Source organism: Anomaloglossus baeobatrachus, chromosome 4, assembly GCF_048569485.1.
Source record: "Anomaloglossus baeobatrachus isolate aAnoBae1 chromosome 4, aAnoBae1.hap1, whole genome shotgun sequence".
Lineage (NCBI taxonomy): Eukaryota > Metazoa > Chordata > Amphibia > Anura > Aromobatidae > Anomaloglossus > Anomaloglossus baeobatrachus.
The window spans coordinates 493,438,285-493,682,077 of NC_134356.1; the positions used below are offsets into that span (position 1 = coordinate 493,438,285).

A 243,793-nucleotide genomic window follows, 5' to 3' on the forward strand; every position below is an offset into this window, starting at 1 on the left:
CTGCCCGTCCAACACCGGTTTTATTTTTCTGGAAAAGATAAAAACCGGTAACATATACAAATAGAATAACATCATCCCACAGCGGGAGGCACTTTTCTTAAACGTTACGTAACATTAAAACGGTTGCTGCTGCCGCTCTCTCCCACCCAAGTAACCTGGCCCTGATGCTGCCTCTAAGAAACAGGCAGCACCCCTTGACCCCAGTCCTGAACCAGTTACCCGAGCGGGATCTGTCCTTCCCCTCCAGAGGGTAGCCACCGGTTCCTGTGGTGGCTGGGCCCCAGCCTGCTCTACTGCGGGCCCTCCCTCCAACCTGCCTCTCCGGAGGCGGTAACGGTTAGCTGCAACGGAAACATTTTTATTTACAAGCCACTTAACGTTTGTGGTTGCCCTGCAAGTTCACGGGCTTGTTCATAGAGAGTTCCCTATGCAACTTTTCAAGCGGTCCCCATGGGGACAACAATGTCGGCAACGGCCGGTTCCAATCATGGTTGACAATCAGGTTACTCCATCAGTTGATCACTTTCATTTTTATCTTTTGCAAAACTTTAAAACTTTCAAACGCACACAGACTTCCTCCCCCCTTTTTAAAGGACGGTTTCCCTGTACCTAAGCGGGGGTCTACCTAGGTTAGGACGTGTGGACCTCCGGGGTCCTGTGTAAGTAGGGCTAGGCAGTGGGGCAGAGGGAACAATCAGTTCCTCCTCCCTGCTATCGTGTGGGGCAGGCGGAGGCATAGGGGAGCTGGGTATCGCTACCGGTTGCGGTGGCAGCGGGCCTAGTGGCGGGGTCACGGCTTCCGAGACGGGTGGCGAGGGAGGTAACAGGGCGAGAGGGTTTAGACCGGGTCCCGCTTCCGCGATGACCAGCCCTTCAAGGGCATCGGGGCATGGGTCACTCACCCTCCCTTCCTCAGCTTCCTCCTCGCGTCTCCGCACGGTCACTATGACATCCGCCATGTCGGTCTCCCACTCCTCCATGAGGAGCTGCATTTTAACCTGCAGCCTCTGGTAGAGCTGCACGGTCCGGATCTCCACCCACCCACGGTGGTCTCCTGCAGACAGTCACCGCCGTCTGCTGACCTTGCTGTTCTCAGTCCGGGGCACACACCCGGACCAACTTCAGGCTTTCTCAACTGTCACTTTTACTGTCACTACTCTCACTGTCCTCCTCCTTCCTCTCTTGCTCCTCTACCACTTCACTGTTTACTCCTTCACTTCCCTAACTGATCTGCCTGGTTTTCCCGCCTCCAGGGCTGTGAACTCCTCGGTGGGCGGAGCCAACCGCCTGGCCCACCCCCTGGTGTGGACATCAGCCCCTGGAGGAAGGCAACAAGGATTTTTATGTAGCTTTGGTGTACCTATCCTGGGTGTAGGGTGTGATGGTGTTATGACCTGTGACCCCTGGCTTGCCCAGGGCCTCACACTAACATCTACCTCTGTATTATCTATCTATTATCTGTCTATCTATCACTTATCCATCCATCCAAACACACTGCACATACATACCAACCTGTCTCCACTTCAGCTTTAGATTCCCACAATGACCTTTGGTCAAATGATATGCTGTCACAAAGATCCTCAAGCAATGTTATTATCAGGCTATAAACTCTGGGGTCCCTAGAAGACTGAGGGCCCTATGAAATTTCCAATTTTGCTCTCCCATTCCCCTAATGCCAGTCCTGCAAACCAACCTGTCTCCTGTTCAGTTCTTTTAGACTTCTGCAACTAAGAGACACTGTAAAGTCATTAAAGATCTTTAAACAATTGTGACGCCCTGGCCTATCAGATCGTCACAGGGTATTGTGCAATCTGCCCTTCTGCACAGTATCCACCCTCCTTGGTTACGGATCCTGGTCCTTTGGTGTTGCTAATGTGATGCCCTGGCCGGGCCAGGTAGTCACAGATAGGGCCCCACACTACACTGTTCCCTAACAGGTGACAGCAGCCAAACATATAAAACCCTAGTCATCCCCCTCAGAGCTTGATGGACACACCAGGGGGCGGAACCAGGCGGTTAGAAGATGCCCACCTAGGAGTCTCAGACAGCCTGGGGCGGGAAAGTTTTAGTTGTTGTGTTCTAGAGTTCAAGTCTAGAGGTCAAGTGGAGAGGTGTGTGGGCTGGAGCTGTGTGCAGCTCCAGCAGAGGAAAGACCCAAACTAAACCGGTGCCAGGGTAGGAGCCCTGGTACTGCTGGCTAGGAGGCAGATGGCGGTCTCTGTCTGCAGGAGCTGGGAAGATGGCTCGGTGAAACCGTCGTGGACCGGGACAGGGTAGTGGCCCGCCGGTACCGACCCAGGGAACTGACTCGGAAACCGGAGCACAAAAGGGGGTACTCAGACCCTGAAGCTAGGTCCAGAAGCTACTGGGGGCTAGCTAATTCACTGATTGCGGCCAGGACTAGAGGTCCTATCCCACCCAAAGTCCCGACTGAAGGCAACAGCCCAACGAGGGGGATAGAAAGCCACCGCCACGGCACAGAGATCCCACCGGCCAGCGTCTGCTGGCAAAAGGCTCCTCAGGCAACCAAAAGCCGGGAGCGGACTCCTGAAGTTGCAAGCGCAGGTAGTCCACCATCACAAACAGGTGCAGGAGAAAGACAGAGACCACCAGCCGGGTGGGGGACCAGACTGCAGCCGGCTGCAGGCACTGACCACCATCACTTTGGTGTACCAGAGACTCGTATGTTTACTAATAGTGAGTACATCAGTGCCCTCCGGCCGCCCATCTCCCTGCACCGCCAAACACCCCCAACGGTCCTGGGGCCACCATCCCTGCCCACGGAAGGGTTAACAACTTGCTACGCAACATCTCCCCCGGATGCCCCGCAACTGCAGCGGTGGTGTCCACCTTCACCACATCCCGTGGGTGGCGTCATGAACACGGCTCCGGCCATACACCTATGTCCCTAAACCGCTTTTTGATTGACGTGACCGCAGGACCCCCAGGTCCGGAGACCCTCGAGCCACCCACTGAAGGTCCGGATCAGAGCGGCTCAGCTGCCGAGCACGGAGCGGTACACTAACAGCTTAGCCAATCAAAATCCTAGGAACACTTCCCACTCTAACCTACCAGATACACCATTAGGGGGACTGAAGGGAATAGGGCCACATGGGGGGTTGGTAAGGGGTGAGTGAGGACAGTGACAGTTGAGCGGTGGAGTTCAGACAGTGGAGCGTGAAGGAGGTGAAGTGACTCTCTGGGAGGGAGAGGTCACGGAGCAGGGCTCCTGAGTACTAGGTGGCAGACGTTGGTCTGGGTCTGGTAGGAGCTGGAACTCGGTCGAAAGGGACAGTGTCAAGGGGCACTGACTGACGAGGAGGGCAGCCGGCGGCCTTGAGCGAACACCGGGCAGGGGCCAGGGCACGACAGGGTATGTGGATCCCAGGCCGGAAAGTAGCTTCACGCGTTCTGGTAATTTACCCAACGGGGGTGAAGACTTCAAGTGTCATCCCCAACCCACTCCAAAATCAGGGTACTAGCGCACCGATGGGATAGGACTTTCCCACTACAGTCCAAAGAAATCCTACGCATGAACCCTGAGAGCAAGCTCACTCCGTTAGCCATATGAATGAGCGGGACCCGAAGAGTTTTATACCCTCGGGTCCAACAGAGAAGAAGCTGCCAAGGACAGGGCCACAGGCTAACAGCAACACCAAGGGCACGGATCCAATCATGCTCTCCGCAGGCTGCAGTGGTGCTCAGAACTTTGGTTTACAAGCTGTTGGTGTAGTTATTCCAGGACTGAGTGAGTACCTTGAAGACCCCTATTCCTATCCCCCACGGCACCCAAATAGCATCCCAACCATCAACGGGCCCCGGGACATAAACCCCCTACCCACGGAGGGGTTAAACATCAGGCTGCCACATCGGCACCGGTCTCCCCAATGGCAGCAGTGGTCCCTCACATTACCACGCACTGTGGGTGGCGTCATGAACTTTCCAAAAAAACCCTGTACATATCTCCCCCCCTTCTTTTAATCGTGTGGCTGCACGACCCCTGGGTCCGGAGACCCCTCAAGCCACCGCGGATACGGATCCGAGCAGTAGCGATAGCCCGGTACACAATCGTAACCTCAGAATATAACTGCTGGGGTCCCTAAGAGACTGGGACCCTGAAAAATTGCCAAGTTTGATTCCCCCTAACGTTGGCACTGTCTGTAAAGTGTTGTGGAATATAATGGTGCTATATAAGCAATGCATAATAATAATTCTATGCATGAAAATAAGAAACTTTGTCATGTATTTTGTCAGAGAATTCTGCTTTTTACTCCTCCTCGACTGATCATTCACTCAATTCATAGGTAAAATCTGCGAGTCAGCGTTCATAGGAAATCATTATTTCTGCTGTATAGAGCAATGATGATGCACCGCTCTGTACAGCACAAGCGATCGGTCCCTAGTCCCTAAGGGGACTAGTAAAAACAAGAAAAGGGAAAAAATTTAAAAAAAATTAAAAAAACCAAAAGAAATAGAAAATTTTAAATCATCACCCTTTTGCCCCACTGAAAATAAAACAATAATAAAAATACACATATTTGGTATTGCTCTGTACAGAAATGTCCACTGTATCAATATATAAAAGAAATTAACCCGATTGGTAAACAGAATAATGGGGAAAAAATTAAAAAGTCAAGAATTACAGCTTTTTGGCGGCCGCAACATTGTGATAAAATGTAAAAAAGGCAATCAAAACCTTGTATCTGCCGGAAATTAGTATCAGTAAAAATGTCAGCTTAGGGCCCAAAAAATAAGCCATCACTCAGCCCCAGATCCTGAAAAATAAAACCGTTATGGGTCTTGTAAAATGGCGATAAAAGTGATTTTTTTTTTTTTACAAACCTCAGAATTTTTTTTTACTTCATATATTGAAAGAAGACTATATATGTTTGGTATCTGCTTCATAAATACAGGAATATGAATAAATCCACAAAAAGAGTATAATAAAACTAAAATTTTATTACCGTATTTTCCGGACCATAAGACGCAATTTTTTCCCCCCAAATGTTGGGGGAAAGTTGGGGGTTCGTCTTATGGTCTGACTATAGGGCTGCGGCCGGGAACGAGGGTGCTGCGGTGGAGCGGGTCATCGGGGGCACGAGCAGGCAGCAGCAGCGCCTGCCGTGACCACGTGGGCCCGCTCATTACATATGCACGCCCATCCTCCCGCCCATCTCTCAGCGCTGAAGCCGGCACTGACAGGTGGGCGGGAGGACGAGCGGGGATGCGCGCATAGTAAAGAGCGGGTCCGCATGATCACCCCTGGCAACAACAGCCTGGAGTGATCATGTGCGGCTGTATTCACTGCCCGTTGCGCGTCATCATCAGCGCGGGGTGCAGTGAATCAGTACACTCACCCGTCCCCGTGTGTGGAGCCGTCCCCCTGCAGCACGCGATGTCTTCCTGTCTGTGGCGGTCAGCTGATCTGTGCTGATCAGCTGATCGGCACAGACAGGAAGACATCGCGTGCTGCAGGGGAACGGCTCCACACACAGGTCAGCGGCGCAGAGAGGAAGATGATCGGTGCTGGAGGGAGTGAGGAAAAGGTGAGTATAAACGTTTATTTTTTTTCTCTGTGCTATAGGATACAGGCCATATCCCAGGATGGTATATGAGCACGATGGGGGCATATAGCAGGATGGGAGTATATGAGCAGGATGGATGGGGAGTATATGAACATGATGGGAGTATATGAACAGGATGGGGGTATATGAACAGGATGGGGGTATATGAACAGGATGGGGTATATGAACAGGATGGGAGTATATGAACACGATGGGGGCATATAGCAGGATGGGAGTATATGAGCAGGATGGATGGGGGGTATATGAACAGGATGGGGGGTATATGAACAGGATGGGGGTATATGAACAGGATGGGGGTATATGAACAGGATGGGGTATATGAACAGGATGGGGGTATATGAACAGGATGGGGGTATATGAACAGGAGGGGGTATATGAACAGGAGGGGGGTATATGAACAGGAGGGGGGTATATGAACAGGAGGGGGGTATATGAACAGGATGGGGTATATGAACAGGATGGGAGTATATGAGTACGATGGGGGCATATAGCAGGATGGGAGTATATGAGCAGGATGGATGGGGGGTATATGAACAGGATGGGGGGTATATAAACAGGATGGGGGTATATGAACAGGATGGGGGTATATGAACAGGATGGGGGTATATGAACACGATGGGAGTATATGAGCAGGATGGGGGTATATGAACAGGATGGGGGTATATGATCAGGATGGGAGTATATGAGCAGGATGGGAGTATATGAGCAGGATGGATGGGGCAAATATCAATAGGATGGATGGGGTGTATATCAATAGGATGGGGGTATATGAACAGGATGAGGGAATATGAGCAGGATGCTGGTATATGAGCAGGATGGGGGTTTATAGCAGGATCATATACAAGGCAGGAGGATCATTACCAGGATGGGGTACCTTAGTAGAGAATTTGGGGACATTACCCCCATAACAGTGTCAGCAGCAGATCCTCGCCCCATAACAGTGTGTCATGACCACATTTTTTTGCTTAAAGTTTTATTTTCCTATTTTCCTCCTCTAAAACCAGGATGCGTCTTATAGTCCGGTGCGTCTTATAGTCCGAAAAATATAGTTAATTAAAATTACAATAGGTGCTGCTATTTAAAGCAGGTATAGTATTATTGTATAGAAAAGACAAGGACCATGAGAATTAAACCTAGCTGTAGATAAATATTTTCCTATTTGCTAGACCATATAGTTATTATTTGGTTAAAAATAGGTATGGATTTACAAACTTACACTTAGCTGATGGTATCATGAGGTCGCTTTTGCCCCAACGCATGTGTGCCGCCCCGTGCCAGCAGCCGGCGCTGCTCGGGTCCTGGCCTTCAGGGGTGGTGGCTCGAGGGTCTCCGGACCCGGGGGTCTGGTGGACACGCCGAATAAATGAGGGGGTCGTATATGTACGGACTGGGCCGTATTGAGTTTGTGATGCCAAATACGGTGTGTGGTGAGATAGGACACCACCGCTGCTGTGACGGGGCACCTGGGGGAGATGTTGTGCAGTGAGTTGTTAACCCCTCCGTGGGCAGGGATGGTGGCCCCGGGACCCGGTTGAGGCATGCAGGGGATGGCGACTGCAGGGGGTGCTGGTGTACTCACAGTTAGAAACACACAAAAGTCTCTGGTAAACCAAGGTGGCGGTGGCCGGTGCCTCGTCCGGTTGTGTTCTGGTCCCCCCCACCCGGCTGGTGGTCTCTATCCTTTTCCTGCACTGCTTTAAGTAGAAATGACTTCCTAGTGAAAAACGTAGGAGTCCGCTCCCGGCTGGATGTGGCCTAAGGAGCCGTGCCCGCAGACGCTGGCCCGTGGGATCTATGGGCCTTGGCAGTGACCTCTTATCCCTAATCGGTGGGCTGTTGTCTTCTATGAGGGACTTTGGGTGGGACAGAACCTCTAGTCCTGGCCTCAATCGGTTAATTAACCAGCTCCAGTCGATTCTGGCTTCTGGCTTCAGGATCCGAGTACCCCCCTTTGTGCTACGGTTTCCTGGTCGGTTCCCCATGTCGGTACCGGTGAGCTACAACCCTGTCCCGGTCCACCTCGGTTCCACTGAGCCGTCTTCCCGTCTCCTGCTGACAGAGACCACCGTCTGCCTCCTAGCCAGTGGCACCAGGGCTCCTACCCTGGTACCTGTCAGTTTACTTGAGGCCTGACACACAGGCCTGACCTCCACTCTCCCTGAACTTTAAAACTGATCTGCTGTTTTTCCCCTCCTAGGCTGTCTAAACCCCTTGGTGGGCGTGCACCAACCGTGTGGCCACGCCCACTGGTGTGTCTATCTGTCCCTAAGGGGATGGCTAGGGTTTAATGGTTGGCTGTGTGTTTCCCAATGAGGGAATGGTGTTTTTGCAGGGGCCTATTTGTGACTACCTGGTTTTGCTAGGGCGTCACACTCCCCCTTGATTAAACACAGACCGTCCGCAGGCTGTCCGACTACCACCAGTTTAATTTTACTGCAGAAAGATAAAAGGAATTATAACATTTTATAAACATAATAACATATTTCCAGTTCATGAATACTTTGTTTTCTTCCCTTACGGGAGGCAGGTTGCTTAAACGTTGCATAACATACATAACCGGTACGGGACCGGGTCCTTCTCGCCTCTACCACCCAAACAAACCTAACCATGATGCCACCCCGAAAACACAGGTTGGCACCCCTTTCCCAAGTCTAGGTTAAGTCTGGGTGTTGCCCAAACGGGCCGGGTAAAAAGTTCCTTACCCGGCAGTCCTTTCAAGGGCCCCACGTCCAGGGAACCCCTGACCCGGAGGATAGTCACCGGTCCCATTGGTGACTGGGCCTCGGCCTACTCTACCGCAGGCCCATCCTCCAATCAGCCTCTACGGGGACTGCTGCAAAGGTTGGGAGAAGGAAGGTCCAGGATTATTTACAAAGCCCAAAAGTTTATGAGTTGGCCTGCAAGTTCTCAGCCATTGTCTTTGGGTTTTAACTTATAACGGGAACATTAAAGCACACTGTCCCAATGGGGAACTGAACTGTGGGGTAGCCGGGAACTGCTACCTAATACTTTTCATCTTCTTCAGGTAGCATGGGGCCGTGTGGCTCCATCAGCTGTTTGGAGATGGACTTTCCAAGCCAAGTGCAGGGCACCCCCGGGCTTTAGACTTTCCAGGGCACCGGGGGTTGCGCTGCAGAGAGCACCGTTTCTTCCTGGGGGCGAGCCGCCTGGGGCTCCCCAGCCTCATCAGGAATATGCTCTGCCCCCGGATAGGTCAGAATCGGGAGGGTCTGCGTGGCTTTATCTTGACAGGGTGCTGTTGATGAAGCTGGTTTCTCATGGGCCCACACCATCGCTATCATCCTCTGCATCTCCTCCTTCCAGCCCAATGCCTGCTGCATCGACTCGACCCGTACCTGGACGCAGAACCGCGCCAGCTTCTGCTCCAACCTGGCAGCGGTCCGCGGCGGCAAACTCTTCCACTCTGGCTCCTCCACTCCTGCGACCGGAGCAGGAGCTGCCGCCGCCCCATCACCTACCACACTAACGGGAGCCATTCCCATTGCGGCCGGGTGGACTGCTGGAGCCAACATCCTTCCTGTGGCAGGCAGGTCAGTTCCAGCTGCTACATGGGGAGTCATCACCGGAGGCCAAGGGTCCACCAATCCTGTGACCGGAGTGGGGGCTGCAGCTTCCTCACGACTTATTTACTCACTGGCGCTGCCGCTCTAGCGGTCGGCGCGGCTCCAACATTAGGTTTAGGAGCCGACATCTTCCCGCTTCCCCCTCGGTCTTTTGCTGGCACTCCTTCAATCAGACCTGTAAGTTTCGTTTTGCGACTTCCGGCCTCGCTTTCCGGCCGCATTCCCAGGGGGCGGGGCTTCGGCTTTCACGCCCTTTTTGCGGGGAAGAAGTCGTTGGGCTGTAGTTTTTCGTGCCAAAATGGCGACCAAGATGGTGACTTCTGAAAATTTGGCAACGGATCACCGCTGACTGTCCAATCCAAGGCGCATTTCCACAAGGTAAGTGGATGGGTAAGTATCCTGTTCGTGACGCCAAGTTTCGGGGTGTGCCGCCCCCGTGCCAGCATCCGGCACTGCTCGGGTCCAAGCCTTCAGGGGTGGGGGCTTGAGGGTCTCCGGACCCGAGGGTCTCGTGGACACGCCGAATAAATGGGGGGGTCGTATATGTACGGACTGGGCCGTATTGCGTTTGTGACGCCACCCACGGTGTGTGGTGAGGTAGGACACCACCGCTGCTGTGACGGGGCACCTGGGGGAGATGTTGTGCAGCAAGTTGTTAACCCCTCCGTGGGCAGGGATGGTGGCCCCGGGACCCAATTGAGGTGTGCAGGGGATGGCAACCGCAGGGGGTGCTGGTGTACTCACAGTTAGAAACACCCACAAGTCTCTGGTAAACCAAGGTGGCAGTAGCCGGTGCCGCGTCCGGTTGTGTTCTGGTCCCCCCACCTGGCTGGTGGTCTCTAACCTTTTCCTGCACTGCTTTAAGTAGAAATGACTTCCTAGTGTGAAACGTAGGAGTCCGCTTCCGGCTTGATGTGGCCTAAGGAGCCGTGCCCGCAGACGCTGGCCTATGGGATCTATGGGCCTTGGCGGTGACCTCGTATCCCTAATCGGTGGGTTGTTGTATTCTATGAGGGACTTTGGGTGGGACAGAACCTCTAGTCCTGGCCTCAATCGGTTAATTAACCAGCTCCAGTCGATTCTGGCTTCAGGGTCTGAGTACCCCCCTTTGTGCTACGATTTCCGGGTCGGTTCCCCGTGTCGATACTGGCGGGCTACAACCCTTGTCCCGGTCCACCTCGGTTCCACCGAGCCGTCTTCCCGTCTCTTGCTGACAGAGACCACCATCTGCCTCCTAGCCAGTGGCACCAGGGCTCCTACCCTGGTACCTGTCAGTTTACTTCAGGCCTGACACACAGGCCTGACCTCCACTCTCCCTAAACTCTAAAACTGATCTGCTGTTTTTCCCCTCCTGGGCTGTCTAAACCCCTGGGTAGGCGTGCACCAACTGCCTGGCCACGCCCACTGGTGTGTCTATCTGTCCCTAAGGGGGTGACTAGGGTTTAATGGTTGGCTGTGTGTTTCCTAATCAGGGAACGGTGTTATGCAGGGACCTATTTGTGACTACCTGGTTTTGCCAGGGTGTCACACTTGTTTTGTCCCTTTTTAGTTATGAGGCATGTGTTGGGGAGGAAAGGGCTGGTTTTTAAAATGCACTAGAACCAATCAGCGAATTATAGCAGAGGGTGTGTGTAATTGGCATTGTATGATAGGTGAAGGAAGGTGCGGATACCAAGCCATGATGGCTCTGCACCTCTTTGCCAGAGAAAACCAGTGTTTGTAAACTGCTTTGGGCAAGGTGTGAGACACTTATTGTCTTCTTCAGGGCAGTGTCTTTCACCCCGCAGCTGGTCACCATCGTAGAAAGAAGAGAAACAGGACACTGGAGAACTCTTGGCAAAACAACACTAAACAGTTTACTAGATCTTACACATTCACTACAGACATGGCCACACTTATACAGTTCTGCTGCCACTTTCTTCCAGGGAGTTAAGTCTCAGCCTATCCTGCTATTTGGAACCCCTCCAGCTTCTAGGCATAAGCCTGACCCTTCCCCTCTCTTATACTTCAGCTAACCATGGTGCTCTCACTGCCTCGGATGGCTTCTATGTGCTTGACTTCCTTTTGTCCGTCCCAATTACTCTGTTAATCTACCCTGAAGGCTGTTTAGTCCCTGGACTCTTGTAAGCTTGTCCCAGGGGTAGACTCCGGAACCTTGGAGAATACCTCCAGGTTCCCCGATGGACCCAAGTTACAAGGTCATGTCTTCACTACAGGAACCCTACTGCAGAACTAACACCCTACAAGGGCTTTCTTTCCAACCAACCCGCTGGCCATCTGTCACTCCTCCCATTTTGCTCTAAGCTCCCTCTGAAAATAGGAAGTGGGTAAAGCGGGCTTTACACGCTACAATATATCTTACGATGTGTCGGTGGGGTCACGTCGTAAGTGACGCACATCCGGCATCGTAAGTTATATTGTAACGTGTGACAGCTACGTGCGATTGCGATTGAACGTTAAAACGTTCATCGCATACACGTCGTTCAATTCCTAAAAATTGAACGTGAGGTTATTCAATGTTCCCGAGGTAGCATACATCGCTGTGTGTGACACCCCGGGAACGATGAACAGCAGCTTACCTGCGTCCCACGGCTCCCGCAGGCAATGCGGAAGGAAGGAGGTGGGCGGGATGTTTCCCTCTCATTTCCGCCCCTCCGCTTCTATTGGCCAGCTGCCGCGTGACGTCGCGGTGACGCCGAACGTCCCTCCCACTCCAGGAAATGGATGTTCGCCGCCCACATCAAGGTCGTATGGAAGGGTAAGTACGTGTGACGGGAAATAATCGTTTGCGTGACACGTTCAATAAATTGAACGTGCCTCACATACGATGGGGGCGGTTACGATCGCATACAATATCTTATGCTTAATCGTAACGTGTAAAGCAGGTTTAACACTGCTAAATCTATACAACCTTAATACATTATACATTAAACTACTTTACATTGCAAGAACACACATAAACCAGCATAAAACACAGTAGGAGTAGGGGTAATGCAACCACCTCCTACAATAGGACACCATTATTCGAGTGTTGCAGCGCATGCATCGCCTATGTCATCCCTGCTGGAAACAAATCTTTGGCTCACAGATCCCTGGAATGCAAGCGCTCCACCATTGCTATGCAGTGGCAAAACTGCAGACGGCTGAGATCGCTGCTCACAGAAAATTCAGGGAACGGAAGCAAGGCATGCTCTCCACCAGAAACTGCTGCCACATTAAAGTGGTGCTGGCTATGTAATCATAACATCAGGTTAAAACTAACCGTAGCACTTAGGTAGTGGTAATGTGTTTTTACTAAAGTTTAATTTAAGTGGCATAATAATAGATCCAGTTGAGATGTAATATGTTATGATTTCTTATAGAAAAACTTAATTGACATACATTTTATATATATATATATATATATATATATATATATATATATACAGTACAGACCAAAAGTTTGGACACACCATCTCATTCAAAGAGTTTTCTTTAATTTCATGACTCTGAAAATTGTAGATTCACATTGAAGGCATCAAAACTATGAATTAACACATGTGGAATGAAATACTTAACAAAAAAGTGTGAAACAACTGAAAATATGTCTTATATTCTAGGTTCTTCAAAGTAGCCACCTTTTGCTTTGATTACTGCTTTGCACATGTGACGCCCTGGACTAGCCAGGTAGTCACAGACAGGCCCTTGCACAAACACCCGTCCCCTAACAAGGTAACAGCAGCCAACCTAAAAACCCTGAGTCACCTGACTCGCCCACCCCAGGGCTATGGGACACCCGATGTCGGGCCGGACTAGTCCGGGGGACGTCAGAGGTGGCTGGGCCCGACTCCGTGGCCCTGGTGGGTGTCAGTAATAAAATGTGGCTAGGTGAATAAAGTTTGTGTTTGTGACGCCACCAGTGGTATGCGGCTAATAAGCCGCCGCTGCTGTGTGAGGCCTCCGGGGGATGATATGGCAGCAATGGTGGTACTGCTCCTCACAGGTGGAGCGGTGTCCCGGGGTACAGTTGGTGCTTGTGAGTGTCTATGCAGATGAAATAACAGAGGCAACTCCAAGGGTGCAGTTTCAAGTTCTTTACTCACAATTCTTGTCAAGGCCGGCAGGAACCCTTGGACTGCTGGGACCACTGTCAGGGACCTCCGCCGTTTCTGGGTGATTCTTGGAGCTAAACCCGGTACCCTTCTCTTAAGTGTCTGTCGGCTGATTATCCCTTTTCTAGAGGTTCTGCTGTGGGCTGTGGCCCGGGGAGTTTACAACTTTCTCTGGGCCTCGGTTTTTACTGTCTGGAGATGATTTTGCACTCCTCCGGTTTCTAGGGACCGTCCCCTGTTGCAGCTTGATCCTTCCACCGTTGTTCCTGTGGAACAGGCCACCGCAGCTCTACAGCTACCCATGGCCCTGGGACCCCTTCTGTTCTCTGCTTGGTGTCACCTGGACCCTCTGAGTCCCAGGATCTTAACCAGGAAGAGTCACTTTCTTCTTCTCAGCTCCTGACTGACTTGGAGCTCTCTTTCCTTTCACTTCTCCTCCTTGCCTGCCTCCTGCAGGCCTCCTCCTCCTTCCCCACTCTCTCTCGATTTCTATCTGACCAAACTAGACCTTCCTTTCTTTTTCTGCTCTCTGATGGCTCCTCCCACCTCCCCAGTTGTTCTGATCTACCCTATAGGAGCAGGGATGGGTCTTACGGCCCCTCCCAGCATGCAGCATGGGAGGGTAGCTGCCACTATCCCTGGTCCCAGTGTGTTCCTAACAATGGGTGTAGTGTGGATTTACCAGGGGACCGGTGTTCACTCCTTTCCTCACCCAGAATGGGGCATCACACTGCTGGGTGGGGTGCAATGTCCTGTGGCGACGGAAGCCTCAGGGGCGCCACACTCCCCCACGGCGAATCCCAGCACGTCCTCGGGCTGAAAAACAACAGAAAATGTGGAAAGAAACTGCAAAATTTTTGTTATGCATAACATAAAACAATAAAACATTTCTTCCCTTTATGGCAGGCACAAATACTTGAACGTTGCAAACTTTCTTATAAAGAAACAGCTAAGTGTGCACTTCCAGTCCATTGCACGGTTTGGGCACATCCCCCATAATTCTGGTAGGGGGCACAACAGGTGCAACTATATACATTCTTGGCAACAAGTCCAGTAGCCTGGCAGTTCGTTTCTTTTCAAACAACAAAAGTGCAAAAACTAAACCAGCCACTAAGTCCAGTGGCCTGGTTACACAGGACACATACGACATCACATTCACATAGACCGGGGTCCACATTCCAGTTCCGTGGCCCGGTACATATAAACAAAGGGGAGTGACTTCTTCAAAAAGCACAAGGGGCAGTAAGGCAGGAAAGGGTGTCATCTTCAAAAAGAACATTAGGGCAGCACAAAAGGGACATCTTCACAAAGAATGAGGGGCAGACAGGGGCTATATACAGTTCAGCTTCTTTTCTTCACTTTTGCTCTTCATTGCTGGGGGTAGATTCTAGGATCCCACTCCGGCATTGCCCCGGGCAACAGGTAGGCCGATGAGATCATTGTCTGGGTGCTGGCCACTGACCAACTGCGGACCGCTGCGGCCTGGGCAGGAATGGGGCTTCTAGCACTCACAGCTCGGCGTTCCTGTAGTGGGCTGCTTGCTTGCAGGGGACTGCCGACTTGCATGGGGCTTCCGAGATCTTGGGGGTTGCGCTTTGGCCGGGCACCGAGCATCAGACAAGACATGGAGATCCTGGTCTGCGTCTCCTGAGTGGCTGTAGCAGGCCTGCTGCAAAGTTCCGCGGCCTGGGTCTGCTCTGAGGTAGTGCTGCTGGCGGGGGCGGTACTGTACGCTGGCATAGTGCGGCGCCACTCCGGTTCTTCTGGGGCTGCCTCCTCCCGCAGGATATGCACATTCAGGGCATACCAGCCACGGCTCCCCATCAGCCTGGTGTACTCCACGGTGTCACCCGGCTTAGCATCTCGCTCTGGGTGGCCTTTGGGCAAGTGCTCCTCGATATCCCGGCGGGCAACAAAAACATATTTGCCCAGACCGGGCTCTCTGATGAAGCTCCAGCCGCCTTCTTGCCTAAAGTCGATCACTCGGCCCCTTCTTACTGGACTCTGGGATCCCTTGCGGGCCTTTCGAATCTGATCTTTGGAGGCCAGGTTGGACGCCTCCTCGGCCCTCTTCTTCTCCTCCCGGGCCTCCCGCTCCCGCTGGAACGCTACCACCATTTTCTGGCAGGCTACTGCGTTTGCCATGGGGGTCTCTTCAGGGCGCAGGGGCTGCTGCAGTCTCCCGCTCTCAATGGGCGCTGCGTCCCAGTTCACTCCCGGTGATCTCGCTCCCAGGAGGCTTACAGGGGGACTTGTAAGGGGGCCCACTAACTCGTCGGGGCCCGCTGGGACCTGGGAGCTCTCTGCGCTGCTGGGGACTGCTGGGCGTGCTGTGGCCGGGGTGCGGTCGGCGGACGCCTCCTGCAAGCCTGCAGGAGGGCTGGGCAGGGACACTTCGCCGTACCAGGGTCTCGGGCAGGCAGGGGCAACATGCAGCTTACCCAGGTCCAGTACCGCGGCCTGCTCTCTGTGGCCCACGACTTCTGCTACCGCCTGGTTCTGCTCGGCACTTGCTCTCTGCTCTGCGCTCTCCACCCGCCGTCCCACTTCAGCCTGCAGGGCACTCAGCCTCCAGGTGAGGAGCTTGACTTCCTCTCTCAGGAACTCCAGCCCGGGCTCCAGCCTCTGGGTCGCCGGCGTGTCTGGCTGCAGCTTCTCCGCCATGCTGCCTGCCTGGTGACCGTCTTCTTCCACTCTGCTCGGGTGCTCGACCACGCCACTCGGCTGCACCCTTTCCCTTCTCGGAGGTGGGGCCGAAGGCTGCACTAGCATCTGGCGCCAGACTGGCGCCCAGCCCATCACGGCCGGCACTGCTCCGCTTGCTATCAGGTACATTTTCTTTATCTGCTGGTCTGGCATTTAGACTCTTTCTGCCCGCCATCCAGCTTTTCTAGTCGCCATATCTTCTTCTTCCGCCTTCCATGGCGGGCACCGCTTCGCGCTCTTTTCTTGGACAAGGGGGCGGGGCTTCTCTTCGTGCCCTTTCTTCCGGCACGCCCCCCTTCTTCCCGCGCTCAGCGAGACTAATGGCGGCAGTTTTCACAGTGAAACACAGTCTTTTCACACAGTTTTGTCACACGGTTCTTCAGGCGCACAGTACCCAGTGGGTCCGGGCACGAAATCCTGTTCGTGATGCCAAAATTGAATCGCCCACCCCAGGGCTATGAGACACCCGGTGCCGGGCTGGACTAGTCCGGGGGACGTCAGTGGTGGCTGGGCCCGACTCCGTGGCCCTGGTGGGTGTCAGTAATAAAATGTGGCTAGGTGAATAAAGTTTGTGTTCGTGACGCCACCTGTGGTATGCGGCTAATAAGCCGCCACTGCTGTGTGAGGCCTCCGGGGGATGATATGGCAGCAATGGTGGTACCGCTCCCCACAGGTGGAGCGGTGTCCCGGGGCACAGTTGGTGCTTGTGAGTGTCTATGAAGATGAAATAACAGAGGCAACTCCAAGGGTGCAGTTTCAAGTTCTTTACTCACAATTCTTGTCAAGGCCGGCAGGAACCCTTGGACTGCTGGGACCACTGTCAGGGACCTCCGCCGTTTCTGGGTGATTCTTGGAGCAAAACCCGGTACCCTTCTCTTAAGTGTCTCTGTCTTCAGCTGTCTCCTTAAACCTTGCCTTTGTAGCATGAACCTGGCTCGGCTTCCACAACAGCCTCCAGGCTGGGGGGTCACCTGTCGGCTGATTATCCCTTTTCTAGAGGTTCTGCTGTGGGCTGTGCCCCGGGGAGTTTACAACTTTCTCTGGGCCTCGGTTTTTACTGTTTGGAGATGATTTTGCACTCCTCCGGTTTCTAGGGACCGTCCCCTGTTGCAGCTTGATCCCTCCACCGTTGTTCCTGTGGAATAGGCCACCGCAGCTCTACAGCTACCCATGGCCCTGGGACCCCTTCTGTTCTCTGCTTGGTGTCACCTGGACCCTCTGAGTCCCAGGATCTTCACCAGGAAGCGTCACTTTCTTCTTCTCAGCTCCTGACTGACTTGGAGCTCTCTTTCCTTTCACTTCTCCTCCTTGCCTGCCTCCTGCAGGCCTCCTCCTCCTTCCCCACTCTCTCTCGATCTCTATCTGACCAAACTAGACCTTCCTTTCTTTTTCTGCTCTCTGATGGCTCCTCCCACCTCCCCAGTTGTTCTGATCTACCCGATAGGAGCAGGGATGGGTCTTACAGCCCCTCCCAGCATGCAGCATGGGAGGGTAGCTGCCACTATCCCTGGTCCCAGTGTGTTCCTAACAATGGGTGTAGTGTGGATTTACCAGGGGACCGGTGTTCACTCCTTTCCTCACCCAGAATGGGGCATCACACCGCTGGGTGGGGTGCAATGTCCTGTGGCGACGGAAGCCTCAGGGGCGCCACACACCCCTCTCAGGTCTTGACGTTCACACCAGGGGGCGGAGCCAGGCGGTTGGCCACGACCACCGAGGAGTTCGGATAGCCTGAGGCGGGAAAAACACAAACAGATTAGTTTTGGAGAGGAGAGTGAGTGGTTGCAAAGGAGTAAACGTCTGTCAGGGATCTTGTCGTAGCCCGGATACCCTGTGGCCAAGAGGCAGACGGTGGTTGCCACCTGCAGGAGCCGAGAAGATGGCTGGTGGAATCATAAGGGACCGGGACAGGGTAGTGGCCCGCTAGTAGCGAACCGGGGAACCTACTGGAAACCAGAGCATCAGGAGGGGTACTCAGACCCAGAACGAGGCCCAGAAACCACTGGACCGAGTAAAATTCACTGATTGGGGTCTGGACCTTAGGTTCTTTCCCACCCAAGTCCCGACTGAAGACAACCGCCCAACGAGGGGGATAGAAAGCCACCGCTCAGGCAGAGAGATCCCACGGGCCAGCGTCTGGGGCAAACGGGCTCTCCCGATACACACCAAGCTGGGGAGCGGACTACCGCTACTGAAGCATAGGCAGTCAGATTCTACAAAACGAGGTGCAGGAGAGAGGCTGGAACCACCGAACCGGGGGGGGGACTAGACGCAGCCGGCTGCGAGCACCCACCACCATCCTTTTGGTTTACCAGAGACTCCGGTGTATCTGTCATAGTGAGTACAACAGTGCCCTCTGGCCGCGCACTGCACCGCACTAACACGCCCACACCTCGCAACCACCGGGCCCTGGGACCATCACCCCATGCCCATGGAGAGGTCAACACCAGGCTGCACAACACTCTCCCTGGGAGCCTAGTTAACAGCAGTGGTGGTGTCCACATTCAGCACAACCCGTGGGTGGCATCACGAGCTTAAATTCCTAAACACCACGGCCCCGGCCGTGAACCTCCCCATCAAAACCCCTCACGTAGTGCCAGCCTCCCTTCAGAGCGACGTGACACCCGGGTCTGGAGGCGCTCGAGCCACCCACCAACGAGCCCAGATCCGAACGGCTCGGGTGCCAGCCGAGCCCCGGGGCGGTACACACACTCTTGGCATCCTCTTGATGAGCTTCAAGAGGTAGTCACCGGAAATGGTTTTCACTTCCCAAGTGTGCCCTGTTAGGTTTAATAAGTGGGATTTCGTGCCTTATAAATGGGGTTGGGACCATCAGTTGTGTTGTGCAGAAATCTGGTGGATACACAGTTGATTGTCCTACGGAATAGACTGTTAGAATTTGTATTATGGCAAAAAAAAAGCAGCTAAGTAAAGAAAAACGAATGGCCATCATTACTTTAAGAAATGAAGGTCAGTCAGTCTGAAAAATTGGGAAAACTTTCAAAGTGTCCCCAAGTGCAGTGGCAAAAACCATCAAATGCTACATAGAAACTGGCTCACATGAGGACTGCCCCAGGAAAGGAAGACCAAGAGTTCATCCGAGTCACCAGTCTCAGAAATCGCAGGTTGACAGCAGCTCAGATTAGAGACCAGGTCAATGCCACACAGAGTTCTAGCAACAGACACATCTCTAGAACAACTGTTAATAGGAGACTTTGTGCAGCAGCCCTTCATGGTAAAATAGCTGCTAGGAAACCACTGCTAAGGACAGGCAACAAGCAGAAGAGACTTGTTTGGGCTAAAGAACACAAGCAATGGAAATCTGTGTTTTGGTCTGATGAGTCCAAATTTGAGATCTTTGGATCCAACCACCATGTATTAGTGCGACGCAGAAAAGGTGAACGGATGGACTCTACATGCCTGGTTCCCACGGTGAAGCATGGAGGAGGAAGTGTGATGGTGTGGGGGTGCTTTGCTGGTGACACTGTTGGGGATTTATTCAAAATTGAAGGCTTGCTGAACCAGCATAGCTACCACAGCATCTTGCATTGGCATGCTATTCCATCCGGTTTGCGTTTAGTTGGACCATCATTTATTTTTCAACAGGACAATGACCCAAACACACCTCCAGGCTGTGTAAGGGCTATTTGACTAAGAAGGAGAGTGATGGGATGCTACGCCAGATGACCTGGCCGCCACAGTCACCAGACCTGAACCCAATCGGCATGGTTTGGGGTGAGCTGGACTGCAGAGTGAAGGCAAAAGGGCAAACAAGTGCTAAACATCTCTGGGAACTCCTTCAAGAGTGTTGGAAGACCATTTCCGGAGACTACCTCTTGAAGCTCATCAAGAGAATGCCAGGAGTGTGCAAAACAGTAATCAAAGCAAAAGGTTGCTACTTTGAAGAAACTAGAATAGAAGACATATTTTCAGTTTTCACACTTTTTTGTTAAGTATTTCATTCCACATGTGTTAATTCATAGTTTTGATGCCTTCAATGTGAATCTACAATTTTCAGAGTCCTGAAAATAATGAAAACTCTTTGAATGAGAAGGTGTGCCCAAACGTTTGGTCTGTACTGTAAATATAAATATATAAATAAAAAAATATATATATATATATATATATATATAATATAAAACCATATAAGAGCAGAAGAGAAGGCATATGTGAGTTTCTTTAAAAAGAAAGACATTATCTGTAATCATACTGCCAATTATAAAAGTTATTAATGCATAGTGAAATACATAACCTCTATTTAGCAATTGCATTTTTAAAATGGAAAGAATATGATGAAATAAAATGATTGATAAATGATTATATAAATACAAAACTATATTCATTGGTTAGAAAAATACAATCAATATGTGTGTCATTATTTAAATAAATAATAGTGCATAATAAATAATAACTCATTAATATGGTGATAAAAAGATTTATATTAAACACATTATTAGAGACAAATTAATATCTCATTAGCATTAAATATGTCTTCAGTATGAAAATATAATATTTTACATGAAAATAAGAGACATTTGTGAACCATACATAATGTGCTATAATATAGTGAAAAATAATAGTAATAATAATTTTTGTGACTGTTCTTCCTCATATAGGGCTTCGTCATTTTCATCCGTCAGATTTCCTGTATTCCCTGAATAAGGTAAGTAGTGAATTATAAATTATGAGTTAGGACAATCTATAAATAAAATTAAAATGTATCAATATCAAGCGGAAAACGAAGAAAAAGTTAAAAATTCCTAATAAAATCTAATATAACACTATCTTTGTCACCTAAAGCCACCCACTACTCATAGCAATACTCTAAAAGGAACTAAAACCCAAATTTTCATTTAAACCATAGTATGTGATGATCTTAAGGGCTCATTCACATGACCGTTCCGTTTGTCCTGGTCAGTTCCTGTTTTTTTGCGGATTCACGGACAGGACCATCTTTTCAATATCTTTTGTGTAGGATCGGATGCCACACGGATGCATCCGTGAAAAAAATGGACCATTTTTTGCGGAGTGCAAAAACGGAATGGTCATGTGAATGTAGCCTAAAAGTCTGTATATCCATCTAGTTTTGATTTCAGGTAATGTTTTGAAGGGATCTCTTCTCCTTCTACCTAGAGACACCTGGTCAATAGCCTTGATAAGAAGTAATCTTGAGGCTACGTTGTAATGGCTTTTGAAGTCCCTGGATGTTCAAATTCATCAGATGTTTTTGCTTTTTCGATTTCTCTAACGTGCTCTCACTCACACCTTTAATTCCTGACTAGTAATGCCAATATAAATTTTACCACATGGGCATTGTGCATAATAAATTGCCCATTTCTATGCACATTTCAGGAATTGTCTAATTTTATCACGTTGATTTCCTTCAGAATTGGTAAATTCTTTCCATTTCTCCAGATTTGGGCAGTTCTTTCATTTTTTACACTGAAAAAGTCTTGTATATGATTGATGAATGATTGGGCCTGAGTTTGGCATGGCTGCTAATGACTTTTCACGACATCACGCAAGTTCTTGGTTCTTCCAGCAGTTATAAGTGTTTTTTCTGGAACTGTATTCCTCACCATGTTATCTCTTTGTAGGATACTCCAAAGCTTCTTAATAATTCCTGCAAATTCATTGCATTGCTTATTGTATGTTGTAAACAATCTGACTTCCTTCTTGGATTGTTTTTCACTGTTGCGTTTTTCCTTACATCCTGGAATGAGTTGTATGTTTTTCGATCTACTATAGCCACAATGAATTTGCCTGTGCCCATATCCTCTTTCTCTAAATTTGTGATATAAATCAGTGGCTTGTTCTTCAAATGCTTTATCTGTGGAACAAATTATTTTAATTCTAAGAAATTGCTCAATTGGTAAACCTTGAAGGGCAGAGACCAGATGTGACAATTCTGCATGTAATAATGAGTTAGTAGCAGTTTGTTTTTGGAATACATCCGTTAGGATTTCTTCATCCAATGATATTTGAATATTGATGTCTAAGAAATGTACTCTTTTACCACTGGTATAAGTAAATTTAATATTGAGATTTTTGGTATTCAGTTTTAACATTAGTTCATCCAATTGTCTGGTAGTACCCTACCAGACGAACCAAACGTTATCGATATATTGGATCCAGTTATGTATCTTCTCTATTTCAGTATTTGCATCACTCTGGAATATTTTCTCACCCAAGCTCCTAAAACAAAAGTTAGCATTAGGGCTGGGTGGATCCGGACTATAAAAGTCCGGATTCACGTGGTTTCAAAGATGCCCGGGTGCCGGACACAGGCGCGGGATTCCGGGTGCACGATCTGGATTGGGCACTGGAGAAATTAAAGGGAAAATAAGGAACACAATACTTACCAAGATTTGGTGTCATGGCGGCAAACTTCCGGGTCGCACATTCACTTCCTGTACTGCGCAATAAGTTCATCGCATACACACAGCTTTCCACACCCAATGGCAGTCCTGTCATATGTGATTGGTTGCAGGCAGACACACACCCAACCTGTGACAGCATCTGCCTGCAGTCATCGCTCATCGCTACACTCACAGCTGGTGGTTTTTCTCTATGGCTGCTAGCTGTGACATGTAGCAGAGCTGGATGCGGCGTGGGACCTCGTGTGGATTACGCAGGACCTGCATGGTGTTTGAGGTTAATAAAGTGGTGAAAGAGGGTGCATTTTTGTATTCCAAATAAAAGATTTTTTCTCTGTCTGTGTTTATTTACTTTCACTTACAGGTAATGATGCAGGTATCTCATAGACTCCTGTGTCATCACTAACCTAGGACTTAGTAGCAGGTGTGCGCTGTTATTAACCCCTGCTATTACCCCGATTGCCACCGCACCAGGGCGATTCGGGAAGAGCCGGTAAAGCACCGGGATTGTAACATCTAATGGATGCGGCAATACTGGTCCTGCACACCTAATCTTCACTTTGGGCAAGTACTAAATGCATTATTGGTTTCTTATCTTTTCATGCTACTGTGATAATGTCTTCAAAACTGTGTATCTTTGTATATCTTGATGCTGATTAAATGTATTTAACCTCATAGCCTCCTGATGAACCACACTTTCCGTGTGGGGAAACGCGTCGAGGCGGAGTCACTGAGAAGGAATGTTTGCATGACATTTAAGTGGACGGTTCACCTATATTAAAAGGACTTCTGAAAGAGCAACAGCATATATGTGCTTGGACCTTATGGACTGACATGCTCCAAACTTTTGGTGCTGAATAATGCTATATTTCCAGCCTAAGTTAAGTCTTACGCTCTAAGTTGATTGTGAACCTTGTCTACTTGTTACATCTTACTGTCATCTGGAACATATTTTATGTACATGATCTATTGATCACTTGTTTAACTTACACTGTGGTGTGGAATTTTTTAATGTAATAAAATAATTGTTTATATTGGGAATATTTGGCTATTCTGAGAATAACAGCCCCCAGCTGGCTTTATCTTGGCTGGGTATAAAATTTGTGGGGGACCGCACGTCATTTTTTGTTTATTTTTTAAGTAACAAAAAAAAATGCAAATTTGGTGTTGAAATCTGGTGCAGACGATTTCAGCACCAAATGTGTACCTCCTGGCACAAAACCACGGCAAAAATCGTGGCAAAAAGCCTGAACAAAAAAAATCGCAGCAAAAAAATGCGTGTAAAAAAATGCGTTTTTATGCCAGGACTTGTACATTGGGTGCAAGAATATGGTGTTAAAATTTCAGCACCAAATTTGCATCCCTTGGCCCAAAAATGAAAAAAAAAAAAAAACGCAGCGAAAACCACAGCAAAAAATGCGTTAAAACGTGTTTTTTTGCCAGGAGGTGTACATTGGGTGCAGGAATATGGTGTCAAAATTTCAGCACCAAATCTGCAAATCTTGGCCAAAAGAACTGCGATTTTTCTGCTAGGAGATGACGTCTGTGAGCTCAGTGACCTCCACCTGAGATTAGGTTACCTGCGATCACAGGTAAAGGACTGTGGAACCTCAAGCTGTGACCGCAAATGACCTGAATGACGTCACCGCTCATTGCGCAGCTCATTCATTCTCTGGAGCTCACAGAGAATGGTCGTGCTCTATGGCCGCTCGCTGTGATATTCAGATGTAGCAAAGCTGAGCTATCCGTGGGACCTCGTGTGGATTACGCCAGACCTGTAGGGTGTTTGGGGTTAATAAAGTGGTGAAGGAGGATGTATTATTTTCCAAAAAAAAGGATTTTTCTCTGTGTTTGTTCTTATTTACTGTCATTTACAGGTTATGATGCAGGTATCTCATAGACGCCTGTGCCATCATCATAATCTAGGATTTAGTAGCAGCTGTGCGCTGCTATTAACCACTTATTACCCTGATTGCCACCTCACCAGGGCAATGGGAAGAGTCGGTAAAGCACAGGGATTGCCACATCTAATAGATGCGGCAATACCGGGCAGCTGCGGGCTGAGAATAGCAGTCCCCCGCTGGCTTTACCTAGGCTGGAGATCAAAATTAGGGGGGACCACACGTCATGCTTTTTCTTATTTTTTTATTTAAATTAAGAAAAAAAAGCCACATGCGTTTTCTCTTAGGTCGGAGTCACACTAGCAAGGGACTCGCACGAGTCTGACATCGCATCACCCTGCACAGCCGCACACTCTTCTGACAGGAGCGGGCCGCATGTGTTTCTGTCTACATGCACGCTCATCTTCAGAGAGCGGCAGGCCGTGCTGGGTGATATCATGCCAGACTTGCGTGAGTCTGACATCGCATCACCCGGCACAGCCGCACACTCTTCTGACAGAAGCGGGCTGCATGTGTTTCTGTCTACATGCATGCTCACCATACTGACCCGCAGACACTTGCACTGCTTTCCCCACCCACCGGCCGTCCTGGAACCTGTTATATGTTGCAGTCAGTTGACATGCTGCCACTCAGGGTGGGGCGCGTCTAACTGTAACCAAGTACACGCGCCGGTGGGCGGGCAAAACAGTGATTATTGAATTGTATGCTCTGGAAGGGAATAGTGTGACCCAGAAGGAGTTTGCCGCCATGACATAGCCTCAGTGAGTATACCATGCACGCTCCTACCCCTCTATCTCTTCCATCAACATTTTTAATCTCCAGATTCTGGTCCCCATTGACTTATATGGGAACCGGATTCCAGAGCGGATCAGGTTTTTTTTTTAATTGAGCAGTGATCCGCCGGTCCTGTTTTTCTGCGAGCTCTAATTAGCATATGAGGGGGAACATGACGCCCCCATAGCTCTACCTTGCATCTTGAGATATATTTGATATTTAAAAATAAAACAATTGTGGATCAGGATAAATTCAAGTAGTATTAGAATAAGGTCAATCATGGAAGATTCCATGTTGCTCATCTTCAAAAAACCTTTGACCGCTTTAATTCCATTAGCATGCCTTATTGACGTATACATAGTCTACTTGTGCTGTGACCATGATCATGACACTGAGGGAACACAGAAGAGGTGAGAAGGATTTGTCTGTTTGTTTTTTGGGGATTTTTTATGTGTGAAGAATGGCACAATATGGGACACTACTACAGGATGGAGCATTGCTACAAGAAGAGGACAAGGAAAGGGGATATTACTATAAGAGGACCAGGAAAAGGGACATTATTACAGGGTGAGCAGGATGGGCACAATACTGCAGGATGGGGGCATTAGTAGAAGATGGGCACAGGGATGGGGCACATTATTACTGGATGGGGGCATCACTATAGGAAGGGCACATTACTACATTATATATGCTCATATTGTCCTCTGCTAGAAGTCTGTGCTGGGTAGACTACTGACAGCCAATGAGTGTGCAGAGGGCGGGGCTTCACTGACTGAAGTTTCGCAACAAAGGTCAGGACAAAGTCAAGTTTGCTTGAGCTGCAGATAAATAAAGTGATAATTCAAGAGTGATGTTTTAGATGACAATACAGCGTAAATGATCTTAAAAAAAATTGTTGGTGTTTATATCGGACAACTTACATGGCACATGGCGGGGTGATGGAGCATCATCCAGATGTTACATATTGTTGTATGTGTAATAAAGTAAGATATCACAAAGCTATTTTTTTTGTTTTTTGCAAAATGATCTTGTTACGTGGATTGAAAGTGGGCTAGATCAGCGTGTGTGAAACAATACGTTTTTAATAGGCATTGACCACAAACTCACTAATTCCTTTTTGGTCATGAGGGGAGCTGCCATCATACAGCGGGTACAGCTGTCTGCAGATATAGTTCCATAGATCAAAACCTTGCTCACAGAAAGGTCAATGATAGAAAGGCCAATGATAGAAAGGCTATCTGCCAAAACACAGTACAGACCCTGCATCAGCGCTAAACAATTAGAACTCATATAGAAAAAATGCGCAAAAAAACATACTTTGAGTAAAAGTAATATTTTTGTATTAGTAATGTAATTAAAATGTAGGTGGACATGAATTCAGCAGAAGAAAAAGTAAGGACAAAGAAGACACATGTGGACAGGCAAAAATAATGACAGTTAGAGAGATCCATTAAGAATAATGTAGAATCACAATAGAATCTCTGCAATGAATAATATCATATATTGACACGGAAAACTCCAAAAATACAACAAAATAAATCACCAAGTGGAAAAAACAAATAGGGCAATTTTGCAACTAGATATATATTCATATAACCTCCTGGGCTACGCAGATGAATGAAAACAATGAAACAATGAAAACAATATATGTCAATTAGTGGCTAAGAGCATATAAATTGTATGTCTAAAGGTAATGGCAAAGACAACCACCTAGTTCACCTAGTTAGCCTGTATGTACCTGTTACAATAAGTGCATAAATGATCACAGAGAGGTGAAACGATAAATAAATTAGTCAAAAATAGTGACATTTTCTCTCGAGGAAAGGAGACAAATTCTAGCGCCACCTATTGGAAGTAGCAATCCTAAAAGTCAAAAGTTGCCTTTTAACAAGCCTTTTCATATGACCTAGGATATATGCCAGATCAGAATCCCAATTTGCAGACACAGTGTTTCGGGGTGATTGCCCCTCGTCAGTGCAAAGTGTGGATAACTGATCTGGCATATGAGAAGCTATGTGGGGACCATGGGGGAAGACTATTCTCCTTACGGAGACCTGACAAACCAGTCTGGCTGTCAGTGGTGAAAGGGGTATACATAATAGGGACAAGTACAATAATCATAAACAATGCAAAACACATACTGGTACAGGAGGATAGAGGTCCCTGCTCGTGAGGGCTCACAATCTACAAGGGATGGGTGAAGATACAGTAGGTAAGGGTAGGGCTGCATTGTGCAGCGCTGTATCCGAGAGAGGGTTACAGCAGGTTGTAGGCTTGTCGGAAGAGATGGGTCTTCAGGTTCCCTTTGAAGCTTGTCAAGGTAGGCAAGAGTCTGATATGTTGTGGCAGAGCATTCCAGAGTATGGGGGAGGCACGCAAGAAATCTTGGATGTGATGGTGGGAAGAGGAAATGAGAGGGTAGTAGAAAAGGAGATCTTGTGAGGATCACAGGTTACATGCAGGTAAGTACCGGCAGACTAGGTCACAGATGTAGGGAGGAGACAGGTTGGGGAGGAACCATGTGCTCTGTCCAAGAACCCTATGCAAGTTTCGACGTGTAGTCTATTTGTCTTAACATTGATTGGCTGAGCCACTTTTCCCAGTCCTCTCTCTGTGTAGGTGTGGATGTTGTGACTTTTGTTTGCTCATCAAATTGTGGGCCGTATGTTAGCACTTCCTGGTGTACTTACTTCCTGTCTTTTTTACTGATGCTTAAAAAAAAGTTACATGGACGACACACGGACATGCGTGTGGCGTCCGATTTCTTCTTGCACCCATTGACTTGCATTGATGAGTGGAGTCTAATAGACGAGTGCAATCCAGCATGCTGTGATTTTTTTTCTTCGCAGATCTGCTCTGCCGCATTGACTAATATTGGTCTGAGTGCAATGCGATTTTTTTTTTTTTTTTTTTGTCACGTTGCACTCGTCTGTGTTACATGCCACTATGAGAACACCCTTAGGTTAAGACTGGCATATGAAATTTCAGTTTTAAGGCTTACTCAGAGTTATCTCCATTTTGCCCATTCAAATGTACATCTCCCGATGCCGATAATAAATACATTTTTGAGTGCAGTGCGGAGAGTATTTATCTAAAAGCTTCATCATGTCTTGAGATCCGGAATCTGATATAAATGTAATCTCAGAAAGAATGATAGTGTAAATCATTAAATTAATAAAGAAGTGAAAAACTTTCATGCTTTCAAATGTACTGTATATTGCGAAGCTCTCGAATTTAGGATACAAATAAAAAATAGCTTTCATGTTCTCTTCTGTTACCTGATATCGTACACTACTTCTTGGAGCAATCACTCTTAACTTCGTGAGGACTGATAAGGATACAGCTATTTTGCCCCACTCTTTCTGTAGACTTTGTGTTTATTTTAGTTATTTTCTGTAGAAGTCACTGAATGGCGTTAAAGCAGCGTTATCAAAGCCATAACTAAATTATAGTTCTCCAATGTCCTAATCAAAGTATTTTATCTATTTTCTATGTTGCATTTGGTAGCGGTGGCTTATAGTAATCAAGATGCATACATCCAGATTCATAAATCATCGTTACACTGAACAATGTTAGACGCCACAGAATCAGCACTTCTTATCTGGGTATCCTGTTATTAGGAAAACGCTGATGTTTATTGTATAACCCATAGTACGGCTCCATCTGTACACATGAAAAGCAGCTGAGAAAGGAAAAACTGCTTAGTTTCTCATGGTTGTTTCTAAGCTTTAATACCCTGTAAGCTTTATTTAAAATATATACAATCTGTAGCAATATCCTTGATGACTGGTGTCCTATCAGGGACAGTCTTAATCCTCCTTCACACCTCCTGTCTCCCATACATGTGGTGTGCATTTTCACATGTACCGGAGATACGTTCACACGCATTCTAATTTAAGTCAATAGAGATCTTCACACCTCCATGTTTTCACATCAACCATATGTCCATGTGAAACAACTGAAAGTTCTTAGAGAGACAAGTTAATTTTTTTCCCGGCAGCATGGGTCAAGAACGGACAGCAAATGGATGGCATCCATGTGACATCCATGTGACACGTACCAGAAAGAAACAGATGATAAAGTTAATGGTTTTCTTGGTGTAAAAGATACGCAAAACTTGCAAAATTATAGATAGATCGATAGAGATACCTGGATAGCTTGTAGAGCGATTTAGCAGAATTAATAAATAATTTAAGAAAAAAAAATTACGTGAGGTTCCCCTAATTTTTATAACCAGCAAAGTTACAGCAGCTGTGGGGTCCAACCCTCAGCTGTCAGCTGTCTCTTGGCTGGTTTTGAAATATACAATACAAAAAATACTGAGGGTTTTTTTTATTATTCGAAAAATAATTTAACAAAACAGCATAGGGTACCCCCAATGTTTCCAAAACCAGCCAAGGTCCCCTGTATCACTTGAATGCATTTCTCTTCATGTACTTTTTTACACTCTTTATGTAGAAATTCTGGCTGGTGACCGGTCCAAGCAGCTGATTTTGAATCCCCTATTAAATCGATGGCTGGACCATATATGACAAGCTTTTCTTCCTCTCCATTCACCTTTTGTGCCTACCCTATTTCCTCATAAACTGTAAGCTTATGAGCAGGGCCCTGACTCCTCTTGGTATTTGAATTTTGTTATTTTGTATTGTCTCATATTATCTGTACATGTCCTCTCTGAATTGTAAAGCGCTGCGGAATATGTTGGCGCTATAGAAATAAAAAATATTATTATTATAAGGGACAGCAGACAACTGATATTATTAGAGTGGGAAAGGCCATGGTTATTCGGCCCTTCCCAGCCTAAAAGTAGCAGCATGTAGGCACCCCAGAAGTGGCACATCTATTAGATGTCCCAAATCTGGCACTGTTTTCGACTTTTCCCATTGCCTTGGTGTGGTGGCAAACGGGGTAATACATGGAGTTGAAGCCAGCTGTGAAATGACAGCTGGCATCAAGCTCTGGTATTAATAGTGGATGGGCACCTATCAGACACTCCCATTACTAATCCAGTAGTTGGAAATGGAAAAGAAAAATGTATTTAAAAAAAATAGCCCCCAACTACAGCCCTCGTTCACCAATTTATTTAAAATCTTAGCCAAAAAAGGTCCACCCTAGCAAAATGGACAGCCTCGAAGAGTTCGGTCCCATCCACTGACAATACCACTAAAGGACTTGGAAGATATTGGTTAGGTATCTGGTAGCAATTCACTACTGCCTGTTGAATGAAATTCCCTGCGGAACCAGAGTCCAGATAGGCTAACTCGACAAACCAGGTGTTATCACTTGATATTACCACTGAAAGAGTCAAAGGTAGAGAGGACTTACTCTCATCCAGGGAAGCCTCTCCAACAGACCCTAGGCATGGTAGTTTCCCAGTTTCTCAGGACAAGAACAAATTAAATGTTCTGGACTAACACAGTAAAAGCACTTCCCCTTGGTGCGACGGAACTCCCAGCGATGCTTACATAGGTTCCAAAGTAGCTAAGGAGACTGTAGACTGTGAAACATTCAGTCTCTGGACGGTCGGAGCCAGGCACATTGACCTCCTCTCACAAATCACCTCTGTGGAGCATTCCTGAAACTGAAGGTTCATCTGGATAGCCAGGGAAACCATATGACATTCTCCCAATACTCTTCTGGATAATCCAAATGCTCTCTAGCAAACTTCAGATGGGCCTGGACATGTACTGGCTTAAGCAGGGGAACACTGCAGAATCTGAGTCCCTGGTGACGTAGTATGTTACTAATGGTAGCTTTTGTTACGGTGGTTCCAGCTCTATGCAGGTCATTCACTAGGTCCCCCCTTGTGGTTCTGGGATTTTTGCTCAGAGTTCTAGTGATTATTTTGACCCCACGGGGTGAGATCTTGCGTGTAGCCCAAGATAAAGGGAGATTATCAGTGGTTTTGTATGTCTTCCATTTTCTTATTATTGCTCCCACAGTTGATTTTATCACACCAAGCTGCTTGCCAATTGCAGATTCAGTCTTCCCAGCCTGGTGCAGGGATACTATTTTGTTTCTGGTGTCCTTCAACAGCTCTTTGGTTTTCACCATAGTGGAGTTTGGAGTGTGACTGAGGTTGTGGACAGGTGTCTTTTATACTGATAACAAGTTCAAACAGGTGCCAATACTACAAGTAATGAGTGGAGGACAAAGGAGTAATTTAAAGAAGAATTTACAGGTCTGTCTGTGAGAGCCAAAAATCTTGCATGTTTCTAGGTGACTAAATACTTATTTTCCACCATAATTTGCAAGAAAATCTTGCCAAATCAGACAAGGTGATTGTTTGGATTTGTTTTCTCATTTTGTCTCTCATAGTTGTGGTCAACCTATCATGTCAATTACCGGCCTCTCTCATCTTTTTAAGTGGGAGAACTTGCACAATTGGTGGCTGACAAAATACTTTTCCCCCCACTGTAGTTCGAAGTACAGGATGCACTGATTAATGAACCCTCGGCATTGCTTGGGGACGCCGTCAAACCACCGCTAAGGAGCAGACAAACGAGCTACTGCAGCCTGGCTAGCTTCACGCATAGAAAGCAATGAGAATAAAGGCCGCTTTACACGCTGCAACATCACTCAAGCAATCTCGTTGGGGTCACGGAATTTGTGACGCACATCCGGTCGCTTTAGCGATGCCGTTGCGTGTGACACCTTTGAGCGATTTTGCATCGTTGCAAAAACGTGCAAAATCGCTCATCGGTGACATGAGGGTCCATTCTCGAATATCGTTGCTGCAGCAGTAACGATGTTGTTCATCGTTCCTGCGGCAGCACACATTGGTACGTGTGACACCGCAGGAACGAGGAACCTCTCCTTACCTGCCTTCCGCCCGCAATGCGGAAGGAAGAAGGTGGGCGGGATGTTCGTCCCGCTCATCTCCGCCCCTCGGCTTCTATTGGGCGGCGGTTCAGTGACGCAGCTGTGACGTCGCTGTGACGCTGAACTAACCGCCCCCTTAGAAAGGAGGCGGTTCGCCGGTCTCAGCAACGTCGCAGGGCAGGTAAGTAGTGTGACGGATCTGAGCGATGATGTGCGCCACGGGCAGCGATTTGCCCATGTTGCACAACTGATGGGGGCGAGTACCCACGCTAGTGATATCGGTCATGATATCGCAGCGTGTAAAGTGGCCTTAAGTGCAAAAACGCTGCAAAAAAATTCAGCAATCAGGTTTTGCTTTGTTTGTGCACAATTTTTTTACAGCATTATTGGTGAATAAAACTAACTATATTAAACATGCAGTATAGACAAATCACACATAAAAACTGCATAAAAAATGAACCAAAAAAGCAGGAAAGTGCATTAGTCTTACTACCAAGAGAGGAGATTTTTGAAGCAGAAAAAAAAGTGCAAAGCTGCTATGTGTGAACAAAGACTAACAGATACCAGTAATGACTCCCACAAATCTACTGATTTAAGAAGAACTTTCAGGGTTGAAAAAAACTAGCTGGAACTCTAGACAAACTTTCTGGAAAGTCAAATGATTATAACATACAGTACATGTTTCACTTTTATCTATTTTCTCTTTGGACCCACTATTGTTTAGTTATTATATTGACTGTTTAGGCATTAGAACTACAAAACAGATTAAAAAGGTCATTACAAAATAGATTATAAAGGTCATTATATATAGATCAAGGAACAAGAATGTGCAGTCTTTCTTCTTTCTATACCTGACCTATGATTCATTAAACAGTAATGTTCTACTTGCAGTAATGTTCTTCCTCTCTACTGAATGTCTTTAAAAACCTTATGGCTCATTCAAACCTCAGTTTCTCACATATGAATGCTATCTGTGTTTTTCACAAATATATTTATTACCTATTTGAGCCTCTGTCTTTTTTCTATGACCATGTATATTGTGTACTGAGTGGTCCCCATCTGAGTCATGAATCAATCTTGACAATACAAGTCGTTGGGACCTTGAAAAAAAATTGCACAGCCCTCAAATGCCATGCGTATATGTGACGCCCTGGCAAAACCAGGTAGTCACACATAGGCCCCTGCATAACACCTTCCCTCACCTAGGTGACATACAGCCGACCTGAAACCCTAGTCACCCCGCCTTAGGGCAAGACAGGCACACCAGTGGGCGGGACCAGGCGGTTAATAAATGCCCACCTAGGGGTCTAGATAGCCCGGGCGGGAAAACAAAAAGAGAGAAGTTTGTAGTTTAAGTTGAGAGGAGTGTGGGGTGTAGCTCCAGCAGAAGAAGTTCAAGTTGAACAGTGCCAGGGTCGGAGCCCTGGTACCTTGGCTAGGTGGCAGATGGTGGTCTCCGTCAGCAGGAGACAGGAAGACGGCTTGGCAGATCCGAGGAGGACCGCAGAAGGTTTTGAGCCCACCGGTACCGACACCGGAGACCCCGACCGGAAAACGTGCACAGAGGGGGTACTCGGACCCTGAAGCCAGGACGAAACCAGCGGCCTAGCTAATTAACAGATTGAGGCCAGGATTATAGGTCCTGTCCCAACCAAAGTCCCGAAAGCAGACAACCACCCACAGATAGGAATAGGGCAACCGCCAAGGCCCATAGATACCACGGATCAGCGTCTTCGGGCACCTTCGGGCACGGCTCCTTAGGCACACAGCAAGCCGGGAGCGGACTATTTCGTTCCAAACCAGGCAGCCCACAATACACAAAAACAGTGCAGAGGAAAGGACAGCGACCACCAGCCCAGGTGGGGGACCAGAGTACAACCGGCCGCAGCGGCCAGACACCAGCACCTTGGTTTAACAAAAAACTCGTGTGATTCATTCAATAGTGAGTAACCAACTATCCCCCGGTCCATCTGGGCGTGCGGGCCCCTGCCGTTGCCATACCCTGCACAGAGACACTGTGCCCCGGGGCAACCATCCCTACCCACGGAGGGGTTAACATCCGGCTGCCATTACTCTCCCCCGGGTATCCCACAACAGCAGCGGTGGTGTCCCACTTCACCACACACCGTGGGTGGCGTCACAGACATTCTACAATTAACCCTGTACAAATACGTCCCCCCTTTTATTCGGAGTGACCGCGAGGCCCCCGGGTCCGGGGAACCCCCTCAAGCCGTACCGTAGGCCCCGGATCCGAGCAGCGCCGGCTGCTGACACGGGGGGGGGGCACATATATACAGTGAGTATGGAAAGTATTCAGATCCCTTTAAATTTTTCACTCTGTTTAATTGCAGCCATTTGGTAAATTCAAAAAAGTTCTTTTTTTTCACATTGATGTAAACTCTGCCCCCCATCTCGACAGAAAAAAAACAGAAATGTAGAAATTTTTGCAAATTTATTAAACAAGAAAAACTGAAATATCACATGGCACAGATACTCAGACTCTTTGCTCAGACACTCATATTTAAGTCACATGCTGCCCATTTCCTTCTGATCCTCCTAGAGATGGTTCTACTCCTTCATTGGAGTCCAACTGTGTTTATTTAAACTGATAGGACTTAATTTGGATAGGCACACACCTGTCTATATAAAATCTCACAGTGCATGTCAGACCAAATGGGAATCATGAGATCAAAGGAACTGCCCAAGGAGCTCTGAGACAAAATTGTGGCAAGGCACAGATCTGGACAAGGTTACAAAAGAATTTATGTAGTACCTCAAGGTTCCCAAGCTCACTGTGGCTTCCATAATCTTTAAATGAAAGAAGTTTGGGACCACCTGAACCTTTCCTAGACCTGGTCATTCAGCCAAACTGAGCAATCAAGGGAGAAGAGCCTTGGTGAGAGAGGTAAATGAGAACCCCAAGATCACTGTGGCTAAGCTCCAGAGATGCAGTAGGGAGATGGGAGAAAGTTCCACAAAGTTAACTATCACTGCAGCCCTCCACCAGTGGGGCCTTTATGGCAGAGTGGCCCAACGGAAGCCTCTCCTCAGTGCAAGGCATATGAAAGCCCTCATAGAGTTTGCAAAAAAACACATGAAGGACTCCCAGACTATGAGAAATAAGATTCTCTAGTCTGATGAGATGAAGATAGAACTTTTTGGTGATAATTCTAAGCGTGGTGTTTGGAGAAAACCAGTCACTGCTCTTCACCTGCCCAATACAATCCCAACACTAAAACATGGTGGTGGCAGCATCATGCTGTGGGGGTGATTTCAGCTGCAGGGACAGGATGACTGGTTGCAACTGAAGGAAAGATTAATGCAGCTAAGTACAGAGATATCCTGGAAGAAAACCTCTTCCAGAGTGCTCTGGATCTCAGAATTGGCCGAAGGGTCACCTTCCAACAAGACAATGACCCTAAGCACCCAGCTAAAATAACAAAGGAGTAACTTCAGAACAACTCTGTGACAATTCTTGACTGGCCCAGCCAGAGCCCTGACCTAAACCCAACCGAGCATCTCTGCAGAGACCTGAAAATGGCTGTCCACCAACATTCACCATCCAACATGACAGAACTGGAGAGGATCTGCAAGTAAGAATGGCAGAGGATCCCCAAATCCAGGTGTGAAAAACGTATTGCATCATTCCCAAGAAGACTCATACCTGTACTCAGGGCTGTATTTTGCCTTCGTGCTGCCCTAGGCACTTTAAGTGGTCGCGCCCCTTAGTGACAACGTAAAACTGAGTTTTCGCACACGACATCTGTTTAAGGCAGATCTACTCTGTAGCACACTTTAAAAAGTATCAATAAGAAACGAACCTCCCCCCCAATGGGAATCACCACAGGCACATCAAAACATAGCATGAGTATAAAATATTCCCACCACATCGTCCCCACTTATATACTGTGACTGTCACACTGCCCCTAATAAACTAAAACACCACACTGCCCTCCCTTATAAACTACTGTATATGCACCACACCTTCCTCGATTATGAAATATGATCTGTACATTGTGAGGAGGGAGCAGCATGATGTGAAGACAATGTCCCATGCATGCTGCCCCCTCCTCACAATGTCCCATGCATGCTGCCCCCTACTCACAATGTCCCATGCATGCTGCTCCCTCGTCACAATGTCCCATGCATGCTGCTCCCTCCTCACAATGTCCCATGCATGCTGCTCCCTCCTCACAATGTCCCATGCATGCTGCCCCCTCCTCACAATGTCCCATGCATGCTGCCCCCTCCTCACAATGTCCCATGCATGCTGCCCCCTCCTCACAATGTCCCATGCATGCTGCCTCCTCACAATGTCCCATGCATGCTGCCCCCTCTTCACAGTGTCCCATGCATGCTGCTCCCTCCTCAGTGTCCCATGCATGCTGCCTCCTCCTCACAATGTCCCATGCATGCTGCTCCCTCCTCACAATGTCCCATGCATGCTGCCCCCTCCTCACAATGTCCCTTGCATGCTGCCCCCTCCTCACAATGTCCCATGCATGCTGCCCCCTCCTCACAATGTCCCATGCATGCTGCTCCCTCCTCACAATGTCCCTTGCATGCTGCCCCCTCCTCACAATGTCCCTTGCATGCTGCCCCCTCCTCACAATGTCCCATGCATGCTGCCCCCTCCTCACAATGTCCCATGCATGCTGCTCTCTCCTCACAATGTCCCATGCATGCTGCCCCCTCTTCACAATGTCCCATGCATGCTGCTCCCTCCTCACAATGTCCCATGCATGCTGCCCCTCCTCACAATGTCCCATGCATGCTGCTCCCTCCTCACAATGTCCCATGAATGCTGCTCCCTCCTCACAATGTCCCATGCATGCTGCCCCCTCCTCACAGTGTCCCATGCATGCTGCTCCCTCCTCACAATGTCTCATGTATGCTGCTCCCGCCTCACAATGTCCCATGCATGCTGCTCCCTCCTCACAATGTCCCATGCATGCTGCTCCCTCCGCACAATGTCTCATGCTTGATGCTCCCTCCTCACAATGTCCCATGCATGCTGCTCCTTCCTCACAATGTCCCATGCATGCTGCTCCCTCCTCACAATGAAACCAAGAAGAAAGAGTCTTTCATTTTGCCAAATAGCAAATGTACCCACACAAGCCATATCATGAAAATATAATTATTTTATTATAAATGCTGTAGGGAAATCAATTGTAGGCATACATAAATAAATATAGGACCAAGGGAATGGTGCTGGAGGGGAAAACCCCACGTGTCCCAGGCATTCATTCAGGAGAACAAGTCTCTACTGAGTAACGGCAGACATACCATAAATAACACCAGGCAGACAAAGCTCAAAAAGGAGTAAAAGCGGCCAAAGAGGCCAAAACAGATAATAGACAAGGGCAGAGCCACCTACCAGGAGAATATGACGCCGAGGGCCGGGGTAGCACGTGGGGACCAACGTCCCAACACGTGTTTCGCTCCGTGTGCTTCGTCGGGGGACGTCCCCCGACGAAGCACACGGAGCGAAACACGTGTTGGGACGTTGGTCCCCACGTGCTACCCCGGCCCTCGGCGTCATATTCTCCTGGTAGGTGGCTCTGCCCTTGGCTATTATCTGTTTTGGCCTCTTTGGCCGCTTTTACTCCTTTTTGAGCTTTGTCTGCCTGGTGTTATTTATGGTATGTCTGCCGTTACTCAGTAGAGACTTGTTCTCCTGAATGAATGCCTGGGACACGTGGGGTTTTCCCCTCCAGCACCATTCCCTTGGTCCTATATTTATTTATGTATGCCTACAATTGATTTCCCTACAGCATTTATAATAAAATAATATTTTCATGATATGGCTTGTGTGGGTACATTTGCTATTTGGCAAAATGAAAGACTCTCTCTTCTTGGTTTCATTCATTGGTAGAGTTGTTGCCATTTTAATTATTAAGTGGCCCTCTTTTGATTTATCCCTCCTCACAATGTCTCATGCATGCTGCCCCCTCCTCAGTGTCCCATGCATGCTGCCCCCTTCTCACAATGTCCCATGCATGCTGCCCCCTCCTCACAATGTCTCATGCATGCTGCCCCCTCCTCAGTGTCCCATGCATGCTGCCCCCTTCTCACAATGTCCCATGCATGCTGTCCCTCTCCATGAGCTCCTAATGCTGCCTTCCTCTTTTCCATAATGAGACCTTCATGTTGCCCCACTCATGCTAAGACCACCACACTAACGCTTATGCTGAGACCCCCCCCACACACACTACCCCACTCTTGATATTGACTCCCCGACATTGCTCCACTCCATACTGATCCCACACATGCTGCCCCTTCTTCACAATGAGCTCCCAATGCTGCCCCCTCTTATTCTGAGTCCTTACACTCCCCCCACCCAATCGATTTTGTCATTGCACTATCCCTCATCCGTTGTCCTCTGTCTCTAGCATTAGCCCCTCTCTCCCACTCCCCCAGCATCAGCCTCTCTCCCCCAGCATCAGCCTCTATCTTCCCTCAGCATCAGCCTCTCTCCCCCAGTCTCAGCCTTTGCCTCCCCCCAGCCTCAGCCTGCCCCAGTCTCCGCCTCAGCCTCCCTCCAGCCTCCCTCCAGTCTCAGCCTCAGCCTCCCTCAAGTCTCAGCCTCCCTCCAGTCTCAGCCTCCCTCCAGCCTCCCCCCAGTCTCTGCCTCTGCCTCCCTCCAGCCTCCCCCCAGTCTCTGCCTCTGCCTCCCTCCAGCCTCCCCCCAGTCTCTGCCTCTGCCTCCCTCCAGCCTCCCCCCAGTCTCTGCCTCTGCCTTCCTCCAGCCTCCCCCCAGTCTCTGCCTCTGCCTCCCTCCAGCCTCCCCCCAGTCTCTGCCTCTGCCTCCCTCCAGCCTCCCCCAAGTCTCAGCCTCAGCCTCCCTCCAGTCTCAGCCTCAGCCTCCCTCCAGCCTCCCCCCCAGTCTCAGCCTCAGTCTCCCTCCAGCCTCCCCCCAGTCTCAGCCTCCCTCCAGTCTCAGCTTCTGCTTCCCTCCAGCCTCCCCCCAGTCTCAGCCTCCCTCCAGCCTCCCCCCAGTCTCAGCCTCCCTCCAGTCTCAGCCTCCCTCCAGCCTCACCCCAGTCTCAGCCTCCCTCCAGCCTCACCCCAGTCTCAGCCTCCCTCCAGCCTCCCCACAGTCTCTGTCTCTGCCTTCCTCCAGCCTCCCCACAGTCTCTGCCTCTGCCTCCCTCCAGCCACCCCCCAGTCTCTGCCTCTGCCTCCCTCCAGCCTCCCCCCAGTCTCAGCCTCTGCCTCTCTCCAGCCTCCCCCCAGTCTCTGCCTCTGCCTCCCTCCAGCCTCCCCCCAGTCTCTGCCTCTGCCTCCCTCCAGCCTCTCCCAGTCTCTGCCTCCCTCCAGCCTCACCCCAGTCTCAGCCTCTGCCTCCCTCAAGCCTCACCCCAGTCTCAGCCTCAGCCTCTTTCCAGCCTCCCCCCAGTCCCAGCCTCTGCCTCCCTCCAGAGTCCCCCCAGTCTCTGCCTCTGCCTCCCTCCAGCCTCCCCCCAGTCTCAGCCTCTGCCTCCCTCCAGCCTCCCCCCAGTCTCTGCCTCTGCCTCCCTCCAGCCTCCCCCCAGTCTCTGCCTCTGCCTCCCTCCAGCCTCCCCACAGTCTCTGCCTCCCTCCAGCCACCCCCCAGTCTCAGCCTCTGCCTCCCTCCAGCCTCCCCCCAGTCTCAGCCTCTGCCTCTCTCCAGCCTCCCCCCAGTCTCTGCCTCTGCCTCCCTCCAGCCTCCCCCCAGTCTCTGCCTCTGCCTCCCTCCAGCCTCTCCCAGTCTCTGCCTCCCTCCAGCCTCACCCCAGTCTCAGCCTCTGCCTCCCTCAAGCCTCACCCCAGTCTCAGCCTTAGCATCTTTCCAGCCTCCCCCCAGTCCCAGCCTCTGCCTCCCTCCAGAGTCCCCCCAGTCTCTGCCTCTGCCTCCCTCCAGCCTCCCCCCAGTCTCAGCCTCTGCCTCCCTCCAGCCTCCCCCCAGTCTCTGCCTCTGCCTCCCTCCAGCCTCCCCCCAGTCTCTGCCTCTGCCTCCCTCCAGCCTCCCCACAGTCTCTGCCTCCCTCCAGCCACCCCCCAGTCTCAGCCTCTGCCTCCCTCCAGCCTCCCCCCAGTCTCAGCCTCTGCCTCTCTCCAGCCTCCCCCCAGTCTCTGCCTCTGCCTCCCTCCAGCCTCCCCCCAGTCTCTGCCTCTGCCTCCCTCCAGCCTCTCCCAGTCTCTGCCTCCCTCCAGCCTCACCCCAGTCTCAGCCTCTGCCTCCCTCAAGCCTCACCCCGGTCTCAGCCTCAGCCTCCTTCCAGCCTCCCCCCAGTCCCAGCCTCTGCCTCCCTCCAGAGTCCCCCCAGTTTCAGCCTCTGCCTCCCTCCAGACTCCCCCCAGTCTCTGCCTCTGCCTCCCTCCAGCCTCCCACCAGTCTCTGCCTCTGCCTCCCTCCAGCCTCCCCCCAGTCTCTGCCTCTGCCTCCCTCCAGCCTCCCCCCAGTCTCTGCCTCCCTCCAGCCTCCCCCCAGTCTCTGCCTCTGCCTCCCTCCAGGCTCCCCCCAGTCTCTGCCTCTGCCTCCCTCCAGCCTCCCCCCAGTCTCTGCCTCTGCCTCCCTCCAGCCTCCCCCCAGTCTCTGCCTCTGCCTCACTCCAGCCTCCCCCAGTCTCTGCCTCTGCCTCCCTCCAGCCTCCCCCAGTCTCTGCCTCTGCCTCCCTCCAGCCTCCCCCCAGTCTCTGCCTCTGCCTCCCTCCAGCCTCCCCCCAGTCTCTGCCTCTGCCTCCCTCCAGCCTCCCCCCAGTCTCTGCCTCTGCCTCCCTCCAGCCTCCCCCCAGTCTCTGCCTCTGCCTCCCTCCAGCCTCCCCCCAGTCTCTGCCTCTGCCTCCCTCCAGCCTCCCCCCAGTCTCTGCCTCTGCCTCCCTCCAGCCTCCCCCCAGTCTCAGCCTCTGCCTCCCTCCAGCCTCCCCCCAGTCTCTGCCTCTGCCTCCCTCCAGCCTCCCCACAGTCTCTGCCTCTGCCTCCCTCCAGCCTCCCCACAGTCTCTGCCTCTGCCTCCCTCCAGCCACCCCCCAGTCTCTGCCTCTGCCTCCCTCCAGCCTCCCCCCAGTCTCAGCCTCTGCTTCTCTCCAGCCTCCCCCCAGTCTCTGCCTCTGCCTCCCTCCAGCCTCCCCCCAGTCTCTGCCTCTGCCTCCCTCCAGCCTCTCCCAGTCTCTGCCTCCCTCCAGCCTCACCCCAGTCTCAGCCTCTGCCTCCCTCAAGCCTCACCCCAGTCTCAGCCTCTGCCTCCCTCCAGCCTCCCCCCAGTCTCTGCCTCTGCCTCCCTCCAGCCTCCCCCCAGTCTCTGCCTCTGCCTCCCTCCAGCCTCCCCCCAGTCTCAGCCTCTGCCTCTCTCCAGCCTCCCCCCAGTCTCAGCCTCTGCCTCCCTCCAGCCTCCCCCCAGTCTCTGCCTCTGCCTCCCTCCAGCCTCCCCCCAGTCTCTGCCTCTGCCTCCCTCCAGCCTCCCCCAGTCTCAGCCTCTGCCTCCCTCCAGCCTCCCCACAGTCTCAGCCTCTGCCTCCCTCCAGCCTCCCCCAGACTCAGCCTCTGCCTCCCTCCAGCCTCCCCCCAGTCTCAGCCTCTGCCTCCTTCCAGTATCTGCCTTTGCCGCCTCCCCCCCACCCGCATGCGCAGATCTCCGGTCTGCATTAGAGACACTCCCACGCTCCTTATGAATCCACTTACCTGCTCCAGTGCCCGCCGCCATCTTCCTGGCTCACGTGAGTATCCTCTTCTGACACCGGCTTCCATCACGGCGTCCTCCGCGGCGTCCTGCTGTGAGCTCTGCATGTGACGTCCACACAGCAGTGGACGCAGCACAGAGGAAGGAGCTGATTGGCGCGCGCCTGTGACCCCGGAAGTGCAGGCGCCGGCAGTTCCGGGGTCAATCAGCTCCCTTTGCTCGGCGGCCACAAAAAAAAAAAAATGTAAAAAAAAAAAAAAAAAAAAAAAAATTTTTTTTTTTTTTTTTTTGCTGCCAGAAGGTGCCGCCCCTCACAATCTGCCGCCCTAGGCACCGGACCACGGGTGCCTAATGGTAAATACGGCCCTGCCTGTACTAGCTCAAAAGGGTGCTTCTACTCAATACCGAGCAAAGAGTCTGAATATTTATGACCATGTAATATTTCAGCTATTCTTGTTTAATAAATTTGCAAAAATGTCTATATTTCTGGGGGTGGTGTCTGTTAAGATGGGGTGCAGAGTGTACATTAATGAGAAAAAAAAAATTATTGAATTTACTAAATGGCTGCAATGAAAAAAAGACTGAAAGTTTTAAAGGGGTCTGAATATTTTCCGTACCCACTGTATATCATCTGTCTGCTGTGTTTTTCTTTGACCAACTGTTTGATAGCTTGTGACACTTTCATTAGTTTTAATTTGCATAAGAGAAAAACTGACTAAACATTTATGATAAAAACTGGTACATTGACAAAACAATGAAAATCTGATCCAAAATGCTGATAAACATTAGTCCATTTTCTTCTGTACAAGAAAAATCACAGACGTCTGAAAGACATCTTAACAAGACCGGCTTTAGACAAAGTGAGGCCCTGGGCAAAAGTTTAAAGTGGGGCCCTAAATTCTCACATATTGCACCATCACACTCTTATTACATTTAGATTGCATTTACATGTGCTGCTGTGTTCAGACCATTAAATGAGTGTGATCATCAATATTGAAGTCGTTCAGCACTTGTTTCCTGGCCTCTTTATGCAGGTTGATGAAGAATGATGAGCATATCATAATGATACTAGATCATTCTATCCCATTCAGCATCATTATCAGCAGCACGTCTGCAGCTTACATAGGGCAATGTGCTGCTGAGAACAATAATTTTTGTCCCACCATAAACAATAAAATCACCCGATGAATGAGCAGCATTTTGCTTGTTCGTTGGATGACTTCTGATGTGTTTACACTTATGATCTCTTGTCTGTGAAGCAAGGATTTATAAATAGATACTATATACATGATTTGTGTATGCAGAACACCTTCAGAGCACATACAGTGCCTACAAGTAGTATTCAACCCCCTGCAGATTTAGCAGGTTTACACATTCGGAATTAACTTGGCATTGTGACATTTGGACTGTAGATCAGCCTGGAAGTGTGAAATGCACTGCAGCAAAAAAGAATGTTATTTCTTTTTTAATTTTTTTTTAAATTGTGAAAAGTTTATTCAGAGGGTCATTTATTAATCAACCCCTCAAACCACAAGAATTCTGTTTGGTTCCCCTAAAGAATTAAGAAGTATTTCAGGCACAAAGAACAATGAGCTTCACATGTTTGGATTAATTATCTCTTTTTCCAGCCTTTTCTGACTAATTAAGACCCTCCCCAAACTTGTGAACAGCACTCATACTTGGTCAACATGGGAAAGACAAAGGAGCATTCCAAGGCCATCAGAGACAAGATCGTGGAGGGTCACAAGGCTGGCAAGGGGTACAAAACCCTTTCCAAGGAGTTGGCCCTACCTGTCTCCACTGTTGGGAGCATCATCCGGAAGTGGAAGGCTTATGGAACTACTGTTAGCCTTCCACGGCCTGGACAGCCTTTGAAAGTTTCCACCCGTGCCGAGGCCAGGCTTGTCTGAAGAGTCAAGGCTAACCCAAGGACAACAAGGAAGGAGCTCCGGGAAGATCTCATGGCAGTGGGGACATTGGTTTCAGTCAATACCATAAGTAACGTACTCCACCGCAATGGTCTCCGTTCCAGACAAGCCCATAAGGTACCTTTACTTTCAAAGCGTCATGTCAAGGCTCGTCTACAGTTTTCTCATGATCACTTGGAGGATTCTGAGACAGACTGGTTCAAGGTTCTCTGGTCTGATGAGACCAAGATCGAGATCTTTGGTGCCAACCACACACGTGACGTTTGGAGACTGGATGGCACTGCATACGACCCCAAGAATACCATCCCTACAGTCAAGCATGGTGGTGGCAGCATCATGCTGTGGGGCTGCTTCTCAGCCAAGGGGTCTGGCCATCTGGTCCGCATCCATGGGAAGATGGATAGCACGGCCTACCTGGAGATTTTGGCCAAGAACCTCCGCTCCTCCATCAAGGATCTAAAGATGGGTCGTCATTTCATCTTCCAACAAGACAATGACCCAAAGCACACAGCCAAGAAAACCAAGGCCTGGTTCAAGAGGGAAAAAATCAAGGTGTTGCAGTGGCCTAGTCAGTCTCCTGACCTTAACCCAATTGAAAACTTGTGGAAGGAGCTCAAAATTAAAGTCCACATGAGACACCCAAAGAACCTAGATAACTTTGAGAAGATCTGCATGGAGGAGTGGGCCAAGATAACTCCAGAGACCTGTGCCGGCCTGATCAGGTCTTATAAAAGACGATTATTAGCTGTAATTGCAAATAAGGGTTATTCCACAAAATATTAAACCTAGGGGTTGAATAATAATTGACCCACACTTTTATGTTGAAAATTTATTAAAATTTAACTAAGCAACATAACTTGTTGGTCTGTAAGATTTATGCATCTGTTAATAAATTCTGCTCTTGTTTGAAGTTTGCAGGCTCTAACTTATTTGCATCTTCTCAAACCTGCTAAATCTGCAGGGGGTTGAATACTACTTGTAGGCACTGTACATAAACATATACCTTACTTTCCGGATTATAAACACACTTTTTTCCCCAAAAACTGGGGGGGGAATGGGGTACGTCTTATAATCCGGATATGGCTTACCAGAGTGGCGGTGGTGGAGTGGGGCCACAGGTGTCAGGGACGGCGATACTGAGGGCTTGGAGGAGGGGGTGTCAGTGCAATGGAGTGGCTCTGGAGGGTCACAGGACTGAGGGCCGTAGATGCGGCAAGTGCCATTAATCTGACAGCAGGCTGTGGGCTCCATTGAATCGCCCGCAGTTGACACAATGGACTTAAAAAAATGGCTGTTGATTCCTATCTGCGCACACGTCGGCTCCACGGCCATTTTCTTGATGCCAATCTCTTCAACCACGGGTGATTTAATGATGCCTGCAGTCCGTCGGCAGATCAATGGAGCCTACCGCAGTGACACCACCGAGCCTGCAGTATCGCCGACCCTCTTTATACTGACCCTCCTGAGCCGCAACACAACCTCCTCCGAGCCCTCATCATTGCCAACCCTGCCTCCTGTGACAATCCTGAGCCACTCCACGTTTTTAATCCGATGCATCTTATACAACAATAAATATGTATACACAGAGCACATACATACAAACATGTAGACATATGTGAATACACAGAGTACCTGCTTACAGAGACAAGCATACAAAGAGCACATACTGTATGTACAGATACATAGTGAGGAAAATAAGTATTTGATACACTGCTAATTTTGCAAGTTTTTCTACCTTAAAAAAATGGACATGTCTGTAATTTTTATCATAGGTATACTTCAACTATGCCAGACAGAATAAAAAGAATCCAGAAAATCACATTGTATGAGTGTTAAACAATTAATTAGCATTTTATTTCATTAAATAAGTATTTGCTACAATAGAAACAGATTTTAATTTTTGGTACAGAAACCTTTGTGCAAGTTTGCACACCCTGCAGCAAATTCAGACACTTCTCCAGATCTTTCAGGTTTCAGGGCTGAGTTTCAGCTCCCTCCAAATATTTTCTATTGGGTTCAGAGCTGGAGACTGTCTAGGCCACTCCAGGACCTTGAAATGCTTTTTATGGGAAAACTCCTTAGTTGCCCTGGCTGCTTATTTCGAGTCATCATTATGCTGGAATACCCAGCCATGACCCATCTTCAATGCTATTACTGAGGGAAGGAGGTTGTTTACCAAAATCTCTCGATACATGACCCCATCCATCCTCCCTACAATACGGTGCAGTTATCCTGCCCCCTTTGCAGAAACACTCACCTAAAGTATGATATTTGACGGCATAATGTGTTACTAATGGAAATCTTTGAAACTGTGGACCCAGCTGTATTCAGGTCATTGACCAGGTCATCCCGTGTAGTTATGGGCTGATTCCTGATCTTTCTCAGAATCATCCTTACCCCATGAGGCAAGATCTTGAATGGAGCCCCAGACCAAGTAAGATTGACAGTCATCATGTGTTTCTTCCATTTTCTAATAATTGCACCAACAGTTGTTGCCATCTCAGCAAACTGCTTGCCTATGTCCTGTAGCCCATTCCAGCCTTGTGCAGGTCTACAATTTAATCACTGGTGTCATTAAACAGCTCTTTGGTCTGAGATTGATTGAGTGTGTAGTCAGATGTCTTTTATACAGGTCACAGTTGAAGTGTACTTTTGATAAAAATTACAGACCTCTCCATTCTTTGCAGGTGGAAAAACTTGCAAAATCGACAGTGTATCAAATACTCATTTTCCCCACTGTATGTAACACCAGGAGACTATACATTCTGATGTCTTTACTAATATATGCCAGCCATAATTAATGAAAATCAACAATCAAACCCATCTCATGATTGTAAATAGTTATACATATAGGCATATATACTGTCAAAGTGACATGCAGGCAGTGTGGACCTGGGACTAATCACTAGTTCAATATAAATGAAGGAAGAAACAAAGATGCGATTAAATGCCCATTAATGAAACAGTGAAAATTCTTTATTAAATAAGTGTAACGCCTGCCTGGAGCCACAGACTCAGACTGGCTGTAAGGGGAGTCTAGAGAAAAGCCACTCACAAAGCAGGACCCTGAGAACTCCGCAACCCTTTAACCCCTATACAGGGATTTGGAATTAAACAGAGCCCCAGAGATCACTACCTGTGGTAGGCTGTAGTCCGTGGGGGTCAGGCAGGGTCAAAAACCAGGAAATGTTACACAGGAACAGAATCGGCAGGCAAGGGCGTAGTGAGGAGACAAAGCAGAGGTCAAATCCGGAACTGGCAGCAAGGTACAAAAACGACAGGCAGGAGGGTAGTCAAAAAACAAGCAAAGGTCAGCACACAGGAATCAAAATACAAACAGCACATGAACTAGGAGTACAGAACTATCTCTGGCAGTGGTCACATGACAGGAGGGGGAATAAGAAGGGCATGGTGTCTTCCCATTGCCTGCAGGTGAATGATGGCAACTTCAGCTGTAAGACACATGCCACCTACAGTCAGTCAGTGGTACTGCAGGTTCCAGGGAAACCCAGCCTAGTGGATGAGCGGAGCCTGTGCTCAGCAGAGCCACGGGCACCGACTCCTCTCCCATCACCAGCACTATCCATGGGGGGAACACTGCGTCGCCTGGCGATCGGAGCAGAAGTCGCAGGAGCGGACTCCGGTGGGGACATGACAGTAAGGTGCAGGTGACAACATGTTACACATACATGTAGGGGGCACACATTTCAGCAAAAAAGTAAATAACCATTTGTGAAAAAACAGTACACAAATATGAAGTAGCCCAATAAAGACTACCCAACAAGAATATACACTATGAGAGAATCTGCATAGGGAGAAACAGGAGTGTCAAGAAAGATTTAAAGATCAATTATGACCATACAATTAGAGGCAGAGTGGAAAAGCCTATTGTTCTCTCCTATGCAGAGTCAGGGTTAAAAGATGCCTGCAGGAATGGCGCCCGCCCCAACATCCGTTTCGGCTGGGAAGCCTTCATCAGTGGGGCGATGTCATGGAGGGAAGTGGGCGTATAAAAAGGGGCATCGCCAAATTGGATCCTGCCGTGTGGAACACTGATGCACGTGTCGCCACAGCAATGGGGACGCCGCTCGCTCACCGAGTCATACCTCATCTGAGCTCCCTGATCACATGACCATCATGTGATTGAGCCTCACAGGGATATACATCGGTAACGACAGCGAACCCGCACCAGGGAGGCGCATGCGCACCCGCACTACGGGAACACAGGGGCCAAAACCAAACGTAAAAAAGGGAGCCAGACAACATCTGAGCTGGAAGCAAACATAGAAGGTACAATGGTAGTAAGAATAATGTCATCGGAACCCATATTAATATAATAGATGAACAGTCTTGGCTACCTTCAAAGAATAGTGAATAAATAAACCCACCTGCATAATATAGTCAGAGCACTAAAATCAACATTATCAGTAAGTCAACACACCACATATTGGCAGGTCAATCATGCAAACCATAAATATAATTTATCCTAGATAAATATACTAATAATCATAATAAACACCTTATAGAATGACCACAATTCCGTAAGCCACACCATGTTGACCTCGATATAGATGCTGAATATTTACCCAATGTATAAGGGAGAAAAAACACAGGAAAAAGATAGCGGCACTTTCAAATGCAAAGGGTACTCCAATTGATAAGAACAAATTGACAAAATAATCAGTATTAAATATACATTAGAGTATCTCTATCGTATGTAAAAATATATAAATATGAATTTATAAATCAAATAAATAGGCATCCATTACATAAAAAAGGGGGAGGACTGATCTACCCATATCAAATCCTAGGGTAATAACTACCATAGAGCCTAACATAGCATGGGAAATAAACCAAAAAAATTAAAGATGAATAGAAAATAATAAAAATAAATAAAAAATGAAAAGTAAAAATTCAGTAGCATTCATCCCCATAGGATTCTATTTTGTAAGAGAGTATATATTTCATGCACAGTATATGATTTTTATTGAGTGATGTTATTTACAATATCAAAGACTATAATACTATTTCAAACAATGGCATCCTGTAAAAGAAAAAAAAAGTGTACACAAAATACTTTGGCCTTCCAGTTGTCTAGGATATAAAAAAAATAACATAAAAAAAGAAGAAATATTAGATAAAATGATGTCAAATATTCACATCTTGCTTAAAATTCATTTTGTGGTCACAGAGCTCATATCCTCCTGGACATTCAGCTGCAAACAGTATTGAAATAAAACATCCTTCAGATATCATCAAACAGATGAGTTGAAAGGAGCAGAAGTAGCAGTTCTTCCTCGGCAATAGGCACAGAGATAGAAATGTCACTTCGTTTAAACAAGTAGTACCACGTGTTGAAATCCCACAGTGGGGTCTTGGTCAGAAGTTATTTAGCGTAGTAGGTTTCACCACGAAAATCAAGATGTTAGAAGTGGAGATTCACTTTTTCATTTTGGAAAATGCTTATTTGTTGTTTACGGAATCTGTATTCCTGCTATTTATAATAAAGGAATTATTTTTTTACATTTATTTTGCAATTCGCAGTGAATTCTTCCAAGGACAAGTTTTCAACTCCTGTGTATGATGCAGTAATGCAAAGAAATGCAACATCTGAGTAAAGCCTTGCCAATTACATTGCCATATTATTAGTCAAGGTTACTGCATTGTAATCCTTGTGGCTTTACATTGTAATCCATATTTTACTTGGAATTTTACTTGCGTATATTTAGAATCTGCAAGTTGTAAGTGTGAACATGAAAAAATATGAGCTTGCTAACAGGAACATTCTGCATAGATATATAAAGTTGTAGCTACAGAGATGACACCTGGTTAAAAAGTAAATAGGCAAATATATATATATATATATATAATATAGATAGATATACAGTACAGGGCAAAATTTTGGACACACCTACTCATTCAGAGAGTTTTCTTTATTTTCATGAGTCTGAAAATTGTAGATTCACATTAAAGGCATCAAAACTATGAATTAACACATGTGGAATGAAATACTTAACAAAAACGTGTGAAACAACTGAAAATATGTCTTATATTCTAGGCTCTTCAAAGTAGCCACCTTTTGCTTTGATGACTGCTTTGCACACTCTTGGCATTCTCTTGATGAGCTTCAAAACGTAGTCACCGGAAATGGTTTTCATTTCACGGGTGTGCCCTGTCAGGTTTAATAAGTGGGATTTCTTGCTTTATAAAATGGGGTTAGGACCATCAGTTGTGTTGTGCAGAAGTCTGGTTGATACACAGCTGATAGTCCTACTGAATAGACTGTTAGAATTTGTATTGGTCCCGTTTCACACGTCAGTGAAAAACACAGATGTTCTTCCCTGACGTGTAAAACATGCACAGGTCCCTCCGTGTGCCGTGATTCACGGCACACGTGGGTTGTCTAAGTGCAATCCAGGCTCCGTTCTCCGTGGTCCGTGATTGCAAATAGAGATTAACTCACCTGTGCCCGCTCCCGCTCTCCATGGTGCTGAACGCTCCCGCGGTGCAGCATCCGGCCGGCGCTGACCCCCGCAGCAGCTGCTTCCGGGTCGGCTGTGTTGTGCACGAAAATATGCACGACAGTAATGAGCTGGCTCAGAAGCAGCAGGCAGAACAGGCTGCACAGAGTGCCGCTGAAGCCGGGTGAGTAAAAATGATTTTTATTTTATAAGCACGTTTTTTTCTGGCACGTGTTTCACGGATCACACCACTGCGTGGTCCGTGGGACATCAGTGATGCCAGAAAAAAATGGACATGTCTCCGTGCGGCAATCACGGACACACGGGTACGCCGCACGGAGACAAGGTCAGTGAAAAATCACTGTGTGAGCAGACCCATTGATTATAATGGGTCTGCGTATGTCAGTGATTCTGGTACGTAGAAAAAAAAGCACAAACGTACCAGAATCACTGACATGTGAAACAGGCCTTATGGCAGGAAAAAAGCAGCTAAGTAAAGAAAAACGAGTGGTCATCATTACTTTAAGAAATAAAGGTCAGTCAGTGTGAAAAAGTGGGAAAACTTTGAAAGTGTCCCCAAGTGCAGTAGCAAAATCCATCAAATGCTACAAAGAAACTGGCTCACATGAGGACCGCCCCAGGAAAGGAAGACCAAGAGTCACCTCTTCTGCGGAGGATAAGTTTATCTGAGTCACCAGCCTCAGAAATCGCAGGTTAGCAGCAGCTTAGATTAGAGACCAGGTCAATGACACACAGAGTTCTAGCAGCAGACACATCTCTAGAACAAGTGTTAAGAGGAGACTTTGTGCAGCAGGCCTTCATGGTAAAATAGGTGCTAGGAAACCACTGCTAAGGACAGGCAACAAGCAGAAAAGACTTATTTGGGCTAAAGAACACAAGGAATGGACATTAGACCAGTAGAAATATGTGCTTTGGTCTGATGAGTCCAAATTTGAGATCTTTGGATCCAACCACCATGTCTTTGTGTGACGCAGAAAAGGTGAACGGATGGACTCTACATGCCTGGTTCCCACCGTGAAGCATGGAGGCTTCTGATCGGTTTATTGGCAACATCTGAGTTAATTTAGAGACACCTGTGGATGTATTTTAATGCACACCTGAAACACACTGCTTCTTTGTGTAGCTGGGAAAGTCAAAAGAAATCAGCCAAGATCTTAGGTGGAGAATTGTGGACTTGCACAAGTCTGCTTCATCCTTGATGGCGCAATTTACAGATACTTGATGGTGCCTGATTAATCTGTACAAATAATTATACACAAGTACAAACAAGACGGGACTGTCCAGCCATCATACCGCTTAGGAAAGAGACGGGTTCTGAGTACCAGAGATGAACAGGCTTTGGTCAGACATGTGCATATCAACCCAAGAACAAAAGCAAAAGGCTTTGTGAAGATGCTGGCGGAAGCTGGCAAGACTGTGTCATTATCCACAGTGAAACGAGTACTGTATCAGCATGGGCTGAAAGGCCACTCTGCCAGGAAGAAGCCATTACTACAAAATAAACATGAAAAAAGCCAGATTAATGTTTGCAAATACACATAGGAACAAAGACTTTAATATTTGGAGACATGTTCTGTGGTCTGCCGAAACTAAAATGGAACTGTTGGCCATAATGATCATCATTATGTTTGGAGGTTGTCGGGTTGTTTTACTTCAGGAGGGACTGGTGCACTTCACAAAATAGATGGCATTATAAGGAAAGAAGATTATGTGGCAATACTGAAGCAACATCTCAAGACATCAGAGAGAAACTTAAAGCTTGGGCGGAAATGGGTCTTCCAAATGGACAATAAATAATTTACACCAGGCACTTCAGTTTCAAATCAAAGAAAGAATTTTTAATTTTCACAGAAGATAGTTCAGTTTAATTCAACGTTTCACTCATCATGATGAAGGTCAGCCTGATGACCGAAACGTTGAATTAAACTGAACTATCAACTGAATTATCTTTTGTGAACATTAAAAATTCTTTCTTTGATTTGAAACTGGAGTGCCTGGTGTTATTTTTTGCCTGTACGGAGTTGGACCTTAACGTGTTATCCTCTTTTTCCAAATGGACAATAACCTGAAGCATACTGCGAAACTGGTTACAAAGGGGCTTAAGAATAACAAAATCAATGTTTTGTAGTGGCATCACAAAACCCTGATCTCAATCCTATTGAAAATTTATGGACAAAGATGAAAAGGCCAGTGCGAGCAAGGCGACCTGCAAACATGGCTCAATTACACCAGTTTCACAAATTCCTAACAACTATTGAGAGAAGCTTGTGGAAGGATAACCAAAATGTTTGACCCAATTCATATAGCTTAAGGGCAATAGTACCAAATACTAATGAAATGTATGTAAACTTTTGACTTTACACAAAATAATAAATATGCCGTAAAACATTCTCTCTCATTATTCAGGCATTTGCCAAAAATAAATAATTTTGGTAATCCTATTGACCTAAAACGGGAAAGATTTATTCTGATTTCATGTCAGATAGTGAGAAAAACATTCATATGTGTCTTTTTAGATAGTGTATGTAAACGTCTGGTTTCAACTGTATGTATCTATATAAATATATACATACACCGTATTTTTCGGATTATAATTTGTGAGTAAAAAATTTAGGAGGACTGATGAGGAGTGCCTCTTAAACTCCAAATGTAGCTTACCTGGGGGGTCGTGGAGAGGGGTCACAGGAGGCAGGGACAATGCTGTGCGCTGTGCTGTGGGCACTGTTCTGTATGGCGGGTGGCTTTGCTCAGTGCGGCTCTGTGCGGTAGGTGGTAGGGCATGGGCCATTCTGAAGATGTTGGTGGTGAGGGCTTCAAATAATGGCACAAAGAGTCGGCGCATACGCAGATGGAGCTACTGGCTAAAGCTCTCATCTGCACACGCGCGGCCTCTGACACATTGATGTCCCAGCAGTGGACTTAAGAAAAATGGTGCTCGGAGGTGGCGAGTGCACAGATGAAATCTCGGCTTGTCATTGAGCCGATAACTCAATCTGCGTATGCATTAACTCCGGGCACCATTTTTTTGAAGCTCGGACAGCCGACATCTTCAGAATGGCCCGTGCCTCACCTCCAGCAGCGAGCACCAGCACAGAGCAGCACCCACAGCACCAGCACAGAGCAGCACCCGCTGACCTAGCAAAGAACAACTCCAGCTGCTCCAGCACAGATCAGTGCCGGCAGCCCCAGCACAGCGCAGTGAGCATCTGGGCCCCCCTTTGCACCGTCCGCAGTGAGCATCTGGGCCCCCCTTTGCACCGCCCGAAGCATCGCCATACTACAGCACCGCCCCTGTCTCCTGTGACCCTGCTCCACCACCTCTGCAGCCTCCCCTCCCCGATAAGACACCATTGGATTATAAAATGGACCCCATATTTTTTTTTACCTTTTTTTCCCTCTAAATTTGGGGTGCATTTTGTAATCCAGTGCGTCTTATAAAACAAAAAATCAGGTGTATATACAGTATATACTGTATATATACAGTGGGTGAACACGTCATCAGTTTTCTAAGTAAATATACTGTATTTCAAAAGGTGTTAATGACATGAAATACTCACCAGATGTCAGTAACAACCTATCCAATCCCCACGGGCAAAGAAATCAAATAATAGATGTCCATAAATTAAGTTATGTGTAATAATGAGAAATGACACAGATAGAAAGTATTGAACACATGAAGAAAGCAAAAAGCCATGGAAAGTCATGACACCAACTGAAATCTATAAGTAATTAGAAAGCAATCCTGCCACTTATTGAAAAATAATATCAGATAGTCCAACTGATGGCCTGTAAAAATTATTAGAGAGCAAAGGTATCAGGTGGATGGACGGTAATATTAGCAACATCACTGCTCATCAAAGTGATGAGCGGTGATGTTTGTGACATCACCACTTATCAATGTTCTGGGTCTCACGGATTGCAGCGTGAGATGGGACTGACTGGTGCTCAAAGCGTTTGGAGCCTAAAAGGGAGGCTCCATAGCCTTTGATCTAGGAAATTAAGGAACATTGGAACTGCTGGACTACATTTGACTTTAAAACTTTGCTTTATAATAAATTGTTGAATGACCTCTTGTTTTTATTTCTCTATTTTTAGGTCTTTTAGGTTTCCATTTGTGGACTACGTCGGAATCCCTGGATTATGGCTGACCTGCATGGATTTTTTTTTAATAAAATGGTGAACCAGACAATATGTGGGAAAGTATTTTTTCAAACAAAATACTTCATTTTATCTACTTGGTTAGTAATAGCGGTGTCTGATAGACGCTTCTCCATTACTAACAACAAGGCACTACACAGCTGACATCAACTCTAGCTACCATTACCCCGATTGCCACCGCATTAGAGCAATCAGGAACAAATGAGCTGAAGCTATAGTTTGTGGAAGTTCCTCCTGTGCCAGCTCAAGCAATCAGACAGTCCTGAGGCTTCAAAGAAATTGAACCAGGGGTTTCCAAACATTTTTTTTTTATCTCCTTGGAGGTCATTGCCAATGAAAAGTCATTAACTATGGGGGGAAATTTCTCCAACCCATCTCGGGGAATGAACAGAAGTCCTTTGTCCATTTATTTACACGAAAAGTGCATTTGGGCCTTGTTCCCATTGTATGAATGCATCTGTATTTTGTTTACATGTAGTTGAGGCAAATCTGAGGCTTGCAAGCCGCAGACACTGTGCCTTCCCTGTTTAAGTTGATTCGCTTTGTTTTTAGTGCAGCCGGGGGCAAAATATCTAATACTGTTAGTGATGGGGGGTCTCATAGAGGACCCCCTCTCATCATTAATTCTGGGCTTGATGACAGCTGTTTGCTGTTATTAACCAATCATTAAACTGATTGCCACCGCACCATGGCAATTGGGATGAGCCGGGTGAAGTCCTGGGAGTGTCGCATCTAATGGATGCAGCAATTCTGGGCAGCTGCTTGCTGATATTTTTAGGCTCCCAATAACGTGGGTCTCCCCAGTCTGAGAATACCAGCCCTCAGCTGTGAGGCTTTATCTTGGCTGGATATCAAAATTGGAAGCACCGCACGTCGTTTTTATTAAACTATATATTTAATGATAATGAGCGGGTGCAGTGAATATGTGATGAGGCTAATGAGTGGGTAGGAAAGAAGAAGACAGGCAGCGGAAGCAGTGTGACAGCCGCGCCACACTGTGATCGGTGAGCATGAACCTGAGAGAGAGAGAATAAGTGGTGTAATACCGTCTGTGACATTCTCATTCTCAGAAACCATATGAGTTAGAAATGCATGCAGGCATATTCTCCAGGCTCTCCCCATTTAGTTGTATCACTTTTCTATCAATTTCAGCCTTTTCCTCAGACTCCCAAACCTCTCTGCTGGGTCCAGCAGAGAATTATTCACATTTCCCATTGACTTGCATTGTATTCACTATTCATAACGAATACACGAATATTACAAAGTACTTGTTACAAGTGTAGCGATTACAAATATTACGGTACTCGCTCATCTCTACCTCCAGATATTTGTAGACCGCTATTAAGTTTCCTCTCAGCCTTCTCTTTTGCAAACTAAACATTCCTAGTTCTTTTAGTTGGTCTTCATATGACATGGTTTGCAGACCTTCTACAATCTTGATTGCTCTTTTCTGGATTTACTCCAATATATCAATGTCTTTCTTGAATTTGGGTGCCCAGAACTGTACACAGGTGGAGTCTGACCATGGCAGAGTATAGGGAAATAATTACCTCTTTTGATCTAGATTCAATGCTTATCTTGATACATCCCAGAATTTTGATGGCCTTTTTAGCTGCAGCACCACAATGTAGTCTCATGGTGAATCTGGGATCTATTATTATGCCCAAGTTGTTTTCCCCGGTGCTATCACCTAGTTCTATTCCTCTCATATTACATATGCTTTTTACAATTCATTCTAAGGAACAGAATAAATGTCGGCCTGAAACGGTATTTTATTTTTTGTTGTAGCAGCAAGGACTGTAAGGCTAGAATCCCTGCCTATATGCCTCTAATATGATATCCCTTCTCCAGCAGCTTGCCCTACACTAAATGCAGATAATAGCAGAACACTTGCTTTCCCTAGTAGCAACGTCTGTAAGGCTAGAATCCCTGCCTAGTATTAATATTGTAGTATACTATTGGAGGTATTCACTGCCACATGTTTTGTCTGTGCTCCCCTGCCATCAGCCCCAGGGTGTGTTTTTAATTAGTACTAGATGCTAACTGCCCATAAATTTGTAGACTTTCAGTCCAGAAAGACCTTAAATATGTTAAGGTCCCATCAAGTAAGAGTCGCCTTGTCACGGTTGCCGGGCTCAAATGAGTTGGCAAATTTATGCTTTAAGTACCTTTATTTTTCTAAGTATATTCCTTGTATCATTAATGCAGTTTAAATTTCATGTATTCTATGTTTGGATATATCTTAATGGTTACAGAGTGCTGTTGTATAACTTTGTTTGCATTTTGTATAGTCATAGCAGCTCGCAAGTGTTCACATTTATTTGGAAATTCTGGTCAGATTTTGGTTTTTTTTTGTAGTTTATTTTTGGAGGTATTCACTGCCTAATTATCTGTCAGTGCTCCCACCCCATCAGCCCCAGGGTGTGATATTAATTAATATTGTATCTTATCTGTCCATATATTTGTAGACTTTAAGTCCAGGAAGGGCATGTTTTGAGTTAGGGTCCCATCAAAGAAGGATATCCTTGTCGAGCTTAATGGGTTCACATGATAAGCCAATCTATGCTCTAAAGGCTGCTTTACACGCAATGACATCACTAACGAGATGTTGTTGGGGTTACGGAATTCGTGACGCACATCCGGCCTCGTTAGCAACGTCTTTGCGTGTAAAACGCATGAAAGACCGTTAACAATCAAAATTACTTACCTAATCGTTGATCGTTGACGCGTCGTTCCTTTCCCGATTATACTTGCTGTTGCAGGACTACTAGAACCACAAGGTTAATGCTAGAGGTAGTAATTATTATCAAAAACCACCAAATTCCACTACTCTCATAAAATTATATTTTATTCAATAAATATTTATTTAAAACAGAACAATTGTAATGTTCTCTCTCTTGTCATCAAGACCACATATAGGACAAAAACAAATAGTGCAGGTGTCGACCAGTGTTCAACCCTCGCCAGAGGGTAGCTCAGGACAAATGGTTCGTAAGGGACAACAGGGTTCAGAGGTTTCTTAGGTCAGTATCAGGATAATCCTGATCTACATGGATCCTAAGTTTGTCCTCCTGCGCGATATCCTAGGGTCGTAAACCTCTGTTCCCTATAGATAGGCTTACCCTCACTGTCCTAGTAACCTATAGCGGGGGTGACCATCACCAGAAAACGTGATAAAGTGTAGTGCAAGACAGAACCACAATTTAACAAACAACATAAACAAATCATGCATTAGTTGTCAAGGTTCTTCAATGGGGCATGGTTTCCCTTGCATAAGTATTGAACTGTTAGGTAAGAGTCAAGAGGTCCACTTAGCTTATGGATCCCCCCAACTCTCCCATTAGGAGAGTTGGAGGGGTCCATAAGCTAAGTGGACCTCTTGACTTGTTAAATTGTGGTTCTGTCCTGCACTACACTGTTGTAGGACGCAGGTTGTTCGTCGTTCCTGCGGCAGCACACATCGCTACGTGTGACACCGCAGGAGTGAGGAACAACACCTTACCTGCAGCTGCCTGCAATGAGGAAGGAAGGATGTGGGCGGGATGTTCGGCCCGCTCTTCTCCGCCCCTCCGCTTCTATTGGGCGGCCGCTTAGTGACACCGCTGTGACACGGAACGAACCGCCCCCTTAGAAAGGAGGTGGTTCACCGACCACAGCCACGTCGCTAGGCAGGTAAGTATGTGTGACGGGGACTAACGATATTGTGTGCCACGGGCAGTGATTTGCCCGTGACGCAGAAACGACGGGGACGAGTGCAATCGGCAGTGACATCGCTAGCGATGTCGCTGTGTGTAAAGTGGGCTTAAGTACCTTCATTTTTCTAAATATATTTCTGATAGCATTGTCTTCATTCAAAGAAATTGGGGCCTGAGGGTGCCTCTGGACCCTCAGGTCCCAATTTCTTTAACCCCTTAGTGACAGAGCTAATTTTCACCTTAATGACCAGACCAAATTTTGCAATTCTGACCAGTGTCACTTCATGAGGTTATAACTCTGGAACGCTTCAATGGATCCCGGTGATTCTGAGATTGTTTTTTCGTCACATATTGGACTTCATGTTAGTACCAAATTTAGGACAATATTTTTTGCGTTTTATTTATGAAAAAAATTGAATTTTGGCAAAAATTTTGAAAATTTAGGAATTTTCAACTTTTGAATTTTTATACCGTTAAACCAGAGATTTCTGTGACACAAAATAGTTAATAAATAACATTTCTCACATGTCTACTTTACATCAGCACAATTTTGGAAACACATTTTTTTTTTGTTAGGAAGTTAAAGGGGTTCAAAGTTTATCAGCGATTTCTCATTTTTACATCAAAATTTACAAAACCATTTTTTTAGGGACCACATCACATTTGAAGTGACTTCAATAGGCCTAGATGACAGAAAATACCCAAAAGTGACACCATTATAAAAACTGCACCCCCCAAAGTACTCAAAACCACATTCAAGAAGTTTATTAACCCTTCAGTTGCTTCACATGAACAAAAGCAATGTGGAATGAAAAAAGCAAAAATTAAATTTTTGAAAAAAAAACTCCCCGAAACATTCCTCTTTCACCAATTTATTGAACATAAATAAATTTCGGTCGCTGTAATCCATTTTGGAGGTCCCTCGGCGACTCTGGACCTTCTAGAATATGGGGGGCACGTTCAGGGAACGTATCCCCCATTTTCTGGAAGAGCAAGCTCTCCATGAGCAGTGTGGGTGCAGTAATCTGAGAATACTGCACTCACACTGCCCCGGTCCTACCTAGGGCAGAGTGACCTGCAGTAACCTCATTCCAGAATATGAGGGGCATGCTCACAGAACGTACCCCCCATTTTCTAGAACAGCAGGCTCTCCATGTAAGGAGTGTGGCTGCAGATTACTGCACTCACTTTCCGCCGGTCCACAGCGCAGCAGCGAGGTCAGCGTCCCTGCTTGCAAGGATCCAGCTGACAGCCGCTGTCTGCGCATGCGCCGCCAGCTTTCTAGGAGGCGGAGTGATCGCGGGGACGGAGCAGCAGCCAGGTAACGGGGCTGACCGGGGCTGACCGGGGGCTGACCGGGGGCTGACCTGGGGACCTGGGGACGACTTTTCTGCCGCATGTGACGTGTCACATGTGGCAGAAAGAGCAGGATGAATGCGGCTGTGCGCTGCGCGCTGCCATCTTGCACGCTCCGGAGGGGGGGAAGGGAGAGCGCTCTAGAGAACTGGAGGGGCTCCGGTGGACCGGAGGAGGATTCAGGGGGAGGACATTTCCCTCCAATCTGAAATGTTTGATCATTTCAGATCGGAGGGAAATGAATGCAGAGCCGGCGGCGGCGGCAGTTTTCTGTGCGCTTCGGCGCCATTTTGACTGCTCCGGAGGGGGGGTAGGGGTGGGGGGGGAACTCTCCGGTACCCGGGGCTTTGGGGGCACTAGGGGTTTATATTTCTTTCTCATCTGACATGTTTGATCACGTCAGATGAAAAAGAAATCAGTTTTACCGGCCATTTCTTTTTTTTTTCATGTGTTCGTCGGTATACGGTGTATACCGCCGATCACATTATCGGGGTCCAAAAAAAACACCCCGATTCATAATCTGGGGGGTCTCAGCTAACTTACCTCTGTACCTTGTATACCCGTTGCCGGGCCAGTGGTTTGTAGAAGTTGTGGCCTGACCCGGTTCCGTGGCCCCGTGGTGCACAGTAAAGGGAGGCTAGCAAAGATTGTTCCTGGAGAGGTAGTCACCGGTTACGGTGGTGACTGGGGTCCCGGCCTCCTCCACTGAGGACCCTTCCTCCGACGTTTCCTCCTTCAGGAGTGGAACGGATGATGTCGACTACGCCACCTGTGGTGTGCGGCCAGGGATAAGGCCGCCGCTGCAGTGTAACTCGCCGGGGAAGATGTTCGGGTGCAGGCGGGATGATATCGATCCCCACAGGCGGGGCGGTCCAGGGAGGGAGAACGGGAAACTGGGAATCGCCGGATCACAAGGCGACAAAAGGAGTCAGAGTAACTGGGTTGCGGGTTTCAGATTTTGTTTACTCACAGTTCATTTTTTACTGCAATAACTCTGGTCATTCCCAGGCAGGACAGAGGTCAAAGCCTGGTAGAGCAGCCTAAGGGCTTTCTCCTTGTGCATTCGTGTGGTGGTCCCCTCCTGGTCTCTGGAGCTATTGGGACCCACTACTCTGCCACTCAAAGTTGTGCTGGTTCCAACGGAGCAACGACACCTTCCCTTCTGTAACCCTCTTCTCCTTCATGCCACATGACTACTATTCCCAGGCTCTCAACTCCTATCCGGCTAGCCACTTTTCCCATACTACGTTTCTGCCGGCTAATGGACTTGGAGCCTCCTATCTGGCATCTCCCTCAGCTTAGGGGTCCTCAGCCATCCACTCGCCCAGTCCCAGGTAAGGAAAGGGTGTATGAACTGGTCTGGAACTGGTAGTTTCTCTGCTCTGCATCCCTGAGAGAGATGCTGCCAGGGAGCTAGTCACTGCGTGTCCACTCTCAGTGCTTTCCCAAGGCGTTCTGACCTAAAATGAAAGTAAACCGTCTCTTGTAACTTCCCCGTGCACGTGCCCCCACCTCAGGATTGTTCTCTCTGCCTGCGTGTGTGTGTGTGTGTGAGGCTGCATGTGTGAAGCAGGAAATAGACTTAACCTCTTCCTGCCTGGACAGACATTATAAAATACATATATAAAATACATACAAATACAATACCCTGTAGCACCGAGTCTCAGGGGCGCTACATTTGGGCTTAATAAAGTGGTGTAGGAGGGTGTATTTTGTACATTATTCCAAATAAAGGATTTTTCTGTGTGTGATTATTTACATTCACTTACAGGTTTGTGATGCAGGTATCTGATAGACGCCTGTGCCATCACAAACCTAGGGTTTAGTAGGAGCTGTGCACTGCTATTAACCTCTTATTACCCCAATTAGCACCGCACCAGGCCAACGGGAAGGGCCGGTATCACACCGGGATAGTCACATCTAATAGATGCGGCAATACTGGGCGGCTACGGGCTGAGAATATACCAGCCCCCAGCTGGCGATATCATGGCTGGGGATAAAAATTAGGGGGGACCGCACGTCAGTTTTTTTTTTAATTATTTAAATAATAATAAAAAAAAGAGACGGAGTCATGCTTGCGAGGGATACACTGCTTTCCCCGCCCACCGGCCGTTCTGACGCTTGTGATTTGTTGCAGTCAGCTGCCACGCTGCCACTGAGGTTAGGGGCGCATCTAACTGTAACCAATTACACGCGCCGGTGGGCGGGCAAAGTAGTGAATATTGAATTGTCGGCTCTGGAAGGGAAAAGCGTGACCCAGAAGGAGTGTGCCGGCATGACTGCCTCGGTGAGTATGCCGTGCATGCTCCTACCCCCCTATCCATTCCACCAACGTTTTTAATCTCCGGATTCCGGTCCCCATTGACTTATATGGGCACCGTATTCCGGAGTGGATCAGACTCTTTTTAAAATCCGGCAGTGATCCGCCGGTCACGGTTTTTGGGGAGTTCGATCAGCTCTACTAATGATCCATCAGCTAAGAATGAAGGCAGAGGGAAGGGAGGTTCCCAAAGCCACATTTTTTTTTCACAGATACCTGTGAAATACATTATGGATTTGATGCAGGTAATGCCAGATGGAAAGCCACACGAATAATGATCGCTGCAATTTTGCACAGTCTAATACACCAGGGTCCTAACTTTAATAACATTATTTTAAGTTTAATGTTTTTGCTAGATAACCACACCAGATCACCCACACACAGGTCCGCACCCAGCACATCAACAGTCTGCCGCACATTTATACTTAGCCATGCAAATGTTGCTAAACGTTCTCCCATGTAGATGATAATGAAGACATAAATAGATAATCCCCAGGTACCCCAGATGAGTGCTCCTCCTAAGGAAGGGTAATAAATGGTTGCCTCATTGTCTATCTTCATTGCAGAAAGGTCCTGGTTCACCCGAAACACCGGTGATATGCAGCAGCCCTAAAGGTATGACCACTCAAACTCTCGCACCCATCCAGGTTCACCCTCCCATCACACTCAATATAACCCACCATGTGGGGATCAGCATGTGTCCAAGGATGGAGCCTCAACCACGACAACCTCACACCACAGGCCACCTTCTCACATGAGCGCCCACATAGGCTCCAATATACAGCATGAACCCTACATAGCCTCTTATATATAGCATGAGCCCCCCACATAGCCTCCTATATACACCATGAGCCCCCATATATCCTCCTATATACAGAATAAACCACTACATAGCTCCTATATACAGCATGAGCCTCCACATAGCCCCTATGCATCAAGCTCCAAAAAGTCTCCTATATTCAGCATAAACCTTCTAATAGCCACTATATTCATCATATTCCCCCACATAGCCTTCTGTATCCAGCAGGATTCCTCACATGGCCTTCTATAGACAGCATGATCCCCCACAAAGCCTCTCAATATATAGCATGATTCCCCACATAGCCTCATATATACATTATGAGCCCGCACATAGCCTCCTACAGTGGGTACGGAAAGTATTCAGACCCATTTAAATTTTTCACTTTTTCATTGCAGCCATTTGGTAAATTCAAAAAAGTTCATTTTTTTCTCATTAATGTACACTCTGCGCCCCATCTTGACAAAAAAAAAACAGAAATGTTGAAATTTTTGCAAAGTTTTTAATCAAGAAAAACTGAAATATCACATAGTCATAAATATTCAGACCCTTTGCTCAGTATTGACTAGAAGCACCCTTTTGAGCTAGTACAGGTATGAGTCTTCTTGGGAATGATGTAACAAGTTTTTCACACCTGGATTTGGGGATCCTCTGCCATTCTTCCTTGCAGATCCTCTACAGTTCCGTCAGGTTGGATGGTGAACGTTTGTGGACAGCCATTTTTAGGTCTCTCCAGAGATGCTCAAATGGGTTTAGGTCAGTGCTCTGGCTGGGTCAGTCAAGAATGGTCACAGAGTTGTTCGGAATCCACTCCTTTGTTATTTTAACTGTGTGCTTAGGGTCATTGTCTTGTTGGAAGGTGAACCTTCGGCCAAGTCTTAGGTCAAGAGCACTCTGGAAGAGGTTTTCTTCCAGGATATCTCTGTACTTCATCTTTCCTTCAATTGCAACCAGTCGTCCAGTCCCTGCAGCTGAAAAACACCCCCGTAGCATGATGCTGCCACCACCATGATTCACTTTTGGGATTGTATTGTTCAGGTGATGAGCAGTGCCTGATTTTCTCTACACATATCGCTTAGAATTATCACCAAAAACTTTTATGTTCATCTCATCAGACCAGAGAATCTTATTGCTCATAGTCTGGGAGTCCTTCAGGTGTTTTTTTGCAAACTCTATGTGGGCTTTCATGTGTCTTGCACTGAGGAGAGGTTTCGTCGGGCTACTCTGCCATAAAGACCCGACTGGTGGAGGGCTGCAGTGATAGATGACTTTGTGGAACTTTCTCCCATCTCCCTACTGCATCTCTGCAGCTCAGCCACAGTGATCTTGGGGTTCTTCTTTACCGGTCTCACCAAGGCTCTTCTCCCATGAGTGCTCAGTTTGGCTGGATGGTCAGGTCTACGAAAAGTTCTGATCCCAAACTTCTGGCATTTAAAGATTATGGAGGCCACTGTGCTCTTAGGAACCTTGAGTACTTCAGAAATTCTTTTGCAACCTAGGCCAGATCTGTGCCTTGCCACAATTCTGTCTCTGACCTTGGGCAGTTCCTTTGACCTCATGATTCTCATTTGGTCTGACATGCACTGTGAACTATGAGGTATTTTATAGACGCGTGTGCCTTTCCAAATCAAGTCCTATCAATTTAATTAAACTCAGCTGTACTCCAATGAAGGAGTAGAACCATCTCAAGGAGGATCACAAGGAAATGGACCGCATATGATTTAAATATGAGTGTCTGAGCAAAGGGTCTGAATACTTATGACGATGTGATATTTCAGTTTTTCTTGTTTAATAAATTTGCAAAAATTTCAACATTTCTGTTTTTTTTCTGCCAAGATGGGGTGCAGAGTGTACATTAATGAGAAAAAAAATAACTTTAGTTTACCAAATGGCCGCAATGAAACAAAGAGTGAAAAATGTAAAGGGGTCTGAATACTTTCCGTACCCATTGTATATACAGCACGAGCTTCATATAGCCTCATATATTTAGTATGAGCCCCCACACATGCCCCTATGTACAGCATGAGCCCTCACAGAGATTCCTATATACATTATGAGTCCCACATAGCCTACCATATACACTGTGAACCTCTACATAGTCCCTAAATACAGCATGAACCCCCACATAGCCCCATGTATACAGTATGAGCCCCCAAATCTCATACAAATATTTAAAAAAAAAACACATACTCACCTCTTTTCTGCTTCCCTGGGGCTCCAATTCTTCTTGAGGCCAGTGCGCACATGCTGGTGCCAGTGTAGCGCCCCTGAGGCTATCAGGAGCTACAGGGAACTGCATCCTGTCAAAGATGCAGGGCCTACCCCAGGGACCCAGAAGACCAGTGCCAGTAACACCAAAACACATATAATCCCTGTTTTTCCTTCCCCAAGAACTGGTGATATGCTAGGGTTGGACCCAATGGATGGCCACCTAGGGGTGGAACCGATCCAGTCCACTAGACGACAACCAGGGAGGAGGGGTCAGACAGTCAGTAAGTGTAATACTTATTCTATATTCTGAGGATTTCGATAGCGTAGGGCAATGACAATCAGAGACGAGTTCCGGGTACAAGATGTTTTATAGTATGTCACCACGGTAGAAACAGAAACAACACAACAATACAATAACACATACAATACTTTCCGGAATAGACGCGCAGGGGATTCCCGGGACCACGCACCGGACTCCCCCAGGGAGACCACCGGAGCGAACCCCTATACAGGGACTGTCCAGCAATCTACCCCGGAAGGCCTAAATGCGCAGCGGCCGGGATAAGGAGCAAGCGGTAAAGTCAATGAGTGTCCGTACGGAAATGTTTATCCAGGATGGTTACGAACCAAAAGAGAACCAGGCGGAGTGCTGACTGAAGATGGTAAACGGAATCCGGGCACAGCCTTAAGAGCCGGGTACAGTCCTGAGACAATCGGTAGGTAGTCCTTTAGGGGAATCCCGAGGCAATCCGGAATAAGCAGCAAACACAGCAGGAGCACACAGCAGGCAGTATACTCAGGCACTGGACTGGGCTGGGAGGCGGCCTTTTAAGCTGCTGGACAGGAAGTAGGGCAACAGAACGGTAACCTCCATGTTAACCGAGGGCAAGGGCAGTCAAAAGAGAACTGGAAAACCTGGAAACCTGACATGACTCCCCCCCCCAGAGACGGCCTCAGGACGGATCAGGGCCAGGTTTGTCCGGGTACCGGCGATGAAACTGAGCAATCTTCCGGGGAGCCCGAATGTTACCCACCGGTTCCCAGGAATCGTCCTCGGGGGCGTACCCCTGCCAACGTACTAGATACTGAAGCCGACGACGATGGAGCCGGGAGTCAATAATGTCCTCAACCACGAACTGCTCCTCGCCGTCGACCATCACAGGCGGAGGAGGAGGCACAATACGACCATGAAAAGTATTAGGGGAAACGGGTTTGAGGAGAGACACATGAAAGACCGGGTGTACCTTTAGATGGTGCGGTAACCGTAGCCGACAGGCCACAGGGCTCACGATCCCGGTGATTTTGAACGGACCGATGAACTTTTGTCCCAGTTTCTGCGAAGGAACACCCAATCTCAGGTTTTTGGTGGATAACCATACAGAGTCCCCTACCTTGTACATGGGTGCCGGTTTCCGGTGAGTGTCCGCCGACCTCTTGTAACGCTCCTGGGCCGTAGCTACGGTGTTCCTTAAAACCTCCAGATTTTGTCGTAGTTCTGTCACTCTGTCCTCCACCGCTGGTACCGAAACCGCAACCGGTGACCTAGGCAAAATAGTCGGATGGTAACCCAGGTTAGCGAAAAAGGGCGTTACCTTAGTGGAGCTGCTCTGAGTGTTGTTGTAGGAGAACTCCGCCAACGGAAGCATCTTCAACCAATCGTCTTGGAGATGGCTGACATAACAGCGAAGATATTGTTCCAGGGTTTGATTCGTCCGTTCGGTTTGTCCATTTGTCTGAGGATGGTATGCAGAAGACAAACAGACATCAATCTGGAGTGCCGTACAAAACCCCTTCCAGAATCTCGACGTGAACTGCACGCCCCGATCGGAGATGATCTCATCCGGTACCCCATGCAATCGGAATACGTTCTGGACAACCAAATCCACTGTCTCTGCGGCTGAGGGAAGACCGGTACACGGAATGAAGTGAGCAGCTTTAGTCAATCGATCCACCACCACTAAAATGGTATTATGCCCGCCTGAGACCGGCAACTCCACAATAAAATCCATGGAGATAGACCCCCAAGGGCGAGATGGCACGGGTAACGGTTGGAGGAGTCCCGTAGGAGCCACACGAGGGACCTTGCACCGGGCACAAACCACACATGAGTGGACATAGTCCTTCACGTCCTTTAAACAGGTAGGCCACCAGAAAAACCGGCTCAGAAATTCCTGCGTCTTCTGTACCCCCCTATGACCGGCCAACACGGAGTCATGAACCAACTTGAGAACCCGAAGTCTTACGGCCTCCGGGACATAAATGCGTCGTTCTCTTAACCACACACCATTCCGAAGAACAAGTGTTACATCATTCGGGGGGGCAGCAAGCAATACATCACCATCATAGGCCAGCTTGATGTCCTTCCACAAGTCCTGGTCCTGGATTACTCCAACGAAATTGGCATCTGTTAACACGGTCTGCGACGGGGTTCCAGGCACGGAGTCCACGGCAGGGATTCGGGACAAGGCATCGGCTTTCCCATTACGTGAACCTGGACGGTATGTAACAACAAAATTGAATTGGTTAAGAAATAGGCTCCAACGGGCTTGTCGTGGAGATAGGCACCTGGCAGACTTGAGAAATTCCAGATTACGGTGATCTGTGAGTACTATCACTTGCTGCGCGGCTCCCTGTAAGTGGTGTCTCCATTCCTTGAAGGCGGCAATAATCGCCAATAATTCCTTATCCGCAATGTCGTAGTTCCTTTCCGCAGGGGACAACCTGCGGGAGAAGAAGGCACACGGATGCAGGAGACTCTTGTCCCCGGTCCTTTGAGAAAGAATGGCCCCTAATGCGTAGTCGGAAGCGTCGACCTCCACGATGAAGGGAAGTGCGGGATTCGGATGCACTAGTATGGGTGCTGAGGTAAAACATCCCTTGAGACGATGGAACGCTTCCTGAGCCTGGGCGGACCATACAAACTTCTGTCCTTTCTTAGTCAACAGGGTGATGGGACGAACAATCTCTGAAAAGTTACGGATAAAGCGTCGGTAAAAGTTGGCAAAACCGACAAAGCGTTGTACCTCTTTGATGTTTCCCGGTTCCGGCCAGTCGAGAATGGCTTGTATCTTGCTAGATTCCATGTTCAGTCCCTGAGGAGAGATGACATAACCTAAGAATTGTATTTGTGAGCAGTGGAACTCACATTTCTCCAGTTTAATGTACAGGTGGTTGTCCCTCAGCCGGGTAAGTACGGTCTTGACGTGCTCCTGGTGCTCCTGGAGAGAATCAGAAAAGATTAGAATATCATCCAGATAGATCACCATGAATTGGTCCATGATATCCCTGAAAATATCATTAACTAGATGTTGAAATGCCGCAGGAGCGTTACAAAGTCCAAAAGGCATCACTAAATACTCAAAATGTCCGTACCGACATCGGAACGCGGTCTTCCACTCGTCTCCGGGACGTATACGAAGCAGATTATATGCCCCACGGAGGTCCAATTTGGTGAATATCTTTGCCTGTTGGACTCTCTCCAATAGCTCCGGAATCAACGGTAACGCATACCGGTTCCGGATGGTTATTTTATTCAGTTCCCGGTAGTCAATACAGGGTCTCAGAGTCCCCTCCTTCTTTTTCACAAAAAAGATGGGTGCCCCTGCGGGCGAGGTAGACGGGCGAATAAATCCCTTGGCCAGGCTTTCATCAATATACTCCTTTAGGGCTTCTAGCTCAGGTGCCGCCAACGGGTAAACATGACCAAACGGGATTTCTGCCCCTGGGAGTAAGTCTATGGGGCAATCATACGGTCTATGCGGAGGAAGCCGATCGGCCTTTCTTTTGTCGCATATGTCAGCGAAGTCACGATAAACCGAGGGTAAAACGGGTACCTGTACCGTGCCTTCTGCATGTGGTGTTACCGGAACCGGAACAGTTGGACAAATGGCCGGATCACTCTGCGGTGGGAAGGATATCTCCTTAGTTTCCCAATTGATGACCGGATTTGTAGACCGTAGCCACGGAATACCTAGAATAATCGGAAAATGTGGAGAAGAGATCATCATGAAAACAAGAGTCTCCTGCTGACCTGGTTTCATCACGCATTCTAGCGGTACTGTTTCCCGATCCACTGGTCCAGATGTTAACGGAGATCCGTCTACCGTCTCCATGGTAACCGGTAAGGATCTTTGCTGAGTCCGGATACCGTGTTTACTAGCAAAAGAAAAGTCCATGAAATTTCCCCCTGCCCCAGAGTCTATCATTGCAGAGGTAGGAATTAGCTGTCCCTCCCACCGGATCTGAATGGGGAGTGAACAATGGGTATATTTCCCTTCTGAGTCCTTCGGTGAGGTAGACATTACCGTCAAGGGAAATACCGCATCCAAGTGTCCACTTGCCTCAGAGATATCAGACTCTGCGTCCGTGTTATCACACTCTGCCATGGCTGCCAATACCTTATTTGGGCGATTCGGACGTTTCGGGCAGTCGATTAAAAAATGGTCCGATTGACCGCAGTAGAAACACAAACGCTCACGGAGCCGGTGTTCACGACGTTCGTTGGTCTCTCGCTTTTGTAGAGAGTCCACTTGCATAGGAACGTCCTCAGCCTCCCGTGGCGTCCTGAAAGCCGGTTCTCTGGAAGGAAATGTATTATTATTTATTAGTGATGAGCGAGTACTAAAAAGCTCGGGTGCTCGAGGCTCGGGCCGAGCCTCCCAAGATACTCGTGTACTCGGCCCGAGCACCGAGCCCAATGTTATCCTATGGGAGACCCGAGTATTTTTGTGAAATGACCCCCCGGCAGCATGGAGAAACCCTAAAAATGTCACAAAAGTCTCAGAAGAGTGCTCAAATGACATGGCATCAGCATGGGGAAGACCCCTTGAAGCATTTATCACTCAAAAGTCACAGATGTGAACAATTTTGTCCGCGTTTTACGCCATTTTTACGGACTCACCAGAAAACCTTCCAAAATGACACCAAAATGAATTTTCATGGCGGAAATGTTAAGGGCACATACCCAATAGTGAGATAGAGCTGGTGTATGTTACTTTTTGAGATTAATACATGAAAGATTTTACATGAAAACCTTGTGTGGCACTCCGATGTCCAAAACGCACGTTTTGTGCTTTTTACTAGCGATGTCGGTCATTTTTTTTTTTTTATTCTATCTCCCTCAGTCCGTCGGTCTGTCTCTCTCTGTCTTGTCTGTCCCCCTCTCACAGTCTGTCGGTCAGTTCCCCCCCCCTCTCTCTTACTTACCGTTCCCCGATCACTGCCGCGGCGCTGCACAGCTGTTCAAACTCCGGTGACTTTTCCTCTTTTGAAAAAGCCGGCCGCTCATTAATCAATCTCCTATTCCCTGCTGTCCTGCTTTTCGGCGCCTATGATTGGTTGCAGTGAGACACGCTCCCACACTGAGTGACAGCTGTCTCACTGCAACCAATCACAGCAGCCGGTGTGTGTATACTGTGCAGTGAAATAAATAATTAAATAATTAAAAAAAACGGCATGCGGTCCCCCCAATTTTAATACCAGCCAGATAAAGCCATACGGCTGAAGGCTGGTATTCTCAGGATGGGGAGCTCCACGTTATGGGGAGCCCCCCACCCTAACAATATCAGTCAGCAGCCGCCCAGAATTGCCGCATACATTAGATGCGACAGTTCTGGGGCTGTACCCGGCTCTTCCCGATTTACCCTGGTGCGTTGGCAAATCGGGGTAATAAGGAGTTAATGGCAGCCCATAGCTGCCACTAAATCCTAGATTAATCATGTCAGGCGTCTCCCCGAGATTCCTTCCATGATTAATCTGTAAATTACAGTTAAAAAACACACACACCCGAAAAATCCTTTATTAGAAATAAAAAACACTAACAAAGTCCCTCATTACCAATTTATTAACCCCGACAAACCCTCCATGTCCGGCGTAATCCACAGTCCTCCAGCGTCGCGTCCAGCTCTGCTGCATGGAAGTGACAGGAGCTGCAGAAGACACCGCCGCTCCGGTCACCTCCACGCAGCTAATGAGATGAGTAGCGCGATCAGCTGAGCTGTCACTGAGGTTACCTGGATCCAGCGGTGGATGCAGCGGTGGCCGCGGGTAACCTCAGTGACAGCTCAGCTGATCGCGCTACTCACCGCCGCTCCAGTCAGCTCCATGCACCAACTGAGGTGAGTATAGCGATCAGCTGCTGTCACTGAGGTTAATCGCGGCACCGCTGGATCCAGCGGTGGCCGGGAGTTACCTGACTGACAGCAGCTGATCGCGCTATTCCCTTCATTAGCTGCGTGGAGGTGACCGGCGGCTTTTACTATTTTGAAAAAGCCGGCCGCTCATTAAACAATCTCCTATTCCCTGCTTTCCCCGCCCACCGGTGCCTATGATTGGTTGCAGTGAGACACGCCCCCACGCTGAGTGACAGGTGTCACACTGCACCCAATCACAGCAGCCGGTGGGCGTGTCTATACTGTGCAGTAAAATAAATTAATAAATAATTAAAAAAAACGGCGTGCGGTCCCCCCCATTTTAATGCCAGCCAGATAAAGCCATACGGCTGAAGGCTGGTATTCTCAGGATGGGGAGCTCCACGTTATGGGGAGCCCCCCAGCCTAACAATATCAGTCAGCAGCCGCCCAGAATTGCCGCATACATTATATGCGACAGTTCTGGGGCTGTACCCGGCTCTTCCCGATTTGCCCTGGTGCTTTGGCAAATCGGGGTAATAAGGAGTTAATGGCAGCCCATAGCTGCCACTAAATCCTAGATTAATCATGTCAGGCGTCTATGAGACACCCTCCATGATTAATCTGTAAGTTACAGTAAATAAACACACACACCCGAAAAATCCTTTATTAGAAATAAAAAACACACACACATTCCCTGGTTCACCACTTTAATCAGCCCCAAAAAGCCCTCCATGTCCGGCGTCATCCAGGATGTTCCAGCGTCGCATCCTGCGCTGCTGCATAGAGGTGACCGGAGCTGCAGAAGACACCGCCGCTCCGGTCACTTCCACGCAGCAAATGAGGTGAGTAGCGCGATCAGCTGAGCTGTCACTGAGGTTACCCGCCGTCACTGGATCCAGTGACAGCGGGTAACCTCAGTGACAGCTCAGCTGATCGCACGGCTGTCTTCATTAGCTGCGTGGAGGTGACCGGAGCGGCGGTGTCTTCTGCAGCTCCTGTCACTTCCATGCAGCAGAGCTGGACGCGACGCCGGAGTCCGTGGAGTACGCCGGACATGGAGGGTTTGTCGGGGTTAATAAATTGGTAATGAGGGACTTTGTTAGTGTTTTTTATTTCTAATAAAGGATTTTTCGGATGTGTGTGTTTTTTAACTGTAATTTACAGATTAATCATGGAAGGAATCTCGGGGAGACGCCTGACATGATTAATCTAGGACTTATTGGCAGCTATGGGCTGCCATTAACTCCTTATTACCCCGATTTGCCAACGCACCAGGGTAAATCGGGAAGAGCCGGGTACAGTCCCAGAACTGTCGCATATAATGTATGCGGCAATTCTGGGCAGCTGTTGGCTGATATTGTTAGGGTGGGGGGCTCCCCATAACGTGGAGCTCCCCATCCTGAGAATACCAGCCTTCAGCCGTATGGCTTTATCTGGCTGGTTTTAAAAATGGGGGGAACCGCACGCCGTTTTTTTTAATTATTTAATAAATAATTAAAATTAATAATTAAAATTAATAAATAATTAAAAAAAACGGCGTGCGGTTCCCCCCATTTTTAAAACCAGCCAGATAAAGCCATACGGCTGAAGGCTGGTATTCTCAGGATGGGGAGCTCCACGTTATGGGGAGCCCCCCACCCTAACAATATCAGCCAACAGCCGCCCAGAATTGCCGCATACATTATATGCGACAGTTCTGGGACTGTACCCGGCTCTTCCCGATTTGCCCTGGTGCGTTGGCAAATCGGGGTAATAAGGAGTTATTGGCAGCCCATAGCTGCCAATAAGTCCTAGATTAATCATGTCAGGCGTCTATGAGACACCCTCCATGATTAATCTGTAAGTTACAGTAAATAAACACACACACACCAGAAAAAATCCTTTATTAGAAATAAAAACACACACATATACCCTGGTTCACCACTTTAATCAGCCCGAAAAAGCCCTCCATGTCCGGCGTAATCCAGGATGATCCAGCGTCGCATCCAGCGCTGCTGCATGGAGGTGACCGGAGCCGCAGCACACACAGCCGCTCCGGTCACCTCCACACAGCAAATGAACACAGCCGCGCGATCAGCTGCTGTCACTGAGGTTACCCGCGGCCACCGGTGGATGCAGCGGTGACAGCGGGTAACCTCAGTGACAGCAGCTGATCGCGCGGCTGTGTTCATTTGCTGTGTGGAGGTGACCGGAGCGGCGGTGTCTGCTGCAGCTCCGGTCACCTCCATGCAGCAGCGCTGGATGCGACGCTGGATCATCCTGGATTACGCCGGACAAGGAGGGCTTTTTCGGGCTGATTAAAGTGGTGAACCAGGGTATATGTGTGTGTTTTTTATTTCTAATAAAGGATTTTTTCTGGTGTGTGTGTTTATTTACTGTAACTTACAGATTAATCATGGAGGGTGTCTCATAGACGCATGACATGATTAATCTAGGACTTATTGGCAGCTATGGGCTGCCAATAACTCCTTATTACCCCGATTTGCCAACGCACCAGGGTAAATCGGGAAGAGCCGGGTACAGTCCCAGAACTGTCGCATATAATGTATGCGGCAATTCTGGCCAGCTGCTGACTGATATTGTTAGGGTGGGGGGCTCCCCATAACGTGGGGCTCCCCATCCTGAGAATACCAGCCTTCAGCTGTATGGCTTTATCTGGCTGGTATTAAAATTGGGGGGAACCGCACGCCGTTTTTTTAATTATTTATTTATTTATTTTACTGCACAGTATAGACACGCCCACCGGCTGCTGTGATTGGGTGCAGTGTGACACCTGTCACTCAGCGTGGGGGCGTGTCTCACTGCAACCAATCATAGGCGCCTGTGGGCGTGGAAAGCAGGGAATATGAGATGGCTGTGTACAGAGCACAGCGCGCCGGCCGGTATAAAGGCTCGGTCACGCTGTGCAGGCCGGCCAATCACTGCAATTCCACAACTAACAGGGCTGTGGCATTGCAGTGGTCTGCCAGCCAATCCCTGCATGAGGGCTGGCTCTCAAAAGAGCGCCAACATGCAGGGATGAAGACCACGAGTAAAGCACGAGTATTGCAAAATTACTCGGTACCCGCCGAGCAGCCCGAGTACAGTGATACTCGTGCGAGTACCGAGTAGTTACAAGCATGCTCGCTCATCACTATTATTTATACGGTTTATAGCTGCCCATTTTTCCTGTCTACGTTCCGTTAAACGGGTATCTATGCGCACACAGTGCTGGAGAAACAGGTCAAAATCCCCTGGGGATTCGGAACGGGCTAACTCGTCCTTGATGGTACCGGACAAACCCTTTCTGAAAACGGACAATAATGCATTGTTTCCCCAGTCGGTGTCTACCACTAACCTCCTGAACTCAGTGGCGTATTCAATGACAGAGCGCTTTCCCTGACGTAAGGTAAGGAGAGCAGATTCAGCGGTAGCACGGCGATTCGGATCATCAAACATCTGCGACATTGCGTCCAGAAAGTCATCTAGGTGATTTAAACGGATGTCCCGGTTTTCTATCATCGGATTAGCCCAAGCCAGTGCTCGTGAGGTTAATAACATGATGATACATAACACCTTTGACCGGTCAGAACGGTAATAATCAGCATGTACATCAAAAAACAGTATACATTGGTTAATAAATCCACGGAACTGACTACGATCACCATTAAAACGGAATGGGGGTAACCTAGGCATACCGGCAGCTGGTACGGACGTAGTGGGGACGGCTTCCTGAGCCTCCACTCTGACTTGCAAATCCTGTATAGCCGGACCCAGTACCTGGTGATCATGGCCCAGCTGCGTTTCCACATCTCTAAGCTTAGTCTGCACCACCTCCATCTCCTGCTGCAGGGAGTTAATCATGGAGAACAGCTGATCTACTCGTGTCTCAGTCATTGCCCCAGCGAAATCCTCTAAAGGCCTGAGTATAATGTAATACTTATTCTATATTCTGAGGATTTCGATAGCGTAGGGCAATGACAATCAGAGACGAGTTCCGGGTACAAGATGTTTTATAGTATGTCACCACGGTAGAAACAGAAACAACACAACAATACAATAACACATACAATACTTTCCGGAATAGACGCGCAGGGGATTCCCGGGACCACACACCGGACTCCCCCAGGGAGACCACCGGAGCGAACCCCTATACAGGGACTGTCCAGCAATCTACCCCGGAAGGCCTAAATGCGCAGCGGCCGGGATAAGGAGCAAGCGGTAAAGTCAATGAGTGTCCGTACGGAAATGTTTATCCAGGATGGTTACGAACCAAAAGAGAACCAGGCGGAGTGCTGACTGAAGATGGTAAACGGAATCCGGGCACAGCCTTAAGAGCCGGGTACAGTCCTGAGACAATCGGTAGGTAGTCCTTTAGGGGAATCCCGAGGCAATCCGGAATAAGCAGCAAACACAGCAGGAGCACACAGCAGGCAGTATACTCAGGCACTGGACTGGGCTGGGAGGCGGCCTTTTAAGCTGCTGGACAGGAAGTAGGGCAACAGAACGGTAACCTCCATGTTAACCGAGGGCAAGGGCAGTCAAAAGAGAACTGGAAAACCTGGAAACCTGACAGTAAGTGGAAGTGAAAGGAGATGGACGTAACGGTACTTACGGAAGTGTGTAGCAGTGACCTGTGAGGCGCAGGCGTGTGGTTGCCGAAGGAGTACGGTGGAGTACTCTCGGAACCATATTACCGACGGGGTGCAGAGCAGAAAAGTCAGAAAAACGCTCCAGGCAGACCTGACAAAATCTGCACGGTGAGGTGACCATCCAGGACCTCACCGACTTTAGAATCCGGGGCACAGTAGTGACGGGAGAACCAAGGGATCGGGAACTGAAGATCGAACAAACTGGGTTCAAACTGCTTGCCATATGGACCAGAACCGAAAGACAACCAGGAGTGGACCCCCAGATGCTCCAAGCCACGGGGACCCACCGACCAGAGACGGGTGCAGGGGAAGTAAGCCACTAGGTCACCACACCGGCACTGGAACTAAGGGGACCAGTGGTGAGGGCCGGCCTCCACCGGGTTGCAAGCATCACCATCTTGAACCAGTTACACTGCAATCCCTTGTGTGGTCTACCTTCTTTCTGCACCCCGGTACTGTTAACGGACTTAAACATCAATCACCATCATCTATCTCCTGGGGCCTAACCTTACTTGCGGAGGGCCACATCATCCAGGCTACCATTAACATCAGCCCCAGCGGTGAGAGACTGTGCAGTGGTGGCTCCATCCAAAGAGCCACAACCCGCAAGTAGCGTCACAACATAAACTTTATTATAATCCCTGTAAATATCCCCTTTTAAAAGCGACCGCCAAGGTCATAGAACCGGTCACCAGCCATTACACCCGTGACACTTCCCAACGAAACCAGGCCCTGGACCGAGTACCCCATAGACCTGGGGTGCGACACCAGCATCTTCTAATGACGTCATCTCACTAGCTACAGATGCTCCCGTTCTGTATTGCCGGCACCATAGTTCCGGGTAAGCTCCTTGCCCGGAGATGTGCGCCAGGGGAAAGGAAGGGTGGTGTGTACAGTCATGGCCAAAAGTTTTGAGAATGACACCAAAATTATATTTTCACATGATCTGTTGCCCTCTGGTTTTTAATTGTGTTTGTCTGATGTTTACATCACATACAGAAATATAATTGCAATCATATTATGAGTACCAAAATGTTATATTGACAGTTAGAATGAGTTAATGCAGCAAGTTAATATTTGCAATGTTGACCCTTCTTCTTCAGGCCCTCTGCAATTCTCCCTGGCATGTATATGAAAAATTATGATTATCAAACAGCAAAATTAATTTATCCAGAAATCCCCTTTTATCCAGCTAAAAACCAAACCTCAATTTTTGCAAGATTCGGTTTATTACAGTAATTTCCAGAAAATTGGAATTGAAATTATTTTGTAACTCAATTTTTGTCCTTAAATGAGAAAAAATATCTTTCTCTGAAAAACCACCCAGCTGTCGCTGGCTATCAAATTCTCTGGACGACCTTTTTTCTTTCACTAGTGACCAGGGGAGAGAATCTACACAAGACACCTGTTTCTGTCTTTCAAAGCTATTACTCATCATTTGTCTGGGATTTTCAATCCCAGTGACCAATCCCTTCACTGGTGACAGGGGTTTTTCCTGTGAAAAAAGACTTTTAGATGATAAAAATTGGGGTGGATTGTATGGTTTATAACACGTATGCATCTTCCTCCGAATTGCATATACCCTGTCACAAAAATATCTGGATCTAGGAGACACTGTTGGTTTTTCACGGAAACTCTCCCTTTTCCGTGTTGGTTTTTCAGAATTAATTAATTTCTGTTTTGATTGACTTTGGCGATTTCTAACAAAATCGATAAATGTCGTACATTCGAATAGGGACTTTTTATTTAATGCCACTGCACAGGCTGCATTATCAAGGAAATTAAATTTCTTGATGAATAAACGTATCATTCCATCCAATCTGACATTTGGAATAACCGCCCTATACAAACGTTCAAAAACGGACATAAATGAGAACGTACTCTCATTTTGTTCAATTTGTAATTCCTTCAACATCTCATAGTTTGGATCAGATTCATTCCTTGTACAGAATATGAGATTTTTCAGCCTTATGATATCGTTATCATTTGAACAATCAAATGTCTCATTGTCAGAAAACTTTTTCAAAGCCAATTGTCTAAAGAAGTGCTGAGGTATCCACATACGGAATAACTGATTCGTCTCACTATTGGTTAAGTTTAATTTCTCGATGGAACTTTCAAATATCTCTGAATTTCTGCAAACATGTATTTTAGGATTATATGCGGGAATTAATTTGCATATGTCCAATAAATTTTTTCTAAGCGTAATTCCTAACTTGGCCTGTTCTATTTTTAGAAACTGATCGTCGCCATTTTCTCTCTCCACGTGTCCTTTCTGCACATCTCCCACTCTGACTCCTCCCCCTCCTGGCTTCTCTACGTCATTTCCTGCGTCTTTCCCAGTGTCCTGAAAATGACCTTGATTATGTAACACATGTCTGCCGCCATTATCAAAATTCTGATTTACAAAATTACAGCCAACATTACAGTCAGAATTCACAATATCACTGACTGACATTCCAAGTTCTAAGCAGTCTTTAGATTTCTCTGTCACTGACTCTCCTGACAATTCAGGTTGTCTATTTCCACCATTTTTACACTTTTCTACGATTAACTTGTGAAAATCATAGACTAAATGACAGACATTTCTGATTTTCTGTTTCTCTCTATTAAAAGACCTTACACATTCTATACGTGAATTCTCAAGTTCACACTCCTCATAAAAGCGTAACCAAATCTCTTCTACATTAGAAATATCTGGATAAGTGAACTGAAGTTTACTTTGCTTTACATATGAAGAGATAAAATCCATTTTCTTACCTGAAATGATCAGATGATCTGATGGATGATCCTGTAAGACTTGATTCACCTTGTTCAGCACGTCCAATACTTCTTATGGACTGACTTTATCTTTCTTGCTCAAAAATACGTCAAAAGTTAACTTCTGTAACTTTGTAAAGACTTTAAAGTTCATTAAAAAAAACATTCATGCAATCTTGACTTATACGTATTTCCTAGGTTCTGCGTGATTTTTTATAAATTGTCGATTCCTGATCCTTTGCAGGAGATACTTGAGTACTTGAGATACCCCCCTTATGCAAAGTGAAGGAACAACAAAAAAATGCAAAAAAATTACGAATGGGTGGCTCACCAAAATGTTAAAAAATATACTCTTAAATATATTTTTCTTCAAATACGTAAAGCCGCATGAAAGAAAGAACTTCCAAAGATGTAAAAAATAAATGTATTTTATCTATTTAAAAAAATGGTTGCCAGGGTTCAGTTACAGAAAGGAAAAATAATATACTTTGATAGTTTACGCAAAGAGTTCATTTAGTCCATAATAATCAATGGGAAGTCTTTACCCATCTTTCTTTGGTTCCTGAACGGCAATGCAGGGGATGTCTTCTCTTAGCGTGTCTTCATCTTTGTAGCCTCGAGTCTTCTCACAGCAGGCAATGTGGAGCAGCCCCGTAGCCCCCTCCATCGTGTATTATATACCAGCTGCTCAGTCCATATAGGGTGTTTAGTGGAACACAGTTGAATATAGTTCCATATTACGTAACCTTCTGGAAACTTCGGAAAGCTTCGGAAAGCTTCGGGAAGGATTTAAATATATCCTTCCATGCTCAGCACTCAAGTATATTCAATATGGGCATATTTATCCCTTATAAACTTTATTAATAACCTATGCCCTCCAACATAAACAGAACTGTGAATTTATATGTCTTACTATAACATATTTGATAACTAGATGTATTAATTTTAATGCTTTTTAACACATGCTCTCAATCAACTTCTGGACCAAATCCTGACTGATAGCTGTCCATTCTTGCATAAGCAATGCTTGCATTTTGCCAGAATTTGTTGTTTTTTGTTTGTCTACCCGTCTCTTGATGATTGCCCACAAGTTCTCAATGGGATTAAGATCTGGGGAGTTTCCAGGCCATGGACCCAAAATCTCTATGTTTTGTTCCATGAGCCATTTAGTGATCACCTTTGCTTTATGGCAAGGTGCTCCATCATGCTGGAAAAGGCATTGTTGGGCGCCAAACTGCTCTTGGACAGTTAGGAGAAGTTGCTCTTGGAGGACATTCTGGTACCATTCTTTATTCATGGCTGTGTTTTTAGGCAAGACTGTGAGTGAGCCAATTCCCTTGGCTGAGAAGCAACCCCACACATGAATCGTTTCAAGATGCTTAACAGTTGGCATGAGACAAGACTGGTGGTAGCTGTGGAGACACGGGGCTCAGTGGGCGCTCTCGTCCACCAAAACCCGCCGCCTTTAGAAAGACAGCGTGGCTCAGGGCTCATCCCAACTGAACGCCGGCCTCCTTAACCGTGGGCGTAACACTACTCAGACAACACAGGGTGAGGGAACCACAATAATTAGACTTTATTGGATCCCCAAACAATTAACAGCACATAACACATAACCAGCAAAACACACAAATGTAACAGGCAACAGAGTCTCACCCTTCCGCTGGCTCACCAGGGATTTAGAATGTCCATGCCTCACAGGTTCCAAGCTGTCTGAGGTCTGCAAAGTCTGTAACAGGTGACTGAACTGTCCTAACCTGCGTGTCCTCCTTAGGTAGTCCTGGTTTGATGATAAAATCCTGGCAGCCGGAGTCGAAATCCCTAGGCTGTGGATATGGTCTCCAACCGGATCCGGAGTCCCTAGATTGAAGCCATAAGATATCCTGATCCTCTAGTCAGCTCCAAAGAGCTTAGACTGGATCCATCAGCATCCATCAACAACCCCTGGTGGCTTAAAGAAGTCCTTTTTATAACCACAACCTTCCACTTGGATACACTGCGTCCTCATCGATTGGTTGGACAAGATTGCTTCTCCCATTGGAGGAATTTCAAGCTGCATGGACAATGTTCATTTAAATGATGTGCATAGAAAGACTGAGGGTGTACATGTAAACTGGGAGTCACCAACTAGACAATGGCTACTAAGGTAATTACATTATCAATACACAACTACAATACAATGGTTACTGGAAATGTCTGGAGAACAATACGTCTAGCTTTCAGTGGCCAACACAATTACATTGAGTCAACAAGAGTCTTGTAAAAACAATGAGGGACTTCTCCCCCGTCTATAGACAATCTATCATGCTGTCTGGCTGGATTTTAAGAAACTTTAACCCATGAGAGTCCATGTCGTCACAGTAGCGCTCACCTCTTCTTCTCCTAATAAGCTGTTTTCCAGATGTCCCAAACAATCGAAAAGGGGATTCATCTGAGAAAATTACTTTACCCCAGTCCTCAGCAGCCCACTCCCTGTACCTTTTGCAGAATATCAGTCGGTCCCTGATGTTTTTTCTGGAGAGAAGTAGCTTCTTTGCTGCCCTCCTTGAAACCAAGCCTTGCTCAAGCAGTCTCCGCCTCACAGTGCGTGCAGAAGCACTCCCACCAGCCTGCTGCCATTGCTGAACTAGCTCGGCACTGCTGGTAGTCCGATCCCGCAGCTGAAACAGTTTTAAGATACGATCCTGGCGTTTGCTGGTCCTACTTGGGCGCCCTGGAGCCTTTTTGGCAACAATGGAAGCTCTCTCCTTGAAGTTCTTGATGATGCGATAGATTGTTGACTGAGGTGCAATCTTTGTAGCTGCGATACTCTTCCCTGTTAGGCCATTTTTGTGCAGAGCAATGATGGCTGCACGTGTTTCTTTAGAGATAACCATGGTTAACTGAAGAGAAACAATGATACACAGCACCAGCCTCCTTTTAAAGTGTCCAGTGGTGTCATTCTTACTTAATCATGACTGATCGCCAGCCCTGTCCTCATCAACACCCACACCTGTGTTAATGGAACAATCACTAAAACAGTGTTAGCTGCTCCTTTTAAGGCAGGAATGCAATGATGTTGAAATGTGTTTTGGGGGTTAAAGTTCATTTTCTTTGCCAATATTGACTTTGCAAGTAATTGCTGTTAAGCTGATCACTCTATATGACATTCTGGAGTATATGCAAATTGCTATTAGAAAAACTTAAGCATTAGACTTTGTAAAAATTAATATTTGTAGCATTCTCAAAACTTTTGGCCATGACTGTATGTGTTGCCGCACAACATTATATTGAGGGCAATCTGGCCATAGTCCCCCCAGAGCCGCAGACCCCGGGTGGTAACTTAGATTGCCTCATTATAACAAGACAGTTCATTATATACTAAGGGACTGTGTGTGCTATACATGATAAAGCTACATTCCTGCATCTGTGTTAAGTGTTTTTGAGCTGCCTGATTTTTACATCAACTAACTTATTGCTGACGTCTTATCTGATTAGTTTTCAGTTGCTTCTTCTCTCTCTGGTTAGACCTTCATGCTGACATCTTCTAGCCACGACTCATCTTGTCACTGATCACCAAACCTTGGAAAAAAGTTAAATATATTGCGCCCTTGAATATAAATATATACCTCACCAATTATAATTTTATAATTACTGTTGCCTTATTAATATAAACTAATCAGTCTCTCTTTAACAACCTCCCCAATTCATTCATCCTGCTTCCTTCCTGGTATAATGTGCCCCGTCTTGGTATAATGTGCCCCATCCTGTCCTTCACTGGTATAATGTGCACATCCTGGTAAAATTTAATTTGGTCACCTTCCTGGTTTAATGTGCCCCATCCTGGATTGATCCTTGAGATAGATAGTGTGCCCCATTTTTGTCCAACACATAAAAAAATAATTCTACTCACCTTCCTCTGAAACCATGCCACATGACGTCCTCTTCTACTGGCACAGGAGTCGACAGCTGATGTAGGCATGCAAGGGACCTTAGCCTTTGTCTTGCGCCACAGTCACGGGCATGCGTCATGCTCCCGGTCCGACCGCGCCGCCCACCACTCGCCGCTCCAACCCCTGGGGTCCCCGCTCCCCGCCGAGCCTGCTTTCCTGCTACCTCGTCCATACCTTTTCCCCGTCGGTCCCGGCTCCACGCCACACACTCACTGCAGCCACCTGCGCTCCAGCGTCCTGCCTCTCTTCCTATGGCCTCAGTTCTGACTTCCATGTTGCGGGCCTCACACATGCACACTAGAGGGCGCACGCATGCACTCACCTAGACTTTAAGGGCCAGCACAGCTGTCCGAGTTATGACTACTAATTAACCTTGGGTATTTAAGACTTCCTATTCCCCATGGCCAGTGCTTGTGTGGCGCCCCTGACCTGGTCAGGCACCACAGAGTATTGCACCCATGCGGGGGCAGTGCTTTCAGGTAATCTCCTAAGGCCAGGATGAGGTGCACACACAAACACATAGTGACCAGGTCTCCCACACCATTAGAAGGGACCCTTGGGTAGCCAGAAAGGGTTAACTTTCAATTCCCATCAAGGGGTGTGCTCAGAGGCTGGTTGCTAGGAAGCAGGGCAGACAGGAAGAGAAGGAGGAGCAAGCAGTCTGGAGCAGAGTGTTCAGGAGTGTGGAAGGGAGCAGACGTACATCCCTGCTAGCCAGACCCTGCAGAGTGTGGTAGCTGGAAACGGGGGAGAACGGGTACCTGTGGATCAGCCCGAAAGACACCTACAGAGAGGCGGCCAAGTACGGGGGTCTCTGATATTCTGGCACGCACGGGGACACAGGTCCCCAGAGCAGAAATCTGATTGTCTGGAGTTGCTCAACCTGCCGGTGAGGGTACTTGCGGTACCTCACCAGAAACATAAAGTACGAGCCCTAGCAGCAACAAAGGGACCCACAAGGGTACAGGACCAGAAGCCATCCGGCAGACGGGCCAGAGAGGGGAGCGGGGCAGAAACAGCTTCCCTGGAGGAGTCCCACCATACTGCAAGTAAGGGGTCCTCCCAAACAAAAAGGAGTGCAAGAAGAGCGAGTTGATAGCTACCCTCAGAACGGCCCTCAGGAATTACTGGTTCCACCTGGTTATCACAGTGTTGCCCGGGCATCTCATGGAAACAACCAAAAAGTGAGTAAACAAGTTAAAAGACTTTCTGGACTGCACCTGAGCCATTCTGCGACCTGTGGTTACACACACCTACACAGGGCCCTGGGGCCTGCCTCACTCTCGGGAAGTTACTACATCTAGCTGCATCCAATACCAGCCCCAGGCGTCCCCTAACCTGCAGCGGCGGTTCCCTGACCGCAATACCGAGAGTGGCGTCACAAAACTACATATAAAGAAAGGACACCTTACCTGTGACCAGACTGTCCCTCCACGTGGAGTCCCTGAAGGTAGTGCACCGCTGCTCACCCGGTGGGGTGACACAACCTGGCATCACGAACAGGATAAGGACTAGACCTGTTAGGCAGGTGACCGTGCGCTTTGGTTGTCCGACCGCAAAATTTGAACCGCCGCCATGCCGCCATATTGTCATCATCAGAAGCGCGCGAAGTTGAAAGCTGCAGCCCGCGCAGAAAGAAGTAACCGCCCACGAAGAGTCGTGGCCGCCCCAGAATCCCCGGAGCGCTCTGACCCAGGAAGAGGAAAAGAGTAACCTGCTGGAGAAGAAGCCAGTAAGCGCGCTGATTCAAAAGAAGAAGCGGGACTCTGAGGATGACGGACGCCATGAGTGCAAATGCCCCTGGTCAGGGCAATGCAGCCCAAGCAGTAACAGGCCCCAGCGCGGTGAACGCAGCAGCGCCTAGTGCCGGTGCCGCGGTTGCAGCTGCGCCGGCCGAAGTCTCCCCGATCATACCGATTTCCTTACCGTACGTCCCAGGGGCGCACTGGCTGCCCCAATATGCCAGCAAAGTAGACACACTGACCGGATTTAAGAAGAAGATTAGCACCCTGCTGGACATGTACGCAATGACCGGTAAGCAGAGGGCCGCCGTGGTACTGGGGCAATTGACTGGAGCAGCAGAATTAGAGGCTGAAGCCTGGACCAGTTATGACCAGAGCTCTGTAGAAACCATTTTTGACAAATTGAAAGCTGCCTTTGAAAATCGCACTGAGGCAGAGTTGAGAATGGGTTTCTACAACTGCCGCCAGAAGCCCCAAGATAGCATAAGAGACTATGCCCTCCAGTTACAAGCCTTTCTCCGGGGTCTCAAGCTTGTGGATCCTGTCAGCGATCAGGAAGGAAATGGGATGATCACAGAACAATTCTTTCAGGGCCTGCACTCCCCTGAGGATAGAAAACAGATGAAGCTGAGGTCCCTGGAACACCTTGATGTGGACTTTGCCATTCTGAAAGACAGGGCAGTGAAAGCACTCCAACCCCCTATGGACGCAGACCCCATCTCGCCAGCATGGCCTACCAGTCCCCCGGCTGCCAGAGCAGAATCCTCTTCGCAGGCCCTGGTAGCTGCACAAGGACTCAATACGCCAGCAGAGGCCATAACTACACTATACTCCCAGGTGCAACAGCTCAGCAAGGACGTCGCCCGGCTCCTGAAAGACATGCAGCTGCCTCCAGAATCCAAAGCCCCTCCTAGGATCCTGCTAGCTGATAGCCCAAAGGACGTCCCCTGGATGTGAGGGAGAAAAGGTCCCACATCCCGAGGGAGGAGCAGCGATCGCTATGACTCGTCTGGACAACCCATCTGCCGTCAGTGCCAGGAGGCAGGCCACTATGCAAGGGCCTGTCCTTTAAACGGGCCAAACCTGGGACCAAGGGCCAGTTCCCAGGATTAGGAAGATTAGGCCCAGTTCACTGCCGTAATCAGTACGTGGGTGGACGTCCGGTCCTGTCCATCGTCCTGTATGGAATCCCTACCCCGGCATTATTAGACACCAGTTCTCAAGTAACCACAATCCCGTATGTCCTTTACCGTAGGTTTTGGTTGGACGGCGATCTCCGACCACCGAACCCTGACCTTACAATCTATGCAGCCAATGGACAACCTATAGGCCAGATTGGGGTCAAAGAGGTAACCATAAAGGTGGGAAGGACGTAAATGAACGGACAAGGACTGATTGTTGTAGATACTGATGTGAGGGAAAGGAATCCACAAATGATTTTAGGCAGAAATGTCATAGAAAATTGCCTAGGGGAAATATTGTTTTTGTTTCAACAGATTGCTGAAGGTGATGAGGGTGGACAACGGAGCACCTTGCAAAAAGAGATCCGAGTCATTCTGAGGAAGCAGCAGGTAAACCAGACTGGCGGTGAAATTGGTAGTGTACGGGTGATGGATGCTAACCCCATTGTGATACCCCCACGGAGTGAAATGATGATGTGGTGTAGAGCAGCGGTAGGTCTCAGAGGACGGGATTACCAGGCTGTAGTAGAGCCCACTCATTCAGAACACTGGCCCATGATTCTGACAGCCATGGGGGTAGTAGACGTACACAAGGGACGAGTACCTGTACGAGTGTTGAACTGTGGGGAGGAGGAAGCCAGACTACCAAGGTACGCTACCATTGCCAAATTGTTGACTTGCCCAAATGACACTATACACCCTGTAGGTCCCCTGACACAAGCTGACTCAAAAGAGGACGAGACCTCCCAAAAGCCGTTAGAGGACTGGTGCCAAAAACTCCATGTGGGAACTGACTTTACACCCACCTACCAGAACACGGGGTTCACCGGATCATGCAGGAATACCAACAGGTTTTTAGTAAGAACCCACTAGACTTTGGTAGAATCAAAGGGGTGCAACATCACATACCCAAAGGCAGTCATCCTCCCATTAAAGAAAGACATAGGCCTATACCAGCAGCCCATTACCAGCGCACAAAGGACATGCTGAAGGACATGAAAGAGGCAGGAGTCATCAGGGACAGTTGCAGCCCTAGGGCAGCTCCCCTTGTCCTGGTGAAGAAGAAGGATGGCACAATGAGGATGTGTGTAGACTACAGACGGATAAATCAGATAACACACAAGGATGCCTACCCTTACCACGGATAGAGGAATCCCTCGCTGCCTTAAAAGCTTCTAACTATTTTTCTACCCTAGACCTCACTAGTGGCTACTGGCAAGTATCTGTAGCAGAGGAGGATCAGGAGAAGACGGCCTTCACCACCCCCATGGGCCTCTGTGAGTTCAACAGCATGCCATTTGGATTCTGCAATGCCCCTGGGACCTTCTAGAGGTTGATGGAGTGCTGCTTAGGGCACCTCAACTTTGAAACCATCTTTCTCTACCTGGATGACATCATCGTGTATTCCAAGACCTACGAGGACCACCTGAAACACCTGGCTGAAGTCTTTGAAGCACTATCTCGATATGGAATTAAGCTGAAGCCATCTAAGTGCCATTTACTGAAGCCAAAGGTCCAATACCTAGGTCACGTGGTCAGTGCAGAAGGAGTAACGTTTGGAACACCATTCTAAGTCTGAACTGGGTGCAAAAAACCTAAAAAAACATCACTATGGGGAGATAAGGTATGCACACCAGTGACTATGTAAGGGGAATACATGAAATAACAGAAACTGCTGTGTGAATACTGACTTGAAAAATCCAATAGCTATATGTAAGAGTAAAAATGTGAAAAATGGAATCTGCATTACTGCCATGAACATATGAATCAAGAGAAATTTAGCTACTGAATTGATCAATGCAATAGAGCCCCAACAGTACGCCAAAGTATTTCTCTACGTTGGGGTCCCTAGCTTGTGTGTGTCCTCTCATGCAGTTAAAAAACCTACCGTGTATGGGAAGCTGAGACCCAGGCTATTTATGCGTATGATATGGATTGGCAATAGGTGTGGTTGGGGAGGGTTCACAAACGAAAAACTACTAACAATAAGGAATAACGTTTGGAACACCATTCTAAGTCTGAACTGGGTGCAAAAAACCCTAAAAAAACATCACTATGGGGAGATAAGGTATGCACACCAGTGACTATGTAAGGGGAATACATGAAATAACAGAAACTGCTGTGTGAATACTGACTCACAAACCCTCCCCAACCACACCTATTGCCAATCCATATCATACGCATAAATAGCCTGGGTCTCAGCTTCCCATACACGGTAAGTTTTTTAACTGCATGAGAGGACACACACAAGCTAGGGACCCCAACGTAGAGAAATACTTTGGCGTAGTGTTGGGGCTCTATTGCATTGATCAATTCAGTAGCTACATTTCTCTTGATTCATATGTTCATGGCAGTAATGCAGATTTCATTTTTCACATTTTTACTCTTACATATAGCTATTGGATTTTTCAAGTCAGTATTCACACAGCAGTTTCTGTTATTTCATGTATTCCCCTTACATAGTCACTGGTGTGCATACCTTATCTCCCCATAGTGATGTTTTTTTAGGTTTTTTGCACCCAGTTCAGACTTAGAATGGTGTTCCAAACGTTATTCCTTATTGTTAGTAGTTTTTCGTTTGTGAGCCCTCCCCAACCACACCTAATGCCAATCCATATCATACGCATAAATAGCCTGGGTCTCAGCTTCCCATACACGGTAAGTTTTTTAACTGCGTGAGAGGACACACACAAGCTAGGGACCCCAACGTAGAGAAATACTTTGGCGTAGTGTTGGGGCTCTATTGCATTGATCAATTCAGTAGCTAAATTTCTCTTGATTCATATGTTCATGGCAGTAATGCAGATTCCATTTTTCACATTTTTACTCTTACATATAGCTATTGGATTTTTCAAGTCAGTATTCACACAGCAGTTTCTGTTATTTCATGTATTCCCCTTACATAGTCACTGGTGTGCATACCTTATCTCCCCATAGTGATGTTTTTTTATGTTTTTTGCACCCAGTTCAGACTTAGAATGGTGTTCCAAACGTTATTCCTTATTGTTAGTAGTTTTTCGTTTGTGAACCCTCCCCAACCACACCTATTGCTAATCCATATCATACACATAAATAGCCTGGGTCTCAGCTTCCCATACACGGTAAGTTTTTTAACTGCATGAGAGGACACACACAAGCTAGGGACCCCAACGTAGAGAAATACTTTGGCGTAATGTTGGGGCTCTATTGCATTGATCAATTCAGTAGCTAAATTTCTCTTGATTCATATGTTCATGGCAGTAATGCAGATTCCATTTTTCACATTTTTACTCTTACATATAGCTATTGGATTTTTCAAGTCAGTATTCACACAGCAGTTTCTGTTATTTCATGTATTCCCCTTACATAGTCACTGGTGTGCATACCTTATCTCCCCATAGTGGAGAAGGAGTAGCACCGGACCCAGAGAAGATCACAGTCATCCAGGAATGGCCCACACCCACCACCGTCCAGGAAGTACGTCAGTTCCTTGGCTTGGTAGGCTACTACAGAAGGTTCATCAAGGGCTACACGAAGATTGCGGCGCCTTTACAAGAGCTTTTAGTAGGCCAAGCAAAGAAGGGGAAGACCTCCGACCCACCATTTCACTGGGGAGAAGCAGAAGAACACTCCTTCAGACAAATGAAAGGGGCCTTGACGGGTGAAGAGATCCTAGCCTACCCTGATTACGGTCTACCATTTTTACCGTATACAGATGCCAGTAATGTGTGACTGGGAGCAGTGCTTTCACAGGTACAGAAAGGCAAGGAACGTGTGATTGCTTACGCCAGCAGGAAGCTCAGGCCTACCAAAAGAAATCCAGAAAATTATAGCTCAGTTAAGCTAGAGTTCCTGGCCATGGTCTGGGCTGTCACAGAGCAATTCAAGCACTACCTGGCAGCCACCAAATTCACCGACTTCACGGATAACAACCCCCTGACCCACTTGGATACTGCTAATCAAAAACAGGAGGAAATGAGTAGAGATGCTTCAAACAATATGTATTTTCCATACGTATTTATTAATGTATTTTCTGTACCAGAAAAGTGATGAAAAAATACATATACAAATATATACAAAATATGAACAAAGTGAGGCCAAGAGGAAAGATATTAAAAGGCACATACATAACCTGCAAGACCCCTTACAGAGAATCCTGCTAAATTACCAGGGAGTGATGTCTAAATATCATACCACATGGTTCCAGACATGCACATAAACATACAATGTGTGTCTACTGCTGACACAGGTGTTTGAAAATTGCACAGTGGAAAATTGTACCCGAGATCTACTTATACCTGCTATATAAGGGACACGATACTTGTCTTATAAAAATTATTTTTGTATAAAGTTTACATCAGCAGGACTCCAAGTAGACACCAAGGCACAAAAGTTTGTTTGGTTTGTATCAAACACCCATCAAACGCAGATGCGTACATCTAAGCAAAATCCACAACCACAAGGCTTGCATTAGTCATTGTGCATCCCTAGCAGGCACTCATCATCACATAGGAAATTTTAGTAGATTAAAACGGTTGCAGAGGGGCCCTGTCCCTGCAATGCCAGATACTGCCAAGCACTGTTATATTGCACTTTACATCAATCTTACAAAAAATGTTATGTCAAAGCAGTGAAGGCATATGCACCACAGGAGCCCCATACATACTACACTCAGTAAGGGAAATTGCTGGCAGATTAAATTACCAATAAACCGCAGATGTATACATCTAAAAAGTATCTGCAATTAAAGAGCCCATGTGAATCAATGTGTCTCCCTAGCAGACACTCATCGCATAAAGGGGAACTATATGAGTCCTAGTATATAGTGGCTGCAGGGGGGTCCTGTCCCTACAATGCCCAATACGACCAAGCACTTATATATTGCACATTGCATCAATCACATAAAAAATGTGTCAAAGCAGTAAAGGCATATGTGCCACAGGAACCCCGTACATACCACCCTTTGCAAGGGAAATTGCTGGCAGGTTAGTCAGATGAGAAAGGGTTAAACCCCAGAAAAACTCCAACGTACGTTTCACAAAACCACTTGTGTACTGTTGCTTCGTCAGGGAGTGACTGGTCATAAGAATCGGCATGTTTAAATAGCCGCCAGTCCCATAGAATCAGCTGTATCCTGTCAGGGCATTCAAGCGGCGCATGTGCACATGGCGCTCCCAAGATCCGGAAACCCCACCAGGCCGTCATGGCATCAGCGCACGCGCGGGAGCAGAGACGCGTCTCCATAGCACCCGTGCATGCGCACACGCCACCCAGAGACGGCCGGGGGGAAGGCGGACCCGAGGCACAATGCGCGCACGCGCACATCCATGACAGGAAACGTAACATATGTCAGACATGGACATGCTGCGATTGCATATTATGTAAGTGCAAGATACAATACATATTGGAAACATATTGCCAAGATATTATAGAAAAATGGATAGACATTATTTCACACCGCAAAAAAAATATGCACATCTATGACAGATAACACAAAGAACATAATATATGTCGAACATAGACATGCTGTGACTGCATATAGTCTAAATGCAATATACAATACATATTAGAAAAATATTGCCAAGATATTATAGCAAAAAAGATGAACATAATTTCATTCCAGTATGACATATTTGCAGTCCGATGTCCATGTCGTTCTTTGATAGAGGAAAATCCTCAAATTCTCATATGTCACATTTCCAACGAGAGTTTGAAAACGATACAGGATCAAAAGCTGTTATTTTCCAGGGAACATATAAAGGAAAGAAGGGAACAAAATAAATAACTCACATAGATTTAAAAATATATAAAAACGCCCAACTCCCATAGATCAGAGAGGGGAACAAACCCACAAAAAGTGGAGCGATGTCACAAAAAGGAAGCAAAACTTAAAGCCTCATTGAGACCCGACGGGGTGACTGTACCCAATGTCACCATCCATCTTGTCTCACGTTGGGCTAACCTTCTCTTGATATTGCCACCTCTGATGCCACCATGGACTACTTCAATCCCACGTATAAGTAGGGATTTCGGATCACACCTATGGTAGGCCTTAAAATGGCGTGGAATAGTTTTCAAGGAAGCAATATCAACCACAGTCTTAGCCGCAACAATGTCTCGTACATGTTCTCGAACGCGAACACGTAGTTCACGTGACGTTAGGCCAATATAAATCAATGGGCACCCACAAACCGCATAATAAATGACGTTTGAGGTGCCACATGAAATATAATCCCTAATGTGATATTCACGCGTCCCGTCAGCTGACGAGAATACCGAACTGCGTAAGACATTGCTGCATGAAAGGCAATGGCCACAAGGAAAGCAACCAACCCGAGGATTCGTAAGACCTAAGAAACTAGAAGCCGGCGGAACATAATGGCTTCCGACCAATACATCACGTAAATTAGCCGATCTCCTAGCCGTCATTAAAGGGGCAACCGAAAGAGAGTCCCTCAAAAGGGGATCAGATGTTAAAATTGACCAATGGCGGTTCAGAATAGCACGAATATTGTGCCATTCATGGTTAAAGGTAGTGATGAATCTAACCGCAGGGCACTCTACTTTGTCTTTGTGTCTCGTCAGAAGGAGTTGGGATCTTGGAGTATTTACAGTTGATGACGACAATGTCATCCAGACCGATGTTTTTCGAAAGAGTACATCTGTTAATGCGTTACTTCATGCATCGTCTGCTCATAACTTATCCACTATTCGCGCTGTCCCCACCGGACAGTTCCTGAGAATGAAGAGAATCTGTTCATCAGATCAGAAATTTGAGGAGCAGGCTGCCGACCTTACACTTCGATTCCAAGAAAGAGGGTATAGTAATCTCAGTATTAAGAAGGGTTACCTTAGGGCTAAAAATACTCCAAGATCCCAACTCCTTCTGACGAGACACAAAGACAAAGTAGAGTGCCCTGCGGTTAGATTCATCACTACCTTTAACCATGAATGGCACAATATTCGTGCTATTCTGAACCGCCATTGGTCAATTTTAACATCTGATCCCCTTTTGAGGGACTCTCTTTCGGTTGCCCCTTTAATGACGGCTAGGAGATCGGCTAATTTACGTGATGTATTGGTCGGAAGCCATTATGTTCCGCCGGCTTCTAGTTTCTTAGGTCTTACGAATCCTCGGGTTGGTTGCTTTCCTTGTGGCCATTGCCTTTCATGCAGCAATGTCTTACGCAGTTCGGTATTCTCGTCAGCTGACGGGACGCGTGAATATCACATTAGGGATTATATTTCATGTGGCACCTCAAACGTCATTTATTATGCGGTTTGTGGGTGCCCATTGATTTATATTGGCCTAACGTCACGTGAACTACGTGTTCGCGTTCGAGAACATGTACGAGACATTGTTGCGGCTAAGACTGTGGTTGATATTGCTTCCTTGAAAACTATTCCACGCCATTTTAAGGCCTACCATAGGTGTGATCCGAAATCCCTACTTATACGTGGGATTGAAGTAGTCCATGGTGGCATCAGAGGTGGCAATATCAAGAGAAGGTTAGCCCAACGTGAGACAAGATGGATGGTGACATTGGGTACAGTCACCCCGTCGGGTCTCAATGAGGCTTTAAGTTTTGCTTCCTTTTTGTGACATCGCTCCACTTTTTGTGGGTTTGTTCCCCTCTCTGATCTATGGGAGTTGGGCGTTTTTATATATTTTTAAATCTATGTGAGTTATTTATTTTGTTCCCTTCTTTCCTTTATATGTTCCCTGGAAAATAACAGCTTTTGATCCTGTATCGTTTTCAAACTCTCGTTGGAAATGTGACATATGAGAATTTGAGGATTTTCCTCTATCAAAGAACGACATGGACATCGGACTGCAAATATGTCATGCTGGAATGAAATTATGTTCATCTTTTTTGCTATAATATCTTGGCAATATTTTTCTAATATGTATTGTATATTGCATTTAGACTATATGCAGTCACAGCATGTCTATGTTCGACATATATTATGTTCTTTGTGTTATCTGTCATAGATGTGCATATATATTTTGCGGTGTGAAATAATGTCTATCCATTTTTCTATAATATCTTGGCAATATGTTTCCAATATGTATTGTATCTTGCACTTACATAATATGCAATCGCAGAATGTCCATGTCTGACATATGTTACGTTTCCTGTCATGGATGTGCGCGTGCGCGCATTGTGCCTCGGGTCCGCCTTCCCCCCGGCCGTCTCTGGGTGGCGTGTGCGCATGCACGGGTGCTATGGAGACGCGTCTCTGCTCCCGCGCGTGCGCTGATGCCATGACGGCCTGGTGGGGTTTCCAGATCTTGGGAGCGCCATGTGCGCATGCGCCGCTTGAATGCCCTGACAGGATACAGCTGATTCTATGGGACTGGCGGCTATTTAAACATGCCGATTCTTATGACCAGTCACTCCCTGACGAAGCAACAGTACACAAGTGGTTTTGTGAAATGTACGTTGGAGTTTTTATGGGGTTTAACCCTTTCTCATCTGACTAACCTGCCAGCAATTTCCCTTGCAAAGGGTGGTATGTACGGGGTTCCTGTGGCACATATGCCTTTACTGCTTTGACACATTTTTTATGTGATTGATGCAATGTGCAATATATAAGTGCTTGGCAGTATTGGGCATTGTAGGGACAGGACCCCCCTGCAGCCACTATATACTAGGACTCATATAGTTCCCCTTTATGCGATGAGTGTCTGCTAGGGAGACACATTGATTCACATGGGCTCTTTAATTGCAGATACTTTTTAGATGGATACATCTGCGGTTTATTGGTAATTTAATCTGCCAGCAATTTCCCTTACTGAGTGTAGTATGTATGGGGCTCCTGTGGTGCATATGCCTTCACTGCTTTGACATAACATTTTTTGTAAGATTGATGTAAAGTGCAATATAACAGTGCTTGGCAGTATCTGGCATTGCAGGGACAGGGCCCCTCTGCAACCGTTTTAATCTACTAAAATTTCCTATGTGATGATGAGTGCCTGCTAGGGATGCACAATGATTAACGCAAGCCTTGTGGTTGTGGATTTTGCTTAGATGTACGCATCTGCGTTTGATTGGTGTTTGATACAAACCAAACAAACTTTTGTGCCTTGGTGTCTACTTGGAGTCCTGCTGATGTAAACTTTATACAAAAATAATTTTTATAAGACAAGTATCGTGTCCCTTATATAGCAGGTATAAGTAGATCTCGGGTACAATTTTCCACTGTGCAATTTTCAAACACCTGTGTCAGCAGTAGACACACATTGTATGTTTATGTGCATGTCTGGAACCATGTGGTATGATATTTAGACATCACTCCCTGGTAATTTAGCAGGATTCTCTGTAAGGGGTCTTGCAGGTTATGTATGTGCCTTTTAATATCTTTCCTCTTGGCCTCACTTTGTTCATATTTTGTATATATTTGTATATGTATTTTTTCATCACTTTTCTGGTACAGAAAATACATTAATAAATACGTATGGAAAATACATATTGTTTGAAGCATCTCTACTCATTTCCTCCTGTTTTTGATTTGTACTCTGAGTAGCTCAGTCACACAATGCAGTGTCCCAACTAAGGGATTAATGCATTGTGGATTAAATATATTGTTGGACTATATGTATCTTGGATACTGCTAAATTGGGTGCCATGGAGCAACGTTGGGTAGCTCGGCTGGCAAACTATGATTTCACTGTCAAGTATCGAGCTGGCCGCAAGAAAGGCAACGCAGATGCTCTGTCCAGGATGCCTCACCTAGCAGACGAGGGTGAATATGGGGATGACCTTGAAGAGATTGAACTGCCAGCGTTCCATCGCCAAGGAGCCAAACAGTGTCGGCAGTCGTGTACCAGCCACCAAGAGGTGACCCTGAATCCGCTACCTCACTACAACTGGAACGAGACACAGGAAAATGATCCAGCGGTAGGCTTGGTAAAGAAGCTGATCACCCAACCTGGCACCAGCCTTGACCCAGGAGCCCCACCTGAGGCACAGTACCTATGGAAAGAGAGGGGTCGATTATTCATCTACCAAGACAAACTCTACAGGAGCATCATTGTCCCGAGGACGCATGAGAAGGTGTGGCATGTGATTGTACCACAGAAGGATACAAGGATGGTGCTAGAAGCCTATCACAATGGCGCAGGCCACTTTGGTTGGAAGAAACTAGAGGCACTACTTAAAGCAAGATTCTACTGGGTAGGCATGAGATCTGCCCTAGAGAAGTGGTGTCAAAACTGCGGGCCCTGCAATCTTAGAAGAAAAGACCATCACAGCCAGAAAGCACCGATCCAGCCAATCCAAACCAAGCGACCCCTGGAGATCGTGGCCCTGGACCATGTAAAGTTGGCGCCCAGCAGACAAGGCTACAACTACACTCTCACTATGCTTGACCATTACTCCAGATTCCTGGTGGTAGTACCAGTCAACGACTTGACAGGTCAGACTGCTGCCAGAGCTTTCCAGACACACTTCTGTCGACCACATGGCTATCCAGATCGAGTGCTCACTGACCAAGGCCCAGCCTTTGAAGCTAAGGTGTTTAAGGAATTTTGTAACCTTTACGGCTGCAAGAAGATCCATACCACGCCTTACCATCCTCAGACTAATGCCATGTGCGAAAAGATGAATCACATTATTCTTGACCTTCTGAAGACTCTCCCACTGGAGGAAAGGAGCCAGTGGCCAGAAAAGCTGCCCGACCTAGTGGACATGTATAACAACATCCCTGTGAGTTCCACGAATTGCACACCAGTATACCTGATGAGGGCCAGACCTGGAAGATTGCCAGTAGATCTGGAAATGGGAATTGAGACCCCTGAAGATCCTCTACAAGATGCTGATTGGGATTCCACCCGCCAAACCCAATACAAGAAAGTACAAGAGTGTGTGGAGCGAAACTTGACCCAGCAGCGGGAAAAGCAAGAGAAAGCCTACAATCAAAATGCACCTGCCACTCCCCTAAAGCCTGGAGAAGTAGTCCTCAAGAGAAAGAGAAGACATCATAAACTCGACAATCACTGGGAAGAAGAACCCTATACTGTGTTACCATCGACACTCAGTCGTAAAAAGACATGCCTCATCAGCAAAGATGGAGGAAAGACAACAGCTGTCGTTTCTAGAGATCGCCTTAAGAGATGTCCTGAACAGCTTAGAACCCCTGAAGAAGTTTCCAACCCTTCGCTAGTTGAAGAACCAAGTGAAAAGATGATCCATACTGTACTTGGAGATTTTCCAGCAAGTTGGCCTCAATACAATGGAGCAGTTGTTATTCCAGTCATTACCTTTCCTCAACCCAGAGAAGAAGTAAGAGAACCAGAAGAACCTGTTCAGAACCTTGAAGAGCCAAGTGAAGCTGAATCGCAAGACCATGCACTGGTATCAGCACCCAGTACACCCATCATTCACAGTGAGACACATACACTGAGTGTGAGGACACAACCTTAGACAGATGACAGTATAGTACTGCATAAATCGACCCGCAGCAACTTTGGTCAGCCCCCATTACGGTATAGACAAAGTACAATTTAGTCCAAAATGTCAGTATAACATGTAATGTTTAACCTGTTTACAGTTAAGTAACGTTTAAGAATGTGCCCGCAAGGACTTTTGCGAGAACTTTGCTGCTAAAATGTTTTCTTTGCACTTGGTTACGTGCACCTTATAAAATGGACCACAGGTTATGAACTGGCTATAACCACGAACTCTCGCATTGTAAAGAGTTACCTCCTTGGTACCAATCCCAGAGTCTGCCTGTTGAGGGGCATGGCTCTGCACCAACAAGGGGGCACGCCTGTTTATGGGGCCTGCCCTCCAACACTCTGAAGCAGGTACGCCTGTTTATGGGGCGTACCTTACACCACCCTCCTCAGGAGAGGAGGATTGGAGGTAAGGTCTGGGGAAATGGATGGCCCAGACCTGGTCACCAGAAGGACCGGTGACCTACCTCCTGGAGGTTTTTGGGTGGGTTTCGGACTTGTGGGTGGTTGGTGGTGGAATGGTACCTGGTATGTTTAAATGTAAATAGTTGCCTCTGTGTGGGAAAAGTTTGTAATTACCCTTTTTCTTCTTGTCTTTGCAGCCCGAGGACGTTCTGCTGATAACCAAGGGGGAATGTGGTGCCCCTGACCTGGTCAGGCACCACAGAGTATTGCACCCATGCTGGGGCAGTGCTTTCAGGTAATCTCCTGAGGCCAGGATGAGGTGCACACACAAACATATAGTGACCAGGTCTCCCACACCATTAGAAGGGACCCTTGGGTAGCCAGAAAGGGTTAACTTTCAATTCCCATCAAGGGGTGTGCTCAGAGCCTGGTTGCTAGGAAGCAGGGCAGACAGTAAGAGAAGGAGGAGCAAGCAGTCTGGAGCAGAGTGTTCAGGAGTGTGGAAGGGAGCAGATGTACATCCCTGCTAGCCAGACCCTGCAGAGTGTGGTAGCTGGAAACGGGGGAGAACGGGTACCTGTGGATCAGCCCGAAAGACACCTACAGAGAGGTGGCCGAGTACGGGGGTCTCTGATATTCCGACACGCACGGGAACACAGGTCCCCAGAGCAGAAATCTGATTGTCTGGAGTTGCTCAACCTCCCGGTGAGGGTACTTGCGGTACCTCACCAGAAACATAGAGTCCGAGCCCTAGCAGCAACAAAGGGACCCACAAGGGGACAGGGCCAGAATCCATCCCACCAAGGTCTAAAACAAACAGCTTCCCTGGAGGAATCCCACCATACTGCAAGTAAGGGGTCCTCCCAAACAAAAAGGAGTGCAAGGAGGGCGAGTTGATAGCTACCCTCAGAACGGCCCTCAGGAATTACTGGTTCCACCTGGTTATCACAGTGTCGCCCAAGCATCTCACAAAAACAACCAAAAAGTGAGTAAACAGGTTAAAAGACTTTCTGGACTGCGCCTGAGTCATTCTATGACCTGTGGTTCCACACACCTACACAGGGCCCTGGGGCCTGCCTCACTCTCGGGAGGCCACTACATCTAGCTGCATCCAATACCAGCCCCAGGCATCCCCTAACCTGCAGCGGCAGTCCCCTGACCGCAATACCGAGAGTGGCGTCACAAAACTACATATAAAGAAAGGACACCTTACCTGTGACCAGACTGTCCCTCCACGTGGAGTCCCTGAAGTTAGTGCACCGCTGCGCACCCGGTGGGGCGACACACTTGTTCAACGTGTCCCTGTAACTTGTCACTTGTACCAGTTGTTCAGGTCTTTCTCTGCTTGTGCTTTGTGTAACTCCAACTTCTCTGCTTGCAGATCCTGAGTACCGTTTTGAGCACACACTTCAGCCTGATCCCATTAACCTGCACCAGTCTCCGCTCCTGGACCTCAGTCTGATCCCGTTAACCTGCACCAGTCTCCACTCCTGGACCTCAGCCTAATCCCTGTGACCTGCACCAGTCTTCGGTTCTGGACTTCTGCCTGATCCCGTTAACCTGTATCTGGTTCAGATCGGATCCTGTATCTATAAGACTCTATCCAGTTACTCTTGCTGATCCCAGCTTCTGTGCATCTAGGCCCTCTGCGGTTATGCCCGACAGTCCCTGTAAAGGGGTTCGCTCGAGGCGGCGTCGCAGGGGAGTCTGGTGCACGGTCCAGTGGGTCTACTCCCAGGACTATCCTTACAGCATGTCGACGTCAGCTGCCGGACTCTGATTAGCTGATGGCATATATTGCAGTGGGTTCCCTGTTCCACAATACAATACAGCTGAATGTACGCACATCCATCTGAAATAGTCGCAGGTTTCGGTGGACCCTCCTCCAACTCTATGCCTTAAGGCAGCTGAACCAACGATGTGTTCTCCACTGCAGAGGAGAGCATTGATTATATTATCCGTACTCAGCGTTATCACTGTGCTATTTTTGGTGTTACTTAGGACTGCAGGTAACATCGACTACATTTTCTGCACTCAGAGAGTTGTCACTGTGTATCTGGGATGTTAAAAAAGTTAGGGTGGGGCAAAATTTTTGTCTTGGAGCTTTAACAAAACCATATACAATAGGACCAATTGAGTTCAATATACGAAAAACAAAAAACCTCAATTTCAATTAAAATTAAACTTTTATTGATATATTTTAAAATTTAGACACCCATTAATAGTGAACACACAAAGGGCATAGATGAAGGGGAGGAGCTAAATATATGGGGTCCCTATAGCACCCTATGGGACCTTGCTCCTACCTACCAACGGAGGGTATGACGCCGTAACTGTTTTGGGCGCCCCCGTTCCACGTCGGCTCACCCTCTAGTTGCCCTGGATAGTTAGTGAATTAAAATAATAATTACACTACGGATGGCCATACAATAGTACTAGAATGTATTAAGTACAAAGTGCTCATGTAATCACACTGTCTGATAGATAACAGCTTCCTATCAGGAAAACCAGGACAAAAAAATCAAATATTAAGCCCCAGTATAGGCAGGCTTCTGCAGAAAAATTAGTCCATAGTACATGATCCAGTACAAATTAGTACATGGTACAACAAAGTGCTCATATAATCACACTGTCTGATAGATAACAGCTTCCTATCAGGAAAACCAGGACAAAAAAAATCAAATATTAAGCCCCGGTATAGGCAGGCTTCTGCAGAAAAATTAGTCCATAGTACATGATCCAGTACAAATTAGTACATAGTACATAATACACAATCTAACTGGAGCTTTAACCCCTGATCTTTTTTGCCATTAGGCTGGAGTTAGGTGGGCTTTACACGTTGCGACATCGCTACCGATATATCGTCGGGGTCACGTCGTTAGTGACGCACATCCGGCGCCGGTAGAGACATCGCAATGTGTAAATGTTGTTTGTCGTTCCTGCAGACACACACATCGCTGTGTGTGAAACCGCAGGAACAACAAACATCTCCTTACCTGCGTCCACCGGCAATGCGGAAGGAAGAAGGTGGGCGGGATGTTATGTCCCGCTCATCTCCGCCCCTCCGCTTCTATTGGCCGGCCATTTAGTTTCGTCTCGGTGACGTCACTGTGACGCCGAACCCACCTCCCCCTTGAAGGAGGGATTGCGCGGCGGTCACAGTGACGTTGCCGACCAGGTATGTGCATGTGAAGCTGCCGTAGCGATAATGTATGCTTCGGCAGCAAGCCCCAGATATCGCATGTACGACGGGGACGGGTGCTATCGCGCTCGACATCGCTAGCAATTGCTAGCAATGTTGCAACGTGTAAAGCCCGCCTTACACTTGTGAGAGACTCGCATCGCATCAACCTGCACGGCCGCACAGTCTCCAGACAGGAGTGTCTCAGCTGCATAGAAATATATGTAGCCGACTCGCTTCTGTCAAAAGAGTGTGGCTGTATCAGCTGATGCGTTGCAAGACTCGAGTGAGTCTCTCGCAAGTGTAACTCCAGCCTAAGCAACATTCCTGACATTTGGATATGTGTGTATACGCAACATCTTTTTCTGGCAAGTTCAACTCTGAAAACAGCCTGAAAAAGCATTACCTAAACATACGCATTTCTTTGGCAAAATGACTTGCTGTTCATATGTTTAGTCTTTTGAACATCTTTTAGCCACTTCAGGTTTCCAAAGACACCAGGTAGTCAAAAGAAATGAGCTGACCATCCTTCAGGTGTTTTCCCCTTGTAGACACTTTATACTTTACAATAGAAGTCAATGGGAAGGCTTAAAATATGCCCAGATAATGCTGACTGGGCATCTTTTTGAGTGGTTTCTTCATTGTTGAATGGAGGTAGAAACAAGGTTACAAGGAGGTAGAAACAAGAAACAAGGAGGTAGAAACAAGTTGGGGGTTACTTGGGGAATAGTGATCACAAAAAAATAAGTTTCCATGTATTCTTTAGTAAGATGTATAATAGAGGGGCTACAAGGACACTAAACTTCAGGAAAGCAAATTTTAAACGGTTGAGAGATGATCTTAGTGCAATAAACTGGGATGATGTACTAAGTAATAAAAGTACACAAAGCAAATGGGAGACTTTTATGAGCATCCTGAATAGGGCTTGTGCAGAAAATATACCCTATGGGAACAAACATGCTAGAAATAGGAGGAAACCCCTATGGCTAAATAGAGCTGTAAGGGAAGCAATAAAAGAAAAACAGAAAGCCTTAAAAGAATTAAAGAGGGTAGGTAGTGATGAGGCATTATATAATTATAGAAAATTAAATAAAATATGTAAAAAGCAAATTAAGTTAGCTAAGTTTGAGACAGAGAGACTCATTGCGAGAGAAAGTAAAAATAATCCTAAAATATTCTTTAACTACATAAACAGTAAAAAACTGAAAAGCGATAGTGTTGGCCCCCTTAAAAATAGTCTTGGTGAAATGGTGGAAGGGGATGAGGGTAAAGCCAACCTGCTGAATGACTTTTTTTCTACGGTTTTTATACAAGAAAATGCCATGGCAGATGACATGACCAGTGATACCATAAATTCACCCTTGAATATTACCTGCTTAACCCAGCAGGAAGTACGCCGCCGCCTCGAAATCACTAAGGTTGACAAATCTCCGGGCCCGGATGGCATACATCCCAGAGTACTACAGGAATTGAGTTCTGTGATAGATAGACCATTATTTTTAATCTTCTCAGATTCCTTAATAACAGGGTCGGTACCGCAGGACTGGCGCATAGCAAATGTGGTGCCAATATTCAAAAAGGGGACAAAAACTGAGCCGGGAAATTATAGGCCGGTAAGTTTAACCTCTACGGTTGGTAAAATCCTTGAGGGTTTCTTGAGAGATGCTATACTGGAGTATCTCAAGAAAAATAACCTTATGACAGAGTATCAACATGGGTTTATGAGGGATCGATCCTGTCAAACTAATTTGATCAGCTTCTATGAAGAGGTAAGTTCAAGCCTGTATCAACCAGCAAGGTCTTGAATCACATAAATCTCCTAGGAGACACTAGTATAAAAATATCTAAAACTTAACATTTAATATGTAAATTAAAAAGTGAACAGGGTCACTGAAGACGTGACATACTAAACATACCAACATAAAATACACCTGGTGTTTGATCACAGCCCCACACGTATTGTCATACAGGTGCACTAGCACACCATCAGACCTAATACCAATATCAGGCTATTAAAGAATCAACACCAATGTATATGACACATTAGACCGTCCAAATAAGCATCATGGACATGAAGACCTAACAATTAACTCCTTGTTACACCATTCTAGGAGCGAACCACCTTAAATAGGGGTACCCAGAAATAGAAGGGGAACAGGTCACTATAAGTAGCGGGCTAAATAATGCAGCAAACCTGGAACTCGATTGTCATAGATCGAGTATACTTGTTTCCTTGATTTGTTAAAGCATCTTTAGGTGAAAACTTCCATCAATGTAAACATATAACTTCCGACGCGTTTCATTAATATTCCTCAGGGAAGTTAATAATCCAAATCAAGGGTAATACCACCGTCAAAAAGGCAGGCATCCCCAGTGGAACCACAGTGCTGGACCAAGAAACAAGTTCTATAAGTCCTGGTGCTAGGCCACATCAACTGCCCATTTATGAACGCACTCAAAACACGTCCTCCACATGTATTCTGTTCAAAAATGTGCGCGGCACATAACAAGGGGTTACTTGTGAGGTCTTCATGTCCATGATGCTTATTTGGACGGTCTAATGTGTCATATACATTGGTGTTGATTCTTTAATAGCCTGATATTGGTATTAGGTCTGATGGTGTGCTAGTGCACCTGTATGACAATACGTGTGGGGCTGTGATCAAACACCAGGTGTATTTTATGTTGGTATGTTTAGTATGTCACGTCTTCAGTGACCCTGTTCACTTTTTAATTTACATATTAAATGTTAAGTTTTAGATATTTTTATACTAGTGTCTCCTAGGAGATTTATGTGATTCAAGACCTTGCTGGTTGATACATTGAAAATAACTAAGGTTGATATAAACTGCGTTTCTGCTATTACAAAAGTAAGTTCAAGCCTGGACCAGGGAAATGCAGTGGATGTTGTGTATATGGACTTTTCAAAAGCTTTTGATACGGTGCCACACAAAAGGTTGGTACATAAAATGAGAATAATGGGGATAGGGGAAAATATGTGTAACTGGGTTAAAAACTGGCTCAGTGATAGGAAACAAAGGGTGGTTATTAATGGTACGTACTCGGACTGGGTCTCAGTTCATAGTGGGGTACCACAGGGGTCAGTATTGGGCCCACTTCTTTTCAACATATTTATAAATGACCTTGTTGGGGGCATGCGGAGTAGAATTTCAATATTTGCAGATGATACTAAACTCTGCAGGGTAATCAATACAGAGGAGGATAATTTTATATTACAGGGAGATTTATGTAAATTGGAGGATTGGGCTGAGAAGTGGCAATTGAAGTTTAATGTAGATAAATGTAAGGTCATGCACTTGGGTAGAGGAAATAACATTTATGATTATGTACTTAATTGTAGAACACTAGGTAAAACAGACACAGAAAAAGACTTGGGTGTATGGGTGGATGGTAAACTTCACTTTAGTGGACAGTGTCAGGCAGCTGCTGCCAGGGCTAATAAAATAATGGGATGTATTAAAAGAGGTATAAGTGTTCATGAAAAAAATATAGTTCTACCTCTGTACAAGTCACTAGTGCGACCGCACTTAGAATACTGTGTACAATTCTGGTCACCGATATATAAGAAGGACATAGCTGAACTGGAGAGGGTGCAGAGAAGAGCGACCAAGATTATTAGAGGAATGGGTGGGCTGCAATACCAAGACAGGTTATTAAACTTGGGGTTATTTAGTCTGGAAAAACGAAGGCTTAGGGGGGATCTAATCACAATGTATAAATATATGAGGGGACAGTACAGAGACCTTTCCAAAGATCTTTTTACACCTAGGCCTGCGACTAGAACACGGGGGCATCCGCTACGTCTTGAGGAAAGAAGGTTTAATCATAATCACAGACGAGGATTCTTTACTGTACGAGCAGTGAGACTATGGAACTCTCTGCCGCATGATGTTGTAATGAGTGATTCACTACTAACATTTAAGCAGAGCCTGGATGCCTTTCTTGAAAAATTTAATATTACCAGTTATGTATATTAGATTTTATGACAGGGTATTGATCCAGGGAACTAGTCTGATTGCCGGATGTGGAGTCAGGAAGGAAATTTTTTCCCCATTGGAACTTGTTTGCCACATTGGGGTTTTTTTGCCTTCCTCTGGATCAACATGTTAGGCTACGGGTTGAACTAGATGGACTTAGAGTCTCCCTTCAACCTTAAAAACTATGATACTATGATACTATGAAGGTGCAGAAAATGCCACTGAAAAAGATGCTTCAAACGTGCTTGAAAAACACTAAAACAAAACCACCGGAGGTCAAAAACGTCAAAAACGTGCTCAGTGAGCAAACAAAAATGAACAAACAAAAAAAAAGACACAGCAGGTTAGCCTGTTTGAAAAAGATGTCATGTGCAAATATTTCAAGAGTACATTCCATGAGGTTTCCATTTCTTTTTGACAACCGGGATAGTACAATCTGCCCTATTATTCTCTCTAGCAAAAATAAAAACCTTACTCACCATTTGTATGTCAACTGGAAAAAAAAGACATCATAACAGATCTTTGAAATGGAACACAATTGATAAATTATATATTACTGTCATATTCATCTATAGCATAGCCACATAATATATTGTAAGAGTACATCTACAGTAATACACAGTAATTGGGAACAAGTGTTCCTTGTAATGCTTGTTTCCTGATGCTTGAGCAGTCTAGACAGGTTGACAATGTGTTCATGAATGAGCAAAATATTCATTCGTCAGGAAAAATTATCTTTTTGTTTTATTTAAAGCATAACTGTCATTTTAATTTTTATTTCTTAAACCAATACTACACATGAAAATAAGTAACTTTGTATGGTATCTTATTAGATAAATCTGCTCCTTTCTTCTCGTGGACTGACTTTTCATTCTCAAAATTCTCCGTTTTCAGGTAAAATCTGTCTTCAGTGAATAAAGATTTAATATTACCGTGATAGGAGATGACAGCTGGTTTTTATAAATACTATGTAAAAGGGAGGGGAGAAGGTTAGCGTGGGGCGGTAGTCGTGAGCGAAGTCTGCATTTTCTGCACCCCTGCACGCTATGAAAGTTGGAGTCCTGCCTGGGTGTGTCGACTTGTGTCGTGAGGGCAGTACACCAGTGCAGACCACATGATGCAGTTGTCCTTGGCTGGCCAAGACCAGATGTTAACTTAGTTGTAGAATGGAGCAAACACCAGGCTGACAGGGCTCCGTTCTCCTTCTCTAGACTGAACCTGTGTTTGTTATCATCCCCGGAAGGGGTGTGTGACACTTATTTCGGTCTTCAGGGGAGCGTCCACCTCCCCGCAGCCAGTCACCGTCATACAAGTTGCAGGGCAGCACATAACACAGAGTGTCTCTTTACAGCACAACATTGAATGATTTATTTGTTTTCACCCTTTTTGACAGACATAACCATTCCTATCTTGTTCAGCTGCCGCTGTTCCCTGGGGTTCTTCTTCTTGTCTAACCCACTGCCTGGGAATTAGCTTTCCAGCTGCCGAGCATGAGCCTCTTAACGCTGTTCTTGTCTCCGCGGTTACCAGTGTCCAAACGCTGCCCGAGACAGCTTCAGTAGGAAACCAAGGTGAGCCATAGGATCCGGACACTTAGAGGATACTTCCTGGTTTCTTGACGGACCAAGTTATCAGGCACCATCCACACACCAGGAAACCCCACTGCAGAATTGACCTCTCTCAGGCCTGTCTCACCAGGCAACCTTCTGGCCCTCACTTCTCCCATCCTTGCTCTCAGTTACCTTGGAAACTAGGAAACATTTGCCACACTTTTCATACTAAAACCTTGACTTGCTCTAATCTCCATCTAGCTAACATTCTTATCCTTTACATTACACTGTTAACACATTAATCATACATTATAGTGAAATGCAATATAAAACACATCGGACAATATTTAGAAATACTGTAAGAGTGGTGTAATCAGGCCACCTCCTACACAGTCACTGAGAGAGACTGACAGTTTTTAAAACACAGTTTTTTACTTAACACAAGTTTGACAACAACAGGATAGCAGGCACATATCTTCTCAGACATTGTATTATCTACAGTGAGTGTTGTCAAACACAGTCTCTTCTATAGTCTTCAGTCTTTCACCACCACTCAGCTCAGCATAACAGAACAGTTCGTGAACGTCATCCTGTCCTCCCTGCGGTCTTCTCTCTCTCTCAAAGGGATAATGCCGGACCAAGATCGTTACCAACTGATGCTTCAGAGACTCCCAACCAGAAAACTTATTTCATCTCATGTTCTATTCCATTGTGACTCGTTTACCTTTAAGGATCTGTAATCTACTCCAGGCCATACCGCTGAGTGTCCTATTTAAGGACCTGTCTCACTCAGTCATTTGTTATCTCAGTCAGTCACCTTACCCTACTCTGTTTAATCACTCCATGTTCCGGTTACCTCTTTTTTGCTCTACACTCTGGATCCCACTTTCACTGGCCTTAGCGTCTTCTAGCTGCAGGGAAACCTACGTCATGTGGCCTTATTGGCTAACCAAACCATAAGTATGTTTTAATCACACGCTGGGCCCTATCTGATGTTCCACAGGAAACCATCTCTCTCCCTGTATCCTAATCACTCCCACTGTTGACTAATCCAAACTATTACCTGCATATGACTCTACTATCAGCATAACACCTACAACACTACTACATATCACAATTCACATGACACATTACTTCCACAATGACCCATGACAAAATTCACATTACACTTGACATTATACATCACACTACAATTTAGGTCAATATCTGGATTGGTGTCTTCAGAAGGAAATGCAACATGTCCATCTCCTTACAAGGGGGAAGGAAGAGCGTTGCTTCTAGCTACTCCCTCCCCTGTCCTGCCCCTCCTTTCTACAATAGAATCTTGTCAGTAGCAACTGCAATGCTCTATCTCAGTAATATAAAAATCTATTTTCACTGAAGACAGATTTTACCCTAGAATTGAGAATTTTGAGAATGAATTATCATTCCTGGAGGAGAAAGAAGCAAATTTGTCTGATAAAATATATTACAAAGTTTCTTATTTTTATGTGTACTATTAATATATGACATATATGACATACCATTTAAAAGAACGGTTATGCTTTAAAGATCATTGTTCTCGGCAGCGCATCGTCCTTTGTAAACAGGACCTGTGCTTCTGCGAACATTGGCAGGCTATAAGTATAATTTATTACTGATCATTCTGTGCGTCTCTGAAGCGCAGTCAGCCTTTGTGCACAGGGTACTAACTGACTGATGATTGGCAAATATGGTGACAGTCAGTTATTGTTTAATGCTGAGCATTTTCTGGTGGAAATGTTCATTACTTATGCAGGCAGCGCTCCAACAATCGAGTGGTAACCATTCTTACACACAGTCCTTTTCGTTGATGTCTACTAGCATTAGAAACATGGGAGAGCACTCCTTAATGTTTGAATAACTGGTTCCAGTATGGAAAATAAACAGAATATTTTATTAATAATATTGTTAAATATACACAAAATAGACCATGGCACGGACAATGATAGCCATTATACAATGGCAAGAGTTGAATAAACGTATGCACAGACCAACACTGTGACTAGATGAATCACAATTCAGAGTTCCAGACTTGGCATAAATTAATATATTGTGTGCTAGTGTATGAGCTGATCTGTGTGGAGAGGAACGAAGATCATCTCTAATGAGGTCTGGGATTCATCAGGATGCATGGACAAATCATTATTGTTGTGGATGTTCTCCAAGGACCGTCCACGCAGATTCTGCACCTTGTATCTCTTCAGTACAGTCACCAGGATCACTTTCATCATCACCATAGCTATGTATTTTCCTGCACATGCCCGGGGACCAAATCCAAAGGGTTGAAAGTAGCGATGTGGGACCTGAAATCATCAGGATAGTCAGTTTAGAAGAGTTTTATGCAAGAGTATGTAATCTGGCAGTATCTCCCTGTATCACAAAATCTAAAATACATCAAGTGTAATTCTAGGCATGAATAGAGACAATTCTTTAATCCAGCATTGTACAACTCAAATAACCCAGATATCCATGAAGCAAAAAACTCAGAAGCAAAAATAAATGTGGAAAAGAGCTCACGTGTCACTATGGTACCACTGCCTGTATATTACTATGGTTATAGACCAAATATATTCTTCCAATCTTCAATTCATGTACCATGTGAGCTACATATACTTTCCTATAAATTATGCAGCATCCATGTCTACTAGTTCACTGCTTCAAAACAGTTATCCGTGCAATTGTGACGCCCTGGCAAAACCAGGTATTCACACACTTAGGTCCCCGCATAACACCTTCCCTCACAGGGTTACATACAGCCGACCTGAAACCTTAGTCACCTCCCCCAGGGAAAGACAGGCACACCAGTGGGCGGGACCAGGCGGAAGGAAAATGCCCACCTAGGGGTCTAGACAGCCTGAGGCAGGAAAAACAGTCAGTTTTGAGTGTGAGTTAAGTTGAGTTGTGGAGTGAGGAGGTGAAGCTGGCAGGTCTCAGGGTCGATGCCCTGACACATTGGCTAGGTGGCAGATGGTGATCGCGTCTAGCAGGAGACGGGAAGATGGCAGCTGGAGATCCGAGGTGGACCGGGGCAGGGTTGGAGCTCGCCGGTACCGACACCGGAGAACCGACCCGGAAACCGTGCACAGAGAGGGTACTCGGACCCTGAACTCAGGACCGGCACCAACGGCCTAGCTAATTAACCGATTGAGGGCAGGATCATAGGTCCTGTCCCAACCTAAGTCCCGAAAAGAGACAACCACCCACAGAGAGGTATAGGGCATCCTCCAGGGCCCGGTAAATCCCACGGGTCAGTGTCAGCGGGCACGGCTCCCAACAGTAGTACCGGGAGCAGACTCTCGCGTTCCAGACCGGGAAATCCAACACACACAACACAGTGCAGAGGAAAGTGACAGACCACCAGCCCGGGTGGGGGACCAGAGTACAGCCAGCTGCGGCGGCCGGCCCCCAGCACCTTGGTTAATTACTGGACTTGTCTGATTTCTTTAACCGTGAGTAAGCTGAGACTCCCTGGTCTGACCAGGCGCGTCGGCCCCTTTAATCATCGTCCCCTGCACCAAGTCACCGGGTCCCAGGGCAACCATCCCTACCCACGGAGGGGTTAACAACCAGCTGCCAGCCCATCGCCCCGGGTGTCCCACAGCAGCAGCGGTGGTGCCATACTTCACCACACACCGTTGGTGGCGTCACAGACTGACTACGGCAACCGCCGTACAAATACGTCCCCTTTTTATTCGGAGTGTCCGCGTGACCCCCGGGTTCGGAGGATCCCTCGAGCCACACACCGGGTCCGGATCCGAGCAGCCCGGCTGCTACTGACGTGGGGGCGTCACACCCCGAAATCTGGCGTCACGAACAGGATGCTTACCCATTCACTTACCTGGTGAAAGGGCGCCTTGTTTTGGACAGTCAGCAGTGCTCCACTGCAAAAACTTTGAAAAATCGCCATTTTAGCCGCCATTTTTAGGCGCGAAAATGACAACCCAGCGTCTTCTTCCCCGAGAAAGGGCGCGAAGTTGAAGCCCCGTCCCCTGGGAACACGGCCGGAAGGAAGACCCTGAGGCCAAAAACGAAACTAGAGAGCAAAGCGAAGAGAGTGCTCGCAAAAGACCCAGGGGGGCGGGTGGAGAAGTTGCAGCATGTGACCTGAGCACATAAGAGTCAGGGACACCAGGACTCTGCCATCTTCTGTTCCTGGACACTGCCCCAAGAGGATGTCCGACCAGTCTGGTGACCCGAAAATGGAGGAACCTGCTCCCGGGACTGCTGACTGGGTCAAAGCCCAGACAGAACGGATGTGCCGCAGGATCCAGGTCCAGGCCAACTTTCTGCTAAAGAGATGGACAGCCGAGATGAGGAAGCTGGCTGCAGCCGTTCCGGCCCGCGAAGTTGAGGTGGCCTCGGAGGAGCGGGTAAGCGACCCATGCCCCTGTGTCCCACCGGGACCGGCCCACCAAGCTGAGGAGCTCGGTCTGCCCCCGTCCGCCATGTCGCCTCCCTCGCCACCCGTACCTGTGGCCGGCGCCCCACTCGGTCTGCTGCCCCAAGCCACGGCAGCAAAGCCCGTTCCATCTGCAGGCAAGGACCTGGCCACGGAGACCTCGGGCCATGGGCATACCACCGCTCCGGCACCCGTACCAGCCTCGCACCAGATCAAGACCCGGAAGACATCTCCTCCGGCCCCGGGCCCGGCCGCGCCGAAGATGACGTCACCCCCGGCCACGAGGATGGCCGCACGCATGACAAGACTGGCCCCGGCAGTCCGCCCGGCCACAACGGAGACAGAGCCGACCCGGAAGCTGACCCCGGTCATGAGTCCCAGCATCAGCTCGTACCCAGTCCCGGCTATGGAGCAGCCGGAGAATACCTGCTGGGAAGCGGAGCAGGCTGTCGAGCGGAGCCCTCAGCCAAGAGTGATGCCGGTGGTGACCGGCAGTGAGGGCCTCCGCATGAGCCGAGCTCCCAAGAAGGGGGAGGAGCCGGGAGACCGTGCGCCATATTGGGAGCAGCAGCAGCGGCAACTGAGAGAGGAGATTGCTGCCCGGGAGAAGAGAGAGGCGGAGGTGCTGTCCCGGACATACCTGGAAAAAGACCACCTCCGTCAATTCACCTTCCGAGTGCGGGGTCCAACCTATCAAGGGCAGGTCCGCCATTTTAACCCTGAGCGCGGGTGGGGCTTCATTCATGAGCCGGGCATGGATGCCGAAATCTTTGTGTCCCAGAGGGACGTAGCCCAGCACCTGCCCACAGGAGACCTCGACCGAGACCTGGAGCCCGGAGAGCTGGTCTCGTATACCCGGCATTGCGGAGAAAGAGGATGGTTTGCCCTCAACATTCGCAAATGGGTGAATGTCGGGGGAAAGATGTGCCCATACCCTCCTTCACCATCCACGTTACCAGAAGATGAGTAGGTAACAAGTTCCCGGCTACCCTAGTTGTGTGTCCCCGTTGGGATCGTCCTACAGTTTCTGCAAGTTTTAAAAATGGACCACGGCCGTGAACTGGCAGGCCAACCCAAAGACTTTTGGGTCTTGTAAATAATTACCACCCATCTTCATACAGCACCAACCCAGTCTCCGGAGAGGCAGGTTGGAGGAAGGGCCTGCGGTGGAGTCGGCCGAGGCCCGTCACCATTGCAACCAGTGACTACCCTCCAGACCGTTCGGACCCGTAACAAGGACTGCCGGGTAAGGAACTTTTTACCCGCCCGTGTGGGCGCTACCCGGACCCGTTCCTGGACTTGGGCAAAGGGGTGCCACCTGTCTTAGTGGTGGCACCAGGGAACAGCTTGTTTAGGTGGCGGGTATGAACAGAAGGTGGCCCGGTCCGGTTAGTAACGTTTAAGATTCGTGCCTCCCGTAAGGGAATAAGTTATTGTACAAATTTTATTATACTTGTAATTTGATTTATTCTTTTCCTTAGTTGCAGTTAAATAAATGTTGGTGGTCGGACAGCCCGCGGATGGTCTGTATTAAACCAAGGGGGAATGTGACGCCCTGGCAAAACCAGGTAGTCACACACTTAGGCTTCCGCATAACACCTTCCCTCACAGGGTTACATACAGCCGACCTGAAACCCTAGTCACCTCCCCCACGGAAAGACAGGCACACCAGTGGGCGGGACCAGGTGGAAGGAAAACGCCCACCTAGGGGTCTAGATAGCCTGGGGCAGGAAAAACAGTCAGTTTTGAGTGTGAGTTAAGTTGTGGAGTGAGGAGGTGAAGCTGACAGGTGTCAGGGTCGGTGCCCTGACACATTGGCTAGGTGGCAGATGGTGGTCGCGCCTAGCAGGAGACGGGAAGACGGCAGCTGGAGATCCGAGGTGGACCGGGGCAGGGTTGGAGCTCGCCGGTACCAACACCGGAGAACCTACCCGGAAACCGTGCACAGAGGGGGTACTCGGACCCTGAAGCCAGCACCGGCAGCATCGGCCAAGCTAATTAACCGATTGAGGGCAGGATCATAGGTCCTGTCCCAACCTAAGTCCCGAAAAGAGACAACCTCCCACAAAGAGGGATAGGGCATCCACCAGGGCCCGGTAGATCCCACGGGTCAGCGGGCATGGCTCCCAACAATAGTACTGGGAGCAGACTCTCGCATTCCAGACCGGGAAGTCCAACACACACAACACAGTGCAGAGGAAAGTGACAGACCACCAGCCCGGGTGGGGGACCAGAGTACAACCGGCCGCGGCGGACGGCCACCAGCACCTTGGTTAATTACTGGACTTGTCCGAATTCTTTAAGCGTGAGTAAGCTGAGACTCCCTGGTCTGACCAGGCGCACTGGCCCCTGCCATCATCGTCCCCTGCACCGGGTCCCTACCCACGAAGGGGTTAACAACCAGCTGCCAGCCCATCGCCCCGGGTGTCCCACAGCAGCAGCGGTGGGGCCATACTTCACCACACACCGTGGGTAGTGTGGTGAAGTATAATCGGATCCGTGCTCGTCGGTGGGTGGCTCGAGCTCCTCACGGACCCGGGGGTTACGTCGCTCTGAAAGGGGGGTTGGCACAGCACGTAGGGACTTCAGTGGGAAGGTCCACGGCCAGAGCCGCGGTTGTTTGTAGGGGATTTGAGTTCGTGACGCCACCCACGGGTTGTGGTGAATGGATGGACACCACCGCTGCCGTTGACTAGGCTCCCGGGGACGGTGTTGCGCAGCTCAGTGTTGACCCCTCCGTGGGTAGGGGGATGATGGTTCCGGGGCCCGAGGGAGGTGCTGAGGTGGGGGAATGGACGATGCTGCTGGCGTGTTGGTGTGGTGCGGCGCAATGCGCGGGTCGAAGGCACTGTTGTGCTCACTATTACAAACACTCTGGAGTCTCTGGTAAACCAAACAAGATGGTGGACAGTGCCCGCAGCCGGCTGCGCTTTTCCCCTTTGTAGGTTGGTGTTTTCCGCCTTTCTCCTGCACCTCACTTTTGTAGAAATAATGACTCCTATGCCTGAGCAACAGTAGTCCACTCCCCAGCCTGGTGTGTGCTGGTAGAGCCCTTTTGCCCGCAGACGCTGGCCCGTCGGGTCTCGATGCCTGGGTGGTGGCTTTCTACCCCTATGGTTGGGCTGTTGTCTTCAGTCGGGTCTTAGGTGGGAAAGGGATTAAAGTCAAGTCCTCAATCAGTTGATTTGACTCGGCCCAGTTGTTTCTGGGCCTCGTACTGGGTCTGAGTACCCCTCCTGGTGCTCCGGTTTCCAATCAGTTCCCCGGTTCGGTATCGGCAGGCCACCACCCCTCCCCGGTCCTTACGGTTCCACCGGCTGTAATCCCAGCTCCTGTAGGCGGCCACCACCATCTGCCTCCTTGCCAGAGGTGACTGGGCTCCAACCCAGACACCTGGTGTTAGACTCTAGCACACCTGGGCACAGGTCTGCACTTGAACTCCACTCCACTTCACTGTCAAAACTAATCTACACGTTTTTCCTGCCTCAGGGCCTGTGAACTCCTCGGTGGGCATGGCCAACCACCTGGCTCCGCCCCCTGGTGTGAACATCAAACCCTGAGGGAGGTGACAAGGTTTTTGTAGGTTGGCTGCTGTCACCTTATTAAGGGGGGGAGGGGGGTTTGTGTAAGGGCCTACCTGTGACTACCTGGCTTGTCCAGGGCGTCACAGTAGTGTCACAGACTGACTACGGGCTTTAGGGTAGAACATAGGTTCTAATAGAGTAGCAGAGTGGAGAATGTTAAGTAGGATGTAGTGTAAGGTAAAGTATAGGAATATTATGTAGATAGACTTTGCTAGTAATAGATATAGCAGTATCAGATACCTCCTGGTTACAGAGGGAACTGAGAGCAAAGGTGGGAGGAGTGACAGATGGCCAGAATGTTCATTGTATAGACAGGCTTGTGAGACAGGAGTTTTACAGGGGAGTTTCTGGAGTGAAGACGTGATCTCGTAACTTAGACCTGTTGAGGAACCCGGAGGTTATCCTACAAGGGACTGGAGCCTACAGCTCACCTCGGGATGGGCTTAGAAGAGTCCAGGGACTAGATGGACTTGACAGAAAAAGAGTTCCTTACTGTTTGGATGTGTGAGGTAATAAATTGGCTGTTTTAACAGTTAGCCTGGATATTTATCAGGTGGCCTATAGCAACCATTCACAGCTTTGCTTCTATTTTGCTACAGGTCATTAATAGGAGCTCTGATTGGTTACCATAAGCAACAAAGGATATACTTAGTATAAGAAGCTTATGTGTCAGTTAATATAAATTTCAGTGGTGAGTGGGAGAGAGAGAGAGTAGGAAAGAGACAGACAGACAGAGAGGGAAAGTGGAAGAATGGGAGAGAGGGAGAGAAAGAGAGAAAGACAGAGGGAGAGTGGGTAAGAGAGGAAGCGAGAGAGAGAAAGACAGAGGGAGAGAAAGAGGGAGAGAAGGTGAGTGGGAGAGATGGAGAGAGGGTGGGTGGGAGAGAGACAGAGATAGAGACTTAGTTACTATCCCAGGCAATGCCAGGTACTACAGCTAACAGATAACTTTGCTGTGTGGAGGTGTCCCAGACAAAATTCTTGCCCAGGGCTCCCCTGAAGTCTGTGTTCACCCCTGGTTCTATGCATGATATAAGCTGGTGTAAAAATAAAAAAGTCATGGTGCCATAGTTTATACTAGCATGTGTTTTGTGGCTTATGTCTAAAACTGGACTCTTATTTGACCATTTAGATAATAATTGGTCAAATAGAACCCATTAGAAATAGTCGGATTAAATGAATATTACTCATTATACATTGGATTTGAATATGCATATTTCACTAAATGAGAAGTGGATTAAAAAGTAGTTTTAAAGAGTAACCGTGGTTTTAATTTTTATTTTATAATTCAATAATACAAGTGAAAATACGAAACTCTGCAAAATATCTTATCAGAGGAATCCACTTCTGTGTTTTCCTGGACGGATCTTTAATTTTCAAAATCCACACTTCACTCATAAAATCTGTGTTCAGTGAAGACTGGAAGATGGTAGTTGCTACTCATAAGGTGTTATATAGACAATAGGGTAATGGAGTAAGGTGAGTAAGGCACGAGCTCTATTTCTAGAGAATATTGAGAATAAATTATCAGTCCTAGCGGAGAAAAAAAGTGGATTTCTGTGCTAAGACATGTTACAACGTTTTTTTATTTTCATGTGTACTATCAACTTATCCAATAAAAATTAAAATTATGGTTACTATAACATGCTGGAGTCTATTGATATGTGTATTACGGAGAGTAACAGAGTGAAGAATAACAGACACATGCGGAGGCTGGGAGAAAGTCAGACAGGGACGATCCTTAGGTTAATGCAATTACTCTGTATTTTCTTGCATTTCCTACAACCTTTGTAAACACAGCAATAAATCTGTTTTTTATAAGAAATCATCCAATTTTTTTGTGAAATAATAAAATAACATTTTATTTGAAACCTCTTTAATCAATATTTGATTAACAACATTAATGTAAACGTTTGCTGATAGAAATGCTATCAAATTTTAAAGGGGCAAGAAAAGAATGTGTACAGATAGGTATATGTCAACATATATACAGCGGGGTAACTATAAGGGGTGCAGGAGTTGAAGTTTCACCTGGGAACTAAGGACTAGATGGGGTAAAAGTGCTCATTGGCCCAAAATAAGAAGTACAATACTAATGAAACTTCTGTCACTCTGTGTTGGTGCCCATGAACAAATTATGCCTCTACATATACATGAATAAATATCTCACAGAAACATATATTAGTTATCAGATTTTAAGAATAAAGTTAGGTTACCTCTATGAGATACACCTATAAAAATGTATTGATACATACAGTGTGTGGAATAAGTATTAAACTCATCACTCATTTTCTAAGTAAATATATTTCTAAAGGTGCTGTTGACATAAATGTCTCAACAGCGGTTGATAACAATCCATCCAATCCACACAGGGAAAGAAGTCATTCCATAGATGTCCATAAATTAAGTAATGTATAAAAATAATGAGAAATGACACAGGGAAAAGTACACATGAAGAAAGAGAGATGAAAAAGCCATGAAAAGTCATGACACCAGCTGAAATCTATCAGTAACTACAAAGCAACTTAGTGAAAATTAATATCAGTTGGCTTATCTGATGACCTATAAAAAAAGTCTCATTATCAATGTACCGCACAAGAAACATCTCATGATGGGTAAAACCAGTCAGCTGTCTCAAGACATTCGTAATCTTATTGTTGCAAAACATACATACATTGGTTACAGAAGAATTTCTCCCAGTGAGCACTATTGGGGCCATAAACTGGAAGTGGAAAGAACATAATTGCAGAATACAACTGCCATGATCAGGTGGTCTCCACAAGATTTCAGACAGATAAATGAAAAGAATTATCAGAAAAGTTAGCTAAGAGAAAAGGACCATCTGCTCAGAGCTATAGAAAGACCTGAAATTAGCAGGTACAATTGTTTCAAAGAAAGCAATAAGTAATGCACTCAATCTGCATGACCTTTATGCATGCTCACCACACAAGACTCCATTGTTGAACAAAAAGCATGTTCAAATGCATTTAAACATTGCTCAGCAACATTTAGGCAAGACTCTGAAATACTGTGAGAATATAGTCTAGTCAGATGAGTCCAAAATTGAACTCTTTAGATGCCATAATACCCACCACTTTCAGAGGTCAAAAGGCACTGCATATCACTCCAAAGACTTCAAATTAACAGTGAAATTTGAAGGTGGAAACATCATGGTGTGGTGCTGTTTATCAGAATATGGCACTGGCAAACTTCATGTAAGGATGAATGGACAAATGTACCGAGATATCCTTGATAAAAATCTGCTGCCATCCACCAGGGTGATAAAGAAAAAACTAGAGTGGACATTTGAGTAAGACAATGATCCAAAACACTGTCAAAATGACTATAAGGTAGTGGTGAACCGGGGCTTCAAAGCTAACCCTTAAGATAAGGGATCCTATGCTATCCCTAGTCTCAAGGATACTTCTAATAGTGGAGAGGCCTTAAGGCCGCTTTACATGCTGCGATATCATTACCGATATCGCTAGCGTGCATACCTGCCCATATCGTTTGTGCGTCACGGTTAAATCGCTGCCCGTGGCGCAAAAAATCGCTCGGACCCGTCACACTACTTACCTGCCTAGCGACGTCGCTGTGACCGGCAGGGCGGTTCGTTCGGCGTCACAGCGGCGTCACTAATCGACCGCCCAATAGAAGCGGAGGGGCGGAGATGAACGGGACGTAACATCCCGCCCACCTCCTTCATTCCGCATTGCCGGCGGCCGCAGGTAAGGTGAGGTTCCTCGTTCCTGCGGTGTCAGACGTAGCAATCTGTACTGCCGCAAGAACGACGAACAACATCGTTCAAGCAGCAGTAACGATAATTGGGAATTGGGGGGCATGTCACCGATTAGCAATTTTGCACATTTTTGAGACGATTTAAAATCGCTCATAGGTGTCACACGCAACGACATCGCTAAAGCGGCCGGATGTGCGTCACAAATTCCGTGACCCCAACGAGATCGCTTGAGCGATGTCGTAGTGTGTAAAGCGGCCTTTAGTCTCCTTCCTGACCTTGCTCCTAACTAGTCCTGATCTTATTCCCTCTTCCCCTCCCCAAAGGGAGGGACTGGACAGGAGCATGTAGAAAACAACAGAAATAGTCAGATAGGAGAAATCAAAACTCTGTCATGCAGCACGCAACAGAGGTATAAGAAAAAAAGAGATTGAGGAGGAAAAACAAGAGCAGGAATGAAGTACATAACAACAAGGGTAAACTTCACAACCACTTCAAGCAAAAAGCAACATTTTCACCAGAAAGTCTTGGACAACAAAGCTCACAGACCTTGATTGACTTCCGCAGGTCGATACCTGAATCTGCCTGTGTTGATCCCAGACCCCAGAGAAACCATTGGATGGAGTGTCAGAATCTGCAATGTGAAGAGAGCCCAAAGCCGTCATGACAGTAGGCAAACTTTGTGCAAAGCTCTGTGTGACAGTACCCCACCCTGTAAGAGGGGCCTCTGCACCCTCAGGGCCTGCTCTCTCTGGATGGAGACAATGAAATGATCTAACCAGATACTCCGCATGGATATCTGAGACTGGTACCCAAGTCCTCTCCTCAGGACCATAACCTTGTTAATGAACCAAGTACTGTATTGTACGGCGAACAAAATGAGAATCAGTGATCTTAAATACTGAAATTCCAATGACCTACTGACTAAGACTGGAGGCGGAGGTTAGGAAAGAGAGATCCCCGAACGCACAATGGAAAACATTATGAAACTTGTAAGATGCCAGTAACGCCAAGCAGAAAGCCAATGGATTAGTGACCAATAAACCGAGGTCCTAACTTAAGTGAAAGTATCTTAAGCTTAATGTTTCTTGTAGATAACTACATCAGATCACCCACGTACAGTTCCAAACCAGGCACATGTCCACAGTCAACCGCACACTTATACTTAAAACCCAAATTGCACAAATGCTGCTAAACCCTCTCCCATGTAGACGATAGTGCTGAGACCAAGTGGTCCTCCACAGGTACCTCTGATGAGTGCCCCTCCTGAAAAGTACAGAACTGGGGATGCCGGCCATAGACACAAAATTGGTGAGAGGAGTGTCGTACTCCTAAACTTACTTTGTTCATCAATAATGTTTGCTCCTGATGCACTGTCCAGATAGACATAATAGGGACAAAAAGGTTCCCAATCTTAACCTGAGCAGATATTCACAGTGGGACATCATAGTGGAGGAAAAACGTAGACCTCAGTTGAAATTCCTCAACTAACTGGGGTCTAGAAGTTATCCGATTACTGTTTTTCCTTGGACACAAAGGGACAGGTACTAACAAAGTGTTTATTTTTGCTACAGTAAAAACAAACCTCCACTTTTAGCAGCAGGGAAGCTTTTCCTCTGCAAGCAAAAAGCAACATTTTCACCAGAAAGTCTTGGACACCAAAGCTCACAGACCAACACAGAATAAACTATAGTTGGCATGGGTAGAAGATTTCATCCAGCATAAATAGAAGAGAAGATATGATTGGCTTCCCCACCACATGTGATCAAGGAACCTAACAAGCAGACCAGCAGAGATTAACTTTTGCTAGCCTACCTATGATGCAGCACACAGTAAGTCAATGCCTGAGTCTGCCTGTGTTGATCTCAGACACCACAGAAACTATTGGGTGGAGTGTCAGAATCTGCAATGTGTACAGAGCCCGACACCATCATGACAGTCGGTGAAATTTGTGCAAAACTCCGTGTGACAAGCATTCAGCCAAGGAAGCTAACTTGGTTTCAGCAAAAGAAAAAAAAGAGCTGCTAGAATGCCCCAGTCAATCACCTGACCTGAATCTCATAGAACTTTAATGGAATGAACTGAAGCGCAAAGTTCATAGAAGGAGCCCATTGAAACCTTCAGGATTTGAACAGTGTTTGTGTGGAAGAATGAGCTAAAATCACACCTGAGCAATGCATGCAACTAGTTTCTCCATACAGGAGACCTCTTTATACTGTCATCACCAACAAATGCTTTTGTACAAAGTATTAATTAAATTTCAGTAAGTATGTTCATTACTTTTTCCCTATGTCATTTCTCATTATTACACATCACTAAATATATGGACATCTATGGTTTTATTTCTTTACCTGTGTGGATTGGATAGGTTGTTACTGTCATCTGTTGAGAAATTCATGTCAATAGCACCTTTAGAAATGTATTTACTTAGAAAATTGGTGATGAGTTTAATACTTATTCTACCCACTGTATGTATAAATACATTTTATAGGTGTATCTCAAAGAGGTAACCCAACTGTGTTCTTGAAATCTGATAACTAATATATTTTTGTGTGAAATATTTATTCATGTATATATAGAGGTATAATTTGTTCATGGGTAGTATTTCATCCGCTATGTATGCATTAATACATATAAATGCTGCCAGTAGCCTAAATAAGATGAAATATGTGCATTTTATCCTAATGACAAATCTGTACTGTATTTAAAATTCTATATGATGCATAAAGACTTCTTTAAAATTGTCAGGATGTTTCCTAGAAAACAAGCAATAATAAATGTATCACTATACACGCTCTTAAAATATGTTTTGAACAGTATTCTGTGCAGTAATATTCCCCTGTGTTCTCATATTAATATGCCCACGTTCTGTATTACTCACTAAACTCATTGCTCATAACAACATGCAATTATCACTTGGACTATTTGAGAGGATATTGTAACAATTGAAACTAGCCATAGCACATGCGTCCCTACTGAGCATTTCCAACTTAAAATGTCACTGTCATGACACAGATGCACTTTTATAAAGGGCATCTATAAAATTCTCCTACAGGGTTTAACTCCACTATCTCGCTCCCAAAACTAAAGTTTGCTAATTATTACTGTACAATAATGTACATTTAGGGTAGGCCACTGTTAAAAGGAATATATAATGTCCAAAAACATTATTTACCTGTAGGTATGGTGTTATTTTGCCGTTAACTAGCATTAAAGGGAATCTCTTAGTAGGATGAACTGTCTTAAGCCATCTTTGTGGGCATACAACTCATAGAAAGTAGAATAATAGGAATGAGCAAACCTGAACTGTAAAGTTCAGGGTTCATACCGGACATCGGGTGTCCGGGGCTCGAACTTGAACGTGGACTTTAAAAAACGTATGCGTCCCCGTTCGGAGTTTGAGTGCTTTTCGTAAGCTAATAAAGTTTTTTGAAAGGCTTCAGCGAAGCCAATCAACAAGCTTTATTGCATGATAAAGGTGCCTATACGCTGCTGTGAATAATATCATTACATTTAAAAAAATAACATAGGGTCTCGCTTATTTTTGATAATCAACGCAGGTAAAGCAGACAAATGTGGGCTGCAGCCCCAAGCTGTTTGCTTTACCTTCAATGGCTATTAAAAATAGAGGGCTTACCATCCAATTTTTTTAAATTATTTAAATAAATAATTTTTAAAAATGGTGTGGGGTCGCCCCTATTTTTGATAACCAGTCAAGGTAAAGCAGACAACTGGAAGCTGGTATTATCAGGCTGGGAAAACCCATGATTATTTAGACCTTCCCAGCCTTAAAATAGCAATCTACGCCCACCCAAAAAGTGGCGCATCCATTAGATACCCCAATTCTGGCGCTCCACCAGGCTCTTCCTGATTGCCCTGGTGTGGTGGCAATCTGGGTAATACTTTTGCGCTTGGTGTCAGCTGTGAATTGATAGCTGGCATCAAGCTCAGGGGCTAGTAAAGCACGTAGTAGTAGGCATGTATCCGATATCCTAATTATTAATCCGGCAAGTATACAGTTAAGACACATGTAGAAGACAGACGAATAGCACCTTCTCCTACAAAGTGGTGTAAATATGTATTGCAGGTATATTGTCTATTGTGATGTATTATATGGAGAATGTAGCAGAGCTGAATGGGCACGCCGTTCTGCTACAGCTAGCAGTTACTGCTGGTTGTGTAATAGGAAAGAAGTATATGTCTATGTAATGTAAATACTGTGTTTAACATGTACAGGTCCCCTTGTGCTGTGTTCGGGAATAGGATATAGCACAGGGCCAGATAGAGGTGTAAGATTAGGTATAGTATAAGTAACAGATATATAGACTTAGTAGAAACACAGGACAGAGCAGAGAGTGGGTTGTTATGGAGACGAAGCTAAGAGGAGAGGAATCAGCAGAGGGTACAGTATGTGTGAGGAAGGAGTAGAATTAGTTAGTGAGCGGCAGGAAACGTGCCAGGCAGGACTCGTGCTAGGAGCGTGTCTGAGGTACTGGAGGGAAGCCCTCCATTAAGTGTCAAGACTTCACCTGGCTGACCGGCGGCAAACCGACTTCGGACCAGTGGGGTACTGTAGCCAGCCAGCTTCAGGGAGACACATACTGGTGCCAGGAGAAGGTGCGCATCCGGGGCATGGGCACTAGTGAGACACGGCAGCCGAATAAGCAATAGAAACCGGGGAAAGATAGAGTTACAGGACTTAGCTGCTAAAGGAAGCTTCCTAGGGCAAGTCAGTTGAGTTTTCCCCTAAGGACAGAAGGACACAGCAATTTCACAAAAGCAGCAGGCTGTGGGCACTCACCAGGTGACGTTTAGTTGCTTTATTCAGGGGCTAACACAGATGCATTGGGGGGAAGGTGAGGGGAAGGAAGAACGCAGGCTTATGGCACCATTTCGCACCACTAGGGGTGCTTTTACAGGTCCACAGATGTCACCTTCGTCACCCCCTGACGAAGGTGACGCAGAAACGTGCGCGTCAGGGTTGGTGTCACATATATGTGCAGAGCTCACTCTGCTCAGGTAAACATCTTTTCTATATTTATATCAAGGAGACTCTTTTGTATATTTGACTTTCTCCACTGTAACCAGCACATGCTGCAGTTTAAGTACCCATACTACTTTTGCATTATGGTTCTTTCTCTCCACCATGTATGATCCCTCACAATATTAGCTTTGATGACAAGAGGAACATGCACCAAAACCATAGTTGCTTTATATACCAGTGCATGCACTTGTAACCATCATTACATTAGCTCAATTACCTCTATAATTTGTTCCTCAACATATAATGTTCATCGCACCTTATATTTTTGCAGAATACCTGTGCCTGATTTTTAATATATCTTTACATGTGATGCCCATGTTTCTGGTAATACTGCAAGTTGGCAGTCATTATTTTTAATCTTTAATAAAATTTGTTATATTTGACTCAATCGGTTCTCTTAGATTTTTTTGTTTTAAAAATGTTGGAGCCTACCATGTGCCATTATGTGGATCCCCAGGTCCCAAGCAGCTGGAAGTCCTACCTGGTAATCGGGATATTTGCAAATGTCTATTGTAAAATGTAAGAAGTGTAATATGTATGTTGTGAAAAGTATACCAGGATGCTACGTGTCTTGCAGGGCGAAAATCGCCAGGGACGGCCGACCTTAAAGGAGGGAGGTGTGTAGGAGACAGGCGAATAGCGCCCTCTCCTATAAAGTGGTGTAAATATGTATTGCAGGTATATTGTCTATTGTGATGTATATGGAGAATGTACTAGAGCTGAATGGGCACGCCGTTCTGTTCCACCTGGCAGTTACTGCTGGTTGTGTAATAGGAAAGAAGTATATGTCTATGTAATGTAAATACTGTGTATAATATGTACATGTTCCCTTGTGCTGTGTTCGGGAAAAGGATATGGCACAGGGCCAGATATAGGTGTAAGATTAGGTATAGTATTAGTAACAGATAGATAGATTTAGTAGGAACACAGGACAGAGCAGACAGTGAGTCATTATGGAGACGGAGCTAAGAGGAGAGGAGTGAGCAGAGGATACAGTATGTGTGAGGAAGGAGTAGAATTAGTTAGTGGGTGGCAGGAAACGTTTCAGGCAGGACTCGTGCTAGGAGCCTGTCTGAGGTACTGGAGGGAAGCCCTCCATTAAGTGTCAAGATCTCACCAGGCTGATCGGCGGCATACCGACTTCTGACCAGTGGGGCACTGTAGTCAGCCAACTTCAGGGAGACTCGTACTGGTGCCAGGAGAAGTGACGTGTCCGGGGCGCAGGAGACACGGCAGCCGCGTAAGGAACGGATACTGGGGGGAAGATAGAGTTACAGGACTTAGCTGCTAGAGGAAGCTTCCTAGGGCAAGTCAGTCGAGTTTTCTCCTGAGAACAGGACACAGCACAAGTGGTCCTAAGGGCCTGAAGCATGAGAAGGAGAAGGAAAGCGATCTGTAATAAAGAAGGTTCCTGTTTTGTTTGTCAGAGTCTGCGTGTGCTTTATGTCACCATCCCCGTCTAAAGCTGGGTTCACAGATAGCGACAGCGACAACGACATCGCTGTTACTTCACCATTTTCTGTGACGTAACAGCGACCTTGTAAGTCGCTGTTATGATCGCTGCTTAGCTGTCAAACACAGCGACGCAGCAGCGATCATAACGTCGCTACATGTGCAGAGAGCAGGGAGCCACGCACACTGCTTAGCGCTGGCTCCTTGCTCTCCTAGCTACAGTACACATCGGGTTAATTAACCCGATGTGTACTGCAGCTACATGTCACAGTGCAGAGAGCAGGGAGCCGCGCACACTGCTTAGCGCTGGCTCCTTGCTCTCCTAGCTACAGTACACATAGGGTTAATTACCCAATGCGTACTGCAGCTACATGTGCACAGAACAGGAGCCGGCACTAGCAGCAAGAGCGGCGGAGGCTGGTAATGAAGGTAAATATCGGGTAACCAGGGAAAGGTCTTCCCTTGGTTACCCGATGTTTACAGTGGTTACAGCTTTCCGCAGCTGCCAGACGCCGGCTCCTGCTCCCTGCTCACTTCATTTCGTCGCTCTCTCGCTGTCACACACAGCGATGTGTGCTTCACAGCGGGAGAGCGACGACGAAAAAATGAAGCAGGACATTCAGCAACGAGCAACAACCTCACAGCAGGGGCCAGCTCGTTGCTGGATGTCACACACAGCGACGGGACGTCGCTGCAACGTCACAGAAAATGGTGACGTAGCAGCGACGTCGTTGTCGTCGTCGCTGTGTGTGACACCACCTTAAGACGAGGGCCCAGTAAATCGAGATGAAGGTAAAGACACAGTTACATCTGCACTGATCCTCATATACAGAAGTCAGGGGAAGAAAGGCTGGCCATCACACGGCTACCCTCTTCACACACACACACACACACACACACACACACACAAAGGAAAGGATATTTAAATAAAAAGGCCTGCCCATTCCTTCGTTCACCAAGTTATTAATTAAAAGCAATGCGAGAAGTTCTGATGTATTGCAATGATGTCCCACAATGCCCATCAATTGCTATGGAGCTTTGCTCTGAGAACATTCTCAGAATGAGGCTGCATAAGTCACTCCAAGTCAGTGGCAGACCTGGAATGTCTCACAAGAATTTTGACCCTGCCTCTGACCACAAGTGACCTAAGGAGCCTTTTTCTGAGAACGTTCTCAGAACAAAGTTCCATAGAAATTGATGGGCGTTGTGGAAGATTACACCATTGGATTATGCGGAAACTTCAAGGATTTATTTTTAATCAATAAATTGGTGAAAAAGGGCAGGTGGAGGAGTGTTTATTCAAATAAACTATTTTTTCAGCTGTGTATGAGTGATTTTTAACTGTACACTTGCTGGGTTATTAATAATCCTTTGACTTGATACCAACTGTTAAGTCACAGCTGACACTAACCATAAACAAATTACCCCAGTTGCCACTGCACTAAAGGCCCTGTTACACGGGACGATATATCTAACGATATGTCGGCGGGGTCGCGGAGTTTGTGACGCACATCCGGCATCGTTAGAGATATCGTACCATGTGACACCACTGAATGACTGTGAACGAGCAAAAATACTCACCTTATCGTTGCTCGTTGACACGTTGTTCATTTTCATAATATCGTCCCACCTTCTCTGCGCTGGTTGTTCATCGTTCCGGAGGCAGCACACATCACTCCGTGTGACCCCCCCGCAACGATGAACACAGCTTACTTTGAGTCCCGCTAGCAATGCGGAAGGAAGGAGGTGGGCGGGATGTTACGTCCCGCTCATCTCTGCCCCTCCGCTTCTATTGGCCGGCCGCTGTGTGACGTCGCTGTGACGCCAAACGTCCCTACCCCTTCAGGAAGAGGATGTTCGCCGCCGGCAGCGACGTCGTCCAGGAGGTAAGTACATGTGACGGGGGTTACCGACTTTGTGCGACACGGGCAACAAATTGCCCGTAACGCACAAACGATGGGGGCGGGTGCGATCACATATGCGATCGCACAATAAATCAATGCGTGTAACGGGGCCTTAAGGCAATCGGGAAGAGTCAGACAACGCGACAAAATTGGCGCATCTAATGAATGTCCCACTTCAGGGATGGCTGTGGGCTGCTATTTTTAGGATGATACAGGCCTAATAACAATGGGCATTCCCAGCCTGATACCAGCTGTCTGCTTTACCATAAAAAATGCCCAAGGTCATGGGCTAAAATACTTCATGTGAATCTATGGGTTCATTTTGATACATTTTTCAATTCACTATCATTAGTTAGGGTACGTACCGTTTTCTCAAAATTGTCCAGGCTGAATTCATTTGGCTTTGGAAAAAATTCAACTCTATGCATCCGTCCAAGATTCAAGATGATATTGGTGCCTTTTTTAACATAATACCCATCTATGATATCATCCTCCAGAGCTTTGCGCATGACCAGGTCTACCACGGGCTGGTACCTCATGCTTTCATAGATGAAATTCTCTATAACCTTTAGTTTTTGCAAATCACTACTCATTACTTCCCGATCACCTGCAATTATAAGGAAGATATTTAGCAATAATTACCTATGTTCTTTCCAGTGATTTTTGTTAAGCTGCTTCTAATCTCATCTGTATTCGTCTTTAACTGCAAAACTTTCCAATGAGTTCAATTCAGAAGTCATACCCACTGAGATTTTCTATTATTGCAAACCCAATATTTTGTTTTGTGCAAAGCTATAATTGCTATGATTCACATCTCAAAAATGTATTGTAAATGCCCCTTAATTGCATTTTTCCACATAGCGGTATACTACTAATAATAACCTTCTGTTGTGGTGAGACCGTATGTGACCTGAGTTTTGCAATGTCATTTAAAGGCCTTTATTTCACAAACTAATCATTATTATTTATGTAACATGTTGCCACAAGCACAACAAGAATCAGGGCAGCGTTTTGACATTGAAGAGTTGTGGAGCCAGAATCATCCATTGCCTATTGTGTCAAACATCAGTGAGATGCAATGTGACACATTTACCATCTTCGGGCTCTTTATAGTTATCAGGCTGGACAAAGTCATAAACATACATTATATATACAGTATATATCTATCAAGGGTGCACAACCTGCAACCGGTGGCCATTTGTGGCCCTCCATGCCAATTTGTGAGATCTCCATCGTTTTATATACAAAAAAAGGGAGCCAGCACGATCTGAGAGTGGCATGCATCATATAAAAAGTAAAAATTTACGGATTTATTCCAATTGTACTATAATACAAAATGAGATTTTTAGCAAATAATTGATAAATTTTTTTAGCCACCCCTGCCACTTCTCGGCAAATCTCAATAGGGGGGTCCTACTCTATATTTTATATTTCATGTGCCATGTGGCCTCCTAGAAAAATAAATTAAAAGCAGAACCATATTGATGCACACATACCTGTAACCTATATATAACCGCTTCCATGTCTTAAAAAGAGGCAACTGCGGATAAAAGGTAGCCCAGGTCCCAACATGCGCAGCAGATGTGCCGCCCCCATGTCAGCAGCCGGGCTGCTCGGATCCGGATCTTCGGTGGCTCGAGGGGCGTCCGGACCCGGGGGTCGTGCGGCCACTCAAATAAAGTTGGTATTTACAGGGGATCGTATATTTAAAGTTTGTGATGCCACCTGTGGTGTGTAGTAAGGTGGAGTACCACCGCTGCAGCTGGGAGTACCTGGGGGCGATGGAGTGGGCATCTAGGTGTTTTAACCCCTCCACGGGTAGGGGAGATGCCTCAGGACTTAGTTATGGAGTTGGGGAGTGCCGTTGGGGGTGAAAGGGTCACTTGCGTACTCACTCAGTCCATAAAGCTGACACTGACAACTTGGTAAACCAAAGTTCTGGACACCGCTGCCGCTGAGGGGAGCTTGTTTGGGTCCCGTTCACACTGGTGTGCCTGATGATCTGTGACCTTTCTCTTGGCACTAAGTTTTCTTGCAAGTTGGCCCCTGTAGTGTAAAACTAGTCGGGTCCCGCTCCCCAGTATGTCTAACTGTGTGAGCTTGCTCTCAGGGTTCACGCTTGGGATTTTCTGGAACGTTTTTGTGGAAAGTCCTATCCCCCTCATTGCACTAGTACCCAGTTATTGGAGCAGGTGGAGAGCGGATCTTGAAGGCTCCGTCCTCGTCAGGTAAATTGTCAGGTTGCCTGAAGCTACTCCCTGACCTAGGGTCCACATACCTCGTCGTGCCCTGGTCCCAGCCCAGTAATGTTACAAGGCCGCCGGCTGTCATCCTCGACAGTTCCGTGCCCCTTTCCCCCTGCGATCGGGGGTCCAGCTCCTACTAGGCCCAGACCACCATCTGCCACCTAGTTATTTCCAAGGAGCCCGACTCCGGACCTCCTCTCTCCTTCACTTCCTACACTTCACTGACCTACTCCTGACCCTCCTGACCTCCCCTTACCAACCCCCCAAGTGGGCGACCCTATTCCACTCAGGCCGTCCACTGGTGTGTCTGGTGGGTGTGGTGCAGAGTGTACCTAGGATTTTGATTGGCTGGTATTGGCAACACCATAAGTTGGGGACCCGTAACCAAGGACGAGGTGGATATTGCACAGAAGGGCAGATTGCACAGTACCTTGTGACGACCTGATAGGCCAGGGCATCACACAGACGCCACACACGCCAGGACTAGATCAGAACTGACCCTCACAGTGCCAGACCAGGAACTATAAATCAAGGCGGATCAGATCAAAGTATGGTGCTTAATTAGCATTGCAGGTGGAAAAAGGGATGAGGCAGCTGAATGTGAACAGTCAACAACAGGAGGAATATATTGCAAACCAAAGTCAAGCGTGCATGGAATAGGTGGGAGTCAACCACCAGACCAATGTAGCATAAATACAACCAAACAAAGAAAAGGAAGCCAGCATGATCTGAGAGTGGCATGCATCATATAAAAAGTGAAAATTCACGGATTTATTCCAACTGTACTATAATACAAAATGAGATATAGTTGTATAGTAGTATGAATATCCGAGGGAAGAAGAATAGCACACTGCTCAGGAGAAAGGATGGGCAGGCAAGCATGGAGCACTGTGTAGTGTGCACTCATATCTGGGACCTTCATACAGCAAGAGACAAGTGTTACTTGACCGCTTTTTAACACTCCAGTAAAGCTTCCTATGCATGTGTCGCGGGCGGGGAGGACGCCGTCGCTGCTGCGCTCTCGCTAACGCTCGGGTCCGGCGCTGCTGCGGCTGCTGCTGCTGCTCGGTGGCTCGAGCGGTGGGCCGGATCCGGGGACTCTAGCGGCGCTCCTCGCCCGTGAGTGAAAGGGGTGGTTGGTTTGGGGAATTTAGTCCGTGACGCCACCCACGGGTCGTGGTGAAGATAGGCACCACCTCTACTGATGACGGGGATCCCGGGAGTGATGGGAAGGAGCAGCTGGGATGTTGTTTTCCCCCTGCGTGGGTAGGGGTTGGTGGTCCCGGGGCCCGATGATGTTGTGACGGGGAGGCAGGGTTGGTGAGGTGCAGGGTTGCAGGGACAGCGCGGCGCGGTGCCGGATGGCACGGGTGTACTCACTCAGCAAGAAAGGTACAAAGTCCTCGGTGCACCAAACGGCTGGATGGACGGGTCCCGCAGCCGGCTGCAGTGTTTCTCCCCGGACAGGTGATGGTGGTTGTCTTTCCCTGCACCTTGATGTTCTTCTTCTGACTACTATGGATTCCCAATGGTAGTCCGCTCCCCGGTGTATGGATAACGGAGGAGCCCGTTTGCCCGCAGACGCTGGCCCTTGGGTCTCTAGCCTTAGGCGGTAGCTGTATACCCTCACGGTGTGAGCGGTTGCCTTCAATCGGGACTTTTGCTGTTGTGAAACCCCTGGGGTTCCAGTCACATTCGGATCTGACTATTGACGGCGGCTCCAAGCCGGGTCCGATGGCCCTGCCTGGGTGTGCTGGCTTCACTTCGCTCCACGGTCGGTACCGGCGGGCCGTCGCCCGTCCCTGGTCCTATGGTTCCGCGTTGCTCCACCACTCCTGCAGACGGCCACCACCGTATGCCAACCTTGCTGTCAGTGCCTGGGCCACAAACCCAGACACCCAAGTGCTTACTCCTCTCACTTCCACCTCCTCAACTCAACTCCTGAACTCAACTGCCACTTTTCCCGCCTCCAGGCCTGTGAACTCCTCGGTGGGTGGGGCCAACCGCTTGGCTCCGCCCCACCTGGTGTGGACATCAGACACTGGAGGGAGGCAACAAGGGTTTTGTGTTTGGCTGGTGTCCCTGTCTGTTGGGGGTGGGGGTGTTTGAGTGTTATCTGTGACGACCTGGCTAGGCCAGGGCGCCACACATGTGTAGAGGTAGTCGAGTTCCTATTCTGTTTTATGCTATAAGTTGTCTACCTGTACTGCGAAAGGCGTTTTATACTAAATGTATTATATGGTGTTGATTGTTATAAATGTGCTGCTAGAGGACTGTAGGTTCTTGGTGTAGCAGAGCTGAGGCCGTTTGCCAGCAAGCGCCACCTAACAGGTGGGCTGGAGCAGTGGTAGATTAGAAATCAGATAGAAGAGGGTTAAGTCAAGGTAGAGAAGGAGTGACAGATGGCAAGTGGGTTGTTTAGTAGTGCATAGGGTTCGTGTAAGAGTAGATGTGGCTTTGGTGTCAGGGTAATTAAGGGAATCCTGAGGTAACCTCGTGAGGTCAGGAACCTACTGCTCACCCCAGTGGGCTTAGTGTGTCATGTGACAAGAAAAGCCATTAGGGCCCAGAAGTGGACTAAGGTGTAAGGAAGAGGTGGAAACAAAGGCACAGACCTGGCAGCTTGAGAACGAGTTCCAAAATAGGTCAAAACAGAGTACCCCAGAAACAGTAGAATCAGAATCGTGAGGAGTGAGGCTATGTCTGTCATAAAGGTGTGAATAATGACCTCAACAAGTTTAGATGCCAAGTGAACTCTGGTGTTGCATGGGTTACTATTTCATCTATGACGAGAAGCAGCAACAGGGTGATGGACACCAGCCTGAAGAAACCATGTCAAGCACCCACCCGAAGTCACACCTGTACACAGAGGCTGGCGCCCATATGGCCCGGCGTCTGTGCCTTCCTTCACATGCAACTTTCACAATTCTTCTACAATTTCCATAGTCTACAATGCAGATAGTTACATGTGTAATTTGAGGCAGAAGGAACAAACTAAACCAAGAAATTAGTAAAAAAAATACTTTTGCGATGGCCAGATAACATGGCACCACAATACATAGGGTAAACAGTGTAATAATTGCTATGCATTATACCAAATATATAATTAAAAAAGGCATAATAATAATAATAATAATAATAATAAATACAGTAAAGATAAATACCCTGTGATGTAGTGCGATGCTGGGTACCCAATGTGCTTTCTTACCTGTACAGCAGCATTTAGCAGCGATAATTACACTGTATACTCTATGAGGCACTTTGCACACTACGACATCGGAGGTGCGATGTCGGTGGGGTCAAGTCGAAAGTGACGCACATCCAGCGTTGCAGTCGACAACGTAGTGTGTAAATCCTTTATGATACGATTAACGAGCGCAAAAGCATCGTAATCGTATCATTGGTGTAGCGTCGGTCATTTCCATTAATTGGGAAATACCGATGTTACGATATTGTTCCTCGTTCCTGCGGCAGCACACATTGCTGTGTGTGAACCCGCAGGAGCGAGGAACAGTTCCTACCTGCGTCCCGGCCGGCTATGCGGAAGGAAGGAGGTGGGCGGGATGTTTACGTCCCGCTCATCTCCGCCCCTCCGCTTCTATTGGCCGCCTGCCGTGTGACGTCGCTATGACGCCGCACGACCCGCCCCCTTAATAAGGAGAAGGTTTGCCGGCCAGAGCGACGTCGCAGGGCAGGTGAGTGCATGTGAAGCTGCCATAGCAATAATGTTCGCTACGACAGCTATCACCATGATATCGCAGCTGTGACAGGGGCGGGGACTATCACGCATGGCATCACAGCATCGGCTTGCGATGTCGTAGTGTGCAAAGTGCCCCTATGTGTTGTGGTGCCATGCTATCTGGCTGTTTCATATTAGATCTTAACCATTGCTTTCCATCTAATTTTCATGTATTTTTGGTATCATTTACAAAGTAATTTTTATGTGTGCACAATTTTCTTCCTTCTGTTAATGCAGAACCTCTGATACCTTGGTCTCTCTGGAGTAATTCTACTAACACTACTTTCCATCATATGATCCACAGAACATATGTCGCGGGCGGGGAGGAGGCCGCCGCCGCTGCACTCTCGCTGGCGCTCGGGTCCGGCGCTGCTACTGCTGCTGCTCGGTGGCTCAAGCGGTGGGCCGGATCCGGGGACTCGAGCGGTGCTCCTCGCCCGTGAGTGAAAAGAGGTGGTTTGGGTTTGGGGAGTTGGTCCGTAACACCACCCACGGTTTGTGGTGAGGTTGGGACACCATCGCTGCTCTGGACGGGGATCTCGGGAGCGATGACAGGGAGCAGCCGAGACGTTTCTCTCCCCTCCGTGGGTAGGGGGGTTGGTGGTCCCGGGGCCCGGTGAGGTGGGACGGGAAGGCAGGGTTGGTCAGGTGCAGGGTCGCAGGGGCAGCGCGGTGCCAGATGAGACAGTGGTACTCACTCAGCCAAGAATGGATACAGAGTCTCCGGTAAAACAAACGGCTGGATGGACGGGTCCCGCAGCCGGCTGCTGTGGTTACTCCCGGTAGGTTGGTGGTGGCTGCCTTTCCCTGCACCTGTGGTGTATCTTCGGTCCCGATGGCTTCCCACCGGTAACCCGCTCCCCAGCTTGGATATGGGCCGGAGGAGCTCCTTTTGCCCGCAGGTTCTGGCCCTGGGAATTCTAACTGTGGCGGTAGTTGTATTTCCCTTTCTCGGTTTGGACGGTTGCCTTCAGTCGGGTCTTTGTTGCTAGGAAACCTCAGAGGTTCCGGTCGCTAACGGATTTGACCGGTTTAACGGCAACTCCAAGCCTGGTCGGGGTCCGTAGGACCTGCCGGTTTGTGCTGGCTTCTCTTCGCTCCCCGGTTCGGTACCGGCGGGCCACCGCCCGTCCCCGGTCCTACGGTTCCGCGTCGATCAACCTCTCCTGCAGACGGCCACCACCGTCTGCCAACCTTGCTCTCGGTGTCCGGGCCACGTACCCGGACACGGTCAGTCTGCTCCTCCACTACTTTACTCCTTCTCCTTCACTCTCCCTAACTACACTGACTTCCTTTCCCGCCTCCAGGACTGTGAACTCTTCAGTGGGTGGGGCCAACCGCCTGGCTCCACCCTACCTGGTGTAAACATCAGCCCCTGGAGGGAGGCAACAAGGATTTGTGTGTGACTGGTGTGCCTATCTCGGGGTGTGGGGTGTGTTGTTGCAGTACCTGTGATGACCTGGCTTGCCCAGGGCGCCACACATACACCAAGACTTTTTCTATAGTTACATGTCTGCAATATCGCCTCTTCACCAGAGTACTGATTGGGCAAGAAGAGCACCCCATTCTCCAGATATGTGGGAGTTCTGGTCGAGGAACTGGCATCTCTTAGACGTTTATAGCATATACTTTTGATATGCCATAAACCTCTCAAAAGGTACTTTAATAATTCACTAATATGGCTCTTCTAAGTCATCCAATATAATAACATGGCCCTTGGAACAGATAAGGCTATGCACCTGTGCCGCCCCCATACCAGCAGCCAAGCTGCTCGGATCCGGATTCGCAGTGGCTCGAGGGGTCTTCGGACCCGGGGGTCATACGGACACTCAAATAAAAAGGGGTGTAATATGTGTGGTAGATGTGTTCTAGATAATTCGTGATGCCACCCACGGTGTGTGGTAAGGTGGAGTACCACCGCTGCTGTTGGGGAGAACCCGGGGGCGATGGAGCTGCAGCTGGGTATTAACCCCCTCCGTGGGTAGGGGTGGATGCCCCGGGGCTCAGTGTCCAGAACATGTGAGGTGATGGCTGTTGGTGGTGATGCACTGGGCCGGACTGGAGGTTATCAGTGTACTCACGATTGAATAAATGCACACGAGTCTGCTGGTAAACCAAGGTGTCAGTGGCCGGCTGCCACGTCCGGGTATATTCGGTTCCCACACCCAGCCGGTGTGTCAATGTTCCTTCCTCCGGCACTCTGTATTTTTCTTCACCTTTAGACGACCTCGTATGGAACGGGGAAGTCCACTCCTGGTTTGCTTTTGGTTGGGAGATGTGCCCGCAAAAACTGACCCTTGAGATCTCAGTGGGTGTTTGCGGATACCCTATCCCCCGCAGTGCGCTGCCGTTTCGCTCTATCTGGGCTAACACTCTGGAACAACATCTGGAACCTTGCTCCCGGCCTGGTTGGATCTCCGCTGTCTGTACCGGCAGGCTCCAACCCTGCCCCGGTCCACTCTGGATTTCAGCAAATGGACTCCCGTCCCCTTTGGCCATGTTCCACTGCTTGCCACCTAGCCAGTAGACCAGGGCCACTACCCTGGCTACTCTTCACTAGGCTCCAACTCGACTCCTCCACCTTGCACCTCCAACTTCCACTCCAACTCCACTTCACTTCAACTACTTTTGCTGACTTGTTCCCTCCCCCGGTTCCTCAAGACCCCAAGGTGGGCGCTCCCAATTCGTCTGGTCCTGCCCACTGGTGTATCCTTCTTACCCTGAGGGGGGTGGATAGGATTTGTGGCAGATAGAACCTGGTGTGGGATTGTGTTTTGTGGGGTGTAGTTTTCTTCTGTGACCACCTGGAGGTGCCAGGGCGTCACATTCCCCCTTGGTTTAATACAGCCCGTCCGCGGGCTGTCCGACCAATGACGTTTATTTTTTCTGAATAGAACGGAAAAGGTAAATAACAGGTTAGGAACATTTCTTCCCTTTATGGGAGGCACATTGCTTAAACGTTGCTAAAACAGGGTTAACTTGACATTCCCCTCCTCCATTCGCCACCCAAACAACCTGGTACCCTGGTGCCACCTCTAATCATAGTGGGCACCCTTTTTCACCAGTCCCAAGCTGTTCCAGGTAACGCCTGCACGGTCCGGGTAAAAAGTTCCTTATCCGGCAGTCCATCTCAAGGGCCCATAGTCCAGGGACCCTTGGCCTGGAGGTTAGCCAGCGGTTTCATTAGTGGCTGGGCCTTGGCCTACTCCACCGCAGGCCCTTCCTCCAATATACCTCTCCAGAGGCTGTGCAGGTGAGGACTGGAGTAACAAGAAGGTAGGTATGGGTATTTACAGGACCCAAGAAAGTTTTTGGGGTGACCTTACCAGTCCTGAGGTCTTGGTCCATTATTATAACTAGAAACGGGGATTAAGTTTAAGAACTTAACGGGTAGCCGGGGAACCGTTACCTTTTATTCTTTATCTTCATGCAAGAAGCTGTGGGAGGTGAGGCAGGGGGTTTCACTACCACCCACTTCTTTATATCAAGGGCAAACCACCCTCGCTCCCCACAGTGTCGGGTGTAACTGACCATGTCCCCGAGTTCCAGATTCCTGTCTAGATGGCCAGTCAGCAGGTGAGGGGCCACATCCCTCTTGGACACGAAGATCTCAGAATCCAGAGTCGGCTCGTAGATAAACCCCCCATCCCTTTTGAGGGTTAAAGTGGCAGACCTGCCCTCAGTAGGTCGGGCCCCGAACCCGGAAGGTAGCTTGCTGTAGGTTGTCTTTTTCTCAATAGGTGCGCGCCAGCACCTCGGCTTTTCACTTCTCCCGGGCAGCAATCTCCCGTTTCAGCTGCCGTTGTTGTCTCTCCCAGTACGGGGCACGGGCTCCATGCTCCTCCTCCTGCTCAGGGACTTGGCCCACACGGATGCCCTCGGTGCCGGCTACAAGCAGCCTCTCGCTCTGCCGAGGGTCCCGTGCTTCACTGGCCTTCTCTGCTTCCATGCAGGTACATCCCGGCTGTTCCACAGCCGGGACCGGGTACTGGGTAACAACCTGCGCGGCTGCTGCGGGTGGCTTCCGATCAGGCACCACCTCCGTTGCAGCCGGGCGAACTGCCGGGGCCGACGTCACCACATTTGCGGCCGGGCGGACTGCCGGAGCCGACGTCATCATAGTTGCGGCCGGGTGGACTGCCAAGGCCGATGTCATCACTGTTGCTGCGGTCTGGCTCAGGGCCGGAAGGGATGTCTTCCGGACTGCGGTCCAGCGCGGGGCCGGGACGGGTGTTGGAGCGGGGTTGCAGGTAGGGCTCGAGGTCCCCATTGCTGGGTCCTCTTCGCTAGACATGACGGATTCTGCCGCCGTTATTTTGGTTAGCGGGCCGATCGGGGTACTGGCCGCGGACACAGGTGGCAAGGGAGGCGACGTGGCGGATGGGTGCAGGCCGGGCTCCTCAGCCGGTACGGCCGGTTCCTGGGGAACATAGGGGCGTGGGTCACCGCTTATCTGTTCCTCTGAGACCATCTCCATCTCACGCGCCCGGACAGCTGCAGCAAGGCCCTTCATTTCGGTGGTCCACCGCGTCATGAGGAAGTGCGCCTGGGCCTGGATTCTCCGACACATCCTCTCCGTCTGTGCCTCAATCCAGTCGGAAATCCCGGGAAAGGGCCTCTCCATTTGCTGGTTGCCAGACCCCTGAGACATCCTGCTGCTTGCTTGTCCAGGAACAGGATTTGGCAAAGTCCTGGTGTCCCTGCCTTTTATCTCCTTGTGTCACATGCCGCTTATTCCGTCCTCCCTCTTGGTTTTTCGACAGCAGTCTCGCGGGACCCACTGTCCTTTTCGCTTTCTGTTTTGGGAATCACTAACTTCCACCCGCGTTCCCAGGGGGTGGGGCTTCAACTTTGCGCTCTTTTCGGGGAAGAAGACGCCGGGCTTGTTTTTCGCTCCCCAAAATGGCGGCAAAATGGCGGCTGTCGAAAAATTTTGAAATGGAGCACCGTTTTCAGTCCAAAACAAGGCACACTTCCACCAGGTAGGTGGATGGGTTACAATCCTGTTTGTGATGTCAGGTTTAGAGGTGTGCCACCCCCGTACCAGCAGCCAATCTGCTCGGATCCGGATCCGCAGTGGCTCGAGGGGTCTCCGGACCCAGAGGTCGAGCGGACACTCAAATAAAAAGGGGCGTAATATGTGCGGGAGATGTGTTGTAGATACTTCGTGACGCCACCCACGGTGTGTGGTAAGGAGGAGTACCACTGCTGCTGTTGGGGAGCACCCGGGGGCGATGGAGCTTCAGCTGGGTGTTAACGCCCCCGTGGGTAGGGGTGGATGCCCCGGGACTCAGTGTCCAGAACATGGGAGGTGATGGCTGATGGTGGTGATGCACCGGGCCGGACCGGAGGGTGTCAGTGTACTCACAATTGAATAAATGCACACGAGTCTGCTGGTAAACCAAGGTATCAGTGGCCGGCTGCCACGTCCGGGTATATTCTGTTCCCACGCCCGGCTGGTGTACCAATGTCCCTTCCTCCGGCACTCTGTATTTTCCTTCACCTTTAGACGACCTCGTATGGACCAGGGAAGTCCACTCCTGGTTTGGTTTTGGTTGGGAGATGTGCCCGCAAAAACTGACCCTTGGGATCTCAGTGGGTGTTTGCGGATACCCTATCCCCCGCAGTGGGCTGCCGTTTCACTCTATCTGGGCTAACACTCTGGAACAACATCTGGAACCTTGCTCCCGGCCTGGTTAATTAGAGAAGGGGCTTGCAACCGTCTAACTAGGGTCCAGGTAAACCGCCTGTGCACGGTTTCCAGACCGGATCTCCGCTGTCGGTACCGGCGGGCTCCAACCCTGTACCGGTCCACTCTGGATTTCCCGCGACCGGACTCCCATCGCCTTTGGACACGGTCCACTGCTTGTCACCTGTCACCTAGCCATTAGACCAGGGTCACTACCCTGGCTACTCTTCACTAGGCTCCAACTCAACTCCTCCACCTTGCACCTCCAACTTCCACTCCAACTCCACTTCACTTCAACTTCAACTTTCACTGACTCGTTCCCTCCCCCGGATCCTCAAGACCCCTAGGTGGGCGCTCCCAATCCGCCTGGTCCTGCCCACTGGTGTGTCCTTCTTACCCTGAGGCGGGTGGCTAGGATTTTGTGGCAGATGGAACCTGGTGTGGAATTGTGTTGTGTAGGGTGTAGTGTTCTTCTGTGACCACCTGGCGGCGCCAGGGAGTCACACACCCCTGATATAATGTGGCGCCCCTGACCTGGTCAGGCACCACTGAGTATTGCACCCATGCCTGGGTCAGTACAAACAGGTAATCCTGATGGCTGAGTAGATTGTGTACACACAGGCACCCTTTGACCAGGACACACACACACATTGGAGGGGACCCCTGGGCAGACCCAGGGAGGGGGAGTAGCCCTCGCATCTCAGATAGTGTGGTGCTGTAGTGAAGCTGGTAGGAGAGTTGTGCAGTGACAGTCAGAGGAGAAGGAGAAGCAGCCGTATCTGAAGTGTAGGGCTGAAGAGCGGAACACTGTTAGACCCTGCACGTGCAGTGGCTGCTGGCGGGGAAGAACATTACCACCAAGTCAGACTGAAAGACACCCGAAGAAAGAGAGCAGTAAGGAGTCGAGTACGGGGACTCCTGGTAATGAATGCAGACACGGGGTACAGGTCCCTAGAGCCAGATATCCATTTAATGGTCTGCTAAATCCTGCAGGTGGTGGGATTACAGATTCCATGCCAACCAACACAGAACCCGCAGCATCAACAGCAAAGAAGGGGCCCATAAGGAGGATCGAGCCTGGAGCCATCTTATCCTTGGTCCACGCTGTCAGCAAACAGGTCAGAAAGGGGAGAAAGGCAGTAGCGACTTCCCTGGATGCATCCCACGATATACTTCAAGTCAGGGGTGATCCGAAACAAAGGTTCTAGGAAGGCGAGTCAGCAGTCACCCCTATATCAGCCTGAGGGATACCTGGTTCCACCTGGTTCATCATAGCATCACCCAGGTTGTCTCACTCTACCAACAAAAAGTGAGTAAAAACCCTGAAAGACATTGCTGCCTGTGTGTGAGTTCTTCTGCGACCTGTGGTACTAGACACTTACACTTGAGCCCCTGGGGCCAGCCTCACTCTCGGGAGGCCATAACACCAGACTGCATTTACCATCAGCCCCAGACGCTCTTTAAACTGCAGTGGCGGTCACCCCCTGACAGCAATTACCGAGAGTGGCGTCACGATTCCCATTGAAGTTAACCTGACGTACTTGTTGCCAGAAGATTTCCAGCACGTGAAGACCCTGAGGCGACCTGCAGGTGAGCGGGGCTTCACATATACATGTAAGTATATGTATATTCATATACAGTATACATGTGAATATGGGCCACACTCTCAGTTGGATTACAAAAGCCCTGCCCATAATATAGGATGCCTTTATAGGATAAAGATTAATTCTGCCCGTATGATCCCTGCTCCAGTTGATTGACACAGCTCTCCCTATGTATGTGTGTACAGGAAGAGTCAAAGAGATGGGGAGGGTGAAGCTGGCTGGACTAGTACATTGAGACACCTAGTCCTCGACTTTTAATAGCATGTTCACTATGCAACGTTGCAGTATTTCAGAGTGACACATACTTAGCTGCAATCAAGGGTCTAGTGTCTGACCGGCATGAATTTGATGACAGTCTCCCTTTACCGAAAAAAGTGCACATAAAATATCTGTTTGTAAATACCGTAGATTCATTTATCTTTGTTTGAAAATTAAAATGTTTATGAATAGTCAAGGATATGACTAAAGATGGCAGTACACGAGAACTCACGTTAAATATTGCTATACCTTTGCCCCACACTATCTTATAGATGTCGGAAAGCTGAATTAGTTATTTTCTTGAATCTTCTTCTTACCTTTGGTGTGTTGTGATATGTGATATAATCACATATTGTAGCATATGGATCAGATAGCATTCAAATCTATTACCCCCACCTATTGCTAAAAATGGCAGCGACACAAGGAAACTTTCCATGCCTTTCTTGAGTGCAACAATGATACAAGTAGTAGATTTCTGTGGATGGGTTATTTATTACTCATTCAAAGATTTAGGCTGCGCTCAAACATGATTTTATCACTTGCATGAGTGCTATCCGATGTTTTTTTGGATAGCATTCTGACCAATATTTGTCCATAGGACAGTGCCAATCAGTATATTTTTTTCATGTTGATAGGAGCATTCTGTGATTGGCAGCGTTAATCGTATGGTGCGCACACATACAAGTCTATGGGTGCGTAGAAAACATTGGACTACACTCGGATGTCATCAGAGTGCAATCCGAATGCCAAGGACTCACAGATTGGAGAAGATAGAGAAATTTTGTTCTCCAATTTTTCCTGGCAATGCACTACGATTCTCTCACGTCACTATCCTGACTGATCAAACACTGATCACAATGTGATTCAAGTGTCATTTGTTAATAGATCCTATTCTTTTGCATGAGAGAATATCTGGTCGTGTGAGCGCAGCCTTATTCTAAGTTTTTATATTTTTCTTGCCTAACAACGGGTTTACCTTTTTTTTTATCAACATTGCAGGAGAACAGGCAGAATTGGATGACGTTATGGTTATATAGCCTTACATACCATAGCACTCATTTACTTACACACTGTATCAATGTGACGCCCTGGCCTATCAGGTCGTCACAGGGTATTGTGCAATCTGCCCTTCTGCACAGTATCCACCTCCTCCTTGGTTACAGGTCCCTGACCTTTAGTGTTGCTAAGAACAAGCTAATCAAAATTCTAGGAACATTCTGCACCACACCCGCCAGACACACCAGTGTCTGACCTGAAGGGAATAGGGTCGCCCACTTGGGGGGTTCGTTAAGGGGAGGTCAGGAGTGTCAGGAAGAGAACAGAAGTAGCTCTCAAAGTGAGAGGCGGTCAGGAGCTGAGCTCCTTGTTTACTAGGTGGCAGACGTTGGTCTGGGCCTGGTAGGAGCTGGACCCCGGTCGCAGGGGGATCGTGACAAGGGGCACAGACTGTCGAGGAGGACAGCCGGCGGCCTTGTGCCATCACCGGGAAGGGGCCAGGGCACAATGGGGTACGTGGACCCATGGTCAAGAAGGAGCTTCAAGCATTGGTGACTTCCCCGTCACCAACGCCGAGTCCCAGGGCATCCCCCCTACCCGTGGAGGGGTTAAACATCTGGCTGCCCACACCATCGCCACCGGGTACTCCCCATTGCAGCGGTGGTACTACACCTTACTACACACCATGGGTGGCATCACGAACTGTCCTTACAATCCCCTGAAAATAACCCCGCTTTAATTCCGAGTGGCAGCGCAACCCCGACCCCCAGGTCCGGAGACCCCTCAAGCCACTGCGGATCCGGATCCGAGCAGCTGCTGACGCGTGGGCGTGTTGCTTTATCTCTTGTCGCTGCTACTTTTTTCATCGTCTGTATAGTTACCTCATTATGTTGTCGATGGCCAATAATGTGACTGTACAGAGATTACAACAATAATGTTGATTTCCTAACTCTGCTGCCATACCGATTATTACAATTATAGGGGAACATTAGTTAGATTGGTGGTAAATGGACATTGGTGGCAAATCAAGGCAATATGCTATGGTGTCTATACTGAGACAGCTTATTTAAAGTAATGCTAGGAGGGAGAAACAGCACAGTGGGTTTTATCTGAGAATAAAGGGAAAATAGACGATCATATGTGTTCACCTCAGAGGAGAAAATAAGGCATATAAATGACCACTGCTGCAAATCCCCATGCTTAAACAGCCAATAAGTAGGAAAGAAGGATGATTAGTGGTTGTTCTGCGCTGACGGTCAATGATGATGCTGTGCGTTATTCCAAAAAATGTGGTTTATTAATTCAATGCGTTTCTAAGCTGAGTTTCTTCTTCATCAGGAAAAAGAAAACCACAATACAACAATATAATACCAATATTGTATTGTTGGGTATTGTGGTTTTCTTTTTCCTGATGAAGAAGTGAGGCAGCTGTGGCGCCCTGGACAAGCCAGGACGTCACAGGTACTACAACAACACTCCCCACACCCCGGCTAGGCACATCTAGGTCAAACAAAACTCCTTGTTGCCTCCCTCCAGGGGCTGATATCCACACCAGGGGGTGGGCCAGGCGGTTTGCCCCGCCCACCGATAAGTTCACAGTCCTGGAGGCGGGAAAGGAGAGCAGATCAGTTTAGAGAAGTGAAGTGGTGGTACAGGAGACTGACGGTGTCCAGGTGCGTGGCCCGGGCACATACAGCAAGGTTAGCAGACGGTGGTGACCGTCTGCAGGAGAGGCTGATTGGAGTGTACCGGATTGGGGAGTGAAGAGAAGCCAGCACCATTCGGCAGGGCCTACAGACCCCGACCAGGCTAGGAGTCACCGTAAAACTGGTCAAATCCGTTAGCGAAGGGAACCTCCGGGGTTTCCCAGCAGTCAAGACCGAATTGAAGGCAACAGCTCACACCGTAAAGGGAAACACCGTCACCGCCAAGGCTACAGTTCCCAGGGCCAGAGCCTGCGGGCAAAAGGGGCTCCCTCAGCATCCATCCAATCTGGGGAGCGGGTTACCGGTGGGAAGCCATTGGAACCGTGAACACAACACAGGTGCAGGGAAAGGCAGTCACCATCAACCTACCGGGAGAACTACCGCAGCCATCTGTGGGACCCGTCCATCCAGCCGTTTGTTTTACCGGAGACTTTGCATTGATGATTGGCTGAGTGAGTACCACCGTGCCGTGCGGCACCGCGCTGCCCCCGTGACCCTGCACCTCACCAGGCCCCGTAACCCGCCTGCCATCATCATCACTCCCTCACCGGGCCCCGGGACAACCAATCCCTTTACCCACGGAGGGGAGAAACAACATCCAAGCTGCTCCCTGACACCGCTCCCGGGATCCCCGTCCAGAGCAGCGCTGGTGTCACAACCTCACCACAACCGTGGGTGGAGTCACGGACAATATCCCCAAACCAAACCACCCTACCCCCTTTCACTCACGGGCGAGGAGCGCCGCTCGAGTCCCCGGGATCCGGCCCACCGCTCGAGCCACCGACCGAGCGAGCAGCAGCAGCAGCCGGACCCGAGCAGTGGGTGAGCACAGCGTCCCCCTCCCCGCCCACGACACAGCTTTGAAACACGTTGAATTAAAAAATCACGTTTTTTGGAATAACGCACAGCATCATCATCGACCGGCAGCGCAGAACAACCACAAATATTCTTCTTTCCTACTCATCCAAGGTGTAATTTTATCACTGCACATCCAAAGTAAAAAGAAGGCTCAGATATACTAGTTTTCTATCCTGAGATTTCCCAGAAATGTCAGCGTTCTTGTCCATGTGATATTTACCAATCACTGTGTTGATCTCATTTATTATCATCTCTTCAGTTTTTGGATGTTGAGCGATCAGGATAAACATGAAGTACAAAGAGACAGACATGGTGTCAGGAGCAGCTATCAGCATCTCCAAGATGCTCTGGTTCACGTTCTCAGCAGTGACATCTCCATGGTTCTAGAATGGGAGAAATTAAATAGAATAACATTTATTTGGCCAATTACTTTATTCAATTACTACTCGTTTTATCTGTTGTCCTTTCATTTTCTAATTAAATACTATGAGTGCAGACCTTTTTCTATATTTTCTGTGTGGCGCCCTGGACAAGCCAGGGGCCACAGGTAACAACACACACACACCCCCACCCCCAGCAGTTCACAGCAGTCATCCCCAGTGAGACCTGATTTCTTCCCTAGGGTTCAGACAGACACACCAGGTGGGCGGAGTCAAGCAGATAGGCACGCCAACCGAGGAGTCTAGCTGGCCTGAGGCAAAAACCAGCTGAGACAAGTCCAGGCAGAGGAAGAGAGAGGAGGTCTGCAGAGAGGCAGACGCAGACTGGGGCCTAGTTTGGAGCCTAGGTCCCTCGTGTAGCCAGTGAGGCAGACGGTAGTGGCCGTCTGCAGGAGCTGGGAAGACAGTCTTGGTGGAACCGTAGGTAGCCGGGACAGGGTAGTGGCCCGTCCGGTACCGAACCGGGGAGCCAGCTGGAAACCAGAACACAGGAGGAGCGTACACGAAGGTGAAGGAAAGGACTTACACTACCAACCTGGGGTCAGGGGAAAAACACCGCAGCCGCCTGTGGGACCCGTCCATCCAGCCGTTTGTTTGACCAGAGACTCCGTGTAAATTACTGGCTGAGTAAGTACCACCATGCCGTGCGGCACAGCGCTGCCCCCGCGACCCTGCACCTCACCAGGCCCCGTAACCCGCCTGCCATACATCCCTACCCCATCATCGGGCCCCGGGACAACCAACCCCCTACCCACGGAGGGGAGAACTAACATCAAAGCTGCTCCCTGTCACCGGTCCCAGGATCCCCGTCCAGAGCAGCGGTGGTGTCACAACCTCACCACAACCGTGGGTGGCGTCACGGACAATATCAAATCCCCACAATCAAAACCCCCTTTTCACTCACAGGCGAGGAGCGCCGCTCGAGTCCCCGGGATCCGGCTCACCGCTCGAGCCACCACCGAGCAACCGCAGCAGCAGCCGGACCCGAGCAGTGGGAGAGCGCGGCGTCCCCTCCTCCGCCTGTGACAACTTGGCGTCACGAACAGGATCTTACCGCTCTGCCATCTGGTAGAGGTGCGCCTTGTGACCGCCGGAGGTGTCCGGCCGAAAATTTGGAGAAGCCGCCATTTTGGGCGCGAAAAATCCCCGCTTGAGCGTCTCCTCGAGCAGTGGAGGTGCGAAAGCCGAAACCCCGCCCCTGTAGATGAGGAGCAGGAAAAAGACTAAGGGGAGACAGATGGCGTCCAGCCGCATGTGAACCGCGGCTGTGGATGCAGGGGCGCCAGGACTCTGCAAGTATTTGGTTCCTGGAGCACCGCTGCACGAGATGTCCCGTCCGTCCGGCACCGCTGAAACCTCAGTGCCCGTGCCCGCGGCCAACGCCCCGACCGACCCGTTACCCCTGTCACTGGTAGCGGAGCTTGCAGCGTCGGTGAGGGAGGGCCCAGACCTGGGGTCCCCAGGCTTTACCTTCGTCACCGCCCTGCCACCGGTCCCGGCTTCCATCCCGGCCGCACCGCTGATGACGACGGCCCCGGCAGTCCACCCGGCCGCAACGGAGATGACAACGGCTCCGGCAGTCCGCCCGGCCGCAACGGCAGCGAAGTACCCGCTCGGGCAGCCTGGTGAAGGACTGGGGCAAGGGTGCTGCCCATTTGCTTAGGGGCAGCATCAGGGCCAGGTTGTTTGGGTGGGTGACTGAAGGACCCGTTCTGTTGTTATTATTAAAAGTGTATTGTTGTTGCAACGGTTGAGGTGATATGCCTCCCGTAAGGGAAGTTTTATGATAAAAAAATGCATGTGTGAAAATGTTTAAAAACGTTTTATTCTTTTTCAGTTTGAGAAAAATAAAACCGGTGATGGACGGGCAGCCCGCGGACGGTCTGCATTTTACTAAGGGGGAATGTGGCGCCCTGGACAAGCCAGGGGCCACAGGTAACAACACACACACACCCCCACCCCCAGCAGTTCCCAGCAGTCATCCCCAGTGAGACCTGATTTCTTCCCTCGGGTTCAGACAGACACACCAGGTGGGCGGAGTCAAGCAGATAGGCACGCCAACCGAGGAGTCTAGCTGGCCTGAGGCAAAAACCAGCTGAGACAAGTCCAGGCAGAGGAAAAGAGAGGAGGTCTGCAGAGAGGCAGACGCAGACTGGGGCCTAGGTTGGAGCCTAGGTCCCTCGTGTAGCCAGTGAGGCAGACGGTAGTGGCCGTCTGCAGGAGCCGGGAAGACAGTCTTGGTGGAACCGTAGGTAGCCGGGACAGGGTAGTGGCCCGTCCGGTACCGAACCGGGGAGCCAGCTGGAAACCGGAGCACAGGAGGAGCGTACACGAAGGTGAAGGAAAGGACTTACACTACCAACCTGGGGTCAGGGGAAAAACACCGGAGCCGCCTGTGGGACCCGTCCATCCAGCCGTTTGTTTGACCAGAGACTCCGTGTAAATTACTGGCTGAGTGAGTACCACCGTGCCGTGCGGCACAGTGCTGCCCCCGCGACCCTGCACCTCACTAGGCCCCGTAACCCGCCTGCCATACATCCCTACCCCTCACCGGGCCCCGGGACAACCAACCCCCCTACCCACGGAGGGGAGAACCAAAATCCAAGCTGCTCCCTGTCATCGCTCCCAGGATCCCCGTCCAGAGCAGCGGTGGTGTCACCAATCTCACCACAACCGTGGGTGACGTCACGGACAATATCCCTAAACCACAAAACCACCCCTTTTCACTCACGGGCGAGGAACGCCGCTCGAGTCCCCGGGATCCGGCCCACCGCTTGAGCCACCACCGAGCAGCAGCAGCAGTAGCCGGACCCGAGCAGTGGGTGAGCGCAGCGTCCCCTCCTCCGCCCGCGACATCTGCATTGTGCATTGGGAGGATATGATGTTCCCCTTGACCGTGCACCCTTATCCACCCATCCTTCCCAAACACATTTTAATTAAAGTGAACCTATCAGGTGCAATATGCACCCAGAGCCACGAGCAGTTCTGGGTGCATATTGCCTAACAGTCCCTGTATATACTAGCATATATAAAGAGATCTTTAGAAAAAGTATTTCTAGAGATCCTTTATGATATGCTAATGAGCACAGGGACTAGTTACAAGGGCGTTAGTTCCTGCTCTCATTCTGCCCTCTCAGCATGTTAGCACATCCACAGGGGTGTGCAAACATACCTATTCAATGCCCACTGCCCAGTGTAATAATTGATGGTGACATACGTACGTGTGTCCGTTGCACCGCCTCAGAACACCAGGCATAGTGTCAGTGCGCATGGTCAGAATGCCTGGCACTTCCAGTCATGCGCACTACACCAGTTTGAAGCTGGGATGCGTACACCCAGCTTCATAGTGCGCATGACCAGAAGTCTGGGGATCATGCGCACGGAGCTGAAATCCAGCATTGGGCACGGTGGCAGCAGAGAGGTGAGCGCGATCATGCCTCTGATGCCGCACATTCATTAGCATGTTAGCACGGCCACAGGCGCGTGCTTACATGCTAAGGGGGCCGACTAGCCAAGGGAACTAAGACCCCTTGCGACTAATCCCTGCACTCATTAGCATATCATAAAGGATCTTTACAAATACTTTTTCTAAAGATCTCTTTATGTATGCTACTAGATGCAGGGACGGTTAGGCAGGGATTAGCAATATGCACCCAGAACTGCTCGTGGTCCTGGGGGCATATTGCATGTGACAGGTTCACTTTAAAGCTACGCTGGATCATGTCTCCTCCTTCATTTGAGGCCTGGAAAGGCACATAGAGAGGTAAGTTAAGAGTTGGGGTCCATCCCATGAGGTCAGCTTGTCTCCAGTGCAGAGGATTTCTAATAAAAAAATTGTTACCTAAGCAACTCATGTTTTTTTGCATGTGTAGCAATAATGGAATTTATCTATTCTGCATTCATTAATTGCACAGTGCTGTTGTATGTATTCATGCACTCTGGGGGGTTTTTAACGCTGCAGAACAGTTTTGAAATCTGTAACATATCAATTTATTTTGTAATAAATACCAAAGTAAAAAATGCATATGTATTTTTATCGCACTTCAGCAAAGGAAATGCACTAAAAATACAAGTAATCAGCACATGACTTTATCAATAAAGTTTTATAAAGCTACATTAAAATTTCCAGAACAGAGTTTCCTATAAAGGGAACTGTCACCAGGTTTTTCCCATATAAACTGTCGCCACCACCAGTGAGCACTTATACAGTATATAGCATTCTAGAATACTGTACGTACAGAGAGGAAGGTAAGTATGTTATACATGGCCGATTTTGCACGTTTTCCTACCTACAATGAATGGAGAGGTCTGTAAATTTTATCTGAGGTACACTTCAATTAATATGCATTTTATTGCATAAAATAAGAATTTGATACAATAGAAAAACAAAACTTAATATTTGGTACAGAAACCTTTGCAATTACAGAGAACAGATAATTCCTGTAGTTCTTGACCAGGTTTTCACACACTACAGCAGTGATTTTGGTCCACTCCTCCGTACAGATCTTCTCCAGATCTTTCAGGTTTCGGGGCTGTCTCTGGGCAACATTTGAGTTTCAGCTCCTTCCAAAGATTATCTGTTGGGTTCAGGTATGAAGATCGGCTACACCATCCTCAACTTTGAAATGTTTCTTACGGAGCCACTACTTAGTTGCCCTGGCTGTGTGTTTTGGTTCATTGTCATGCTGGAAGACCCAGCAATGATCCATCTTCAATGATCTTGTAGCACCCCTGCGGTACCAGGTGCCACAAATGTAACCCATGGAAACCCAAACCCCGGAATATCCGTGCCAGTCAACACACCAGCACCTTCAGGCCACATACATAACCCCAACACCAACCTGGGAGACTGCCTAGTAACAGGTAAAAGGGGAGGGCACTGATTGGATGTAGCCACAAAGCCTTTAGGGAGAGACCCAGCGAGGGAGAGGGGAAGTTGGCGGGAGGACGAAGGAGTTAGTTCAGAGAAGAAGTTGAGAGAAGTAGTGGTGAGAGTAGGAAGCAAGGACGAGAGGAGTGAAGTAGGAAAAGAGACGTGTAGAAACAACAGAGAGTTGTAAAAAGTAGAGAGAACTGTGGAGTACGGAACCAGGACTCCAGGCACCGTGGGTTACCTGTGGAAGCAGCAGACTCCAGGAACCACGGGAGGCCTGTGGAAGTCCAGAACCAAGGCTCACAGGGCTCAGCACAAGGTGGGGTGCAGACCCTAGGATAGTGAAACACTTTATGGTCAGCTGTTAACTCTGCCGGGCGAGAAGATCTCCAGGGTCAATTGACAACCTAAAAAACCTGAAGCACAAGCAGCAAAGAGGGGACCGGGGACTGACCCCCTTAAATAGTCCAGGCTGCCTATATTAGGGCTCAGACTGAAGAGAAGGGGCTTTCAAGCAGCTCCAGGCCACGGGAGTCCAATCACAATCAGTGACTGCCATCCCAGGTCCAGCTGGCACGGAGAACAAGGGGAGTGGGCACGCCTGGAACCAGCACCCGTGGTTCCAGTACCAAAGTAATCAAGGCAAGTTAAACTGCAACACTGGTGTGGACTGTTTCCTTGATGGCGTGCACTCACATAGACTGTTCCCCACTACAACCACCATCATTCACTGCTGGGGCCTGTCCCTGCTTGCGGAGAGCTCTAACCATCCAGGCTACATCACCCCATCGGCCCCAGAAGAAACCTGCAGCGGCGGCCCTAAACAACCTGGCCGCACACCGCAAGTGGCGTAGTCGACAAATTCTTTTATTATTTTATTTTACCAAAACCCCCTTCCTTTCCTGAGGGATGGCACCCCAAGGGCCACGGTACTGGGCTGCGACCACAACTGACCACACTGCACACCACAAAGCCTGGGACCGGGTACCTCACAGCCCTGGGGCGTCACAATCTTACTGAAGGAAGGAGACTTCTAGGGGGTCACATCTTGCCTCATAGAGCCACTATTCGTCAGTGCATCGAATGCCATTATGAGTCTACGCTATGGAATTGTGGGCTCCATGTACATGGAATTTGTGTGCGCACCAGACGGTTCAGATTATATCAGATCCTATTAGCATTCACTTCTTAGATTTGTAGGTAAAGTATCATCTGCTTTTCTGCACACACTTACTTATACATGGATTTATTTAAACTCTCTCTTACTACACACCTGTGCGAAAATAAGCTCAGTTGCAAAATCGATAGTCTCATCCAGCTTGTCTGAAGTGGAAATCTCCCGTCGCTTTTGCTCAATGAGAATTTCAACAGCTTCTTTCAAATCATTGCTGAAATACAAAGAGAAGACACTTAACTCTCGCAATCTGCAAAATTATTTTTGGGTTTGTACACAATTACATTCACAATGGGAAAAACATTGTTTAGACAAAGGAAACTCACGCTGATTTCTCATACTTCTTGTAGAGCCAGGAAATTTTAAAGAATATGTCTGGTTTCAGTAGAAGTGCCTGCCACGCGTCAAAATATTTCTGAATCTTTACGACAATGTCATTCTCTGGAACAACAATGAGAACATGATGAGAACATGACAACACCTGAAGCTTAGAAAACAAGCCATGTATTATACAAGTATGCATTATTGCCATGATGTACATGAAATGTACAAAAATTTATAGATTAAAGAACAGCGGTCCCCAAAATACTGTTTTTGACTGTTTTTAGACATGCCTTTAAATAAAATAGGAAAATATTGTACCATGTTAGGTTTATTGTTTTAAATTACTTATACAGTGATTTTCCTGAATGTCATCATTAAATAGGGTGTCCGCTAATTTTGCATTGATGGTCTATCCTTAGGATAGGTCATCAATGTCTGATCAGCTGGGGTCTGACACCCCACACCCCCACCGATTAGCTGCAGTCAGGGCCTGTGGCGGCAGCTGGAAATGCTCAGTTCTGGAGCTGCTCTGTTTTCTGATAGCGGCCACAGCGGTGTGCTGCACATCGTTTCCTATTGATATGAATGGAAGGTAAATGTGCAGTACCCAGCTGCAGCTGGAAGACTCAGACTCAGAAGACTGAGCAGCTCCGGAACTGAGCATTGCCAGCTGTCTTTCCTCGCCGCAGGCACTGAGGAAGCTGATTGGCGGGGGTGTAGGGTGTTGGGTCCTGGTCGATCAAACATTGATGATCTCTATCCTAAGATAGGTCATCAATGTAAAAGTAGTGGACAACCTCTTAAAGGATTTCATGTGAACTCAGACACTAATGAATACTAGTTAAAGAGGCTTTCCAGTTTAAAAAAAAAACCCTCTTCACCAGCTGCAATTTCTTGTTTTTCTAAAAAAAACCTCTGTTTTTTAGGCCAGTATCACACTTGCGAGTGTCTTGCGTTTAACTCGTGCGAGTCTCTTATTGCATCACCCGGCATGGCTGCACAATCTCCTGACAGGAGTGGGTCAGTTGCATGTATCTCTATGCAACTGAGATGCTCCTGTCCGGAGAGTGTGGGGCCATGACGGGTGATGCAATGAGAGACTTGCGCGAGTTACACGCAACGCACTCGCAACTGTGATACTGGCCTTACTCTCTTCTCCAGGGTCCAGTGCTGAGTCTCCACTGCTGCTCCCAGTGCCTGTCATTGTCAGCAGTGCTGCTTTCATGTCGTTAGACCGGCAGACAATAACTGAGCTTAGTGTACCGCCCTCATGCCAATGTGGCGCCCTGGCCTAGCCAGGTCGTCACAGATAACATACAAACACCCCCCTCCCCCATCAGAAAGGGACACCAGCCAAACAAAAATCCTTGTTGCCTCACTCCAGTGTCTGATGTCCACACCAGGTGGGGCGGAGCCAAGCGGTTGGCCCCACCCACCGAGGAGTTCACAGGCCTGGAGGCGGGAAAAGTGACAGTTTAGTGTTGGAGTGTGAAGAGAGAGGAGTAAACACTTGGGTGTCTGGGTTTGTGGCTCCGGCACTACCAGCAACGTTGGCAGATGGTGGTGGCCGTCTGCAGGAGTGGTGGAGCAACACAGAACCGTAGGCCCGGGGACGGGCGACGGCCCACCGGTACCGACCGGGGAGCGAAGTGAAGCCAGCAAACACAGGCAGGACCCCGACCAGGCTTGGAGCCGCCGACAATAGTCAGATGCGAATGTGACTGGAACCCCAGGGGTTTCACAACAGCCAAAGTCCCAATTGAAGGCAACAGCCCACACCGTGAGGGTATACAGCTACTGCCTAAGGCTAGAGACCCAAGGGCCAGCGTCTGCGGGCAAACGGGCTCTTCCGGTACCCATACACCGGGGAGCAGACCACCGTTGGGAATCCATAGTAGTCAGCAGAAGAACATCAAGGTGCAGGGAAAGACAACCGCCATCACCTGTCCAGGGAGAGACACTGCAGCCGGCTGCGCGACCCGTCCATCCAGCCGTTTGGTTTACCGAGGACTTTGTACCTTTCTTGCTGAGTGAGTACACCCGTGCCATCCGGCCCCGCGCCGCGCTGTCCCTGCAACCCTGCACCTCACCAACCCTGCCTCCCCGTCACAACATCACCGGGCCCCGGGACCACCGACCCCTACCCATGGAGGGGGAAAACAACATCCCAGCTGCTCCCTACCATCGCTCTCGGGATCCCCGTCATCAGCAGCGGTGGTGCCTATCTTCACCACGACCCGTGGGTGGCGTCACGGACTAAATCCCCCAAACCAACCATCCCTTTCACTCACGGGCGAGGAGCGCCGCTCGAGTCCCCGGATCCGGCCCACCGCTCAAGCCACCGAGCAGCAGCCGCAGCAGCGCCGGACCCGAGCGTTAGCGAGAGCGCAGCAGCGACGGCGTCCTCCCCGCCCGCGACAATTTGGCGTCACGAACAGGATTGAACCCCTCTACTTACCAGTAGAAGTGCGCCTTGTGATCTTCGCCGGCGGTGTCCGGCCGAAAATTTTGAAGCGCCGCCATCTTGGCGCGAAAATCTCCCGCTCGAGCATCTTCTCCGAGCAGGGAAGGCGCGAAAGCGAAGCCCCGCCCCCAACAAACGGAAGTGCCGAAGAGTACCAAGGGGGCGTGAGAGTGTGTCTGCCTGATGTAGCCGAGGCTATACAAGCGGGGACGCCAGGACTCTGCAGAGCTAATCGGTTCCTGGAAGCAGCTTGCAACATGTCCGCACCATCTGAGAGGCTAGAGTCTCCGGAGCCTGCCCCCTGGACGGCGGCTTGGCTGAACACCCAAGTGATGCTGTTGTGCTGCCGTAACCGGGCCCAAGTACGGAACCTGCTAGATCGCTGGACCGCTGAGATGGAGGAGCTGGCTGCGGTCGTGCGGGCGCATGAAATAGAGACCATGCTAGAGGAGCTGGTGAGAGACCCACATCCTTGTGTCCCTAGAGGACCGGCCACTGCGGCTGAAGGACTCGGTCTACCCCTGGCCCCAGCTGGGCCCGACCCATTGCCTGTGCTGACCGCCCATACAACCCCACCCAGATCACCGTCCCCGATGGAGGTGGCAGAGTCCGTGTTGCCCCGCCAGTGCCCGGAGGTCCGAGAAGAAACCAGCCCACCAACCGCTGGAGCGGGTAATGTAGATGAACCGGTAGCAGACCTCCCCACCCCAACCGATGACGGGTCACTTGCCACTGAGGAGCCACGACTCTGGGCTCAGCTGGAAACCGTTACCGACCTGCCAAGTCCCACCGTTAGTTCCCTGGAGGCAGATGACAGCAGCAGCTCGGGGGCTGACACAGAACTGGTCTCGGAGTCCGAAGAAGCGGGTGAGAGCCTTCCCAATGGCGATGCGCCAATAGCTTTCTATGTCCCGCGCGGTGGAGGGAACGGATACCGGGCGGCCCTCTCCCACCAGGCCTGCCATCGGATGTTTGCAATATTAACAGCGGAAGGCGAGGCCACCTCGGAGGAAGAGGTGGAATAGGCAGCGGTCCGCCGTTGCAAGCAGTTGTCCCCCATTGGGACCATCAGCAGTTTAAATGAATGACTCTAATGAACTGTGACATTTACCTGATTGTCTACATGATTATTCCGGCCGTTGCCGGCAAGTTGTCCCCGGAGGGACCCTGTGTGTTTTACAACCTGCATAAGAGACTACTCATGGACAAGGCCGAGAACTGGCAGGCCACCCATGAACTTGTGGGCATGTAAATAAGTTGAGGGGTGATTTTCCGTCGGAGCCGCCTCCGGAGAGGCAGATTGGAGGAAGGGCCCGCAGCAGAGCAGGCTGGGGCCCGGCCACCACCAGGACCGGTGGCCATCCTCCGGGGGTCAGGGGTCCCCCAAGGACGTGGGGTCCCCTGAAGTGACAGCCGGGTGCGAGTAACCGTACCCGTTCCCGCTCGGGCAGCCTGAACCTGGACTGGGGTCAAGGGATGCTGCCCACTTCTTAGGGGCAGCATCAGGGCTAGGTTGCTTGGGTGGGAGAGCGGAAGACACCCGTCCGTCTGTTATTAAAAATGTTATATATGTGCAACGTTTGAAGTGTCCTTACAAGAAATGCATATGTTTAAAATGTTTTACATGTTATTTATATCTTTTTACAGTTTTGAAAAAAATAAAACCGGTGATGGACGGGCAGCCCGCGGACGGTCTGCATTTCACCAAGGGGGAATGTGGTGCCCTGACCTAGCCAGGTCGTCACAGATAACATACAAACACCCCCCACCCCCATCAGAGAGGGACACCAGCCAAACAAAAATCCTTGTTGCCTCCCTCCAGTGTCTGATGTCCACACCAGGTGGGGCGGAGCCAAGCGGTTGGCCCCACCCACCGAGGAGTTCACAGGCCTGGAGGCGGGAAAAGTGACAGTTTAGTGTTGGAGTGTGAAGAGAGAGGAGTAAACACTTGGGTGTCTGGGTTTGTGGCCCAGGCACTACCAGCAAGGTTGGCAGACGGTGGTGGCCGTCTGCAGGAGTGGTGGAGCAACGCAGAACCGTAGGACTGGGGACGGGCGAGGGCCGGCCGGTACCGACCGGGGAGCGAAGTGAAGCCAGCACACACAGGCAGGGCCATCGGACCCCGACCAGGCTTGGAGCCGCCGACAATAGTCACATCCGAATGTGACTGGAACCCAGGGGTTTCACAACAGCAAAAGTCCCGATTGAAGGCAACAGCTCACACCTTGAGGGTATACAGCTACCGCCTAAGGCTAGAGACCCAAGGGCCAGCGTCTGCGGGCAAACGGGCTCCTCCGGTACCCATACACCGGGGAGCGGACTACCGTTGGGAATCCATAGTAGTCAGCAGAAGAACATCAAGGTGCAGGGAAAGACAGCTGCCATCACCTGTCCGGGGAGAGACACTGCAGCCGGCTGCAGGACCCGTCCATCCAGCCGTTTGGTTTACCGAGGACTTTGTACCTTTCTTGCTGAGTGAGTACACCCGTGTCATCCGACACCACGCCGCGCTGTCCCTGCAACCCTGCACCTCACCGACCCTGCCTCCCCGTCACAACATCACCGGGCCCCGGGACCACCGACCCCTACCCACGGAGGGGGAAAACAACATCCCAGCTGCTTCCTACCATCACTCCTGGGATCCCCGTCATCAGCAGTGGTGGTGCCTATCTTCACCACGACCCATGGGTGGCATCACGGACTAAATCCCCCAAACCAACCACCCCTTTCACTCACGGGCAAGGAGCGCCGCTCGAGTCCCTGGATCCGGCCCACCGCTCGAGCCACCGAGCAGCAGCCACAGCAGCGCCGGACCCGAGCGTTAGCGAGAGTGCAGCAGCGACGACGTCCTCCCCGCCCGCGACACCAGCGGCCAAGCCGCTCGGATCCGGAGCCGCGGTGACTCGAGGGGTCTCCGGACCCAGGGGTTTGCAAGGAGACGCGAATTCAAAAGAGAGGGGATAGATTTGTACAGGGGGTGTGTAAGTTTGTGATGCCACCCACGGTACGTGGTAATGTAGGAAACCACAGCTGCTGTTGGGGAGCCCGGTGGCGATGGTGTAGCAGCAGGATGTTTAACCCCTCCGTGGGTAGGGGGTTTGTGCCCCGGGGCCCGTTGAGTGTTGATGACTGGGGTGCCGTTGTGGAGAGGAAAAGGGCTTTTCAGCGTACTCACTCAGTCCAAGAATAACAACTTGACAGCTTGTAAACCAGAATTTTGAGCACCGCTGAAGCATGGAGGGAGCTTTGCATGGATCCATGCCCTTGGTGTTGCTGTTAGCCTGTGGCCCTTTCCGTGGAACCTTCTCACTAGTTGGACTCTCAAGCTTGAAACTTTTAGGGTCCCACTCACCCGTATGGCTAACGGAGTGAGCTTCCTCTCAGGGTTCATGCGTAGGATTTCTTTGGACTGTATTTGGGAAAGTCCTATCCCATGAATCTTGAAGTCTTCCCCCCCGTTGGGTAAATTACTGGGACGCGTGAAGCTACTTCCCGGCCTAGGGTCCACGTACCCCGTCGTGCCCTGGCCCCTGCCCGATGATGGCTCAAGGCCGCCGGCTGCCCTCCTCGGCAGTCCATGCTCCTTGATGCGATCCCCTGTGACCGGGGTTCCAGCTCCTACCAAGCCCAGACCAACGTCTGCCACGTAGTAAACTTCAGGAGCCCTGCTCCGGACCAGTGACCTCTCCCTCTCGGAGAGTCACCTTCCACCTCCTACTCCTTTCACTCCTGTTACACTTCTCTGTCACTTTCTCACTTTCCCTTACCAACCCCCATGTGGGCGGCCCTATTCCCTTCAGGTCCCCCAATGGTGTGTCTGGTGGGTTCGGTGCAAAGTGTTCCTAGGATTTGGACTGGCTAAGCTGTTAGCAACCCGAATTGACCAGGATCCGTAACCAAGGAGGAGTGGATACTGTGCAGAAGGGCAGATTGCACAATACCCTGTGACGACCTGATAGGCCAGGGCATCACATTAGCACTGCATGAACAGCTCAGAACTGCTGAGGTTACTTATTGGCTGCAGCGCTGTTAATATGATGTCAGACAAAAACAGACATAGGGAGCTGCGGTGGAGACTTATTAACAATCCCCAATTTAGATTTTTAAAACAAATTGCTGTTGGTGAAAAAGGAGTTTTCTGAATCTGTAAAGCTCCTTTAAAGTTTCAACACCTTCCTATCTATAACTTATCATGTTACCTTAAAAGTTCACAACATAACCTACGATGTTGGCATAAACCATATTGTTCAAATTGTTAACTGCCATGGAATTTATGGGTAAATCTGTTGTTTATCTGCAAGTTCACACAGCCATTAACGATAAATAACTCCAACATATTAGGGTAAAACGTCATACAGATACTATCACCTTTCCATTTTAAAATTTTCCATTTATGTGTTGTTTTGGGAATATGTGAATGAGGGTTTATTTTGCATGTAACTAAGGCGGGCTTCGCACGTTGCAACATCGCAAGCCGATGCTGCGATGTCGCACGCGATAGTCCCCGCCCCCGTCGCAGCAGCGATATCTTGTGATTCCTGGCGTAGCGAACATTATCGCTACGCCAGCTTCACATGCACTCACCTGTCCTGCGACGTTGCTCGGGCCGGCGTCCCACCTCCTTCCTAAGGGGGCGGGTCGTACAACATCAGAGCGACGTCACACGGCAGGCAGCCAATCAAAGCGGAGGGGCGGAAATGAGCAGGATGTAAACATCCTGCCCACCTTCTTCCTTCCGTATAGCTGCCGGCGGCAAGTAAGGTGATGTTCCTCGCTCCTGCGGCTTCATACACAGCGATGTGTGCTGCCGCAGGAACAAGAAACAACATCGTACCTGTCGCGGCAGCGTAATTTTGAAAAAGTCGGAGCCTACACCGATGATACGATAACGACGCTTTTGCGCTCGTTAATCGTATCATCTAGGATTTACACACTACGATATCGACTGCGACGCTGGATGTGCGTCACTTTCGGTTTCACCCCACTGACATCGCACGTGCGATGTTGCAACGTGCAAAGCCTCCCTAAAAGTGGGCCTCCAGAACTGATGTCACTGATGGACCCAAGCCACCCCAGTCATACACTGATTGCAGTAGTGGTTGTGAGGGGCACTGCAGCCAAAATTTGGGATGCTGCCACCTGACTGCAGGCCCTCTATGCTAATTTTTAGGAGGTTCTCCCCCTAAAAAGACACTCACCAGATACCCCCGCTCCTGTGGTATGACCTGCTCTTGCCCCGCCTCCCAGATTTATGTCACGGCGCTGCCCAGCTTCCGGTCTCTCTGTTCCTGGACCCGGATCTGTTTGGGTGGCCAGTGGCGTATACCCGCTCCGGGAGGCGGTAAGAGAGATATCAGCAGGGAGGGAAGAGTTTTGCCCACGGCGCTTTAGCTGTGAGCGACTCCCTCCCTGCTGAGGCACAGGCGACATGTGCCGGCGAGCGGTGTTCTCAGGGAAATACCCGCCCGCCGGTCCGCCTGTGCTCGCCGTCTGTCACAAATCCCCCATCAGCAGGGAAGGAAGCGTCCTACTCACAGCGCTGTTAGTTGTGAGCGGCTTCCTCCCTGCTGAGGCTCAAGCTAGGTGTGCCGGCGAGCGGTGTTCTGAGTGAACTACCTGCCCGCCGGTCAGCTAGAGCCCGCCCCTCAGTTTCAAAAGAGCGCGAAAGCGCTCTTTGCTTATGGCGCCGCCCATCCGCCACCCTGCCACCGCTAGCAGGGGGTACGGGTGCAGGCTGTGAGCCGGCGCGGTCCCTGATGCAGCGCAGGCGGAAGCGCTGCAGCGGTGGACCTGCCGGCCTTGTGGGAGTAACAAACCCCGTCCCCCTGCTCCCTCCACTGCCCTGTCACCGCTGCCCTGTCACAGCCGGTACAGGGGAGCGGGGAGATTGCAGGGGCAGGCTGCGGATGGGCGCAGCCTCAGATGCAGCTCAGATTGGAGGCGCTGCATTGGTGTATGCGCTGATGGCAGAAGTCAGCAGAATCCACCCATCCCCTATTGGTATCCCCAGACAACTTAAAAAAAAAATAAATAAATAAATTAAATAAATAAATTATAAAAAAAAAAAAGCTGCTAGTCATGAAGGAGCTAGGGGTAATCTGGGTATCCCGGCCAGTGGGGTGAATTAAGGGGTATGGTCAGGCCTCACTTCAACTGTGCAGGGTGGGGGGGGGGTAGGCAAGCTGAGACATGTGCATTGGCAGTATTGCAGGGAGAAGTTGCAGCAGGTGGCATAGCCTCTACCTGCTGATACCCCACCTCTTCCACTAGTGCCAGTGATTTTCACCCTCCTCCCCTTTAGGGGTCGGCATTACACCTTAGGATGAACAACCCTCACTCACTTGAACAATCCCCCACCTCCCCTTCTGTGGGTAGCGGCTTTGATCGGACTCTGTCCCCTTCACCTGGGGATATGCACGGGCGTTGGGGCCCCGGGCGTCATGAGTCACATGTAGATTTAGACCCCTTTTTTCTTCAGACTGAGCCCCAGTGCAGTCCCGCGGCGGGATGATGAGCATCTGAGTGTACATTGGCCTGAACAGCGGAGTGCTGTTGGAATTGGGCAGGAACATCCGGAGTCCGGCCGCCCCCTTTTATCCTGCACAATCTGGCAAGTACCATTACGTGGGATTGCGGGGTGGAATAAGCGCCCTGGGGGGGGTCACGTGATGTCACCAGGCAACAGGTTTTCCTCCCTATTCAACATTCTGTAACTAAGTTATGTGTGACCGACACCATAGGTGTACTGAGTAAATCATACACCCGCAGTAATAGGCGCTATAGTAGCTGCCTTTACTACCTCTTGTGGTCGGCATTCCGCAGTCTGATTGCTCTTACTGTAAAGAACCCTTCCCATTTAGCTGCGGTAGGAGGAAGTAATGTTCCAGTCCTTTATAGTGACCACACACGATTTATGCATAAAAATGTGATCTCCTCCTCCATTCCTTGCAATAATCTAGTTGTCTCCTTGAACCGACTAATCTCAGAATGTCTACCCACCGCCTTTATGATAACAAACAAAAAAAAACCAAACTGGATCCCAGATTTTAGATGTGGCCTGTCAAGTGATTTATAGGAGGGTTACAATATGTTGGGCGCACAGGATCTCACCCCTCCTTGGTATACACTCTAACTTAGCGCTGTAGTTGAAAAGGCGTAAGCTATGTTTGTCACTGATAACTTTATGGTAATAGCAAAGTGTATTTCTGTGCATTTTCGTGTTTGTTGGAGTTTCAGTTTAACAGACGAAAATGAACATGTGAGATGCGAAAATTGGCATTTTTATGTAAGTGCATAATTATGCCCGCTAATATTTCCTAAGCAATTATGTCCACATAAATAGCCTCAAAACAAAAAAAAAACAAAACACAATTTTAGTTTCGGTCTCAGGTGTGCACAACTGACAAGTGCTTTCCCATGTGTTAGTAGACAACAATCATTCTAATACTAGACTATAGAGGGTGCCAAGTAGCTTCATTATTTGAAGCACCTATTATGAATTTTTTAAAAAAAAAAATATAAAAAAGCCCCTCCCTTTGGGTTTGACTTTTGTTTTGGAAGGTTTTGCCGCATGGAAATAGCGTTTATCGGCTATTACCCATTGTACGGAGGTTTATCTTTCGGCCCCTGCGGATCCATAGGTATGAACTTCAACTTTGCGGGTAAGGTCATTTCTATTGCTGTCATTGTTTCCAAGGTGCCTTTCCAAGGATTCCAGTGTAGGACTAAGCGGCAGGGTCACGTTACCCAATATCGGTACATTGGTCCAACCCTAGGTGCGGTAAGATTAAACTTTATTTTCCGCTACATGGAATTAGGCACCTGAAAAGGAGGAACTGATTGTGTAGCTGAATTTTTCTTTAAGCTTCAACGGCTACATTCGCTTCAAGAGCAGTAACGGCTGAATCGCTAGGGGGTGTATTTAACAGCAGCAGGTCTGGCTGTTTGGGTTTGTTTTCAACACAATGGGGTTTTTTAAAAAAAAAAAAAAAAAAAAGTGGTATTATCAGTTGGTTTACCAAGCCCGGGGGGAAAAACAGTCTAACCACCTGTTTACAACTTCCCTCATCAGTAGTGGGCTGTTTAGGCTTTTCGGTTTTTAGAATGCGCATCAGTCAACGAAAGGTTAAAGTCATACCAGGTATCCAGTTGCCGTGATAGCATTGTTTACTCCCTATTGCTTTTCCAATCCCATGTATCCTCGTTAACTCTGTTCGCGGGCAGGTCCAAAGGTTTTGATTCCTTAAATTCGTAGTGGTACTCCCATTGAAAGGAGGCCGATGACCCGGCCTCTCGTTACAACACAGACATGATGGGCCTATAGTAAGGTATGCAGCAAGTGGGGTTTACCAGGCGGGTGAAAAGCATGATGATTTTCAAGCGATCCCTTGCTAATATATAACCGGCAGTATTTAGTGATTCTACTTCACCAACGGGTACCGTTTTTTCCTGTTGTGAGCAAACTGGTACGGGGTTTTGCCTTGCAATTTTTCAGTTGCGGAACTGGACCTGCGCGACCAAGGCCTAGTGGGACCCACGGTATGGAATGGTTAGTGGATTAGCGGCAGGTGGGTGGATGTCAGGAGGCCTAATACTCCTGGCTGTTTGTCGACCTAATAAGGTACCGGGCTGGGTGGTTACGCCCATTGTGGTTTTGATCTTAAAGCTTAGTCACACAGGCTGAAGAAAGGCCTAGGTCTATCTAGCCAAGCCTGTCTTCCCTCACAGTTTTGGGATCTTTTTCCCCCACCCCTGGTTGGTATGCCTAAGGTGTTAGTGATAGCCCTTAGACGAACAGGGGTGACGGAGAGCATCTTTTAACCATGAAGACTTTTTCCCATATTTGGCGGACAATTTCTTGGCGGTAACTTGGTGATGGTTGATTATTGTGGGAGCGCCAGCGGCAGTACCTGGGATTTAAACACCCCTCCCTTCCCCCCCAGAACTGGGGTGCTGCTGAAGCTTTGGGGCAAGTGTGTATGAGCGTGGTTTCAATGGGATGGGGTTGGCAACGCAAATGCATTTTTGAGGGACGTCCGTACCGAGTTTGTTTTATAAACCGCCACTAGTAGAAGCGCAAGAGGCTACTGACTGTCATATAGGCTAGCGTAACATTACATACGTTCCAGATTTGTGTATTAATTAAAAAAAAAACGTGTGTTTTTGCCAAATCAACCCCAAGGGGAAGGGGGTGTACAACTTTCCCTGTTATTTTCCTAATGGAAGATGGGCCAGCCAGAGGTGATTTTCAGCTCATATTGGAACGTATCTAAGGAAGGATGTGTTACGGAGCTGTCCTTGGCGCACGGGCAGCCAGTGCCTACCTAAGTTGATTCTGTAAAATATATATATATATATATATATAAAAAAAAAATTTGTTGGTGTGGTACGGCCAGCTGGAAGGTATTAACTTTGCTGTCCCGATGAGGGAGCGAGTACATCTTAAATGATGCTGTTTCGGAGGTTTGGTAGTGAGAATGGTGAGGAGATGGCTCAGGTTCTGTGGTTTTGGGGGGGTCGCAGCTTGCTAGCGCTGTGCTGCTCTTTGGCGGAAGGGGTAGGAAAAATGGTGGTGAAATACCCGCACCGGACGGCCGGTGGCGGAAAATTTCCCAAAACCCCGAGGTGTTGGCTGGTAATGCCTAATTTGAAAGCTGCACCCAAAAATGTATGCCAAAGTAAAAGATGAGAGTGTTTTTCCCTATGCTTGTCCAAAAGTGAATACGTGCAAATAAAAAGCAATTTAACTTATAAAGAACTGTGTGGTGTCTTTCTAGGGGGGAAAAGGTGGTGGTTGGGTCCTGGCAGTCTGCCCTTTAGGGTCTTTACGGGCTGCATTTTTCTAGATTGTGAATCATCCATCAGTCACATTCTGATACCAGCCATTACAAAGAGTACAAGTCTGCTCTGTACACAAGGCGATCACAACAGATAGAGCATCTCCAATGACACCATTTTGAACATGTCAGATTAGTTTCAGTTACTATGGCAGCTATATTCATTAACAGAAACAATGGCTATGGGTCATTTACATACAGTATTTATTTATAGATGCAGCTGGAACTAATTGGATTCTATACAGAATGATCACATATACACAATCTGAAAAGTTCTCCCTTCCATCCAACTATGAATTGTAAATGTTACTTCCTATGGATTCACTCAGTTCAGCTGACATAAGATCATTTAGAGCTCACCATAATGTCACTGTTTCGCATTCCCAGTTGATGGTGGATACAGTACATTACTGAATGGTTCCCGGGAGAAGGTCAAAAGAAACTATAATCATAAGACAGGTTTGGATAGTTCTCCTTTGTCTATTCTCCTGGGCTCCCATCCCTTTCATGGTTGTAAACCTTTCAATGTTTTCTTTTCTTAGTGCAGTATACAGTCATTCCAGAAAGGAAAATATTTATTTTCTTGTGTGCTATAATTATATAGTGATCACTTGCTGTGATACCAGTATTACTACCTTTATGCTGCAACTCAGGGCTGCCATCAGGGCATTACTGTCCTTACTGATGTAATGGGCCTGATGAACAGAAGCAAGAGGGGGGCCCAGTCTAGATGAGACATGCTGCAGTGTGTTTCACCCAGCCCGGGCCCCCCATCCCTTGGCTTCTGCTTACCGGGCCCCAGGGGCAGGATTCGGCCGTTTTCACTATTCAACTGAACATGTATCATCAGACATTCATTCAGATGAAATATATTCCTGCACAGCATTAGTTAACAGCCACCAGTTCATCAGAGGCCTGCAGCTGATGTCTGCACGCACGTTGCTGGCTACTTTCACACATCCGGCTTGAGCTCTGCGGCTCAATCCGGCTGTGCAAGCTATGCAACGGATGCGGTGAAAACACCGCATCCTTTGCATAAGTTTTTCCTTTGCGGCCAGTCCGGTTTTTGCCGCTTGCGGCATGCTACTGAGCATGCGCAGTGGCAAAAACCGCATGCGGCGGCCGGATGCGGTTATTGCCGCATCCGGCCGCCATAGGCATGCATTGAAAAATGCGCCGCATTGGCGGAATGCGGCGCGATGCGGTTTTTTTTGCCGCACGAAAAAACGTGACAGGCAACATTCCATCCGGCCGCCGCATCGGCTAAATCTGCCGCATGCGGCAAAAAACGGACGGAACGCAAGGCCATGCGGCACAATGCGGCACTAATTAAAGTCTATGCAGGAAAATCGCAACCGGCAGCAAAAAAAAACGGTTGCGATTTTCCTGCAAAGTGCCGGATTGTGCCGCATAGCAAAAACCGGAGGTGTGAAAGCAGCCTTATTATGATGTAACAGCCATGCGTCGGCACGTTCACCGCATAGATCTAGTAGGAAGAGGATGCAGGAAGACCATGGCCAGGGAAGAACTTTTTTTTTTATTTGCTTGTGCTGAAAAGCCACACTATGGGGAACAGATATATAGGGGCCAGGATGGAGAGACATGGGGCAGGATGGATATAAATGGGGCCAGGATGGAGAGACATGTGGCTAGGATGGATAGACATGGGACCAGGATGGATAGACATGGGGCAAGGATGGAGAGTCATGAGGCCAGGATGGAGACATATGGGGCCAGGATGGATTGACATGGGGCCAGGATATATTGATATGGGGCCAGGATGGAAAGACATGGGGCAGGATGGAGAAATGTACCGCTCCGCTCTCGGCTGCAGCCAAGCCGCTCGGATCCGGGCTCGTTGGTGGGTGGCTCGAGCGCCTACAGACCCGGGGTCACTTCGCTCTGAAAGGATGCTGGCGCTACGTAGGGGGTTAGGTTTACGGCCAGGCCTGTGGTTTTTAGTTAAGTTTGTGACGCCACCCACAGGCTGTGATGAATGTGGACACCACCGCTGCTGTTTACTAGGCACCCGGGGGAGAAGTTGTGCAGCAAAGGTGTTAACCCCTCCATGGGTGGGTAGGGGTGATGGCCCCGGGACCCAATTGGGATAGTATGTCTCCTGCACCGTGTAGTGTGTATGTAGACTGCCTTCGCTTCAGCGACGGGAGTCCACTCCCCGGCGGTATGTGTGTCGGGAAAGCCCATTTGCCCGCAGAGGCTGGCCCGTGGGATCTCCCTGCCTGTGCGGTGGCTTTCTATCCCCCTCGGTGGGCTGTTGTCTTCAGTCGGGACTTGGGTGGGAAAGGACCTGTAGTCCAGACCTCAATTAGTAAATTAACTCAGTCCAGTGGCTTCTGGACCTCGTTTCAGGGTCTGCGTACCCCCCTGTGTGCTCCGGTTTCCAGTCGGTTCCCCTTTTTGGTACCGGCAGGCCACTACCCTGTCCCGATCCCTTATGGTTCCACCTGGCCATCTTCCCGGCTCCTGCAGGCTAGGCCACCGTATGCCTTCTAGCCAAGGTACTAGGGCTATGACTCTGGCACCTGTCAGTTCCCGCTGCAGACCTGTCACCACAGGCCTGCTGCGCTCTCCTTCACTCCTAACTGATCTCACTCTCTGAACTAACTAACTCTTTTCCTGCCTCAGGCCCTCTGAACTCCTCGGTGGGCGTGCCAACCACCTGGCTCCGCCCCCCTGGTGTGTCCATCAAACCCTGAGGGAGGTGACTAGGGTGTATGTGTTTGGCGGGTGTTACTTAGTGTGGGACTGGTGTTATGCAAGGGCCTACCTGTGACTACCTGGCTAGTCCAGGGCATCACAGAAACACGGGCTTAGGATAGAGAGTCATGAGGCCAGGATGGAGACATATGGGACCAGTATGGATTGACATGGGTCCGGGATATATTGATATGGGGTCAGGATGGAAAGACATGGGGTTAGGATGGAGAAACATGGGGCCAGGATGGAGAGACATGGGGCAAGGATGTGGGACATGGGCCAGGATGTGGTACATTATTATTGTAGGGGCTAATTAAGGGATATCATTACTACTGTAATGTATTTTATTTTTGAGGATACTGTTTTCAATTGGGGAGGAGGTCCTATAACTATGCAGTTCGACACTATGTTATTTTTCTTTTCACCTGGCATAGTGAAGACGTCAGGGAAAAAGTAGGGAATATGGTCTAGCGTCAATCAGCTATAGGTGACTGTTATTTTCTGCAGAGATGTATCCTGACTGGAAGAAGTGATAGTGGTCTGCACCGGATGAAGAAGAAAAGTGAAGCTGTATGACTTGAACTAGAGACGTCACTGGTAAGTGATTGTATTACACTATACGCTGTGTATTTTGTCACTGGTGATCACTGTATTGCCTATACACTGTATATCTCCACTATCAAGCAGGGACAAATCAGGGTCAGGTCAAGAGCAAGTATTAGTCAGTTTTGGGGCCTGTAATTTTTTGGTTTTACCTCTCCCCTGGTTTGTCCATCTCCGTGAGAGTGTTAGGCTATGTGCGCACTAGAAATGTGAAGTTTCTCAAGAAAATTTCTTGAGAAACTTCTGCCAGTGAAAGATTTCCGGACCTGCGGAAAAATCCGCACCAAATCCGCATGCGTTTTTGCCGCGGATTTGCCGCGGATTTGCCGCGGATTTACCGCGGATTTACCGCAGGTTTGTCCCTGCAATAAATAATAAAGATAATCGATAGACAGATAATGAATAGAGGGAAAGATGGATAGATGAATAGATAGATAGAGGGATAGATGGATAGATAGATAGAGGGATAGATGGATAGATAGATAGATAGAGGGATAGATAGATAGATAGATAGATAGATAAGAAAAACCTATATAATGTTCCACCTCCCTGCATTTTCTAAGCTGGCACCCTTTAGTGACTTTCATGTGGCACTTAGGCTACGTTCACACCTCCGGTTTTTGCTATGCGGCACAATCCGGCACTTTGCATGAAAATCGCAACCGTTTTTTTTTTGCTATCGGTTGCGATTTTCCTGCATAGACTTTAATTAGTGCCGCATTGTGCCGCATGGCCTTGCGTTCCGTCCGGTTTTTGCCGCATGCGGCAGATGTAGCCGATGCGGCGGCCGGATGGAACGTTGCCTGGCACGTTTTTTCGTGCGGCAAAAAAAACCACATCGCGCCGCATTCGGCCGATGCGGCGCATTTTTCAATGCATGCCTATGGCAGCCGGATGCGGCGCGATGCGGCAATAACCGCATCCGGCCGCCGCATGCGGTTTTTGCCACTGCGCATGCTTAGTAGCATGCCGCAAGCGGCAAAAACCGGACTGGCCGCACAGGAAAAACTTATGCAAAGGATGCGGTGTTTTCACCGCATCCGTTGCATAGCTTGCACAGCCGGATTGAGCCGCAGAGCTCAAGCCGGATGTGTGAAAGTAGCCTAAAGGGTGCTTAGCCTTGTATTTAGCCATAAAATAAATAAATAATAAAAAAAAATGACGTGAGGTCCCCCCATTTTTTGTAGCCAGCTAGGGTAAAGCAGACGGCTGCAGCCTGCAGACCACCGCTGGCAGCTTCACCTTGGCTGATAATCCAAAACAGTGGGCACCCCACGCTGTTATTTTAAATTATATAAATAATTTAAAACAAAAAACGTGGGGTCCCCCCCATATTGGATCACCAGCCAAGGTAAAGCGGACAGCTGGGGTCTGATATTCTCAGACTAGGGAGGTCCACTGTTATTGGACACTCCCCAGCCTAAAAATAGCAGGCCGCAGCCGCCCCAGAAGTGGCGCATCCATTAGACGTGCCAATCCTGGCGCTTTGCCCCAGTTCATCCCGCGCCCTGGTGCGTTGGCAAACGGGGTAATATATGGGGTTGATGCCAGATGTGTAATGTCACCTGGCACCAAGCCCTGGGGTTGGTGAGGTCAGGCGTCTATCAGATACCCGACATCACCAACCCAGTCAGTAATAATTAAAAAATAGACAACAAAAAAAGTTTTATTTGAAAAAACACTCCCCAAAACATTCCCTCTTTAACCAATTTATTGAAAAGAGCACAATCAATTCCACGTCCGGCGTAATCCAATAAGGGGGGGGGGCACGGCGATCCATACCATAGTCGCTGTCCCAGTCAATGAAGAACAGAATGTTCCCCATTGGCTGGGAGAGCAATGCAGTGACCTGAGCTAACATCAATAGGTCAGCTCAGGTCACTGCAGGGGATGACGAGCGCTGCCATCAGGAGCATAGATGAGATCATTACCTTCTGTGATCATCTCCTGTACTGCTGACGTCAGCGCTGTCACTGACTTATCGCGAGAGCCCGTGACGTCACCGCTAGTGACAGTCTCGGGCCGCTCGCGAGACGGGCATAGACAGCAGTGACCGCGGTGACGTCAGGAGGCAGGAGATCGTCACAGCAGGTAATGATCTCACCTCCTGACAGCAGCGATCGTCATCCCCGCGGCTCCCAGCACTGCAGGATGTCAGTGTCTGCCTGCGCTGCCGCGTGACAGGCTGCTGACACTGCGGGCAGACACTGACACCCTGCAGTGCAGGCAGCCGCGAGGCCGGAGCAGGACACACACTGCACGGGCACCTGGAGGTCGCACGGAAGTGCTTCTGTGCGGCGTCCAGGGAGTGCGACGTGTGTTTACTCTGCTCCTCTTCCTGGCATAATGACATTGCTTCCTGCAAAACCGCAGGCAGCGATGGGCATTACCGCAGGTAAATCGCGGCTATTCCGGTGGTATACCGCACATCATTGCTACCTGTGGAATACCCCCGGAATACCGCAGGTACCTGCGGAAATTAATGGACATGCACATTTTCTCAAGAAAGTTTCTCGAGAAAATTTTCTCAAGAAATTTTCTTGAGAAAAATCCGCACAGTGCGCACAACTATTTTTTTTTCTCATTGAATTTCATGGGAAAGATCTGCACAAAGATTGCAGACATTTCTCAAGAAATTTCCGGGGCAAATCCGCGGGTAAATCCGCGGGAAAAACGGTCTAGTGCGCACATAGCCTTAGGGTGCACTAGTAACAAAATGTCAATTTTCTCTCTGGTTTTGATGAGGGAGTGTGGAGGAGTTAAACACTCTTGATTCATTAAGAGGCACATGTTTCTTAATGGATCAGGAGAATCTAACCAGTGGAGTAAAATTTCTGAAGTAATGAATATCAACGCTTATCATGAATTAGGGCCGCTTTACACGCTGCGACATCGCTAGCAATTGCTAGCGATGTCGAGCGAGATAGCACCCGCCCCCGTCGTACGGCCGATATGTGGTGATCGCTGCCGTAGCAAACATTATCGCTACAGCAGCATCACACGCACATACCTGTTCAGCGACGTCGCTGTGACTGCCGAACAATCCCTCCCTCAAGGGGGAGGTGCGTTCGGCATCACCGCAGCGTCACTAAGCGGCCGGCCAATAGAAGCAGAGGGGCGGAGATGAGCGGAACGAACATCCCGCCCACCTCCTTCCTTCCTCATTGCAGGCGGGACGCAGGTAAGGTGAGGTTCCTCGTTCCTGCGGTGTCACACATAGCGATGTGTGCTGCCGCAGGAACAACGAACTACATCGTCCAAGCAGCAATGATAATTGAGATTAGGGGAGCATGTCACCGATGAGCGATTTTGAACATTTTTGCAACGATTCAAAATCACTCATAAGTGTCACACACAACAACATCGCTAAAGCGGCCGGATGTGCGTCATGAATTCCGTGACCCCAATGAGATCGCTTTAGCAATGTCGTAGCGTGTAAAGCGGGCTTTAAACAAGCTGTGGGCTCACATCCATGCTGTGTCCCTGTCCTGCCATTTTGGCAGAGCTGGGAGAAACTTGCAAGAAAACACCAAATGTTACAAAATTATGCAACTTTTCAAATCAATTTACACCAGAATTCTATCGAAATTGCTTTTTATTAATCAGGGCTATTGTGTTTTCTATTTTTTTATATAGAGATGCAAGCACGGGAAAATACTCCAGGGTAACAGGACATAGCAGCTGGAGTGGAAAAAATTGCTAAATAATCACTGGCTGATAAGTAAAGAAGGAAAAGACATAAGAGATAGTGTAGTCACCAAGATAATCCCAAGACTTTCATGTCAAGGTGTTGTGCACCCCATTTCAAGTTAAGCTTTTGGTACTCACTGTTACTGTAATGAAATTTAAAGGTTCTGTAGGAGTGTGTCCTACGGATAGAACGCCCTCCTGAAGATGTCGGATGTTATGTTCTGACAATGTATTTTATCTGTTGATTGTATTGTGCCTTTAATGTATTTTAGAGTCTTATATGTAAATGTTCCTGTGGGTTATGTCCTACCGTCCTGCAGCTACTGTTGCGGGCGGAGGAGGGGACGCCGCGCTCTCCCACTGCTCGGGTCCGGCTGCCGCGGCTGCCGCAGCCTGCTGCTGCTCGGTGGTTCGAGCGATGGGCCGGATCCCGAGGACTCTAGCGGCGCTTCTCGCCCGTGAGTGAAGGGGGGTTTGGGTGTGGGGATTGTAGATTGTCCGTGACGCCACCCACGGTGGTGGTGATTGAGTGTGCACCACCGCTGCTCTGGCTGGGGATCCCGGGAGTGATGGTATGGAGAAGCCAGTTGTTGTGTTGCCCCTCCATGGGTAGGGGTTGGTGATCCCGGGGCCCAGTGATGGAGTTGGGATGGTGGACAGGCGGGCTATGGGGCCTGTGGAGGTGCAGGGGCGCAGGGGCAGCGCTGTGCCGCACGGCACGGAAGTACTCACTCAGCCAGTAAACACGACACAGTTCTCGGTAAACAAACGGCTGGTTGGACGGGTCCCTCGGACGGTTGCTGTTGTTTCTCCCCTGACCCAGTTTAGTGGGATAAGTCCTTTCTTTCGCCTCAGTGCACCCTCCTCCTGCGTTCCGGCTTCCAGCTGGCTCCCTGGTTCAGTACCGGTGGGCCACCGCCCAGCCCCGGCTACCTGCGGTTCCACCAGCTGTCTCCCCGGCTCCCTGCAGATGGCCACTACCGTCTGCCGGACTCTCTGTATGAGGCCCTAGGCTCCAACCTAGGCCCCTGGCTATGTCTGTCTCTCTGCAGACCTTCTCTCTTCCTCTCCTAGGACTTGACTGGGCTTGTTTCCTGCCTCAGGCCAGCTCACTCCTGGGTGGGCGTCTCCATCTCCTAACTCCGCCCACCTGGTGTGTCAGTCTGAGCCCGAGGCAGAAAGCAGGTCACTTTGGGGATGTCTGCTGTGAACTGCTGGGGGTGGGGGTGTGTGTGTGTTGTTACCTGTGTCCCCTGGCTTGTCCAGGGCGACACATTCCCCCTTAGCAAAATGCAGACCGTCCTCGGGCTGCCCGTCCATCACCGGTTTTATTTTTCTTTTAAACTTCAAAAGATCAAAACATTAAACAAAGCATTTTCAATCCTCCCACAACGGGATGCACATTACTTTAACGTTGCAATAACAGTCAAACACTTTTAATAATAACAGTGGAACGGGTCCTTCAGTCACCCACCCAAACAACCTAGCCTTGGTGCTGCCCCTAGGAAGTGGGCAGCACCCCTTGACCCCAGTCCAGGAACGGTTCCAGATTGGTCAACGGGACCGGTACTTTGCTGCCGTTGCGGCCGGGCGGACTGCCGGAGCCGTCGTCATCTCCGTCGCGGCCGGGCGGACTGCCGGGGCCGGTGGCAGGGCGGTGACAAAGGTGAGGCCTGGGGACCCCAGGTCTGGGTCCTCCCCACAGACGCTGCGGGCTCCGCTACCGGTAACAGGGGTAACGGGTCGGTGCATCACTGCGGCGGCCTCTTCCAGGAACCAAATGCTGGCAGAGTCCTGGCGTCCCTGCTTCCACAGCCGCGGTTCACATGCGGCCGGACGCAATCCCGTCCCCCCTTAGCTTCTTTTTAGCACTTCCTTCTTCAGGGGACGGGGCTCCACTTTCGCGCCTTTCCTGCTCGGGGAAGACGCTCGAGCGGGAACTCTTCGCGCCAAAGATGGCGGCTTCTGAAATTTTTCGGCTGGACACCTCCGGCGGTAACAAGGCGCACCTCTACCAGACGGCAGAGCGGCAAGATCCTGTTCGTGACGCCAAGTTGTCGCGGGCGGAGGAGGGGACGCCGCGCTCTCCCACTGCTCGGGTCCGGCTGCCGCGGCCTGCTGCTGCTCGGTGGCTCGAGCGATGGGCCGGATCCCGGGGACTCTAGCGGCGCTCCTCGCCCGTGAGTGAAAGGGGGTTTGGGTGTGGGGATTGTTGATTGTCCGTGACGCCACCCACGGTGGTGGTGATTGAGTGTGCACCACCGCTGCTCTGGCTGGGGATCCCGGGAGTGATGGTATGGAGCAGCCAGTTGTTGTGTTGCCCCTCCGTGGGTAGGGGTTGGTGATCCCGGGGCCCAGTGATGGAGTTGGGATGGTGGACAAGCGGGCTATGGGGCCTGTGGAGGTGCAGGGGCGCAGGGGCAGCGCTGTGCCACACGGCACGGAGGTACTCACTCAGCCAGTAAACACGACACAGTTCTCGGTAAACAAACGGCTGGTTGGATGGGTCCCTCGGACGGTTGCTGTTGTTGTTTCTCCCCTGACCCAGTTTAGTGGGATAAGTCCTTTCTTTCGCCTCAGTGCACCCTCCTCCTGCGTTCCGGCTTCCAGCTGGCTCCCCGGTTCAGTACCGGTGGGCCACCGCCCAGCCCCGGCTACCTGCGGTTCCACCAGCTGTCTCCCCGGCTCCCTGCAGACGGCCACTACCGTCTGCCGGACTCTCTGTATGAGGCCCTAGGCTCCAACCTAGGCCCCTGGCTATGTCTGCCTCTCTGCAGACCTTCTCTCTTCCTCTCCTAGGACTTGACTGGGCTTGTTTCCTGCCTCAGGCCAGCTCACTCCTGGGTGGGCGTCTCCATCTCCTAACTCCGCCCACCTGGTGTGTCAGTCTGAGCCCGAGGCAGAAAGCAGGTCACTTTGGGGATGTCTGCTGTGAACTGCTGGGGGTGGGGGTGTGTGTGTGTTGTTACCTGTGTCCCCTGGCTTGTCCAGGGCGACACACTACCACTAGATAACACTGGACTCTCCAAATGCAAGGAGGGAGTTCAGATAGAAGGTATAATGGTAACACTGCAATGGTTGCAAGGGGTAATGAAGGAAGCCCGGCCCACAGGTTAGTGGGATATGGGAGGTAGGATTTTCTGGTTTTAGTCAGTAAGTGTTAGAGATGAAGAGAGAGTAGTAATAGAAAATAAGAGCGGTGTTGTAAATCCCCGGGGTTGAGGGGGTTTTCACACGACACATCGCCAGATTGCGGGTGCAGATGCTCTGCTTCGTCACGGGCTGGCCTGACCCGGTTTTGTGACCCGAGAGGTACAGGAGGTGGATGGTGAGTAGGACGGAGGATGGGGGTGGTAGTAATGGTTAGGTAAGTTTTTTTATGATCGTGACGCCACCTGCGGTACGTGGCCACGGATGGGCTGCCACTGCGGGTGCAGCTCTCCGGAGCTGATGGTGAAGGTCGCAGTCGGGATGCTGTCCCTCCCCACAGGCGGAGCTGGATTACCCCGGGGAGAATGATGGAGGACGGACAGGGGTGGTGGTAGTCCCCATTGGCGCCAAAGCGGTGGACGACAGTGCCGGTAAAAGAAAGGCAGAGGCAGGGGCTGTGGTTAATTGAGCAACGAGGATGTTGGCTTTCTGGCTCTCCGTTAGGGGGTAGATACGGAATAAGCCATATAGTCGCTCCTTGAAGTTGGAGAAGGTGTAGGCATCTCCAGAATACTGTGGCAGCCAGGTCGCTCATGGAAGGTAAGGCATGGTAAACGGATTGCCGGAACGGCGGCTACTGCCGCAGGGACAGCCTCTGCTAACTCCTCAGTGGATATATTACTTTTTAGTCTTTGCTTTCTGACTGGCTCTGCATCGGAACTCCTGTTTGCGCCCTTTTCAGTGGCCTCCGCCCATGAAGACAAGCCTCCTGTGTTCCTGCTATTTGCAGTAATGGCGTCTGCTGATTTTGTTAATACGCCACACACAGTCCATAAACATAAAGTTCAATAGGCGCACAGTACCCGATGGTTGCGGGCATGAATATCCTGTTCGTGACGCCAAATGTAACACCCCGTGGCCCACAAAGAGAGAGAAACACTAACTCCAGTTGTCAGTGCTAGATGTTATCAAAAGCTGAGCACAGGAAGGTGTGCCCCAAGTGGTGCCACCCCCAGTGGTTTTCCTAGCAACTGGGGAGGTCCCATGCTTCGTGATTGCTAACCACCCTGTCTGCCCTAGTCCAACCCCCTGTGTGAAAGCACCTTACTATTGTTTGCGTGTGTTTTTGTGAAGGCACTGGCAGTTAACCCCCTCCTAACCCAGGATAGATATTACCCCTGAAACGCGGTGTAATACCCTGTGACGCCTGAAGCCCAGGGGCGCCACAGTGTGGTGTGCTGAAGAACAGGCAAAAGCATTGGGCAGGAGGAAGACTGAAGTTGGTGACCTGCAGAAGGTTGTTACAGAGCGGTGTCCGGAAGGTATGCCATGGTCAGCAGGCAGACTGAGGTAGTGCAGGAGAAGATCAGTGCCTTATTCCGTCATTGCCATTTCTGGACTCCTCGGATGTTAAATTCAAGGTACCCTATCCTCAGGGGAGAAGTTACTTTCAAAAGACCCGGAGTGGAGGACTCTGTATATAGCCGGTATGGGAAGAGCCGCATTGCACTGTATACCAAAGCCTCTAATGTATGTGTGCCTCTCCAAAGAAGAAGAATGGTGTTTTTATTTAGTAAAGTTAAAGTGTTAATCAGCAACCAAGAGTGTGTCCATGATTCTTCAGGACCGTCAGCCTGTGAAAAGAACCAGCAGCTCTCAGTTAACCACACCACACCGGCTCTACCACACACCCCAACCCTATTTCATGTAGTGTGTCTGGCGGTTGCAGGACTACAAGCCTAGGCCTCGGACAACGCCCGGACCAACCCTATAGTTCTACTAAAATTTATGAAGCATTTGCTTCACTAAGAATTACGATGCAACAATGAAATTCAGAGAATACTGATTGCATATAAAGCTGCTTCATTGATTTTGCACTAGACTGAAATATACAGAGCACTTTGGATTCTCTTAGAGATTTACAAAAAGTTCAGATGTGAGTCTTTCCTACAATATAGAGAGTAAATGCCCTGTTAAGACTGCTTTACACGTTTCAATTAAACGTGCGATCGCATTTGGAATCGCACCCGCTCCATCGTGCGCTAACTATGCCGGATGTGCGTCACTTACGACGTGACCCCGCCGACACATCTTTAGGTATATTGTAGGGTGTAAAGCCCGCTTTACACGCAACGACTTATCTAACAATATATCGCCGGGGTCACGGATTCCGTGACGCACATCCATCATCGTTAGCGACTTTGTTGCGTGTGACAGCAAGGAACGACCGATAACAATGGAAAATACTCACCTTATCGTCCATCGTTGACACGTCCTTCCTTTTCAAAAAATTGTTGATTGTAGAGGACGCAGATTGTTCATCGTTCCCGAGGCAGCACACATCGCTACGTGTGACACCTCGGGAACGATGAACTGCAGCTTACCTGCGGCCGCTGGCAATGCGGAAGGAAGGAGGTGGGCGGGATGTTACGTCCCGCTCATCTCCGCATCTCCGCTTCTATTGGGCGGCCGCTTAGTGACGCTGCTGTGACGCCGCATGAACCGCCCCCTTAGGAGGGGTTCGCTGGATACAGCGACGTCACTAGGCAGGTAAGTATAGTGTGACTGCTCCTAACGATTTTGTGCGCCACGGGCAGCAATTTGCCCGTGACGCACAACCGACGGGGGTGGGTGCTTTCATTAGCGATATCGCTAGCGATATCGCTGCGTGTAAAGCCCCCTTAACATGCACAGAGCAAGGTGGCCTGGAGAGAAGCCATGCATAAAGAAGAAATGTAGGCTATTTCAATACATGAGCTCACTGAGTGTTTCTTGACAAATGCAGATTTGCTGTGGGTTCATCATTAGGGTATTTTAAGTCACGAATTGTTTTTCAAAAATAAATATTGACTAATACTGGAAATCACAAAAAATCTTATAAGCAGACAGGGCTGAGCCTCATGAAATGAACACATGATTCCTATGGGGTGAGAATATACTGTTTGACTGGTCAGATATATAGTATTTTATTCTCCTGAGACTGTAGGACAGTGTGATATGACTAGTGACGGTCTACCGCTATCAGGTCTGATAAATAACACCACTGATTTACCTACCGTCTAATGGAATTCGAAGGAAAAGATTGTTTGAAACATCCAACATAATCAGCCTCATTAGCTTGAGAACATTCACTTTGCCCAGATCATCAGTGACATCATTGAGCTTTGCCAGGAAACGTTTGGTTGAGTTAATGCAGTGCTCCGTGGTTTGTAATAGTCCAGGTCCAGACAAAGCTAATAAAATAAAAAAGCATAAGAGTTAAATAACTTTGTACACCCTTATAAAAAAAAATGATAACGCAAAAATCACCAATAACTACACTGTGCACCTAGATGATTCCTCCTAAAAAGCCCCTCACCATGACTGGTCCGTGGTTGTATAAGGTTCTGTTCAAAAGGAAAGAACAGGAAAGTTTTACTTTCCCTTGTGATCCATGTATATTTTTAAGAGCTAATACTCAACTGATAGTAGAGTCTTTCTGTAGTTGTGAAACCTTTTATTTTTCATTTTAGTTTGTAAAGTGGAACCGTGGATTAAGAGTAACTTGGTTTGAGAGCGTTTTGCAAGACAAGCAAAGCTTTTAAAAAATGTGTAACTTGGTTTAAGAGCAATGCTTTGCAATAAGAGCAAATACTCACCGTGCACACGTCCGATTCCATCCTTTCATCGCGCTCTGACCCGCTCTGGAGGTAGCTTCCTGTACATATGTACTGTATACTAAATACAGTATACCATTGTCTGGTACAGCACATTGCTTGTATTGTATCTATTTGCCTGTGCAGTATTCCTACCTCACATTTGGCTTAGATCTGCCCTGCAGAATAGATTTGGTGTGTTTTTTTGTACTAGAATAAAGGTTGTTATATTTATACATCATTTTTTCTCTCTATAGTGCACCTCCCGTACACCAGCAATTCTATTGTAAGCGAACACGCAGTTTAATTAGTTTTATGTTTTTTTTTACTGTACAGTATTTTGTATTAGTGTACTGTAATATTTTTTTGCATTACTGTAATAAGTTCGTATAAATACAGTAAATATTTTTGAGTTGTGGAACTAATTGTTTGCGTTTCAATTATTTCCTATGGAAAAATTTGTTTTGATATAAGAGTAACTTGGTTTTACAGCACATTCCCGGAACCAATTATGCTCGTAATCCAATTTTACATTCTATTATAGCTCGCGCATGAAGCCATCATGGCCAGACTTGCATTGGGAGTGGTGCTTGGTCACTTTAGTGTACCAGGTCTAGGCACCTGGATTATAGTTTTTGGAGCAGCTGCATCAAGTGCCAGTACCCACTGAATTTCTAAACTACTGTGACGCCCCTGCGGTAACCCGGTGTCACAAAAACAAGGTAACAGACCAAGTCTAACATAACTGTGCCAGCCACTGCACATGTGATGCCCTGGACTAGTCGGGTCGTCCCAGGTAGTCACACACAACACCACCCCCCCCTCCCGATTAGGTAACACCAGTCAAACTGAAAGCCTTGTCACCACCCTCCAGGTTTGATGTCCACACCAGGGGGGCGGAGCCAGGCGGTTGGCTCCACCCACTGATGAGTTCACAGGCCTGGAGGCGGGAAACTCAGTAGTCAAGTTCAAGTTCTAGGAGAGAGTAGTCTGGAGGAGCTGTAGAGCAAACAAGTTCACAGGCAGCCCTGTGTCCAGGCTGCGAAGAGACTACCATGTGACTGGGTCGGGACCCAGTCACCATTGGCAAGGAGGCAGAGGGTGGTGGCTGCCTGCAGGAGACCGGGAAGATGACCGGTGGAACCGTAAGGGACCGGGACAGGGTAGTGGCCCGCCGGAACCGAACCGGGGAGCCAACTGGATACCGGAGCACCAGGCAGGGTACTCAGACCCAATACAAAGCCCTGAACCAACAGGGCCGAGTCGAATCAACTGATTGCGGACTGGACTTAAGGACCTATTCCACACAAGTCACGTTAGAAGACTACAGCCCAACCATACAGGGTAAAGCCACCGCCAAGGCATAGAGACACAAAGGGCCAACGTCTGGGGGCAAACGGGCTCCTACGGCATATACAAGTCGGGGAGCGGACTACCGGTGTCTAGGCATAGGAGTCAAACATTTACACACAGAGGTGCAGGAGAAAGGCGGAAACCACCAACCTATTGTGGGAGAAACTGCAGCCGGCTGCGGGCCCCGTTCATCACTCCGTTTGGTTTACCAGAGACTCCAGTGTCTTGTGTCAGAGTGAGTACACCAGTGCCATCAGGCACCGCACTGCACCGCAACACTTCACCCTGCACCCCGACCCTCGCCTACCGGGCCCCGGGACCAACACCCCCCTACCCATGGAGGGGTCAACACATAGCTGCGCCATTACACCGCTCCCGGCAGCCCCCGTACCTTCACCGCAGCGGTGGTGTCTACAATCACCACAACCCGTGGGTGGCGTCAGGAACTAACATCCCAAACCAAACCACCGCGGCCCCAGAACTCCTCACCCAAATCCCCGCGTGTAGCGCCAACTCCCTTGCAGAGCGACGTGACCCCCGGGTCCGTGAGAGGCTCGAGCCACCACCCGCAGTACGAGCACAGATCCGAGTGGCTCGGCGGTCGCAGCCGAGCCCGCGGGGCGGTACATATCGACTCTTCTGGCGTCACGAACAGGATAGAATCGTCCACTTACCTGTGGAAGTGCGCCTTCAGATCATCGCCAGCGGCGTTCCGCTGAAAAATTGGAGAATCCGCCATCTTGGGCGCGAAAAGTTCTCGCCCGAGCCATCTTCCCTGAACAGAAAGACGAAGCCCCGCCCCCGATAGCGGAGCAGAGCAAAAAGCAAGTGAAGTGCTCGGAAAACACCACGAGGGGAATGGATGGAAAGATGTCGGCGTTCCCGGACGGGAGTGGAGCGGCGGGGCTCGGAAGAAGCAGAGGAGGAGTAGCCTTTGAGGACTGCGGCCCGGGTGAGCTCCCCGCCGCAACCGCTGCTTGGTTGGAGCGGGAGCTGGGCCAGTTCTGTATGAAGGTGAGGGCGCAGAGTCTGCAGCAGCTGCTCGATTGTAAGGCGGAGGTCCGCAGGATGGTTGCCGTGGTGTGGGCCCGTGAGTAAGGGGCCGTCGCAGCCGTGCAGCGCCAAGCTCAAGCCACACAGATTCTCGAGCTAACCCTTATCAATTGGGAGCCGGGACCCGGCAGTACCGCAGCAAGTGGGCCCGAGGTTTTGCAACTCATGGAGGAAGAGGTACCGAGTACGCTGCCCCCACCGCCGTTCCTGTTAACGGCCTACAGCCCCGGAACCTACTGCACATGGATGGGGAACCCGGTAGATCGCCTGACCGTCGGCCGGGCCAGTCCCCTGTGGTGGTAGCGGCATTCCAAATTAAACCCTGAGGTTTACAGTTCCCCGTTTTAAAGTTAATGTTTTAAGGACCCACTCCTGCAACCCGTGATCCTTTTGTTGAATGTCCCTGGGTTCCCCAGGGGACACCATCCGGTACGCCGGGTGGAAGGAGCCGGACCCTGCCTGACTTGTTGAATGCCGCTGGGGTCGGAGCCTCGGTGGGCGCCATCAGGGGTCGAAGCCCCTGGTGGAGGACAGCAGGGAGTTAAAGGAGCGAGGACAGTTCTACAAGTAGAGCCCGGTTACCGAATCCCGCACCGCAGGCAGTGGAAGACTGGGTGTTTGTGGACAGTGCCACCGTAAGTGAGTGTAGCATTGGTGACCCAAGCTGCCCTGTGATGGACAGGGGAAAGTGGCTGGAGGAGGCTGCGCCGGCAGCGGAGTTTTAACGATGAAAGTTAAAGTGCGGTAGCGGTTCTCGGCTACCATGTTGAAGTCCCCGTTGGGACCCTGACTGCCCGTTGCCCCCCTACCCATGGAGGGGTCAACACCTAGCTGCGCCATTACACCGCTCCCGGCAGCCCCCGTACCTTCACCGCAGCGGTGGTGTCTACAATCACCACAACCCGTGGGTGGCGTCACGAACTAACATCCCAAACCAAACCACTGCGGCCCTGGCCGTGGAACTCCTCACCCAAATCCCCACGTGTAGCGCCAACTCCCTTGCAGAGCGCCATGACCCCCGGGTTCGTGAGAGGCTCAAGCCACCACCCGCAGTACGAGCACGGATCCGAGCGGCTTGGCGGTCACAGCCGAACCCGCAGGGCGGTACACACACACACTAGCATACCAGGACATTTACACTTGCTGTACCCGGGTAGGAGCCTCACCTAGCCAGATGACAGGGCTTGGCACTGTTAAACAACAGGGAGCCAACTGGGAGGAAGAGACCAGACCGTGGGGTGGAGAAAGTGACCTGGGGAGTGTGGGTAGACAGTGGGACAGTTAGTTGAGTTTAGGAGGAGGAAGTAGTAGGTTGTGAGGAGAGGAGTAGTAAGAAAGATGTCAAGACAGACCAGAGACTCTTGAGACACATAGAAAGAAGGAAAGACACTGCAAAGACCTGAGGAGAAAGATCAACCACTCAGAGGAGGAAAGTAGCTGGAGAGCGAGAGAGCAAACTCCAAGGACAGAGGGATCCTGTGGGGTGGACATCCAGGGCTCACAGTACTTTGCACGCATGGGTTGCAGATCCCAGAACAGACAAGGACTTCAATCTGTTAACGCTGTCAGGTGGGTGGGTTTTCAGGACTCATTTGTCAACATTAAGATCTGAGACATCAGCAGCAAAGAAGGGACCGGGACATATTCCCTTAAACAGTCCAAGCTGCCTGCAGCAGGACCCAGACACCAGGAGGAGCTCCAAGTGCTCCACGCCAGGGAGGACCCACATACACCAGAGTGCAAAGGTGGAGAGTGACACCAGGTTGGCTGGCACAGCCTTCAGGACACGGGCATACCTGGAATTCAGTACGTTTCCAGGGCGTAAATCCAGTGAGTAAAAACCATCAAACTGCCCTCTTTGTCTGGACTGCTTCATTGCCGTGCACCTCCACGTTAATCCTTCACCTACCCCCTGGGGAAAAGCCCTGCTCGCGGAGGGCTCCACCATCCACGATGCCCCCATCCATCATCCTCAGTAGGAACCCGCAGCAGCGGCCCTACTATCCCTGGCCACAAACCGCGAGTGGCGTAGTCTGACTTTTTATTTTATTTTTATTTTTCATTTAAAACTGGTCAACGGTGCCCCTCGAGCCACGGACCGGCCGGATCGGAGCAGCTCGGCTGCCCTGGGGCGCGACAGTCATATATTTTAATTCATGGGTCAAATCTAGAGATAAGTGAACTCGAACTTTAAAGTTCGCTGTGAGTACTGAATATAGACTTTACAAAACAAGTAGTGTTCGAGACTAGAGTTTGGGTGATTTACGTATGTTGACCACTCGTGCATGCATCGCTGTGCTTGGGAACGCTCGGTGCTCGGCCTAGTGTGAGCTGCTTGCAGTGTTTGAATGGCTCTCACTGGAGGTAAAAATCAGTATTATCGGATTTAGTGTGCACCAAAAGAAAACCCTGTTCTCTCTCCTCCGGGAATGCTCTGTTTATGGCTGGATGTACGTTTGTGGAGACCTGAAGTCACTGTTCATCAGTGACTTCCAATGTGGTTCATGTCAAGTGCAGGTCCAGAACAGAACAATATATAAAGTCCGTCTGAACCCGTAGAACCTGAACTTCCACGGGTCTACTCATCTCTAGCCATATCTATTTAATATGCTAAAGTTTATCTGTAGCGCCCCTGAAGGTTTCAGGGTGCTACAGGGAACTGCATACTCTCCTAGGGTGCAGGACCTACCCCCAAGGTCCCAGGGAACTCAGTGCCACTACCACCACAACACAGAAAACTCCAGCTACCGCACCCAACCAGTGACTGCTGGTCAGAAACCAGGGGGTTGTGCTAGCTGTCTATTAGGCCAACCCAGGGGGTCTAGGCAGACTGGTGGGTGGGGACAAGTCAGTGTAGTGCAGAGCTCCAAAGGGAGAGGAGCTGGAAGTGGAGTGCAGAGCTCCCAGGAGTGGGGAGCTAGGAGGGGAACCTGCCAGCTGTGTGTGTAGCGGTGACCCAGGAGCAGAGGCGGACAGTTGTCAGTCAGGGGTGACCTGTACCTGAAGTTTGCCAAGGACAATGCCTAGAGGGGGAAGTAGACGCCAAGACGGTGTAGCAAATCCATTTGGAACTGTGCATGGATGAGGCACAGGGCCCTAGATCAGGGAAGAGCTTTGGGCGCCTTGATAATTAACCTGCCCAGGGAGGGATCTCCACGACCCTCTTTGACACAAAAGATTCGGGGGCAACAGCAGCACTTATTCCGGACCAGGGCCCGGAGACTCCAAGTACCGGCCCTACAGAGTCCACACTGACAGCCGGACGGACAAAGGGGCTGTAAAACAGCCGGAGAACCCAAAGTTTCAGGCTTGGGATCTCACCCTAGACATCAACACAAAGTGCAAAAGTAGAGCAACTGGATCACTACGTGGCACTGATAGTACCAGGACCGGAACGGGCATCCCAGAGCTCTGAGTGAGTAAGGACTTGGTTTACATACTGTGTGTAGTCCCTGTTTGCTACACCGTCCCCCTTATCCAGAACCACAATAACCAGCAGTGTGTATTCCTGTTTTCCTGCATTATCAACACTATCCAGCACCACAATAACCAGCAGTGTGTGTCCCTGTTTCCGGCATTGTGCACCTCATCCAACACCAAGAGGTCTCATAGACTGTTCCTGCACTATTCACCTCATCCAACACCATGAGGGCATCGGGGCCTTCCATACCTGCAGAAGGACTCACATCTAACTGCTCCGTTCCATCAGCTCCGGCCCCCTTATGTCACGGACGGGTGCCGCCTCTGCTGCAGCAACCGGGGCTGCTCGAGTGATGCTCGGGTCCGGGATCGTGTCTGGGGGCTTGAGTGGTGACCGGACCCGGGGCTCGTGCAACCGCCTGTCCACGCACACAGTGAAAGAGGGGGGGTATTTATAGGGGAGATTGTCTGTGATGCCACCCATGGGTTGCGGCGATGGGATGGTGGCACCGCCGCTGCCTCTCAGGGTTGACGTCCATGACCGGTGATGTAGGGGGGCAGCAAGCTGGTTCCCCCTTCACGGGTAGGGGTTTGCTGTAGTCCCGGGGCCCAGGTGTGGGTAAGAAGCAGGGCTGGGGCGTTGTCGGCAGGTTGGACCGGATAACAACGGTGTGCTCACGATTATGAATAATCCACACAGAGTCCGTACTGTAAACCAAGGCTGGATGCCGGTTGCCTCTGGAAGGGTGTGCTGGTCCCGCACACAGGTTAACAATGTAGGGGCCCTTCCTCCTGCACTTGTGTCTTTTCGTGTGTGGATTAACCCCGCTTGGAACAGGAGAAATCCGCTCCCCTGCAGCTTTGGACGCAGAGGGAGCCGTTGCCCCCAGACGCTGACCTGTGGGACACCATCCCGGGTTTTGGTGGGTGTCATTTTTGGTGTCTAGGTCAAAGTTCTGCACCTGTTATCCCTTTGGTCTAGAGTGTAGTCACCGGTTGCAGTGGTGACTGGACCTCTGCCAACTCCACCGCAGGCCCTTCCTCCAATCTTCCTCTCCAGTGGGTGCTGCCTTCTGGCGGTGGGTAACAAGAAGGTAGATGGGGGGTTATTTACATGACCCAAAAAAGTTTTTGGGGCGTTGTCGCCAGTCCTGACACCATGGTCCATGTTTTAACTATTAAACCGGGGGTAAAACAATTTTCATAACAACTGTAGAAAAAGGCAGCCGGGAACCGCTACCTCACTTCTTATCTTCATATAAGAAACGGTGGGACGCGAGGCAGAGGGTTTCATTTACTAACCCCCATTTTTTCACATCAAGGGCGAACCAGCCCCGCTCTCCACATTCTCGGGTGCGCATTTGGGAACGACCATATCACCGGGCTCCAGATTGCGGTCTGGATGGCCAATGGGTAAATGCGGGGCTTCATCCCTCCAGGACACGAATATTTCGGCATCCAGTCCCGGCTCATTGATGAACACCCACCCTTTCTGGGGGTCAAAATGGCGAACCTGCCCTCTTTAGGTCGGGCCCCTGACCCGGAAAGTGCCTTGGCGCAGGTTGTCTTTTTCTTTATAAGTGCGGGCAAGCACATCCGCCTTTCGTTTTTCTCGGGCAGCGATATCCCTTTGAAGCTGTTGTTGCTGCTGCTCCCAGTACAAGGCACGGGTTCTGGGCTCCGCCTCCTGCTCGGGAGCCAGGCCCACACGGATGCTCTCGGCGCCGGCAACGACCGGACTCTCTCTCTGCCGTGGGCCCCATTGCTCAGTGGCCTGCTCCTCCTCTCTGCATGTGCCTGCCAGTTGACCCACAGCTGGGACAGGGTATTTGGGAGCGACTGGCGCTGCAGCTAGGGTAGACTGCTGGTCGAGTTCCGCCTCCGGTGCGGCCGGGCGGACTGCCGGAGCCGTCGTCATCTCCGTTGCGGCCGGGCGGACTTCCGGAGCCGTCGTCATCTGTGTTGCGGCCGGGCGGACTGCCGGGGCTGGGGATGACATCATTGGGGCTGCGGCCTGGCTCGGGGCCGGATGGGATGTCATCAGGGTTGCGGCCTGGCTCGGGCCGAGACTGGTGCCGGGTCGGTGGTGCAGATAAGGCCCGAGGTCCCCATTGCTGGGCCCTCTTCTTTAGACAAGACGGGTTCCGCTGCCGTTATTTGGGGTAGCGGGCCGATCGGGGTGCTAGCCGTGGACTCCGGCGGTGAGGGAGGCGACATGGCAGACGGGGGCAGGCCGGACCCCTCAGCCGGGACGGCCGGTTCCTGGGGAACATAGGGGCGTGGGTCACTGCTTACCCGCTCCTCCAAGGCCATCTCCATCTCGTGAGCCCGGACAGCTGCAGCCAGGCCTTTCATTTCGGTGGTCCACCGCGTCATGATGAAATGCGCATGGGCCTGGATTCTCCGACACATATTCTCCGTCTGCGCTTCAATCCAGTTGGCGGTCCAGGGAACGGGCCTCTCTACATGCTTGTTGTCAGACTCCTGAGATATCCTGCCGCTTGCTTGTTCAGGAACGGGATTTGGCAAAGTCCTGGTGTCTCTGCCTTTTATCTTCTCGGTTTACATGCCGCTTCCCCCTTGGTTTTCAACAGCAGTCTCGCAAGACCCACTGTCCTTTGCGATTTCTGGCATTGGGAGTCACTGGGTTCTGTCCGCGTTCTTAGGGGGCGGGGCTTCGTGCCTTTTTGGGGGAAGACGATGATGCTGTTGTAGTTTTGGCGCCAAAGATGGCAGGCAAGATGGCGGCAGTTCAAGATTTTGGAACGTTTCACGGATTTCAAAGCAAGACGCACGGCATCTACTGATGGGGTAAGAATCCTGTTCGTGTCGCCAGGTTTTGTGTTGTCGCAGATGGGTGCCGCCTCCGCTGCGGCAACCGGGGCTGCTTGAGTGACGATCGGGTCCGGGATCGTGTCTGGGGGCTCGAGTGGTGACCGGACCCGGGGCTCGCGCAACCGCCCGTCCACGCACACAGTGAAAAAGGGAGGTATTTACAGGGGAGATTGTCTGTGACGCCACCCGTGGGTTGCGGTGATGGGATGGTGGCACCACCGCTGCCTCTCGGGGCCGATGTCTGGGATCGGTGATGTAGGGGGGCAGCAAGATGGTTCCCTCTCCACGGGTAGGGGTTTGTTGTAGTCCCGGGGCCCAGGTGTGGGTAAGGAGCAGGGCTGGGGCATTGTCGGCAGGTTGGACCGAATGACACTGGTGTACTCACGATTATGAATAATCCACAGAGTCCGTACTGTAAACCCAGGCCGGATGCCGGTTGCCTCTGGAGGGGTGTGCTGGTCCTGCACATGGGTTAACAATGTAGGGGCCCTTCCCCCTGCACTTGTGTCTTTTGGTGTGTGGATAAACCCCGCTTGGAACGGGAGAAATCCGCTCCCCTGCAGCATTGGACGCAGAGGTAGCCGTTGCCCGCAGACGCTGACCCGTGGGACTTCAGTGGGTTCTTGGCAGACACCCTGTCCCCCGCATTGGGCTGCCGGTCTGCTCTATCTGGGCTTCTCTTCTGGTCTGGTACCTTGTCCTGCTGGTCAATTAACAAGGGGCTTGAAGCTTGCCTCGTCCTAGGGTCAAGGTACCCCGCCTTTGCACGGCCTCTGGACCGGATTCCCTCCGTCGGTACCAGCAGGCTACGACCCTGCCCTGGTCCACTTTGGGTCTCCCGCGACCGAGTCGCCGTCTCCTGTGGCCCTACAGAGCCGTCTGCCACCTAGTCGGTCCTCCCGTGGTCCCAGGACTCCAACCCTGACCACACTGCACTCCGACTCCCACTCCACTCAACTCCACTGACTAGACTGGACTCCACACTTCAACTCTCTGGTTCCTGCCCCTTGTCACCTCAAGACCCCTAGGTGGGCATTCCCATCCGCCTGGTCCCGCCCACTGGTGTGTTGTGTGTGTCATGGGGGGCGACACGGATTTGTGGCTGATGTTCCCCTGTGTGGGATGCGTGGTGTAAATTCCCAAGTAGGAGGAGATTCCTGTACCCTTGGTGGGGGGTACAGTCATCTGTGACTACCTGGATTTGCCAGGGCGTCACACTTACACAGCAGCAGCGATATACAAATTACCGCAACCCGCAGGTGGCGTCACGAACACTTCTCCCTTGTAAATACCCCCCTTGATCGAGTGTCCGCTAAACCCCAGGTTCGGGGACCCTCGAGCCACAGTAATCCTGGATCCAAGCAGCTCGCCTGTCTAGGGGTGGCACATATCTATGTGGTAACATATTTACCAAAGAAGTAGAGTACACCCCTTTAATGAATTCTTAAAGGAGGAATGACCTCTGCAGTTATGCAGTTGTTAGGTTGTAGACATTTCACTCCAGTGGGATGAAAGGGTCTTTGTTTTATCCATTACATGAGGTGGGAATTATGGAGATAGCTATTGAGGGATCCAATGAGTCTACCGGGGCATAAGAATGTAGAAGACATTGTGATCGTAGATAAATCTGTTTCCTTTAGCAGGTGATGCACTAATATAGTTCATGTCTGATAGGGGCCTCTTTGGATACATATTCTAGCCCAGGTCCCTGGTCTTTCAATTTGTGTCTGACCCAGGAGAGGATTTTCTACATCGCCACATTACCAGAGCTGTGTGTGGAGAAGCCTGGCTGCTCTTTAATAACTAAGCCAGCCCCATTCTTTATCACAGGGACATTCAAATAGAGAAGGTGGCGGGTTTAGATAGTGAAATTAATTCTTAAGGGGGCTTTACACGCAGCGATATCGCTAGCGATATCGCTGATGAAAGCACCCTCCCCCGTCGTTTGTGCATAATGGGCAAATCACTGCCCGTGGTACACAAACTCGTTAGGAGCCGCCACACGGACTTACCTGCCTAGCGACGTCGCTGTTGCCGGCGAACCGCCTCCTTTCTAAGGGGGCGGTTCGTGCGGCGTCACAGCGGCGTCACTAAGCGGCCGCCCAATAGAAGCGGAGTGGCGGAGATGAGCGGCTGTAACATCCCGCCCATCTCCTTCCTTCCTCATTGCCGGCGGCCGCAGGTAAGCTGCAGTTCATCGTTCCCGAGGTATCACACATAGCGATGTGTGCTGCCTCGGGAACGACTAACAACCTGCGTCCTCAACAATCAACGATTTTTTTAAACCGAACGACGTGTCAACGATGAACGATTTGGTGAGTATTTTCCATCGGTAACGGCCGTTCGTTGGTGTCACACGCAACGACGTCGCTAACTATGCCGGATGTGCGTCACGGAATCTGTGACCCCGGCGATATATCGTTAGATACGTCGCTGCGTGTAACGGGGCCTTTAGCCTGTCTCTTTCACATCCAGCCCTGGCCATGTGACGACACAGGAAACCCTACTCTGTGAGACACAATATGGAAGGAGACTGCTAGAACTGGCCTTCGCATATTACTAATATAAGTAAATTCAATATTTTATTTTTTATCTGAAAATCCCCTTCAGATAAGGCAACAAATCAACACAACTAACCATAAAAATGGGGCTGAATTGTCCAGTAATTTTATGAAACTTTCCCCATTGCTTTTTTTTTTTCAGTCAGCGTGTTCTAGTCAGAAGTGAATGTTCTGGAAAGATGTTTTTCCATTTTATGAATGCAAATAACCAAGTAGAAGTAAAGCACAGCTTTTGTGAGTCTGGAGCTTTATACAACTGCTGCGCTGATTGCATTATGCTCCTTTCTTGGATGATTTGTGCTGCATTGTCAATGGCAAATGCTGGAAAAGTGAAAGCTCTACTGAAGGTCTGAATGAGAAAACAGAGCCTTATAAATGTATTTATGTGGAATTCAGGAACAAACATAAGCACAGGGCTCACAAATTCCCTGTGACAAAATTCGTAGGGGAAAATGAATCCTTAGCTCTCACATATACAAAGTGATATAAATGTGATCAACAAACATTACATTAGGGAACTGGTGACTGCCTGCAGCGGTTTGGGTAGATAGGATCTGCTGGCTGGCCATCGGCTAATCATCATGAGTCAGGGAGCTGACTACCCCAGTGACTCGCTTTTATCACCAGAGGCTCACTCTCTGCATAGGTTAATGGTCTTAAAGGGAATCTGTCAGCAGGTTTTTGCTACCTCAACTGAGAGCAGCATGATGTAGACAAAGAGATCCTGAATCCAACAATGTATCACTTATATTTTTGTGTGCAACCGTTCTGACACAGTGCAAGATTTTAGATTTTGCATGTAGCAGAGCTGGTAGAGCTGCCCCCGCTCACCCCAGGCGTTCAGTGTACATTTCCATAAACAGAAGCTGCTAATTACAGAAGGGGGTGGAGTCCGACTGCAACTCACTGAGACCCACTAATGATAAAGATAACAGGCTTAAGCTAAAATTGCAGGTAAAGAAAAAGACTGTGAGATAACAGAAGCAGAGCTGGACTGTCTGTTTTAACTATTGCAGCATGCTGTATTCAGCTTACATTGCAGAAACCTGCTGACAGAGTCCCTTTAATCTTGAAAATTGTCCCTATGAAATTCAGATTCCTTAACAGAAGTTGTCCTATTGCATCCAGCCAATTGCGTGGTCTTAAGGGTGCTTTACACGCTGCGACATCGCTAACGATATATCGTCGGGGTCACGTCATTAGTGACGCACACCCGGCATTGTTAGCGACATCGCAGCGTGTGACACCAAGGAGCAATGATCAACGATCGCAAAAACATCAAAAATCGTTCATCGTTGACATGTCGCTCCTTTTCATAATATCGTTGGTGGGGAATGTCGCTGGTTGTTCGTCGTTTCTGTGGCATTGACACATCGCTGTGTGTGACACCGCAGGAACGACGAACATCTCCCTACCTGCATCCACCGGCAATGAGGAAGGAAGGAGGTGGGCGGGATATTCCGCCTGCTCATCTCCGCCCCTCCACTTCTATTGGATGGCTGCCGTGTGACGTTGCTGTGACGCCACACAAACCTCCCCCTTAGAAAGGAGGCGGATCGCCGACCACAGCGACGTCGAAGGGAAGGTAAGTCCGTGTGACGGGTGTAAGCGATGTTGTGCGCCACGGGCAGTGATTTGCCCGTGACGCACAACCGACGGGGGCGGGTACGTTCGCTGGCGATATCGGTACCTATATCGCAGCATGTAAAGTGCCCTTTATTCTATTTGGTTGATGGCTACAATACATAGAAGAAAAGACCAAGGAAATTTCATTTTATGAAAATCAGTTTTGAAAATACTGAAAAGTACTATGTTTTTTTTTATGGTTCACTGTCTAATGACAAACACTATTTTCTGTTAAAGTTTATTTTTCTAGGTTTTAATATAATACTGTACAGTAAATTGCTCTAACTTGAATGTGCTGCAGTGTCAACTATTACCAGCAGATGGCAGTGTGACACCCTCCTTTCCTTCTTCCTTCACAATGTCATCTGTATCACCAATTTACATCTCATGTTTTATCCTACATTTTAAAGGGCTTTGAAAGCTATGTTTTTCACAGTCCTGTCTTGGATGGTTCTTTTGCAAACTAGTAAAATGTTCTATGAATTTACTCATTATATCACAGCTAATTCAACCAAAATGTATTGTAAATGTATAACTATTATTGCTATTACATAAGTGTTTCCAAATATTTACCTTTGCTAAAGAAAGGCCGTATGACTTTCCATAGAGTTGGGTTACTGTTGAATATAATCCCATTTTCATTCATTCCAACACACTGTAATCCCAATTTACTGCCAAACCTTGACACATAATGGTTGTGCTTCATCACATGGCATGTTGCTGAAGATCTGTGTGGAAATAATTCCCATATTCAGCACTATATAACATATGAATGGAAGAAGAAGCAAAAACTGCTGATGTTAGAGATTTCATAAATGATTTACTACTCAAAACTGTATGTGGTAAAACTGTGTGGATCAGGTATCTAAAGTGTCCTTTGTGTTATTATTATTTGTATACTTCTGTAATTCACAATTTCACAAAGGCTCATGCACATGGTCATATTAATGTTCTGTGAGGCCATGCTGTATGTCCATACACCTCTACAGATCCATACAAAGTTTTATTTCTTAAAGATTTATACAAAACTTATTAGATACAATACACTGTGTTTACTGAGTGACATATCAAGAATGACGTAAGGTTATAGGCATACAATGTCTTTATTGCGATGGCGGGGCCGTCGAGGTTTTCCTATATGAAGCTGCTTTAGGATAAAGCTGCTGATATTTTTTCTGAAGCAGTTTCTCAGGTGGTTTTGGCGTTGTTATTCCGACAGTTCATTTTTATGTATAAAAACCGGACGTCTTCCAAAGTCCTAAGAATACGTATCTGACTTCTTTTAATAATTTCAAACCCTGAAGTGCCTTAAAGAACTAACAAAAGTCTGAAAATGGGCACCGTATTGTTGTTTATACATTGCCGTGCATTATATTCAGATTTTGCAGCTGTTTTTCAACACCTTTACAGGTGGATACAACCCAGAATCTGCCAGAAGAAGACAACGTGTGTACATAATCTTAACGAACTGAGCAGCTGCTGATTGAATATCAAAGCCTTGGAGTAAATGAAAAATATAGGGACTGTTTGTTTAACACTAGAACTACTGGACTCGTGACACCTATATAGAAATACATAGTGCAAAGTAGTCAAAATGACTACCTCAGTAGTTCTAGTGTTAAAGCTGTCCATACACCTTAAGCCTGCTTTACACGGTACGACCGATTGTGCAATTTCACAATCGATCATACCCGCCCCCGTCCTTTTTGCGTCATGGGCAAATCGCTGCCCGTGGCACTCAAAGTCGGTAACCCCCGTCACACGAACTTACCTCCCGTCCGACCTCGCTGTGGGCAGCGAATGTCCACTTCCTGGAGTGGGAGGGACGTTCGGCGTCACAGCGACGTCACACGGCCGCCGGCCAATAGAAGCGGAGGGGCGGAGATGAGCGGGATGTACACATCCCGCCCACCTCCTTCCTTCCACATAGCCGGCGAGAGCTGCGGGTCGCAGGTGAGCTGCTGTTCATCGTTCCCGGGGTGTCACACGGAGCGGCGTGTGCTACCCCGGGAACGATGAACAATTAAATTAAACGATATTATGAAACCTAACGAGCAGTACACGAGTCACGATTTGTGAGCAATACTGCGTCGCTAGGAGGTGTCACACAGGCCGGCATCACAAGAGATGCCGGATGTGCGTCACAAAAACCGTGGCCCCGGCGATCTATCGCACGATAGATCTTCTGGTGTAAAGCAGCCTTTAGATATGTGGCACCTAAACAATTGTAAACTTGTCTGAGTATCTATGTGTTTTCTATGGGGAGAGTGGAGTGAACAGGCAATGTGTATGGGGTGCTTAAAGGCTGCTTTACACGCTGGGACATTGCTAGCGATGTTGCTAGCGATTGCACCTGCCCCCGTCGTTTGTGCGTCACGGGAAAATCGCTGCCCGTGGTGAACAATATCGCTAGGACACGACAAACGGACTTACGTTCCTAGCGACGTTGCTGTTGCCGGCGAACAACCTCTTTTTTAAGAGTGCGGTTTGTGCGGCGTCACAGCGACGTCAATCAGCGGGCCACCAATAGAAGCGGAGGGGCGGAGAGCAGCCGCATTCATGTCACTCCCACCTCATTGCCGGAGGATGCATGAACACTGTTGTTCGTCATTCCCGGGGTGTCACACGTAGCAATGTGTGCTGCCTCAGGAACGACGAACAACCAGCAGCACGAGCAAAGATATTTTGAACATGAACGACATGTCAACGATCATCGATTTGGTGAGTATTTCTGATCGTTAGCGGTCGCACGTAGGTGTCACACGCAACGACGTCGCTAACGAGGCTGGATGTGCGTCACAAATTCTGTGACCCCAGCGATATCTCGTTAGCGATGTCGTTGCGTGTAAAGTGTCCTTTAGGCACCATGCACATGTGTCCCCTGGGCAAGCCAGGGGACACAGGTCACACACCACCACACCCTACATCCCAGTTAGGAACACCACAGCTAACCAAAAATCCTTGTTGCCTTCCTCCAGAGGCTGATGATTCACACCAGGGGGTGGGCCAGGCGGTTGGCTCCGCCCACCGAGGAGGACACAGCTCTGGAGGCGGGAGAAACCAGGCAGATTAGCCCAGGCAGGGCTCGAGTGCAGTCAGCTCAGGGACGAGCTTGAGTAAACAGCAGTTAGCTCAGGGAGGAGCAGGAGTGAGGAGCTAAGTGGAGGAGTAAACAAGTAGTGAAAGTAGAAAAGTGGTAAAGGAGGAAAGCAAGTGAGGTGACAGGAAAGAAAGAAAGCCTGAAGGGTACAGCTGTGTGCAGGACAGGTCAGCAAGGTCAGCAACGGCGGTGACTGTCTGGAGGGGGACTGTTTGGAAGTTCCTGGAAGGACCCCGTTGGCTGTGTGCCCGGCGGTCTGGAGCAGTGTTCCGAAGGACAGTCAGCACCAGGGCAGGGGCCTCTCGGACCCCGGCAAGGCTAGAAGTCGCCATAATTTGCCGAATCCGTCAGTGAAGGGGACGTAGATCCCCCAACAACCAAGTCCCGATTGAAGGCAACAGACCAGCCAGTGTAGAAGAGACACCGCCACCGCCAAGGCACCAGTTTCTTAGAGCCAGCGCCTGCGGGCAAAGAGTAGAGCTCCCCCGGTCCAGCTTGAAGCCGGGGAGCGGGTTACCGGTGGGGACCCATCGCAACCAACAAGTACACCAAGGTGCAAGGAAAAGCGACATCACCGTCACCTACTGGGAGAGCAAGTGCAGCCGTCCGTGGGACCGTCTATCCAGCCGTTTGGTTTACCGTAAAAACTGTGTCAACGTCTCAGGCTGAGTGAGTACCACAGTGCCGCAAGGCACAGCGCTGCCCCCGCGTCCCTGCGCCCACCAGGCCCTGCACCTCCCTCACCATCACCGGGCCCCGGGATCACCAACCCCTACCCACGGAGGGGCAACACAACACCTGGCTGCTCCGCATCACCATCCCCGGGATCCCCGTATAGAGCAGCGGTGGTGAAATCACCACCACCGTGGGTGGCGTCACGGACAATAATCATTCCCTCACCCAACAAATCCCCTTTCACTCACGGGCGAGGAGTGCCGCTCGAGAAACCCCCGGGATCCGGCCCACCGCTCGAGCCACCACTGAGCAGCAGCCGCCGGACCCGAGCAGAAGGGGTGAGCGTAGTGTGCTGACACCCTCCTCCCCGCCCGCGACAACTTGGCGTCACGAACAGGATCTTACCGCTCTGCCGTCTGGTAGAGGTGCGCCTTGTTACCGCCGGAGGTATCCGGCAGAAAAATTTCAGAAGCCGCCATCTTTGGCGCGAAAAGTTCCCGCTCGAGCGTCTTCTCGAGTAGTAGAGGCGCGAAGGCCAGAACCCCGCCCCGAGAGAGGAGGGGCCGGAAAGAGCTAAGGGGGACATGATGGCGGCTGGACGCATGTAGCTGCAGCTATAAAAGCAGGGATGCCAGGACCCTGCGGCCATTGACTGGTTCCTGGAAGAGGCCGCTGCTAAAGATGCTGAGTCCGACCAGCAACACCGTGGTCCCCGCGCCTGGCATTGCAGCGCGGGTGGAAGTCCGGACCGTCCAGCTAAGCAGCCGTCTGCAGGTCTGCATGCAGCTCCTCCTGGAGGAGTGGGAGGCCGACATGGTGGAAGTGGTGGCTGCTGTGCGGAGATGCGAGGTGGAGGAAGATTTGGAGGAACGGGTAAGAGACCCACGTCCCTGTATTCCCGAGGGATCGGCCGCTGCGGCTGAGGGGCCCGGCCTACACCTGTTCACCCTGCTGCCTCTCCCGCTACCCGCGTTAGCTGCTGCTGCCCCGCCACTAGGCCCGCTACCACCACCACCGGTAGCGGTACCCTGCCAATCCGCCCCGGCGGACCGACCTGCAGCAGAAGCTCATGACCACCCTGAACCGCTTCTATGGAAGAAGCCAAAGGCTGAGCCCGTCAGCAAAGATGCACTGGAGGCACAGCGGGGATGCAGCTGCCAGGAGGCAGAGGAGGCCATGTCACAGCGGGGTCCCTCATTACTGAAGGTGCCGGTCGTAGCCGACACGGAGGGACTCTGGCTGGGTCCGTCCCCCGCACACGCTGAACCGGAGCAAACAGAAAGTACTCCTGGCTGGGAGCGGCGGCAACAGCAGCTGCGCAGGAAGATCGATGCCCGAGAGGGGTGTAGAGCGGATGTGCATGCCCGCATGAATATGGAAGAAGATCGCCTGCAGCGAGCTACCATTGGGGTCCAGAGCGGTGCACCATGTGAAGGTGGCACTAGAGCCCCACGAGTGAGAATGGACTGTTAAGCCGCAAAAGGGCAGCGGAGCACCGTTGTCCAGTCCCCGTAGGGACCACCATTTTGGTTGTTTGTTTGAAAAGTTTTAAAAGTTTTGAAAGAATGATAAGAAAATGATTATCGAAGTTTCACCTGATTTACCGTGATTTGCAACCGGCTGGAGCCGGCACCGTTGTCCCCGTGGGGACCGTTACAAAAAGTTTTGCATGGGAACTATCCATGGACAAGCCCGTGAACTTGCAGGGCAACCACAAACGTTAGTGGCTTGTAAATATGTTGTTTACCGTTACCGTTTTCCGCAATGCCGCCTCCGGAGAGGCAGGTTGGAGGGAGGGCCCTGAGCAGAGCAGGCTGGGGCCCAGCCACCAAAGGAACCGGTGGCTACCCTCTGGAGGGCAAGGACAGATCCCGCTCGGGTACCGTGTGCTGGACTGTGGGTCAAGGGGTGCTGCCTGGGCTTTAGGGGCAGCATCAGGGCCAGGTTGCTTGGGTGGGAGAGAGCGGAAACCGTAACCGTAAACCGTTATGCAACGTTAAAAGAAATGTGCCTCCCGTCTTGGGAAGAGTTATTATTAAAAATGTAAATATGTTATATTACTATGTTATCTTTTTCAGAAAAATAAAACCGGTGTTGGACGGCAGCCCGCGGACGGTCTGCATTTTGCTAAGGGGGAATGTGTCGCCCTGGGCAAGCCAGGGGACACAGGTCACACACCACCACACCCTACATCCCAGTTAGGAACACCACAGCTAACCAAAAATCCTTGTTGCCTTCCTCCAGAGGCTGATGATTCACACCAGGGGGTGAGCCAGGCGGTTGGCTCCGCCCACCGAGGAGGACACAGCTCTGGAGGCGGGAGAAACCAGGCAGATTAGCCCAGGCAGGGCTCGAGTGCAGTCAGCTCAGGGACGAGCTTGAGTAAACAGCAGTTAGCTCAGGGAGGAGCAGGAGTGAGGAGCTAAGTTGAGGAGTAAACAAGTAGTGAAAGTAGAAAAGTGGTAAAGGCCGTTTGGTTTACCGTAAAAACTGTGTCAACGTCTCAGGCTGAGTGAGTACCACAGTGCCGCAAGGCACAGCGCTGCCCCCGCGTCCCTGCGCCCACCAGGCCCTGCACCTCCCTCACCATCACCGGGCCCCGGGATCACCAACCCCTACCCACGGAGGGGCAACACAACACCTGGCTGCTCCGCATCACCATCCCCGGGATCCCCGTATAGAGCAGCGGTGGTGAAATCACCACCACCGTGGGTGGCGTCACGGACAATAATCATTCCCTCACCCAACAAATCCCCTTTCACTCACGGGCGAGGTGTGCCGCTCGAGAAACCCCCGGGATCCGGCCCACCGCTCGAGCCACCACTGAGCAGCAGCCGCCGGACCTGAGCAGAAGGGGTGAGCGTAGTGTGCTGACACCCTCCTCCCCGCCCGCAACACACATAGTTTGGATATGTGCAAGAGGCAGGAGTGGACATATCATTGGTGCAACAGTGCAGATGCACAGGGGTCCAAGATATAAGGGGCCCATGTTTACCTCCAAATCAGGTAGAATTTTGCATTATGATGAAATATTGGATTGCAAAAGGTCCATGTGATGTTCTTGCACAGGGACAGTCTTCTGTCTGTGTTTGCCAGTGGCAAACGGCCCTATTGGCATTGTAAGCAAATAATTTCAGCAGTGCTTATCCTAGAAATGAATGGAAGTAAGATAGATGAACTTCTTTCCTTCATGTACTGTAAGTAAGCAGGAAAATTCTTGATTATTGCTAAACAGTTGTGCACAAAGCTGAAAATAACATGCAATCATGTTCATCCTCATTATTATTTCCTGGTCACAAGTAGGGATGAGTGAACCTAAACTGTGAAAATCGGGGTTCATACCAAACACCAGGTGTTCAGGTCTCATACTCAACACAGACTTTAAAAAATAATCTGTGTCCAAGTTCAAGTACTGTTCATATGCTAATAAAGTTTGTTAAAAGGCTGCAGCACAGCCATTCAACAAGCTTTATTGCATGCAGAAGTTGCCTGTATGCTGCATTTAGCAATGAAGAGAAGAAAAAAAAGAGCGGGGCTTCTGCCTAATGTTGTTCACCAGCGCAAGTAAAGCTGACAACTGTGAGCTGCAACTATCAGCTGTCAGCTTTACCCTGGCTGGTTATAAAAAAAAAGACTAATAACTTATAAAAAAATTATAAAGTAAAATACAAGGTTGTGTTTTATCTTAAAATATTATACAATAAATCAGTTTACATTTTACTAATTCCCTGCTGTGCCTCCAGATTCCCTGCTGTGCCTCCAGATTTGTATACCTACATTTAGGTCTACCCATTCACTCCCTTTTCCCACTCATCCAGTTAGCGCGGTAGTTTTTCATTGAATAATAAAAAAAAAAACAACTCTGCCCTATTTTTGATAACCAGCCATGGTAAAGCTGACAGCTGGGGGCTGGTATTATCAGAGTGGGAAGGCCCATGGGTATTCCCAGCCTAAAATAGCAGCATGCAGCTGCCGCTGAAGTGGTGCATCCATTAGATGTGACAATCCAAGCACTTTACCTGGTTCATCCTGATTGCCCTGGTGCGGTGGTAATCGGGGAAATACTTTTGGGGTTGATGTCAGCTGTGAATTGACAGCTGGCATCAAGCCCAGGGGTTAGTAATGGATAGGAATCTACCATACATGCCCATTACCTGGCAAGTATAGAGTTAAAAAAATCAAAGACAAAGGGAAAAAAAAGTTTATTTGAATAAACACTCCCCCACCAAGCCTTCGTTCACCAATTTATTAATTAAAAAGAAATTCTGGAAGCTCTGGCTTAATCCAGTAGTGTAACTTTCCACTACATCCATTAATTCCTATGTATCTTTGTTCTGAGAATATTCTCAGAACGCGTCTCCATAGGTCACTCGTGGTCAGTGACAGGCCCGGAATTTCTCACGAGTGGTGATGTATCTTGCATTGGATTGCAATGAAACTTACAGGATTTATTTAAATTAATAAATTGGTGAATGAAGGAGTGTGGGGCTGTGTTTATTTTCCAATTGAGTTATGTCTGAATGTGAAGGATTTTTTTTATTAATAAATTGGTGAATAAGGTCATGTGGGGGAGTCTTTATTCAAATAAATCTTTTTTCCTGTGTTTTTTTTAACTCTATGCTTGCTGGATGTAATTCTGCCACCAGGGGGAGCCAGAGCTCTGTAGCATAATACACTACACAGAGCAATGAGAACCAGAAAGTGAATTCACAGCCTTCTCATGCATTACCTCAAAGCACAGCTGAGAAGCAGAGCTGCAGAACATGCAAGGAATAGTCAGAGAGGCTGGGTCAAACACCGTATGGGCAGAAGCAGGACTGGAGGAACGAGCAAAAGCGGAGTCAAAGTCAGGCCAAGGTCAGTACCGGAGGAAGCAACCGAGTGGGAAAATAGGAGAGGGGACAGAGGACACGGCGGATGACCAGGGGATGGAACACAGACAAGGGCACGGGGGCACAGGAACAGACAGATCAGGATATCACTCACAGGACAAGCAATCACAGGCAAAGCAGTGCTAAGCTTATAGCCGGCACTGGTTCACTGGAAACGCCAGCTTTTAAGGCATCCAGGGTCTGGAAGTGAGGCTCGAGAGAAGGCTCCGCCCCCTAGCCATGTGGACAGGGAGGCGAACCATGACACTGGATTAGTAATGTGCTGTCTGATTGACGTCTACCCATTACTAACCCCTGGGCTTGATGCCAGCTGTCAATTCACAGCTGACATAAACCCCAAAAATATTATCCTGATTGCCACCACACCAGGGCAATCGGGAAGAGCCGGGTATAGCATCAGAATTGGTGCACCTAATAGATGCACCATTTCTGAGGCAGCTGCAGGCTGCTGTTTTCAGGCTGTGAAGGGGCTAATATTCATGGACCTTTCCAGCCTGATAATACCAGCCCAAAGATGTCTGCTTTACCATTTGCCCCTATTTTGCTTCCTTCTCCGAACATCCTTGAGTCCCCTTTCACTAGTCACAAGTAGGGATGAGCAAACCTGAGGTTCGGTGTTCATACAGAACACAGATTTTACAAAAGAAACAGAGTTTGCGTTCAAAGATTGGGTGCTTTATGTATGTAAACCACTCATGTGAGCATCACTGTCCTCAGGTACGCTTGGTGATCAGCCTAGTACAAGCTATTTGCAGTGTTTGATCAGCTTGCACTAGAGGAAACAACAGCGTGATGGGATGTAGTGTGAACCCTCTCAAAAAATGGAAAAACCCCGCCCACCTGCCTCCGAAAGTGATCTGTTTATGGCTGGCTGCATATGGACACAGACCCCAGCTGCCCAATTACTGACTTCCATTGTGGTTCCGTTCAAGTTCGGGTTCCAAACCGAACTTTTTCAAAAGTCTGGGTGCACTCGCCAAATTGAACTTCCACTGGTCCGCTCATCTCCAGTCACAAGCTCTACAGCTACGCTTATTATTTTATTTAATAATAAAGGACGACTTGGCAGAATTTTTACTTCTCTTTTGTATTCTTTATGCTGTTATATACTGTACATATATAATTGGTGCTAAATTGATGTCAGACATGGGGAGTCCATGACGCTGCCACTTTTGATCTTTTGCCTTTTTGCAATTCTTTCTGATCCGCTCAAAGGGAATAAAATATCACCTATTACATAAAGAAATATCAAACTCAGGAGGGAATTAGTCAGAAATATCATAATACATTTTCCTGTCTATTACACTGATTTTCTTTATACTTCTGTTGCTGCTATACCTTAAATATCATAGGTTGTTTTATTTGTATAAAAACAAGGAATTACTCTTGTCTGTCTTATATATGAACAGGTTATTTATTCTTCAAGTTCAATTACGGTACTTGATAATATGTTGGTTGGGGATACACAAAGACTATGTAGGTTGACAGCCGCTGTATTCATAGGACGTCAGTGAGTAAGGGCATTTGCCTGAAACGCGTCTGTATAACTTTATCCTGTCTAACATGGATTTTAATATGGAATAATAAAGAATTTCATTTTATGGAGGATCCGGAATTTTCCTTTTGATGTTGTTTCCTGTTGGTCCACGCCTTTACCGGACTCCTATTTGAATAGTACCTCGGGTAGAATAATTAGAACCTCACTGGTGAGCATAAAACCTTTTTTTATATAGATACAGGCTGCAACAGTCACTCGATTGTAATAATTAGAGCTACCAAAAAGTGTTTAGGCACATATCGTACACTATATACATAAATTCATCGACAAATGATTTTTCAAGTTTGTACAAGAGAAATAAAATTAAACGCACTCTGACTATAGAATTTATTTTAGTCAAGTTTCATAAAAGCTAAATATATCTTTTTCTCGGCACAATCTTCCTGGTTTTCAATACACTTTCTCCATCTGTCGACAAGTTTCCGTATTGCCTCATTAAAAATATTTGAGGCTGAGCAGGCATGCAACATAAGCACTGCTGTCTCCAGCTCTTCACTAGAAGAGAATCCTTGACCTCGAAAGGCTTCTTTCAGCTGACACAATCCACTGTCACTCATCTATCCAACAGAATCAGTCCACATGCATACTCGAGGTTGTCATCAGTCCTAGGCGTTGAACGGATCTGGCTCCTTCTTTGTGGTTGACACTTGAACGACCGTCTTTGCACATCTCTGTCCATTCATACACACTTCCTCCATATACCTTCGGACCACATGAAATGAATCACTGCAAGCTGCTCTTCCTTTGCACAAATCAAAAGAAAAGTGGGGCAACCATTATTTTTCTCACACCAGTCACAAATGAACTGACATAACACATTCAGACCTAAACAGCAGTGACTGGGGAGTCAGCGACCTCATACAGAAAGCGCCAATAAGAGAGTGTGGCCACCATAAGTTCTAATTGGGGGGGTGAAAATTTTTCACTCCCCTTGTTTCATCAGAAAGTGGCAACATTACTACCACAAGAGCTGCCTGTAATTATACTGCCTCTATTGTCTATATACAGTATACATTCATTTTGTTGTGGCTTTCTCGCCATTACGGTCACAGTTTTCGATATAAAAAAAGTTCTTAAAAATACAACTGTAATTATTAAAAAAAATTGTGTCAAAGAGTGCATGTAAATAACATGATTTTGGAATGTAGACATGGTCAAGCTGCGTGATCAGTACTCTATGTATATGAACAAGGGGTTAAAGAAAAAAGAATACAGACTTTATAGCAAGAGATCGCAAATTACGCTTTATTTGAGGTATAACATTGCTCACAAACAGGCAGAAAAATGTTTTACCTTACAAAAAGAATCAATTGTGATCCCATGCTGTGTTATCTGCATGTTCTCTTTTGCGTCCTCACATGCCCAGGAATTGATCAGACCATATCCCTTAACCGTCAGACACATCAATTACACAGTACATAACAGGAGCACATCCAATATATCACAAAAGTGAGTACACCCCTAACAGTTTTTGTAAAATTTTATTATAACTTTCATGGGACAACACTGACAATATGACACTTTGATAATGTAAAGTAGTCATTGTACAGCTTGTATAATAGTGTATATTTTGTGTGCCCTGTAAATAACTCAACACAAGGCCATTAATGTCTAAACTCCTGGCAACAAAGGTGAATATGTGACGCCCTGGCCTATCAGGTCGTCACAGGGTGCCGTGCAACCTGCCCTTCTGCATGGTACCCGCTCCTCCTTGGTTACAGGTCCTGTCCATTTGGTGTTGCTAACAACAGGTATATACAAATCCTGGGGTAAACTCTGCACCACACCCACCAACCACCCATTGGGAATGGAACCCCGTTCACAGGGGGGTAGTGGCAAGGAAAACGGTACTGCCAAGGAGGGCAGTTCGGCGGCCTTGTGCTACAACCGGGCATGGGCCAGGGCACGACGTGGTACATGGACCCTAGGCTGGGAAGTAGCATCACGCAGACCAGTAATTCACCCGACGAGGACGGAGTCTTCACGAGCCGTTCTCCACCCGCTCCAGAATCGGGGTACTAGCGCAACGAGGGGGATAGGACTTCCCAAAACCGTCCAGAAAATCGCAAGTGTGAAACCTGAGAGCAAGCTCACCCTGATAGCCACGCATGTGAGCAGGACCCGAGTAGTCATAGGCAAAAGGGATCCACAAAGAGTTAAACCATGTGCCAAGGGAAAAGGCTTCAGACCAACCAGCAACTCCAAAAGGGCATGGACCCAGCGTGCTCTAACAACAGCAAAAGGATATTCCAGGACTTTGGTTTACCCGGTGTCCGTGTCAGCGTATCTGGACTGTGTGAGTACGTTGTGCCCCCTTTGCCCCAACAGGTCCCCAGCCATTCTTATCACTGAGCCTCGGGACACCTTCCCCCCTGCCCATGGAGGTGTTAACACCTTAAGCTGCCAGCCCATCGCTCCCGGGCGCTCCCTCTCCAAACTCAGCAGCGGTGGTATCCTGCCTTACCACACACCGTGGGTGGTGTCACGAACACTATCCAATCCACCATATCCAAAAATCACCCCCTTTTTATTTCGAGAGGCCGCGCGACTCCGCCTCGGGTCCGGAGACCCCTTGAGCCACTGCGGATCCGGATCCGAGCAGCCCGTCGGCTGTCGCGGGGGTGGCACAAATACACCCCTAAGTGAAAATGGCCAAATTGTGCCCAATTGGCCATTTCCCTTTCCCGACGTCAAGTAACTCATTAATGTTACAAGGTCACAGGGGTGAATATGGAGCAGGTGTGTTAAATTTTGGATTATCACTCCCACACTCTCTCATACCGGTCACTTCAACATGGCACCTAATGGCAAAGAATTCTCTGAGTATCTTAAATAAAAAAATAGTTGCTCTACATGAGGGGTGGAAAACCTGCGGGCCGCAAACTTTTCTGCTGCCGCTGAGCAGATTTCCGGGTACCTCAGTGCTCAAGTGGCAGCTGCGTCTTGCTGGCTACCAGACCTTTATACCCCCACGTGCACTGTGTGCACGCACAACCAGCATTCATTACTGAACACTATGTGCTCAAACACTGAAGGATCAGGTCCTCATACTGGCAAGTACCAGCGTGAGGATATAGCTTGTGGTTGGGGTTAGGGCACAAGGTGCTTCCGTTCCACTGAAGAAGAAGAGCGGTAGCCCCACCATCCCCAATGCTCATTTCCTCCCAGCGCTGTCTATGCTCCCAAGAGATTTATGTTCCCTCCAGTGATGTATATACACCCCAGTGCTCTATGTGCCCCCTGTGATATCTGTGCCTCCTGTGAGAGCTGTATGTGCCCCCCAGTGATGTCTGTGACCCCCAGTGATGTATATACACCAGTGCTGTATGTGCCCCCCAGTGATGTCTGAGTCTCCCATAAGTGCATTTGTGCCCCCTCAAGTGATGTATGTTCCCCCCAGAAATGTATATACCACCCAGTGCTGTATGTGTCCCCCAGTGCTCTATGAGCCCCAATTGCTATATGTTCCCCCTAGTTATGTCTGTACCCACCAGTACTGTATGTTCCCCCCAGTGATGTCTGTGCCCCCCAGTGCTGTATGTGATCCCAGTGCTGTATGTGCTCCCAGTGATGTTTGGGCCTCACAGTGCTATATGTTCCCCCAGTTATGTATATACACCCACTGTTGTATGTGCCCCCTCCAGGGATGTCTGTGCTGCCAGTGATATCACCAGTGCTGTATGTGCCCCCAGTGCTGTATGTGCTCCCCCAGGGATGTCTGACCCCAGAGCTGTATATGCTTACTAGTGATGTATATACCCCCAGTGCTGTATGTGCCCCACCAGTGATGTCTGTGTCCCAAGTGCTGTATGTGTCCCCAATTATGTACATATCCCCAGTGATGTCTGTGCCTCCCCAGTGATGTCTTTACCCCCAAATGATGTATATAACTCTATTGTTGTCTCCAGCTCAGTAATATATGTGCCCCCAGTTCTGTACGTGCCCCAGTGATGTATATATCCACCAATGCTGTCTGTGCCCCCAGTGATGTATATATCCCCCAGTGCTGTATGTGCCCCTGTGCTGTATGAGCTCCCATTGCTGTATGTGCCCTCAGGGATGTCTGTGCCCTCCTGTGATGTCTGTACCCCCAGTGATGTATGTATCTTCAAGTGCTTTATGTGCCCCCAGTGATGTATATACCCCCAGTGATGTGTATACCCCCAGTGATGTCAGTGCCCCCTAGTAATATCTGTGCCCCCCAGTGATGCATATACTCACAAGTGATATGTGTGCCCCCCAGTCATGTTTGTGCCTCCCAGTGATGTCTATGCCCCCACTGATGTTTGTGCCCCCCCAGTGATGTACTTTTTTCTAGTGATGTCTATGCTCCACAGCCTTGTCTATGTCTCCTATTAATGTATATACCCCACATTGTTGTCTGTGCCCCCAATGATGTATATACCCCCAAGAGATGTGAGTCTATGCCACCCAGTGCTGTATATTCCCCTAGTGATGTCTGCGCCCCCAATAATGTACATACCACCAGTGATGCATACACCCCCGTGATGTGATGTCTATGCCTCCCAGTGATGTCTATGTCATCCAGTCTCCCCAGTGGTGTATATGCCCCTGCCCCTCCTGTGATGCATATGCCCCCAGTGTCTCCTGTGATGCATATGCCCCAGCATCTCCAGTGATGTACAGTTGGGAAAAAAGTATTTAGTCAGCCTCCAATTGTACAAGTTCTCTCACTTAAAAAGATGAGAGAGGCCTGTAATTGACATCATAGGTAGACCACAACTATGAGAGACAAAATGAGAAAACAAATCCAGAAAATCACCTTCTCGGATTTGGCAAGATTTTTTTTGCAAATTATGGTGGAAAATAAGTATTTAATAATCTAAAAACATGCAAGATTTATGGCTCTCCCAGACCTGTAACTTCTTCTTTAAGAGGCTCTTCTGTCCTCCACTCATTACCTGTAGTAATGGCACCTATTTGAACTTGTTATCAGTTTAAAAGACACCTGTGCACAACCTCAAACTGTCACACTCCAAACTCCACTATGGTGAACACCAAAGAGCCATCGAAGGACACCAGAAACAAAATTGTAGCCCTGTACCAGGCTAGGAAAGCTGAATCTGCAATAGGCAAGCAGCTTGGTGTGATGAAATCAACTGTTGGACCAATAATAAGACAATGGAAGACATACTGTACAAAACCACTGATAATCTCCCTCAATCTATCTGGGGCTCCATGCAAGATCTCACTACGTGGGGTCAAAATGATCCCAAGAATGGTGACCAAAAATCCCAGAACCACCTAGTGAATGACCTGCATAGAGCTGGGACCACCATAACAAAGGCTACCATCAGTAACACACTATGCCGCCAGGGACTCAGATGCTGCAGTGCCAGACGTGTTCCCCTGCTTAAGCCAGTACATATCTGGGCCTGTCTAAAGTTTGCTAGAGAGCATTTGGATTATCCAGCAGAGTATTGGGAGAATGTCATATGCTCTGATGAAACCAAAGTAGAACTGTTTGGCAGAAACACAACTCGTCGTGTTTGGAGGAGACAGAATGCTGAGTTGCATCCAAAGAACACCATACCTACTATGAAGCATGGGGGTGGCAACATCATGCTTTGGGGCTGTTTCTCTGCAAAGGGACCAGGATGACTGATCCGTGTACATGAAAGATTGAATTGGGCCATGTATTGTGAGATTTTGAGTGCAAACCTCCTTCCATCAGCAAGGGCATTGAAGATGAAACGTGGATGGGTCTTTCAGCATGATAATGATCCCAAGCACACCACCAGGGCAATGAAGGAATGGCTTTGTAAGAAGCATATGAAGGTCCTGGAGAGGCCTAGCCAGTCTCCAGATTTCAACCCCATAGAAAACCTGTGGAGGAAGTTGAAAGTCCATGTTGCCCAGCGACAGACCCAAAACATCACTGCTCTAGAGGAGATCTGCATGGAGGAATATGCTAACGTACCACCATCAGAGTGTGCCAACCTTATGAAATCTTACAGAAAACGTTCGACCTCTGTCCTTGCCAACAAAGGATATATAACAAAATATTGACATGAATTTTTGTTATTGACCAAATACTTGTTTTCCACTATAATTTGCAAAAAAAAAAAATCTTGCCAAATCAGACAAGGTGATTTTTCTGGATTTGTTTTCTCATTTTGTCTCTCATAGTTGTGGTCTATCTATGATGTCAATTACAGGCCTCTCTCATCTTTTTAAGTGTGAGAACTTGCACATTTGGTGGCTGACTAAATACTTTTTTCCCCCCACTGTATATGCCCAAGCATCTGCAGTAATCGTTATTATCCCCAGCCCCTCCTGTGATGTATATGCCCCTGGAGTCGCCTGTGATGTATATACTGCAGCCCCTCTGTCTCCTGTGATGTATATAAGGTACCAAAGACTCCTATGTGATGTATATGTTTTACAAAACAGGTGAGTTAATTGTTTGACCAAATATAGCTGGGTAGTTTTCAAGTTAGTAATTTTGTGCAGCGGCTGAGTGATGGTAGAAATTTCCAAATGGCCCTTGGCAGAAAAAAGGTTCCCCACCCCTAGTCTACATAAAATGGCCTAGGTTATAATAATATTGATAACATCCTGAAACTGAGCTGCAGCAGTGAGGCCAAGACACACACTGGCTCTATGCAGTATAGTACTCGCCATGTTCAACCAAAGAAGTTTAGTGCACGTGCTCAGTGTCATATCCAGAGCTTGACTTTTCAAAATATCTGCATGAGTGATGCCAGCATTGCTGCAGAGGTTAAAAGGGTGGAAGATCATCCTGTGAGTGCTCAGACCATATGCTGCACACTGCATCAAATTTGGCTGCATGGCTGTCCTCCCAGAAGGAAGCCTCTTCTAAAGATAATTCACAAGAAATCCCACAAGTGGTTTGCTGAAGACAAGCAGACTAAAGGTACCGTCACACTTAAGGCTGCTTTACACGCTGCGATATCGGTACCGATATCTCTAGCGTGGGTACCCGCCCCCATCTGTTGTGCGACACGGGCAAATCGCTGCCTGTGCCGCACAACATCGCCCAGACCCGTCACACTACTTACCTGCCCGGCGACGTCGCTGTGACCAGCGAACCGCCTCCTTTCTAAGGGGGCGGTTTGTTCAGCGTCACAGCGACGTCACAGCTGCGTCACTGAACCGCCGCCCAATAGAAGCGGAGGGGCGGAGATGAGCGGGATGTAACATCCCGCCCACCTCCTTCCTTCCGCATAGCGGCCGGGAGGCAGGTAAGGAGAGGTTCCTCGTTCCTGCGGTGTCACACGGAGCGATGTGTGCTGCCGCAGGAACGAGGAACAACCTCATTACTGCTGCAGTAACGATTTTTGAGAATGGACCCCCATGTCACCGATGAGCGATTTTGCACGTTTTTGCAACGATGCAAAATTGCTCATAGGTGTCACACGCAACGGCATCGCTAATGCGGCTGGATGTGCGTCACCAATTCCGTGACCCCAACGAGTTCGCATTAGCGATGTCGTAGCGTGTAAAGCCCCCTTTAGCAACGCTCCAGCAATCCCACCAGCGATCTGTCCTGGCAGGGATCACTGGAGCGTCGCTACATGGTCGCTGGTGAGCGGTCAAACCGGCAGATCCCCACAGCGATCAGAGATCAGCCACCAGTGACCTGTGTAACGACGCTGTACTTCGTAACCATGGTGCACATCGCGTTACTAAGCAAAGTGCTTTGCTTATAGTTACCCGATGTGTACCTTAGCTACGTGTGCAGGGAGCAGGGAGCTGGCTTCTAGAAGCTGTGGACGCTGGTAACCAAGGTAAATATCGGGTTACCAAGCAAAGCCTTTGCTTGGTTACCCGATGTGTACCTTGGTTACCAGTGTCCGCAGAAGCCGGCTTCTGCTCCCTGCACATTCAGATTGTTGCTCTCTCGCTGTCAAACACAGCGATGTGTGCTTCACAGCGGGAGAGCAACGACCAAAAAATGGTCCAGGACATTCAGCAACGACCGGCAACCTCACAGCAGGGGCCAGGTCATTGCTGGATGTCACACACAGCGACATCGCTAGCAAGATCGCTGTTGCGTCACAAAAAACGTGACTCAGCAGCGATGTCGCTAGCGATGTCGCTTAGTGAGACGTGGCCATAAGGACATGGCTTACTGGAACCATGTCCTGTGATCTGATGAGACCAAGATAAACTTATTTGGTTTTGATAGTGTCAAGTGTGTGTGGCAGCATCCACATGAGGACTACATAGACAAATGTGTCTTGCATACAGTCAAGCATGGTTATGGGAGTGTAAAGGGGCTGTATGAGCGCTGCCAGCTGTAGGGAGCTAAAGTTCATTGAGGAAATCATGAATGACAACATATACTGTGACACACTGAAGCAGAGCATAATCCACTCCCTTCAGAAACATGATAACGACCCCCAACACAACTCCAAGACGACCACTGTCTTACTAAAGAGTAATGGTGGTGGACTGGCCAAGCATGTTTCCAGAACTAAACCCTATTGAGCATCTGTAGGACATCTCCTCAAAGGAAAGGTGGAGGAGCACAGGGTCTCTAACATCCACAGCTCCGTAATGTTGTCATGGAGAAGTGGAAGTCAGTGCTCTTGTGAGGCTTTGGTAAACTCCATGCCTAAGAGAGTTAAGTCAGTGCTTGAAAATAATGGTGGCCACACAAAATATTGACACTTTGGGCACTGATTGGCCATTTTCACTTAGGGGTGTACTCACGTTTATTTCCAGCTGTTTAGACAATAATGACTGTGTGTTGAGTTATTTAGAGGACACACCAAACTTACACTGTTATAAAAGGTGTACACTGACTACTTTACATTGTATCAAAGTGTCATATCTTCAGTGTTGTCCCATGAAAAGGTATAATAAAATATTTACAAAAATTTGAGGGGTGTACTCAATTTTGTGATATACTATATATAACATTATTTCAGCCCAGTAACATTTTTAACACATCCAACTTATTATTATTCCAAGATCTATTGATTAAAATTATTTTTTGTTCATGAGAAAACCCCTTTACGTTTTTCTTTGGAGCACAAACCCATGCAAGATAGCATATCTATTCATTATTATACATTTCCTAATTATTCATTTGGAAATCTAACAGGCACTCCAATGACAGGTTACCCTATGATTATTCTCATATAGCTAATCTGATGGTTTTGCTACAATGTATCAGTCGAGGCAATCCTATGTGAGGCAATTACAGGATATCATATGATCATGCACTCATTTTATCTACCCTGATACACTATAACAAACAGCAAAACTGCATATAAACAATGAATGTTTCAATTCACTGGCATTGGAGGAGATGGAAGAAAAGGGTTAATCCGCGCTGCCTGAAGAAGATCACTGCAGATCAATGGGGATTAAGATATCTGATTTTATTGTTCTACATGTACAATGTACATTATTGATTTTGTCCCTAAAGAAGGTGTTATACAGCTCCGAAACATGTAGAACAATAAAATCAGATGTCTTAATGCCCATTGATCTTCAGTGATCTTTTGGCAGCGCAGATTAACCCTTTTCTTCCATCTCCTCCAATGCTATCTTCCTGGGTTCTGCAGCAGCCTTCCTCAACACGTGGTTATAGTGGCTGTGTCTATAACACAACTGCACCAGGTTAGTGCAACTCTTTCTGGTACCACTGGATAAGACACAATTTGCGCCCCCCCCTTCTGTGTCATTTCAGTTTCATGACATAATTCACTGGCAGCAAGAAGTGTAGAGAAATCCTTAAAGGGATTGTCTGGTTAAAACAAGGTATCATGTATCCATGGGATAGGTGATAATAACCCGTTCATTGGTTGGGCCGGACTGCTGAGGACCGATCAGCAGAATGAGACACTTTAAGAATGAAGCCGCAGTGCACATGAGCAACTTGTGCACCATTCAATCTCTATGGGGCTGCTGAGCGCGGAGCTCGGCTTTTTCCAACAGTGCCATACAACATTATTTTATTTGAATAGCAATCGGGCATCTCATGTTTCACACCATTTTGTAACTGGAGCAAATGTTCTGTGATCTACCAATAAGTGCAGTCCGAAAGGCGGGCCCCCTACCGATCAGCAGGTTGTCACCTATCCGGCAGATAGGTGACTGATAACTTGTTTAACACTAGCAGTCCCAGAGAGGGGTCATTTAACATTTCTACCTTTGGAACCCAGAGACGGGTCGAATGACCTGAAGGATTTTAGCTAACATCCTTTTGTTGAGGTGGATCAACACAATTGCCCCCTGTAGATTCCTCGGGCAATGGTCACATTTACAAATGAAAGGATGCTAATTGGAGCCATCAGAGTTGTCAGTTGTCAGTTTGGACTAAGAGTCATTTGACCCTCTTTCGGGACTTCCAGGGGGAGCCATAAATTTCTGGGACTTGTAGTGTTAAACTGGACAAACTCTTGAAAATGTCGAACTCAGTGCTTTTTGGTACACTGTGATTAGGTTGGACAATATTATATTCCCAAATATTCATTTTGGCCTACAATAATAAACAAACCTCACAACTGGTCATCACGTCTTATATACAATAATAACCTCCACTGTTGGCTTTTATCTACCGCAGGCTGAATATATATTATTGTTGTTTTTTTGTTCCATCTATATGTGATGTCTGTAAATAGCTGGCACAAGTGGCTTTCAGGACAGTATATGCATATCTGTAGTTAGCATTAATACATCGAGCAATGGCTGCAAAACTATGAAATGCTAATTTACCGGCTGATAATGAGGGTCTCCTCGCCATTAATCCACACCCTGACAAATTCTCCATACATGTTATTGTAATAGTTTGAGGCTGTCCCAATTCCCATCAATAGAAATCTTCCATAGGAAATCAGTGGCCCAAGTCCCAGGTAATAGGAAGGACCTATAGGAAATGTAAAGTTACAGTAAATCCGGTGTATGGACCGGCCAGCAAACATATAACAGGATAGATACATATGAAGATGAACGTATCTAATTACCGATGGTGAAAGGTCATTTTACAAACAGTTATCTGGTTCTGTCTCTCCCATGCTGGGTTGCTATTTGTTTAGTCAGGGAATGGCGATGACTACAGATATCCACATACAATGGGATACTATGATGACTGGAGCCACTGGCACTTTCAGATTTTGGATGTATGGGTCTGAGAAAGATTATCTCTTACTATAGAGAAACTGACCCAGACAGCAGCTGATGGACACATGCCTACATTGTCTATGAGATATAGTCCTCTACAGTGGCAATTTAGTATTAAAAGCAGGGGCGCAACTATAATAGGCACAGAGGTGCAATCGCACCCGGGCCCTGGAGCCTAGGGGGGGCGCAAAAGGTCTCTTTGGTGTATATGAGAAAACCATTAATACTAAAGACCTGTGGTAGTTGGGGCCCTGTTGGAGCATTTGCATTTGGGCCCACAAGCTTTACATTATGCCACTGATTACAATTATGTAATACTTGTATATGGATGAGCAAGAGCAGTGATTTGAGCCTCATAAATGGGTGACTATATTTTATAATATCTATGTGCCCAAACAATCTATATAGTAAAGCAGTAGATCAACCTGCAGTGCGTAATGAACCCATTCAAATCAAATATATTATGCTGCTGCAGGTAAATCCAGTTATTCAATTTAATGGTAACATTGTGTGCTGCTCTGAATAATAGTATGATAGATAGATAGATAGATAGATAGATAGATAGATGGAAGAATAGATAGAGGGATGGATAGATAGATGGATAGATAGATGGATGGATAGATAGATAGATAGATAGATAGATGGAAGAATAGATAGATAGAGGGATGGATAGATAGATGGAAGGATAGATAGATAGATGGATGGAAGAATAGATATATAGATAGATAGATAATAGATAAAATTAACTAAAACACATAATTTATAAATTAATATAACATAAATAAAACATGTATTTTAATTAAAAGGTTTGTCACATGTTTGGAAGTTATCCTCGATCAATAAGATAGGTGAGAATTTCCCAATCGACTGCTGAGACCACCACCGATGCCAAGAACAAGAGCTCTGAAGATCCCTGTGTGAATAGAAGGGAGGTCCATCATGCTCACTTTCAATTCAATCATTTTTATGGTAGTGTCAAAGACCAGCCAAGCGCAGTGCCAAGCCATCTCTAGCAGTCCCAATAAAAATGAATAGAGTCTTGTAACATGTGTGATCGACCACCACTCACCTCACATGGGGCTCTTCAGAGCCAAGTCCTCAGGATCACTGTTGGGTCTTAGCAGTCAGACCCCCAGCAATAGAGAGGCTATCCCCCAGCTTATTGATTAGGGATAACTTCCAAACAGGAGACAACCCATTTAATTGACTGATGGTAGTGATGACACTTGACAGCTCCTCATGGAATGGAAAAGCTCCAATTCTCCTACCTGGTATTGATGACGTCTCCTCATAATTCCAAATAAGTATTAGTAGAAATATGAAAACCACCATAGAAGCAGCTGTCGCTGGAGCCACGCTGGGCATGACCTCGGTGATGTTGTACTGCATTGGGTTTAGGACCTCCGTAATCATGTCTTTCCAGGGCAGTCTTCTCTCCTAAGTTTAGGTGTAGAGAGCATTAACTTCTAATCACCTTGGACTTTTAAAAACCCCAAGTGACAACATACAGATGATACAACATTAGATCTAAGCCCTATAGTGTTGGAATTTAACCTTTTCATGTTTTGGGAATCTGCTTGATAGCAAGAAAATTTAGCCAAAACAGAAAGATAACATTCCTTCATCAACTTTGTACTACACATTTAACTTTGATTATACATGTGCCATCTGTGAAGGAGGAAGATGCCCTTGACTGGACATTTACAGCAATGCATGTGAAGCATGGTGAATTTTGCACGTAAGATTTTCAAGTTCAAACCAATAAAGGAAGAACTTCCGTGACCGTTTTCCTCTGTACTTGGTACGTTATAGTTTTTTTTACTTTTTTAAGAATTAACAAAAATTATTACAGTGCTCTATTGTCAATGTTTAACTTTTATTTTGTTCAGAAAAGCTAAAAAAATTATTTGAGTTTTCAAATGTTAGAATTTTTGTTCCTGCATATCATCTTGTTTACTATATTATAAAAATAGCTAAAAGTGTAATGTGAATCTTTTTAAAAACTATGTATTTTTTAGGTTCAACAATTTATTTTGATTTATAAAATTCTGCCTGCACACAGCCACTATTAATCCAGCAGTTGACCGACCTGACAAAACCAATTATATATAGATCCTGAAGAAAGACTGTTTAAATTTTTTAAATTTAAAACAGTCTTATTAAATTATTAAAATATTAAATTAAATTTAAAATTTAGCCTTTAACGATCAATTAAAAAAAAAATACTACTTAGTGACAACGTTATAAAATAAGCTTTATAACCATCATTTAGCTACTTGTTATAGTTATCAAAGTCATCAAGGTCAATAGAAATTCAATGACTTAGATTGCATACTATCAATAAACAATAGAAATCCTTCAATGAGAGGGGGATCCATCAGGGCGCTCTGGGAACAGCATAAAGGAGTAAGACCACAGTGCCTAATTGGCCCTATTTTGATCTGGTCACCCCAATAGCTCCCTTATCAATAGTCAGAGCAGAGTGTCCTTACTATGCTCCCAAGATTTTTCATTTTATACTATTCTAGAGTCAATCTATATGGCAGATGGTGACTAGATCTGATGAACAGATGGCAACACCTGTCACTTATATGATTATCACGTGTATGCACACACAATATCATGGGTGTGCCCCTCTCTGGGGGGACCTCTGGTGAGTCTGAGACCAGAAGATCACAAAGCCTTGCTATGTGCAGGTTTGCAGCTTGTGTTTAAATGTATTTGTTTTATTTTGATGCTATAGGGGTGTCACGGTCGTCTTCCTGCTGTTTTAAGACTAGTAACAGCCTTAGGACTGGAGCCTACCATCTCCATCTTGACTCCTCATTTAAACAAAGTTTCCTTTCCTTTGGTGTCTCATGAATTTTCATGAGACACCAAAGGAAGTTGTCTCAGGTTTTATTGCCAGTAGCTCATAGCAGCGCCGGTCAGATGTTTATTTCAAAGATGAGGGCAGAATATGACACCATATCCAATAATTATAAAGGCTACACCCCAAAAGAAGAATTTGTATAACCAGAGAACAAAGGGTTGCCGTAGTGATATAACTAAATAATCAAAAAACAAAGCAAAAAATATAACATGTTTATTACATGAATAAATTACAAGAAGTGACATACACAGACAAAAAATCAAGAAAAATCATATAACAATTAATCAGGTTAAAGAGTGTCACTGCTGGCAATTCACATAGGGCCAACACCCCACATGTGGCGACAGTATATATCAATAAACAGTATTAAATGATTGTATGGGAAAACCCAGTATGGAAAGATTCAATAGTTATAGATAAAGAACTCTAGACATATCTACATAGCATTATTACTATAAATTACAACACAACCATAGGCTAAAAGTAGAGACTCCATAGGACAGTTAGATTGCTAGAGTATAGGGGCTGTAGATATGTCAGAAGAACATAATTACCATACATTGGGAAGCAGACATAGGCTAAAGTGAGAACTCCATAGAGGAACTCACACATAATAATTAATCCATATTGTCAGTGCTGAAAAACGAAACCTATGTACCAAAATCCTAATAGTCAATCACTCACCCATAGTGGCTAGTGGTTCCCAAGGAAAACATGCCGCGACGCGCAGGTTTCGATAGCTTCTTCGGGGGGCCGTAGTGTCAGATATTGCTGCTTTGAGTCCATGCCCATTTAGGTTAAATACTGGAGTCTTCCCAGCAATCCTTGCTGCTGTTAAAATCATTTCTACTTTGGCCAGCCTGGTGGAAGGAACTGCTGAGGTTTTGTCCTGTTCCCATCAACCTGCTACTTTAGAATCCGTCTTCTACGGGGAAGTTGGTGTTTTGTATCATTCTGTTTATTCCTCCCATCTGTCTTCCTTTCCCTCTGTGTTTATTAGTTTAGTGGCAAGTCTAGTAAACTCATCAGCCTGGTTACTAGACAGGATGAGTTTAGGGTTAGCTGAGGGACTCTAGTATCCTGCTCGCCAACAGGTTTTGTTGCCAGCAGCTCATAGCAGTGCCGGTCAGCTACTGCTGCTTTGGGTCCCCGGCCATTTAGCTTAAATACTGGCGTCTTCCCAGCAATCCTTGATGCTGTTAAAATCATTTCTACTTTGGCCTGCCTGGTGGAAGGAACTGCTGAAGTTTTGACGCATTCACATCTACCACGTACTTTAGAATTCATCTTCTACGGGGAAATTTGGTGTTTTGTATCCTTCTGTTTATTCCCCCATCTGTCTTCCTTTCCCTCTGTGTTAATTAGTTTAGTGGCAAGTCTAGTGAACTCATCAGCCTAGTTACTAGACAGGGTGAGTTTAGGGTCAGCTGAGGGACTCAGGTATCCTGCTCATCAACAGGTTGAAATACCTTGTATAGGGATGCTAGGAAGCTCAGAAGTTAGCTTGAGGTGAGTGGAGCAGGTGCCCTCTCAACCCTCTCCCTAGTGACAGGAACCTCCATTGTATCGTAACTCCGGTGTTTTCCCCTTTTTGTGGAGTTTTTTGGTAGTGCAGCAAATGCCCGTTGGTCTGATCGCATGTGTCACGCGTTATATATGTACATCGTCTACTCTGTGCATGATAAGGGGTTAAGGACTCTTTCCCATCTGGCTATCCTTTGGAGCCTTCATCTCAGTTGCAGCTGTTTGTTACCACTCCACCTTGCGATAGAAAGTCAAATGTCTTACCATCTGACACTGATGATAGAATCTTCATTCCTATGCTGACCACGTTGGAAGGAGCTAGTCTCAGGAAGAAGCTGAGGACTTGTGACAGTGCTGTGTTCTTTAGTTGCTTTGGAGGAGCTTGGAATGCTTAGTGTCTATTTTTCCCCCATCTGTCTCCCTTCCCATGTTTTGTATTAATGCAGTGGTGAGACTAGTGCTATCGCCGGCCTTCTCACACATGATTGGCGATGTGCGGAAAAACCCATATAGGGATGCTAAGGAGTGCAGGAATCAGCCACAGGTAAGTGGCAGAAAGTGACCCTGCTCCTCTCTCCATAGAGCAAGGGCTCACTGTTGTACAGTCCCTGACAGACGTTCTGTCGCTTATCCATGTTATGTAAATAAAAGCTTATAACTTTAAATTCATCCATTGGTTTCATAAATTACTCTTTTGAAAACTGAAACCCTCCCAAATTTGGTTTAGGTTATGAAAATAAAGTTGCTACAAAGCTGAAATATTGATCATTTAATGAACACAGAAAGGTCAGATTTTGGCAAGACAAAAGTTTTGTCGCCCCCAAAATGTAATGTGAAATTCAAACACATAATTAACTTCTAATACAACGATATGTTGCATAACATTGGTGAATGAAGTTGTGGTGTTATTAGAGCCATATTTAATATTTTGTGTGACCTCCATGAGTTTGAAGGACTGAATCCATGCGGTTCAACAATGATTCATACAATTTATTGATGAAGTCATCAGGAATAGCAAAGAATGTAGTCTTACATGCCTCCCAGAGTTCATCTAGATTCTTTGGTTTTGTCTTCCAAGCTTCCTCTTTCATCCTACCCAAACATGCTCAATGATGTTCATGTTTGGTGACTGGGCTGGCCAGTCCTTGAGCATCTTGATCTTCTTTGCCAGGAGGAACTTTGTTGTAGAGATGGATGTATGAGATGGGGCACCATCCTGCTGCAGAATTTGACCCCTTTTATGATTGGGAATGTAAGAGATAGCTAATACTTCTTGATATTTTAGGCTATTGATATTGCCTTTCACCTTGCAAATGTTTCACACACCACCATACTGAATGTAACCCCAGACCATAATCTTTCCACCACAAAACGTAACTATTTTCTGGATCCATACCGGCTCCAGTAGGTCTACTGCAGTATTTGCAGCGGCTATGGTGTAATTCAACTGAAGATTCATCAGAGAAATCCACCTTCTGCCACTTTTCCAGCGTCCATCTGTTTAGCAGGCTGTGAGACTTGACAAATGCCACACAGTTTTTTAGTTGTCTTTTGTTTAGTGCTGGCATCTGGGCACTGATTCGACAATGGAGGCCATTTTGTGACAGAATCCTACAAACTGTTCTAGTTGACTCAGGGACTTGAGGTGACCAGGCCTTTCGGAGCTCTGCTGCAGTGGAAGAGGGGCTGGCTATGGATTTTCTAATCAACAAACGTTCCTCCTGAGCAGTTGTCTTGCGGGGTCTGCTGGACCTGGGCTTGTCAAAAACATCACCAGTCCCTTCAAATCTTTTAATTCTTTGTACTTGATGCTAAGACACATAAAGGTGCCAGCCATCTCTGCAGTGGATCTGTTCTTCAGCCTCTTGATAGTCAAGGCTTTGGTCGCTGGGTGGATTTTTGGCATGTTGTCAGAGGTCAAGTTGCAGTTCAACTGAAGGTCTGGGGTGCTGGGTTTCTTTTTAAACACACCCACTAATTAACCGATCATTTAGTGAGCATAGGTAAGGATGCAAACTAGGATTGGGTGAATTATATGACAAGGCGACAAAACTTTTGTCTTGCCAAAATCTGACCTTTCTGTGTTCATTAAATGATCTATATTTCAGCTTTGCAGCAACTTTATTTTCATAACCTAAACCAAATTTGGGAGGGTTTCAGCTTTCAAAAGAGTAATTTATGAAACCAATGGATGAATTTAAAGTCAGGTTATAAGCTTTTATTTACATAACATGGATAAGCGACAGAACTTCTGTCAGGGACTGTATCTACTGGGGGTTCCCTTATATCTTGTCACTGCATGATACATCACCACTAATGAGGTCATACTGTATACTGTGCCACTATTAGGCTGGGGTTACACAACAGTATAAAAATTGGTCCTATTTTCACCCAGAAAACTGGACGATTTTTTTCTCACTTGTCATCCATGTGCAATCTGTTTTTTTACTGTAGTAGCCTTCAATAAATTACAAGACCATTTACAGTTTATTATACTAGAGTTGTAATGTATCCATAAAAATCAGATGCCATACTGTTTTAAATCTGATTTTTTTTTCTCGCAGCCAAATACTTACGGTAAGTGCTTGAGTCTCATCCGATTTTGGAATAAAATCACATTCTGCTGTGATTAGTTAACACAGATTTTGTCAGTAAAAAAAAACGGTCATCTTTACTGCCCCATTGAATATAGATAGGACTTGGACTGAAAATACGGTCATGTAAACCTGGCCTTAGAGTGTTAGTCTTGCTTTACCTTCTTCCACATCCAATGAGAAGTGGACATTAGAATAGAATAGGTGCACGAAAACTGCCAATTGTGCACACATTCCAATATGTATCAGTAGACCTGATGTCACCTGTCTGCTCAGCTCTCAATGCGCAACTGAGTGGAGCAGAAACATTTCCTTCAATATACAAACAGTAGACAGTACAGCCCTGAGCCCTGACAGCTTGGAAGACAAAACCAAAGAATCTAGATGAACTCTGGGAGGCATGTAAGGCTGCTTTCACACATCCGGTTTGAGCAGTGCAGCTCAATCTGGCTGTGAAACCTATGCAACGGATGCGGCGAAAACACCACATCCTTTGCATAAGTTTTTTACATGCGGCCCGGCTGGTTTTTGCCGCTTGCGGCACGCTACTGAGCATGCGCAGTGGCAAAAACCGCATGTGGCGGCCGCACCCAGCGAGAGAAAGATTATCTAAGGAAATCTACATTCTGTACCCGAGGCCCAGTAAGAAGAGGCATGGTACATTGGTATGATCCCGAAAAGGGGTGGAGTTTCTTGTCAGAAGCTGGCCTGGCCGACAAGGTGTTTGTTACCAGAAGAAATGTGGAACAACATCTCCCAAGAGATCACCCTGGCCCCAACCTCGAGCCTGGGGAGATGGTCAGCTACACCCGGCACTGGGACAAGCGAGGCCGGTATGCCCTCGACGTAAAACAGTTCACTGTAGTGAATGAGCGGATCGTGCCAGCTGCTGCTGTGGGTTGCCGATTCCCCGGGGAGCTGGACCAGTAAAGAATGTTAATATAGCAAAAGGTGATACCGTAACTTTGTTAGGTATCTGTGTTTTCCGTTTGTTATTTTCCACTTTGTTATTTTCCATATAGAAAATGTTAGAAAATGAGAGAATTAATGAAAGCTAATTGCATGGGAAAGTAGCCTGATTTTCTCCTAGATTGACAGCAGTTGTACTACGGTACAGGGACTCTTACTGTGTTTTGCAAAGACTTCAACGTTTTATAGTTAAAAGTGGACCACGGTCACAGGACTGGCGTGACCAACACAAACTTGTGTCTTGTAAAAAGACTGCACCTGTTGTGCCAACTGGAGTCGTCTGGCACACCCCGGGACCTTAACCCGGCCCAAGGACCCATCTAGGTTTCCAGGGGAACCAGGTTGTTTGGGAGGGGGGTTATTGGGATCCAGGACGTTGGGACTGGACTGTCGCAGGGAGGGACCGCAACGTGGAAGGTTGGATCCCCGCTACCACTAAAACCGGTGGCGTCCCCTGTTGGCAGGCGAACTCATAATGTTTAGTAACAGTTCAAGAAAGTGCCTCAATAATGTGGGATGAATCTGTTAAATAAATGTTAACCTTTCTCCTTCCTTTAAAAAAATAAATGCTTAGTGTTCTGTATCTCGCAGACGAGCTACGTTTAACCAAGGGTGAATGTGATGCCCTGGCCTATCAGGTAATCACAAGGGTGCGTGTGCAACCTGCCCTTCTGCATGGTAGCCGCTCCTCCTTGGTTACGGGTCCTGTTCATTTGGTGTTGCTACAAACAGGTGTACATAAATCCTGAGGAACACTCTGCACCACACCCACCAAGCCCCCATTGGGCAGCCTGAGTGGAATAGGGCCACCCAGAAGGGGGGATGGAAGAGGGAGGGCAGAGATGTCAGTAGTTGAGTTGAGTAGAGTTGAGCAGTGAGACAGCGGTGACAGTGCAGGTCACGCTGTGGAGCTGGGCTCCTGTACCCATCCCAGGTGCCAGACGTTGGCCTGACCAGAAGGATCTGGAACACCGGTCGCAGGGGGTAGTGACAGGGGGTACAGTGCTGCTACAGAGAGAAGGCCGGCTCCCTTGTGCTACAACCGGGCAGGGGCCAGGGCACGACAGGGTACGCAGACCCTAGGCTGGGAAGTAGCTTCACGTAGCCCAGTAATTCACCCGATGGGAACAGAGTCTTCAGGAACCGTTCTCCACTCACTCCAGAATCGGGGTACAAGCACAACGAGGGGGATAGGACTTCCCAAAATCGTCCAGAAAATTCCAAGCGTGAACCCTGAGAGCAGGCTCACCTTGCTAGCCACGCAGGTGAGCGGGACCCGAGTAGTCTTAGGCAAAAGAGATCCACCAAGTTACACACAGTGCCAAGGGACAAGGCTTCAGACCAAACAGAAATACCAAAGAGGCACGGACCCAGCGTGTTCAACCAAGAAAAACAGAGCATTCAAGAGTTTGATTTACCTGGTGTCAGCGTCAGTGACTTTGCACTGTGTGAGTACCCGATATCCCTTCACCCCAACGGGTTCCCCACTCCATCAATCACCAGGCCCCGGGACACGAGGCCCCTACCCATGGAGGGGTTAAAACATCCTGCTGCTTCAACATCGTCACCGGGCTCCCCAACAGCAGCGGTAGTCTCTCCTATTTCCACGCACCGTGGGTGGCATCACAAACCTTATCCCATTCACCACCCCAAAACACAAATCCCCCCTTTTTATTTCCGAGGTAGCCGCGCGACCCCGCCTCGGATCCGGAGACCCCTCGAGCCACTGCGGATCCGGGTCCAAGCAGCCCGTCGGCTGTCGCGGGGGCGGCACATGTGCATTAAATGATCAATATTTCAGCTTTGCAGCAACTTTATTTTCATAACCTAAACCAAATTTGGGAGGGTTTCAGCTTTCAAAGGAGTAATTTATGAAACCAATGGATGAATTTAAAGTCAGGTTCTAAGCGTTTATTTACATAACATGGATAAGCGACAGAACTTCTGTCAGCGACTGTAAACTCTTAAGGCCGCTTTACATGCAACAACATCGCTAACGAGATATCGTTGGGGTCATGAAATTCATGATGCATATCCGGCCTCGTTAGCAACGTCGTTGCGTGTGACACCTACGAGCGACCGCTAATGATCAGAAATACTCACCTAATCGTTGATCGTTGACATGTCGTTCCTTTCCCAAATATCGTTGCTGGTGCTGGATGCAGGTTGTTCGTCATTCCTGAGGCAGCACACATCGCTATATGTGACACCCCAGGAACGACAAACAACAGCGTTCCTGCGTCCTCCGGCAATGAGTTGGGTGTGTCGTTAATGCAGCTGGTCTCCGCCCCTATGCTTCTATTGGCGGGCCGCTGTGTGACGTCGCTGTGACGGCGCACAAACCTCCCCCTTAAAAAAGAGGTTGTTCGCCGTCCACAGCGACGTCGCTAGGAAGGTAAGTATGTGTGATGCTGCCTAGCGATATTGTTCGCCACGGGCAACGATTTGCCCGTGACGCACAAACGACGGGGGCGGGTGCGATCGCTAGCGACATTGCTAGCGATGTCGCAGCGTGTAAAGCGGCCTTTAGGCTTCTTCTATAGGTATTTGAAATTTAGCCCTAACCCCAACTACTTTATATTAGAGCCTTTTACCAGAAAATAAAAAAATATTCTAACTAATGTAAGACATATAAAGAAAAACTTAGCACAAATTATCTCACCTTTTTGAATTAAGAAAAACAACAAATGATGCCCAAGTTTGGACAAAAGAATTAAAATATCTCTCAAACACTGGAAAGTCTTGACTGCAGTTAAAGCAGTGCTACAGCATTTTTTATTGCACCTCTGTAGTGGTGCTTTAAATGCAAGTCCACTGCCCCTATCTGATTTTCACCTTTCGGCGTCTTCACCCGCTATCACTGTCGCTTTGTCAGGCTCTGGTGCAAAGAGGAGTATGTATGCAGTATGACAGAGGTCACTATTCAATACAAGTCTATGAAAGCCTCGTTCTGGCCTCGCTCTGGTTCTCATAGAGATGCATTGAGCTCTTGTGATGTAACTTCTGACTTCTGACCAGTCAGAAATTATGAGAAACAGATGGTACCACGGGGCTGGAGTGGCCTTGGTAAAAGGTGAAGCTGCAGAAGGTGAGTATATGACACAGAGTAGGGGACTTACATTTAAAGCATCACTCCAGCGGTGAAAAAAAAACCAAAACTCTGGAGTGGTGCTTTAAAGAAGCACTAGCATGAAGATATTTTTTAAATAAATCTATGACTATGTGTATTTATTTAATGTAGTGTGCGTGTTGATATACTCACCTAATGCCACCTTCTCTGTGATTCAGCATCATTCTGCTCCTCTTCTCAGTGACATCACCACAAATGCAGCTCACTCTACTCACAATTTTCGGCATGCTCTATGTGTAGGCCTGAAGTCTCTTTTACAGTATAAGCTCCATAGGTTTACATGGTTAAAGCACTTCCGTGTCACACTGTGTTCTGAGAGAGAGTCTTAGGCTATGTGCCCACGTTGTGTTCTGTCCCTGCAGAAATTTCTGCAGCGATTTGAACAGCACATGTGCGCTTCAAATCGCTGCAGAAACACTGTGTACTGAAAAGCCAATTTCATGCACTTTGGATGCAGCCTCTCCGATAGACAGAGCGGGGGCTGCATCCAAAGCGCACGAAAGAAGTGACATGTTGCTTTTTAGAACGCAGCGATTTGGCAGCATGCAAATCGCTGCGTTCTAAAATGCAACGTGCGCATGGATAATGCACAATCTTCATAGATTGTGCTGGGTACGCAGGACGCATGCAGTTACGTTGTGGTGCAGAACGCAGCGTAACTGCATGCAATACGCACACGTGGGCACAAAGCCTCAAGGGCAGAGGTGACACTGAGAAGAGGAGCAGAATGGTGCAGTGTCCCTGAGAAGGCAGCAATAAGTGAGTACATTAACACATACATGTTATACTGCATAAGCACCACTCCAGAGGTTTGTTTTTCATTTCAGCGATGGAGTGGCATTTCAAATCTAAGCCTCCTAGCCCCTGTCATATACTATATACTCAGGTTACGGCGGCTTCACCTTTTATTGACGTGGCTACAGACCCAAAGCACTATCTTGCAACTGTAACTTCTGAATGGCTGGAAGTCAGAAATTACATCATAAGCTCCCAATGCATCTCTATGAGAGGCAGAACGACGCTCTCATAGACTTGTATTGAATTGTGACCTCCGGCGCGCTCCAGCAAACACAGCTCACAGATCACAGGAGACTGACTGGAGCGGCAGTCACAGAAGATGAAACCGCAAATGGCTCCGGAGACTTAGTGGTACTTTGCACACTACGACATCGCAAGCCGATGCTGCGATGCCGCGCGAAAGTCCACCGCCCCCATCGCAGCTGCGATATCATTGTGATAGCTGCCGTAGCGAATATTATCGCTACAGCTGCTTCACATACACTCACCTGTCGTGCGACGTTGCTCTTTTTTAAGGGGGCGGGTCGTGCGGCGTCACTGCGACGTCACACGGCAGGCGGCCAATAGAAGCGGAGGGGCGGAGATGAGCGGAATGTAAACATCCCGCCCACCTCCTTCCTTCCGCATAGCCGGCGTGAGAAGCGGTGACGCAGGTAGGAGATGTTCCTTGCTCCTGCGGCTTCACACACAGCGATGTGTGCTGCCGCAGGACCGTGGAACAACATCGGTCCGTCGCGTCAGCGTAATTATGGAATTCGCCGACGCTACACCGATGATACGATTACGACGATTTTGCGCTCGTTAATCGTATCAGCTAGGATTTACACACTACAATGTTGAGAGCGACGCAGGAAGTGCGTCACTTTCGACATGATCCCACCGACATCGCACCTGCGATGTTGTAGTGTGCAAAGTACCCCTTAGGGCGGCGTTACATGAGACGATATATTGTGCGATCGCAAGAGTGATTGCACCCGCCTCCATCGTTTGTGCATCACGGAATCCCCCGGTAGGCCTCGGGCCCCTGTGCCTTACATAGTGCGGGGCGCTTTATAGCGTGGTGCCGCCAGTTTCTCGGGGCCAGCATTATGTGTAGGCTGGGCCCCCACGCTCTGATGGCCCCCCCCACGCTCTGAGGGCCCCCAGCCTTTTAATCACAAACTGCAGCGATAGCACAAGTTCCGTTCTATCGCTGTAGTTTGCGCGGCTGCAGAAGGACCTGCGGTGACATCACAGTCATGTGATATCACTGTAGATCTTGCACTGCGGAAGTCCCAGACCGCGCCGCTATTCAAATGTACACGCATCTTTCAGACGCGTGTACATGTGAACAGTGCGGCCGGTGACAGGACTGAGGCGGAGGAGGTGCTCAGCCCCGCACCGACACAGCGGCCGCCATTACACTGCCGCCGCCGGAGCAGCAGAGGAGAGGAAAAGGTAAGCGCTCAGAAGGAGTCGAAGAAAAAAAAATTTATATTCTCACCTGTACTCCTCTGTTCCCGCGCTGACCGCAGGACACAGGCTGTGTGCTCCCGGGCACGTCCCATCACTGCAGGAGCTGCTGGTAATCAACAGATGCGGTCACCTGACGCATCAGCTGATCATAAGTCTCGCGGTGACGCCGGCTTAAACGATCAGCTGATGCCGTCAGGAGACTGCATCAATTATCGGCAGCTGCTGCAGCCATCAGATGGGAGTATTTTTTTTTTTTTTTTGCACTGATGCATCAGCTGATTGTATAAAATGCTTTTATACAATCAGCTGCTGTGTCGTGTGATTCACATCCTTGAACCTGACACATCATCTGATCGCTTTGCCTTCCAGCAAACCGATCAGATGACATTGGATCCGGATTGGACGGCGCGGGACCCTTGACCCAGGATTAGTGCGGAGGAGGGGGGTTCTTTATTTCAATAAAGATGGAGTCACTAATTGTGTTGTGTTTTATTTCTAATAAAAATATTTTTCTGTGTGTTGTTTTTTTTTTATCTGTACTAGAAATTCATGGTGGCCATGTCTAATATTGGCGTGACACCGTGAATTTCGGGCTTAGGGCTAGCTGATAATACACAGCTAGCCCCAACCCCATTATTACCCAGCGAGCCACCCGTCACCAGGGCAGCTGGAAGAGATGGATACAGCGCCAGAAGATGGCGCTTCTATGAAAGCGCCATTTTCTGGGGTGGCTGCGGACTGCAATTCGCAGTGGGGGTGCCCAGAAAGCTTGGGCACTCTGCATTGCGGATTCCAATCCCCAGCTGCCTAGCTGTACCTGGCTGGACTCGAAAATTGGGCGAAGTCCACATCATTTTTTTTTTTTTAATTATTTCATGAAATTCATGAAATTAAAAAGAAAAAAAGGGCTTCCCTATATTTTTGGTTCCCAGCCGGGTACAAATAGGCAGCTGGGGGTTGGGGGCAGCCCGTAGCTGCCTGCTGTACCTGGCTAGCATACAGAAATATGGCGAAGCCCACATCATTTTTTTGGGGGCAAAAAACTCCTGCATACAGTCCTGGATGGAGTATGCTGAACCTTGTAGTTCTGCAGCTGCTGTCTGCTCTCCTGCATACACTATTGGATGGAGTATGCTGAGCCTTGTAGTTCTGCTCCCCCTGCCTCTCCCTCCAGCATACAATCCTGGATGGAGCATGCTGAGCCTTGTAGTTCTACAGCTGCTGTCTGCTCTCCTGCATACACTAGTGGAGAATGAAGAACATATTGAAGAAGGAAATGACATCAGACCTTTTTTTCTTCAACAATCTTTAATGGCATTGTTCACTGATTAAAAAACGCAATGAGCAAAAACACAGCGTTATATTGTATAATGGGCATATAAGTGCCCTGTCAGGGATAAAAGTTCCCCAATCTTCCGGTCGGTGCGGTTTCCACTGATCTGGTTCTACCGATCAATAAGTTATCACCAACCTAACCTGTGGATAGGTGATAACTTGTCACCAAAGATCCCATTACTGCAAACTACTGTAATTGTACAGAGTTATTGTGTGTGCACAGGAGATGTGCAGGAGCCGCCTGTGCTTTACAGTCAGCGCTAAACTATAACGGGCATAGCAGCTAATAGATATTTGCATGTAGCTGTAGGGTGGTGGGCCCTTAGAGTTATTTCCCCTGGTAGGCCCCAGACACCCCAGTCCGACCCTGGCTACGGCAGCTTCACATGCACTCACCTGCCCTGCGATGTCGCTCTGGCCGGTTAACCGCCTCCTTATTAAGGGGGCGGGTCGTGCGGCGTCATAGCGACGTCACACAGCAGGCGGCCAATAGAAGCGGAGGGGCGGAGATGAGCGGGACGTAAACATCCCGTCTACCTCCTTCCATCCGCATAGCCGGCGTGAGCCGCAGGACGCAGGTAGGAGATGTTCCTCGCTCCTGCGGCTTCACACACAGCGATGTGTTCTGACTCAGGAATGAGGAACAACATCGTAACATTGGTATTTCCCATTTCATGGAAATGCCGGACCCTACACCGATGATACAATAACGACGCTTTTGCGCTCGTTAATCGTATCAAAAAGGATTTACCCACTACGATATCGACTGCGACGCCGGATGTGCGTCACTTTCGATTTGACCCCACCGACATTGCAGCTGCGATGTCGTAGTGTGCAAAGTGCCCCTTAGATTTGGATTCATGTCTGGGCTCTAGAAGGTCCATTCCAAAACCTTGATCTTCTTCTGGCAAAGCCATTCTTTTGTTGATTTGCTTGTTTTCATGCTGTTTTTTTTAGCAGAGGCTGAAAGTTTTGATGCAAAATTGACTAATATTCAGAACGGTTCATAATATATCTACTTTCCTCTTCAAAATTATTTCAGTTTGTTTCTCAAGTGATGTGTACAGATGTTGACATTAAGGTGGAAAAAGTTCTGAAATTATTCTTCTTCATTTGATTTTCTTATATGACCAAATCCTTGTATTTTAACAGGGTTGTGTAGACTTTTTATATTCATTGTATGTGCAGCATGATATTGAACAGGAAGAGCTGGCCGAACTGATGTATATGAAGAATTATCACGATTTTTTAATAACTATCCAAAAGAACCTGCATTGTATTCTTTGGAATCCCTGCTTATTCTGGGCTTAATAGTCAAGTGGGTGGTCCTAATCAGTGATAAGCAGGCTTAAGGGCGCTTTACACGCTGCGACATTGCTAGCGATGTCGCTAGCGTTCGCACCCGCCCCCGTCGTTTGTGTGTCACGGGCAAATCGCTGCCTGCGGCAGACAAAATTGCTAGTACCCGTCACACATACTTACCTTCCTAACGACGTCGCTGTGGCTGGCGAACAGCCTCTTTTCTAAGGGGGCGGTTTGTGCGAAGTCACAGAGACGTCACACGGCAGGCGTCCAATAGAAGCGGAGGGGCGGAGAGCAGCCGCATGAAAGTCTCGCCCACCTCATTGCCGGAGGACGAAGGTACGGTGTTGTTCGTCGTTCCTGGGGTGTCACACGTAGCGATGTGTGCTGCCTCAGGAACGACGAACAACCTGCGTCAAAAATCAGCAACGATATTTGGGAAATGGACGACGTATCAACAATCAACGATTTGGTGAGTATTTTGCATCGTTAGCGGTCGCTCGTATGTGTCACATGCAACAACGTCGCTAATGAGACCGGATGTGCGTCACAAATTCCGTGACCCCAACGACATCTCGTTAGCGATGTCGTTGCGTGTAAAGAGGCCTTTAGTTGTCTAAATGTGTATACAGAGATAGCTATCAATCTATGATTAGGAGTTCTAGGATAAAACAACTAAAAATTTAGCAACATTTTATTCTCGAAGTTATGCAATAATGTTGTGTTTTTTGACATTTTTTCAGTTATCCCAGCTAGTTTCACCAAAGTAGGTGGAGTTGGAATAGGACAGAGTATGGAAAAGCCCACCAGGCAAATTACTGAAAAATGTATTGCTCTTTCATAACACATCTGGTCGTGGCACATGACACTTGTAAAATGCGCCTAATTCATTTAGAGCTATGCTTCTCATAATGAATTAGGCTCATCTTACTCCTTCATAAAGACTTAAAGGGCATGTCCACTACTTGGACAAACCAAACTCATTCCCTTGGTTTGCTCATGTAAAAATAAAAAAGCCTATACTCACCTTGGCTCCAGCGATGTCTAAAACTGTCTTACCGGGGCCCACATGATATTGTTATGACACGAGAGCCTGGTGACCAATCAGTGCCCGGCATTTGTCTTGCCGCCTTCGGACATTTGAGCAGTATGTGAGTGCTGTGCTGACTTACTGCTCAAATGTCCAGCGCTGATCAGTCGCAGGGCCTGCGTGTTATAGCAATGTCATGCGGGCCCTGGGATTGCGGCTTTAGACATTGCTGGGATCGCGCTAGCACCGGAGATGAGTATAGGCTTTTTTATTTCTAAGGAGGCGAACAAAGGAAATGAGTAGGGGCTGTCCAAGAAGTGGACAACCTCTTTAATATACTGGACCCTCTGTGCTCCCTAAAATTGAGATGAATGAAAGGATATTTAGAAAAATAGAAAGAGAACCTTACTAGTATTCAAAATATGCTTCTAAACCATAAGAATGGATGGAAAAAAACAATGGTTTTATTTAAAAAATATTCTACCATAAATTCACTTTTAAAAAATTACATTCAAAGTCAAATAAGTAGATATTGCTGCCTCCACAGATGCTAAACATAAATGGGATTTATTTTTCGATACCTAAAACCATTCAGCTGACTTCTTGGCACCAAGAGAGTATTTAATGTAAGAACTACCAATAGATCTGGAGTACCTATCAGCCCCTCTTTTTCCCTTTGTCTCGTTACTTGTCTGGTGTTGGGAGGCGTGCAGCATTAAGCGGGCTTTACACGCTGCGACATCGCTAATGCGGAGTCGTTGGGGTCACGGAATTCGTGACGCACATCCGGCCGCATTAGCGATGCCGTTGCGTGTGACACCGATAAGCGATTTTGCATCGTTGCAAAAACGGGCAAAATCGCTAATCGGCGACATGGGGGTCCATTCTCAAATCTCGTTACTGCAGCAGTAACGAGGTTGTTCCTCGTTCCTGCAGCAGCACACATCGCTGTGTGTGACACCGCAGGAACGAGGAAGCTCTCCTTACCTGCCTCCCGGCCGCTATGCGGAAGGAAGGAGGTGGGCGGGATGTTACGTCCCGCTCAGCTCCGCCCCTCCGCTGCTATTGGGCGGCGGTTCAGTGACGTCGCTGTGATGCCGCACGGACCGCCCCCTTAGAAAGGAGGCGGTTCGCCCGTCACAGCGACGTCGCCGGACAGGTATGTATGTGTGACGGCTGTTGTGCGACACGGGCAGCGATTTGCCCGTGTCGCGCAACAGATGGGGGCGGGTACCCACACTAGCGATATCAGGAGCGATATCGCAGTGTGTAAAGTAGCCTTTACTCAATACTGTCAAAAAGATAAATGTAAGGAATAATAAGTAAAAACCATAGTAGAATAAGAAAGATTTGAACCTGTGACTTTCCCAAAGGAAATCTGGAAAGATACTGTTGATTTATTCAAAGTTCAGAACTCTACCCTTCTCCCCACCCCCCAACTCTTTAGCGGGCTTTACACGCAACGACATCGCTAATGACATGTGTCGCGGGCTGAGGGGCCGCGCTCGCTACGCTCGGGTCCGGGGCTGCTGCTGCTCGGTGGCTCAAGCGGTGGGCTGGACCCGGGGACTCGAGCAGCGCTCCTCGCCCACGAGTGAAAAGGGGGGTGGTTTGTTTGGGGAGATAGTTTGTGACGCCACCCACGGATTGTGGTGATAATGGGCACCACCGCTGCTGGTGATGGAGATCCCGGGACCAATGGCAGGGAGCAGCTAGGATGCTGGTAAACTAGAAACTGCCGGAGTCCGCAACCTTTGGTACGGAGGGTGTTTAAGTCCCACACACGGTGCAGCAGACCCCTGTTCTTTCCCTGCAGCCAGGTGCCTCTTTCTCCATTCTTTCTCTTTCTTTCCTCCTCAGCCGGGAACGGGGAGTCCACTCCCCTGCAGTGATCCGGGATCTCTTTTGATACTGGCGGGCCACCACCCTGCCCCGGTCACCTCAAGTCCCTTCCTCACTAACAGCCTGTCCCGGCCCTTTTGGAGAACGCTTCTGTAGCAGCCCGGGAGCTACAACTCCGGGCTCCTCTCCGCTCCCTCTCCCCACACACTCTGCTCCCGCCCCTCCCCTGCTGCTCTGTTTTGCTCTTACACTGGGGGGGGATGTCTCTGTCCTGCTGCACTGGTCTGGGATCAGGTTACCAAGGAGGAGAATGACCTGCTCTTTGCTGGATTTCTGCAGGTCTGTGACACCCTGGTTTTGCCAGGGCGTCACACACCCCCTTGGTAAAACACAGCCCATCCTCGGGCTGTCTGGGCACCGACATTTATTATAACAGGAAAAACAAAGTGCACACATTACAACTATACATCTTCCCACATCGGGAGGTACGTTTACTAAAACTTTAAACTGTTCTGCCACCCCACACCTGCGGTGCAGATGGCCGCCTCCTGAACTTGAGGACGTTCAACAGGGGTGCCAGTCCATAAAACAGTCAACTTTTTAACTTGTGGGTAGCCGTCCATGTTCCGCTACCACTGCTTCTGCTGCCACCACTCCCAGTACGGGGCACGGGTTCCGTGCTCTGCCTCCTGCTCAGGAGCCAGGCCCACTCGGATGCCCTCGGCGCCGGCTACAACCGGCCTCGCTAACTGCCGAGGGCCCCATCGTTCAGTGGCCTGCTCCTCCTCTTTGCAGGTGCACTCCGGCTGCTCCACAGCCGGGACGGGGTACCTGGGAGCGGCCGGCGCCGCATCTGGGGCAGACTTCCGGTCGGGTGTCACCTCCGCTGCGGCCGGGCGGACTGCCGGAGCTGACGTCATCACCGTTGCGGCCGGGCGGACTGCCGGAGCCGGGTGAGATGTCATCGGGGTTGTGGCTACTGCGTTCCTTCCAGGAACCAAACAGGTGCAGAGTCCTGGCGTCCCTGCTCTTTATCCCTTTGGTTACATCGGGCACACCTGCACCCGCCCCCCCTTGGTTCTTTCCAGCACTTCCTCCTTTTGGGGGCGGGGCTTCACCTTCGCGCCCTCCCTGCTCGGGGAAGACGCTCGAGCGGGAGATCTTCGCGCCCATGATGGTGCAATTTCAAATTTTTCGGCCGGACGCCGCCGGCGGGGACTGCAAGGCGCACTTCTACTGGTAGGTAGATTAATTCTAATCCTGTTCGTGACGCCAAGTTGTTGCGGGCGGAGGGGCCGCGCTTGGGTCCGGGGCTGCTGCTGCTCGGTGGCTCGAGCGGTGGGCCGGACCCGGGGACTCGAGCAGCGCTCCTCGCCCACGAGTGAAAAGGAGGGTGGTTTGTTTGGGGAGATAGTTTGTGACGCCACCCATGGGTCGTGGTGATAATGGGCACCACCGCTGCTGGTGATGGGGATCCCGGGAGCGATGGCAGGGAGCAGCTAGGATGTTGGTTCCCCCTCCGTGGGTAGGGGTTGGTGATCCCGGGACCCGGTGGCGGTACGGGGAGGCTGGATGGCCGAGGTGCAGGGTTGCAGGGGCAGCACGACGTGGTGCCAGATGGCACTGTTGTACTCACTCAGGCACAAATGCACAGAGTCTCTGGTAAACTAGAAACTGCCGGAGTCCACAGCCTTCGGTACGGAGGGTGTTTAAGTCCCACACACGGTGCAGCAGACCCCTGTTCTTTCCCTGCAGCCAGGTGCCTCTTTCTCCATTCTTTCTCTTTCTTTCCTCCTCAGCCGGGAACGGGGAGTCCACTCCCCTGCAGTGATCCGGGATCTCTTTCGATACCGGCGGGCCACCACCCTGCCCCGGTCACCTCAAGTCCCTACCTCACTAACAGCCTGTCCCGGCCCTTTTGGAGAACGCTTCTGTAGCAGCCCGGGAGCTACAACTCCGGGCTCCTCTCCGCTCCCTCTCCCCACACACTATGCTCCCGCCCCTCCCCTGCTGCTCTGTTTTGCTCTTACACTGTGGGGGGGTGTCTGTCCTGCTGCACTCGTGTGGGATCAGGTTACCAAGGAGGAGAATAACCTGCTCTTTGCTGAATTTCTGCAGGTCTGTGACACCCTGGTTTTGCCAGGGCGTCAAAGATGTCGTTGGGGTCACGGAATTCGTGACGCACATCCGGCCTCGTTAGCGAGGTCATTGCGTGTGAAACGCACGAACGACCGTTAAACGATCAAAATGACTCACCTAATCGTTGATCATTGACCGGTCGTTCTAATCCCGATTATCGTTGCTGTTGCAGGACTTAGGTTGTTTGTCGTTCCTGCAGCAGCCACACATCGCTATGTGTGACACCGCAGGAACGAGGAACGTCATTGTCCCTGCGGCCTCCCGCAATGAGAAATGAAGGAGGTGGGTGGCCGCTTCTATTGGGCGGCCGCATAGTGACGCCGCTGTGACGCCACACTATCCGCCCCCTTAGAAAGGAGGTGGTTCGCCGGCCACAGCAACGTCGCTAGGTAGGTAAGTCCATGTGACGGGTGTTAGCGATTTTGTGCACCACGGGCAGTGATTTGCCTGTTCCGCACAACCGACGGGGGCGGGTGCTTTCACCAGTGACATCGCTAGCGATGTCGCTGTGTGTAAAGCCTGCTTTTGTTTTTTTCTCCTTTTTTTCTACCACTTGAAAAATTACTCATATTAAAATTGAGCTGTACAAAATTTACCTTAAAATATATTGATTGTTAAGGCTGCTTTACACCAGATAATCTATCGTGCGATAGATCGTCGGGGTCACGGTTTTTGTGACGCACATCCAGCATCGCTGGCGATGCCGGCCTGTGTGACACCACCTAGCGACGCAGTATCGCTCACAAATCGTGAGTCGTGTACTGCTTGCTAGGTTCCATAATATCATTTAATTTAGTTGATCATCGTTTCCCTGGTAGCACACGCCGCTCCGTGTGACACCACGGGAACGATGAGCAGCTCACCTGCCTCCCGCGGCCGCCGCCGTCTCTATCTGGAAGGAAGGAGGTGGGCGGGATGTTTACATCCTGCTCATCTCCGCCCCTCCGCTTCTATTGGCCGGCGGCCATGTGACGTCGCTGTGACGCCAAGCGTCCCTCCCACTCCAGGAAGTGGACGTTCGCCGCCCACAGCGTGGTCGCACAAGAGGTAAGTATGTGTGACGGGGGTTACCAACTTTGTGCGCCACGGGCAGCGATTTGCCCGTGACGCAAAAAGGACGGGGGCGGGTACGATCGATTGGGAAATCGCACAATCGGTCGTATCATGTAAAGCCCCCTTTAGTGTACAAAATTGAAATTTTAAGACAATGACAAATGCCTTGATTACTGTCATGAGTGTGTTCCACTCTGGGGAGACCTCTGACAAGTCTGGGATCAGATTGTCACAACGATTTATTGCTCACAGATCCAATACTTGTATTTGAGTGAAATTTACCTTTTTTTAGTGCTGTAGGGGTTAAGGACTCTATTCTATTCCACTTTGAAAAGATACAGACGCTGGAAGAAGTTGAGGAGTCTCGACTGTTCAATAAGGAGAGTAATACCTGCTACGCAGGTCAGATAAGCAGCCGAAATCCTAATCAGTATGAATATAGAGCAAGATTAAAATATAACTTTTAATTTATACTTTCTAAAAAAGACCAACATACAAAAAGTGAAATACAATATAGAATAAAAAAATGAATAGATCTCACCAACCTTCTTTCCGAGTAAATCTCACACCACTGGATACACAGGCAAAAGAGGTCCGACTTGGAAAAAAGGTGTAACAAAGTCAGTGTATGCTAACCCCTGTCGTGCCCATGCATAAGCTTCCGCCTTGACAAGGGCAGCATCCAAGTCAAGCAAGCTGCCCCAGTGAAAATTAGCCCCTCCCAACACGTTTCCCTCTCCAAACTAACAGACACTTTGTCAAGGAAGAATTGGGATGTATAGCCGGCAATGGCAGGTACATACATACACACAGCACACTTCCAGTCTATGTGTTCACACAGCTCAATTTCAGCACGTGTGCTAATGGCCAGTGGGAGTCTCAACTATTGCAGTAGTGGTGTTTTGCTGCATTGAAGAATCTTGCAGTGTTTTTCTTTTTGTGTCATTTTTCCTCTGTTTGTCTCCCTTACTGTGTGTTGTATTATTGTAGTGGTGAGACTAGTGCTCTCACTGGCCTTCTCACTAGCCAGGGTTAGTTCAGGGCAAGTAAGTGGCTAGGCACGTGACGGCAACAGGGGGAAAGACCTGTATAAGGATGTTAGGGAGCTTAGGATACAGACTCAAGTGAGTTGCATGAGATGTCCACTCTCTCTATTGCTGGAACCTTTCTTCTACATCATCCCCGTTGTCACTATTGTGTTGCGCTGCACGCTGAGCATCTGAACGCTCTGACGTGACAATTGCTTTATGAAAATGTTTGTAAAATTTCTAAATTTGAAAATTTCAATAAAAATATGTTTTAATTTTATATAACTTAATCCAAATAATTGTTGAAATATACACTTCTCGTTTTTAAGCTTTTTAATTTTGATTTCAATTTTTGTTTTGGTAGCCAGTTCAGGGAAAATCAAACAGCAGCTCCATAGATCGAACAGTAAGCAAAAGAACATATTTATGGTGTGGTAACATTATTGTCAGCACTTTAATTCACAGCACTCATTACATTACCAACTTTATAGTCATTATGAGGGATCTCTGACTCTCCCTGAAGTAATTTTGTTAGGCATTATTATGGAGAGATTTTATTGGAGCAGTTATAAGTAAACTCTGTTTAGCTTATTATGTATCATACATTATCTCTTTATTTAGCCAACAATAATATTAGCCTTCTACCCCAGCTTCAATATTTTTTGTAGAAGCTAAAAAGTGTGATACATAAAATAACAAGCATCACATTTCCTATAAAAAAAAAAATACTCCCTCCTTCCCCCTGTCCTGAAATCTCAAAAACAAGCCACCAATCCTCCACCTGACAAATTTTTTGAAAAAATTAACACCATTTCTAAAATCTCAGAAAGTGTTTAAAATGAAAATCTGCGTTAATATGCCATTTTCTGATTATACATTATCTTTATGTATTTTCATTTACTGCTTTTTCAATAGCAGAAATGTATTAATACATCAAACTTTATTACAAATACTGAGCAAGAAATTCACCACCTAGTACATTAAAGGGAACATGTCACCAGATCTGTCCCATATAAACTGTGTCCACCACCAGTGAGCTCTTATATACAGCATTCTAGATTACTGTATATAAGTGTCTAAACCAATCTGTATAACAAAAAAAAGACCTTTTATTTTAGTCCCCTGTGGGGTGGTCCGGTGCGATGGGCATCACTGATCTTGATCCGGCCCTTCCTCTCTGCTTGTATTTTCTGTCCTCTTTCCTTGCTTTGTGTATTTGTCATAGTGAAATATACGGAATAATGTAGGCAGGTTTGGGAGCAGAACTGAGATGGAGTATGATAATGATATGGTACCTTGAAAAACTATTCATGCCCTGTGAACATACCCCCACAAACTTAAAAGTGTTTTATTGGGATTTTATATGATATACCTGATATACCAACACAAAGTAACAAGTATTTTTGTAGTGTAAAGGAAATGATACATTGTTTTCTAACAATTTAAAAATTATAAATCTGAAAATTGTGATGTGCAATTGTATTCAGACCCCCCCCCACCCCGAGTCAATACATTGGAGGACAACCTTATCCTGCAGAATCTGCTGCCAAAAATAAGACCTACCCTGAAAATAATCCCTAGTAGGATTTTTGAGGCTTTATTGAGTATGCTTAAGTGAAAAACACGTGCGTGTCTTACGTTCCGTTTTTCAGGTCCGTGTTCCGTATTTTATGTCCGTTTCTCCAGTACGTGTGACATCCGTGTGTTTGTATATGGTAGCCGTGTATGCGTGTGGAATGTCCATGTGTGCATGAGATACGTAAGTGACATGTCCGTGTGTTGCACGTGTGAAATGTTCCGTATGTCATGCACAATGACGTTGCTACATGCCAGCTGACAGCAGACAGCGATGTGCGATGAGAATGAACTCGGGTGAACTTCACCTGACTTCATTGTCATACCGCGGCTTTGTCTGTGTCGTGTACTGATTAGCGGTCACCTGTGAAGAACTCACCGGTTACCGCTAATGCCCTGAGTGACTGAAGAGAGCAGCGCGATTAGCGCTGCCGTCACTCAGGTTACCCGCGGCTAGCTGCAGTCCTCCACCCGAGACCGCAACTCACCTGTGACCTCATCGCTGATCGCGCAGCTCACTTCAGTCACTCAGGCGACATGCTGTCACAGTTGGAGGATCCAGAGGTGGCTGCAAGTGACCTGAGTGACATCATCGCTGATCGCGCTACTCACTTCAGTTGATGTCTGGAGCTGGCAGTGAGTGGCGGTGTTCTACTGCAGCTCTTCTCAGCTTCATGTAGCAGAGTTGAGAGCGTTGTGGGACCTCCGTGGATTACGCCGGACCTGGAGGGGTTTTTGGGGCTTAATAAAGTGGTGAACGAGGGTGTTTTTTTTGTTTATTATTTCTAATAAAGGATTTTTCGTTGTTTGTGTTTATTTTCTTTAACTTACAGGTTAATCATGGAAGGTATCTCGGGGAGACGCCTGCCATGATTAATCTTGGACTTAGTGGCAGCTATGGGTTGCTGCCATTAACTCCTTATCACCCCAATGCACCGCACCAGGCAATTTGGGATGAGCCGGGTACAGTCCCGGGTCTGTCACATCTAATGGATGCGGCAATTCCGGGTGGCTGCTGGCTGATATTGTTAGGCTGGGGGGCTCCCCATAACGTGGAGCTCCCCATCCGGAGAATACCAGTCTTCAGCCGTGTGGCTTTACCCTGGCTGGTATCAAAATGGGGGGGGGGGCTCATGTCGTTTTTTTTTAATTATTTTTTTTTTTTTACTGCTCGATATTGACATGCCCACCGGTGGCTGTGATTGGTTACAGTGAGACAGCTGTCACTCAGCGTGGGGTCGTGTCTCACTGCAACCAATCATAGGCGCCAGTGGGCGGGGAAAGCAGGGAATACGAGACTGAATAATGAGCGGCTGGCATTTTCAAAATAGTAAAAGCCACCGGAGCTTTTTAACAGCTGTGCAGCGCCACGCCGGTTATCGGGGATCGGTAAGTATGAGAGAGGGGAAGAGACTGACCGACGGACTGAGAGAGGGACAGACAGAGAGAGAGACCGACTGACAGACAGAGAGAGACCGACCGACAGACTGAGGGAGATTGACTGACATATACAGAAAAAAAAGATTGTCATGTACGTGTGGTCACGGACCCATTGAGTTTAATGGGTGCGTGTGTACGTGTTCCGTGAGGAAAATGGACATGCATCCGTGTTTTACGGACAAACAAACGTATCACGAACACGGACACACGCACCGTATGGAAAAACGCACGTGTAACTCCATACATTGAATAACATTGGAGTACGTGTGTCCGTGTCTCCGATACATGCAGGAATGGACCTAACACGTACCGGAGACACGTGCGTGTGAAGGGGGCCTAAAATATAAGCCCTAATCCAAAAATTAGCCCTAGTTGCAGTTTTATAAGCAAGTGTTCAAGCAGTTAAAACAGTTAAAGAATACAGCAGAACTCTTCAATAAAATAAGCAGACACCCTCAAAAGAAAGCAGACCTCCCCCCCCCCAAAAATTGCCCTCATCAAACCCCAAAAACAATAACAATTGGCAAGTGACGATGGTGGATGGGCTCTCACACAGAGATCTGCATTGCTGAAAGATCCTTCGCCATTCCAGCTGCATTGCACTGCAGCTCTCACAAACAGATCCAGTACCAGTATCACTCCGCACAAGTGATACTACTTACAGTTACCAGGGGTAGCCAACTGCTTCAGAACGCAGGGGGACCTGACAGCAATACAGATTTGTATGTGAGAGCCCATTCACTTGCCAACTCTAATTGTTTGGGGTTTGGTAAGTGCGATTCTTTTTGGGGATGTCTGCTTTCTTTTGGGGATAAACTTAGCAATACATAGAGAAAAATAAACTTAAGCAGGTAATTTAAACCTTTGTAACCAGCTCTGTCCTCACCTATTGTACCATCACCCATTCCCTATAGACTGTGAGCCCTCGCGGGCAGGGTCCTCTCTCCTCCTATACCAGTCTGTTTTGTACTGTTAATAATTTGTACGTATACCCCCTTTCACTTGTAAAGCGCCATGGCATAAATGGTGCTATAATAATAATAAATAATAATAATAATAATAAATATGGTATGTACCCACAACTATAGGACTGGTTCTGCACCATGAGAATAACAGATCAGATAAGAAAATATGCATCTGAAACAGTAATAAGATTAACACAAAATGTTGATGTTCTAGAATGTGATGACATGATTATATTTAAATCAATATTGATTTTTGTTGATGAATAAATGTGGATTGTTGTTCATGGGAAAATATAAGACATTCCCTGAACGTAAGCCCTTTTTCGCGCAAAAAATAATATAAGAACCTGTCTTATTTTAAGAGAAAGGTCGTGTCTATCAGCTTTGCACATTTAGAGTATGACATTTTTGCACCATCTTCTTTGCAAAATAAACCTATCCCAGGGAGATTGGATGGGAGCGTTTGTGAACAGCAATTTTCAAGTCTTGCCACAGAATCTCAATGGGATTTAGGTCTGGACTGTGACTGGGCCATTCACACACATGAATATACTTTAATATAAACTATTCCATTGTAATTCTGGCAGTATTTTAAGGGTCATTGTTCTACTGAAATGTACACCAACACCCCCATCTCAAGTCTTTCGCAAACTCTAACAAATTTTCCTCTGTAAAAGGTGGTGTCACACACAACGACGGTGACAACGACGTCGCTGCTACGTCACCATTTTCTGTGATATAGCAACGATGTCCCGTCGCTGTCGCTGTGTGTGACAGCCAGCAACGAGCTGGCCCCTGCTGTGAGGTCGCCGCTCGTTGCTGAATGTCCTGCTTCATTTTTTGCTCGTTGCTCTGCCGCTGTGAAGCACACATCACTGTGTGTAACAGCGAGAGAGCGACGAACTGAAGCGAGCAGGGAGCCAGCTTCTGGCAGCCTGTGGTAAGCTGTAACCAAGGTAAACATCGGGTAACCAAGGGAAGCCCTTTCCTTGGTTACCCAATATTTACCTTCGTTACCAGCGTCCGCCGCTCTCACGCTGCCAGTGCTGCTGGCTCCCGGCAACCTGCACGCAAGAGTACACATCGGTTAAATAAGCAAGGGTTTGCTTATTAACCCGATGTGTACTCTGGCGTGCAGGGAGCCAGCACTAAGCGGTGTGCGCTGGTAACCAATGTAAATATCGGGTAACCAAGCCCTTGGTTACCCAATATTTTCCTTAGTTACCAAGCGCAGCACCGCTTCTACCCATCGCTGCTGGCTGGGGGCTGGACACTGGTCGCTGGTGAGATCTGCCTGTTTGACAGCTCACCAGGGACCATGTAATGACGCAGCAGCGATCCTGATAAGGTCAGGTCGCCCCTTCGTGATTGCTGCTGCGTCGCTTTGTGTGAACCCAGCATTAGACTCTGACCAGCTTCTCTGTCCCCGAAGAAAAGTGTCCCCACCACTTCATGCTGCCACCGCCATGTTTGACGGTGGGGATGGTGTTTTCAGGGTGATGTGCAGTGTTAGTTTTCTCAGCACACATAGCGTTTTGCATTAGCCAAAAAAATCTACTTTGATCTCACCTGACTGAGCAGCTTCTTCCACATGCTCGCTGTGCACCCTACATGGCTTTTTAAAAACTGTAGATCAAACTTCTCATGGCTTGCTTTCAAAAATGGCTTTCTTCTTGTAACTCTTCCATAAAAGCAGATTTGTGCAGTATATGACTAATAGTTGTCTAGTGCACAGATTGTTCCATCTAAGCTGTCGATCTCTCCAGCTCCTCCAGGGTAACCATGGCCCTCTTAGCTGCTTCTCTAATTTGTGGTCTACTTGCTTGGGATTTCAGTTTAGTTTGAAGGCCATATCTTGGTAGGTTGCGGTTGTGCCATACTCATAATTTTAGATGATGGGTTGTGTTCAGTGAGATGTTCAGCTTGCACTTTCCAATTCGTCCAAGGAGTAACATTTCTTGTTACATACTTCTCCATGTGAAGAGGGACATGCCTGACAAGTTCACAGGGTAGGAATACATTTTCAAGGTACTGTACATCATTTATATTATCATAATGATTTGAGCTGCTTTTTTTTTCCAGATAGCATTTTGCATCAAAAGTTTGTAACCTGACCCTCAAAACAATGCAATAAGTTTTGAGGGTCAGTTTTGAGGGAGTTTTGAGGGTTTCTGGTTTTTATACAAGAAAATGCCATGGCAGATGACATGACCAGTGATACCATAAATTCACCCTTGAATATTACCTGCTTAACCCAGCAGGAAGTACGCCGCCGCCTCGAAATCACTAAGGTTGACAAATCTCCGGGCCCGGATGGCATACACCCCAGAGTACTACAGGAATTGAGTTCTGTGATAGATAGACCATTATTTTTAATCTTCTCAGATTCCTTAATAACAGGGTCGGTACCGCAGGACTGGCGCATAGCAAATGTGGTGCCGATATTCAAAAAGGGGACAAAAACTGAGCCGGGAAATTATAGGCCGGTAAGTTTAACCTCTACGGTTGGTAAAATCCTTGAGGGTTTCTTGAGAGATGCTATACTGGAGTATCTCAAGAAAAATAACCTTATGACAGAGTATCAACATGGGTTTATGAGGGATCGATCCTGTCAAACTAATTTGATCAGCTTCTATGAAGAGGTAAGTTCAAGCCTGGACCAGGGAAATGCAGTGGATGTTGTGTATATGGACTTTCAAAAGCTTTTGATACGGTGCCACACAAAAGGTTGGTACATAAAATGAGAATAATGGGGATAGGGGAAAATATGTGTAACTGGGTTAAAAACTGGCTCAGTGATAGGAAACAAAGGGTGGTTATTAATGGTACGTACTCGGACTGGGTCTCAGTTCATAGTGGGGTACCACAGGGGTCAGTATTGGGCCCGCTTCTTTTCAACATATTTATAAATGACCTTGTTGGGGGCATGCGGAGTAGAATTTCAATATTTGCAGATGATACTAAACTCTGCAGGGTAATCAATACAGAGGAGGATAATTTTATATTACAGGGAGATTTATGTAAATTGGAGGATTAGGCTGAGAAGTGGCAATTGAAGTTTAATGTAGATAAATGTAAGGTCATGCACTTGGGTAGAGGAAATAACATTTATGATTATGTACTTAATTGTAGAACACTGGGTAAAACAGACACAGAAAAAGACTTGGGTGTATGGGTGGATGGTAAACTTCACTTTAGTGGCCAGTGTCAGGCAGCTGCTGCCAGGGCTAATAAAATAATGGGATGTATTAAAAGAGGTATAAGTGTTCATGAAAAAAATATAGTTCTACCTCTGTACAAGTCACTAGTGCGACCGCACTTAGAATACTGTGTACAATTCTGGTCACCGATATATAAGAAGGACATAGCTGAACTGGAGAGGGTGCAGAGAAGAGCGACCAAGATTATTAGAGGAATGGGTGGGCTGCAATACCAAGACAGGTTATTAAACTTGGGGTTATTTCGTTTGGAAAAACGAAGGCTTAGGGGGGATGTAATCACAATGTATAAATATATGAGGGGACAGTATAGAGACCTTTCCAAAGATCTTTTTACACCTAGGCCTGTGACTGGAACACGGGGGCATCCGCTACGTCTTGAGGAAAGAAGGTTTAATCATAATCACAGACGAGGATTCTTTACTGTACGAGCAGTGAGACTATGGAACTCTCTGCCGCATGATGTTGTAATGAGTGATTCACTACTAACATTTAAGCAGAGCCTGGATGCCTTTCTTGAAAAATTTAATATTACCAGTTATGTATATTAGATTTTATGACAGGGTATTGATCCAGGGAACTAGTCTGATTGCCGGATGTGGAGTCAGGAAGGAAATGTTTTCCCCATTGGAACTTGTTTGCCACATTGGGGTTTTTTTTGCCTTCCTCTGGATCAACATGTTAGGCTACGGGTTGAACTAGATGGACTTAGAGTCTCCCTTCAACCTTAAAAACTATGATACTATGATACTATGAAGTGACGTGCCTGAGAGGTGGAAACCATCCCATTACAAAACAATGGGAGCAATTCTTCCATCAGTGTCTATCTGGTACTTTAGATAAATGCTAGATGGAAACTACAAAGAAGAAAGGGGGAGGGGTCCAAAGCCCACTTCCTAGCCTGAAGTATAGGCGTTAAGTTTGTGATGCCAATAATCTGTAATAAAGTGCTGAATTATTGATTCATTCCAATAATGAAATAGTATTTTTTTTTTACCCAAACAATAATTATGGCTCAAATATAATTAATTAGAATTTTTAATTAAACTAATCCAGTTAAAACAGCTCTTAAGTGAAAAGATGCTATAATCTGATCTGTATTTCAGCTTCTTGGACCCTCATTGATGTACAACATTGATGAGATTTGGGCTTGTTGTTTTTGAACGAAGTTAGAAAAATTCTAGAAAAAAATTCAGCAAATATGATAATGGCGTCTTAATAGTTCCAATCTATATTATAAAGGAAAACTGTGTTAAAGAGAACAAACCAGCAGGGTTTTCTTATATAAAGGAAAGCCAGTGCTATACTGGCACTAGGAGGCTGAGTGTAAGCATAGCTTGTGTTCAGAGATTGTAGGTTTTATTTCAGAAATATGTGCAAGTAAAGTTCCAGCAATGCACTGCTATTTGATTGACAGGTACAAAAGGAAGGGAATATGCGGGTCGGGTGTAGCCATCTATTCCCGTCCCTGTCTGTCTGCTTCTCTCCCCCTGTCACCATCATAGACATTAAAGCACACCAATCACCAGAATTTTCCTATATAACCTAAAGCCAGTGCTATACAGAAAAATATGTTGCTTCCTGGTATCAGCTATGTTGGTTAAGGCCCGCCCCTTCTGGTAACATGGGTATGACATCAGCACAGGACCTTTTAGTCACTTATTAAAACAATTTTATAATAGAATTAGCATAAATAACAGGGGGAGGATTGACAGGCAGGGGGCGGGAATAACTATCAATACCCACCCCAGCTATCAGCTGATCGGCAGCTGCTGCCACTCAAAAAGCTGCTCATTTTTGAAACTTTATTTGCTTGTGTTTCCAAACCTATACATCCTAGCTGACAACTAAAGGTATGTATAGAATCAGCATGACAGTACCAGTATAGCACTGGCTTTAGGTTATATAGGAAAATCCTGGTGATTGGTGCGCTTTAATTCCAGCACAGGCAGACAGTGGTAGGAATAGATAGCAAGACCTGACCCACATATTCCCTTCCTGTTGCATCTGTCAATCAAATAGCAGTGCATTGCTGGAACTTTACTTGCACATACTTCTGAAATAACACATCCAATCTCTGAACACAAGCTATGCTTACACTCAGCATCCTAGCACCAGTATAACACTGGTTTTACTTTATATATGAAAATCCTGCTGTTTGTTTCCCTTTAAGTTAGTAACATAGAAGAAAATTCAGTAAATAACACAATGGTGTGTTAATAATTCTAATCTGTATCATAAAGGAAAAGTGAAATTGCTTCTATGGCAAAAAAAAAAAAAATAGATTTTAAATTCAATCTAAAACACCAGTAAATTATATATATTTTTATATCATATTTGTAATTTATTTTTGTTATATTGATTTATATTTAAATAAGTGTATCTAAAAATGTATATGGTCCTAGCATTAAATTTAGTTATAATAACCATGAGATTTCTAATAATAGACCCATTTGCTGTCCAGAAATAACAATATTTTTCAATAATTTGATTTAATCATTATCGACTATGCTGTGTACTTCTTAATAAATAAATAAAATAGGCTTTACATATATTGCTGAAATTTGTATTAAAGTTACCAATTCCTAATGTATTTTCTCTTTTCCAGGCAGGTGCACAACATTTCATATATTCATCTCTGCAATGCCTTCTATTACATAGTATAATGTCTTCATATCACACCAACACTTCATCCCTGCTACAAAAATATCTTACATATGTGGTTTTAACCAGATTTATGTAACATTAGAAATCATTAAAAATCATAAAAAGCACTATTGTGCCCTACGGATTTTCGAGAATAAACTATAAAATGCAAAATACAGAAAAAAAACAGGAATAAAAAAAAACTTATTCAGTTGTCTCTGGAGGTACACATCCTAATCTTTATAGTAAGATAATAAGATAGAAAAAATAAATGATGTTAAAATGTTTTCTTAGTCAATATAAAATTTTCTAAAATTTAAGTTTAAATTTAAAACATTGATTCCATCTTCAATGGGAAGCAGCAGAATAAGATGCAGAAAAGAGATCGAACTCTACCTGTTTGCAATGGACAAGTCTTCATTCTCTGAAAAGCCACGGAAGTTCTTACCCCTTTAATATACTGACTGTGAAAAAAAAATATGACCAGCCCTATTTGTAGGAAAGGTGCTTCAAGTTGCTATGAGATCAGTTGCTTAGATACAAATGATTTATTTCGTGTCATTACTACAAAATAGGAGAAGTTTGTAACTTGACCTGACATCTGAAGCTGATTTGATGCAACTAAGGACTAGAGTTGAGCGCGGTTCGTGGTTCGTGGTTCTCCAGTTCGCGGCTCGAGTGATTTTGGGGCATGTTCTAGATCGAACTAGAACTCGAGCTTTTTGCAAAAGCTCGGTAGTTCTAGAAACGTTCGAGAACGGTTCTAGCAGCCAAAAAACAGCTAAATCATAGCTTGGTTTCTGCTGTAATAGTGTAAGTCACTCTGTGAATCAAACTATTATCACATTTCAGTGTATAGTGTGCGTGAACAGCGCCTTCAGATCACTGCTGTTTCTATAATGGCGATCGCCATTTTTTTTTTTTTTTTTTCTTGTCTTCCTTCCCTAAGTGCGCGCGTCTTGTGGGGCGGGCCAGCATGTCAGCCAATCCCAGACACACACACAGCTAAGTGGACTTTGAGCCAGAGAAGCAACGGCATGTGTGATAGGATCTGCATGTCACATGTCCCTGCATTATAAAACCGGACATTTTCTTCACGGACGCCATTATCTGCCTTCTGCGTCTTTGGTGTCAGACATCACTGTCGCAGCTCCGTCTTCCTGA

At 48.1% G+C, this 243,793-nt stretch overlaps 1 protein-coding gene across 1 annotated transcript; it reads right to left on the reverse strand.

Moving 5' to 3' along the window:
* Positions 1–107,323: 107,323 nt before the first annotated feature.
* On the reverse strand, positions 107,324–243,087 carry CYP19A1 (cytochrome P450 family 19 subfamily A member 1). Its single transcript, XM_075342744.1, has 10 exons — positions 243,026–243,087; positions 210,983–211,151; positions 209,310–209,460; positions 188,945–189,099; positions 174,945–175,121; positions 149,430–149,544; positions 149,203–149,317; positions 142,837–142,999; positions 125,886–126,127; positions 107,324–107,704 (listed from the first exon to the last, which is right to left on the reverse strand). The coding sequence occupies exons 2-10, from the start codon at positions 211,125–211,127 to the stop codon at positions 107,459–107,461; spliced, it is 1,509 nt and encodes a 502-aa protein (XP_075198859.1). The 5' UTR covers positions 211,128–211,151; positions 243,026–243,087; the 3' UTR covers positions 107,324–107,458.
* Between the last annotated feature and the right edge of the window lie 706 nt (positions 243,088–243,793).

Coding starts and splice junctions, on each gene's coding strand:
- CYP19A1 (XM_075342744.1), bottom strand. CDS start 211,127: ATGATTACGGAGGTCCTAAACCCAATGCAGTACAACATCACCGAGGTC. Junction 149,545..174,944: donor CCTTCGAATTCCATTAGACG/GTAGGTAAATCA, acceptor TTGTTGTTCCAG/AGAATGACATTGTCGTAAAG. Junction 143,000..149,202: donor CTGAGCTTATTTTCGCACAG/GTGTGTAGTAAG, acceptor CTCCCATTCTAG/AACCATGGAGATGTCACTGC.